The 203,055-nt window shown below is 32.0% G+C and overlaps 15 protein-coding genes, 1 long non-coding RNA gene and 2 pseudogenes across 23 annotated transcripts; 5 read left to right on the forward strand and 13 right to left on the reverse strand.

Moving 5' to 3' along the window:
* Positions 1-8,230: 8,230 nt before the first annotated feature.
* LOC25499136 (uncharacterized) lies at positions 8,231-10,800 on the forward strand. The gene is made up of 3 exons (XR_003006897.2): positions 8,231-8,385; positions 8,525-10,375; positions 10,460-10,800. It is a non-coding gene; the product is annotated as an uncharacterized lncRNA (long non-coding RNA).
* An 11,346-nt stretch (positions 10,801-22,146) lies between these two features.
* LOC25499137 (FCS-Like Zinc finger 8) lies at positions 22,147-24,587 on the reverse strand. The gene is made up of 4 exons (XM_013594302.3): positions 24,178-24,587; positions 23,355-24,088; positions 23,074-23,161; positions 22,147-22,813 (listed from the first exon to the last, which is right to left on the reverse strand). Exons 2-3 carry the CDS (start codon positions 24,086-24,088, stop codon positions 23,080-23,082), a joined length of 816 nt encoding a protein of 271 aa, XP_013449756.1. The 5' UTR covers positions 24,178-24,587; the 3' UTR covers positions 22,147-22,813; positions 23,074-23,079.
* Positions 24,588-33,565: 8,978 nt separating this feature from the next.
* LOC25499138 (tRNA (guanine-N(7)-)-methyltransferase non-catalytic subunit wdr4) lies at positions 33,566-37,445 on the reverse strand. Its single transcript, XM_013594303.3, has 9 exons — positions 37,218-37,445; positions 36,817-37,150; positions 36,678-36,734; positions 36,521-36,591; positions 34,946-35,024; positions 34,786-34,845; positions 34,527-34,630; positions 34,378-34,438; positions 33,566-34,185 (listed from the first exon to the last, which is right to left on the reverse strand). The coding sequence occupies exons 1-9, from the start codon at positions 37,349-37,351 to the stop codon at positions 33,814-33,816; spliced, it is 1,272 nt and encodes a 423-aa protein (XP_013449757.1). The 5' UTR covers positions 37,352-37,445; the 3' UTR covers positions 33,566-33,813.
* A 16,525-nt stretch (positions 37,446-53,970) lies between these two features.
* LOC25499141 (F-box/kelch-repeat protein SKIP30) lies at positions 53,971-58,656 on the reverse strand. Of its 3 annotated transcripts, XM_039827633.1 has the most exons (3): positions 58,114-58,373; positions 55,603-55,626; positions 53,971-55,483 (listed from the first exon to the last, which is right to left on the reverse strand). In XM_039827633.1, exon 3 carries the CDS (start codon positions 55,406-55,408, stop codon positions 54,371-54,373), a length of 1,038 nt encoding a protein of 345 aa, XP_039683567.1. In that variant the 5' UTR covers positions 55,409-55,483; positions 55,603-55,626; positions 58,114-58,373; the 3' UTR covers positions 53,971-54,370. The 3 variants fall into 3 exon arrangements, with proteins under 3 accessions (XP_039683567.1, XP_013449761.1, XP_024626497.1); XM_013594307.3 differs by lacking the exons at positions 55,603-55,626; positions 58,114-58,373 and adding an exon at positions 58,503-58,656; XM_024770729.2 differs by lacking the exon at positions 55,603-55,626 and having other exon boundaries at positions 58,114-58,372.
* Positions 58,657-62,374: 3,718 nt separating this feature from the next.
* Positions 62,375-63,605, reverse strand: LOC25499142 (non-specific lipid transfer protein GPI-anchored 5). Its single transcript, XM_013594308.3, has 3 exons — positions 63,179-63,605; positions 62,964-63,035; positions 62,375-62,766 (listed from the first exon to the last, which is right to left on the reverse strand). Exons 1-3 carry the CDS (start codon positions 63,510-63,512, stop codon positions 62,618-62,620), a joined length of 555 nt encoding a protein of 184 aa, XP_013449762.1. The 5' UTR covers positions 63,513-63,605; the 3' UTR covers positions 62,375-62,617.
* A 7,833-nt stretch (positions 63,606-71,438) lies between these two features.
* LOC25499143 (non-specific lipid transfer protein GPI-anchored 16) lies at positions 71,439-73,570 on the forward strand. The gene is made up of 3 exons (XM_013594309.3): positions 71,439-71,820; positions 72,305-72,373; positions 73,180-73,570. The coding sequence occupies exons 1-3, from the start codon at positions 71,478-71,480 to the stop codon at positions 73,413-73,415; spliced, it is 648 nt and encodes a 215-aa protein (XP_013449763.2). The 5' UTR covers positions 71,439-71,477; the 3' UTR covers positions 73,416-73,570.
* Positions 73,571-74,008: 438 nt separating this feature from the next.
* On the reverse strand, positions 74,009-78,586 carry LOC25499144 (type I inositol polyphosphate 5-phosphatase 4). 2 transcript variants are annotated; one of them, XM_013594310.3, is made up of 12 exons: positions 78,184-78,583; positions 78,004-78,091; positions 77,682-77,750; positions 77,131-77,218; positions 76,929-77,033; positions 76,221-76,833; positions 75,942-76,135; positions 75,612-75,720; positions 75,383-75,531; positions 74,961-75,274; positions 74,607-74,685; positions 74,009-74,509 (listed from the first exon to the last, which is right to left on the reverse strand). In XM_013594310.3, exons 1-10 carry the CDS (start codon positions 78,214-78,216, stop codon positions 75,052-75,054), a joined length of 1,671 nt encoding a protein of 556 aa, XP_013449764.1. In that variant the 5' UTR covers positions 78,217-78,583; the 3' UTR covers positions 74,009-74,509; positions 74,607-74,685; positions 74,961-75,051. The 2 variants fall into 2 exon arrangements, with proteins under 2 accessions (XP_013449764.1, XP_024627274.1); XM_024771506.2 differs by lacking the exons at positions 74,009-74,509; positions 74,607-74,685 and having other exon boundaries at positions 75,132-75,274; positions 75,608-75,720; positions 78,184-78,586.
* An 8,375-nt stretch (positions 78,587-86,961) lies between these two features.
* LOC25499146 (selenocysteine methyltransferase) lies at positions 86,962-93,088 on the reverse strand. Its single transcript, XM_013594313.3, has 7 exons — positions 92,872-93,088; positions 91,960-92,016; positions 91,280-91,509; positions 90,739-90,868; positions 90,255-90,458; positions 89,650-89,721; positions 86,962-87,570 (listed from the first exon to the last, which is right to left on the reverse strand). The coding sequence occupies exons 1-7, from the start codon at positions 93,034-93,036 to the stop codon at positions 87,406-87,408; spliced, it is 1,023 nt and encodes a 340-aa protein (XP_013449767.1). The 5' UTR covers positions 93,037-93,088; the 3' UTR covers positions 86,962-87,405.
* A 5,124-nt stretch (positions 93,089-98,212) lies between these two features.
* LOC25499147 (pentatricopeptide repeat-containing protein At1g12300, mitochondrial) lies at positions 98,213-99,106 on the reverse strand. Its single transcript, XM_013594314.1, has one exon. It carries the CDS (start codon positions 99,104-99,106, stop codon positions 98,213-98,215), a length of 894 nt encoding a protein of 297 aa, XP_013449768.1.
* Positions 99,107-100,312: 1,206 nt separating this feature from the next.
* On the reverse strand, positions 100,313-104,616 carry LOC25499148 (putative F-box/LRR-repeat protein At1g56400; annotated as a pseudogene).
* A 4,480-nt stretch (positions 104,617-109,096) lies between these two features.
* Positions 109,097-112,020, reverse strand: LOC112416447 (F-box protein At3g60790-like). The gene is made up of 3 exons (XM_024770268.1): positions 110,734-112,020; positions 109,628-109,777; positions 109,097-109,420 (listed from the first exon to the last, which is right to left on the reverse strand). The coding sequence occupies exons 1-3, from the start codon at positions 112,018-112,020 to the stop codon at positions 109,097-109,099; spliced, it is 1,761 nt and encodes a 586-aa protein (XP_024626036.1).
* An 11,416-nt stretch (positions 112,021-123,436) lies between these two features.
* LOC25499150 (F-box/FBD/LRR-repeat protein At3g51530) lies at positions 123,437-127,824 on the reverse strand. Its single transcript, XM_013594317.3, has 4 exons — positions 127,675-127,824; positions 126,224-127,506; positions 125,981-126,130; positions 123,437-123,819 (listed from the first exon to the last, which is right to left on the reverse strand). The coding sequence occupies exons 2-4, from the start codon at positions 127,499-127,501 to the stop codon at positions 123,508-123,510; spliced, it is 1,740 nt and encodes a 579-aa protein (XP_013449771.1). The 5' UTR covers positions 127,502-127,506; positions 127,675-127,824; the 3' UTR covers positions 123,437-123,507.
* Positions 127,825-134,456: 6,632 nt separating this feature from the next.
* On the forward strand, positions 134,457-135,341 carry LOC25499151 (proteoglycan 4). The gene has a single exon (XM_013594322.2). It carries the CDS (start codon positions 134,457-134,459, stop codon positions 135,339-135,341), a length of 885 nt encoding a protein of 294 aa, XP_013449776.2.
* Positions 135,342-139,617: 4,276 nt separating this feature from the next.
* Positions 139,618-142,796, reverse strand: LOC25499153 (uncharacterized; annotated as a pseudogene).
* A 14,079-nt stretch (positions 142,797-156,875) lies between these two features.
* Positions 156,876-164,501, forward strand: LOC25499154 (protein NETWORKED 1D). 4 transcript variants are annotated; one of them, XM_013594327.3, is made up of 6 exons: positions 156,876-157,129; positions 157,425-157,500; positions 157,643-157,848; positions 158,706-162,688; positions 162,842-162,895; positions 162,986-164,501. In XM_013594327.3, exons 3-6 carry the CDS (start codon positions 157,746-157,748, stop codon positions 164,168-164,170), a joined length of 5,325 nt encoding a protein of 1,774 aa, XP_013449781.1. In that variant the 5' UTR covers positions 156,876-157,129; positions 157,425-157,500; positions 157,643-157,745; the 3' UTR covers positions 164,171-164,501. The 4 variants fall into 4 exon arrangements, with proteins under 4 accessions (XP_013449781.1, XP_024625944.1, XP_024625945.1 ...); XM_024770176.2 differs by having other exon boundaries at positions 156,876-157,109; XM_024770177.2 differs by having other exon boundaries at positions 156,877-157,129; positions 162,842-162,880.
* A 215-nt stretch (positions 164,502-164,716) lies between these two features.
* Positions 164,717-166,670, reverse strand: LOC112416416 (protein ANTAGONIST OF LIKE HETEROCHROMATIN PROTEIN 1). Its single transcript, XM_024770178.2, has 2 exons — positions 166,445-166,670; positions 164,717-166,083 (listed from the first exon to the last, which is right to left on the reverse strand). The coding sequence occupies exons 1-2, from the start codon at positions 166,581-166,583 to the stop codon at positions 165,005-165,007; spliced, it is 1,218 nt and encodes a 405-aa protein (XP_024625946.1). The 5' UTR covers positions 166,584-166,670; the 3' UTR covers positions 164,717-165,004.
* Positions 166,671-168,365: 1,695 nt separating this feature from the next.
* On the reverse strand, positions 168,366-175,978 carry LOC25499155 (sulfate transporter 3.1). Its single transcript, XM_013594328.3, has 12 exons — positions 175,211-175,978; positions 174,368-174,575; positions 173,248-173,419; positions 172,510-172,575; positions 171,093-171,206; positions 170,385-170,501; positions 170,147-170,273; positions 169,744-170,030; positions 169,439-169,629; positions 169,275-169,360; positions 168,958-169,034; positions 168,366-168,837 (listed from the first exon to the last, which is right to left on the reverse strand). Exons 1-12 carry the CDS (start codon positions 175,548-175,550, stop codon positions 168,652-168,654), a joined length of 1,971 nt encoding a protein of 656 aa, XP_013449782.1. The 5' UTR covers positions 175,551-175,978; the 3' UTR covers positions 168,366-168,651.
* Positions 175,979-194,381: 18,403 nt separating this feature from the next.
* LOC25499156 (serine/threonine-protein kinase Nek4) lies at positions 194,382-200,907 on the forward strand. 2 transcript variants are annotated; one of them, XM_013594330.3, is made up of 15 exons: positions 194,382-194,535; positions 195,331-195,465; positions 195,613-195,679; positions 196,070-196,135; positions 196,441-196,487; positions 196,612-196,657; positions 196,775-196,855; positions 196,961-197,003; positions 197,106-197,155; positions 197,244-197,325; positions 197,428-197,477; positions 197,787-197,860; positions 198,257-198,308; positions 199,248-199,715; positions 200,046-200,907. In XM_013594330.3, the coding sequence occupies exons 2-15, from the start codon at positions 195,380-195,382 to the stop codon at positions 200,700-200,702; spliced, it is 1,869 nt and encodes a 622-aa protein (XP_013449784.1). In that variant the 5' UTR covers positions 194,382-194,535; positions 195,331-195,379; the 3' UTR covers positions 200,703-200,907. The 2 variants fall into 2 exon arrangements, with proteins under 2 accessions (XP_013449784.1, XP_024626273.1); XM_024770505.2 differs by lacking the exon at positions 194,382-194,535 and adding an exon at positions 194,772-194,910.
* The last annotated feature ends 2,148 nt before the right edge of the window (positions 200,908-203,055 follow it).

Below are 203,055 nucleotides of genomic sequence, written 5' to 3' on the forward strand. Positions count from 1 at the left end.
TTTCAAAAATTGTTTTGTAACTCTAGTTTGTAAGAGTTTTGTTGTTGGACAATACAAAATTCGTTGATGCTAATGATGACGTACCGCATCAATAAATTATGTTTTGTCTATATTTTTTTTTTGTAACATCAAGAATTAATTAGAAGGGTGTAACTGTCACTAGAATACAAATTCTTGGAAACATCATAACCCAGTGAAAGACACATTGCTTAATCAGATGGGAAGGAAAATGCCAAGATATAACTCTATTTTTGTTTGTTCTCCCAGAGGATATATGATTTTTGTCCTCAATTGAAATTCTAATCTTCAAAAAAGATACAATAAAGTACCGACATAATGGTTAATGCATATAATTTTTCCTTTTACTAAGAAAATCTCATTAAGAGCACATAATATTAGATATGTGTGTGTAACTGTAAGTGTGTACACAAGTTAATTATAAAAAAAAAAAATTAGTATGCAGAAAAATTGAATTGTATATTATTCTTGTATGGAGACACATTTTTTTGTTGCATGACAATTTGAAGTTTGTACCCAAATAAATTTATCTTACTCTGAGGTTTTTTGCACATGTTTATGGACTGGGGGGGGGGTCTTTTGCATTGCATAGAGTTACAAGTATGTTTATGAAAGGCATATTTTTTGCTTCGTTTTGCATCCAAAGATCTAGTAAATCATTTCATTCTGATAACTATCAATTCACATACACATATATATACACACGTAGTGAAAAACAATTTATTTTTGGGGACTAATTAAGCACAGAGGAATCTCTAATTATATAAATACAAGCTCAAAGCCATGAGTAGTTAGCATTCTTTGACTTATAATCGTGCCCAAGTCCTTATCGATAAATCATGATGCAACTGAGTTCGGAAATATCATTCAAAATTGTCAATCTCTTTTTAGGAATTATTATGAAAACTTTAAGGTAGAGTTTGTACGGAGACAAGCAAATGAGGCAGCTCACGCTTTAGCTAAGGCGGCTACATTGTCAGCTAGTTTCCAATTATTATTTGTAATACCTAATTGTATTAAACACATATTGATTAATGAAATGTTTTAAGCTTCTTCTCTTAAAAAAAAAGTCCTTTCGTGTAGACAACAAGTTCCATTTTTTTCTTCTCAAACTTATTTATATTTTGTATACAATATTTGGCTGGCTGGTGGCATACCCGTTTTCAAGAAATTAAGAGCGGAGAAAGGAGATGGTTTTTTTCAAAGAATTTGGTAGAGAATAAAAGTTAAAATTAATTTATAAATCATGTTGTTAGTGTGTGCTTTGTTTTACGGTAGGAAGAGTAAAAAGTGACTGTACACACATGAAATTTTTGTCGTGTTTGGATGATATTAAATTAAATTGATTTTGTCTATATATTTGGTTCTAATCTAAAGTTAGAATTTATAGTTTTTACACTTAATATTTTTTTGTCCAACCCACTTTATGCGATTTTTTTTCCAAAGAATGATAGGTAGGAGTCAAAGACTCAAAATAAACTAAAAATCTCTTATTTCTGCTTATTATCTAAATAGATTCGCTTATTTTTAAAATAAATGATCAAAATGTCTCTACGCATGTTAACATGCGCTAGTACAAATTATAACGTAACTTAAGATAAGTAGCGTGACTTAACATGCGCTAGTGTTATTTGTGAGTTATTTGTTGAATGTTTAGCGCAAGTTAACATGCGCTAGTGTATTGTGAAACGTGAGTTAACTCACGTTATCATTTTGCACTAGCGTGAGTTCACGTTCATAGCAGACAACAGAAACTTCAATAAATGCAGTGCAGTAACATAACTGAAACTTGAAAAGTGTAGAATGACCCGTAATCACGCCACATTCATAACTTAATCGAATTACGTCAATTTAACAAGATTATGGATAATACGACATAATCGATCCAAATTACTCAAAAACATAGTTTTTCTCACAATCACATAATCACACATAAACGGTCCAAATTTCACAAATTCCCTGATAATTACCCGTAATAATTTAAACTCACTTAATGACACGTAAACGATCCAAAATAATTCATTTCATATATTTATATAATATTAGTTACATATTGGCCATAAATATCAAAATTACACAATCGGCCACCAAAAAATATGTCGGGGTGTAATACCACCAAAAAATATGACGAACACCGACCGACCCAAAAGTGTCATAACCTATCTAACTAGACTAGTGATAGTGCATATTCTTCGTCTTCATCCATGACTTCGATCTCTGACTTTGCCTTTTCCGGAGTGTCCAAATTAATAGGATTGTGCTCATTTGTTGGTTTCTTTGGCAGTTGCAAGGAGGTTGAAAGAATTTCTTCATATACCTTAATACAAGCATGTACAGAATGAAACGTAGACCAAGGGGCATGGTTAAAAACATGTTCATTACGACATCTTTAAATACTATTAATGGCAACAACAAAGATCACAACTGAAACTCTAAGAACAGAAGGTTGACTAAGAAAGTTGAACCTCAACAATCTACAATGTCCCCTACTGGAAGAAAATTAATGGCTATCAAGGGAATGCAACTACTTTTATGTGTTTAAATATAAATTACTTTCTGATCAATTCACTTTTAACTAAAACTAATAATCCAAAATCAATGTTGTCGCCACAAAACTAAACATTCACTTCAACACATTTATTAAATGAACTCAATTTTTAACCCGAATTCAATTTATGAAAAAAGATCTATGAATTACTTAGAATTATGACTCAATTTAGTCTATTGCAATCTTTTTTGCAACTCAATTTAATCTATGACAAAAAAATAATACTCAAATTAGTCTGTCAAATTTTCATATGGGACAAATATGTTCTTTTGTTGTGTCATAAGGCAGAACTAACATAGAGATTAATTTGCCTAAATAGAAAATTATAAGAGACAAAATTAGATCTATAGTGACTAGTAAATTAGTTATTGAATAGAGTTTCAAACTACATTGGAATGCAACTATATGATTATTTTTACATTTTATTGTTTAGGGGTCAGTCTTTTTTTCGGTATAAAACCTAATTTAAAACAAAGTTAAAATAAAGCTCTTTAAGAAAGAAGTTAAAGTTGTTTGGTTTCTTTATTGTTTTTTAGTTTTAAAATTATTTTTAAATTAAAAGTTGTTTGGTAAAATATTGTACACAACTTTTAATTTTTTGTGGTGTCCGGGATTCGAACCTCAGACCTTGCATATATTTATATATTATCTTTATCAACTAAGATAAGCTCAAAACTTTGAATTTATTATGAATTAACATACTAAATAAAAAAATGTTTAAAATATTTTTTTGAAGGGAAACAATGTTTAAAATATAAAAGATATATTTTTACAAATAGTATATTTACTCAATGACATTTATTTTGTCTAACGTGAAAGAATTGTGGAGCTGAAGAATATATCTCTAATATGTATATGTGTGTGTATATAATGAGAATAGTTGATTTTTTCTTTTCCAGTTATACTCTATAACAAATTTTGTTATAAGAATATCATATTTTTAGTGTCAGCCAAAAAGATAAGAATTTATATTATATGATATTATATTTGTTACATTGCTGGTGTCGTTGAAAAAGATATGCATAGTTTGTTACAATACAAATGTGTAAAATATATATAAGTATAATTTTTTTAGGCAACTACACTTGTACTTTTAATTAAAATCAAAATTTTATAAAATTAATTATACGCATTTTTTTTTTAGAAAAAAAATAACTATACGCATTATATTAGCGTAACAAAAAAAAACAGACAGACGGACATAAAATATTACTCTCTCAACGCTAATGTGTGTGTATATATATATATATATATATATATATATATATATATATATATATATATATATATATATATCCGAGGTTGAAGAAAGAGAACAAAAATATTCGGCGTCATTCAATGACAGCGTGAATAAAAATATTTGCGAGGTTGTGATAATTAAAAGATATTGAATTCATATATAAGTGATAAAAAGATAATAAAATTCCTTCAAAAATAGATAATAAAATTAAATAGACCCTCCTTAAAAAAAGTTCAAAAAAATAAAAAAAATAAAATGGAAGAAAAAAGCATATTGAAAAAATAAAATAAAAGATTGCATTCAACAACTTTTGGTCAAAGCTCATTCCATTCAATTTTATGCATTCTAAAAAAAAATACTTTTTTTAGAAGGTACTTTATTGATATTGTATTTGGCCTATCTTTTTTTTAAAAATATAGAGAAGCTGGAAAAAAGCCGGACCAAACAGTATTAATTTGTTGTCTAGAGAAAAGGTACGCTTATTTTCATAATCTTCAATCAGGTTTTCAATTTATTTTTTTTACAAAAACAAAACAATATCTATTTATTTAAATTGATGTACACATTAGTTTCAAGCCACATATTCATTTAAATTTTATTTTGCTCTCATATAAAAATATCATTACTGTTTTAAGTTTATTTTATGCCTGAATTGTCTCATGAGAAAATTACAAGAGACCAAATTAGATCTATAGTCAATTACTCATTGAATAGAGTTTCAAACTACGTGGGAATGCAACTACATGATTTTTTTTGAAAGAATGTAATTACATGATTATTTTTACATTTTGTAATTCATTTTATTCATGGTTTCTTTCTAATTTATTGTCTAGAGAAAAAGTACACATATTTACACTAATTTTCATAATCTTTAATAAGGTTTTTCAAAAAAAAAATTAAACAAAAACAAAACGATATTCATTCATTTAAATTAATATAGTACACATCAGATACAACGACTTGTTCAACATCGCTAAAAATGTAAAGGGTGAATTTACAAATAAATTCACAACATCCAAATCAATAGAATACAACAATAAAATGTCTACATATAATATGATAAAATATAAGTAACCATAATACATATGTTTTCGGATATACAATATTGACTCCCAAATTATTGATTAGATCTGTAATTGATTAAAGTCGATTTTCAATAGGAACCAAATGACACTGTGATAAGACGAAAAATCAAGCAATGTTGCACAAGACGACGAACAACACAACATCGCATTCAAATGACGAAATCATGAAATAACACAAAAAAAAAAACTTGATATATATTGAAACCACATATTTAGATTAAAAGAAAGGGGAAAATGATGTAGATGGGTGATTCTAGGTTAAAATATGACCTAAAACCACCCCTCCTTAATGAGTGAAGAAGAAAGAGAACTTAAAGAGAAGGTGAAGTCTCTATCACCAAACAAACTGGGGCTAATTTTTTATCATAAACTTCAGGTTTTTCAAACTTAAATATCAATATTGCCTCTTAGATATGACGCAAATCAACTTTTCTAATATCAACAATAACATGAAGAAAAAGTATCCCACATCTTTAACTAGGTGAGCTACAATGCGAGAAAGGGGTACAAAACCAGGAAGAATTGGGCTTCTTGATGGTTTATGTCGTTATATTTTGATCATTTTAGTTCATAATGGGTTTGAAAAAATTGCACGAACTCAATCAACAAATCATATTCCGTACCCCTACAATTAGTACTTTACCCCCAACAAAACATAAAATATATCAATTTTACCCTTTTGGCTTCACCCCCACCAAACATTTTTGGTATATAATTTTTTTCCATAATTGAACAAATTTTCGAAAACTTCAACTAAGTTTTCCGGTAGTCAAATCATGTTTTGTTTGTGTCAATTGCTTTGTCTATGATGGACTTCTTGTCACTAAATAAACTACGTACACTTAACATTCGACCCACTATTCCATTTTTTTTTTTTTTTTTGTAGAATAGAATTATCATTGTTTATGGCTGAATTGACAAAAATTAAGAACACAATTTTTTTTCGTTATGACATGTTACAGTAATCACAATACCCGTCTTCCTAATTTGATGAAGAAATCATGTTTATTTCTGTCATATTCGTCTTTTTTCTAAGTTTATTTTTGTCATCAATTTGAAGAGAGAAACATTAGAAACCACTTCAAGTGGTTTGATGCCAAAAATGAATACCCGTGGAAATGAGTTATATTGTCTTTAACTTAAACAAATTTAAGATTTAAAGAATATGACATATTTTTCTCACAAAAACTAGGATAAACTAAAGATGAAATTTTACAGGAGTTTTACTTTATTACAATATTGTCATGAGCTTTGACAATTGTTATGTTGTTTGGTTTAACGGTAACAATTAGGGGAAATGTTGTTTGTTATGATGAAATGCCACATCTAATTCATCTTATAAACTTCAGCATTTACATACCAGTTCATAGGCGAAATTCACAAATTTACTACTACGATGAAATATTAGCCTAATTATTTGAGTCTTTAATGATTTGTACAGACCAACATCAAAATAATTGAATCAAACCCTAAAAATGCTAAAAGATATAAACAAAGTTATAATTGATTCAAACCAACCATTAAATTAATAGTAACAAAGGAACCATGGGAGACCACTACAACTATTAAAATAATTACATAAACTAACCATCATAGAACACTTAAAACTATTAAAACAACCTTACAAATGAAATTCTAATGAAGTAAACATCAATATTGAATGAAATTTCACATCGATAGTTTCGAAGATGTGCAAATACGAATAGAGAACCACGAATTAGAAAAACGAATGAGAACTGCAAACTAGGAAACCAAGGAGAATTACGAAGAGAACTGCAAACCAATTAAGATTTGCAAACTATACAACTATGTAGATGAAATGAATCGAAGACGAACTCAAACGATCGAAGACGGAGAAGGAAGGAAAAACATAACGATTAATATCTATGTCCTTTCTAAATCGGGGAAGTAACATGAATTATGGTATAGTTTATTTAATTGTTAAATACGATTTTATAAGTGTTATTTTAATAATTAAAATATTATGAAAATAACAGTCATTGACCAAATAATATGTCAAAAACAATCAATAACCAAATAAAATTACTAAAATTTTTTTGAAGAGAAAATTACTAATGACAAGAATATTCAATGTAATCATATATGGAAAATTCAAGGCTTAATTGCACTTTTGGACCCCTATCTTTCCAAAAATTTTGGTTATGGACCTCTAACTAATTTAAATACAAAACAGCCCCCTATGTTTTGATTCTTTGGCAGTTTTGGACCCCCAGTCCATTGTTGACTCGGTCAACGCTGACGTGGCACCCTAAGTGAGGTGCCACATGTCAAATAATTTTTTTTTGTTTTTGCCTTGGGGGTCCAAAACTGCCAAAGAATCAAAACATAGGGGACTCTTTTGTATTTAAATTAGTTAGGGGTCCATAACCGCAACTTTTGAAAAGATAGGAGTCCAAAAGTGCAATTAAGCCAAAATTCAATGGTGAGGTCATGATAATGTTTTTTTTTGGTGAAGTTAATACTATAACATAAAAAATGTAATGAGTAAAACCCTACTGTTTGTACAATGACATCAAAAGTTCAGTTCTCATAGTGTCATCAAATTAACAAGACTACACTTAATCTAATTTTATCATACTTTGTTATAAGTGTAACACTTAAGACTATCACATAATATCATCAACTCTATTTGGATGTTAAAGATTCCAACAATAAAATAGTACCTGTAAGTCCAAGATGTTGCAAACATTATTTGATGAATGATCCAAACTTGATATATTTTTTATTTTAGCCATGCTATTTACAGCGAATATGTGTATAGCAAAATCATCACGACATGTGTGTTTGCAAAATTGACGACGTCGTTAACATCCATAATTTGTGGAAAACAGGATGATAGTGGTTCTAGTGGTCAATCATGTTGGTTCGCAATGTATTCGTGATAACATATTTCGGTAGAAGTAGCATTATTCTTTTTATTTTAAAGAAAAGATGATCAACTTGTATTTACATCTTTACTTTCATGTTTACAAAGTTAAAATCCGGAGACCCGATAAGTAAAGACAATCATGAATAGTTGAAAGAAGGTTTATAGAATATATATTTTTTTGTATCTCTTCCATTAAAACGTTCTCAACCCATAATTTATTTATTTTCCCGTTGCAAACAATGTCAGATCTCTAGTCCAGTCAATAAAACAATAAATAAAAAACAAAGGTAGTATAAGTATTAGATATTTTACGGCTGTCATTAAGGGCAAAATGGTGATAAAGTCATGAACTCACTCACGTCACGATGCGCCCGTTACTCGGTCACGTTCGTAAATATCCTAAAAAGAAGACCTATTTTCGTAAACATTTTTACAATATATTTATTTCACTCACACACTCTTTTCTCAGATCCCTTCTTCCAACCCTCACCTTCTCCTCTTTTTCTTTTTCATTTTCATTTTCATTTTCTATAACATAGCAGTTAACACACAAACCTCAAACAATAACCACCTCACAAACGTTGTCTGTCCTCTTCACGTATCGGTAATTTTTCACTCTTTTACTTTTTCACACAAACCTACTACTTCGATTTCTTATTTTTCATTTTCAAATGTTTCATACTTTGATTATTTATTTCTTGTTCTATTTATCAATTTTCGGAGATTTTGTTTTTTTGTCGCAGGTTTCATTTTATTTCTGAGTAGATCTGGTTGATCTAATCAACCACTTTCTAGAAGCTACGTGTTAACTGTTTAATTTGGGTTAGTAACACTGTAACAACATCCTATCCTATCCTTATAAGGTTATTGTTTTGTCACTAAATTCTGATTTCTGAAACCTTAAACTTGGATCTATACTTTTGAGTTGTGTTTCTCACTTTGTTGTTATTGAAAATGGTAACACTTGTTGTGCCACAGCATAGGAACCAATCACAAGAACATGCTAGATTTGGTTCTTCACCTTCTAAACAATTTAGGGGAATCAATTGTAGAACTTTTCAAACTGGATATGGTATTTTACCAACCCCTTTCAAATCAACCACCTCACCTTCACCCGATAACAAGTCAAAAATACCGAAAACAACTCCGGTATCAAAACATGATAACAAAAGACAGACCAAAGTTGAACCAAACAGTGCCCCGGTTGCAATCAAAGACAAAGGTTGCAGAAAGGACAGAATTTTTGTTGACCCTAATGGTAGTTTTTCACTTTCTGAACTTTGGGCTGGACCAACTTATTCAAATTCACCACCGCCGAGTTCTTTGCCTATTCCAAAATTTTCTGTTAGACCTAAGAGGACTGTGTCTCTTGAGCTTCCTGTTTCTGATTTGCCTGAGATTGAAATGCGCAAAATTGCTAACTCTGCGCCTTGTTCCCCTCGTGGGGAGGATTCCCCTTTTGCTAGAGATTTCCTTGTTAAGGATGATTCTGCGACTAAGACTTTGTGTCGCATTCTCAATCTTAACTTGGATGATGAATGAATGAGGCTCGAATGAGCTAATAGTTACTGTAAATAAGTCTTTTTTTATTTAATGAAGTTGGGTTGATGTTAGTTTCGCCTGTGTATATAGAGTGGTCGAATAAAATTTATTGTATGAGTCCGGTTGGTACAGTTTGTGTAGCTTTCAGTAGTGGTGTGGTGCCCTTGGTAATGATGATTAGTGGCTGTGGTTGGTTGACATTCTCCAGATTTTGGAAATTTGATCAGGGTTGAATGTAGAAAAAGGGTAAATGGGTGTATATGTAAGGCTCTTTTGGTAGAAGGTTTTGGTTGGTGACTTAGTTGACATGGATGGAAGCTGCAGGGAACATGGTATGGAGGCAGCAGAGATGATGGTGATAGGTGGGAGTGGTTTGATGATGGAATAGACTTGGTTGACTATACTTTATTACATTTGGCTCGAAAAAAGGTTACTGGTTAATATTCAAGATGAGTCCTGAATTCATGATATACATTGTTCACAGCATCATTTCTTCACAGAATGGTTAACTTAATTTAATCTGATTAAGGATTTAGGCCTCTTGATTTAGTACATACTTTAGGTTGTATCTAATCTTGATCTTACAAATACACTTTAGAGATCAATCCTTTGGTCCTTTATCCCCCCTCAAATTTTCTTTTCTTATCATCTTCTTTTATCTTATATACTCTTCTAGTCTTCTAGATGACCACTGTTTACAAGTTAGTAGTTACTTACTACCGTTCTTTCCAGTCCTCTTTCTCTCTCCTAGCTCTCCTTTGTTTCTCCCTCTTCAGCTTTCATTTCTTAGTCGCCCTTTGTGAGGGCAAAGTCCCTTACCATCTTTTCTGTTTTTTACAAAGAAAAGATGGAAGGGTTTTGGTTCTTTAATCTTTTGTAGCTGAATGCTTTAGTTCTGTAAGTTAAATCCTTGTCACAACATATGTTACTTACTATACCCTAAATCCCGTATATTTCCCATTTCCGCCTATTGGTTAGAGCTTCTTTATGTTGTTGTCTTCACCTGACTTATCCTCCATGGAGAGTGTTGACTATTCTTCGCCTAAACAAAGGTAAGATCTTATTTTATAATAATCCTTTTGTACTACTTTCATGCATCAACTGCTGTTACTGATAACTGTTTTGCTGTGTATCAGGGAGGTGTTACTGCACTGATGCTGTCATCTTCTACATAGCTGGTTCAACTAAAAGTTTGTCTTTGTCCGTGAAGTGTCTCCTCGTATTTCGTAAACTTTGCTGTGTTTCTTTCTTTGTGCTGTCGTAACTAGTGGAACTTGCTTGATCTGCTGAGATAATAGTTTAATGACTATGATCTACTTTTTTCTCTTTTCTAATATAGGATTGCTGTGTAAGCTATGATACTATTTAATGTTTTTAATCTTATGTGAACGTATGGTTTGTTCTTGAACTGAAATCTGATTCTCTCAGTATTTCGTTGAAACTTGGTCAATGAAATGTTTTCAATAATGTTGCTCCATTTTGAAGTCTTGGGTAAGTATTGGTGTATCTTTGATAAAAGCCCAAGCAAACATGAATTCACTAATACTGTGTTCTACAGGTACACAACAGTCTTTGTGATTGTTATTTGGTTTCTCAACCTACTGAGAGAGATGATAGTGTTTTGGTCCTGGAAGAGATTTTTGCATTGTTTCAGAAAAAAAAATGTTTCTTTTTTGTTACCTCCACCTTAAAACAATTTTATAGACAAGGATATATTTGAATGCTTCCCCTATCATTTCTAGTCTTTTGATAATCGATAATTTTATTCCTTTGTGAGCTTTTTAGAGTTTTGCGGCTCATCTTTTACTTTTGTTTTTTTACTTTTATATACTTTTCATTCCCATGTGCCATCTTAAAGGTTAAAGATTGCATATTTTACTTCACGATCTTAATCATTTGTGTGCACAGTTGTATGTTACTTTTTTCAGTGTCATGATTTATCTAAGGAAGATGCACATGTACTCTTTGTTTACGGACCTTGCAATGCGCTCTTGTTGAGTTTGTTTGAACTCATAACCCAATATTTTTTTGCATAAAAAAAACATAAGAGCACAGAAAAGTGAATTGAGTTTACAGGATTGCCTTGCTATATTTCACATTTACACTATGTTATCGGTTTTGGGGGAATGAATTTTCTCGCATGTAATTTACACTACTAAAAAATCAAAAATTAATGAGGGAAATTTAGCGAGGGAAAACGTGAAATCCCTCTTTAATTCCGTCACTAAACTTTGCGACCAAGGAATTTGTGAGGAATTTTATTTTTTCCATCACTAATTTTCCTCGTTGATTTTGCTTTTTGTAGTAGTGTTACACGTTAGTAAAGTGAGATCTTTCACCATTGAAACTAATTTTCTCCACAGTCCTCGCGTGTAATTTTCTTAAAATATCCGAAATGACTTTTTGTTCGATAATATAAAATATTTGTACTATTTTAATCTATATACTTTAAACTCTTAAAAATTCAGTTAATAATTATTCAATCCTCAGTGCTGTTTTTTACGGGATTAAATTTTCAATACTGTTTAGGCAATAATAATACATCATTTGTTACCATCACTTGCCATAAAACTTCGAAGGTCTGTGCTGTATAACTGTCGTGCATATCAAATGCACCCTTAGGCTTTTTTTAAGAGTTAAGAGGGAAAGAAAATGAAAGGTTTTCGAGGGAGGAGAGGGAAATAGAAAGGAGATAAATTTGTCACCTTGATTGGAAGAGTTTTTTCAAAGGGCGATGCTATATCTCGCGAGAGGTTTTCTCACAAATTTTTACGATTGCCTTTTTCCTATATATTCAACACGCTGGATACAACACACTGCCCATGGTTATTTGGCTAACAATATGGGTAATCTCATCTCATGGGTAATCTTCAGTTGATGAATGCTTTGTAGTGAATACTTTACACACTGCCCATGGTTAATTTAACACGTTAGATAGGTGATGGATGATAAGATTACCCATATGAGAAAAAACGAGGGCTTTGTTGTGAGTTTGTAGTGAATACTTCACTTGATGAATAGTGGGAAGAAGAAGAATGGGTAAGGTTGAAGATAAATAAAAAAAAAAAAAAAAAAAGTGGTAACACAGAAGGATTTTGGAATACAGAACACTAGAACAGACATAAAAGAAAGCATTATTGTTTTCCGAACCCTCCAAAACTATGAAGGTTTTTGCCAATACATTTTTTGAATTTTTCATATAAGATGATTTTTGTTTTATAAACAAAAATTAAGACCCGCTTGCAAGATGTAGGACTATCATCCCTTCCATTTTCCTTTTGTCCAAGACCCTTCTTCCTATATTCCTTTTTAAAAAATCAGAGTGCTGTACTCAATATTGAGACATCCCACTAAATAAGTGCATTACACTCCATCCAAAGTTGAAACATCATCATCATCATCGTGCTAACTTATTGTTAAATCATAATATTCATCCTTTTAACTTTTTTTATTAGTATAAAATCATTAAATGATTTGGAAAAACTATTTGTGTTCACTCATCATATTCATAGATAACTTTGGGAATGATATTCAAATCCATTTACAGGTTGTACATTGCAAATTTGTAACAAAGAAAGACTAAAAAATTTTTCAACCAACAGAATACAAAACCACCCCAAACATGCATTCACACGGTTCACCTCACAAATCTACTTAACTCCCAGAAAATATTCACTTAGACCCTTTCTCACATTAACCTTTTCCAATCCAATGGGTTATTTTTAAAAAAAAAAATATGATAATCGAACATAATATGAAAAGTTTTGTATTATTTCCTTTTCTTGTTGTGTGTGCAACCTCACATTACACATAGAATTCCTACAATTGTAATGAGTTTCTTATTCAAGATAAGAAATCAAACAAAAAGAAAACGAGTACAAATTTGTACAGGCTTTTATTCAAGGAGATAGAGAGAACTGACAAGGTGGAATTGGAGATCAGTGAGGGTGTCCCCAAAGAAAGCATTTCATTAAAACTTTGGTCGTTGAAACTTCGTCGACGAGGTCTTAATTATAGGCATGTTTGGTTCAATGGAACAAATCGGGTGACATTAATTTTAACAAAGGGAAGGGGGGAGATGAGAGATTTTAATTACATATATATTTTATTCGAAAAAGGAGTGAATATTATAGATTTTAACTCCAATGAATTAGTGCAGTACTAAAAAGACATGTAGTTTTGAGGTTTAGAGCCCGAGCAATGCTCTTGGAAGAAGATAAATATGAATTTCTTTATCGTTATTGTTTGAGTCTCGAAGTTTTCCTTACTTTCGATTAGGATACCATCTCCTCACCTTAATTTTAATTTATTAAAAAAAGATATAAGATGTTTTAATTAGATATATGTATCTTATCTTTATTTAGATTACCAAGAATATATATATAGGGATAGGATCAAATGACACCAAGGTGTCAAATTAAATTTGACACCAAATCCTAGCCATTAATACGGTTTTAATCTAACGGCTCCCATAAACTCATTAAGTGCTCACATGCTTGATCAAGTGACCCACCTTTTATTTTTAGAAATAATTTATTCTTTCTTCTTTTGGTTAATTCCTTTCCAAAAATTCTCTGATTCTATTTTTTTTTTTTTTAAGGATTCTACATGTTTATTCTTAGGGCTCTCTTGCACATGAGTTACCCTATCTCATTACTCCAAAACCTAATTGCCGTAATTTTTTTGAGGTTGTGTTTCTCTAAATCAATCACGTATGTTGTTATGTTATGTACCTTATTTTTCTTATTATATACTAGTAATGATTCTTTTTTAATTGGTCTAAGATGACATTACCGATACATGTTGTGCTTCTCACATACCTCTTTCTCTCTTTATCGCTTGGTCTAAAATCAAACAATTGTTATCGCTTTGTGAGAAAAGCATACTTTAGTTAAATTGAATGTTGGCTATTTCTATATCACGTCGTTTTCATTGCATTATCTTTGTCTACGGTTTGTCTCGGCCAAACTTGGTTACGGTGGCCTGTAGGATTTTGTGATTTCGGTTGATACAGATGTTGTGTTACGGATTTCGATCGTCCCGGTATGAATTACTCATAACATTGCATAAAGAACTTAAATTAGAGAATTAGTCATTATTCACTTTGTTAATGTTTTTGGCATCCCTGGCCCTTCTCTGAAACAATTTTATTTAAGACTCTTCGAAAAAATAGTTAATAGAAATAAACTTAATAAAGAAATGAGGTTGTTATAGGATGAGCAAAACGACAATTAAGTTTGGGCGGCAGCCACAAAATTAAGTTTTCGACTAGTATAGGAAAAGAGAAGATGGAAGTTGTGATGTTGAATAGCTTGGGAAGTGAAGGATAAAATAGTGGTATAGCAAAAAAAAAAAAAAAAAAAAGGCAATTAGGTTTTGGAGTAATGAAATAGGGTAAATCATGTGCAAGAGAGTCCTAAGAATAAACGATGTAGAGTCCTTCACAAAATATAGAATATTAGAATTTTTGAAAAAGATTTAACCAAAAGAAGAAAGAATAAATTATTTCTAAAAATAAAAGGTGGATCACTTGATCAAGCATGTGAGCACTTAATGAGTTTACGAGAACCGTTAGATTAAAACCGTATTAATGGTTAGGATTTGGTGTCAAATTTAATTTGACACCTTGGTGTCATTTGATCATATCCCATATATATATATATATGGGATATGATCAAATGACACCATGGTGTCAAAATTAGTTTGACACCAAATCTCATCCATTCATTTCATTTAATGCAAAAGTTTAAAACTATCACCAAATTAATTAATATAAACCAAATACTGTCTATCACCTAATTAAGAAACATATCTATCATTATTAATTTATAATCAAACATTCCATTTTTATTTATTTGTTCCTCTTTTTTATTTCCCCAAATTTATAAATTTTCCCAGATTTCTATAATCATACTCAAACTTTTTTTCTAAACTTTTTTATAAAATGAATGGTTGAACTCATTAATACATCATGGTGATAGAGAGTATTTGATGTATGTTAATTAATTTGGTGATAGTTTTAAGCCTTTGGATTAAATGAAATGAATGGATGAGATTTGGTGTCAAACTAATTTTGACATCATGGTGTCATTTGATCATATCCCATTTATATATATATATATATATATATATATATATATATATATATATATATATATATATTCTTCAGGTAAGATATAAGAAATTTTAGCTAGATATATATGTTTGTTATTTATGAATAATATCTTTATTTAGCTTATCTAGCATATATAATATTTTTCCTTGATTATTTCCTCATGATTTAAAAAAAAATGAAATTGTTTATTTAGTAGTGTCGGTAAATTTTTAAAAAAAAATTATATAATTATTTAATTACTAAGTTAATTTTTGTCTATTTTGTTAATTTATAAAATTTAAAAACATTTAACTTAATTTGAAAACATGTACACACATAATTGATTTACAAGGGTATTCTTGTTATTTAAATATGATATATATTGTGGCATATTTAAAAACAAAAATGTTTTGTTTTTTTAGGAAAAAAATACTTACATATAAACTTAAAAAAAAAATAGTGAAGAGTTTTACTACCAAAAAAAAATAGTGAATATTTTTATCATATTTCTTAGGCACCAAGCACAAGTTATAATAAATGTTCATTATTCCACTATCATATCAATTCTTTATCATAAATGAAACTCTTATTTTTGTCATAATGGTCAAAAAGGAGGGTTAGTGCCGTAACTTTAGAAAAGTCACCATAATTTGATAAGAGTGCATTATTTTTTTAGTGAAAATTGAGGGTTAACCCCTCAAATAAAATAAAAGTTTGAATTCTCGAAGACAATTACATTATACCATTTTTCAAACGAACTACTCCTCTATCCCTCCAAAACAAACCAAGTCAACAAAATCAATGTAGTTGGTGCGTTGCTATGATATTTCACCTGCAATCGAACACTTTTTATGAGCCAAAAAGAATCAAGTTAAGACTATCTCTTCAACTTGCATTTGACATCAATAATATATCGTTTACCTTTGCTTTGCAGCTATATGAGTATTCGATTCCATAAACTGACATTGCTTTTCCTTTCATCAAATATGTGGCTTTACTAATCACAATTAAAACCAAACAATGAAAGTGTATATATTGTCTATATGTTGTGACTTTTGACAACCCATGAAGGCTGGGTATACCGTATACGTACCAACCAAAAAAAAAAAAAAAAAACAAAAGGCGGATGAAAGTAAGGTTTAACCATGACTATGGATCTTGCAGTTCAAATAATTTTGGGAGAGTTTATTTTTTATATATTTTTATGATGTTATAACATATCTATTAAGAAGTCGGCATCTCATAAGGGATGTTAATACAAGGTCACACGTATTTAATCACTAATGATCAAGACACAATTACAACAAAAATATTTGGACAAGTCATTGTATGCATTTTTCATTTTTTTTAATATACTTTTAGGTTAAACTCTCCCCTTTTTTTATCACATATATTTCATGGACACTCTCCCTAGTCCATATACCTTGAAAGAGAAATAAATTGAGAGATGATATGATATAAGAAGGATATATAGAGAAAATAAGGTGCTAAAAAGTGTTGGGATATTGAAGGTGTTTGAATATCATAATTACACGTATTTATGGATATAACTTATTTCAAAGTTTAATGTTTATCATGCTCTAGTTCTGATTCATATTCTGAATAAAGGGTGATGTAATTTTGTACCCCCCCCAAAAAAAAGGGTGATGTGAGTTTTGTTGCGTAGCTAGCAATGATTTATCATTCCGTTTGGGTGAGTGAAATGGGTAACATTTTGAGATTATCTTGATTAGGTTGGTTGATATATATCCATCTAAAATGAATGAATTATATGCATGTCAAACAAACAACGGTGTACAATACATTTCTTCTCATTTGTCAGTATGACAGTGAAAGATGCGAAAGTAGTCACCATCTTTTAGGTTCCTTTTGTTTGTTCCTTACTATCATTCACTCCAGCATCTTAGCTTCTTATAGCACGCGCACTTTTTCTGTTTTTTAGGGTCCCATTTGTGTTATGTTTGTGTTCTTGGTCTGCTATGGAACCCTGCATCTCTAGGTATCAAATTCTCTTCTAAACAAGAAGACAATGGGGTAGCCAATTTAACAGTATTTGTTGTTTGTTAGATTTGGTGTTGCTTTGGATAATTTCTTCAAGAAAACCATTACTTGTTGCGATCATGGGCTCATGGTTGACTTTAGGCAAAAATCCACGACAGAGTGGTTGGGACTTAGGGACTCAAGGAGTACATTTTGTCGCGAGTTAAGTGTGAGAAATTATGTCCTACATCGGTTAGAAATAGAAAAAATATTTAATACTCCCTCTGGTCCTATTTATAAGAGAATTTTGGGTCAACAAAAGTTGATGTATCTAGTTAAAAATTCAGTCCAAATACATTCACTTTTGTTGACCTAAATTTCTCTTATAAATAGGACCGGAGGTAGTATATAAGAGAGATGACCCATATATCTCATGTATTAAAGTTTTGGGTGGAGATATTAGATGTTTAACTCATTGCGGCTTCCAATTGCTAGTGTACTTTAAAACTCAAGCTCATTAAAATCCAATTAATGCTAAACTTACATAATTTTTACCCTCAAGAAGTTTTTTTCAATCTCAGCTACAAATTTCACTACTGTTTTACAGACTTAAAAGCAAACACTGAACTCTATAATGTACTGGGACAGAATCATTAAAGTAGTTAGTTGTAGCATTTGAACATTTAACTGGAACAATGTGTATATATACATAATATCATATACCTCTATCTCTTAGCTGTTTTTATTTTTTATTTTTATCTTAGACATTAAATATACGAGTTTCGAAAATACTCTATGGTATTTGATGTATTTTTCTTTCTTCTATAAATTAGAACTAGATTAATATAAATAAACGGAGACAAAAAAACGTTTCCTATGCAACAAAATAAAAAAGAAGCGAAAAAAAAAAAAAAAAGACAAAAGTTATGAAAATGTTATATGTCATCATGAGATGTGAAGCCCCGATACTTTAAAATGGATGACATAACGTATCTCATGCGTATCATGCACTGATACCTGACCGATACTTTCCGATACGTATCAGGAGAGTATCCGAAGATTAAATTATATTTTATTTTTTATAAAAATTATCTGATACTTCCGATACGTATCAAGAGAGTATCCGAAGATTAAATTTTATTTTTTAAAATAAAAATTATCAGATATTTCCCAATACGTATCTGGAGGGTATCTGATAATTATCCTGCACCAATACCTACCCCGTTATTTCCCAATTAATATTAAACTAAAATAACTTAACTTTTGAGTACTAATGTGTTTTTTTGTGTGTGGATATAGTGCTTCTTTTTTTGGATCGATATAATATAACACTAACAATGTTCCTTTTGGATATAGTATAGCACTATGGTGCTCTTTTTGGGATATATTGCGTATGTAATTGACTAATCATGACTATCTTAATCATCAATATTGTTTATATTTATGTTGATGTGCTTCGAGCCTATGACTGGTTTTTTTTAGAGATATGACTGATTTATTTTGTTTGTTAATATATTTGCATATTAAAAAAAAATTGTTAAAATTATATTGTACATTAAATTATATAATTTTTTTTATTAAACGTATCTCAGCTGTATCGTATCTTGATTTTTGAAATTTTTCCGTATCGGCATATCGGTGCAGTATCGTATCCGTATCGTACCTTGTATCCGGACTTCAAAGTGAGGAGCGCTAGCAACACTCTCTCTTCAACACTCTCTCAAATACTCACTTTCTTATTGGTTTAAATCAAGGTGGGTCTCAAATGGGTTCCACTTAAAGTGGTGGGAGATACATTAATTTCATCCAATAAAAAAGTTAGTGTTAAAGAGTATTGAAAAGAGAGTGTCCCGAACAATCCTCATGTAATCATTGTAAACTCATCTCATGTGACGGTATCCTCAACGAGATAGTGTTATTATCTGAATCAAACCTTATTTCCACCTTCCAAAAACTTGGCAAGAATTTCTATTATCATGAATAACATTGAGATTTGAATTATTGTTATCATCAACATAGCTTGAATTCACACACTTGGTTACAAAAGATACCTACATTAGACATCTCTTACCCAAACAATATGCTAATGACTATGAGGTACTACTACAGACTCCGTGGAATCGACTATGTTTTGCTTTAAAGAGGAGACATTTTTCTCAACATTATTTGCAAGAGGAGATTAGGGAACCTTATAATAATGTGATTTCGTCACGGAAATACCATCATTAATACCGAACATCTTTACTAAGATGTCTCTTTTATTTGCAAATTGGTCAAAGTTAGAATTAAAAGTACATAATTTTTGTGGTGGTGTTTCGATACAACAAATGCAAAATACCGAAAAATGTAGAAACCATGATCCCAAATCCCAAATGCTTCTAATCGAAACCCTTTTAAGAAGCAAAATGAAATTCATAAAAATCCTTAGATAATAATATCTTCTTCAAGGGCCTACTGGTTTTTAAATTTGACTAATTTATATTGAAGTTATCTCGATATTAAAATGCCAAGTAGTTTATTCTTGGCATTTTTCCAACCCTCGTTTCTACAATTCCTAATTTTTTTAACCATAGTGAATAGAGATGGTTAAATTTTGGGATGTTGGATGTGGGGTGGGGTCCTCTATTGCTTAAATTTTGAGTATTGGATGTGTAAATGTGTTTGGACATGTTCATCTTTTGAGTTAGCTTTTATCATGATATCTAAGCTTATTTAACAAGGTATTAGAGGCGGGTTAAAGATTGAAATGGGAGAATTGGACCCAAGACTCACATGAGTTGTGAGAGTGGGTATTAAAGTTGTATTGGAGTCTCAAATTGCCTAGGTTCCTCAAGTGGTGCATGTACTAAATGTGATTGAGCAACCTCATCATTTGAGCTAACTTTTGGGATGAGAGCTAAACTCATTTAAGATGATATCATAGTTGAGTTAAATATTATGTGGGAATTGGACATTGGATCCACTCTAGGCATGAATGTGGATATTGAAGTTGTATTGGAGTCTTGTATTGCTCCAATTTTGGGGCTATTGAATGTATAAATGTGCTGAGACACCTTCATCATTTGAGTTAACTTTTAGGAGGAGAGTCAATCTCATTTAACATGGTATTAGAGTTAGGTTAAGGATTGAAATGTGAGAATTTGAACCAGAAGCTACGCACGTCGTGAGGGTGGATATTGAAGTTGTATCGGGGCCATAGATTGCTCAAGTCTTCAAACTTATGCATGTATGAATGTAATTGAGTACCATCATCCTTTGAGGTGACTTTGGAGATGAGATCCACACTCATTTAACATGATATTAGAGTTGAGTCAAATATTGCAATGTGGAAATTTGACCAAGGATAAACACTAGGTGTGAGAGTGAGTATTGAAGCAGTATTGGAGTTCTATATTACTCACATTCTCAAAATATTGGATGTATACATGTGTTTGGAGGACACTTTCATCTTTTAAACTAACTTTTGAAATGAGATTGAAGCTCATTTAACAGAAAAAAGCATGCTAGCGTGGCAGCGTGCTCAAAATGGTGTTGTAGCGACTCTTGAACTAGGGTTTCGTCTTTATAAACAAACAACAACAAAATCCCTTTTTGTATTCAAAAGAATTGTAAGGATATCATATTTGATTTCTAATTTTATTGTTGAAAGAGCATTTTCCAAAAGCAAAAATCATTTCATTTTTTAAATGGTATAATTTGGGACCTCTTATCCCATCTTCCCCAAAACTATAGTTACTATAACCGTGTAAAGCTTATTGTTTGAAAAACTAATAATTGTGTAAAGCTAATCATTTAATCTTTTATCATCATAACCACTTAACAAGATGTATGCAAGTGCAAGAAAGAAAAGTAGCGCATTAAGGCATATCATAGTACATATAAATAAATAATTGTAAAATGGTTAATTAACTCCATCAAAATAAATAATTGTAAAAGAATCTAAGTTTGATTTCTCATCGTAATAATTTTTGACTAAATTTTAATTATCACTCGATCATACTTCAAAATACCGATGCTCTCCTTTCTTAAGAACAGTTAGGTTAACACACCAAAATATAGTATAGACATCTTTACCACAACAATGTTTTGGCTTTTTTCTTTTTGGTAGTTGGTACATATAAATATTTTGGCTTTTCGAGTCCATTTGCTTCTGCTTATTCCTTTAATCATGACTCCAGTTATTTTATACCTTTTTGTTGCTTGTGCTTGTGCTTGATCAGAACACGTAGTTTGTTCGTTGGCATTACAATAAGGGAATGGATGAGGACAAATGTGTCAGTCACAATGTGTTTAGGAATAATATTTTTAGTTTAAATTAATGGGAAACGTCTTTTGAAATTTAATCCAAAGTTTGAAATTTGGGTAATCTCTCTATTATTTCATGCGTATCAAAGTTTCTAACCGTAACCTAATATTCAAATAATTGGATAATGAAGTAATGGGTAAGGAAAATGACATATGACAAATGTATAATTTTCAGTCATTGTCATTTTATTTTTGTCTATTATAATGGTTTTGCTGAAATCTTTCTCAACCAATAATAGTATTAAAATGGATATGCACTAATAATATTAAAAACATTCACATTATATATAAATTAAGAGAAAATGGGACATACACATGCAGTATTACTGTAAATTAGTTTAACAGTTATATATGTGACAATAAAATAACATGAATTTTCACCATAAAATTATTTTACATTAAGCTCATTTATTAAATCTTTATCTTACCATAACATCACATTAATTTTTTTAGGCAATATCACCTAAATTTGATTGAATATATAGCTGTATTTATACATATCCATTAAAGGAATATACTAATACTTTACATGCAATGAGGGGAATCTTTGTGAGAAATAATAAACCGGTCCCCATCTATTACAATAGGCAGCACCATCATTATCATAAGTTCATGACAAAAGAATAAGAAAAAGAAAAGACACTGTTTTCAATCATACATCATCTTCTGCTTCATCCTAAAACAATGGGGGGGGGGGAACCAAAAACAACCAAATTAAGAGTCATTACTTGGAATTAACTCAATACCCTCTCTTATCTCTATATTCATCCATTGGAGAGCTCAAAGACAAAACAAAAAAACCCTTCCAAAAGGAAAAATAGAAATTAAAAAGAACTTAATTACTTATTACAATGAAATAAACTACTATTACTACTATCTAGTGCATGTTTGGATTAACGGTTGTTTTGAAATTATCACGCTCACTGAATTTTGCAAAAATATATATTATAGAGTTTCTACAAAATCACGATGCCTCTGTAACTTCGACATACATACGGTGATACCAAATATGCACTCTAGTCATGATATCATAATGAGGAATAATAGAAAACTTTGTTTTGACTTTCCTGATTTTCTTGTTAATAATCATCATCCACAAGAATAAGCATTACTCCCTCCGTTCCGCAATAAATGACCTGTTTGAAAATGTGCAATTTTGACCTAACTTACTTTGACCATATTTTTCTACTAATATACAAAGATAAATAATATCATATAAGATGTCGTTAGATTCGTCTCGATGAATATTTTTAAAATATCAAATTTTCATAATTTTTTCCAATATATTATTTAAGATATTTAAACTCAAAATTACGCATTGATATGCGTAATTGGGTCAACTGTGTCACTTATTAAGGGACTGAGGGAGTAGTACTTTCAAAATTCTTCTAAACTTTCTACACCATCTAACACCATTTCTCTGTGCCTGCATTCTCTACTGCAGAAAGCTTTGTCTCCTCTGCAAAACACAATCAAACGTTTAAATTCAACTCTATATATGACCAGCAAAAATCTAGTTATATGAAATAATTAAAATTATAACATCTTATACCATATTTAATGAGATATCATTTAAATCTAAATCTAAATGCAATATAAGAACTAATGCGAAGTGCAAAAGTAGAAAACTAGAAGAAAAAAAATATACACACCTATAAATAAATATATCTTTTGTCTGCTCAAGATGTTTCTTGCAAGTGTAGCAAACTCTAAGAAAATTTCCATAAGATGAGTTAGAATTGTTTTGTGGCAGAGAACAGTAACTCTCTTCGACGACGCAATTATCGAATATGTGAGTGGTTCTTGGATTAGGTCCATGAGAGATCACACAAGTATATTCCTCACAAAGCTCCATCTCACTCAAAGAAAGAAGTTTGGAATTTTTTGTATCTTTGGTTTTGGTTTGAGACTCAAATGGAGAATATATAGGAGATGGCAAAGTTGGTACTTTAACTCTTAATTGTGTTCCAAACAAAACATTTCCTTTGTTTTGTTCAACAGAATTATTCTCATCAATTGATTCATCATCCTTAAGGTTACCTATAAGAGCAAGACCAATGCCTTTTGATGAGAATGTTTTGTTTGGAACAGTTTGGATTTTGTTGTCATAAAAAAGTGGATAACCAAAACCATAAGGGGATAACATTCTAGTGTCAAGAATTGAAGTTGGGCTTTTCAAAGCTTCTGAGAGAATACTATTGTTATTGTTGGTGGTGAAATCTCTAATAAATTTTGGTGAACCAAATAAAGAAGGGATAGTTTTTTTAGCACAATTTTGATTATTGGAAGATTGTTGAGAACTGTGATCAGCCATTAAATTTGGCTTGGTCACTGCTCTTGATCTATTTCTTAGAAGCATAAGTACTCTCCCAAAAAGAAAAATCATCTGCACAAAACAAATAAATAATTAGTTAAAAACAAGAATAATGAAATAAAAACTATAGATTATGAATGAATGATTAATTAAATACTCACCCAAAAAGTAAAATAAAAAATGATACAAAATAAAGAGAGTGTTTCTCTTTTTGTCAATTCTCTTGATTAACAAGAAAAAGTAGTGAAAGACATGTGATTAGTAGAAGTTCTGCCATTGATCAGAAACAGATTATATAGTAAACAAATTTGATACTTCTTGCAACTTCAATCTCTTTTCAGCAATCTCTATAATTCCTAACTAGCTCTTTTTTGTTACTTTTTTTCTTTTCTTTTCTTCTTGTGATCTAATCCCTGCAAAGTTTGAAACTGTTTAAAAAGGCATTGGAGAGGGAAGCTTTGAACATAGGAGTTAGGAGAGAGAGGGAGAGAGAGACGTGTTTGGATTCATATGCCAGAAGTGTTAAATGGAAGAGAAGCAAAAGGTGTCGTGTGCATGAAAATCAAACGGTATTATTGCTTTATATTGCCACATATATAATAGAAAAAAAAATAGATATTTATCTTTAATTTGACTCTATATTAAGAACTTTAATGTGTATTATTCTTTTTACTTTATCCTATAGAATTTATTATCATATTAAATTTGTATATTTGGTTGAATTCATACTTACAAAATTGGTTTGTAAGTCTAAAATTTTATTTTTTATAGATCAAATAAGACCTTATTTTTATTCAATGTAAGACTTATGTTTTGTTTTCCCTAAACCAATGTGAGACTTGCGTTAATATGTGCAGATTTTTTTTTCATTTATCCATAATAGAATTAAGTGTAATAACCATATAAAACAATTCATATCTTTTCAAGAAAAAAATATCATGTACAAAAATTTAAAATTATTGACTATAGTTTAGCATTACATCAACAATGTCATCGTTTTTTTAGGGGAATTTTTTGTTGGTGGCAAATGGGGATCGATCCCCTCCAGAGATTTTCACCGGATTCTCTCCGGTTTTAATCCCCATCCTTAAATGCATCTTTTCCCTTTTTTTCTCTTTCTCTCTCATTGCAAATCAAGGGATGGAAATTCACTCGACTCTAATGTCACATGAGACAATCCTCTTCCGTGGCAAACTCCGAACTTTACATATATTATGTATTGTTCCTATCAAGTACCAACTTAACTAAGCTCACAATGGCTTTTTTTTGAGAGGAATGTCACAAAGTTATGAGGTTATTTTTTTTAAAAGACAAAGTCGTGTAAAAAATTTAATTTCAAAGTTTTCATTCAATAATTAAACAAAAAATCAATATCACACATTTTAATATTGCCTTGATCACATCTATTGATTATGATATTTTAAATTATTTTTTATATATCCAGTCTTTCTTTTCTATTTTATTTCATATCCATTATACAATATCTACATTCAATCTCACACTTAATTCATTAAATACTCAACTTTTACATTTATAATTAATTATATGTCTTTTTCATAAAATGTTCAAATTGTTTTAACTTTATTTTTTGATGTAAAACTGAATTTCATTAAGCAACCAAATCAACTTAACTACAACAAAAGGTGCCATTTAATTTAGGAAAGGAGAGTTCTTTCCCATCATGGGAAAGTTGATCATGTCCATTAGATTAAATGAGGAACATATTCCTATCATACTCTCTCAACCACTAGATTATTTTTTTATACTATCTTTCACACTCTCTCTTTCATGTCCCCACACACCCATACCACCACCACTAAATCACAAATTCAACAACCACTTTGACCACCACTGCACCACCACACACCACCATGGTTGCTGCCGGAAAACTTGTTAGCGTACCATTTTCAAGGATCAAACAAATTTAGTGTGAGAACATGAAAGAGAGAGGGTGGAAGATAGTGTAAAAAATAATCTAGTGGTTGAGAGAGTATGATAAGAATGTATTCATCATTTAATCTAATGGACATGATCAACTTTCCCATGGTGGAAAAGAACTCTCATTTCCCAAATTAAATGGCACCACAACAAAAATAGAATACAATGACAACATTCCTCGATCCAAACAATATGAGTAAAAGAGAGAGCAAATTTAGATAAATGATGAGTCATAATATTGGTACATGTAATTATATGACTAAACAAAAAGGAATGAATACGGAAAATATGATGCCAATAGTCACCAAGCACCTCACTTCAGTAGGTTTGATTACTTGGAAGAAAAAAAAATCATATCTAGAGAAAATTTAATCGCTAAACTTTTATCCAAAACTTCAACAGCATCAAAATCCAGAAGAGCTTCAAAGCGGCCACAATAAACCCCCTCTAAATCGCTAAGATGAATGGAAAATGACATAACAAAGGTACAACACATATGAAATAATATCTTGAGATGAGTGGAAAATAACTTGTTCTAGCTAGCCAAGGTATGAAAGGAATGGAGGACTCTTTGACCGAACACGTACCAAAGGAGAATGAAACCACATATTTTAACCCAAGAGCAATCTTTAAAGACATGATTCAAGTACTCCTTAACATTTCCACAACAGAGACAAATAGGGTCAATCGCCATTCCTTTATTAAAAACTTCTTTTTGGTAAGAAGACTAAAAAGAAAAATACTCCAAACAAGATTTACATGTGTTAAAGCTTCGACCAACACTGAGAGTTGGTATTATAAACAGAAACATGATAGGGATTGGATTCCTCTCAATACCTAATAGAATTAATGATAAGCAATCTTGATCCAAAACATACTTTTCTTATGAGGACTCCATATTAGACAATCCATTTGATGTGCGGTTAGCAATGGAAGTTGAAGGATTTGCATGACTTCAAAAATCAAGAAAGTTGTAGTTATCGGCGATGCTTGTGATGAATAAGAGAATTATATATGAACAACCATTTTTTACAACTTTTGTGACAACTTACTCTCTCATACTCACATTATCTTTTTATTCTCTCTCTCTCTCTCTCTCTCTCTCTCTCTCTCTATTGCTTTGGTTTTTGTGCCAATACCTCATTTCCTTTGTAAAATTTTGGTTGTCACATATATGGATGTTCAAATAACACAACTCCATGAATAAATTATGAAACATGCGAGAGTTTGGAATGGAGACGCTCTGGAGACCATTCCCTATAACCATTATGAAGAGGAAGCTAAGTCACTCATCATCCCAACTATTGACATAGCTCAGCTTTTGGTTTCTTGTTGTACAAGCAAACTGAAATTAGGGTTTTAATGGAGAAGGGGTCATGTTAACTTGTGCCCTTAGGGCACATGTTAAACATTAATTTCATTCCATTAATGGTAAGAATTTAATGAAATAAATTAATACTAAATATTTTGAGCAATAAATTAACACAATTTCTAATACATAATTTCTATTAGAGAAATGCTTAACATGTGCCCTAAGGGCACAAGTTAACATTTCCCTTATGGATTAAAACACACAAACTAATAGTTATCATTTGAAAAGAAAAAAAAAAGAAAAAGGACAAAAATTCTTCTTGCAATCTCGATCTTGAAGGGTGTTCCTTTCAACAACTTTAGATAACGTCTTGAAAAAACCTCAGCTCACAAAAGAAATAGAATTAAATATTTTTCTACCTTTTTTTGTCCGGCCATCTCTCCTTTAGTTAATGGAAGGAAAATGCTTTATTCCACGAAAATAATTCCACGAAACCTAAGAATCACACAGCCTACCATGATGGCCGCCAAATTCTAAATTATATTATTTTAAAAATAAAAATAAAACAATTTTTGTAACTGTTCCAAATTGCTTCATTGTGGTTTTCGTGGAAATAGCTTTCGTGGTATCTAGCAGTGCTGTTAATGGAAAATGATAACAAGTGACCTAATTTCTTCAACAAAAAAAAAGACCTAATGACAATTGATAAAAAGTTCAATGAGGAAACTTAATCTAGGAAATTGTGCATTCATTACATTGCAACTTTAAAAATTGACTTTGACTTCATTAAATTCATCAATTATTTCTATTTTTGTCATCTTAACAAGTACCCTAAACGCACTTGTTAGCATAACCTTTACTTAATTTATTGGTTGATTCATCCACAAAGGAAACAATAAAACATAAGATAAAGGAAAAAAAGTGAGATAAATGGTTGAGATTAGAGCAACACCAATAACATAAGAGAAACGATACAAGAGGATCCGAATAAAAAATACTCCCTCCGTTCCAAATTGTATGTCACTTTAGAGAAAAAAATTGTCCCAAATTGTATGTCGCTTTACAATACCAATGAAACATTAATGTTACTTTTCCTATTATATCCCTAACTATTTATTATTCTTTCTCCTTTCAATTATTTCATTTATCTTTTCCATAACATTTATTAAGGACAATTTTGTAAAACAACTCATAATATCTCTTTCCCACACAATATTAATTACATTTCTTAATATGTGTGATATGCCCAAAACGTCATACAATTTGGGACGGAGGGAGTAAAAGAGGTAAGAGGATAATGGATAACCCAATCAATCTAAAACCCATAATGTGCCATGAAATGATGGTTAGTTAATGTATTACCCAATCAATGGTTGCATACTTAACTAAAACACCGCACGCCATTCAAACTAAAACTTAGGTCAACAAACCTGGACATGAACACGTTAAGCAATGCATGGTTGATTCGTAGATGCTTGTATTAACACATAATATTAGAAAATAAATTATACAGCAATGACGCTTAAACAGTTAATTGAGTTAATCATTTGATTAAAAGTTCTAGTTTACGCTGCCTTTCAGCATGGTTTATATTTTCTTTGTTTTTCTAACTCCTTTCAAAAAGAAGGTAGTACTTTATTTTCCAAAAGAAAAGAAGTTACTATTTTAACTAAAAATTAATTTTTATAAGAGAAATTATCTTCGATTCTTCGTGTAATGCTCAGCAAATAACAAAGCTAATGCAATTTATGAATATTGCTTGTCTTCGTGGCAAAGGACCCACTAATGAGACCCACCAGTCCCACGTTACGTACTTCAATTATAACCAGGCCCATGAGTGGACCCTACCCAATGAGGGGTGTCTTTATCGTTTGCCTGATTGGGTCGTATAAGACAAAAGAATATTTTATACCATAAAATTAGGCAAAATAGCTAAAACAATTTTTTTGGTATTTTATCGTATCAGATTAGTGATTTATATATTTTTTTCCTAGTTAGCTAAATTTCAAAACATATAAGTTGATAATTTTTTTAATTGATATTTAATTCTGTTAAAAAAAACTTACAAAGTTGTTTACATGTTCACAAAATATTTAAATTTTGGGCCCCAAAAAACAAAATAAGGCACTAAAAAGAAAATTTAACAAAAATCACTCAAGCAGAAGTTGAACTCACAACGACAATCTCAACCATAAGTAGGTGCACCACTGAAGCTCCACAACTTGTTTGAAAAGAATTTCGCATTAACTCTATATAAATACTAATTAAGTGCCTTACATATAAATAAAAAATGTTTCGGGCCCCAAATAAATCGAAGCCCGGTGGCATAGCCCAGCCTCAATGGGCTATGGGCCGGCCCTGAATGTTCATAACGCAACGTGGATGTATAATGAGTAAAAAATTTAATTACTTTTTTGGTATTATTAATTATTTATTTAAAAAACTCAAATGATATGGATATCTTCTTTCCTGTAATTAAGTAAGAATGCGTTTGTTTCAAATTATTTTTAAAAATTTTTGAAAATAAAATAATAGAAATATATATTTATATGTTCTCCTAAAAAAAAAAATTATATGTTCATTACAAGTTTAGTTAATTATATTCATGGTATAAAATGTTCCTTTGTATAGAAAAATATTCTTAAAAACACGTGGAAATAAAGCTGAGTACGGTGTCAGATATGTTCATGCGTGGCTGGGAGGTAGGAGGTGATGCGTGGAGCTGGAGGAGACCGTTGTGGGTGTGGGAGGAGGAGATGTTAGGCGAGTGTTGCCTGTTACTTAATACTTTTATTATGCATACTGATGTTTCTAACAGATGGCAGTGGCTCCCGGACATTGGGGGATGCTATACCGTAAGCAATGCGTATAAGAACTTAACGTTTCAGGCTGCCCCTTTGATTACCGTGACAGATGATCTCGTTTGGCACAAGTATGTCCCTCTGAAGGTGTCCATTCTAGCTTGGCGACTTCTTCGCGATAGGCTGCCCACGAAGACCAATCTCTTGCGGCGCGGCATTGTCCACCCCGAGGCTATCAGGTGTGTCGCGGGGTGTGGCTTCGACGAAACGGCACATCATTTGTTTCTTCATTGTGATTTTTTTGGCGGCCTTTGGCAGCATATCAGGAATTGGCTTGGCTTTTCAGGTGTCGATCCGTTTACCATTCATGATCATTTTTATCAGTTTACTAACTCTATTGGTGGGTCGACGAAGCGTCGGACAATCATGCAAATGTTTTGGCTCTTGTGTGTATGGATTGTTTGGCACGAAAGAAATAATAGAATTTTCAATAATACACAACTTGCTATGATAGATCTTGTAGAAAAGGTGAAGTATAATTCATTGTGGTGGCTGAAAGCTAACAATGCCAACTTTGTTTATGGCACGAGTAGATGGTGGTCGGATCCGTTACTTTGTTTGGGTATCTACTAACTTATTTTTGTAATTATGTAGTGACTGTTTGTTCTTTGGGATGACCTCTTTAGTACATCTTGTGCTATAGAGAATTCATCGCCGTTGTTAATATATTCCATTTTTGATTCTTCAAAAAAAAACGTGGAAATAAAGTTACTACAAAAATGAAAATAAATTTATGTATAACTATTTTTTTAAGGAAGATCGGTCAATAATTGTTTATGCAAAGATACAAATTTAGTGCTTCTTTTTTATAGTTGTTAGTTATAATGTTATTTTCGGACCAGACATGATTGTATGAGCCAGTCCATTTTTTTTATAGGTTGGTAGCATTAGTAGTACACATCCTCACTCGTCAGTTGTGAATGTGAGTCGCCAGTTTTTTTTTTTTTTTTTTTCCCGTAGTAACAACTTAAATGATAAAAATCACATCACATATTAATGATTGTAAATAAGTAATTTGTCACCAATTTATTTATATTTTTGGTCAATTTTCATTCTTGCATGATCTGAGATTTATGGTATGAGTGGTATAAGTGCCTTCATGAGTGGGGATTTTTATCGGTAGTTGTCTTCTTCAAAGATGATAGTCTACATACAAACATTTTGACGGTCAAATAAGTAAGTATCATGGATGAGAGGTATCTAGGATAAAAAGTGAGCGTACATAGATGAAGGCTATGAGTTAACCTTTATAGTGAAGAATAAAGTGGGTGAGAGGTATCTAAGATAAAATGTGGTCTAGCTCGAACCAACCATTCAAGACACTTGTAAACAGATTATGACAAGTTGTGATTGGACGGAGCTTGATTAAACGGTCTGGATCTCTCTATGCAACCCTAATCTAATGTTTTTAAGGACGAGTGCATGACATGATCCATTCACACGTTAATAGAGAGGAGCTTTCCTAACCCATATCCAGTCTAGAACAAATTTAATTTTGTACTATCGTGAAAGTAATCATCTCCCAGACACAGCATAAACTGAACTACTCTGCTTGAAACAAATAATCCAACACACCTAGTGTATGTATATTTGTCGTGTTTGTGCAAATATCTTTGACGACTTTTACACAGTCATACACACATGTATATGTCCGTTTATTTATATCCTTGAATTAATGAATATAGAGTCAGAATATTACACGCAACTAATGATAATATGTCATGTCATGTCTCGTTCATGATTGTCTCGTTTGTTCTTCTCGTTCTCCATCTACCACCTACAAACCAATCATTCAATGAAGTATCAACACAACTATTATATCCACAGTTGAAAAATAACATACTGCAAACATCGTCGTTCTATATATATATATATATATATATATATATATATATCTGATTAGAATTATTTTATCCTTTTACAATCCAACAAGTGTACATGGTCTCCATACTAGAGTGTTAACGATTGAGACCAAATTAACTAATATTTAATAGATGGTCTCGTTGCTAATATTGGTATTAATTATGGTATACTAAATCATCACGAAAAATAATTATCATCATCATAATTCTACAAGTTGTGACATGTATAAACTATTCCAAATGCTTAATCTAGTGGTTAAACGACATATTTTGAATTTAAAAGTCTTTCCTAACTTAAATTGGTATACAACTATAAAACTATTACCGAGTATCAGATTTGCTATGCCAGCCGTCAACGATTCGATACAATACATGATTCATGCTCAAACAACATATCTCAATTTCAATCTTTTTATTTTCTTTTGTGCTGACATGTAGAAATATGATTGCTAGGTTGAGGATTAAGGAGGGGCCAATATCCGTCACTGATGGAGCAATTTTATCAACATATGTAATAATAGTCAAACACTAACTCATTGACCAAAATAAAAACAAGGGAAAGAATAAACAAATATACTTATGTCATTAGTTGATAAAATATAATTTATTTTATGATTTTAAACTTCTTTTTTTGACGAAAATTATGATTTTAAACTTAATCAATGGATAAAAATATAACTTTTCCCACTTTTGTTGATTGAGTACCTCTTATGCTCTGTTTAATGAATAAAATTTCTTGGTTATCAAAAAATAATTCTTCAAAGCATGGTAAGTTAATTCATTTTCGATTCGTTCCACGTGGATTTTTTTTTTTTTTAAGCATGTGTGGGTAGTTCAATTGGTAAGTTATGGGACGTTGAATGAGATTTAAGATGTCGTGGTTTGGTAATCACAAACTAACATTTCCTCATCCTCTAAGAATTTACTAACAACTAGCATTTACCAATAAAATAAATGTATTTTGCATTCACATACTCATTGTTTTAAACTTCTTTTAAAAAGAAAACCATGCTTTAGGGAATAAATTATGCCAATACACTTGCCAATCATAAATCTAAATCTAAAAACCACCAAATACTTTTCATGTTTGACTAGGTTTTATCGAGAACTATTTTTTAAATATTATTTTGCTTCCATTGTATTTCAGGAATTATTTTGATACTCAATTTTGGACGTTTCATGTTTGACTAGGTTTGATCGAGAACATTTTTTTTAATATTATAATGCTTCCATCGTATTTCTGGAATTTTTTTGACAAGAAATTTTGGATCCAGAAAGGATCCAACTTCTACATGCTTCAGAGTTATATGTACAGGCATGACCAAAAACTGAAGAGCTAGGGGAAGAAAACAAAAAGGTACTCTCTTGGATGAACTCTAGCAACATAAGCTCAAATGTTAACAAGCAATATAGCCCACGGCTACCCCTTAAAGTGCAGAAGAAAAAACATCATCTTTCGGCGATGCAATATAACCCACGGCTACCCCTTAAAGTGCACAAGAAAGAAACATCATCTTTCAGCTTAAGTTGTCAAACAAATTGGAAATAGTTAGATGTCATGGCATAGGAAATGTAGTTGTGCTGCACCATGGTCCATGAAGTCATGAGCAAATACAATAGTTACTAGATGTTTCACACAATTGAAGACTGACCACAAAATTGATGGCAATATGGTTGTTTCAACATTTTGACATATTCATCAGAAAATAAACAATAGGAAATACAAAGAATCTAGAATACATAGTAGGGTTTGAGAATTTCTAACCAAGGAAATTGAGCTAAGCTGCTAGATAAATTAATAAAACAAAATTTGATTGCATATTGTTATTCCTTGAGTTTTCTATCATTTCTAGTTTTCTTTCTATATTCTCTATTCTCGAAAGGGTATTGCTTCTTTATTAATAGGTTACACATTGCTGCTTTGACAGCTTCAGCTGCTACCAAAAAAGCATTGTCATCAAAAGATGCAGTTCCTTGTAACGTTTCTAGCAGCTTTATACCCCCGGGTATCTTATCATCTCCCAGAACAACTGGCTCTTGCTCAACATCAACACCAGAAATTACTAGGACACGAGACAAAGAGGGGTAATCATATCCAGGTAAACTAGAGACACCTGTAACCATCCACAATTCCCTTGTAGAGGGGTTGTTTGCCAGGCAGGTAGGGACAAAATTCTCTCCTGCAATGGAAACAACCTGCAGCATTGACGTTAGAATAAATTTCTGTCTTTGGATATGCAGTTGGCTATGCTTCACAATGATAATGCATAAGTAGAAATCTAACTTCAGACATGAAGTAAGATATCTAGAAATAAATGTGACTAACTAAATTGGACATAGTAATAAAAGTCAATGATCATTTCAATCATGTGTTCTCACAGACATTACCTTGGCAACAGAAAGCGTTTGTGCAGAAACGTTGCAACTCAACAATACAATTCCTTGCAAGCTACATAGATATCAAATAAACTAGTCAATAAACCATACTAAGTTCTCCTGAAGAGAAATATGACATAATACAATACCAAGAGACTTGCCTCTGAATGGCCACGGCAACAAGCAAACCATCCAAGGTAGTACATAAATCAGTAACAGCATGGTCATGCTCCTCTGCATTACCATTGGACTCTAAAAGCCCTGCCTTTAGAAACAAAAGATGAAGAACAAAAAAAGTGAACACCAAGTGTGACCTCACAAGTATTAATTAGTCTAGAAATGATTTCCAAAATAGCACTAATAATAAAGTGAAGAAAGAAGATATGCAAACTATTAGAGCCTCAAGAAATTTAAAAGTACCTTAATTGCAACTTCACAAGTATATAGGAGTGCACCCGAGGTGATATCCCACAATCGTACCTGCAGAAGGAAAAATATGTTACACTCACTTTAAAACAGAACTATACAGAAAATAAACAGGATGCCTGAGTCATCAAGAAAGGTTTAAGGAAACACTAACTGTGGAATCACCACTGCCAGATAGAAGAAGACTATGAGGGTTTTCCTGAGCTGGAACGAAAGCAAGGCAGGAAACAAACCTGCAAATAGATATATGATGCATATAAAAATCTATAAACTGGAATATCAAAAACATGTGAGGTTCCCTCATTTGTTTAGGAGAGTGAATATAGGGAAACAATCCCAATGAAAATATCTGAAATTGTAAAATTCTAAAAAGATGATCCAGAATAATCATTTGAAAAACGCAAAAATTTAATTAGAACTGACACTTCAAGTTGAATGCAAATCAGAATATATGCTATCTAACATTCATACATATCCAATACGACAGACATGGGAAACTCCACTCAGGTAGCAGAATCTAAATATTTTTTTCCTAGCTTCTACACGTTGAGAACACAGCTTGAACATGACTCTTATACATAATCAACAATTCCATTCGGCTAGACATGAAAAGAGAGTCGTGTAATACCAAGATTGTCATTATTTTAGGGTCTGTTTGCGGGTTGGTTTTTGGAGGGGAGAGCTTTGGAGGGCTATATCTATATTTTGATATATATTTGGTATTTTAAAAAGATAAAAGGAATGACATTATAATGTATGCTCAGGTATGATATTGTTCTTTTAAAAAAAATTAAATATTATATATATCAAAATATAGACACAGCCCTCCAAAGTCCTCCCCTACAAAAACCAAGTCGCAAACAGGCCCTAAGTTCAACTAGGAGATGAAAGTGAAAGACTTAGTTCAACTCTTCATCTTATTTTAGAATTTTATTGTAAAGAAACAAAATGTTCAAATCTAGTATTATGTCTCTTGTATTTTTTGTTGAGACTCATTATCACAAGGAAAATGAAATACTTAGCCTTCTTTGAGTACATGGTAAAAAAGCACGTCTGCACGAACCTACAAATAGTTACAGCGAACTCTCATTGGGACGTGACAATTACTTTCAGAACAACTATCCAAACAATGACTTAACAAATTCATTGAATATAATTAGGCATGACAACAAAACGCATACCCGTGGGTACCCGCCTGAACCCACCCGGACTGTGACTGGGTTTGGGTTTTCCCTGATTTCAAAAGATGGACAGGACGAGCAATGGGGACACAAGTATCCACCCCGAACCCGTCCTGCTTGTTACATAATTACCCGTCCCGGACCCGGTTATTTTGTGCTCATTTTTACAAACTATTCCGCCTCCATCTCTCACTTCTAGCAACGCCTCCCTCTCATTCTCTCTCACCAATCACCCGCTCTCTCTCTCACAACACCTCCACTGACTTCATCGTTGAGAGATGAGGCAGGGATACCCGGACCCTTGGGGTACGGGGGTTCAATTATTCATCTGCGTTGGATATCGGGTAGGGGAACAGGTATTTATCAGGAATTCGGTTTCAGGGACGGGGAAGGTAAAATTCGTCCTCAATTCGCTCCATAACCATACCTAAATATAACGATGAATATACAAATCTTGATTCTCAATTAAGACCTTTGATAAATGATGTACATTATTAATTGTATTTAACTAAACACACATATATAAGATTAATAAAGGCAACACTCACTCCGTATGACCAAGACAAAAACTCTGTATCTCGTGAGCTCCATTTAACGGATTCTTAGGAAAATTAGTAACCTGCGATAACATATAAACACAATTATAAACACAAACAAAATAAAATTACAAACTTCTCATTATCCCCATAGAAATCAGTAACTTACACGAATTTTAAAATCTCTATCAGCACTCAAAATATACCGATTATCCGGCGAAAATTCCTGCAAAAATTACACAATTAAAACAATAAACCACAAAATAACAAATTAAACAAAACGAAACAAAAACAACAAAGCTACTAACCAAGCTAGTGATTATACTGCAATAATGAGAAAGAAGCGGTATCGGCTTCTTATCGTGCGAATTTTTATTGAGATCCACAATCCAAACAAGTCCAAATTTATCAGCAAAACAAACATACAATCCATCATTGCTTATAGCAACAGCAGTAACTCTCTTCTCCGACAAAACCGTCGAAATACACTTCCAATTTTCCGGTGACCAGATTTTTAGGGTTTTATCATCACCAGCAGATACAAACAGTTTTCCTTTTGCACCGAATCGAATTGCTCTGATATTGTCTTTATGAAAAGGTTGGTTAACGGATTCATCGAGTAAGGAAACTGCAGAATTGGAACTGTAGGTATGGTGAGAATGGTGAATTGATTGATACAAATGAATGAAATTGGGAAAGGGAAGCTTACAGGAAGTTGAAGACGCGGAGGTCCGGTCCGACAGCGACGGCGACGTGGTGGCCGTCAGGGTGGACGGCGATGAGTGCCGGTGCTACTTCGGTGGTTTCTTTTCTGCTTTCTGATGCTGCAACTTCTTCGTCCATTGTTGCTACAGTTTGAAACTTCGTTTTAGGGTTTGCCGCTTTACTTCGATGCTCCAAATTTCTTCCAATTCTCTCGTCTCGTTTGTTAAGTGTAACCTTTGTTACCACTGTAAAAAAGTGTTACCATAGCAACAAAATGCACAGTAAATAGAGAATTGTTGTTTCCACATTTGGTTTGGCTGTGTCACACGAGTACATTACTCAAATGCCCCTCGGCAGTTAACTGCTGAAGTTTTGGAAATACCACTGAGGAAAACTTCGGCAGTAAACTACGGAAGAAAACTGAAAATTTCGGCAGTTAACTGCCGAGGAAACCTTAAACCTGTTTTTTTTTTTTTTTGACAAAATCCATAAATTGTCATTAATAACAAACCTTTTTTTTTTTGACAAAAACCATAAATTGTCTTTAATAATATTTATTGATTTTGAATGTTTCAATCATAATTTGGTACGTTTCAAACAATTGCACTATTATACTTATGTGTATATATCTTAATAAGAATAACATTTAAATCAGTGTAAAAATTAAGCATTTGAATATTATTTTGCACATTACTTAAATACAAATAATAATAAAATAATTGTGCACAACGATTTTTTTTTAAGGTATAATATGTTGTTATATTTTCTACATTAAAATAATTGTGTACAAAGTTTTTTTTTTTTTATTTAAGTAATTTGCAAAACAATATTCAAATACTTAATTTTTACACTTATTGAAATGTTTTTTGAGGACTTAAATGTTAAGCCTAAAACAAAGAAAAATGAAATAAAAGAAGAAAATTCCGTGAAAGTCCTTTGAAAATAAAATAGGCAAAAAAAGAAGAAGATCAAATGAGTAATACAATTAAAATAATTGTGAATATTTCCGTAAAAAGGAAATAAAAGAAGAAAATTCTGTGAAAGTTCTTTGGAAATAAAATATTCACTATTGTTGAAGATCAAAGCAGTTATAACAAAAAAAGAAGAAGATCAAAGGAGTAATACAATTAAAATAAATAATGAAGGCAAATCAATAAAATTAAAAACGAATTATTAAGAAAAATCAATCAAAAATGATAAAGACCGCGGAATATTCTCAAAGAATATGTATGGTTTTTGTCAAAAAAAAAAAAAAACAGATTTGAGGTTTCCTCGACAGTTAACTGCAGAAGTTTTCAGTTTTCCTCGGTAGTTTAATGCCGAAGTTTTCCTCTGCAGCCGGTTTCATAATTCGGCAGTTAACTGCCGAGGGGCATTTGGGTAAATTACTAGTGTTTTTCAGCCAATGGTAATGTGTCAACAGCAATTCTCCAATAAATATCTCTTTATAATATCCCTTCAAAAAAAAAATCTCTTTAAAATTAAATTAAAAAAAATGTTTAAATAATGTTTAAAAAAAATAGTTAAATAAGTTTTTGATTCCTATAAAAAGAATCTCAAACTTTGTTTTTAATTTCTCTACAACTTTTTAGTAAGTTTTGATTCTAAAACATTGATTTTAGAAAATTTCGGTAAGTTTTGAGGAACAAAACTTGATTTTTTTAATCATAGGACTAAAACTTGATAAAAAATTTAATGCTTAAATGTTTAATTGGTCCCTTAATTTAATTTTAAATATCAGTTTGATATCATAAGTAATAAAATGTCTGTTTAAATCTCTTAATTTTATTTTAAATATCGGCTTGGTCCTTATGTTAATTTAATGCAAAAAAAACGTTAAATTTTGGTCTTATTAATTTGGTCGCTTAGCTTATCTAACTCATTCAGGCATATTGAAACTTTAAATTTTAATCCAACCACTATCAAGCCTTTCCTCTTCAAAGTAGGATAGCATACTATAAGTTGATGACACCACAAAATTTCCTGCAATAGAACCATTGCATACTCTTTGATTCGAACACAAATACATGGAGGAGGCAAAGCATAAAATCTTTTAATCACATCGGGAGGAGCCAATTCACGAAAAATGTTCCTATTCCAATTTAGTTTGAATATGCAATCCGTCCTTGTAATTTGGATGTCTTTTGATTTTCGTCCTTGTAAAAAAAAAAATTAAAAACATCCCTGCAATTTTTTTTTTGTTTTAAAAAGGTCTCTGACCCCACTTTTTTTGCTGACATGGGATGGCTTTGACCACGTGACAGTTGCTGACTGTGCAACTTTTGCCACGTGGCAGTCCACGTCATTAAAATTTTAAATTTTAAAAAAATGTGAAAATAAATTAAAAAATTATAAAAAAATTCCAATTTTTTTTTGAAATATGAAGAAAAAAATTGGAAATTAATGTTTTTAAAATCTAGAAATAAATTTAAGAAAAATAAAATTAAAAATTATATAATCTCAAAATTTATAACTTTTGAAAATATAATTTAATTTTCAGAATTAAAATAAAATGAATTTTCGAAAATTTAATTTTCAGTTTTTTTTTATGATTTTTAAATTTATTTTCAGATTTTTTAAATTAAAAAAATGAATTTTCAGAATTTTGAAGAAAAAAAAATTAACTAAAAATCAAAAAATTTAATTTTCATTTTTTTTCGATTTTTTATGATTTTTATATTTATTTTCGGATTTTTTAATTTAAAAAATGAATTTTTAGAATTTTGAAAAAAATAAACAAAAATTATTATGTGGCACGCCACGTGGCAAAAGTTGCACAGTCAGCAACTGCCACGTGGCCAAAACCATGTCACTTCAACTGAATAGTAGGGTCAGGGACCTTGTTAAAACAAAAAAAAAATTACAGGGATGTTTTTAATTTTTTTTTTTACAAGGACGAAAATCAAAACGCGTCCAAATTATAGGGACGAATTGCATATTTAAGCCTTCTAATTTTGTCTACTATCAACTAAAATCATACAACTATCATGGAATATCATAACCAGACTCGATCGGAATTTCTCTTCCAGACTAGAATCTTACCTTGCATATTTTCATTTTTCCTAATCACCATCTAAGCTTCATAAAATATAATTTATTCATATTGCTCAACTGACAAATTCCCAAGCCTCATAAATACTTTGACGTTGTAATTATATTTCAGTTTTTTTCCCTCATTACCCCAAATTAAATCTCTTTGAATCTTTTGGATCTCTTGCAGACAACATTTAGGAATAACTGATGTCATCATCATTGGTAAATAGGTAGAGCTTGAGTAATGGCTTTGGAGAGAGTTACTCTCCCAACAAAGGATAAGTGATTAGCCATCTAGGTCTTGACTTGAGCGATGAGGTATGCATAATCTGAATGACGAGGTACACAACCTAACAAAGGAAATCCTAAATACCTTGTGAGCATTGGCACCTTTGTAAAGCCCGAGAGTTTCACTAAGGGTTGTCTCATAGGATAAGGCACATTCTTGAGAAAAGAATATATATTTTTTCATTCGAGACATGTTGACCGAAAATTTCACAAAACTGACTTTTTTTTTTTTTTTTTTTAAACTAGTGGTGCAATGCACCACCAAAATATTATAGAAAAGAAAAGGTGAAACAAAAAAGGATTGGAGGACTATACCAAAGCCAACCTATTAGAAATTGACAAACCTATAGTTAGGGAGACCTAACTTGTTTCTAATCAAAACTGACTTGAAACATGCATCAAATATCTAATTTGATTCTCTTTAGCTTGAGCAAAGAGTAAAAGATCGTTTGCAAACATAATATGAGAAATCAAGGGACCATTTCTACCTGCTCTCAATGGCTTCCAATCACCTTCCACCACACCTTGTCAAATAAGATGAGATAACTTATTTATTGATAGCTATTTCTACTTGCTCTCAAAGGCATAAGAAGGGATATCTTATTCCCTCTCCCATATTGACCCCTTATTGATTATCTCCTCTATTTTGGGTAAACGCAGCATAATCGCTCCAACATAGTCATTTTAAAACTAAATTTCTACACTATTTGTGATCATATAACAAAGGAAGGTGATGGATTAACAAACGAAGATGATAGAGGCGATTCTCCCATTAATGAATTCATATGCATTACAATGAGGGATATTTTGGTGTAGTAAAACCACCAAATTTAGTTCAAGCTGCTTTTAGAAAAGAAAAGAAAAACAATACTCGTAACGTAATATCTTATTTGGAGTCTGTTTGTTATAGTACTTTTAAGGAAAAATTCATTTTTTTTTAAATAAAATAAAATAATCACTTGTACGAGTATTGAATGTGTTTGTAGTAAAAAAATCTCTTTTATATAGTTGTATCCAAACAATTAATTTTTTTAACAGTGATTTTTATCACGATAAACAAACATAAAATAGATTCTAATTTTTATACTTCTCTAAAAAATAATCACTAAATGATTCATGTAAAAATCACTTTTATTTTAGTCCGTAAAACTTACAAGCAAGTTTTTTTTTATAACGTAATTGGGTTTTTACTTGGCTAGTAGGAAATTTACTTTTGGTACTTTTTTTTTGTGGTTGCCGAGGTTTGAACTCAGGTCCTTGCATATATTATGTTTTGTCCTTACCAACTGAGCTAAGCTCACGAGGACACTTTTTGGTATATACAATCACGAAATTTGCTAAAAATTTACAAGGTTTAATTTAATAAAAAAAAAAAAAACAAATAAAACCATGAGACATATGCTTGTGATATATTTTCCTTAAAAAAAGTTGCTTGTGATATATTTACCTAAAAATAAATAAAGATATGTTTCTTATATAAGTCAAAACTAAGCTATAAAAGAATCCTAATTCTCCATTAGGGTTTCCATCCAAGCCGTCACACTCACCAGCATCTCACATTCAGCGTCTTCTCTAGCAACCCAATTTTTCAGATGTAATTGTAAGTTGTAATTTCAATTTATTTTACCTATTTAACTTCAATTGCATGTGTTTGTGCATCTAGCATCATGATTAAATTAATAAAATAAAAAGTTTCGTTTGATCGTTAAATTAATGGAAAAGAAAAAAGTTTCGTTTGATTGTTTATGCTTTTTTTGTTTGTTCATGCTATGCAATTAATTCAGATTGATTCTGTGTTTATGTATCTGTTGTAGTTTAGCATGATGATTAAATTAATCAAATCAAATAAATGTTTGTTTTATTGTTTATGCTATTAATTCAAACTCTGGTGTGTGTTCCTTATTGCTTGCAGCAACAATGAAGAGGAGTAAAATTCTCAACATGGAGGTACCCGATTGTGTTACACCTTATATATTAAGCAAGTTAAGTTTGAAGATTTGGTGAAAAAACTAAGTTATTTTCAGAATTCTAACATGCCAATTATCAAAATTGCTAGTGTCTAAAATTAAAGACATCGTTCAACTTCTTTATTTGTTTGCAAAGTATCCAAGCTAGTGAACATAGTGATGAGAATCACCATAGGTTCATAAAGTAGTAGGGGCTAATTTGGCTTCCTAAAACTATTTTTTGTTTCTTTTCAAATATCCCTTGTTTGAGAATCCTATATGAAACAAGTGGTTGTAGTCGTAACTAACAATGCATACACATTGTGTTAAAATTGCTCTCGTAACAATCATAAGCCTAAAATTATTATCTTATTATTGGAATGACTAGGTAAGCAGACCTTTATGTTAAACTTTGAATTATACTTCAACAGATGCGCCTCTTGAAGGAAAATAAAATAAAATAATCTAATGGAATCCCGTTGATCGAATCTAATGGAATCCTTTGATCGAAGGTTGGGCAAAGACTTGAAGAAAGAGGAAGTAATGGTGATGATCAATGTGGCTCTTATATGCACCAATTTTTCTCCATCCTTCATGCCATCCATGTTGGAAGTTGAAAGCATGCTTGAAGGAAGCACAAAAGTTCAAGAAGCGGTGGCAGAATCAAATGAGGTATTGAATGATAAGAAATATAAGGTGATGCGACAATACTACAAACATATAGGAGAAAATAGCTCAAGCGAAACTCAAAGCCAAAACATTGAGCTAGTTGAATCATTGGCCTTTATATATGATATAAATTCTTCTTAATGTGTATTGAACCTGAGACCACAACTTACACTTTAATTTATTGAACTTAATGATGTCAAAGAGTTATTTTTCATATACATTGCGCTTTTTTTTATATACACGGTGCATATAAAAGAAAAATACTCCACTTCATTAAGTTTTGTAAACTATAGTTTAAATTTTGGTCATATGTTTAATACCAAGGAAGAAGAATTTGTATTATATATATAAAGGCATTATATTCATCTAAGATGTTTTAGTTTTGAGTCTTGCTTGTGCTATTTTCTCCTCCATGTTTGTAGTATTGTTGCATCCCCTTATATTTCTTATCATCTAATACCTTAGTTTATTCTGCCATCCCTTCTTGAACATTTATTTTTCCTTCAAGCATGCTTACAACTGAAGAAATGGAGGACTGAGGGATGGAGAAAAATTGGTACGTAAAAGAGCCACATTGGTTATCACCAATCCATTACTTCATATTTCTTGAAGTTCGCCCAACCTTCAATTAATGACTCCAATATTAGATTATCTTTTTCCTTCAAGAGTCGGACCAATAATGTATAATTCAAAGTTTCAAACAAATATTTGGTTACCCAGTCATTTACAATAACAAATATTAAACCTAGGCTAATGATGGTTGTTGCGAGAGCACTTTTAACAAAATGTTATTTTATATAGGATTTTCAAACACGACATTTTGAGAGAAAAAAAAATGTCGTTTTAGGATTCCAGATTTTCCTGCCGCAACAATCTTATATGAAATTCTCTTCCCTGTGTTCATGAACATGGATATTAAAGTAAGAAATTGAATGATGTCTTCAATTTGTGAGGGATTTTATTTTTTCCGTCACAAATTTCCCTCCCTAATTTTGCTATTCCTAGTAGTGGTATAGAACACAAATACACACATGTAATAAAATTATCTCTGAACATCAATTCAAAAATAATAAAAATTATCACCGAACAACTCGTAGATAAAGAATATAAAAATAATAAAAATTTAAAATCAAAGTGGGGCACTTGCCTTCTTCAGCGTATACGTAACACTCTATTTCGCTTGAGGCAACAGTACTACCGAAAAACAAGGTGTCAGTTAAGATCATAAAAAAGGGAGAAGCAGCAAAAAAAAAAAAGAGTTTTGTTCACCATCATTGAAATATTTCTCATACTCTTTCAATGAGAATGAGAGTTTCATTGAGAGAGAATAATAACTTATACTATGGTGAACGAAATTCGCCTTTTTTGTTGCATATTCCTTTTTATAATCTTAATTGGCGCACTGTTTTTCGATAGTACTATTGCCACAATTGAAATAGAGTATTATGTATACGGTGTAGAAGGCAAATGCCTCACTCTGAGTTTAAGTTTTTTATTATTTTTTATATATTATATATAATCAGGAAAAAAATAAAGAATGAAAGTGTTACTTGATTATAACATAAATGATTAAATTGGAAAAAAGGATATAGAACGTAAGAGTTATCAATAAATTAAATTAAGGGTCGAATTGTGTAAATTTACCTTTTATTTACTATATATTAGAAACTTTCTGTCAAGGTTAACAAAAGTATCATTCGTCCATGTTAACTGAGAAGTAAATAACTTGGTCTCTTGAGTCGTTGTGGAGTGTTGTGTTGATACTGCAATTTGGTTGTGCAAATTTGTGTTTTGTATTTTCTTGATTCCATGAGATAAGCTTGGTGTCTTGCAATGTGAAGTTTGTGTGCAAGGAGTTTATTAGAATTCTCCATTAGGGTTTCCATTCAAGCCGTCACACTCACTAGCATCTCACATTCAATGTCTTCACCAGCAACCCAAATTTTCAGATGTAGGTTTTACTTGTAAGTTGTAATCTCAATTTATTCTATTTTGTTTACCTATTTAACTTCAATTGCATGTGTTTGTGCGTCTAGCATCATGATTAAATTAATAAAACAAATAAAATAAAATAAAATAAAAGTTGTTTGATTGTTTAAGCTTTTTTTGTTTGTTTATGCAATTAAATCAAGCGCACCTCTTGAATGAAAAAATAAAAATAATCTAATGGAACCCTTTGAACGGAGGTGGGTGAAGACTTGAAGAAAGAGAAGTAATTGTGATGATCAATGTGGCTCTTATATATATATATGCACTAGCTTTTCTCCATCCTTCATGTCTCGTGTCTTCAGTTGTAAGAAGTGGTAGCAGAATCAACCGAGGTGTTGGATGATAAGAAATATAAGGGGATGCGACGGCACAAACGAGACTCAGCCAAAAAATCTTGTTAGATGAATCTAATGTCTTTATATTTCTTAGCAAGCATCACCTTATATTTCTTATCATGTAATACCTTAGTTAATTCTATCACAACTTCTTGAACATTTAGTCTTCATTCAAGCATGCTTACAACTAAAGACAAGGAGGGCGTGAGAGATAGAGAAAAATTGGTACGTAAAATAGCCACATTAATTATCACCATTACTTCCACTTTCTTGAAGTCTTCGCCAAACCTTCGATCAACGACTCCATTATATTATTTTGGGTTAATAGGCCGTTACTCCCCTGTAATATAGGTCACTTTCGGTTTTGCCCTTGCAAAAAAACATTTTTGGATTCGGTCCTTGTAAATTTTTTTTTGTTTTGGAAAACCCCGCTAGGTCAGTTGATTGTGCATTTTTACTGATGTGGCATTATGCATCACCTTTTTCGGATGAGGTGGCGTGCTGACTGTATAATTATTTTATTTTTATGGGATACACGTGGCATTTATGATTTTTTTTATTAAAAAATTAACGGAAAAATTAATAAAAATTAAAAAACGAAAATAATTATGGAAAAATGAAAAAATCTCGAAAATTTAATAAAAAAAATCTGGAAAATTTAAAAAAAAAAAAAGGTAAAAACTAGAAAATTTCATAAAAAAAATATGGAAAAATTAATATATATTGAAATTTTCAAAAAATTATCAAAAAAAATCTAAATTAAATTAAAATTATAAAAAAAAATCAAAAATATAAAAATATATTATTATATAATTATTTTGATTTTGAAAATTAATTTCTAAAATTCTATTTTATTCGAAAATATAATCTAGATGAATAATAGGATACAATGGATATTGATTGATACCGGTATTAGAAGTCATGTTATAATGTTGAATAACAACCCCTTAATTTTATTCATCATAAATAATCTAATGTTATGTTTTTTTTAATATGAAAATACTTTCCAATATTTTAATTTTCATTATAAAAAATAAAAAAACAAACTTTTTAATTTCATAAGAAAAATCTGAACTTTCATTTTTAATTCTATTCTTATTATATTCATAAATTTAGAAATATTTTAAGTTCATGAATTTTTCTATTTTTTATAAAATAAAACTTCATACTTTCGGAAAAAAAATATGAATTTTTTTCATTTTTCCAGAATTTTTTTCATTTTTTCGCTATTGAAAATAATATGGATATATGAATTTTTTGAAATATATTAATTTTTTCATTTTTTTAATTTTTCCAGATTTTATTTTCTAGATTTTTTTCATTTTACTAGATTTTTTTTCCATAAATTATTTTCGTTTTTTAATCATTTTTATTAATATTTTTATTTTTTCAGAATTTTTTTTTATAATATTTTTTTTTTTGTTTTTTAAAATTTTTTAACTTTTTTTGAAAAGAATAAGAAATGCCACGTGTACCGCATAAAAAATAAAAATAATTATACAGTCAGCACACCACCTCTTCCGAAAAAGGTGTGGCATCATGCCACATCAGCTGGCCTAGGTGGTTTTCCAAAACAAAAAAAAAAATTACAAGGATCGAATCCAAAAAAATAAATTTACAAGGGTCAAAATCAAAAGTTACCTATATTACAGATGAAGTAAAGACTTATTAACCCTTTTATCTTTGCCTTCAAGAAGCACACCAATAATATATAATTTCAAATAAATATAAATATTAGTTACCCCCGGTCATTAACAATAACAAATATTAAATCTTGGCTAATGATGGTTGTTGCAAGAACACTTTTAACAAAATGTTATTTTATATATAGGATTTTCAAACAGGAGACACTCTGAAAGTTCATTTTATTTTAAATGTTATAATAATTTGTTTTTTTTATATAAATAAATAGTAGTTTTCTAAATAGTTATAATGAAATTGAATCTGACTTCAACTGGAAGTCATAATCTATCAAGAAATTTACAAATGAAAACTTAAATTTTATTTAGACAAAATTTAACAATTTGTCCTTTAACTTAATTTTAGGTAACACTTTTGTCTTTATTTTTCTTGATTTAATTTTTTATGTTATAATCATGTAACATTATAGTTATCTTTTTTTTTTTCTTTCCGATTTAATCTTTTATGTTATAAAATGTCAACATTGTTATCCTTGTTTTTATCAAAACAAAATAAAAAATTCATAAAAAAAAAAAAAACTTATAAAAAATTCATCAAAGTCATAAACAAACCTAAATCTTCATCATACAAATATAGAAACCCAGATTTCTATGATAATTTTAAATTTTTATTATGAGTGTTTATGAATTTTTTGTTATTAACCCTTTGATTCTCAGAGAAAAGGGGTAATAATAAACCACAATTCGGACAAGTTTTAATTAAAGTCTGGTAAAAAAAAAATCCATTCAAAAATTGAACTATGTTTCGTCTGACCAATTACACGGTTTTACGTATAAAATTATCAATGAACATCAATTCAAAAATAATTATTACCGATCAACACGTAGATACAAAATATAAAAAATAATGAAATTTCAAAGATGGGACTTTCCTTCTTCATTGGATATCTAACACTCTATTTCGCTTGAGGCAATAGTACTATCGAAAAACATTGGGCCAATTAGGATCATGAGATGATACTAAAAATGAGAATGAGTGTTTCATTAAGAGAGAATGAGAAATACTCATATTATGGTAAACAAAATTCATCTTTTTTGTTGCATCTCTTTTTATGATCTTAATTGGCGCACTGTTTTTCGGTAGGACTATTGTCACAAACGAAATATAGTGTTACATATACAGTGAAAGAAGGCAGTGCCCTACTTTGATTTTGAATTTTTATTATCTTTATATTCTATATCTACCTGTTGCTCGGTGATAATTTTTATTATTTTTGAATTGATGTTCGGTGATAATTTTGTTACATGTGTGTATTTGTGTTCAATGGAAAATTACACTCCCTTGAGGTCTTCTTAAATAGCACTAACACCCCCTCTAGTTTTGAACAAAACATTAACCTCCCTTCTCATTTCACACTGTTTGCTTTCTATTAATCACATGATAAGAATTTTACAGATTAGCTACCATAATTTGGCTACCACTACTGGGGTGGTTAACTCGTTGCTAATTAAAACACTACAAGAATGTTAGTAAGAGATTAATAACGTTTCAAATTTCAATTGACATCAATTCACATGGATTTCACACCTACATTCAATTCACATCATCATCTTCTTCTTCTTCTAAATTAACAAATTTCTCTTATTTTACATCTTGCATCATTGGTTTCAACAATATATGTAGCTAATGGGTTCAGATTTTCAATCGATTTGTTTCTATTTCTTTGATTCCTGCATTTAATATTATTCTTCATCCTCTTGAATTTGGTTTATCCAATTTTTCAACCTAAAATTTTCAGTTTCTATCCATCCACTTCCTTCTCTAATTGTCCAAAAGCAACATTAAGCAATTCATCCAACTTTATTATGTTGATGTGAATTACAATCGCTTCCTTCATCCTAAAATTGAATATTTATCACGTTTAGGCATCAAACTTCACGCCTCAAAAGCTAAGGTTTTATTTCAGGTCTTTCCATTAATCCATTTTTCACCAGATAGAATATGTTCATTGTTATTGCTTTTACGTATTTTTTTTATTTCCTTTGATCCTTTCATTAATCCATTTAGTTTGTTAGACAAGGAAGCTTAGTTAACAGAGAACTAACGGTGTTACATGATAGGGGTGGTGTTTGTAGATATGAATAAAAATTAAGGGAGGTTTGCGTTTAGTTTAAAACTAGAGGGGGTGTTTGTATTATTTAAGAAAACCTCAAGGAATGTGAGTGTAATTTACCCTAATTTTTTTTATAAGTGATATTTTGTTATATGTGTGTATTTGTTGATGAAAAGGGTCTTATGAATTTTTCAAATTTGATATTTTATAACATAAAAGATTAAATCGAAAAAAAGAGATAAATGACGAAAATGTTACCTGATTATAAGATAAATGATTAAATTGAAGAGAGAAAAAAATGACGAAGGCCTCATCTGCAACTAAATTAAGGGACAAAATTGTATAATTTTGCTTTTCATTTAATATATGTATTAGAAACTTTCTGTCTAGGCCAACAAAAGTACCATTCGTCCATGTTAACAGAGAAGTAAATAGCTTGGTATCTTGCATTGTGCAGTAGTAGAGCTATTGGATTGAATTATTTTCTAGTATCCTTGGGGATTGTTTTTAGAGTAATTCAAGCATCTTTGAGAGGAGGGGAGTGTAATTTACTCTTGTTTTTATGGTTTGGAGTGGTGGGTTGATTATGCAGTTTGGTTGTGCAATTTACTGTCACAGTCTTAACATGAGAAGCAGGTTACAAGTCACAAGGGCGCATGTTGATGGCGTTTTCTTGATTCCTTGAGAGATAAGCTTGGTGTCTTGCAATGTGAAATTTGTGTGTAAGGAGTTTATTTGAAACTTTTGTCCCTTTTTTTTTTTTTTGTGTTCTTGTAATGTTGCTAGCCAAAGTAAGATCTTTATAGCTTTATTGTACTTTTGAGGGATGAACATATTTTGACATTTTTTTTTTTTTAGTAGTGATATTTGAACAACTATTTTTTACAATTATTATGACAACTTCTTTTTCTTCTCTTTCTATTGATTAAAAACAATTGAGAGAGAAAAAGAAGGAGAAAGAATAAAAACATAATATGAGTATGAAAGAGAGAGTTGTCAAAAAATTGTCACAAAATGGTTGTACAAATATTATTTCTCTTTTTTTTTGACAACTTGGAGAAATAAAATATGAGTGTACAAAGTTGTTGGAGGATAGAGAAAATATCATATAAAAATTAAAATTAAAACTGTATGTTTATACGTTGTTGTCAGACAACTTTCATGTTGTTGAAATATCTTTTCCGAAACGCGTATTATAAATTTATAAGTGTTTTGTGCTCAAGAAAATAACTAATTCATATTTCATTTGTTGTAAAAAAATTGAGGCAGGGATTTTTTTTATATTAATTCTAGTAACACTGACAAGTACCATGTCTTATCTTGATGAAATTATGTCTTATTTTAATTTATTTTACTTTAACTTTTATTTTATTTCGTAGGTATCATTATTTGGTTTTGGAGGTATCGTATCATTTCTACAATATTTTTATATAGACTAAATCATATGATAATTTTTTGTAGAGACTAAATCAGGGATAAGCCATATATCAAACCACATATTCATAGGCTAACCAATATCAGTTGACTAAAATTCGAACAATTTAATATCAATGTCACCAAGTTTTTTCATAAACTAGAGTCGTCAGTTTTGGCAATCACCTCACCTCAATCAGACTAGTATATTACCTTGCATATTTTCCTTTTATAATTAACTGCACTGCACGAACGTTCATTGTTCCTAATCACCGTCTAAGCTTCATAAAACACACTTTATTCATATTGGTCAACCGACGAATTCCCAAGCCTCCTAAATACCTCGGCATTGTAATTATATTTCAATTAACTACATGAAATTTGTGATTACCATCCTCATCAGTCATCACCACAGATAAAATCACTTTCAATCTTTTGGATTTCCTGCAAACAAGATTTAGGAATAATTGATGTCATCATTGGTAAATAGGCAAAGCTTCAATAATGGATTTGGAGTGAGTTATGCTCCCAGCAAACAATAAGTGTTTAGCCATCTTGCTCTTGACTTGAGTGATGAGGTATGCATAATCCGAACGACGAGGTGCATAACCTAAGAAAGGAACTTCTAAATACCTTCCAAGCATTGGTGCCTCTGTAAAGCATGAAAGTTTTACTAAGGATCGTCTCATAGTATAAAGCACATTCTTTGAGATTTTTTTTTTATTCGAGACATGTTGATAGAAAATTGCACAACATTGATTTGAAACACGCATCACATGTCTCATTTGATTCTCTTTAGCTTGATCAAAAAGTAAATGATCGTCCGCAAACATAAGATGAGAAATCACTTTCCACTACACCTTGTCAAATAAGATGAGATAACTTATTCATTGATAACCATTTCTACCTACTCTCAAAGGCATAAGAGGAGGTATGTTATTCCCTCTCCCATATTGACCCCCTATTGATTATCCTCTTTTTCGGGTAAATGCAACATAAACACTCTAACATAGCCATTTTGAAACTAAATTTCCACATTATTTGTGATTGTCATTGACAGAAGACGACGTATACAATTAACGTGCAAAGGAAGGTGATTGAGTAACGAACGAAGACGATAGAGGCGATTCTTCCACTGATGAATTCATATGCATTACAATGAGGCATATTATGTTGTAGTAAAATCATCAAATTTAGTTCAAACTGCTTTTAAAATATGATATTTATACAACTATTTTGTGACAACGGATCTTGACTATATATATATATAGAGAGAGAGAGATGAGGAGGAAGAATAAGAGCAAAATGAGAGTATGAGGGAGAACAAAAAATTCATAGGGCCGTTTTAACAAATTCATAGGCCCGGTTTTAATTTTATAAGGGATGCAAAAAAAAAAAAAAAAATTGGGCCCCAAAAATATAGATAAGTTATTTTTAAAAAAAAATATATTAGAAATCACACTTTGGTGGGTCTTGAACACATGACCTCACACTCAACAAAATGTAGGAACGCCACTGAAGCAAGATATACAAATTAAAATAATTTGCTTTTAATAGATATATAACCATTCTTTTCGTGTCTTACATAAAAAATAAAATATTTTGGGCCCCAAAAAATTGGTGGCCCGATGTCGTCTCCCAGCCTCGACGGGCTATGGGCCGGCCCTTCTTAAACCAAATATCAACCATTAGATTTAATCAATCGAATGGCTCACAACTTATTTTAAAAAACAAATCAATAACGCGACACACATGATCCTCTCTTCTTTCTCTTCTCTAATTATACCGTCAACAAAACCTAATTCCCTAAATGACAAATCAAAGCAAACATCGTTCAGCCATACCAGAGCAAACTTTCTATTTTAAAATATCTCGACAAGAATATAAGATGGCAGCAAGCTTCAATTGAAAACCACAGGTATCATGATACGACATGAAAAATTTATCCCAAATTTTGAAAGGAAACAAAAGTACTTCTTGCATTTGAAGATTATTGAAATCAAATAATTTGGATATTGGTTTATGGCCACAAATTTGAGATTTGCACTTTCATTGTCTAATTTCATCTCAATGATTGCAAGTTCCAACAAACCACGAATTACTATGAATTTACTCTTAATATATGCTTCAAAATCTAAATTACAAGTTGTGTTTATTGGAAAGTCTCAATAATTGGGAAAAAGGACATGCGAGAAGGAGTTTCAGCGATGGTCTTCTCCAAATCTGGAAAACTCAATGCAACGTTCAATGAGCCATTGCCATAAGAGAAAGAAGAGATAATCGTGTGCGCAGTTCTATTAATTTGTTTCTTAAATTAAATTGTGAACCATTAGATTAATTAGATATAATGGTTGAGATTTGGTGCAAGTCTTTTGACTTACACCTGGTATCAACGGATCATGACTCATATATATATATATATATATATATATATATATATATATATATATATATATATATATATATATATATAACTTTTGAAAAATCCTCTATGATCTCTCTCTCTCTTACATTGTTCTTACTTTAACTATTCTTTTTTCTGTCTCTTTTATTTTTGACCGCTAAGAAAGAGAAGAAAATTATTCCAAAAGTTGTTTCAAAATAGATGAATAAGATAAGGGAATTGAATAAGATGGGGTAGAATATGACCAATCTTGTGTTATATGTTCATTTGATGTCATAAGACTACAAACCCATGCAAGACCTACTTAAGCACTTCTTAAACCCATCGCCGATGTTCTTACACACAAAGATAACTAAAACACAAATGATTTTTTATTTATTTTTAAATCTAAAACAAACGGGCCTAAATTGCTAAGCATGTGTCGGTTCGAAAATGATAAGTATATTCACAAAAGGGAAATGAATTTCATCAACGATGGAATTGAGAAAGGCAATGCCATACTGCACCGGAGTTTATTTCATTGGCCACCACCACAACCTCATATCTACATCAAATGCAATGTTGATATTACTTTTTTCAACGACAAAAATCGAACAAACTTTGGAGTTTATTTGTCTTCGTCTTATTACGAAGACAAATTTCAAAGTTTGTTCAGTTTTAGTCATTGAACCTTCTTGCTGCTAAATACAAACCGCAGTTGCAAATCACTAGAAAAACCATTTTATCAACCAACCTATATGTTTTGAAATTTTTAAAAATTGTTACAAATGCATATATATTCTAGAACTTTAATTTGTTAATCTTTTCTTAGATTTTTTTTTTTTCAGTTTCTACATTTTCACATTTCACCCAAGTTACTTGTTAATAAATCATACACGTAAAATATTTTCTAGAATTTGCACCTAAAACTATTTTAAGAATGATACTTGGAGGAAGAAAGAATGAAACCCATCCCATAACTAGTTTTAATTTCCATATTAATATTAACAAAATTATGAGATTATGGAGTTTTGAAACATAATCCCTCTGAGCTACCTTCAGAAAACAGAAAAACAGTAGAAAAGAACTCAATGAAATTGTTGTTTTGTGCTACACAAGCGGTCTCCATATGATACGTAATGTAAGTGATAAACTGCAAAGTGAAGTAGCTCTGGTTTGTCAAATGCTTGCTGATAGACTATGCTGCTGCTTTGCTTCAAACAGAACAGACACAGAAAAAACTTACCTTGTAACCGCATGTTATCAACACAAATACTCTTAGTGTAGTTGAAGGGATGTGAATCCATCTGAGTACAAAGTACATGGGAGCCTAGCTAGAAAGAGGGTTTAAATTCTCATCAGTGTACAACCAACAATGGTACCACGACACCGTGTCATTGGAGCTATTTGGCGCCAAGTTGGTCTCTCACTACCAAGTCCGAGAACATCAACATCTGATAATGGCTTAATGTCCCAGTTCCATCTGTCAGGTCCAATGACGCCTCCAATCATGTATAAATCATCACCTAATCCAATCATTGCAAACCCAATTCTCTTTTTAAAATCTGTTGCTGAACTTACAATCTTTCTCCCTTCTTTGTCTTGCTTTATGATAGATCCATTGCTCATAACACAAAGTGCATCCTGAACTACTGCCATTGGACCTTGAAGCCACTCACACTCCTCAACGATCCATCTAGCCCCTGCATTGTCTAAAACTTGCACTGTTGACATATCCTTGTGCAGTACATGCATCTTTCCACCAATCACTATTCCTGAACAGGCTGAATTTTGAGTGCGATGAAGATCAGGCATTGGAGTCCATACATCCTTCTCAGGGTCGTACATTTCTGCTTGAGAGATTGTTTTTCTACAGCTAGTGAAGCCCCCGGCGACAACAATTTTCCCATTCAAAACACAGCACGCAAACATAGAACGGGGAACAAGCATTGAAGCCCGAGGGGCCCACTGCTGGATTATGGGGTCATATGACCAGACTTCATCGGTTGCAAAACATCCATCGTGATCACCGGTCGAAGGATCAACAGCATCACTTCCACCGCCGATGACAAACAACTTTCCAGCTGCGGATACAGCACCAAAGTGAGCAAGGTGCCTGATCTTTGAGGGAAGAACGGGAAGGGTAATCCAGAGATCTCTAAGAGGGTCATACAGTTGCCATACATTCTCTGGATCAAAAGCACAGACACACAGGAGATCCTCAGATGAAGCAACCTCCTGTCGAATTTTTGATAGCTCAGGGCTATGAATGGCTGCTTGCCAAGAACGAGAGACAACCTCTAGCTTTGGATGGAGGTAAAAGGGAACGCGTGCAAGGCACCTTATTGCAACAGCATCAGGGAGTCCTTCAATCAGTTCAGACATTATAAATTTATAACCAGTTTCATGTATGTCTGTTATGCCATCACAACCGACTTCCTGCTATTATCGAAGGTCCACCTGTAATCACAATATTAATCTAGTAACATATACAAATGTTGTGATACTTGAGAAATTAAAATTCAACAAGTCAGAAGCAGCAATAATTTGAAAACTATGTTCACTAGATCAGCACGTACAAAGTTTGTATTAGAATTTGTGGTCTGCAAAGCACAGTAGATTTTAATTTTAATATCAGAAATGAACTATTCAATATATTTTGCATTCATTGAATCAAACAATAGCAGGGATAACCACAAAAGCTATGAAATAGAATATAATTTATGATTAGTGAATAATATCTAATAAGCTTCACATAGGGACACATAAGACTTTGAGGATTTCAAACTAGTGGTCCATCCCTCCATCTAATGGTGGAAGCAATATTGACAATGTAGACATTACATAATAGCTTCTGTTCTACCAGTCAACCAAAGACAAACTGATAGTTTAATATAAAACCGAAAGTGCCTTGTAAAATTTCTCATACTTTCACCTACCTAGACCCAGGTCTCATGTTTTCTTACAGCCTTTATATCATTAAGTTTTCATTATAAGGTTCAAAAGCACGAAAAAATAGTTGTTATTTTGTTAATGGGGGGAATTGAACCCGTGACTTCTTTATCAATCCAACCCCACATGCCCTTTCCCCCAAGTCAACTTATCACAGTGAGTGCGTATAAATCAGAAATTCACAAAACAACTTAACCATAAATCTCACAAACCAAGAGCGAAGTTTTATGTCACCAAACAAAATGGAAGCAAAGCATAGGTATAGCCATATGAGGTGTGGGAGTAAGCAACTGCATGATTAGCTGTGTCAAACCCTTAATTCTCAAATAATGAAAAATGGCAATGAAAAAATAAACAAGGTACATTTAGCAGCACTCTTTTAGTTTCTTTTCATTTAACAATTTAAGCTTATTTGACATGTCAATTTCTTTGATGAAAAAAGGTGAAAGAAAAGTAAGAGAAAGGAAAAACAAAAAAAAAATTGAAATCATTGAATCATGCAATTCAAATAGGTGATATGAATCACACATGTATCCCACAATTTAAAAAATCATTTATAATTCATCACATGATGCAAATTATTGGAGTGCTGAATTGTACCAAACCATGTGATTCAAATCAAGAATCATGCCGTCCTAACAACTACAGAGGTACGATAGATCATATAAGGGTTATCTGCCAAGTCAGATCTAATCTCTAAATCATGCCCAGAAACAGCCTTGAACTTTTTACGCTTTTCATTTTTTTTTTTTAGTTCCCCACCTGATAACATATCAGACAACTTGGGTGGGTTATAACCACATAGCAGTTGCATTCACACGCTTGGACCTGTTATTAACAGTTGCATCAACCCATTCTAGGCTGCATTAACTTTAGCTTTACACATCTATGTTCCATGATCCCAAAATACAGAAAAGTATACTAAGGGGGTCAAGGAAGAGTTGGTTTAATATTAAACTTCCAAAGCTAATGTCCAAATCCAAATAACACAGCCTTAAAAGTATAAACTAGGAAATCAAATACCATTATACCAAAGCAAGAGAACTATTTCATTGAAATTATAAAATGATCCTATCAAACTCCTTTTGTCTTCAAACACAAAATAGAGCAACACATTCCTTTGTCATTTCAAAAATCAAGACCGACTTAAACTGAACATTAAGGTGCGTATACTCTCGACCAAAAGCAAATGTAAAAGAAAGATTGATTTCTAGAATGACAAATAAATTTCACTGACAAATGTATGCCACAACAAACATATGCAAGAAAGCTATATAAATTGTCCATTGACCATTGCAAGCGAATCCAAATCCACAAACACAAAAGAATGAGACAAAATAAAAAGGAAGTGTGATCATCATCTGAACACACAAGTTTGTAGAAAATGCAATACTTCATAAACCATATTTGGATCCAACAACAACCAAGTCTTATCCCACTAACTGGGGTCGGCTACAGGATCAAATTACACCATAATGTTTATCATAAACAATATTTGGATCCAACTCATTAATCTCTTAGTATTTCCTAATAGTCTCTCTTATAGTTTTTCTAGGCCTTCTCTCTACGTTCACAAGTTCAAAATAAACCGTACATTGATCCAAAAAGAAAATTGACGAAGAACAACTCCAATTCCCAGTTTCACTGCATTATTCAAGAACAAAACAACAGCAACAACAACCAAACCTTATCCCACTATGTGGGGTCACAAATACAAAAGAACAAAAAATTCCTAAAAAACATGTCTTTCTTACTAAGGAACAACCAAAAGACCAAATTCAGTTCTACCAAGAATAAAGCAAATAACAAGGAGTATTACAGAACAAAACAAAACAAAACAAAACAAAAAACTAACTTTTTTGGATTGATGAAAAAGCAATAACACACAAGTCTTGAAATTAAAATTGGGGTTAAAGCCCTAACATTTTTTCGCAATTAAACAAGAAAATCAAATAGAAAAGGGGTCAAGTAACAACCCAGTTGATATTAACAATAAATAAAGCAATGGGTATACGATTAAGTCCTAAAAAAATGAAAATTGAACATCAACAATGAACCCTACTCAAGATTCAAATTACACAGTTATTTCATAATAATAAATAAAAAATTAAACAAAAAAAAAACAGAAAATTGTTTACCTGATAACGAAGAAGAAAAGGAATCGGAAAGATTATTGATTGATTGAAAGATGAGAAGAAATTGGATGGGTCGATGAAACGAAGGGCGAAGAAAACGGTACGGTGAAATTAAAACACTTTATAGAGTCAATGTGATTATATGAATGTGAATGTGTAATTGTTTTTAGTGTTCCTTTTCCTTTGAGATGAGATTTTTGTTTGTAATTGTTGTCACAACCCAAGATTGTGTTTGTGTTTGTATTTGTAAGATTGTCTAAGTTTTTAGATTAGATAGATATATCACCATAAAATAATAACATATACTCAAATAAAATACATGTATAAATATATAAATAGAGAGAAAGTTAAAAAAAATAAAAAAATAAATAGATGAGATGAGATGACATTACTTTCTTTTCGTTTAATCAGATATCTTATGATCGAATCCACTGTTGAAAGTTTTGTCACTTTTATGGTTTATCTGACTCGAGAGATTAATGTTTGCAACTGCACAAAGATAAGATTAATGGAATGGAAATATGACTCTTGTTGGGTAAGGAAGTTGGGGGTTATTTTTGTTGCTATGCGTTAATTAGCTAGCTGCATAATTTCTAGTTGTCTTGCGTGTTCTCCCCGACTTACTCATTCAATGCACACAAGAATAACTTGTTGGCATATTCTTAAATTCTTTTTTTCATTTCCTCTTCCCTACACTACACCTTATGGAATCTTCTTCAATCCTTTTCTCAAACGTTTTTCTTTTGAGTATTTTTTTTTTTTTTTGTGTTCATATTCATGTAGGTAGGCATGACAATTGCGCGTGCACAAGGAAATTGACATTTGTATGATAGGTGGTGTATAATATTTGCCCATTCAATTTCAATACATAGCTGGCTATGTTAAGATGGATATTGACACTTTAATTTGTTAGGATCGGAGGGTTTAATCAATTTATTGAATATATACATGGTCTCAACTACTTAATGAGGAAAATTACGTGAATAATGTGTATATCATTTATTCATTTATTGTTTTACATATATGTAATCACTCTTAGGTTGTCAAAATTGTTATTGATACTTACTTTACAAATAATTTTTTTACTAATAGTTTAAAATAATTAGAATTATTGTAATATATAATGTATTTATTATTTATAAATAATCATTATTAATTTTTCAAAAAAATAACATTGTTAACTACTGCCAAAAATAATGATCTCAAGTAATATTGTTAATTTTTTATATAACAAATGTTCACATACATATTTTGAGGTTTTGACCAAAATACAAAGAACTTTTGATAAAAGAAAAAAGTACATAGTATGAGACTGAGTCAAATGGAAATAGGGTCGGTGTTTGATAGTCTATAAGGTCAATGGTGAGGTCTGTACCCTAACATTTTTTATTATAACATTATTTTTTTTCACATGTGTTTATTTGGGTTTTTGAATGAATGCGTTTGTACAACTTATAAAAAGAAAAAACATTTTTTGTAGTTAAAATAAAAAGTTACCTTGGCTAGCTTATGAAAAATATATGGGTTTGTGAAAATTGCAAAAGGTAATTTTTTATTTTTTTTTCATCAAACTTGTCCCTAAATTTTCTACATATGACAAGTTTTGCTTATTAGGTTTTAACCCTTTTGTCTTCTTCTCTTGAGAAGCAAAGTTGATGCTCTTTATATAGTATATTTTTTTTGGAAAACTCTACATATTTCAACAAACACATGACTAAATCATTACAACCATAATATGGCATTCTATACGTACCCTACAGTTTTGTTCATCTCATTAAAGTTTAAACATAGTTAGGCAGCGTGCCTAATAATTTGTTGAAAATAAGCGACCCTACCTAATAATGTGACTTCAGTATCACGGTATATTTCTAAAGCTGTTACATGAGCAATAACTTTGGATAAGTCATAGAACACTCACTCTGGTCACAAAATATGCGCACATCAATGCAATCAATCACACTAATCTTTCACTTAAATTCTTAAGACCTTCGTGATCCACAAGCTATGTGTTTATGCTGAAGACTCCAACCTGCTTCTTTAGACTTTTTTTTTTTTAAGTGGATACCTTCCTTTTATGATCCATTTGTTTTATTTATTTATTTTTTGACAACCTTAATTAGTACAATCTCGGGCCTTGGGGGCGTGTTTCTACTATAGTAAACCTCGTATTTTGTAAGATTTATGAGTTGTCTTGAAACTTTTCCATAATCTTTTATAATATACTTCATGCAATTCGTATCATCAATAGTGGTCATGAAGAAAAAAGAAAACAATCATCAGTGCATAAGAGGTGTGAGATGATTGGACACCTCTACATACCCTAACATTATAGACATCCCTGTAACATTTCTCTCTTAATAAGGAAAGTCATCTTCACACAAAGAATGAACAAATAGGAATGTATAAATTATACCGCGTCGCACCTATATATTTAATATTTATGTATGTGACCAATTAAAAATTATGTCCCCAATCAAGTCTATCATAGACTTTACTAATTCCTATTTTTAATACTTCTTCCCCATCTTACCCCTACTTTTTGCATTGCATGTGGTGAATGGTTTCCATATTCATATCAATGCTTATATTCTCAACAAAAGCATTCATAAGTAATTTTTTTTTTCAACAAGTCAAAATGAGATATATTAACAAAAACGTGTTCTTTCAAGTACAAGACTTACTAAAAAATAACGACCAAATTCAAACAATACAGAATATAGGTTAAGAACACACTTTTAACCTACAAAAGCAAAAAGAACCTCATAACCAATTCCTAAACAAGAAAACGGACAAAACCACCAATTATGGTAGCCAAATGTTGCCTTCAGTTACCACAAAGATAACAGCTTAATTTTGTCCAAAAACTGGTGAATACACACTTCTTGATTTCTTCGTGCGTTTGTTTGGCAGATTATACACAAAAGGTTACTAACCAAAGCAAGATTGGCGAAGTGGCAACTTGGTGATTCATATTGTGATCAATGTGGTAACTTTGAAGAGAGTATTCTACATGTGCTTAGAGATTTCCTTTTGGCGGTTAATGTTTGGAATCACTTGACAGAGGTCAAGCATATGGAAAGCTTTCTTCCTAGCTAGCTACAAAGACTGGATTTAGTTAAATTTTGGTGAGCATATTGGACATCGAAAGAGTGTCAAGTGGGACACTACGGGCGACAACTTTCTAATTGTTATGGCAGTGGAGAAATCAACGAGTTCATAATTCATAGTTGATGACATTAAACTAGGAGGTTAGGATCACACATGTGTATCGAGAAGTTAACCGGTGTGCGGATGTTCTTGCCAACACGAGTAGTGAAGGTGACATGAGAATTACTTATTTAGAACATCCCCTCCAAGGATGTCTCAAATTTTATCTGATGATTGGAGGGGTGTGTCTCTCCCCCGTTTAGTTTTAGTTTTTTCTTTTCAGGCTTAGGCCCTGTATAATACCAAAAAATAAATAAAAAATAAAATATGTGGTTCCTTTTCTTTCCAAATTACCATATGCATGAACACCAAATAATCCGCATGATAGAACAACACATCCGAATCTATCTAATAAATGACTATACTTAACAAAATGATCCAACATACTGAACAGATCCACCGAAGAAAAGCCGATCCAAACATTCATAAGCATCTATATCTATATTTTATATAAAAATATACTCAATTTTGATATGACATTTTTTCTTTCGATTTTACCACTTGTTCAATTTTATTTTACTATTTCTTATCAATCAAATCAGAATTTTATTGGTTACTACATATTTATCTTCTTCTCCTTATTTTCATCTCACAAAAACAAGAGGCTTCTGTTACATTTGTTCTCTCGGCATCTACCCTCAAAAGAATGTGTCACATTAAACATGAATAATTTTTTTCTCTTGTATCAGATAGTTAGTTATGTAAACTACTTTCTTTCTTGGGTGTATTATGTGTTGTCCAATTGTAAATTAAAGTTTCCTCTATAGTGTTAGTAGCCTTTGAAGAATTGGTAGGGTGATTGTCATTTGAAATATTCATACATGCCAACTGTTGAGTACCGCGGATTTAAAATGGTAGCACTTTTAAACATGATTAAGTTCTATGCTTATTGATTTCTTGTCTCAAATTATGTTTGTGGTCTAACATGAAATTTATGCTTTTATTGATGAGATAACACACCCGTTTGTTATAGATTAAAAGAAAATTCAACGGTTGATCTATGATTTACATATATAGGTCAACCGTTGAGTTTTAAGAAGCGGCTAAAAAAGTTACATTTTACGAACAAGTATATCTTTCACGTTATGAATCATTTTACATCTTACTGGATAACATACTATCAAATGTACTGCAATCAAACGTGTTTTGTGATTTCAATTACAAAACTCACATTGGTAATATAGTTAGTTTACTGTGACTTTTATTCCCTAACTTGGTTAAGGTGTAAGAGGGGAAAAAAGAGAGTGTGCTAAAAATCAGTAGTAGAATTTAGACAATACAAAAATATGCAGAATGTAGCCTAAGTCATGGTCATGAAAGTGAATGTCAAATTTGCAATGATAACCAGAACAAGCAAAGAACATTGTAATTTCACAGAACTTGATGTTCTATAAGATGAGGTTGAGCCACGGATACTTCCACTGCTTCCGGTTGTTGATGTAAAATACCCTATATCAAAAAGCATCAAATTTATTAATTACAGCTATTTAGCAATAAAACTTTTTGTGCAAGTTGTAACAAATTCAAAAGTATCTGCCTGCACTCTTGTACCATATATCATGATAAAATTGTTAAATGTAATAAAAATAGCTAGGGAAATTAATGTTTTACATCAAAAACATCTAAGAATTTCTTTATTTTGATACCTGAAGGAGAATTTGGAATGTTGGAAATAGAAACACCTGCCGGAGCTGGAAGAGAAGACGAAGTAGTTGAGCCTGAAATCACAACAAAAAATTAAGTTTTTTCACATCTCTCAATTACATTACATACTACAATTTTTTATTGCAAAAATTAGCTGCGGTGAAATCCGCGTGCAGAAAGACATATAGATAGACAGACAAACATATTTAACTCATACCAGGGCAGGTATTGATAGGAGGTGTTTGGATATTGCAAGCCATGGGGAGCGCCAAAGCACGAGTCTGATTGATGTTAAGACTAGCAGCAATAGATGAAGCACCGCCATCAACAACCTCACATAGACATTGTGGCTGTGACCCCACCACGGAGGCAAGTTGCGAGCAGCAACCAGAGGAAGGGGTGGAGGTCTGTCCTGTGATGTAGTCAAGGCACGGAGAAAGACTTATGAGCACATTGGCGCAATTTGAGTCGGTTTGTGCCACTGTGACACCCCTAAGAGCCACCATAACAAATAACATGCTTAGCAGCATCTCAATGCTTCTCTGTGCCATTGTTTTAAGATATTGTGATGAGTTTTGGTGATCAAATGTCAATATTTAAATGCTGAATTGGTTTGTTTCTTTGGGTGGAAAAGTCACTAGAGAATGGCTTATAGCGACAAAAAGAAAGTGTGAAATAAAGAAGGGGAACGCTTTTTTATGCTTTACATTTACATAAAGAATCTAAATGAAACTTTAGGAATTTGATTTAATAAAGTTTCCTTACGTGTTCTCTCATATGGTACTTGTGATCTTTTCTGCTTTGTTATTTTTATGTGTCCTTAACATTTGAGTAAGTAAATGATTATTGGGGGTATGGTATAAAGTAGCCGAATGACTATAAATGCATTTTCTTTTCATTATGGGATTTGAGAATGATTTGTCATCAAATTAGTGTACATAGGAAATATTTCATGTTTTTTTTTTTTTTTGTTAAGTGGCCTAGTGACTAGAGAAATTCATCTTAAAGGTGAAATAGTGGAGTGTTCGAGGTTCGAACTCCAGCCTCGCATACATATTGCATTATCCCTTACCAAATGAGCTAAGCTCACGAGACGAAATATTTCATGCTTTTAGAGCAACAATTATAGAGTAAGTTACTAAAAGGGAATTAAAATTTCAATGCATTAGAAAATTCCAAAAACAAATGCTTAATAGCGAAGGCAGGTTTTAAGTATGCCCCATCTAACATGCAATACTTTATTCGAACAACTTTTGGATTTTTACTAATTTGGACGTTTACACACAAGCCAATCCATGATTCTTTTTTTTTTTTTTTTTTTTTGGTATAAAAGAGGGCTCTCAGAGCCCAAAGGAAAGAAAACTAAGAAATTAAACGGACGTTCCTAGGCATGCAAGCCCCAGAAATATCATCAAACAAAAGACTCTGAAGCTCACTAGGAGGAGTCTCCAGAATATGAAAATCTAGAAAATCCGTCGAAATGCTGAAATTAGCAAGCCAATCTGCACTTCTGTTGCCTTCCCGCCAAGTATGGGTAATTTTGACAGTCCAACTCAAACTCAAAAGTTGTCGAATACGCCTGACCAAAGTAGGAGTTGTTCCACTAAAATTGCAATTTTCAGTAATCATGTCGACCAAAATCTTTGAGTCACTCTCCACTATAAGATGAGTGGTATTCTCCCTCCACGCCATGTCCAAACCAAGGTACATGCCCCACATTTCAGCATGAAAAGCATCACACATTCCAATCTTCTTGAAGTAGCCTTTGATCCATCTGCCATCAGAGTCTCGAAGAAGCCCTCCACACCCTACAAGAGTACCAGATCCCTTCCAAGCACCATCACAATTAAGCTTAACCCAACCAAACGGAGGTCGCATCCAACCGATGTATATAATTTCCTTTTGATGCGAACTTTTATGCACCAACTTCGTATTGTCTTCTATCTCTCTAGTAAACTTTTGAATCACCAGTGTTGGATTGCTTGGTCTTTGAAATCCTATTTCAAAAATAGATTTGTTTCGCCAATTCCATAAATACCAACATGTTGTCATGAAAGTAGTCTGCCAAGTAGCAGGATTATCTCCAATCCCTTTTTTATTAAGGTTGTTAAAAATCCACTCCCTGCAATCAAAAGAGAAGAAATTAGTTATGTAATTATGTGGGATAAGTCTGAGCCATACCTGAGTAGCGTGCACACAATCACGAAGGACATGAATGACTGTTTCATCCTCTCTCGCACAACAAGGACAAGTAGGGGAGATACCAACCCCCCACTTGCTACGACGATAATTGGTAAGGATCCTTCCATGAGCGGCCAACCAAATAAAGGTTTGGATACGATGGGGACCCTTCCAATTCCATAAGGTCTTCCAATCACCTCCTACAGCAAAGGGGGTCTCTTGCTGCAAATTGTAAGCACTTTGGACAGTAAACTTGAGAGTGTTAGTTCCTCCCCATCCTATAGTATCTGGGCCATCAAAATCAGAAGGGGTTGGGAGGGCTAAAATCTGGTTAACAATGTCCACATGCAAGTTATCCATCAAAAAATTTAGGTCCCAGACACCAGAAGTATTAATAGCATCCCTAACTGAAATAGTAGTATCCACATAAGATTGAGTAGAAGAAGAGAAGAGAGAAGTATTATTCGAGACCCACTTATCGAGCCAAAAGTTAGTACTTCTTCCATCTTCAATTTGCCAAATAACATGACGCTTAAAATCATCCCAAATTCCTACAATCGCTTTCCACAGGGGAGAGTCATAAGGTTGGGAGCTAATATTGTTATTAAGATCATTATTTCTACCGTACTTACTGTAAAGAACTCTACACCAGAGCTTATCTGGTTGCTTGATAAGATTCCATAACATCTTCATAAGGAAAGCCTCATTCATATGATGAGGCCGCTTAAAACCAAGACCACCGTTCATCTTAGGAAGACAACAAACATCCCAACTCACCAAATGAGCTTTACGCCCCTGATCTGAGTCTCCCCACACAAAACCTCTTTGAATTTTTTCAATCTCATCACATATGGTTTTTGGGATCTTAGCATACTGCATGTGATAGTAAGGAATGGAGCTGATGACAGATTTAGAAAGGGTGATTCTACCTGCTAAGCTTAAACATTGTTGCTTCCAACCACTTAACTTGTTTTGAATTTTGTTGATAATATGATTGAAATGACCTCTAGAAGTTCTACCTGGTGTTATATTCGCCCCAAGATATTTACCCAAACTGTTAACCTGATTAAACCCTGTATGTTGAATAATATCTTCCCGAAGATGGTTGTCAACATTCTTGGAAAAATACACCTGAGTTTTTTCTCTATTAATTTTTTGCCTAGAAGATTGGCAGAACATATCAAGGCAATGTAAAACACAATGAGCCTGTTCAATGGAGGCTTCTGCAAAAAGAAGAAGATCATCAGCAAAAAGTAAATGAGAAATCGGGGGACCATACCTGCCAGCACGCATAGGTTTCCAGTAATCAGCTTCCACCTGATCAGCTAGTTGGTACAAAGGAGTGGATAACAGATAGTGGATGAATTTATAGTTGATTGTAAATAAGCTAATTAATAACAGATAATTTAACCGATTGAATTAGTAGTGTTTGAAAAATAAATGGTTGAACTAACCGATAAATATAAAATGGTATAAAATAATTTTTAATTCATATTTATTTTATTGCAATAAATTACCAATAAAATTGAGGAAGAAAAACTATAAACCGTAAACTCGAACGTAACTTATAGCAGCTTATCAAAAATATGATGTAAGCTAGTAAAAAAAGCTATAAATATGTGAGGAAAATTTTTGTCATATAAACTTATCGGTTATGTGTTATAAGTTCAAAAATTTGTCTTGTCAAACAAAGCTAATAATCAATGACAATTTTTTTATGAAGGAAAATTTAGAGAGGTTGATGTCTCATTCATTCCACTACAGGAAAACTTGAGAGTTCATCAAACATGAGATTTAAATTAATTAACCTAACTCCAAGAAGACTATATATGACAAACAAAATTGTATATTGATTAATTATTTGTCATATTCAAAAATAGAAAACGATATAGAACAATATATAGTTTATCATGGATTCCTTGTTGCCCACGTTTTGTGTTATTGGCGATTTGTGTTGGGGCGAGAATAATCAAGTGATAATTTGAGGCAAACATTAATGGTACAATGAGAAAAAGACAAATACGACTTGTTGAGAGTTATAAACACCTTTATACAAATTTCATTGATTTATCCAAATTTAATATAATATAATTGATTAAACTGATTCAACTATATTGATTGAAGAACATTAATTTGTTATTTCATAAATGTTAAGACCAAATTGTCCAATTCTTGCAACTTTTTGGATAAAAAATGGTGATTCCTCTATGTGTTTTAGGTTATGTCATCTCCATGTTTCCATCTTTGAAGTGATGCATCGCTCACTTGTTAAACATCAACGTGAATGTCCATACTGCCTTTTTTGCGGCATGCTCAAGTCAATCCGTATGAATAAAATGTTTCTTTTATGTTCGAATGAATTGGCAAATAAACTACATTTATTTATAAGAGATAAGTTGACGTCTTTGTGAACTTATGCAACTACATTTACTTGTTAGGAGATGAGAATTCACCTTGTGTGTTTAATCGGATCTCTATCGAGATTAGTGATTGCTAAACAGCGATGATTAATATTATTTTGTACTCCTATAATATGACTCACATAAGAAACAAGCATATATCATATTTTCGGTCTTGATTTTTTAATCATCTTGTAATTCTTTGATTGTCACTGTTGTGAATTCTTTAGTTAGTTAGCTCTCACAACCTGTAATGATAAACTTGTTTCCATTTTGTTACTTGTTCAGTTTGGATGTTTTCCTTTTCATGTGTTCTGCAAAATGCTAAAATCATATCCTCTTGTATGCAAGCAATGATGAAAAATAAATTCGCAAATTATGTTGTCTGCTGGAAACATGTGACGACCATAATTCTTTCATTAATAAAGGTTCATTTGAATGTATTGAAAAAGTACAAGCACATCACATGTTAATAGTTTGTTAACATATCATGTAATTTGTTACAGAGAGAAGAATGGCTGCTCAGACTTCTCAACCTACTTAGGCGTGACATAGAGAAAATAATGTTTGTTTGTACAACTAGCTAGCTAACTGAGCCTAGTGCAAGCTGCTTCTTGCCTATGTTTCCGCTAATTGAAAATAAAAGTTGTTAATTATACTGTAATTAAAAATGTGTAAATGTGTAGCCTTTAAGTTTATACATAAATTTCAAGCAAGACGAGGTTCAGATGTTTCCATGTAGAGAAGATGGAAATATTATGATGTTGATGACTATACAAGCCTTTTTTCCGGTGTAAAGAGTATAAAATGACGAGGAAGTTTGCATGGTTATAAGACCTCTTGTCCTTTTAATATGTGGAGAGTTGTATCAACATGTACATGTAACATGACCTTTATTATTGTTGTTGTTGTTAGTGTTCAGACGAGTGTCCGTCCTTTTTATTTCGTTAACATGTATAAATTGTAAATTAAGGACTATATTTTCTTTTTAATAAATTAGTTAGATTTTGATTAAAGTATATGTATAAATGTTTGTGATTTCAAATTGTAACAACATCCTTATCTTTTTAAATTACACCAATAATATAACAAATACTCGTAATATATTTGGCAAAAAATATATACACATAATATAAAATTTTATATTTTTTTATGACATCAACAATGTTGAGGTTGTTCCTATTTATACATTGATATATATAATATTTTTGAGGTTGTTCCTATTTTAATGGAATATAACTATTATTTAATAATAACTTAAGTAATTTTTTAAAGTTTGTAAAAATAAAATTAATATTATAAAAAGGATAAATTAATAAATAAAATACTTTAAATGAAGTGTAAAATTAGAAAGCGAAAAAGCCAACCCAAATCATATACTTTCTTTATATATAGTATAGATTTAAACAAATTTAACCATTGTCAAATTTTATTTAAATGTAAGCATTTCTTTATGGAGTACATCTTCAAGTTTCTAATATTTATGTAGGGGATTGATCTCTCTTAACTAAAACCTTTTTTTTTTTTTTTGAGATTATTATTCAGCTACAATTTTTTATGAGATTATCTCCAAAAAAAAAATTAGTTTTTTAATAAATAATAGATACATCTTGTCATAAAAATAGATACATAATTTAAATGTTATAGATGTTAGAATTTACAACCACTATGTCTAAAATATATAATATTCATCCTCACATAAGGAACATGATAAAGTCATATTTAATACATGAAAAAATGAGAGGGAACCATGTATTTGTAGTTGGTGTAATTTTTTATGATTGATATGCATGCCTTTAAAAATCATATTTAAAACTTGAGAGTGAGAAAGAATCGATTGTGTATGTATGATTCATCTAATATTTAACACTAATTTTTTTAAAATTATAAATATATTAATTTTGTTTTTATCCTTTCTTTCACTAAAATTCATAACACTTAAATATTTATTGATCCCTGATATTTAATTTAAACTATATTTGATGTGTTTTACTTACCTATAGACTGAATTTCATATTACTTGAGTTTGTTTTCCCTAAAAATGGGAGGAATAAGACCAAACTTTTTTTTTGGTCAAGAATAAGACAAAACCTTATATATATATATATATATATATATATATATATATATATAAGATTAAATAGTTGTTTAAGAGGTGCCACCTAAGTGGTAATAACTTGATTTTATAACCTCAAGCGGAGATATGATTCAAATCCCACTTAAGACATTTTTTTTTTGAAGTGCACTTGAGACAGTTGTTAAATAGTCATTAATCCCACCGTTGAATAATGAATAATAGTCCCTCCTTCTTTGTATTTTAAAAATAATAATGACTAGTTAACGTAATAGACGAATTGAATAGTATAACACTACTATTAGATGTTTTTTAGTATTGAAAAGTTTAACCATTCTCTTATGATACCGTGAAATTATATTTCAAACATCTTGATAATGATCTATAATATGATAGCATTAGTGTTTTTCATGCTGAAAATTTGTTTGAAGAATTAAAATCATTATACATATTGTAACAGTTAAAGCAAAATCAAGCTTTATATATGATATTGAGATGTTTTAAGTTATTTAAGTAATTTTCTAATACATGCATAATTTATAAAATAATATTAACAATCCCGATTACCATCACCATCACACCTACTTGATCAAAGACATTTTCAAATCGAAATTATAAAAATTTGTTTTGCAATATACTATGTAACATTAAATATTATAGTCTTGATTTGATTTCTAGTAAAATTATTTTTTAAAGAACATTGATTATATACAGATTGTTATTAGTTTGGTAATAAAAAGTGCATGGAGTAAACAATTCTAACAATATGATTGTTAGGACATTGTTCTTTTAGTTTGTTCATAACATTAAAAGTCTCGAAGTGTTGAGGAGTTCGGGGAAGTCGGGTGTAACAACGAGTCAATGTTTCAAGACGATAAGAGAGGATGAAACCACATCTTCATCCAAAACCTTAAGACGTTATGTATACGTGTCACATATCTTATATAGCCAATATTTTACCATATTCATAGGTAATGTGAGGCTTAACACTCGCACTTGAAATCCAACAATCTCCCCCTTAAATGTTAGTTCTCACGTCCTATAACCAGATCGAACACATGATCCAGCTTCCATTCTCTCACCAAATCGATCGAAAGCTTTGATACCGCTGATTGGGGTGTGGGAAAGTCGAGAGCAACAACGGACCAATAAAAAAGAAATAAAAAAAAAAAAGTATAAAACTTACACATGAGATAAAAAAATTAAATTGTTTCCCTACTTTGCCAATGATTTCACACCGTGCACAATTAAACTTGTTAAGAGTTTGTATTTGATGAAACAAAGTCTAAAAATAAATTTACAAGTGTGAGACATGTTTACATTCATTCAATTTTTATGTTGCCAAGAAAGGCAACAACTTGAATATTTGAGGAAGCTACACTTGCTGGATGAAATAGGTCCTTATAATATAAACATCTGTATCCTCAAATTCAAATTACTTGCAAATCATTCCTCATTGTGAATTTTGAAATTTTTATGCATGATTGTATGGTAGACTACAAATGTAAAATTCTAATACTCAAATTTCTATTAAATTTAACAAATCGTCTTGCTCTATCCTCACATTTAAATTTTCCACTCATTTGGAATTTTCAATTTTCTATTAACATAATGAAACTTGGTATAAAGTACTAATTTACTTTCATAAATATGACAAGCTCCGTTCTAGCCAACCATACCAAACTGTAAAACTAACACAGAAGAAACTAACATAAGACTCTTCCACTTGAAAAATCAAGGTAGTTGAACTCCTTTATTATATATTCAAATCTACCACTTCTCTTCTCCAAAATAATATTGAACCATTGCACTATAATAATCATCCCTTACCTTAATTTAATCAAAACATAAACCTAGTACTCATGAAACCACTCAATTGTTTTCAAATGACATTAATACTAGCAGCCCTTATAATCTCCTCAATAAATTTAGTTAATGGTCAAATTACTTCATCATGCACATCCTCTATGATTAGCAGCACATTCACTCCATGTGCTAACATCATAACAGGAAGCACTAATAATGGTTTAGTACCATCAACTACTTGTTGTGATTCATTAAGGTCTTTGATGAGCACAAATATGGATTGTGCTTGCCTTATGATGTCTTCCAATGCTCAAATTTTTCAACTACCTATTAACCAAGTTCTTGCAATATCTCTTTCACAAGCATGTAATATTAATGGAGCTTCTGTTCAGTGCAAAGGTGCAAATTCTATTTATTTTACATTGCATCTAATTTTAAATACTTGTACGTTTTGACAAACTTTAATGTCCCACATTCTTTTTCTAATAAAATAGTGAATTTCTAAGTGTTTTTTTTTTTTTCCTAAGTGTTTTTTATACATATGTTAAAGATTTTCTATGTATATATTGTGTGACTTCTCATTTATCATCTCTTATTTTAGCCGCATGATGTTCTTGTTTATTTTTGTTGATCATGATAAAAATCAAGTTGTACAATTGGTTGTTGTGTTGGTCACCTTTTTATTTTTTTCGTTTTTTATTCATGACATATATATGAGAAAGAGCTCACAAATTACCAAAGGGATTGTTAGTTACCCACACACAAGATTTTTTAGCATGTTCAGTACATTTTTTATGTCTATTTTAAATTGTTTATTTATTTCTAAAAAGTAATTAATTTATGAGAAATTGTGTTGATTTGTTGAAACGGCATGTTTTGGCAGGCCCAACAGGTATTGGATCAAACAGCCCAACTCTCCCTTCAAGTGCTCCAACTCCCTTAAGTCCTCAAGGTAGTTTAAAACATTAAGATTTTCTTCTCGCACACCCTACAATATTTCAGATTTTATAATTCAAATAGTGTAAAAACACGTTAAAACATTCTACAACATTTCAGATTTCATGATCCGAAACAGGTGGAAGGGTGGGAAAAGAAACTCAAACATTTAATATTGTGCTTAGAATTTTTAAAAATATTGGGCTGAGTTTCAAGGTGCAATACAATTGGAGAAAAAGAGACAAAGCAAATGATTCTTTTCAGCTAAAAATATGAAGAAAAATATAGATGATTCATGATTGTTACCAAAAGCTGATTGATTTTTAGACTATTTTAGTTTTTATGGTATTAATTTACTCATTGACTTGTTTCTTGTTATATAAATGATGCAAGGAAATCCTTGATAAGTTTTAATGTTTTAGAGATTAATTGTGTTTGTTTTTTTACAAAAGGAGAGATTAATTGTTATTATGCACATAGTATAAAACTTTTGTATATATAAATCAAATCACAATATAATATTACTATGTTATGTTATTTTTCAAAACATCCCTATAAATATGCATAGAAAATAAATCCCAAGTTTTAAAGTATACACCATGTAATATTTTTTTGAAAGAAAAAAAAAACAGTATAACTTTTAAAAAGTTTCAAAGCTGAAATGAAATTGTTTTCTTAACTGACTACCTTTGACCTCCACTAGATATTCTCAAATCACTTTCTTATAGTATATAAAATTATAGTCTTTTTATACTAAGTCAAAAAATTTCAAATAATAAACTCTTGTAGATTAAAAGTTAATCTAACATGCCTTTGGAACAGATTCAAAAACTTTGGATGTTAATAACGCACACATATATGAGAATCTGCAATTGGCAGAGGCATTGGTACCATCATCAGCACCAATGGAAGCTGCAGAAGCACCCACTGAAGCATCAAGAATTATACCAGTTTTGACTTCTCTTCCTTCAGCGTCTCCTCCGTCTTATTATTCCTTCTCACCTTCTGCATTATTCAAAATCATAGCAATTGTAATGGTTTCTGGCATCATCCATTAAACTGTTGATGTGCATCAGCATTCATAGATGCTCATAGGAATTTATGCCTGCAACTGGTTGCTTTTTGTATTAGTTTTTGTATGCCTTCCGAGTTCTGATTATACACTCATACACTTTAATAATGGTTATATATGGACCGGTTACAGTTCAGTGAATTTTATTAATGTTTTAGCATAAGCATGATCTTGGCAGAAGATGATATAATTAACTTTACAGGCTTGGTAATTTAATAAGCTCACGTTCAAAAGATGTCAAAAACTTTGTAAAATGCTAAAAACTATGAAACATTTTTTTCGCGGGAAAGTCACCATGACTTTAGTGTATTTTATCAAAGAGAAAGGTGAAAGGGAAATGATACATAAGATAAGGAGAGTAATATAGGAGAAACTGGGATAAACGCATGGTGTCTTTTTCGCCTTAAAGATAGGCAATCTGGATCTGTAAATAGACGGCTAGGGATCCAGACCTTAAGACCGAAAAACATATCTTTACCTCCTATATTACTCTCACATTAAATACACTAAATTCATGGTGACTTTTCCACCAAAGGTAGGCGAACCATTTTCATCTATCTATTTGTCCAATGGATCGAATTCAAACAACCAAATATAAAAGCTTTTGTAACACTAAAAACTTTACATAACATTTCTTACAAACCATAATAACTGTCATAATTCGATTTTGTCCACTTTAATTTAAATTTAATTTTTGGGTTCATGTCTATAATAACCCATATTTCCTTTGATCCCAATTTCAAAAGTAAAAGAAGAAGGAAAAGAATGTCGCATAACCTTTGCACCAAATACTATAAAATGGAAGAGAACAACAAAACATAGACTGCACTCACTTACTTTACAATCTTATCATCTCAATTTTCTCTTCCCATTAGTCTTTTTTCCATTTTTGTTCCAAACATTACAGATTCATCAACCACTACTGCATATGGCAGCGGTGTATTTTTGCATGTGAGAGTGGTGGCTGTGAAACCTGTAACACCAAATCCTTAACTCTCAGCCATTATCCTACCCTCGATAAGATTGTGAGCTGCAGATATTCATACTCAACAGGCGTTAACAAATCCATAAACTCTGCAGCTGCAACATTGAAACATGGACAAGTTTTAACACACTAAGAAAGAAAAAATTATAATTACAGAGAAACTGAGAAAATGAAAGTGGACAAACCACAAACCTTCTTAGGGACTTCGAAGGTAACAGAATGTCTCGACTCGATCACCATTGCGGCTAACATCCCTCATAGCATTCCATACCTACAAGTGAAAAGGTCCCAAATCAAGGACAAGTATAAGACTTGCATGATATCTCAAATCCATTACTGTCAAGAAATTTCTGAAAAACTTATTCCATTAACTTGTGCAAGCACAATTCAAAAGTCAAGAATTTAAAAATGGATTTCATGGTCTGTAAAGTAGAGTTCGAATTACGGATAATTAATTGCAAAGTAGAATTTGAATTTTTCAGAAGCCAAACTCAAAGCAAAATACAAAATATTGATGGAATTTATGTTTTTGATGAGGTGGATTACCTTGTCTGGCACAGTTTGATGTATCAGTCGAAATTCCCTCAATTAGTCAGAGTTGATATCAGGGAAAGAAAACTACATTCACATGTAAACATCAATAGAAATGGAAGTTGTAACCGTGTGAATGTGGCAATAACTCTTCTATTTCAATCCTGGAACTGGAGCAAGTAGAACCTTTCTTTATTTGGTTACTGTTAATAGACTCAACTTCTGCCAAGAATATGCTACAAACCGGTCTATGATCAGAGAATCTTGACTCGCCGCGAACATAAGATAATTGTTGTAGGCCACTTCCATACCACAAGATACGATCACACCTTCATGAATAGAGATTTTGACTAGATTAGAACTATATAAATAACAACATTGTTTCAAAATCCTTTCAAAATAACAGCATTTGCCACTTCGCCAAGAAAGAAGAGTACCATGCTGGAGTTCTTCTCTTTTGTTTTGAGCGTCTATCATCACCTGCATAACTATCTGAATTGTTTGAATACTTATATGTAGGAGGAAAATATATTTTCCCTTCACTCCATCCGGTAAAGACACGGCCTTGCCGTTTCTCTATACACAGCTGAAAGAAAAAACTATCACATGGTCAGGTACTATATGAGAAAGAAACATCACAGTTACTTGGGGGGAAAACTAACATGCCTGGTCATTCTTTAACAAAGTCTTCCAATCATGCATTTCAACAAGAGCTTTTGCTCCACGGTAAGAAAGTGCTATCCGGTAATTTAAATCCCCCAGCCAAATTATTCGGCTACACCAAATAAACCATAAGTTTAGTTCTTGAAAATTAGGATTCAGTTGTGATATTCATTAAGATTCTCAATTTCCTAGTATCAGATATACAATACTCCCCCACTGTCTTAAATATAAGCAAAAAGGTATATGTATTTAGACTACATGCACCTACATTTTTACTTATATTTAAGACCGGAGACAACATAGATTAGGAGTAGAGATAGATCAAGGGCATACTCATGTTCCAGAATTGTCTGAGGAGAATTTGCATCGGTTGTGTCAAGGATATGAGGAAACCTTGTCTTTCTGAGAATCTCCATTACATCTGAATTTCTCCTAAGCTCGTCACCATCCCTTTGTCCGGAAGTCAAATGACTACAGACGAAGCAAAAACTCGTTTGGCGCAATGACATACTAATTGATATTGAACCCTGCAGAAATCCAAGAAAATGAGATTGTCTCTTTCAAGCCTAGTACATTATAAACTCTACTGTTAAAATAAATTAGCAAATGTACCTTGTTTCCAAGATATCCCATCAATCCTCTTCCAACACAAGACACTTTCATGTTATGAACGTCATCTCTGATATCACTTTTCACCCAAACTGTTAGAAATACCCCTACCATTTGCTTACTAGCAACCAAACAGTATCTCGAGTTTCCTCTCGGTCTGTCACTGTCGTCGGTAGGAAAACAATCACTATAAGAAATTGGCGAATAATCTGTTGGGGAGTCACCAGCTCCATTTTCATCATCCGAGGAACCCCATCGACAATTGGTGTCATAGTCACTTTTCCTGTGACCAGATATCATTCTATCACAGACACTGAGACGACGACCAAGGCCAGTTTGTGGGAGTGACATCTCATTATCCATTCTCATACTACGACTCATGGCTTGGAAGGACTTCCGATGGAAGAAAGAGGTTGCCTTCTGCCTCATTGATCCCTCGAAATCAGCATCTAACTCTACAATAGGAGCAGGGATTGGAGAAGGAGTGTTGTATCCACCACTTGTTCCCGGAAGGTTGTTCAGTGTCTTCCTTATAAGGGCTAGCCATTTTTTTGCAGGACCATTGTCTTCTGTTCCCAAAACATTAACGGCGTTGAGAGGCACAATTTCTTGAAACCTGAGTCCAAGAAAATGCAAAAATATAATGATGAATTCTAAACTTTTTTTCCTAACTAAAGAATATGATGGCACTTTATATAATCCCTAAATTACCCAAGAACATAGATATCAGCATGTGGAGAAATGTGAAGCCAATCTTCCAGACTTAAATAACTTGGAGGTGATTTCCCGGCCACGTTCCAAGTGGCAACGAATATTCTGTATTCAAAAGGAAAAATAAATAAATCAAGAGAATAAAATTCTTAAATTTCACTGCAATGGCAACAAACATGATAATTAAGTACATGAAGCATACCTATAATTACATACATCTGTAACCTGAGCTTCACCAAGGTAACTCTTACCTCTTTGCATTCTATCTATGTACGTTCTGCTTGATCTCTCTATGTATTCAGAATTAATTATTTGATATTAGTAGGAGAAGGAGACCAAACAAATAGGGAAAAATTTTAAAAAAAAAAAGCAGAATATGAAAAAACAATAGATTTCTAAAATTTCTGCAAATATGTTTGGTTCTGCGGTGAGAAATATAAATTTTGAGTAAATTGATTATGACTAAAATTGAGTTGAAGGTAAAGTAATTTGTGTTCGGACACATTCATGTAAAAGTGAGTTGACCAATAAATTTGAGTGTAAAAATCAATTCTAGAATTAGAAGCTACAATTTCTAGCTTCAAGTAGAATCAATTCTACTTTATAGGAACCAAACATGTTAAAATCAATTCTACATCTCTAGAATCAATTTTGGCTCCTCCAAAAGTGGAACCAAACAAAAATGAGGTCTAAAGTTCTTTGCCACTGTCAAGTTAGGGGTTTGGGAATGTTATAGTGTTAAGAAAATTGAACCTGTTATGCTTTTTTTGATAGAACATGCCTCCATCTTTGAGTAATTGCTCCCATACTCTTCATCAACAACTTAAAAAGGAAAAACCAAAAATTTAATCACTTTCCAAGGTTAATATACTAAATTACTATACTATTCAATCAAACACAACTACAAAATAAACAAACTTAATTTTGACACAAAAGGGTTGAAAGTTGAAACCACTGAAGCAGAAAAAAACAAAAGACAGATCCCAAAATAGAAAATAAAAATATCTTATTTTTTTGACAATATTTGAAATCCAATAACCTCAAATAACATAAAAAATGATGAGAGAAAACTGACCTTGACAAATGACATCATCTGCTTGAAAGTCTTGAGATTTGGTCTTGATATTGAACCATTTTTTGACCAATGTTTTTGGCCATGAAAGCTTCAACAAAAAACAAGACAAGCTAAGTAATTCCAATTCCATTATACAACAAAACATAAAGTGAAATAGCTAGAGTTGGCATTTGTCAAAACCTTGGTGGTTTTCTTCAAGTTTTCATCTCTCATTGTTGAGAAAACTTCATATATGAAACTATTATTACTAATATCTTAGAAGCACAACACAACAATGTTGATGACAGCCCAGTTGGTTATTGCACCTTTTCTTTCAGTTTGAAACTTTGAGGATATAGAGGGTGAAGTAATGAAGAAGAGCACGTGAGAGAGAGAGATTATTGGAAAAAAACCTCGTTGTGAGTAAAAAAAAAAGACTAAAGAGTACAGCAAGAATGCAAAGCAGCGAATTTGAAAGGGGGAATAAAGTGCAGGCAGGGAGGTGAGGTGAGGTAAGGTTCGCTCTCTATCGAGGTCGAGGCCTTTATCTGCAATTTCTAATACTTAATAATCCACCCGAGAGAGAGAGAGAGAGAGAGAGAGAGAGAGAGAGAGAGAGAGAGAGAGAGAGAGAGAGAGAGAGTACAATATACTATGAGATCGTACAATGTTTACATTGATAGTGGGAAGCCACTCATATATTCATTCATTTGCTCCTCATAGTTCGATTGGTGAGTCAAAGAACATTGAAAGAGTTTGAATGAGAAATATGAGGTTCAAGTTTGATCTTCGGAGACTAACATAAGTATTAAGATTATTAGCATTTGTGTATAAAAAATTCTATAACAATATGATGGTCTTGATTTAAGTTGAGTATATTTAGAACCTTTGAAAATTAGTAGGATGTAGTACACAAACAAAATTTAATGTGTTTGATTTGGGTAAAAAATATGTATATAATATGTTTATGAAGTACATGCATCCAATTTTCATTTGTGTTAGGAATATTCTATTTTCAAAACATTTTCTAACACGCATTCTATTATCTTATTATACAAAAATAATGTAGGTGTTACATATTTAAAATAGATCTCACATAAAATAGTATGAGTCACATTAATTTTATTGAATAAAAAAAAAGTGTTGAAAAGAGAATATGCTTAGCACTTCTCACTACCCACAATTCTTCAAAGGACAACAAAAATTACATAAAATATCTTTTACATTTTTGTCACGACATATTTGGATAACAAAATATTCCTGATTTTATGTTCTACCTTGTTGTTTTCTTATGTGTTGTGATCAAAAAAAGTTGTGAAGAGAGAAGTAGACAAGAGAGATTGTGGGAAGATGAAAAGAAGTGAAAAAATAAATTAGATTTAATATATTGTTTAGCATAAGAGAAATAAGAGAGAAGTATAAGAGAAAGATATGTTATTATTTATTTCAAAAAAATATATATATATCCTCGAGTTAAAGACAAAAATAAGCATCTCACATTTTAAAAAACCAATGACATCTTTCCTCTTTCTTCTCACTTTAGAAGAGAAAATATGAAGGTATGGCATTCATCACTTATTCTTCTTTCTTATCAATTTCTCTTTTTTAAAGGGATTTGGATATCATCATTTCTCTCCATCTCTCTTGATTTGATTTCTATTATTTTTTCCTTCATTTTAAACATCATTATCTTATGGGAAATGTTAACAAGTGCTCTGAAAGGAATTATAACTAGTGTAATATGCTTTTTGAAAGTTGAAAAAATGCTCTTTTCAATACAAATTTTGTCTTTTTTTCCTTCTACTTTTAGTTTCTTAACTAGTATTCTGGGACACTGGTTAACAAGACCCTCATTTTATTTCTTTGATGTTTGTCTAAAGTCACTATACCTTTTCCTCTAAAAAGGTAGATGATTATTATCCATCTTTTAGTTATCTTTGTTGAGAATTCATTTTCTCAAATTTATTTCGTTCATGTTCTATAATCTTAACCTTTAAATCTTCTTTCAAAACTCTATTTCCCTCCTATTGATGAAAGGTTAAGAGAAATGTTACTTGAATAAAAAAAATTGTTCAACGTTGTCTAAATGCAATTTTGTTTTCTTATTATTAACTTTCTCTTTCAATTATTATAAATTATGTATTTTTTATACCTAGTCCACTTTTAAATGTCCAAATAACATTCCTCGTTGATCAAGGGTTCATGTAGGATCCAATCTATTACGTGGTTACCCGGAAATACATTTCTTTGCTATTAAAACTACATGTAAGAGGAAAAAAAGTAGAAGGAATTAGACATGTTTCCGTTTTGTCGATAAAATAAATAAATAATATCAAGTTAGTTGAAGGTATAGCCATGCATGATTATATAATCAAGCATGAACATTTATCTAATTTATAAGATTGCTTATTTAAATGTTCGTCCGGCCTATGTTCTAATGTAAAACAAAAAACCCTAGTGTTTTCTCCTAATGCAAAGTGTCCTAGGAATCATTCGCAAGACAATTAAGTTCCAAGACCATAAAACTTTTTCATTTTGGGTTTCTTTGTAATTCTTAAGTAGTTGATAATGCACAAAGTTGGTTGAGAATCATGTGTCTAAATCTTAACAGGTGAAAGGTCACACCAATCCACATTGTCTTCCTTTTGTTTATGTTCCTCTCATAATTGTGCCAGTGATGCTTACTACAAAGGGTAGTATCAAAATTAAATATCAATGGGACCCTATTCATGCAATACATAACTAAAAGGGGTAGTAGTGTTTACCCTACAATTTGAATCTTCTAATTGCATAGTGAAAGGTGGCTTGCCCTGAAACTACATTGTCAAGAAGATTAGGATCTATTATCCACAACAGGATACCCTATAATTGGATTCAATAATGAAGCATACGGAGATCAATGATCAAGGCTTTTCCAATTAAATGATTATGGTATAGACCGTTACTAGAAAACATATTTACACATCACACAAAAATGTTTAATTGATATGATTTTTAGCTCTTTCATTTTAATAGTCTTATCCTCCTCGAAGATTTATTCTCTATAGAATAAATCTTATCTCCACAATTTTATTTCTTTATGGTTGAGGATGATAGCTTTGGTTGAGGTGTTTATATTCTATCTTTTGTTCGATGTTGGACTTTTAAACAGGCCCCCTCATGACCAACACAATTGTGTTTAGTTTGTGGACATAAATGATGGATGATTCGATAGCGAAAATATGATAGCAGATGACTCAATTGATCTTAACAGAGGATTTGATACAATCTTAAAAATCGTAGTTGGGACTGACACAACTCCATAAAACCGACTTATAAGATGATGATTGCGCTCACTTAGAAATGGTTGATAGTTATAGATCAACGAGGCAGTCAAACAATGCATCTTTAATTCTACTTTGACTAAAGTAATTTCTTCATCTCTAGGGTTGAATGTGGGTCTTTTACCATTTCTTTTGCTTTTCCAACCTTGATATTGATACATACCACAGTCCCTTTTCTCCTACACTCTTTAATAATCGTTTGATCCCAAGGTGTCAAATTGGGATTCTTCTCTCTATTTTTTCATCCCCACTCTTTTGTATTTAGAATGTCCTTTTTCTTGCCTGTCATTTTCTTAACAATCTGGCAAAAGAGAGAGATTTACTGGTCCTGTTGTACATTTGTACTTGGTAATGCAGGCTGTGAAAATGATGCAAACGTTGGCTTTTAATTTCTCAACTACATTTTCATATACAATTTATATTTCCTGATAATATTGTTGCCTCCACTCATTTTTGTTGTTGACGGATACGTTATACCTCAGCTCATTTCTTAAAATTTGTACCCTTCTTCGGACTTTATCGATTCGGAGAAAGAAAAAAAATTGTTTTCCGTCTAAGGATGTTTAGACCGGAACAGTTTTAAAAGTTATGAGACGAGAAATTCTTTAAATATATGTCTAACATAATTTCACACTTATAGTTTTTGTCAATTTTAGCTCACATTTAGACAATCTTTCACAAGATATATTTACTAGTTATTTTTTATGGATTTTTCTACAACTTTTTCTCTATCATACTCCCTCCATTTTTAAATATGGGAAAGGTTAATCGGTGCCCCCGGGACACCGGTTAAGGATAATAAAAAGGAAAATTATATGTTAATTATTGCATTGAAAATTGTTTAATTAATCTATAAATAAGTCAACAAAACTTCCTTTTATGGTAAGAATTTCCTTTTTTTGTATGCTTAACCAGTGCCCCGGAGGCACCGGTTAGCATGACCCTTTAAATATAAGCAAAAATCACTTTTTAGGTTCATTCATTTAATAATGTATGTGATTCATTCTATTTAAAAACGAATGAACCTAAAAAGTGATTTTTGCTTATATTTAAAAATGGAGGTAGTATTAATCATTCTATTTTTTTAAAATTTTTTTATAACCATGTGCTACAAAAATAATGACTACATCTTTTTTGGGTGGTGAAATAATGACTGCATTTAGTAATAAGTGCATGGAAACTTATTTTTAGGAAGAAAATTTATTTTGATATAGAAGCTAGACAAAATTTAACTCCAAAAATTTAACTCGACAATTATGAAAGCAACAAATTTAACTATATACTCCAAAAACAATGATCGAATGAAGATCCCCTATATATATCTAATATGGTGTCAATGATGGAGCCAGAAATTTTATAAAATCTAGGCAAAAATTTTATCGCAAAACGTTATTTCCTTCCTGCAGATAATTTCACATTTCCTGCACATATATCTTTCCTGCGGATCCTAAAATCCTATGATATTGCCTCACCTGGGAACCTAAATCCTTGGCAAAATATGCAGGAAATGTGTTTCCTTCAGAATTTACACAAAAATCCGCAGGTAAAACTGCAGGAAAAATTAAAGTTATCATATTGGTTGGACTTGCTATAAGAAAGTTTGAGCTGAGCCTGAGTTAGTGCCCATGCTAGCTGGGGTGGCTCCGCCCCTGCATGGTATGATGTAATTGTTGTTTCCCAATGTCTTCAATGACAAGATCAACCTAAAACATTAGATAAAAAAATTAACTTAGAATTAAATATTAGATAAAAACGTAATATATGCTTGTGTGACTCAATGAAATTCTAAGGAATTAGTGGAGAACATGTGAGAAATTACGTGTCAAAAATTGAAAGAAAGTAATTATATAGGGGACTTCTATGGTACACCCGTAAATTACGGTGTACCGGTATTCTTGCTTACAATTTTTATAAATTAACTATCATTTTTTATGAAGAAAATAAGTGTTTGTTGACATATATATTTTAGAAAACATCATTTTATATGAAAAAAACATCATTTCATTTTTTATAAAAATCATACTAATTTTTTCACATTTTATTGTAAAAAATACTCAAAATTCTCTATTATGAGTAATAAGAATTCAGAAAAATCAAATTTTATTGCGTTGATGTTTTTGGTAAATAAGATTTAGTTATTATAATTATAGGTGATAGAAAATAATTTTTTCCTACAAAAAATAACTCATTTAACTATTAATTTAAAAATTTGGTGTACCAATACACTCAAATTATTGGGTCTACCATAGAACTTGCCAATTATATACCATACTGTGGTATAGCTGCCACATGAGAACAAATGGGTGAGTTTAAAAAATTTAACGCAAAAGAAAAAAAATAAAGAGAAATGCTCAACTACACATTGAGTTTTATTTAGAAGATGATTATTTAATTTTTCATAAAATACAATAAATATAATGGTTAATAGGGGAGAGAGATGGAGGGATAATACAATTACTTATCATTTTTCAAGAAAATAATAATTAATATGATAGTCTTTGTTGAAAAAAGTGGTACATTTATTGCACCTTATCCTATGCAATATTGTATAGGTTAAAAAAAACTCATTTTTTATTTATTTTTAAATTGTGCAAGAGCATCAAGGAAGTTTATGTAGGTATCACCATAGGAAAAAGCTAAAGTGCACGACAAAAAATTCGTCACTATTGCACGAATGAGTTATATGTTGTTGTTTCAGTTCTCTTTCAATTATGATTTTAGTCCAAATGATCTGCACAGTCTAGCATATGTTTATTTATGAGAAAACACACTTTACTCCACATCACTGTAGCTTTGTAAGATATTGATCTTCATTGATTGTCAAACTGTGAAACATGTGTTGCAGCTCACAGGCATAGATATATATTACCGTTTGTCTCATTTGGATGTTTTATAATATAACTAGGATTATGTTTTATTATAAAATATTATAATGTAGCAACCATTAAAAGAGAAATCCAGTTGTAGTTGAACGTATCGTGCAAATTCGTGTGCCGAGAGCCGTCGTACCGTATAGCAAGTCTCATCACCATATTACTGCCCCCTCATAATTTCCTTTTTCTTGGTCAACAATTTGAACTTTTTTTTTTAAAATTAAAATATTGGACTTATTATTGTTCAATCATGGATGCCATTACTTTAACAACATTGAAAAGGAAAAAAAAATTATCAAGGATTCCGAATAATGCAAAGCAGGCTACATAGTATGTTCATTTACGTATGACTTGAAATATTTGATGAGCAGACCATATTATTTTTACTATTATTATACTCTCTCTTTGTTATGACTATTTTTTTTAAAGGTTAATAATGATTTACCTCCTGTAATATAGGTCATTTTCGGTTTTACCCTTGTAAATTTTTTTTTTTTTGATTTCGTCCTTGTAATTTGAAGATTTTTGGTTTTGGACCTTCATGAATGTTAATTGTACAAAATCGAAGATATGGCAGGAGGTAAACCAAAATTTGCTAAAATTAAAGGGGGAAAAACCGAAATATGCTCAAATTTCAAGGGGGTAAACCTAAATTTGCTCAAATTACAGGGAGCGAAATTGTCCATGAAAGTCCAAAACCAAAAAACCTTAAATTACAAGGATAAAATTCAAAAAAAATATTTTACATGAGTGAAAACCGGAAATAACTTAAATTACAGGGGATAAAGCACTATTAAACTTTTTTTTAATGGCCTCTAGCAATTAAATGGAAAAGCAGATCATAGCAGAGAACGAAACCAACCCCGGCAGATGGGTTAATTTTGTTTTTGGATATTGATTCCAAAGTCGTGGTTAGTGTTTGAGGAGAGAAAACATCAAACATGAATTGATGAGGCTACCTAAAGGGAAAAATGAGCATTTTAGTACTTGAAATTATAACAATCGAATAATTTAATTAGTCTCTAAATTTACGAAATAACAAAATAGTCTCTTAAATAAATGAAAAAAAAATTGTTACTCCTCAATTTAGTTCATATAAAAAAATTAGTTCATATAAAAATAAAAATTAAATTGACCTACGTTTAACTTGAAGGACTTAATACATACTATTTCATGAATTTTAAAGATTAAATTGATTGACCTGACCTGACCTTTACAATTTCAAGTACTTAAATACTGATTTACTCATGCTTGAAGCATGAACAAGATCATATGCTTTGCCAAAATCACAATAAGGACAAAAATGAAGCATTGAAACTGCTGCATTTTTAAGTTACATAAATGATTTGCAATTTGTGGAAAAACAAAATCCCAGAAGATGAGAAAAACAAAGTCAGATTGATTTACAAGGCTAGTGTTGATGTGAAGTATTTTACTATGGAGTGGAAAAATGACATGGTTTTTCACCCCAAACAACTTTTGTTACAGTTTAGTCCCTTTCCTCATTTTCATTGAACTATGCCAAAGTTAATATTTTCACTGTTTGTCATGCCTTGTCTATATCATTTTCTAAGCTTTTTTTATTTATAGTTTTATTTAATTCCATCGTTTTTCTACCTACTACTACACACCCAAACATGCAACCCATTCTTTGCATATCGGATGATCACTGCTAGTTGAAGGTACAATTAAGCAACTGTGTCTGTGTATACCACTTGATTGTTTTCTCCTATTAAAAAAATGTCACGAACTACATGCTGTAGCCTTATAGAAGTTATAATGATACATTGCAGAGGAGACACACCTAGGGAGGCTAGGAAAATGACTGGTACATGGTTAATAGTTCATAATTGGCTTGATTTGGAAATTGTTACTTGAGGTAAAAGTATTTCACCCACCAAAAGTTACTATAAAAGAGTTTTCTACTTTTCTTTTTTAGTTTTTGATTCATCCTGGCAATCAGTAGATAAAAGAATGCACATTATATTTGAATGCAAAATAATGATCTTTAGGCTATAATTTATATCCATGATGTTCTTGAGCTAGTTCATATTTCACTTGTTCAACATTGTTTAAAAAAAAAATCTTAGTAATATTAAATGTGTTTTCAACTACAATTGTTAGCACGTAACAATTTGGTTATATTTGATCCTGTCATTAATTTATACGAAGACAAGGATCGATATCAATCACAAAAATACCATGGTCCATTAGATCATATATTTTTAGCAAAGTTTCAAATTGTTGCAGTTGCAATTACATTGTAATCCTTATATTGTACAAAATTACAAACAAATGCAATTGAAACAGTTAAGATGCAACTGCAAAGACCTCTAAAACCTTCATATAACAACTACAATTATGGTGTTGCGCACAATCTAAAACTAAAGTCATTAATCTCTTCACTCCACACAGATGACAAAGGAGATTGCTCTTTAGGCCCTGCAAGTTGCTCAACCCTAAAAAAAGCCGGTTGGAAGATAGTTTCCGATAGCTTTGAGTAAACAAAAAGCCAATCAGAAGATAAGATCCGATAAGTTTGTACCATCAAAATTTATGCTCAGATAAATGAAAAGGCTTGAGCAAAAATGAGAGGCCTATAAAGCAAACTCCGATGACAAAATGTAAGCTCTAAGAGTGTACTAGTGCATGTACATGATTAAAGCTTACACACAAAAAATCCAACCACACCAGTCTGTCGTCCTTCTATTGCACCATAAGTTGTGAGAAGTCTAAAAATAAGTGTATATTTTGAAACGAAAAATTAAAATAGCAGTAGTAAGTAATTAATGGCAATTTTTTTCCAAAATTGATTCAAAATAAAATGAAAACACAAACATCTTTTCCTTCTAGTTCAATGTAATGTGCACAAACTGAGATTCTCAGGTCACTAGCTCCAAGGGTAAATGATGTTATAAGTTACAGTAACCAATCAAGCATTTGGAATATCTTACTAATTAGCCACAAAAATTTATCAACACTCATTCAGACACGCTATCACTGTGAGCTTTAAGTGAATCAAACCAAAAAAAGTATACCCGTTCTCTTTCAATATATTGATGTGCGTGATGTTGAAAAGGAAATGTTGCCACCATTTTATTAGTGCAGCTAGGCCATATTAATCTTCACATCTCAGCACAAAGTGGCAACATGGCCCGTTGCAGGCATTTTTGACATATAAATTAGACTGGTTTTACACATTTGCCTCCTTTCTGAATTCAGGGCAATCACTGTGTGGAAAGAATAGCAGATTGATTGCTGTATAGTGTGTTGTATATCCCTCTAACGGTAACAGGAGTCGTTCTACAGCATCCACCTACAAGGCAAGCCCCTAGCTCACACCATTTACTAACATATGAGACAAAATCTTTATCTGTAACACCTGTATTTTGCTGCAACGAGAACAACCTAATATCAGTATCACGTGATTCAAGAAATATTTCAAGTTATTACCGTCTTAAATGATCAAATCTCTAATAAATTATCTTCATTCGATATTCGGTCTCTCAAAGATCAGCACATGCTATATGAAGTACCTATCAACTGTAATAAAGCAAAAGGTCCATATATACTTGTAAATCACAATAAAGTAGACAAACAACTTACGGTTAGGTCACGGTCACGCACAGAGGATATAAGGAGTAAAGTGATAAAGAGGTTGAAGGTTTGATCACAAACTCCAATATAATAACAGTAACACTAACATTTGTCGTTCAAAAATAAAGAAATGTCACACACAAACTTTCACTTTGTTGCATTCATGTCCCCGTAGGTTCGATCATTGTCTCATGTTTTCAATGTTATATGCACTCCCTATCCCTAACATTGTGTTCCGGAAAATATAGAATTATGTTGGCTAAACATGATTAAGTAATAACTAATCTACTTGAATTATGAGCAAAATGGTATAAAATCACATCTCAGAAGCTATGAAGCACATACACTCCTCGGATTAGGCGTGTCCCGATGTCGAATACTTATCGAGTCCAACACCCACATGAGACCGACACATATGATTACATTGAATTATGTCATTTTCTCAAATTATTATCGGTGTCAACATGTCCATGTCCGTATCTAATCTGTGCTTCATAGCTCACAAGTATAAGAAGTATTATGAGAAAGTGGGCCCAAACAGGCAATTAACTAATCGCTTGGTCAAGCCCATTATGTGGGGAGTGATCAATACGGTTATAAGTGGTTTTGTGTGTGTTTGGGGGGGTATTTTCGATCATCTTGTTCAATCAGAAGAACCTTAGCTTAGGGTTGGACAGAGGAAGAATGATTTCTAAATATTTCTTGGGATTACAGGGGATTTTCTATAATATTTCTTGCTTTTTCCATTAATAATACAATTTCTGCATTTCATGTAGTTCTGGTTCCTAACTTAACAGATTCCAACCTGAATATTTCCAGTATGAATCCACATTCAAAGCTCTACAAAACTAGCAGCGAGCCGAATAAGGTAAAATGAGAAAACAATCAGTTTCAGCCCAAATTTTAAAAAGTATACACAAAGCAATAACAGAAAGGCAGATCCTGCTCTTGGCGTCAACTTTTTAATCTTCCTTACATGTACTTGTATATGCAATGTATATTGAAATTTGAAAGGATGTGAAATCTGTCATTCTAAATTTCTAATAACTACTGGTACTACACTACCACATCCATCTTCTAAGTACAATTCTGTTTCAACCGACAAATTACACAGAACAGTCTCTGAATCAGATTTACTATTTAAATAAAAATGAATAGAATGAATTCACTGCAAAGAAAAGGGATGAGCTAGTGGCACAACAACAACAACAATAACAACCAAGCCTTGTCCCACCAAGTGGGGTCAGCTAGATGGATCAAATTACGCCATAATATTCTATCATAACCCATATTTCGGTCCAACTCATTAATCTCTAAATCTTTTTTAATAGTTTCTCTTATACTTTTTCTAGGTCTTCATCTGCCTCTAATGATCTGACTATCCTCCATCTGATCTATCTCCTTACTACAAAATCTACTGGTCTTCTGTCTACATGTCCAAACCACCTAAGCCTATTTTCCACCATCTTTTCACTAGCGTTGCTAACCCAACTCTCGCTAATATTGTCATTTCTAATTTATAATCCTATCCCATCTAATCTTACCACACATCCAACAAAAGATCCTCATCTCCGCTACGCTTGTTTTATTCTAGTGTTGGTTCTTTACTATCCAACACTCTATTACACGGGTTAAAAAATTCCTTAAGTTTGACTCTTCTTTAATTTAACAGCATACGGTTTTCTATATTTCAGGCAGAATAACTCCCACAACCAAATTTTCCAATGCATACTGGTTCAAGTTTTATATAACTGAGATCGGACAGCTTCTATCTTCGAAAATTGATCTTTGTTCAATTTCAAAAACAAACTTGACCACCAATCATTTAAAAACAATATAAAATGCAGCAGTACAACCAGATGAAATGAACTTACCATCCACTCTTTTCGTTCACCGTCATAAGTTTCCCCGCTGTTTGGATATATAGCAATTGGTTTTGTAGTCACCTGAACAAATTATATGTGAATCAGGGATGTTTGTTCCACACAGATAAAATGCCTATAGTAATTTATCAACACTGACATATTTTCTTAAATGAAAATAATGAAAATAGCAAATAAAACAAGTAAAAAATCCTTGTCAATATTTTAAAAGGCATGGTTTCATAGAACATGAAGGCCGAATGAGTGTATATCTTAAGTACTATAGTCAAAGAACCCTATGTTTACATAAGCCATCTTAATTAACAAAAAATATTAGACTCCTAAAAATATTAATATATTATTCAATGAACCTATAGCTCTATATGCAGATTAAAATCCATAATTTTTTTATCCATTCAAATAATATATGATTTTCCAAGAGGATGCAGCTTGGCAAAACAGACAACGACCTCAGGTAGAAGTGAAAGTGCATTAATTAATAAAATTCGAAAAGAGTAAGAGGTTGTTTGAAACAAAATATTTTGATACATGAAGAAAAAAGAAAATCAACAATCAACCCGCACATTCAGTCAGAAAAGAGAAACCTAAGGTTCTACCTTCTTAAGCAAAAGTATAAGACCATGTATAAATCTAGGTGGGGTACAGTTGATTCCGACAGCAATGACTTTGTTACATGATTCAGCAATGGAGCCACATTCCACTATAGAATCACCACTAACAACATTAATTCCATCCTTAGAGTTAAAACAAAACCATGCTGGAACCTTTATGTTCTCTTCTTCCAGAAGTTCTGCAAAAGCCTGTTTAGTCAAGACCAGAATGAAATTGTAAGTGGAGACTTCAATTTTTTGAATGTACGGATAGATTAAGCAAAAACTTTATTAAGAGATACACAAATTGTGGGTAGATTTAGCAAAAACATTCGTAAGAGATAGACAAATTGAGGGTAGATTTAGCAAAAAGATTCTTAAAAGATAGACAAAATGTGGGTAAATATTCAAAAACATTCTTCTGAAAGAACAAATAAAAATATGATAGAGGGTAGATTTAGCATTTGACTGTACAAAGCTTCTAGAATACCTGAGCTTCAATCTTATTTGGAATTGTTTCAAATGCAAGCAGGTCGGCACTTGCATCTGCCAAAACTTGAACTCTTCTCCGATGAAAATCTTTGAGAGTTTTCAACGTGATAGCATCACCATAATTCCCACTGCCAGGAACATGTCAAGAAGCATAGCAATCGTGAAAAATGTGATTTTTATAAGTTCTAACAATAGCAGCAACAGTTGATCAAACCTCAAGCTTTCTAAAACATTAATGATTCTATTTTATGAAGAAATAGTTCCAAAACATACACACAATCACATGCAAGATGAACACATTATTTCAGACAACCTTATGATAGTGCTTCTTTTACAAATGAACAAAATTTGTTCCAGAATAACTGATAGCCTAGAGGCTAAACACAGCCTTGGAAAAGAAACATATTATAATATCATTTTGATTGTTAATCAATAAATGGACTACATAATAGATAAGATAACAAATAAAACCAATCGCACAAACTAAAAGAAAAAACAAACAGATTCGGCTAAATACCAGAGATCTTAGAAAATTTCACCTGTACTCTGATCCATCAGCCAAATAAGCTCCATAACTCCCAACTGACGCTGCAATCAAGATAGGACGTTGCTTGAGGATTCTATCATCAGCATTCTTACCCGAAGAACACGCAGCACATCGTTCATAATACAAATCGCGAGCCTCGCAAGCAATTTCAACACTTCTTCTGAGCATGTTTTCACTTTCTTCATTAGAAAATCCTTTTTCCTTAAAACCTTGAATGGTGGCCTATGCACATCACAGAACACTACCTCAGCCTCGGCTTTTATTAGTAACACAAAAAACACAGAACTAAAGACACAACACACTCTAGGCTTTGTTTGCGAGTTTGGAGGGGAAGGCTTTGGAAAAAAAGGAAGGAGCACGTGGAAGAAATGGAGGACATTGGGAGGGGAGGACTTTAGGAGGTTCATTTTTCTTCATAATACAAAATCCTCCTCATTTGGGGGAGCTCAAAATTTGTATTGGAGGAGGGTATTGGAAGGTCTATATGAATTCTTCAAATTTAATCTATGTTGTTATAATATTTTTGAAATTAAAAATGTATTAATCATAAGCATTAATTTATCATTCTCTAAAAAAATACTCTATCAAAAAATGTGAAAGATTACTCTCTTTTCCCCTATATTTGCCACCCCCTCCAAACTCCCAAACAAAGCCTAAATAAACAGAACTCACTTGATAAGAAGCTGTGGTTATAATGTCTGCACCATTTTCCAAGTAATCAAGGTGCACCTGCGCAACAGAAAGCATGATCAGTGATAATTTTGATTAGTAACAGAGTATCGTTCAATCAAGTCCAAACAAGGTTTAAATATATGTTTTTTGGATTTAGACTCAGTACGTTTTTCTGTTTAAATTCAGTCCCTGCAAATTCAAAAAACGGTTGCTTTTAGGGCCTGTTTGGAATGACTTATTTGAGCTTATCTATTGGAATAAATTCTGTGAGACTGAGTGAGAGAATTTATGACAATTTTCATAAGCTTTTTTCAACTTATTTTCATAAGTTCGTCAATATAGCTAATAAAAACAACTTATAGCATATACAAAATCAATGTAACGTTACTTTATCTTATACTATAAAAATAGCTTATCCAACCTTATACATAAACTCTTATCATGACAAGTGATTGTGCTATAAGACGCAAATAAGCTGTTTATCCAAACAGAGTCCCTGACACGTCAGCTTATGTGGCATAAGTTTATTGGGTCACGAATGACATATGGACTAAAAGCAATTGAATTTGTAAGGACCGAATCTAAACAAAAAAACAAAAAAGAAAACTCAATGGACTAAATCCAAAAAAAAAAAAAACGTTATAATTACATGGACTAAAATCATATTTAAACATTTAAGCAATTAACAATTTCCATAACAGTTCATAAATAAATGATACATATAAAAAAGGAATAAAATTAGGTTAATTAAAACCCTAAGATCACTATTTGTATACAACTACAGGGGAAAACGAAAATGAATTTACAGCATCGTAATGAGATGACATGGTTGTATACATGTACAATGGAACTTATATGAATCAACCTACTTAAGAGTTGAAATGGTGAGTGCGAAGGAGGAAGAGTGAGTACCTGACGAATGAGGTGAGACTGAGGGATCGAAATGAGGCATTTGGCGCTCCAAAGGGGATCATTGAGGTCGGCGCCATGGCGTTCAAGCTCAGTCGCTAAACCACCGTCGATGATGGCGGTTCCGCCGGCTCGATGGAGGAAATCCGATATCAGTGACGACGACATTTTCACGCCGACAAAGGAGGGGAGAGGAAGACAAAGGAAAAAAGTGGGTTTATAATATATGATGAATAAATAAATTAATTTAATTGGCTGTTACTATTGTAAGCAAAAATCACATATTTTAGATTCATTCTTAATGATTTTTTTTTAAAAAAAAATTCATGTAAGTGGTCTATAATAAAGATAGTATATATATGTTGTTACATTAATTAAATGAATCAAAACCGTATGCATCATTATAATAGTGATCGGAGGATATATGTTGTTACATTAATTAATTAACAAGACAGTGATCGTGAGCTTAGTTCAGTTAGTATGAACAATGCATGAGATATGTAAGGTTCGGGGTTCGAACTCCAGCCACCACACAAAAAAAATTAATTAACGAGACAATTATGTGTTTTAATATGAATGAACATATCACATGACATGATATTTTTAGGCATGGCAAGAAAACCCATATCCGCGGTTACCCGCCCGAACCAAACCCAATTTGATGGATTTTCCCCGTTTTGACTGGGTTTGGATATGGGTATGGGTTTTCCCCAATTTCAAAACACGAGTATGGGACGGGTAATGAGTATATAAGTACCCACCCCGAACCCATAACCAAACCCGTCTCAAATGTAAAAAAATTATTTTATATTGATATGTCATGTTATTTTGTTTGATAATTGTCATGTTAATAAAAACTATCATTGATATTTAAAGGATCAACTAAATCATTCCGTCTAACAAATGTTAAAGTGAGCGTATTGTTGGATAATGTATTACAACGTTACTCTTGGGGATGCAAAAACTTCTATTTTTTATTAAAAAAAATATTAATACATGGAAGGGGAATGGGTGGGGATACCCGAACCCGTCGGGGACGGGGATGAGATTCAATTTCTCATCCCCGTTGGTTATGGGTAGGGTAACGGGTAAGTATATGAGAACCGGATATGGGTACGAGGAAGGTAAAACTCGTCCCCACCCCGCCCCATTGCCATGCCTAGGTATTTTATTTCTATCCATTAATTTGTTTAAAGAGTAAATGTTATGCTAACAAATGTCTTTAGGGCACTAGTTAAAGATTCAAAGAAGGAAACAATTGTTAAATTTTATGTAGAAAATGTTACTTTTTGATATTTCAATAAGTCAAATACACAATTTTTAATATAAATTTTTGACTTTTAGTTTGTAAACAAATGCTCCAAATACTCTTCTTAGCATTTGTCAAAGATTAATTACTTTCAAAGGACAATGAAAATCTACCTAAACATAATAACCAAAAAGTTAGAAATCGCCTCATAACAAAGCAGAATATAGAATTAATTTTTTTATTTTATATTTGAAATAATTAAGAGAATAAAAGGTAAATTTAATCCCAAAAAAAGTAAAATTAATGTTTTGTGTGTGCGTTTAAGGAATTTATATTTGATTATGTGACTATGCAAAAATAATCTTGTTGGATTAACAACAACCTTATGTTTTTTTTTTTTTTTTTTTTTTTTTTTTTATAAAAAAAATCTTGTTATTTTTATTACTAGTTTGAGTTAAGGGATAAGAAGATAAAAAGTTGGAGGTTATGAATTCTGATTCGAACAAATGAATAAAATATTTATCTAACAACTAGCATTAAGGTTCAATCAATCAATTGATAAGAGATCTTGTCCTCTCTTCCGGTCTACTTTCTTTCCTTCTTCAAAGCTCCCGCAGGTATCATTTCCTCTATTGAATCTATTTTTAATTGTTTTTTCTGGGGGGGATGTGAGGAGGTTAGGAAAATTTCTTGGATTAACTGGGACACTATTTGTTCCAAAAAGGAGAACAGAGGTTTGGGGGTGCGGAGGATAAGGGAGTTTAATTTGGCGTTACTTGTTAAATGGTGTTGGAGGATTAGGGTTGAAAATAGGAGTTTGTGGTATAGAGTTTTAGCATCACGATACGGGGAGGTAGGAGGAATAATCGATGAGGAGGGGCGATTTAACTCTGTTTGGTGGAATAATTTGATTAATATTAAAAATGGGGCTGGTGTGGGAATTGGTCGGTGGTTTGATGCTAATGTTGGGCGAGAGGTAGGAGATGGTACACAAACTTTATTTTGGTGGGATCCTTGGATTGATGGCATGGTTTTGAAAAATAGCTTTAGTCGCCCTTTTGATCTTGCTACTAATAAAATGGCAACGGTGGCTGAAATGTATTCACTTGGGTGGGGGGAGGAGGGTGAAGCTTGGAAGTGGCGGCGTCGGTTGTTAGCTTGGGAGGAGGGGAAGGTGCAGGAGTGTTGTGATATTTTAACTAATATTGTTTTGCAGTCTAATCATTTTGACAAGTGGATTTGGCATTTACATTCATCCAACAAATATAACGTCGCAAGTGCTTATAATTACTTGTTGTCTTCAACAAATAACAACTTTGCAGCTGATCACATAACTGAAATTTGGAATAAGGAAGTGCCTTTAAAAGTCAGTCTCCTTGCTTGGCGTCTGCTTCTTAATAGATTACCAACAACAGACAATTTAGTTAAAAGACAAATTATACAACCAAATGCTCAAGTTTGTGTGGGCGGATGTGGCATGTTAGAAGACGCAGAGCACTTATTCTTCTCTTGTGATTTTTTTGGTAAACTGTGGTATGGTATTTCTCACTGGCTTAGGTTCCATATAGTGTTTCCTGAACATGTGTCAGATCATTTGTATCAATTTGGCACCTTAGGCGGGTTTTCCAAAAGCAACCGCTCAGCTTTTAATCTCATATGGCTTTCTTGTGTGTGGGTGATTTGGATAGAAAGAAACACTCGGGTCTTTCATCAAAAAGAGGCCTCGTTCATTCAATTATTAGATAAAATTAAACTTCAATCATACTGGTGGCTGAAAGCGAACCGTCCTACCTTTGCTTTTTCCTACCATTTGTGGTGGTTGAACCCTTTACCTTGTCTGGGTATTTATCTGTAATGGGGTGATTTTGTCATTTGATCTTTTATTTTTATTTTTTGTTACCCTTTGTTCTGTGGTTGTAATTTGATACTCTTTCAGCTGGGGTTTTTGCACTTCTTGTGCTAAAATTTTCAGGCTTCAGTATTATATTTCATTTTAGCTTCTTCAAAAAAAATCAATTGATAAGAGAATCAACCCATTTGTCAATTAGTTTAATTGCAATTTGTTGATAGTTTTTTAAAATTATACTATTATGGTTCAATTAGTTACCTTTCTTTTTTTTTTTTTTTTTTTTATTTTTTTTTTATCAAAACAAGCTCTGTTAGAATGTTTTATGATAAATAAGTTTTGTGAATTTCTTTTAAAATTGAACTGAATTCGAACATAACTCAAAATCTCAACAATTCGATCTCTATTCCCGTTCCTTCAACATTACTTAATACATTATAGAGGAGTCAAATTTATATGCTTGTATTTAAATAACTTTTGATCTTATCCACATTTTATTTATTTTTTAAAAAGTTAATGATGTTCGTAAAAAATGTTGATGAATGTTGATTCAATTGATAATGATTTACGCTAAAGCAAACACTTGTACATAAACAAGGGTTTTGAAATTTTGACGTCTAAAGTGGCAATTTTCAAGTCTTGACAACAAGATCGACTTAGACCACCTATATTGATTGTATTGCTCTTTGACCTTTTGAACATGTTTATTATTATCGTGAGTAGCTAAACTCATTGGATTATACTTGAAGGATGAATGTCTATAGTATTGTTTGAGCCATGTAATCTATGAGTTCTCTATCAATACATTTGAACATATGTTTATTCATTACATCTTGTGTTTAATTCTATTTATTGTCTGATCAACATCGAATTGATTTTATGTTATAATTCACTATCAACAATAGGTTATGTAACAAGGGGTAGGTAAAGTGTTCTCCAAAAAACTAAGTAGTTGAATGGGCAATTAATCTTTGGATAAATTGAGTGTCACAAAAAACATTAGGGTATTATTTTAGATAAACGAAATCATGAGCCAATTTAATAATTTGAAAAAATCACATAATTTAATGTAATTATATGTGTTGGTGTCAGACACACCTAATCCGAGGAGTGTTCGTGTTTCATAGTAAATTACTATGTATCTATTATGTTTTTTCCCCATAATTTGTCAATCATTAGCATAAAAGTAACACCTGCTCTGTTTCTTTTAGAAACCATCATCAGAGATAAAGTTGCAAACTTACTATGGTGTTGACAAGGAAACTTTCTACCAGGTGGTAAAATAGAGAATGAAGTGAGATTTAACTGTTCAATTTTACTACATGGTTTGCTCAAAGAGGTTCACATTATAACTACCATATAATTTTTTATTTGGGGGAGGTTGTTAGGTTAAAAAGAATACGATATAAAGAGGAAATGTCATCCCACACCAACCAACCTAATTCGTCATAAAGAGGCTTATTCTCATAAACATACAAATTCAACAGCAACAAACATGAAATTTCATTTTGAACTCAAATGTTTCATCCTTTCGATAAGCAAAAGAAATAAATTGATGTAGAATTTCCCATCCTTTACCTAATTCGTCATTTTCAAAAGACCACAAATATTTAAAAAGTACCGTTTACATCATCAGAATTAAATTATCATAATTCACAATTAAACAAAAAAAGTGAAATCTAAACCATCTAAATAATTATAATTCCTTACATTTTCTTTGTTCTTTCTTTTATGAAGTTAAGTTTAGATGATCACTAAGATACAGATTCTTGAAAATTAATCATGCAGCTTCAGCAGGGTTTGTAATTTTAAACAGGGACAATAATCATTGCCTAATAAAGTCATTTAAAGTAAATGAAGCAGATCAATAGTGCATTGGGATGAAAATGGATAGTAATTTCAAGAATTCAAAAGTCTACCATTTCGGAAAAAATAAATGACTTTGATCACATTTAAACTAATAGTGAGCCCAGAGCATGATACATCTATTCTTATGAGTAACTATCAAAGGAAAAAAAGACTTGATGGTTGTGATTAAAATTCAAAATAATAAATTGTAACATTGTACCTAGTTTTATGCTTATAGTAGGCCTCTAGCAATCATTTCACGAAGAATTTTATCTGCTTTATCATTCTCCCTGCTTTCAAAGAGTGCACAAATGAACATCTCAACAGTTTATAGCATTTGGAAAGCAACCCTTAGCTTTAATTTTTTATAGCAAAGCAGATGCTTTTACAACCAAACCTTCTTAACAAAGACCACTGATCATATATTTATAAGTAACAACATCTACATTGTATCCTTTAATCAAAAGATCCTTAAAAATTTGTTGTGCATCCTTAAGTCTTCCCCCTTTAGACAAACCATCAATAAGCATACTACATGTGTACAAATCCACCTGAATGCCTTGGTTATGAATTTCCTTGACTAATGCAATTGCCTTATCAAGTTGATGATTTTTGCAAAAAGTGTGCAAGAAGGAATTGTAAGTGATTTCATCGGCTGGTTGACCCATATCACGCATCTCACGAACAAGCTTCCATGCATAAGAAATTCTTCCTGACTTGCACAAACCATCAATAACAGTGTTGTAAGTTACTATGGTAGGGATGATATTTTTGGAATACATTTCTTCAAAAAGATCCAATGCCTCATCCATCATTTTACTCTTACAAAACCCATTAATCACGATATTGTAATTGTGAACATCTTTAGCCACTCCCACTGCAACCATAGTGTTAAATGTATGTTTGGCCTTGTTCACTCCATTTAATAGGCAGTACCCATCCATTAAAGCACTATATGTAACAACATTAGGTTTCATACCTTGTATCATCATCACACCTAATATGTTTTTAGCTTCTTTCATATTTCCTTGCAAACAAAACTCATCGATAAATATATTAAAGGTACAAACATCTGGGTTGACGATGTTTTCATGAAAGTGCAATGCCTTTTGGACGTCACCATTAAGACATAATGCTTTCAAAAGTGTAGTCAAGGTTATGATATTTGGATGATAACCCATCTTAAGAATCTTGCCGAATAGGGAAAAGGCGAAAGTCATTTGACTTAAGTGGCAGTAACGGTTGATCAAGATGTTGATAGTAACAATGTCAGGCCTGATTCCTTGGAATTCCATTTGTTGAGAAATGGAAATAGGTTTTAAATAGTTCTTCTTGGTCTTAACAAGGGAGCTTAAAATTTTGTTAAATTCTATGATGGAAGGGATATTACGCATTTGAGAGTGGGAGAATAACCTTGAGGTTAAGAAGGGAAATGAAATAGGAAGATAGGGTTTTGAAAGAAACCTTGTTAATCTAACCGAATTTTTGCATATAAAAGAAAAAACTATTTGATAGAAACATTATGTTAATATCAACTATAAGCAAATAAAGTGTAACCAAAAAAACTATAAGCAAATAAAGTTCATTTGACTGAATTGCCCTTCATTGAAATAATCAAATCAAAATATTCCAACATTCTATTGATTTCCTCTCACTTATTATGAACGAGGGTAAAGTTGAAGGAACACAAAAATAGTGTTCCATTAAAATTTTTAAGAGATAGAGGAAAAAAAAAATGTCTCGAAAAAACATATTAAAAAATCTGATTGTCCAAAGCTTCTGGGATACCCAGGCTTCAAGCTTATATAGAGTTCCTATGAAAATATAGATATGTTCACCAAGGCCCCAATGGATGAGCCTCTATCAGACCAAGCTTGACCCCTACAATCAAACCCTACGACGAGACTTTAAAGTCGATTGCACACCTAAAACATTAGGTCTTGCCATAACAACCATTGCATTTATTGGTTTTGATAATTTGACTTCCTTGCTTGATTGGTGACGGCCAAGGCACACCATTAGCAAGGAAAGCTTTGAGGGCTGAGTATTACTGGCCCACAATGTATCTAGACGCCAAGGAACACGTGAAAACGTGTGAATATGTTTGAAACCCAAATTTCATGAAAAACTCAAACAAACATACTTTAGATGAATACCTACCTTCCACATGTTACTACTCCCAAACTCGACCTTTCAACCCCACAGTAGTTCCACGACCAATTTTGTTGGTGAACAATACTTTGAACAAGACTCTTCATCAAAGGCTACAACGGCGATGCTTGTAACTTTAAAGAATGTCTTAATTTTTATTGAAGGTTATGTGTGTGTACACACACTAAAGGCTTATTTAGCTATAAAACTTATCAAGTGCTTATAAGATAAGAGTTGTCATACGATAAAGACACATAAAAGATATTAAATTATACCGATGTCATGTTACACTATTTAATATCATTTTATTCGATACATATTTTTTTAAATTTGACCGTTGAATTGTAAGTTTATATCATATAGATTATCTGTATAAAAATATACACAAATCTAAAATCATTTGATATGTTATTAAGACTTCTCAAGAAAATTAGAAGTTGGCGTTGGTCATGTACTTCATTTTAAGCTTCTTGTGAATAAGTTTCCGTTCAAACCAACAACTATCATAGTCATTAGTCGACGATCTCTACCAAAATCTTCATAGAATTTTTCACGAGAACTAAAAGTAATTTGTTTAAGTAAATTTGCGTTTCTTAATAGATTGCTAGCTAACTCAATTACATTTATGGAACAAATACAACCACATAACTCTACATATTTCAAGTCATTATGAAAAAAATCCGGTATATTCTCTTCTTTGCCTCTTAAATCCACCCCCAGTAGGCATATACAACAAATGGATGACTTATTCATCATTTTAAACGAAATAAGAGGTTGCTTGTCATGATTAAGTTATAATAGATAACTTATAACGTATAAACACAAAATAGAGTTGCTTGATAGCGGTTATTTTCTCATGAGATTGTAGTATTTTTCATATGGTAATTCAACTCAATGTATAATTTATTAATTTTTCTCATTTTTATCCTCATTAATATTATTGAAAAATTTACATATAAATTTAAAAATATATTTTTACGTCATTTTATATATATAATTTTTTTTAAAGAGATTAAATTAGTCCACTTAAATTAGCACCAGGGAAAACCGAATATGAGACATTGAGGAAGAACACGCGAATAAACAGGAAAGTGAAATTCTTTTTAATGAACAACAAAAAAATATAAAGAGTTGAATACTCAATCATAAGAGAGTTTTTGAAGATGTTGTGAAGCCATTGCAATATCTAAAATTCAAAAGTAATCCATATTAGAATCTTATGCTCCCTCAATAAGTAACTTTGTCTAAGATTTTGAAATTGAACCAAAACCGTCATTAATTTTGCTACCTGTTTGCACCATTGAGATTTGAAATGGGTTAAAAGAAGCAACTTAGTGCCACAAAAAATTAAAAGAAACCTAGACTGTCAATAGCAGCAAATAGCGCTGCTATCTTGGTGGAACATTGTGGAGCAGCAGTTTGCAACCACAACAATTCACAATCATCACATATTAAATTTAAGGTTGAATTAAGACTACATGGCTGTAACAATGCATTAAAAAAATAAATAGAAAAAAGCTTTGGGTCAAGAGAAACAACTTGAATTCTGAGTAATTGGGATACACTGCAAAATTAAGACTAAACTAATTTAGAAATAAAAAGAAGGAATGGATTTAAATAGAAAGAAAAGAGAAATGAGCCTCGATTATAAGGAGGAATACCATGTGTGAATTTTCCAAATGAGGGTTTCTAATCTGAAAATTGAAAAATAAGAATCATAATAGTACATATTGCAAATATTAAATAAGGAAAATAAAACTTCTAGTTCAAGTCAAGTTTAATTTCATAAGATTGACTTACATTTAACTGTTTAGAAAACTATTATTCATAAAAAAAAGTTGAATTACAACAATTTAATTAAAAAGTGAGCAACCAAAGAACAAAGAGTTGAAATACTAACCGTAAGGGAAAGTTTTTGGAGATGTAGAGAAGACATTGCAATATCTAAAATCCAAAAGTAGTCTTTATTAGGATCATATGCTCCCTCGATAAATAACTCCAATTGTCTAAGATTTTGAAATTTAACCAAGATCTTCTTTAATTCCCCTACCTGTTTGCAACAGTAATATTTAAAGTGGATTAAAAGCAACTAGTGCCTCAAATAATTAAAAGAAACCTAGGCAGCCAATAGCAAGAAATATCCTGGTGGAACACTGGAGCATAAATTTGCAATCATCACATATTAAGATTAAGGTTGTGGCCGGAGCAGTAGAGAATGTGTCCTATTTTTGCAACACAGAACGCGTCTGACATGACACTACATGGTTGTAACAATGCTTTAAAAAAACCAAAACAAAAATTGGAAAAAACTTGTGTTGAGAGAAAGAACTTAACTTCTGAGTGACTGAGTGAAAAATCAAGACTAAACTAAGAATGTAAAAGAAAAAGGTAAAACGTTAGTAGCAAATGTGTTACTTTTGTTGCTGGTGTTTAGGATATAAAGTTGAGCCAGCGCAAACCATTATTAATGGGTCAAGTGTATTGAATCTTTATTTTTGAAGTTTAAACTAATCATAAGATGTGTTGTTTGAATTGGATGCAAAACTGGAAGTTGATTGGTTTAATAGAAAAACTTCCTTAACTCTATTGATCATTTTATTCTTGATTGTAAGTTTCTTTTATCTCAAGTAGGAAATATCTCAGCTCATTTTGGTATAAAAAACATTAAGACATATACTATATGTATATATCTTATTGATTATATAATATATACATAAATATTTGAATAGCCACAATACCCGCATTACACCACACAGCTATCTGAATAATGTTGGCAAATAATTCTTGGATGTACACAAAGATTTGGTTGATCACACACACAAAAAAATACAAAACTCATAAGATTATTTTAAAAATTATTATTTAATTATTCCATTTTTTTGTGGCCAAACACAAAAGAATTGCTCAATGTTGGGGCCAATGGGTATATGTAAAGCGAGATTGACAACCTAAATAGAAACAATAAACATCAACCAGAAAACGTGGTTTTTGAGCGACTCACCTGTGAAGTGCTTATGATCATAGATAAATTCTGGATATGTTGTAATCTGGCAATTGGACCAAAAGGATGTGGATTTTTCTCTCTTTTAGCCGCGTTCCAGAAAACCTTTAATAATATTGGAGCATTAACATCAAATTCCGTCAGGGTGTGACCACTATATTCAAAGGATGTGAGATTCAATGCATTGATATCTATGCGTCGAGGTAAATGTCTATAGCCACAATCAATTAATTTCAAATGACGCAACTTTGGACTGGTAATATTCAAATCACGTACCATCCTGCAATTCTTAAAGGTGAGGTTCGAGTTGGAGACATTCAGAAAACAAAAGAGGTATGACATCATCTTGGAGACATCTTTGGATTCCATCAAACACAATGGTTGTCACATTTTTCAGTCCAGAAAACTCAAAAGCATTGGTGAATTGACCACCTCTGTAGGTAGAAATTTGACTACTTCTGTAGCTAAACTTGGATAGGATTTGAGCCTGAATGTTCATCATGTGTATGTGTAGTGGATAACTAGAATTGAAAGAATATTCGATGGATGAGAGATTTGATGCAATGATATCTATATTCCTCACCCTCCCAAGTTGATCTCCACAGTTAACAATGTTCAAATGAAACAATGTTGGACTGGTGATTTTTAAGTCAGAGTTCAAATCACACTGATCAAGGGTGAAGTTTACAAGATGAATGCAATTTGAAAACAAACCCTGAAGTAGATTTTGATTCACATTAAGTAGTTGCAACACAAGAAGAGTTCTCAAATTCTTGAATCCTGAGAAATCAAAAGGTGCTAGTAGGTAGCAACTTTGTAGGTGAAGATAAGTGAGAGAATCAGTGTCCGATAAGAGAGTAAAGGAAAATTTGTATAGCAAACTATATGGATACAAAAAATTAATTGGATCATTAGTTTCAGATGAGAAGAGCAATTCAATACGTTTGGCACCCTTAGTAATTCCTTTGGAAATCATTCTGTCAATTGCATCTTGTGTTTAGAACCTAATGGAAAATTTACTCGGATTGAACTAATCATATCATCTTGATAATGCAGCATGAATTGATCCAATCTTTTGGCAAATTCAGATTGAAACCCTTGAAGGAGTGGAAGGCTTTTCGGTAACTCTTGAACTGTATTAGAGTCAAACATGTTATGGAGATCAAAATTGAGGTCCATTCTTAATGACCATTCATCAGGGCCGGCCCATAGCCCGTCGAGGCTGGGCGACGACACCGGGCCTCCAATTTTTTGGGGCCCAAAATATTTTTTTTTAATATGTAAGACACGAAAATAATGATTATATATCTATTAAAAGCGAATTAATTTAATTTGTCAGCTTGCTTTAGTGGCGTGGCCACTTTTTGTTGAGTGTGAGGTCATGTGTTCAAGACCCACCAAAGTGTGATTTTTAATATATTTTTTTTAAATAACTTATTTATTTTTTTGGGGCCCAGATTTTTTTTTTTTTTACATCCCTTATAAAATTAAAACCGGGCCTATGAATTTGTTAAGACGGCCCTGCCATTCATGACGCCAATGTTTTGACAGTGTGCTTGTTTTCACCAAATCCTTCAAACCTAACCTTGAAAAGATATTCGATAAAATGCAATCAGGCAACTCAATCTTGGGCTTTTTAGACCTCCTCTTCATTGCTACTGCAATTAATAACGAGTAAACACCAGAATTTAAATTAAAACTAAAACATAAACAATCAAACAAAACTATAATAGATTTTATTTTTAGTTACATGATGGTACTACAGAATATACACACAGGCGATTGTAGATAAATAGGTAAAGAACTAATTAGAACCTGCAGAAGAAAATTCGGCTGTTGTAGAAGACGATGCTTGTGTTGAAGAAGATTAATGGGGACGGCTCAGATGGAAAACCTAAAGAATTAGGATTTGTTTTTCTAGATTATTATTTATAGAGTCGTAAGAACAAACGAGATTAAAAAAATTAAAAATACTAAAAACTATTTACATAAAAAAATTAAAATAGTTATAACTAAATATAGGATTTTTTATCTATACTATACTATACCACTACCATAAAAAAAAACTATATAGTAAGAGAATGGGGATTTTATGATACTTTGGGTTGACTTATTTGTTATTTCTATTATACCCTTAAATAATTTGCTTGTCCATGTGAGCTTAGCTCAGTTGGTAGGGATATTGCATTATTTATGCAGGGGTCGGGGTTCGAACCATGAACACCCCACTTCTCCACATTTAATTGTGTGAGCTCTAGCCACTAGACTAAAAAAAAAATATATTTGTATATAATAATGTTATATTGTTGGTGTTATAAAAAATAAGAATGTTTGTTATATCTCTTATATTATTGTTGTTATTGAAAAATATAAATATAGTTTGTTGAGTTTGTTACATTTGAAAGTCACAAATATCTATATTTATATTTTTAAACTATATAAAAAATTATATAAAATATCGTTTATAATTTACATGCATTTTTTTATTTTATTTTATAAAATATGATTATTAATCTACACAAGTTAGCGCAACAAAAAGAGCAAAAAAAAAAACGAACACACGAGTGTCCATCTTTTCGCTAGTGTATATAATAGCGTTCAGCTCGTCGGAGTCCCTTCGTATGTCCTCTCTTCTTATTGTGATAATACATATAAATTACGAACAATAATTGTTATACATGTATTTTAATTTTAGTGGGTTTTAAGCAATCTTAATCAGTTGTACTAATCTCCAACAATAGATGGGGACTGTCCTAGTTCATAGTCATTTTGATTATATTGGTGCTATATATTTTAGCATTTGAATAAATGAAGTTTATTTATTGTAAAAAAAGAAGTGATAATGCACAAAAGTAACATAATATTTATTAAGGAGTGTTTTGGTAGTCCCCAACGACTAAATGATTTTAGACCAATTTCATTGGTGGATAGCATGTATAAAATTTTGGCGAAGGTGCTTGCTAACAGACTTCGCTCTATGATTGACTATGTTGTTTCGGACACCCAGTCGGCTTTCATAAAATGCCGTCTGATTTTGGATGGCATTTTTGTTGCAAATGAAATAGTTGATGAAGCTCATAGATGTAAAAAAGAATTGATTCTGTTCAAGGTGGATTTTGAGAAAGCATTTCATTCAATAGACTGGGGTATTTAGATGAGGTTATGGGGAAAATGAGCTTTCTGACTCTTTGGAGAAAATGGATAACAGAGTGCATTGAAACATCTACTGCTTCGGTCTTGGTAAACAGGTCTCCAACTGATGAGTTTTCTTTGGGGAGGGGGTTGAGACAGGGTGACCCTCTCTCCCCATTTTCGTTCATGTTAGCTGCAGATAGGCATGACAATGGGGCGGGGTGGGGACGGGTTTTACCTTCCCCGTTCCCATACTCGATTCTCATATACTTACCCGTTACCCTACCCATACTCAACGGGGATGAGAAATTGAATCCCATCCCCGTCCCCGATGGGTTTGGGTATCCCCGCCCCATCCCCGTCCCGGCATTGAATATATTTTTTTTAATAAAAAATAGAAGTTATTTTGCATCCCCAAGAGCAACGTTGTAATACATCATCCAACAATACGCTCACTTTAACATTTGTTAGACGGAATGATTTAGTTGATCCTTTAGATATCAATGGTAGTAATTATCAAACAAAATAACATGACATATCAACATAAAATAATTTTTTACATTTGGGACGGGTTTAGGTATGGGTTCGGGGTGGGTACCTATATAGCCGTTATCCGTTCCATACCCATGTTTTGAAATCGGGGAAAACCCATACCCATACCCAAACCCAGTCAAAACGGGAAAATCCGTCAAATTGAGTTTGGTTCGGGCGGGTAACCGTGGGTATAGTTTTTGTTGCCATGCCTAGCTGCAGAAGGTTCTAATGTGTTGATGGAGTCGTTATTGGCTAATAATCTCTTTTTCGGCTATAAGGTGTGTGACAATAATACGACAGTTGTGTCTCATCTTCAGTTCGCAAATGACACCTTGATTTTGGGAGATAAATCGTGTGCTAATATTAGGTCCATGCATACTATTCTTATTTTTTTTGAAACTTTGTTGGGTTTAAAGGTGAATTTTTCGAAAAGTCATTTAGTAGGTGTGAATGTTGCAATGTCTTGGTTGTCAAAAGCGGCTATGGTGCTGAATTGTAAGGTGGGTTCCATTCCCTTTGTGTATATGGGCGTGCCTATTGTTGGTAACGCTCGACGCTTGTCCTTTTGGGATCCTTTTATTAATCGTATTAAGACTAGACTGTCAGGTTGAAAATCGAAGCTTCTGTCTCTGGGTGGTCGTTTGGTTTTGCTGAAGTCTGTCTTGTCGTCGCTGCCTGTTTATGCTCTTTCTTTTGTCAAGGCTCCGTCAGGTATCGTCTCCTCTATCGAATCTATTTTTTTTTGGGGTGGGGCGGGGGGGAGTGATGACCACAGGAAAATAGCTTGGGTGGATTGGAACACTGTTTGTAGGAGTAAGGAGGTTGGTGGTTTGGGGGTAAGGAGAATTAGTGAGTTTAATATTGCATTGTTAGGGAAGTAGTGTTGGAGGTTGATGACAGATACTAGTAGTTTGTGGTTTAGGGTGTTGTCAGCGCGGTATGGCTTGGAGGGTAGGCGGTTGAAGGGGGGAGGCCGTGAGGCCTAGTCTCTAGGATTAAGTCAGGTGGTAGGTTTAAAGGTTAACGACAAAATATGCTTAATAAGTCAGGTGGTCGATAGGATTAAGTCTCTCGCTTTTAGGTGGTTGAAGGTGAAATTTCCTACTCTTCCCTTTAACTACCATAGATGGTGGCTTAGTCTGTTCACCTTGTTAGGCATAGGTTGATAGTTATTTCTTTTTTGTTTGTTTTTGTACAGTTTCCTCTTGTAAATATTGTTTCGACGTTGTTTGTCCTTCCTATGTACACCTTGTGCTAGGAAAGACTTTTTGAGTTGGTAATATATTCCATTTTAGCCTCTTCAAAAAAAAAAAAAAGGAGTGTTTTAAACACTTTATTAAGAAATCATAAGATATATTCAAAGTTCCTTAAAAAAAAAAGATATATTTTCTTTTTAGGAAAAAAAAAAAGGATATATTCAAAGTTAAAATATATCCACAATTATAAAAAAATAAAAATAATCAAGCATATAAAAAAGAGCCGTATCTTGTGGTTTGCTACTTAATAACTAGACTAAAACGATGTTTGAAATGAAACAAAGCCAATGCAAATATATGAATTTACGATGAAATTACGAGCATTGAATCATTGAGGGTGCCAAGAAAGCGCAAAGATAATCAAAGACAAAATAGCATACATATCATGTGACATCTGCTAAGTCTTTAAGGTGCAATTCAAAACTATTACATATTTGGGCAACAGTGCCATGCACAGAAACAAATAGATTCATAATAGAATATAATGCTCTCAGATTCTTTTGGTTAAGATACTGTTTTAGAAACAGAAAGAAGGAATGGATTTAAATAGATTGAAAAGAAAAGAGAAATGAGCCTTCATAATATAATAGAATATATTAGAGAAGGTAACCGTTCGATCTAAAAATGGTTGAGCCTCTATCAGACCAAGCTTGATCGCCTACAATCAAATACAACATTCAGCTCGATTGCACACCTAAAGCATTAAGCCTTATGCTCTTGAAACCCAAGTTTCAAATTTTGTACTAGAATTGTGCAACTAGTGTAAATTGACCAGGAAAAACACAACAAACATTCTTTACGCAAACACCTTCCACCAGTTAAAACTCCCCAACTCAATCCATCTATCCCACAATAGTTCCCTGACGAATTTTGTTGAACAAATCTCTTCATCAAAGGCTACAACAACGACACTAATGACTTTAAAGAATATCTTAATTCTAATTGAAAGGTTAAACATGTGAGGCCGCGCACTATAAACTTATCAAGCGTTCATAATAGGATAAGAGTTTGTTATATGAAAACCACTTATTTATAAGATCTTTTAACAAGACCAGCATCTCTAACACTACAATGATTCCTTCAAATATAAATAAAAAACACCTAAGAGGATAATTATTATTGAAATTCATATCAATGTAACTTAGACAATGTTTGTGGGAATGAATTAACTAATGTCACTACAAACTTCATTATAAATAAATAAAATAAATTTAGAAAATTATAAGTTGACATTGTTCATGTACTTCATCTTTAAGCATCTTATGAATTAGATTCCGTTCAAACCGACAACAACCATTAGAGTCATTAGTCCATCCACCAGCTCCTGTATAGAATTTGTCACTAGAACCAAAAGTAATTTGCTTAAGAGAATTTGCTTTCCTCAATAGCTGACTAGCTAACTCAATTATATTTATGGAGCAAACACAACCACGAAAGTCTACATATTTCAACTCATTATGACAAAATTTTGCATGATTTCTTCTTTGCCTCTTAAATCCACCCATGTGTGAATTTTCCAAATGTAGATTTCTAATCTGAAAATAGAAAAATAATGACCATAATAGTACACATTCAAAATATAAAATAAGAAAAATAAAAACATTCAGTTCAAGTCAAGTTTAATTTCATAAGATCGACTTACATTTAATTGTTTAGAAAACTATTATTCATAAAAAAAGTTAATTTATAACACTTCGAATAAAAAGTGGACAACTAAAGAAATAAAGAGTTGAATTACTCACTGTAAGAGAAAGTTTTTGGAGATGCTTAGAAGCCATTGCAATATCTAAAATCCAAAAGTAATCCATATTAGGATCATATGCTCCCTCGATAAATAACTCCAGTCGTCTAAGATTTTGAAATTGAACCAAGACTTGTTTTAATTTCACCACCTGTTTGCACCAATAATATTTAAAGTCAATTAAAAGCAACTGGTGACTCAAATAATTAACAAAAACCTAGGCAGTCTATAGCAGGAAATATCCGAGTGGAACACTGGATCAGCAATTTGAAGCCACAATAATTCCCAATCGCTGAATATTGAGTTAAGGTTGCGGCCGGAGAGGTAGAGATTGTGTCCTATTTTTGCAACGCATAATGTGTCTCACACGACACTACATAGCTGTAACAACGCATTAAAAAAAAAAAACGAAAAATCTTGTGTCAAGAGCAACAACTTGACTTCTGAGTGATTGAAATACTGTGAAATATCAAAACTAAACTAAGAATGTAGAAGAGAAAAAGTGCAAACAGGTCGTAGAAAATGTGTTACTTTTGTTGGTGGTATTTAGGATATAACGTTGAGCAGCAAACAATTATAATGAGTCGTTCAATCTTTCTTTTTTGTGTTTACACTAACAATGAGGTGTTGTAATTGGATGCAAAACTGATAGTTGACTGGTTTAATCGATAAACTCCCTTAGCTCCTATTGATGATTTTATTCCTTGATTTTAAGTTTCTTTGTCTCAAGTAGAGCAGCTCATTTTGGTATAAAAAATTAAGATATATACATTATAAATCTTTTTTATTTGACCAAATACATATACATCTTATTCGTATATAACCGGATTCGTTATAGTCCCTCCTGTGATATTCCAACCACCCCACGAATTGGTTATTTCTAAACGAGTCATAAAGGGTATAACGAACATACCCTGTCTCCACATTGGGTCAAGAACAGGGTCAGAGGGATTTATAAATACATATTTGAATAGCAGCAATGCCGCGGAATCCACCAAACCTCTATTTAATTCCATGACCAACAGCTACGCACCGCTATGCAAGATTAACGAACTATGTAGAAACAATAAAACATCAACAAGCAAACTTGGTTTTTGAGTGACTCACCTGTGAAGTGCTCATAATCATAGATAAATTCTCAATATGTAGTAATCTTGCAATTGGACCAAAGGGATGCTGATTTTTTTCTCTTTTAGCTGCATTCCAAAAAAGCTTCAATAACATTGGAGCCTTAACATTAAACCCAACCGTCGTATGACCACTGTATTCAAATGATGAGAGATTCAATGCATCGACATCTGTGTGGTTAGGGTTTGGATATTGATAGTCACAATCAATTATTTTCAAATGGTGCAACTTTGTACTAGTAATATTCAAATTATATATGATCCAACAGTTCTTAAAGGTGACATCCTCGAGTTGGAGACATTCAGAAAACAAAAGACGAATGACATCTTGTTGGAGATTTTGATGGATTCCATCAAATACAATCGTTGTCACATTTTTTAGTCCAGAAAACCCAAAAGCATAAATTTGATTACCTCTATATCTAAACTTGGATAACATTTGAGCCTGAATGTTCATTTTGTGTATTGGATAACTAGAATTGAAAGAATATTCAATGGATGAGAGATTTGATGCAATGATATCTATACTCCTCACTCTCCCAATTTGAATCCCACAATTAACAATGTTCAAATGAAACAATGTTGAACTGACTATTTTTAAGTCAGACTTGAAATCACAATGATCAAGGGTGAAGTCTACAAGATGGTTGCAATTTGAAAACAAACCCTGAAGCAGATTTTGATGCACATGAACTAGTTGCAACACAAGAGTTCTCAAATTCTTCAATCCAGAGAAGTCAAGAGGTGCTACTAGGAGGCAATTTTGTAGGTGAAGATAAGTGAGAGAGTTAGTGTCCAATAAGAGAGTAAAGGAAAACTTGTATAGCTCTATTCGACGCAAAAAATGACTTGGATCATTAGTTTCAGATGAGAAGAGCAATTCAATACGTTTGGCACCCTTAGCAATTCCTTTGGTAATCATTCTGTCAATGGAATCATTGTATTTAGGACCTAATGGAAAACTTAGTCGGATTGAACTAATCATGTCGCCTTGAAAATGCAGCATGAATTGATCCAATCTTTTGGCAAATTCAGATTGAAACCCTTGAAGGAGCGGAAGACTTTGTGGTAACTCTTGAACTGTATTAGAGTCAAACATGTTATGGAGATCAAAGTTAAGGTCCATTCTTAATGCCCATTCATGACACCAATGTTTTGAAAGTGTGCTTGTTTTTACCAAATCCTTCAAACCTAACTTTGAAAATATATTTGATAAAATACAATCAGGCAATGCAATCTTGGGCTTTTTAGACCTCTTCCTCTTCATTGCTACTGCAATTAATAACGAGCAAACAGCAGAATTTAAATTAAATAAAACTAAAATCATAAACAATCAAACAAAACTATAATATATATATATATATATATATATATAGCATCACCATGTAGATAAACAGGTAAGGAAAATTGAATATATTCAAATTGTAAGTAGAACCTTAAAAAAAAAAAAAATCGGCTGATGTAAAAGACGATGCTTGTGTTGAAGAAGATTAATGGGGACAGGGAAAACCTAAAGAATTAGGGTTTGCGTTTTCATGATTATTATTTATAGAGTCGTAAGAACTTAGATATTTTTTTAACAAACGAGATTAAAATAAAATAAAAAATATAAACTATTTAGATAAAAAAAAAATTAAAAATGTGAATTATATATATATATATATATATATATATATATATATATATATATATATATATATATATAGATTCATATATGGAAGATTTTAGTTTTTTTTTTTGGTTACATGAGAAAATGGAAGGAAAAAAAACGAAAATAAACCCAAAGGACATACCTAGGGTATCGCCTAGTAACGTTGATGCTAAACAATGAAGAGGTTCATTGAAAATAGGGTTAAATATGTTTTTGGTCCCTATAAAATAGGGGCCTTTCAAGTTTAGTCCTTACTTAATTTTAATGATTCTTTTAGTCCCTAAAAAAAAAACTGCACTCAATATTAGTCCCTCCTCAATTCAAATTTGTTTAATTTATGTTTAAATTAACTCTTGAGTTTTTGAACAATTTTTTTACAGACGTGTTAAGAACATTACTAAAAGTTCCTATGCAAAAAATTGTCGCAAAATTTGATTTCTACCTCCAGATTTTGTTAATTTATCTTTAACTTTTGTCGTTTTAAAAAATTCATATTTAATTCGTTTCATGTTAAAAAATTCTAAATTTTAGTAAATGAACCTTTCATAGTGTTCTAAACTTGTCTCAAAAAAATCGTTCAAAAATTTAAGAGTGTAAGGATAATTAAACAAACTTTGTTGTAATAGGGACTAAAATTAGAAGTAATTCTTTTTTGTAAGGACTAAATATTTTATTAAAATTAAGTAAGGATTAAACTTGAAAAATCCCTATTTTATAGGGACCAAAAACATATTTAACCTGAAAATAATAAGATGATTTGAACGGTTAGCTCTCATCTTAGCAAGAATAACAACACAAGAATTCCCCTCCTTAAGGATATGATAAATTGAAATAGACCAATCCTTAGCAAGATGCACCCGAATGAGTTCTAAGAGATTTGCATAATGGTGGAACCTTGTAGTCTCCTTCATTATCAACTGCATTACGTGAAGAGAGTCGAAGTAGCATATGAGCTTTTTATATCCTGCATCCCAACACAATTTTATACCAGTCAATAGAGCTTGAATTTCAGCATGTATGATATTTGAGATCCCTGCACTACCAAATAAATCAACTTGAAAACTTCCATCGTGCTTACGAATTAGACCACCATAACCTGCCTTTCTATTGTATTTGTCAACGCGCTTCCATCAACATTGAGAATCATGGTGTCCTCATCTCCATGTTGCCAACTCACCATCCTTGGTATGAGTACGAGTATCCAAGGAGTTAGTACCAAAAGCCTGGTGAGCAAGATGATGCTGAGAAAAAAATAGTTACAACGGTTGAATGCATGTTTGGTTGGATATTATCAAAAACTAACTTGTTTCTTGTACACCAAATATTCCACATAATCAAAGGTGCAAGAATTCCGACATCACTTACTATTTTGTGGATGATCTTAGCTATATTATTCATGTCTATCACCGAGCACAAAGAAAGAGGGTTTGGGAAACCACATCAGTGCCAAACTACTGCAAATCATGAGTAAGAAAGGAGACAATGCAGAATAATCTCATCTTCATTTTGGCAGAATGGGCAGGTGGGAGAGACATTGATACCTCTGTGTGCCAAAAGTGATTTGGTTGGAATAGAACAGTGGGAAGCTTACCAAATAAGGATTTGTATGCTAACAACCATAGGTAATTTCCAAGTTTCTTGAGAGGATTCCATTTCACGTTGAGAGATAAGCCAATGATGATAACCACTACGCGTTGAATACTCTCCATTCAAACTAGCATTCGAGATCCAGGTGTCCTCGATCGACGGTATAATGCAAGGGTTTAAACTTTTGATGGCTTGAGAAATTGTAAGGGGTAAAGTTGTATGCAAGTCATCTACAATGCATATATTATTAGAGTGATGATACATGTACCATCTCATGTGGCAATACACCCCATGTGGCAATACACCCCTTACACCCACACAAAATTCTGACACGTGGCAACTTGGACCCCACATAAATAGAAGATAAAGTGTAGTTGTGAGATGAAGTTACTAAAATATCCCTAATACATGGGGTGTACAATGGAGTGTAAGAATAAGGGATGTAGGAATAAAGGGTGTTCATGTAACATTTTCCTATTATTATTCCACAAAGTGGTTGCTTACGGACCCAAGGTGGAATATTTTAGTTTGGTTGTCGGAATTGTCATTTGGTTTTATTAATGTCTTAATGTCTTATGAAAGTTATATATGTATTTTTAGCGGGTTTTCTGCTTTCAAAATCACTTACTCGTGGTCATTTTGATTGTATTGTTGCTATTTTAACATTTGAATGAATTAAGTTTATTTATTGTAAAAAAAAGTGATAATGCACAAAAGTAACATAATATTTAGGCTTAATTACACTTTTGGTCCTCGGGTTTTGGCCTACTCACGAAAATAATCCTGCCCTTTTAAAACAGAACAAAATTGTCCTTCAATTATTATTTTTGTTGCATTTTTCGTCCTACTCCCCATTTTATCCTCCAAAAACGCACATGTGTCAGATTTTTAACTGATGTGGCAAAAAAACACCTATGTGGCAATTCCCACTTGGAAACTGTCATTTAAATCAATTAAGTAATAAATTTAGAAAACAATTAAAAAATATAAAATGCTTAAAATAAAATAAAAAACCTATGTTGTAAATCAAAATCCAAGCATAAGAACCCTAATTCTAATTCCATAAGAACCCTAATTCCCAAATCATTTCCATCTTCGATCCCTTCCATCTAGTTCTTATTTTGTTGTTGTCTTCTTCCCCATCTTCATTTTCGTCCAATTCCTTCATTTTCATTTTCGTTTTCTTCTTCTTTTTCTATTTTCTTCAAACAAGGCTGGTGTTAATGCCAAATAGAGATTAAGTTGTGAAGTTTGGAATTAAGAGTGATATCATTCTTGAATCTCCAGTAAAGAGCAGGACCACACACCATTAAAGCTGATATCATTGCAAACAAAACCAAACACCATCTTAACCATGATGATGATGAATCAGATCTCCCTCTTGACATTCTTTCTTTATCAGATCTAATTCTTCTTCTATTTTCTCAATTCAGAAACAAACAAACAAACAAAGAGTGCTGGTTATATGTTGTTTGCCGATTTGATTTGAACAAGTCGTAGTAACAGTGTTGTACTTGTTGTGTTGTGTTCCCACTTCCTTCTCGTTTCCATGTCATGTCCCTCACAACCCTTTTCCTTTTATTTTATTTTTCTTTTTTCGTTCATTCATAGTATAATATGTAAATAGAGAAAGAAGAATCTTCAACTACGATGAAGATGTTCTTTTCCGGCGAGATCTAGATTTGGTTGGTTATTGGGTTTGCTCTGCGTTTTCAGATCCCTTATGGTTTGAAACAACTTAATTTTGTTCCAATCAATGATGTATGGATTTGTGTTTTCCCAACTCTGCTACTGTTAGGAGCTGTTGTGTGTTGTTGTTTTCCCCCTTCTGCGCTCCTTGAGTGGCTTGTCCATAAACAAAGCCTGAAAAATACAACACCACACAGGGAATAGAAATGCCAAAATAGTGGTATCATCATAACACTTTAAATAAAAAGTGAACAACAAAAGAAATAAAGAGTTGAATTACTCACGGTAAGAGAAAGTTTTTGAAGATGTTGAGAAGAGATAGCAATATCTAAAATCCAAAAGTAGTCTTTATTAAGATCATATGCTCCCTCGATAAATAACTCGAGATTTTGAAATTTAAGCAAGATCTTCTTTAATTCCGCTACCTGTTTGCAATAGTAATATTTAGAGTGGATTAAAAGCAACTAGTGAATCAAAAGAAACCTAGGCAATCAATAGCAGCAAACAGCGCTGGTGTCTTGGTAGAACCCTATGGAGCAGCAATTTGCAACCACAACAACTCTCAATCGTCGCATATTAAGATTGTCTCCTTGCAACGCAAAACGAGTCTGACACGACATAGCATGACTGTAACAATGCATTTAAAAGCGAACAATAGGAAAAAGCTTTTGTCGAGAGAAACAACTCAACTTCTTGAGTGACTGGAATACAGTGAATAATCAAACTAAACTATGAATGTAGAAGAAAAAGTGCAAAAGTTTAGTAGCAAATGTGTTATCTTTGATGTTGGTATTAGGATATAATGCTGAACCAGCAAACCATAATAAAGTATTGTCTGAATTTGATGCAAAATTGGGAGTTGATTGGTTTAATGGAAAAACTTCCTTGGATCACATTGATCATTTTGTTCTTGATTGTAAGTTTCTTTATCTCAAGTAGGGGACAACTCTGCTCATTTTGGTATAACATAAATTTATTGGTTGTGTGTAATCCAAACTATAGGCTGTTAGTTACTTGTGTTAAACTATGCACCCGAGGATGTACTCTATAGGATCACTCTAGAGGATCATCGAGAGGATATTGCCCAGAGGAACCACAGAAGATGCATAGGTTCACTAGTCTAGTTTATAGTTGTGTCAGCATTGTACACACTTTATATTAGTACAACTTTTTAGATAAAAGTTAGTTGGATAAGATTGAGTTAGTTAGTTAATTAGAAATTAACTTGATCATAGGGTTTACTTGGTAGTCAAGTAACCATAGTTAGTTAGCATAACCCACTCTATATAAAAGGGTTATTGCACTATGTATTTCATCATAAGTTTTCACAACTTCTCCATTCAATAAAGTTTTATATAGTTATTCATTCACATTCTCTCATTCTTCTTCTAAATTTCTATTCATCTCACATTTAATTAATTATATAATGTACTAGACTTTCCACCCGTGCTGCCGCACGGGTCATATACATTGTAGATATAGTAGACAAAAACAAATCTCAATGCATATCAAAGAGAATGAAATATGTGGTCCCAAATATATGCAGATGTTGGAATTCGAACCTCAGACACCACGCTTATTCACCAAAAAAATATTAATTTTTATCAATCGTGTGTTACTTCATTCTTTTGTTAAAATTATATGTCAATATTATATTATTGGTATGTTACTTCATATTTTTCTTTTTTTTTTTGAAAAAATGTTACTTCATTCTTTTGTAAAAATTATATGTTAATGTTATATTATGTACCTAAAAATAGTTCATTCTTAACCTGAACATGTAAAATGTTTTATTTAAATAATTTTCCTTTTATCGAATATTTGGCCTTTACCGTAAATGATACCCTTTAACTGTTTGTTGAAATGTTTCTTCCACCTGTTTATATAGATTGCAAAATTCAGGTGCATTTTGTGGTAAATATTTAACAAAGAGAGTTCAGTTCTAATTTGGATGAAAAGTGTAATATTAACAAAAAAAAATGTTGCTATAATCTTTCAAAACCCTTTTATTCCAATAGGGCGATTTGTTTTGTTGAAGAAATAGGGCGATTTGTTTTGAAGAAATAGGGGAAATAAAGCGATGCCGATTTGCTTTGTTCATGAAAATAGGAGATTAGGTGTGAGCATTAGCGTTGTTCATGAAAATAGAAGATTAGGTGTGAGCATTAGGGTTAAAATGGTAAAATTATGCAACAGGGTTTAGGTTAAAATTAGGGCTCATGAAAATATGAGATTAGGTGTGAGCATTAGGGTTGTTCATGAAAATATAAGATTAGGTGTGAGCATTAGGGTTAAAACGGTAAAATTATGCAACAGGGTTTAGGTTAAAATTAGGGCTCATGAAAATATGAGATTAGGTGTGAGCATTAGGGTTGTTCATGAAAATATAAGATTAGGTGTGAGCATTAGGGTTAAAACGGTAAAATTATGCAATAGGATTTAGGTTAAAATTAGGGCTTACGGGTTACCTTTAATATATAAGAAGATTAGGTGAGAGCAATAGGATTGTTCATGAAAATAGGAGATTAGGTGTGAACATTAGGGTTAAAACAGTAAAATTATGCAATAGGGTTTAGGTTAAAATTAGGGCTTACTTGTTAACTTTAATATATAAGAAGATTAGGAGAGAGCATTAGGATTGTTCATGAAAATAGGAGATTAGGTGTGAACATTAGGGTTAAAATAGTAAAATTATGCAATAGGGTTTAGGTTAAAATTAGGGCTTACATGTTAACTTTAATATATAAGAAGATTGTTCATGAAAATAGGAGATTAGGTGTGAACATTAGGGTTAAAACAGTAAAATTATGCAATAGGGTTTAGGTTAAAATTAGGGCTTACTTGTTAACTTTAATATATAAGAAGATTAGGAGAGAGCATTCGGATTGTTCATGAAAATAGGAGATTAGGTGTGAACATTAGGGTTAAAACAGTAAAATTATGCAATAGGGTTTAGGTTAAAATTAGAGCTTACTTGTTAACTTTAATATATAAGAAGATTAGGAGAGAGCATTAGGATTGTTCATGAAAATATAAGATTAGGTGTGAGCATTAGGGTTAAAACGGTAAAATTATGCAATAGGATTTAGGTTAAAATTAGGGCTTACGGGTTACCTTTAATATATAAGAAGATTAGGTGAGAGCAATAGGATTGTTCTTGAAAATAGGAGATTAGGTGTGAACATTAGGGTTAAAACAGTAAAATTATGCAACAGGGTTTAGGTTAAAATTAGGGCTCATGAAAATATGAGATTAGGTGTGAGCATTAGGGTTGTTCATGAAAATATAAGATTAGGTGTGAGCATTAGGGTTAAAACGGTAAAATTATGCAATAGGATTTAGGTTAAAATTAGGGCTTACGGGTTACCTTTAATATATAAGAAGATTAGGTGAGAGCAATAGGATTGTTCATGAAAATAGGAGATTAGGTGTGAACATTAGGGTTAAAACAGTAAAATTATGCAATAGGGTTTAGGTTAAAATTAGGGCTTACTTGTTAACTTTAATATATAAGAAGATAAATAAATATTTGAATAGAAGCAAAGCCGCACCACCATTTCAATTTTGGGATCAACCACTACGCGTTGACAACCTACATATAAACAATAAATATTAACAAGTAAACATGGTTTTTGGTTAACTCACTTGTGAAGTACTCAAGATCATAACTAAATTCTCAATATGTTGTAATCTTGCAATTGGACCAAAGGGAAATGTATTTTTCTCTCTTTTAGCTGCATTCAACCTTCAATAAACTTGGAGCCGTAACAAAGATACATCTTGTCGTCCGACCACTATATTCAAGGAGAAGGCGTCTGACGCCGGAGTAAACAACAACCCAACCAAAAAGCTACAAAAACCAACCAGCACGACCCAAAAAGGATCCACAAAGATCTAAAAGTACATGAATGACTACTGCTGCCAACACGGAGCGTCTATGCACCAAACCCTTTCGAGCAACGTCCAGACTCTAACCCAAACAAAACAAAAACCTACACAACCAAAAAACAAACTGAACCAGCCACAAAACATGCCAGCAGCAACAACCCGCAGCAAAAACACCACCGTGGACCTCACCAAAACCAAACAAAAAGCACTAAAAACCACCCACCGTCGGATAAACAAAAACAAGACAGCCCGACGGCGAAAACGTAGCGACACACACAAAGACGACCAAGAAAACCACCAAGAAGCAAAACAAAAGATAGATCCGAAAGTAACGAACTCACCACAAAGAGAACCCAAATCGACGGCGGCGTAGGGGCCACCGGATCAGAGAACACGGTGAGTTCAGCAGCTCGGGCGAAGAAGAGACAACGACCCACAGAACAGAGAACACACAAGGGTTGAAACAGGTGGTGGCGAGTGCACAAACGGTAGCCCAACGGAAACTCCACAGCCCCAAAACAAACACTGATCTGTGAAGTACCAACCCTCACAAATAAACCGAACAACAGAAAACTGGTAAAACAGAACCACCGCGGCGGACAACCAACGCCGACGGCCAATAGGTGGTGACGCCGTGAAAACAGCCATGCGCACCACTGCTGACGAACAGCTACATCTTGAAGGAGGGGATTGGATTGAGAGGGAGGAACTCTAGCAGTTGGAAGAGATACGGCTGTTTAAGACGAGGTCAGAAAAAGAGAAGAGAGAATCTCTCTATGGAATATTTTAGTCTAGCTTCAACACAAGTGTTCTTAAATTCTTCAAACCAGAGAAGTCCATAGGTGCTACTAGGCAGCACTTCTGTAAATGCAAATTCGTCAGAGAATCAGTGTGAGATAAGAGAGTCATGGAAAATTTGTATGGCTCTATTTCCACAACAAAATCCCTATCGTTTGTTTCATATGACAATAGAAGTTCAATACTTTTGGCTCCCTTAGCGATTCCTTGGGAAATCAATCTACCAATGACCGATCTATATTCATCACCTAATGGAAAATTTACTCGGATTGAACTAATCATATCATCTTGATAATGCAGCATGAATTGATCCAATCTTTTGGCAAATTCAGATTGAAACCCTTGAAGGAGTGGAAGGCTTTTCGGTAACTCTTGAACTGTATTATAGCGAAGTTCAAACATGTTTTGGAGATCAAAGTTTAGGTCCATCCTTAATCTCCATTCCTGAAGCCACCGCTTGGACAATGCACTGGTTTTCACCAAATCCTTCAAACCTAACTTTGAAAATATAATCGATAAAATACAATCAGGCAACTCAATCTTGGGCTTTTTAGACCTCCTCTTCATTGCTACTGCAATTAGTAATGAACACACACCAGAATTATAATTAAATTAAAAGCATAATCAATCAAAAAACTATAATTGATTAATTGTATTAATTTCATGATGGTAAGATACACCACAGGAAGCAATTATAGTTAAAAGGGTAAACAAAATTGAATAAATTAAAATTCCAAGTAGAACCTGCAAAAGAAAATTACTTGTTGTTGTAGAAGACGCTTAATGTCAGAACCTTCGTTCCTATAGTTTGTATTGAGATGCTTGTTGTGTTATGGGGACGACTTGGATGGAAAACCTAAGAAATTAGGATTTTAGTAAGCATATCTCGTTAGTATTTTTTTTTTTTTTTTTTTTACAAATACTACTCACAACTCAAAAATCCAAGTTAAACCCCAGAATGACCAATATATGCTTTAACTGAAATAAAAATTTCAAATTAATCCAAAACTCTTTCATCGCATCGCTTAATCACTCAAACCCTGGAAACTTAATTCACGTATTCATCGTTCAAACCTCAAAAACTTAGTTCATGTATTCATCATCTCAAACACTCACACCATCGTTTTTTAAAGCCATCATTGTTTTCACATGTTCATCTCTCAAACTAGCGTACGCCATGAGTTGATCGAAACTATGTAAAATCTGGATAGAAATATATGAAATAGATAATAGTTTTTTAAACTATGTAAATTCAGTTTACGTAGTCAATGTAAACTGCGGTTACATAAGCTAAGTAAACTAAGTTTATGTGTGTGTTTGAATATACCACACACTTGCACTCTATATAAGTTGTACTTCCGTGAACTCATATACATACATAACCTGAATTTACACTAACCTCTCACTAACATTTATGAATAGAGCACAGATCAATGAAAATGATGTTGATTCAATCTTTGATCTTGGTTGCACACCTATGGTGATTTGCGGATGAAAGAGGTGAGGGTTCAAAATGATCACAAAAAAGGGGTTTTTAGAAATTAGGACAATTTTGGTATTTTTGTAAAATTTTAAGTAATTTTGGATGTAACTAGAATTATACGGGGTGAGACTAGAAAGAGTTTTTTTTTTTTTTTTTGACGTATAAGAGAATCTACGGGAGAATACATTGATTTTTTTGCTTATTTTTTCATTTCCAATCATACCTTTAACGAAATTTGTTTGCAAGAATGTTATATTGTTTGTGTCATTTAATAAGATAAGAGTTTGTATTATATTTGCTATATTGCTGATGTGATTGAAAAATATAAGTATAGTTTGTTACATTATGAAAGTGCAAAATATTTATACATATAATTTGAATTAAAATCAAATTTTTATAAAAATATTATTCATAATTTATATGCATTAACACAATAAAAAGAGTGAAAAAACAAATATAAAGAGTCCATCTGAACGTTAATATAAATAACGAGACACCTGAACGTTAATATAAATAACGAGAGACGAAGTGCCTATCTAACTGTTAGTATAAATAATGTTGGGAGAAGTATATCTATGCTTTTATAAGGGTATTCATTGTATTTATAAGGGAGGCCAAAACTTGAGGATGCTTTTGTATAGTGCTTGTAGTGTATTCATAGAAAGAGGATGGTGATGGAGAGAAGATAGAGGATAAGAAAAGTGATACTACCTCCGTTTCTTTTTAATTGTCACTTTTTAATATTTTACACAAACCAAGACAATCATTAATTTGTTACTATTTTTGATGCAATAAGTTATACTTTTATTATAATGACCTTATTCATTTAACATCTCATTTCATATATTTCTCTCTCCGTAATAAATAACTAAGGATAATATTGGTAAAACAACACTTAATATTGGTAAAACAAAAAATTTCTCTTTGCTTCATCAATTTTAATTTTTTTCTTACCTATACTCTTCACTACAAAAAAGGTGTCTCCCCTCTGCAATAACAAAAATATATCTAATCAAAAGCAAATCAAAGAATTTTTCTTATCAAGTCTACTACTTAAGGGAATAATAAGATGGATTAAGGAAATTGATCATTGACTTTGTACATGAAGATGTCTATTTGGTTTCCCAAATCCTTTTTGCAAAGAAAACAAGATTCAAGAAAGTGAGGTTGATGATCTTCAAATCTAGTATCGTAAAATCTTCCTAATATAGGCGAATAGAGATTTATGTTGTAAAGAGTAGGGTGTAACCTACAGTTCTGGAAACAAAACCGTTTCAGACTAGGTGATGAAACGATGGAAGAGAATTTACGACAAAGAATGCAGATTTTGGGTTGACTCCGAAGTGGTGATGGTGAATAGAGATTTTGGGTTGACTCCGAAGTGGCGAATAGAGATTTTCAGTTATCTTTGAAGCTACAATTTCTAACTTTTGAGGTTAGATAGAATCAATTCTACATTAAATAGTATTTTGATTGATAACAACCACTTACGCATCACAGTATCTAAACATAAACCGATTCGGTCAAAAATCAATTTTGTCCATCACAAAACAAATCAAACACTTTGTTTACCACTACAATGATTCCTTCCTAACCAAAGTAAATTATACAATGTTATTAATTAATAATAATGCAAAAATCATTATAAATAAATTAACCTACACAATTGTTAGCTGACAATGTTCATTTACATCGTCTTTAAGCATCTCATGAATGAAATTACGTTTAAACCCCCAACAACAAACATTGGACCCCTTAGTCCATCTTCCAGCACCCATATAAAATTTGTCAAGAGAACTAAAAGTAATTTTCTTAAGCGAATATGCGTTCCTCAACAAGTGACTAGCCAACTCGATTACGTTTATTGTGCACACACAGCCATGCAATTCTACGTATTTCAAATCATTATGAAAAAATCCTGCATATTCTCTTCTTTTCCTCTGAAGTCCAATCATATGTGAATTTTCAATCTGAAAAAGTGAAAAATAACTATCATAATGATAATACACACATGAAAATCTTAAAATTATATCATTCATATAACACTAATGCAAGACTTAAATCATTATTTTAGTTAAAATAAGAACTAGTTTATTATATTACGGTTATGTTTGTCTAGGATAAAGTCAGCTTACCGTGTATAATGCTTACATAAATAACTGAAAGAAAGAAAAAAAAAGTTATCTGATAACAATTCTTTTCTCACGAGGTTATGTCATAGTTTAAGAAGTATTTTAGATTATCACATAAAATTTCACTCATTTTTTAAATTGACGAAATTCTAAATAATTTAAAATTATACATTTTTTTATTTTATATTTATTGGTTAATTCAACCACTAATTTTATCAAGCGTTTTAAACTTAATTAACCCACCAGCTTAACTTTTTTTTTTTTTTTAAAAGAAAGAAGCTTAACTTGTATAAGCTATAAAGTAACTAATTCGTTATGAGGCGTGTGTGTGCAAAAAAAATTAAAAAAATACACGCCATTTTTTATTTTAAAAATCATATATATTGTTCAATTCTTTCTTCTTCTACTTTTTTTTTGTTTATCTTATAAATAGAGCGTAAGTCTTCTGACCACACAAGACTTGGGTTGTAATATCATTGCTCATGAATTACATGATTCAAGGACTTTGACCAGTTACAACCTTGAATTGTAATTTAATTAACTATAACTCACCAATTGAGTTAAATTAGGTTCCAATTTTCTTTTGACAAGTAGTGCACTAGCCAGAAATTCACACAGAATAAGTGAGGAATCTGGGGTTCGAACTCTGACCTCTGTGAGCCGTTTACAAGACAAATTATAGGTTCACTAGTTTTATAATGAGTAAATAGTCAATTTCCCCCCTGAAATTGTAAGTTTCATCAATTACCTCCCTGAAATTAACAAAACTTCAATTACCCCCCGAAATTTCACAACGTCAGTCAATTTACCCCCTCCGTCAAATTTTTCTGTTAGTGAAGATGACGTTTTGCAAATACCCCCCCTGAAGTTTTGCACTTATGTGCAAAATGCCCCCCAAACTTAAAAATTTATATTATTTTTTTCTTAAAAACAAACAGTTAAATATTAAAGCTAACTATTAATTTTGGAGTTTGGAAAAACTACATACATATATACATCAAAATAGGGAAAAATGTGTATTTTTAAAGTGACAATAATGGTTATTTCTAATAGACAAATTATTATTTTTAGAGGTTTATAAACAAATTAATAATCATATTTAAATTTATATTTTCTCCTTCACCATCTTAGTCTTTTAACTCCTCCAACTCCTTCAACAATTTGCTCAAACCATTTAAACTACTCAACCCCCAATATTAATCCACAAATCATCCCATTATTGTCACTTTAAAAAATATATATTTTTCCCCATTTTGGAGCCTATTTTGATGTATATATGCATGTAGTTTTACCATATTCCAAAATTAATAGTTAGTTTTGATATTTAACTATTAATTGTTTGTTTTTAAGAAAAAAATAATATAAATTTTTATGTTTGGGGGGCATTTTGCACATAAGTGCAAAACTTCAGGGGGGTATTTGCAAAACGTCATGTTCACTAACAGAAAAATTAGACGGAGGGGGTAAATTGACTAACGTTGTGAAATTTCAGAGGGGTAATTGAGGTTTTGTTAATTTCAGGGGGGTAATTGATGAAACTTACAATTTCAGGGGGGAAATTGACTATTTACTCGTTTTATAATACACATAAATTTAACATTTAGTTCTGAAAATTGATTTAAGAAATTAAATTAAACTTACAATAATCATATATTAAGCGTATTGAAAAATGAATGAAGATGATTATAAATTATCATTTTGTTTGCTACTATAAATTATATAAATGCTATATGGAATTTTACCTATTTATTTCTAAAAGTAAATAAAAAATGTTTTAATTTGAAAATTTCTTGATAGATTAAGACTTTCAGTTAAATTATATTAAGGAAAATAAAGTTTCTAGTTGAAATCAGAATTAATTTCATCAAATTGATTTATATATAAACCATCTACAAAACTATAATTCATTAAAAAGACAAAATATAACATTGAAAATAAAGTGAACAATTTGCCAAAAAAAAAATGAAGAACCTAAAACAAATGGAGTTAAATGACTCACCGTCACAGAAAGTTTTTCGAGATGATGAGAAGCCATTGCAATATCTAAAATCCAAAAGTAATCGAGATTATGATCATATGCTCCCTCAATAAATAACTCTAAATTTTTAAGATTTTGAAATTCGACCAATACCTCCGTTAATTTCTCTACCTGTTTACACCATTAACAATAAAGGTAATTGTTATTTGTGGGTTTTTTCAACAATAAACATCAAGCAACAAACATGAGTTTTAACTTACTCACCTGTGAAGTGCTCATGATCATAGTTAAGTTCTCAATATAAAGCAAGCTTTCATATGGATGAATGGCAAATGGAGTTTCTTCTCTGGTAGTTGCATTCCAAAAAACCTTTGATAACCTTGGAGCATTAACAGAGAATACCCTAGTGTAACCACTATATTCAAAGGATGAGAGATTTAATGCATCAATAGACATCCTATAAGGAGACATGCCATCATAGCAACAATCAATTATGCTCAAACGACGCAGCTTCGGACTGATAATTTTCATTCGACATATCATCCAACAATTCTTAAAGGTGACGTCCTCAAGTTGGAGACATTCAGAAAACAAATGAGGCACGATGTCGTCCGATATACATTCATGAAGTCCATCGAACACAATTGTTGTCACATTTTTTAATCCAGAAAACCCAATATGTTGAGAAATTTCTCTACCTCTGTAGCTAAACTTGGATAACATATCAGCCTTAATGTTCATTGAGTGTACTTCACGACCATTACAAGAATATTCAATTGATGACAGATTTGATGCAAAGATATCGATATTCTTCTCCCTCCCAATTTCAACCCCGCAGTTAACGATGTTTAAATTAAACAACTTCGGACTAATTATTTTCAAGTCAGAATTGAACTCACAATCATTAAGGGTGAAGTCTACAAGATGAATGCAGCTGGACAACATACCCTGAAGCAAATCCTGCTTTACAACAACAAGATGCAACACAAGAGTTCTCAAATTATTGAAACCAGATAAATTTATAGGTGCTACCAAGTGGCATTTCTGTAGATGCAGATACGTCAAAGAATCATCGAGAGATAGGAGTTCAAAGACAAATTTGTATGGCTCTATTTCAAAATCAGAATTATTTTGATATGAGAAGAGCAGTTCAATACGTTCCACACCCTTAGCAATTCCTTTGAAAATCATTTTGTCAATGACATCACTATGTTGATTACCTAATGGAAAATCCACTCGAAGTGAACGGATCATGTCACCTCGATGTTTCAGCATGAATCGATCCATTCTTGTGGCGAATTCCGATTGAAACGTTTTTAAAAGTGGAACTGGCAGGTTTTGTGGTAATTCTTGAAGTGTATTATAGTCAAACATGTTATGGAGATCAAAATTGAGGTCAATTCTTGATCTCCATTCATGAAGCCATCGTTTGGACAATACACTTGTTTTCACCAAATCCTTCAAACATAACTTTGAAAAGATATATGATATAACACAATCAGGCAACTCCTCTTCACTCTTGAATTTTTTACTCATCTTCATTGTTACTGCAACCAATAACAACATACACCATAGTTTGAATTTGAATTAACAACGTACACCAGAATTCGAATTAACAACATAATCATTCAAAGGAAACATGTTATTTGATTAAATTAAATTGGAAGTAAAACAGAGAAACAGAATTGAATAAATTGAGAGTAAGTAAAACTTACATCTGAAAAATTGGATTGGCGGAGAATACGCTGAAATTGAGAAGCTTCGGTTTGAGTTTGTGTCGGCTGAGATTGAGAATTGAGATCTATGTATAACAGTAGTTTACTTGTAGTCAGATAAGAAGCGTATCTTTATTATTATTTTAGGTAAATATAGTCAGACGGGGGGGGGGGGGGGGGGGGGTATCGTGGTTTTTTTTTTTTTTTTTTTTTTGAGTAAATCTCGTGATTCTACTATATATACCAAAAAGGAAACAAAAAAAAAAACACAAATCTTGTCATGTCTTTTTTGTCATGTGGTCACATCTCAATCACTCATTTTGTACTAACTATCATATGCGGTCAAAAGTGTTTGAATGATCGATCAAGATCTGCATCATAGCATCTTAAATCAATTAGTAGCAAAATTAATGAGTAAATTTTATATATTATCCAACATTTCATAATGTGTGACTTAAAAGTTAAAACAACTAATATTAATAAATTTATATTATTAATTATTAAATTAAAATAATAAATTTGAAGCCTAAAATAATGTGAGGTCCAAGATAGACACCTCAAAGCTTTGATGGAGGAACCACACAAATAAGTTAGGTTGGTTGATCAGTGATCTCTTATTTTTTGTTTTATTATGTATTTTACGTTGCTGAATTAAGTTGTTTGATGTATTTGAGATTGTTATGTTTATTGTATGTCGTTGAAATTAAATTACCTTAAAACTTAGAGGAATGATACGTGAACAACCAAATTGTACAACCAATAACTTACTTGATATTTTTAATAATATTTTGCTTGATTTCGATTTCTGTGCTCCTCACAAAGTTAAAGGTTGTTGCATTGGTTGTCCAATTTTAGATGTACAAATAACATAGCTCTAAAACTTATAAGGTGAAAACTCAATTCAGATTATATAATATGAACCTATCAAGTATAGAATTTTCCTATGGTGCACATTGCACGGACAGTTTATGTGGTCCATGTCTCACAAAACTTATATAAACTAGCGAAAAGACGGGCACACACGTGTCCGTCTTTCTACTCTTTTTATTGCAGTAACGTTTAAAATTTATGAATGATGTTTTTTTTATGAAATTTTAATTTTGATTAAAATTAAAAATATAAATGTTTTTTGCTTTCAAATTATAACAAATCAAACTAATCATGATTATCTATTTCAATGAAACCGACAATATAACAAAAATTATAATCTAAATTCTTATTTTTTTGAATGACACCAAGAACAATCATTGTTATAGAAAAAGTTGTTGTTTAAGGGTATAATTAGGATAGTGAAAAAGTAAGTATACACTCATCTAATTTGTTACACTTTTTAAATGATAAAGGAGAAAACTGGACATTTGTGTTTGTTTTTTATTTCAATATTTAAATTTATTCTTATCTATTGTTACATGAGTTATTTGTATTAAAAATTGAGGACATTTTTTGAAGGAAAAAGTCAGCCCAAAAAAGATGAAAGAGGTTGTTTTTTTTGTATATAGTATAGATATTCGTGTTTAGTTCATTTCGATTAAAGCAAAACAAAGAAATATGAACACCTTGCATGATGTTGTTTTGAGCATGCTAGTTACAAGATGAGTGATGGTAGAGAAAAGGTGCTCCAACATCGTTGTGATCAACAACTTCCCTTTTATCATCACTCATATTAAAAACTCAACAAAGAACTGTGAAAAATTATGTGACAGAACCAAATACCAAGAGGTTGTTATGAGTTAGATGTTGTCTTGCCATTAGAAATATGTCAGTTGGAAAGACAACAAGATCTAGCTCAAAAACAACCTCTTGGAACACCTTCCCTTTCATCCTCACTTCTTTTATTATGTTGTTTTATATCAATTAGATTAAACTATCTTTTGATAATCAACATGAGCTTTTAGAGAATTTGACTACATATTGTATCATATTTCAATTCTACTTTATGATAATACATTTATATATGTGAAATATTAATGTATACTAATAAGTTTAAATTAATAAAAAAGTTAACAAATTTATATTTTAATTCAAAGGGCAAAATATAATATAATAATATATAATATTATTCATATTTACTTAAATAGATCTGCATACCTATTTGAGGTTTTTATGTTTAAAACTTAAGACTTAAAGGATTTATCTGGTATTTTTGGCACACTTATAGGACAAAAAAGATATTTTACCTAGTTTTTAATAAATTTTATATAGAACACAAACAATAATTTTTTTTTGGTTCAAACAATAATCTTATATATGTCTAACAAGTGATGCATGTGTTCTAGAGTTAAATATGTTTTTTTTTTTTTTGACCAACAAAAACTCATATCATTTCATTCATCACACAATTTGGAATACAAGATGGAATCAAATCAAAGACTTGGTGACGAGCTTGAAATATTGACACCCTAGCGAAACTATGAGCGACAACATTCGCTTGTCTCCTAACAAAACTTATCTTAAAGTTTGTAAATTGTTGTAATAGTGACCTGCAGTCATCAATGATACTACCAAATTCTGCCTGGTTGTTATTCTTATCATATATGCTATCCACCACTAGTTTACAATCTAGTTCTAATTGCACATTTGATAATTCTAACTGTCCAAGCCACAAAATGGCATCGCGTAATCCAACTGCTTCCGCTTCTTGAGGAGGAGGACAACCTTCATACCAATTTGTAGCAGCTTTTATGAACCTGCCTCGCTGATCTCGAACACACATACCTGTCCCAAACCGGTTCTGTTCACTGAAAATGGCTGCATCTACGTTACATTTCAGAAATCCCGCGGCTGGTGGCTGCCACGCAATTGTATCTTGCGGTGATTGCTGAACTTGTGTAGTAGCAGAATTTCTAGCAGCTTGCCATTGAAATAACAACTCGCGCGCTAGCTGGACTGCTATGTTACTCGGCTGCAGCTGACCATCCCATACCTTGTCATTACGACGTCTCCAAATACACCATAACATCATCGCCAAGTCCTTGCATTCTTCAACTATCAGCCTGCACAGTAAAGAGAAAATACAAGCTGCAAAGCTCTCGGCAACAGCAACAGTTGCAGAAATGACGTCCCATAAGCCAGCTGTTCGCCAAACTGTCTTCGCCTCATCGCATCCAAGAAAAACATGCCAGTCATTCTCATAATTTGTTTCACAAAAAGGACAACAATCTGTACATGGCACACCTTTGTCTTGCAGTCGCATACGCGTAGGAAGAACACCTCTCAACGCTCTCCAGAGAAAGACTTTTACTCTTTGTGGTATCTTCAAACTCCACATTCGAGTCCATTCTCCCGGTACTCGATATTCTTCACTATCAACAAGTGTTTCCATGGCATATCTATATGCGGACTTTACCGTATAAACTCCCTGACTATTAAATTTCCATATGCGCTTGTCCTCTCTATCTCGATGCAACAGCACCAGTTTGGATATAGCCTTCCTATCTTGTTCATTAAAAATGGCTGCAATCAAATCCCAATTCCAATTTAGTCCCTACAAAATCATACATTTTCAAGTTTAATTTAGTCCCTGAAAAAATTTTGTTCAATTTTAGTCCTTATAAAGTTTTGAGGACTAAAAATAATTTGTTTAAGAAAAAGTTTTCAAAAATAAAGTGCAATATTATGGAAGATTAAACTTACACTTAAATTTAAAAATGACTAGACTTAAAAGCTCATAATTTTATAAAAACTAAAAACATATTTAACCATATATTTAGTGTGTAACTTTGAGATCTATTTCAAAAAGAGAATTTGAAAATGAAAAGTATATTTCTATGGACACACAAGAACGACAATCAACTAACCAAATAAATGAGCTCAAGTGGTTAAAGAGTTTCAACAAAGGATAAATTGTTCGAGTTGAGATTCTCTCCATTTATTAAAATAAATAGAGATTACCATTGTGGTTAATTTTATTTAAAATGTATCGTAGAAATGATCATATTGATATATTTTACGAAATAAGAGACAATTTAAAATAATATAAAGTATAAAATTAATGATATTTATTGACAATAAATCTAGTAACATGGTATACAATTATACAATTTTTTGACAGAAAAAAAATAAACATTTTAATTAAATTATTTGGGGGGACCATGACCTAATAAGTAATAATACTTGATAAAACATTTTAATATACTTTAGTTGTAGTATAGTTTATAATTTTTTTATTAGAAAATTACACTAACCTCCCCTCAGGTTTTCTTAAACAACACATAAACCCCCTCTATTTTAATAAAAACAATCACCTCCCCTCTATTAACACCGTTTAACATCAATTTGTATATACAATTCTAATCCCCTTACACCATGACAAAACAACTCTGCTTCACTGTGCTTTAATATTCACTTTAACATTCCCTGTAATATACTTCATGGCCAATGTATCTTGATATGGTGTGAAGCGATGTTGCTGAAATTATAGTATCATGGATTCTTTTTCAGATATCAGATTGCTTTTGATTTGCGCCTATGAAAAAATTTGTGTGCATCTTGTACCAGTTGATCAAATAATGATTTTTTCTTTTCTTTTTAAAGAATAAAGCAGTGTCAATTCCCTCATCCCTAATAATTAGAATATATACGTTATCCATTCATATTGACTTAAAAAGATAAATAATCTTCAAACACATGTAGCCTCTCCAAACATCAAAACCAACCAGACTAATTTTATGGAGGAAACATCGCTACTGTCAATTGCAGTCTTGAATCCCAAGGGAGTCATGTATGCTTATTGTAGAAGGAACGCTTTGACTTGCTGAAACTTCCGTTAATAGAAGATTAACAGTGTTAACTTATAAGGGAGGTGTGTGTCAATTATATAAATAAATAAGGGAGGTTAGTGTTCATTTTTAAACTAGAGGGGTCCATGTGTTGTTTAAGAAAACCTTAGGGGAGGTGAGGGACCATTGCCTCTAAAGGTCTGAAAAATTATTATGTAACAATTGATCTGAAAAATTATCATGTAAGTTTAATCAATTTTGAAATCGTTTTATTTTAACAATAGAATCGCTTTACCTTTGTACCAAAAAAAAAAGAAAAAGAAATCGCTTTACCTAAGTGCTTCAACTATCGAGAATTTTATTTTTTGTTGTTTAAGTAGGTTCAATGCGGACTTAGTTCCTCTAACTCAACACCTCATACAAACTTCTTTTTTTTTTTTTTTTTTTAGAAAATCTCATACAAACTTCTTAAATGTCATACACTAACAACTTTATAATTTTTATTGATAATTTTATATCGTTATATTGTTAATTTTTTTTTTTAATTTCAAAACATGAGGGATCCGCATAGAGAGAATGCTTATGTGAGCCACTTCTAAATAGGTACAATTTGTGCTTTTGCCATAATAGGGATACATGGAGGTAAGTCAAGTCCAATTCTTTTACACACTTCACAACATTTAAAAACTTTAGTAATAGAAATAATGAATGGAGAGATCTTAACTTCCATTGTGAATATCTCGGTATCTATTCAATATTGCAAAGCCACTTTTGTTCATTTTATTTTTGGGTTAATCCTCTGACCTCCGGTTTCTAGGAGAAGAAGACCCTATTAATTCACAGTTCGGCCATGGGATAAGTCAAGTCAAATCAAAAATATCTTCATAAAAAAATCGAATTCAGATTCTCCCGTTGATTCGTCTTTTATTGAAGTTTATTAGCCACTTATTCACTTTTCTTCACTTTGATCAAACATTTATTTGAGTTGGCCAATTTCAATTGCATTTAATGTTAAATTTTTCATTTTGATATCATTAGACTATGGTTTTTTTTAGATTACCCTCTCTTATTTAGAGGGTATTTTACCCTCTCATGATATCAACCAATCAAAACGTAATATACATTGACAACATTAAATGTCATAAATGAGTCAATTTTTTTTTCTAAAAAAAGAATCAATTATAATCATAAGGTAACTTTTAATACTTTTAATTTTTATTTAATTATAGACATGATTACATTAGAGATCTTTTATCTTATTTATTTGTTACACTTGGGTCCTTTATCTTTATTTTTTTTCGCTTAGGTCTTTTATCTCTTATAAAAGCACATATACATCCTTTTTCTCTTTTTTTTTTTTATTAAAAAATACATAATTTTATTTTTTAAAATATCTTTTTATTAAAAATGAAACAAATCCAGAAATATGATGAAGATGTTCATCATCTTCCTTTGAATCTTCATCATATTATCAAAAAAAATTCTACACAAATATATCTCCAAATATCATGAATTAATGTTATATTCACCTCAAATCTTATTTTAAACACAAAAATCAAACCCCTATAGAGAAAGAGATTTAGTTTCATCACAAAAAAAATTAGTTATATAAATTGTCACGCTGTATATTATTATTATTATTATTTTCTAACTCAATATTCAAGTCCGACATAAAAATAACCCCAAAATTGATAGCAGCTTTGCACATCAATTTTGTTGTTTCCAGAACAATCTTAACTTTTATAAAGCCTAAGTTCAATTTCTTACTTCTTATACTACTATTTCAAGCTAAACGTACATTCTTTTAAGATTAACCACTGCAATAAAAGTGCTATAATTTTAGTATTTAGAAGATAAATGCACATGTAAAATTAATGACAGGAAACGTATACTAATAACATTCTTAAGCTTAATAGACTTGTGATCATGAATTAAGCTAAAGTACTCTCCTATAAATACTAGTGTAGAGAACACTATCTTACAACCACTACTAGCTAGCAAGCACAATTTCACATTGCATTCCTTGCTTCTGATATATCCTAATCCTAAATATTCTACAACCAAATGGCTTCAGTTTTCCTTTCATCTATAGTCATCTTTCTGAGTGCTGTTTCAGCCATAGAATCAGCAGCTGCTGCGGATGTTTTTCCAACCGGTGAACCAGTTCCGGTTCATTTTTACCCCCTAAGTGTGCCACTTCCACCAAAACTAGGCCATGTTCTGCCCACTGGTGAACCAGTTCCAGTTCATTTTTACCCCTTAAGTGTGCCACTTGCACCAAAAAGCCATGTTCCTACCAGTGTGCCACATCCACCGACACAAGAACATGTTATACTCACTGGTGAAAACGGTCCAGTAGTTCCGGTTAATCCATTTCCTGCCAATGAGCCACTTCCACCAACTCCAGAACATGTTATGCCAGAAAGTACTGTGCCACCTTCTACTCGTCAAGCTCTTCCAACAACAAACCATGTTATGCCTACTGGTGAACCAGTTCCAGTTCATGCTATTCCAGAAAGAACTGCGCCACCTTCTACAACACAAGCTTTTCCAACAACAAACCATGTTATGCTTACTGGTGAACCAGTTCCAGTTCATGCTATTCCAGAAAGAACTGCGCCACCTTCTACAAAACAAGCTTTTCCAACAACAAACCATGTTATACCTACTGGTGAATCAGTTCCAGTTCATGCTATTCCAGAAAGAACTGCGCCACCTTCTACAAAACAAGCTTTTCCAACAACAAACCATGTTATACCTACTGGTGAACCAGTTCCAGTTCATGCTATTCCAGAAAGAACTGCGCCACCTTCTACAAAACAAGCTTTTCCAACAACAAACCATGTTATACCTACTGGTGAACCAGTTCCAGTTCATGCTGGTCCAGAAAGTACTGTGCCACCTTCTACAGGTCAAGCTTTTCCAAGTTCTAGGAAGATCAAGTATTGAGTTTAACATGATGAAAGACACTATCTAGACTATAATGTGGTGACCCTGTTTGTCTAAACAGATGTCTAAAATAATGTAACTGGAATCCTACATTCTAATAAAACAGCTATATTAATTAGCATTTTAATTATATTCTATCTATATTTGTAGAACTTTTATCTTTATCAACATATATATCTCTTTATCTGTTCATGTATGTCCTAATTGCTTTCTCCCATGAAGTTTGCAACCCAATTACATGTTAGATAACACTGTATTTTCATATAAAACAATAACAGCTCATAACTTCTCAAGTCAAACAACATTTGTAATTATATTTTTGATGGATTCATGTCATATATATTTATTAATCTACCAAAAAGAAATTAAAGTGACAAACATTTTAGATTGTACATCATGAAGGTTGAATTATCTTTTGCTTTGCTTTGTGTGATCATCTATCTTACGTAGTCGCATGCCAACAGATATCTTGTCAAAATCCTTGAAATTAAAATTCAATTAGATATACTCCCTCAGTCCCGAGTTAGCTGAGCCATTTTTTCTTTTCACACATGTTAAGACTAATATATAAATGAAAGAGAGAGAAAAATGGTTTTAAGTGTTCTTGGTAAGTATTGGTGCATTTTCCACTATCATAAATGCAAAATAGAATATATTGAATTGGAAGTTGTGAAAGTAGTATTAATTAGAGTTATAAAGAGAAAGAAATAATTAATATTTTATTGAAAAGTAAAATGACTCAGTTATTTTGGGAAACTTTTTTTTTTTTTTTGCAAATGGCTTAGTTATTGTGGGACGGAGGGATTACAAGCATCCAAATAGTAAACAAAAAATAATGAATAAATTATAGGGCAACAATGTGGTGGTTTGAGTTGGTATTGGACACAAGAAGATTGTGTTGTAAGAGTTAAAGGGTGCAGTTTTGTCAATTGTATATTGCAGAAAATAGTGGGTTGCTTAAATTTCACTATGCTACAATGTTATAGTGCCTCTATCTGATAACACTTCGTACTAAATGGTAGAACAATACCGACTTGTTCCAATTCCACTACACCGTAGTGTTATAGCGTTAGTATAGCCGCTATTTGACACTGCAAATGATTTGTGTTTTCTTGGTTTGAAAGAAGATGATAGTGAAACCATAATTTTAATTTTATTTTTTAAAAATAATAAATGATAATCCATCTCAGCAGTTCAATGTATTTGTATTAATTTGAGTAGCAGTATTTTTTTGTCAAAATGGCTATACCTGCATATATGCAGCAGAAACACAAAATGATATGAGAAAAAGCTTTTAAGAACTCTCCTTTTGGTACATGAATTGCAGTCAAAATTGAGCATTGATTAGCACTGGCAACCTCAAGTTTCTCAACTGACAGACAAAAGGGGCTTCAACATACTTATATGCTTGCAACAATGAAGCAAAAACCGGTCACTCCTTGAAGTGTTAAGAGTGTGAAACTTCATGATAAAGCAGCACAGCCACAGTGGAACCATTTTGTCGATAAGCCAGTGGAACTATTTTGGGAACAGCAGGAGCGGTTGAAACAATGACTTACTTCCTCACCTTTTGCTAACAATGAAATAATCAACTCTTTTCCAAAAATGCCAAGTATGTGTCATATGCAAGCCATGTTAGAAACTCAATTAAGTGGCAACAAGGTTCCATCCTGGAGCTTTCTTGAGTTTCTCTTCTTTCATCATCTTTCTCAGTCTCAAAACTTTGGGCCATTGTCTAGCCTATGCGTACATATTTGACAAAGCAACATGAGCTCCATGATTATGTGGTTCCAGAGCAAGAATTTCTTTCGCTACTCTTTCAGCCAACTCAGTGTTGCCATTATTCTTGCTAGATGCCAGCAAAGATCCCAAAATAACAACCACGCCTGGTTTCCATGGCATCCCTTTTATAAGTTCCTCTGCCTCTCCCAAGATGGTCGACCATGCAGCCATAATGCTCAATCTTCGGTTCGATACCATACACAACCTTCATCGAACAAAAAACCTCGCGACCGACATCAATCAAATCTGCATGACAACTAGCAGATAGAATCCCAACGAATGTGACACCATTAGGAACAACAATCCCCTCCTTCTTCATACTCTCAAATAAATTAAGAGCATCTTCAACATGTCCATGATGAGAAGCCAAACCAAATATCATAGCATTCCAAGTAGCAACATTCCTCTAAGCCAACTTCCTCACCATCAAAATTGACCCATTCTTTGCGTACATATAAACCAATGGCGTCACAAGAACCACACCCACTTCAACCTCTTTCACTCATAAACTCATGAACCATTTCCCCAAGCTCAAGACAACCCGACCGGGCACAAGCCGACAACACCGAAACCAAGGTAGCACCAGTAGGCTTAAACCCTACAACAACCATATCCCCTTAAAAAGTTATGAGCATATACCTACAAATCTTGTAGTTCAAAGACTCAAACTTTTCAGCAGAATTTCATCAAACATGTAACGGGCATCAACCAAATCACCAGAAATAGAATAGCCACATGACAATCTAAGTCCAGCCTGAATTTAAGCACGTGTGTTTGGACCTGTTTAGAAGGTACCAATATCAATACAATAAAGGATATTTTAATTAATTCTTCTTTAATGCTCATATTTTTAACTTTAACTTTCCGTTAAAAAAACTTCAATTTTAAAATGACATACAAGAAATCTATGAAACCCCGATATATAAAAAATGATGAAATATTGTGTCCGATACCGATATTCGCCCAATACGTTTTGGTGCGTATGGAGAAAAAATTGATATAATATAAACGAGTAAATATAAACTTCAATTTTTATTTTTTTTGGAAAAAAAATTGTCTGATAAATTTGCGATAAGGTTGGTTTGTACTTGATATAATATAAACGAGTAAATAGTCAATTTTCCCCTTGAAATTGTAGGTTTCGTCAATTACCACATTGAAATTAACAAAACTTCAATTACCCCCTGAAATTGCATAACTTTAATCAATTTACCCCCTCCGTCAAATTTTTTTCTTAATTGTTTACGGTTATGATCAAATACTCCCCTGAAATTTTGCACTTATGTGCAAAATGCCCCCTAAACTTGAAAATTTATATTTTTTTTTATCCTTGACTCAAAAGATATTAAAGGCAAACAAATTAACAATTATTGATCATATAAATATGTATGTAATGTATGTTTATGCAGCTATTGGTCATATAAATCTTTATGGAAGGTATGTTACTCTCATGTGTTTTAAATATATACATATATAGAAGACTTTTCTTTACACAAGTTGGTAATTATGTTACAGTATGCAGTCATAAAGTACACAAGTCTTTGATAATTGTGTGTTCATATGTTAATATCTACGGAAGGAAGAAGAAACAAAGCTTGTTGATAAATATGAAATATGAATGAAAATGTTGCACATGACAAAACCATTATTTCTTTGGCATATATTCATTCATTTTCTTGTGAATAGAATTTTTATGACAATAGGTATAATATACTACTTGAAGAACTAAATATATGATTTTTGGTAAGAAAAAAATCTAAATTTTTAAGTTTACGGGACATTTTGCGCATAAGTGCAAAATTTCAGGGGGGTATTTGATCATAACCGTAAACAGTTAACAGAAAAATTTGATGGAGGGGTAAATTGATTAACGTTATGCAATTTCAAGGGGATAATTGAAGTTTTGTTAATTTCGAGAGGTAATTGACGAAACTTACAATTTCAAAGGGGAAATTGACTATTTACTCTAATATAAACATTTATACTAGTAAAAAAATTGAAACTTAAAACAAGGATTTTGTTGGTTAGGTCGAAACGACCTTGACCCTACAACGAGACCTTCAACTCAATTGCACACCTAAAGCAGTAAGTCGTCGTAGGCTTGAAACTCAAGTTTCCGATATTGCACTTGCATTGTGCAACTAATATAAATCAACCAGGAAAACTCAACATACATTCTTTGCACAAACACCACCTTCCATCAGTTACAACTCCAACTCGATCCATCAACCCCTCAGTAGTTTAAAGGATAAGAGGTTGTCATATGATAAACACTTGATTATAAAATCTCTCAACAATGAAAAAGAAAGTTTAACCTAACAAGACTTTGTCCATGTCTAACACTACAACGATTCCTTCATATTAGAAAATTAAATAAAAAACACCTAAAAGGATAATGGATATTGAAATTCATATCAACATAAATTATACGATGTTTGTAAGAATGAATTCCCTAAGATCACTACTAAATTCATTATAAATAAATAAAATAACCCTAGAAAATTATAAGTTGACATTGGTGAAGTACTTCATCTTTAAGCATCTTATGAATATCATTCCATTCAAACCAACAACAATCATCTGAGTCATTAGTCCATCTATCAGCACCTGTATAGAATTTGGTATGAGAAGTGAATGTAATTTTCTTAAGTGAATTTCCTTGCCTTAACATGTGACTAGCTAACTCAATTACATTTTTGGAGCAAACACACCCATGTAACTCTACAAATTTTAAATCATTATGAAAAAACTTTGCATAATTTCTTCTTCGCCTTTGAAATCTACCCATGTGCGACTTTTCTAATTGTAGATTTTTAATCTGAAAATTGAAAAATAAAAATCATATGAATTTTTTAAAATATACATTATGCATATAAAACAAATGGATGACTTATTTCTTATTTAAAACAAAAAAAAAAATCTATTTTCTATTTGTTTTCTAATATTTGTACATTTATCAAGCACATTGCAAATCTTAAATATGGAAACTAAAAATTCTAATTCAAACCAAGTTTTATTTTATAAGATTATTTACATATAACATTTTTTTTAGAAAAGTGAACAAAAAGAAGTTGAATAAATCACCGTAAGAGATAGTTTTTGGAGATGCTTAGAAGCCATTGCAATATCTAAAATCCAAAAGTAGTTCAAATTAGGATCATATGCTCCCTCGATAAATAACTCCAATTGTCTTAGATTTTCAAATTGAACCAGAACCTTCATCAATTCAGCTACCTATTTACACCAGTAATATTTAAAGTGGATTAAAATCAACCAGTGTCACACATAATTAAAAGAAGGTTAAAATATGGTTTTGGTCCCTGCAAATATGCCTCGTTTTGATTTTAGGCCCTGTAAATTATTTTTTTTTGTTTTCGATCCCTGCAAAATTTTGTTTTTGAAAATAATCCCTCCGGGGACTATTTTCAAAAACAAAATATTTTGCAGGGACCTATTTTCAAAAACAAAATATTTTGCAGGGGCCTTTTTAAAAATCAAAATATTTTGCATGGACTATTTATCTACAAAATGGGTTCAGTCATCATGTGTCACGTGTGCAAATCATCACAAAAGTGAGGCTAGGGACCAAAATCAAAATTAAGCATATTTGCAGGACCAAAAACAACAAAAAAAATTATAGAGACTAAAACCAAAACGAGACATATTTGCAGGGACCAAAAATCATATTTTAGCCTTAAAAGAAACCTAGGCAGTTAATAAGGTAAACAACTTGACTGTAACAATGCGTTTAAGAAAACCAAAAAATAGGAAAATGCTTTTGTCGAGACAAACAACTTGACTTCTGAGTTATTGAGATACAGTGAAAAATCAAGATTGAACTAAGAATGTAGAAGAAAAAATGCGAAAGGTTAGTAGCAAATATGAAAAAGATTATATAGAAACAGTTTTGGGTTGGGACCAACTGCTACGCACCACTATACGAGATTGACAACCTTTATAGAAACAATAAACATTAAAGAGAAAATATGGTTTGAGTTACTCACCTGTGAAGTGGTTATGATCATAGATAAATTCTCAATATGTCAGTAAACTTGCAATTGAACCAAAGGGACATGGATTTTTCTCTCTATTAGCTGCATTCCAAAAAACCTTCAATAAACTTGGAGCTTTAAGGGAGATAACTTTCGTCATTTGACCACTATATTCAAAGGATTTAAGATTCAATGCATCGATATCTATGCGGTGCGGGGCATAAAGATGGTTATACTCACAATCTATTATTTTGAAATGATGCAACTTTGGACTGAATATTCATATTATCCATTTGCTTGCAGTTTTGAAAGGTGACGTCCTCGAGTTGGAGACATTCAGAAAACAAAAGGGGCATGGAAAAACGTTGGAGACAATCACGGATTCCATCAAACACAATCGTTGTCAAATTTTTCAGTCCAGAAAACTCAAAAACATTAATATACTGACCACCACCTATGTAGCTAGAAATTTTACCACCTCTGTAGCTAAACTTAGATAACATATGAGCCTCAATCTTCATTATATGTATTGGATAAGTACAATTGAAAGAATATTCCATGGATTGAGAGATTTGATGCAATGACATCTATAATCCTCTCCCATCCAACTTGATCCCCACAATTAACAATGTTCAGATGAAACAATGTTGGACTGATTATTTTTAAGTCAGATTTGAAATCACACTCATCAAGGGTGAAGTCTACAAGATGAATGCAATTTGAAAATAGACCATGAAGCAAATTTTGATGCACATCAACTAGTTGCAACACAAGAGTTCTCAAATTCTTGAATCCAGACAAGTCCTTAGATGCTACAAGGTGGCAGGTGCAGATACGTCAGAGAATCAGTCTTAGATAATAGAGTAGATGAAAATCTGTATGACTCTTTTCGTTCCAAATATCGAATAGGATCAATAGTTTCATTTGAGAAGAGCAATTCAATACGTTCGGAACCCTTAGCAATTCCTTTGGAAATCACTCTGTCAATGACAACACTGTGTTTAGTATCTAATGGAAAATTTACTCGAACTGAACGGATGATAGCACCTTGATAATGTAGCATGAATTGATCCAATCTTGTGACAAATTCAGATTGAAACCCTTTAAATAGTGGAAGGCTTTTGTGTGACTCTTGAATTGTATTATATTCAAGATTAAACATGTTATGGAGATCAAAATTGAGATCAATTCTTAATCCTAATTCATGACGCCATTGTTTGGACAGTGTGCTTGTTTTCACCAAATCCTTCAAACCTAACTTCGAGAATATAATAGATAAAATAGAATCTGGCAACTCAATCTTGGACTTTTTAGACCTCCTCTTCATTGTTACTGCGATTAATAACGAACACACACCAGAATTTGAATTATATTAAAACCATAACTAAAATCAATTAGAAAATATATACTAGTTTTTATTAATTTCATCAAGATGAGAATAAATATATGTACACCACACGGAAGAAATTATAGTTCAACAGGTAATTAAGATTGAATAAATTCAAATTCCAAGTAGAACCTGATCAATATGAGAAGCTCGTTTCAAGTTCGATGCTCGATGCTTGATGTGCTCGTTTCAGGTAAATGGCTTGGATGAAAAACCTAAAGATTTAGGGTTTGTGTGTGTTTCAGGTAAATAGAAGATCGATGCTTAGGATTTGTTTGGTTCCAGAGTTTTAGAAGGGAGGGGAGAGAATATTTTTAATTTGACGTGTTGTTCAATTTTTAGAATGGGAGGGGAGGGGAGCAAAATTACTTCAATACCCACTTTTTTCTTCCTCTAAATTGGAGTTTTTCGGAGGGGAAGGGAGATGATTTCATTAAAATTTTATTGCATTGCAAAAATTATCCTTAGGTTAATTTAAAATCTCAATATTATCCTTGTAACAACTTTTATTATTATTAGGTTATATTATCATTGTAACAACTTCTATTATTATTACTTGTCAAAAAAAAAACTTTTATTATTATTAGATTATATTATCTTGTAACAAGTTTTATATTATTAGGTTATATTATTCTTGTAACAACTTTTACTATCAGATGTACTCTTGTCTTTCGTTGGCCTATGAAATAGTTTGTTTTTTATTTTTTATTTTTTTACAGAAGGTTTATGAAATTGTAAAAACAAACATTTTCGTATATTTAATTAGATCTAGGGGTAAAATATCAAATTAATTTTAAAATCTCTCACTTCCTCTTGTGAATCAACAAAGTTTTAATTAAAATCGCTCTCCTCTCCTCCCCTTCGTTGAACCAAACGGGCCTTTAAGCAAGTACGAATGGGTAGAAGAAAAATATGGATGTGTGAACTTGACTGGGGGAGTAGGGGTTGGACTTTTATGAAAGGACACATAACTCTAACCACATATCATAACATTCCTCTCAGCAATTTCATCAAATAACTTCTTCGACAACAAAACGGCTCCATTCTTCACGTACATATAAGCCAATGCCGTCGCAAGACTCACTCCCACTTCAACCCCTTTCGCTCTTATAAACTCATGAATCATTTCCCCAAGCTTCAGACAATCTGACTGGGCACAAGCCAACAACACCAAAACCAAGATAGCACCCTTAGGCTTTGTTTGCGTGTTGGATTTTGGAGGGGAGGGGAGGATAAGGAAATGCTTATGGAGAGGTAAACCCTTGTTTGCAAGTTTTAAACAAACAAAGGAAAGGTTTTGGGGGGTTTGAAGGGCTTCATTTGTCCAATTTTAAAGTTCCCCAAATTGGGGGATTTTGGGAGGTTAAACATACAAATTGATAATTTTGTCCTCATACTAATTCAAAATTCCAATTATAATTTACAAGATAAATTACAAAGTATAACATAAGGTATTGATTTTAAGAGAAAAATGGTAAAATAGTAAAATTATCACATAAGTCCTTCATCTCCTTTCCTTATTGGTTTCCTTCCCATCCCCTCAAAACTCGCAAACAAAGCCAAACCCTACGTCAACCATATCCCCTCAAAAAGATCCAAAGCCAAGGTATAACATAAGCCTAAAAAAGTCATGAGCATACACCCACAAATCATTGTAGTCCGAAGACTCAAACTTTTCAGCAAAATTTCATCAAACATGTTACGACCATTAAGCAAATCACCTGAAAAAATAACCATGTGACAAGTAGGGCCGTCTCTATGAAATTGGAGGCTTGACTCTCAGAGTAAAAATAGGCCTCTAATAAAAAAACACACAATTTTTTTAAAAGATTAATATTCTATTTAAATTGAAAATAACACTCGTATAATGATTATTAGCCACCAAAATCAAAATTAGAAATTATTTTTACTAAAGACGTGTTTTTTAACTTAGAAATAAAAACATGAAACATGATTTTTTACTTAGAAATTGAAACATGAAACATGTTTTTTTTTTTTTTTTGAGTGGGGGTGGGGATATTGAGCATTAATTTTTTTTCTTTAGATCCATCACTTTGGGAGGCCCAGCTCGGTTGAGCTCTTTGCACTCCCCAAAGAACGGCACTGGTGACGACCTAAGTCGAGCTCGAATTTAAGCACATGTATTTGGACCTATTTAAATTATTATTCTACATTGATGCTCATATTTTTAACTTTAATTTTTCGTTAAAAAAAACTTTAATTTTAAAATGACATAAAAGAAATCTATGAATCTCCGATACTTAAAAAATGATGAAGTATTGTGTCCAATGCATATCCGATACCGATACACGTTATATATCAAGGACGTATGGGGGAATTAATTTTTAGTTTTTTGAAAGAAAAAAAAAACATTCAACTCGATTGAAACTTAAAGCAAGGACTTTGTTGGTATAATGGTCGAGATGGCCTTAACCCTACAACGAGACCTTCAACTCGATTGCACACCTAAGGTAATAAGTCTTATGCTTGAAACACAAGTTTCCTACATTGCACTCTCATTGTGCAACTAATATAAATCAACCAGGAAAAACTCAACAAACATTCTTTACACAAAACACCTTCCACTAGTTAAAACACCCCAACTCGATCCGTCAACTCTACAGTAGTTCTCTAGCAAGTTTTATTAGTGAACATGTCTCTTCGACGTGCGCTAATCACTTTAAAGAATGTCTATATATAAACACATTCATACTAGAGGCTTAATTAACCAAAAAGATAATGAAGTGTTTAAAGGATAAAAGGTTGTCATATGATAAACACTTAATTATAAAATCTTCCAACAATAAAAAAGAAAGGTTTAATTGCACTTTTCCTCTTTATCTTTTGCTAATTATGCGATTTTGCATCCTCTTTTTTTTTTTTAGCGCTTTTGCATCCCATCTTTTTCCCCCTTTCGGGTTAGATGGACCTTCTTGTGTGTAATTGCACTTTTTCCCCTATCTTTTTGCCAATTGTGCGATTTTGCACCTCCTCTTCTGTTTTTTTGAGCAATTTTGACCCCATCTTTTGCCCCTTACCCCCTCTTTTAATGATGATTTTGAACAAAACACAATTGACAAAAAATAGGATGCAAAATCGCTCAAAAAAAAGAGGAGGGTGGGTGCAAAATCGCATAATTAACAAAAGATAGGGGTAAAAAATGCAATTAAGCCAAGAAAGTATAGCCTAACAAGACTTAGCCCATGTCTACACTACAACGATTCCTTCCTACTAAAAAATAAAAACCACCTAAAAGGATAATGGATATGGAAATTCATATCAACATAAATTATACAATGTTTGTAAGAATGAATTCACTAAGATCACCACAAAATTCATTATAAATAAATAGAATAACCCTAGAAAATTATAAGTTGACATTGGCCAGGTACTTCATCTTTAAGCATCTTAAGAATAAGATTTCGTTCAAACTAACAACAGCCATCTGAGCCATTAGTCCATCTACAAGCTCCTGTATAGAATTTGTAACGAGAACTGAATGTAATTTTCTTAAGTGAATTTGCTTTCCTTAACATGTGACTAGTTAACTCAATTACATTTTTGGAGCAAGTGCAACCACGTAACTCAACATATTTCAAATCATTATGAAAAAACTTTGCATAGTTTCTTCTTCGCCTTTGAAATCCATGTGCGACTTCTCCAAATGTAGATTTTTAATCTAAAAATTGGAAAATAACGATCATATGAAATTTTTTAAAGATAAATTAGGCATATAAAACAAATGGATGACTTATTCCTTATTTTAAACGAAAATAGAGTTGCTTGATAATGGTTCTTCTCTCATGAGACAATAGTGTTTTTTTTCAGACGCTACTTCAGCTACTATTGAGCTTATTATTTAAGCCCGTTTGATATTACAGTAACAATATAACAAAAAATATCATATAAATTATTATCTTTTTAACGACATCAACAACAATCGTTATCAAATAAAAGTTGTTTAAGAGTGTAATTGAGATAATGAAAGGTCAACCTAAAATCTCATATTTTCTGTATATATAGTGTAGATTAAGTTCTTATAAAAATCAATTTTAAAAAAAATATAGAGAAAAATTCACCTTTTTTTTGGGTACAAATTGACCTTTTTTTTAATTTATAACAAACAAGCCATATATATCATTTTATTTAGGGTTAATAGTACTTTACACCCTGTAATATATGTCATTTTCGGTTTTCCCCCTGTAAAATATATTTTTTGGATTTCGTCCTTGTAATTTGAAGATTTTTTTGTTTTAGACCTTTATGAAAAATTTTGCCCCTTATAATTCAAGGAAATTTCGGTTTACCCCCTATTAGTATGTGAAAATTTCGGTTTACCTCCCTACCATATCATTGATTTTGTACTGTCAAAATTCATGAAGGTCCAAAACCAAAAAACTTCAAATTACAAGGACGGAATCCAAAATATTTTACAGGGGAAAAACCGGAAATGACATATATTACAGGGGGTAATGCACTATTAACCCTTTTATTTAAAAAAAAAAAAAAAAAAAAGGGTTAATAGGTCTTTACCCCCCTGTAATATAGGTCATTTCCGATTTTCTCCCTGTAAAATTTTATTTTGATTTACCCCCTGTAAAATATTTTTGTTTTGATTTACCCCTCTAATAGGCCAAAGAAAAACGAAAAATTTCTTGAAAAAAAAATAAAATTGGTTTTTGTTTGGCCTATTAGGGGGTAAATCAAAACAAAAATATTTTACAGGGGTTGAATCAAAATAAAAATTTTACAGGGGAGAAAACCAGAAATGACCTATATTACAGGGGGTAAAGACCTATTAACCCAAAAAAAATAAGTATATAACATTTCATCACACAAAATGTGTTCAATATAATTGGGTCGTCTTGGCTAGATGATGAACAACCTCATTTGTTTATCTCAATCCAAACTCTGCACTAAAGTTTACATAATAATAGGGGAAAAAGAACAGATTTACAATCAACAATAATGTCACCAAACTCATGAACATCACTTCTTAACGAGATAAATCAATCATTCCCATATTTATCTTGTGAACCCAATTAGCCCCAAATTTATCTCAAAAGAAGTCCAGCTCAAAATGAATCAACTCCAAATATATCTTGTGAATTCAAAAAAGTGTCGAACGTAGACCAAATGCTTCACCAACATGCACTTCACACTTAAGCGGAAACCATTATGTCTTAGATAACATAAAGCACCAATCTCATTGGTAATACATATGCATTTATATACCCTATTATCGAGAGAAGAAAAAGAAACATCAATATTACATTTTACGCGATCTACCATTGGTATCTTCCAACTGATAATATCTATTTTGGGGCTTAATCAAGTTTGGACTATCTACAACCTAATGATGAACTGATTTCAAATCTTGTAGCTTTGTTTGCGCACAACTAAAGATCAAACATTGAGCATCAATTACATTATTCCAGATTATAATATTACATTGCTTTCAAATACTCCATAAGACACAAGCAAATAAATTCGAATCTTCAATTGTTAATTGCTGCGGAATTTGGAAAACAATACCTGAAATGGCTTGCTCTCCGTTCATAACATCCCTCACACCATGAGAAAAAGTACACATCCTCCAAATATTACAACAACTTCTACGATACTTGAAAAATACATGTAAACTATTCTCAACATTATTGTTACATAACACAAAATTGGAGGGATAACGACTCACATCTTTATTGTGAAGTCTCATTCAAGTTGGAAAACACCACATACATATTTGCTACATAAAGTTCTCACGTTTCGGAGACACTTTAAAGCTTCCACTTTGAGTTTCATTAGGACTAACTTTGAAAAACAAGAAATAATCATCTGCAAAGAGAAGATGAGAAATAATAGGTTCATTCCTACTTATCTTCACACCGTGAATTACACCCTCAGCTTTTGCTCTTATTGTAAATGAGAATGTGGCATTCAAAGTAAAAAGAAAGGGGGTCTCTTTGCTCTTATTGTAAATGAGAATGTGGCATTGACAATAACAAAATAATTAATTGTTTCAAAACAGAGCATAACGTAGTTAACCAAAGGTGGAGAAAAACTCATCTTATCATAATGCTAAAAAGATAACTCCAATCAATTTTATTATATGCTTTACTAATATGAAGCTTTAGAGAGCCACATCTCCCACTTTACTTCTAACTTTGAACTTCGCTCGATGCACAATTTCGATAGCCACCCTTACATTATCTATGATAGATCAACTTGGCACAAACGATATCGGGTTGTCTAAGATGCATCTATAAAAATTTACTTTCCCAAAATCGTGTAAACCACATTACCAAGAGATATATGTTGTCAATCATTCATCGTAACTTGAGTATCTCTTTTGGAATAAGAGCAGTATTGGTCATATTCAAATTAAAAAGGTAACATACCCGTCGAGAGCCACATACAACACTGATGGAAAATCTCATTACCACATATCAGGCCAAACGTGTTGAAAGAACACCGAATTAAAACCATCATGACCCGGACATCTATCTAGTTTCATAAAAAAAACATAGCCTCTCTAAATTCATCCAAAGTGAAAGGCGTTGGGAGAATATCATCATCCTCTATAGTTATGGACGGTTCAATGATGTTGAAGATTGGCTCAGTAATGCTATTCTTTTTCTAAAACAGCTCAACACAGAATAATTACGAGCTAGCTTTCTCAAATCAGCACTAGTGGTCATGAGATTATTTGAAGAGTCCACTTGTTGAAGCACATTTATTCAAGTCAAGCATTTACAATGGTTCATATTCCAAACAAAGAGATTTGAAGCACATTTATTCAATTTATTCACAATTTGTTGATCCCCATAGTGTAACCATTTTACGTGACCAAAATCAGAATCAACAAGTCAAGCATTTCCAAATTTAAACCGATGATGAGCTCTTCTATATCACAATTCGGCCATTCATATTCTTTGTTGCATTCCTACTAGCTCTAACCATATCTAGGTAAATGTATGGTACTTTGTTCCATTATTCCCTCCTGTACACCAGTTAAATAATGTTTTCACTAGTAAATTAGTAGTTGATTTTCTTATCCTGTCACACTAGTTTCTTTTTTTTTCGAAGCTTATATTATTTCATTTCTTCTTAAAATAGTATCAATACAAGATGGAATCAAATTGAACACTTGGTGACTAGCATGCAACTTTGTCGCCCGAGCTAAACTATGAGCGACATAATTTGCTTGTCTCCAGATGAAACTTATCTTAAAGTTTGGAAAGTGTTGTAACAAATCTCTACAAGTAGCTAATATGTTTCCAAATTCAGATTGGTTATTAGTTATGTCACCAATGCTTTCTACCACTAGCTTGCAATCTAGCTCAGTATGCACTTTTGACATACCCAAATGACCAAGCCAAATAATAGCATCTCTTAGTCCCAACGCTTCAGCTTCTTGCGGAGGAGGAGTACCTTCATACCATTTAGTTAATGCTTTAATAAAATGGCCTTGATGATTCCTGAGACACATACCAATTCCAAAGCACCTTTGTTCACCAAATAGCGCCGCATCAACGTTACACTTGACATAATCTTCGTTCGGTGACTGCCAGACCTGTACCATCTGCTGCTGTGAATGCTGGTGTTGCAGGTTGGACTGCTGAACCTGTGATTGCAGGCTGCCATTTATGCGTGCTGCCTGCCACTGCAAAAGAACCTCGCGTGCTAGCTGAACAGAAAACCGAACTTCCTTCATATCTCCTTCCCACACCTTATCATTCCTCCGACGCCATAAACACCACAACATCATGGCGATATCAGTACATAGTTGTGTTGGTAATCTGCATAATAAACTAAAAAAACATTAAGCAAAATTCGAAACTGTAGCAGCAGCTTCAGAAATAGTTTCCCATAACCCAGCAACTTGCCAAACTTGCTTTGCCGCTTCACAACCAATAAAGACGTGCCTATCATTCTCGTAATTGTTCTCACAATGTGGACAGCAATCTGTGCACTCCAAAGAAACACTTTTACCCGCTGCGGAAATCTAAGCTTCCACATTTTCTCCCACTCCCCTGGTACTCGGTACTCTTCATTATCAATTAGAGTCTCCATAGCATATCGATATGCTGATTTCACAGTATAATTACCTCTATTATTAAATTTCCAAATAAGCTTGTCTTCCTCTGTAGCCATTGTGATTGTGAGCTTGCAAATCTCCCCTTTGTCTCTTTCATTGAACATACCATCTATCAATCCCCAATTCCATCCTTGCCTGTTCTGTTCCATCAAATCAGCCACTCTAAAGTGTTCTGTTCCAGCTACACGACTGCTAGAGATGAATGAATTATCTTTTGCCCGCAACCAAGGATCATCCCAAATCGCAATACTGTTTCCATTTCCAATCCGCCACCGTTGACCACCTCCAACTAATACCTGTGAAGCAAAGATACTACGCCATATGAAACTTGGGTTATGGCCTAGACGAGCCCCCAAAAAGTTAGTCCTTGGAAAATATTTAGCTTTGTAAACGCATGTAACAATAGTATCTGGGTTAGTTAACAATTTTCACCCTTGCTTCCCTAGCATAGCCAGATTAAAGCCAAACATATGTCTGAATCCCATACCTCCGTACTCCTTTCTCATAGTCAATTTGTCCCAATTAATCCAGTTTATACCTTTACCTTGACTTCTAGTCGACCCCCACCAAAATGAATTAATCATTCTCTGAATTTCCTCCCCCAAAGTAGTTGGTAACAGAAAAGTGCTCATACAATATGTAGGAATGGACTGTGCAACTGATTTAATTAACACTTCTCTTCCTGCTTTGGATAAATGCTTACCCGACCATTGTTGTATTTTCCTCCAAACTATGTCTCTCAGATATCCAAAAATTGATTTCTTGTTACGCGCCCCACCATGGATGGCATGCCCAAATACTTCCTGTTTCCCATACCTTCCGACACTTGAAGGATATTCTTCACATCTATTCTGTCCGCCTCAGGTGTATTTTTGCTGAATTTTTTTTTCTGATTTTTGATAGTTGATGGCTTGTCCGGATGCATGCTCATAAGCTTGTAAGATTTCCTTTAGTGTGTGCTTTCCCTTATGTTTGTCCTGCAAAATAAGAAACAATCATCAGCAAATAATAGGTATGTGAGGAGTGGAGCTCCCCGACACACCTTCCCTCCATGAATGTCCACTCTCGCTTCCGATTTTTTCAAAAGCGCTGATCGTCCATCCGCACATATGATAAATAATTAGAAAAATGATATTTGTACAACGTACAATTTTTGTACAACTTTCTCTTTCATACTCACATTATCTTTTCATTCTCTCTCTTCCTTTTTCTCTCTCCATTGTTTTTGACCAATGAAAAGATAGCACAACAAGATTGTCCCAAAAGTTGTAGCAAAAAAGTTGTTCAAATATCATTACACAAATAAATAAGGCAACAGTGCATCACCCTGCCTAAGTTCTCTTTTTGGTAAATGCTAACATATGTCCTAAGGGTACATGTTAAGGAATTTAAAATAAAAATAAATGTCTTAAAAGTTGTACATTCAAATCTATTCAACTTTTTAAAAACAAAATTTTATTCTTGTCTACGAAGAATCTCTAATTTTGAATTCCTTAACTTGTACCTAAAGGCACGAGATAACAAGACCCTTTCTTATTTAACATATTAATTATAAATAAAAATGCATGACATAATAAGTTTTAGGAATAACTTATTTTATCATGTTGTATAAATAAAAATGCATGACATAATAAGTTTTATGAATAATTTATTGGATCTTGTTAACTAGTGCCCCGGGACACAAACCCTAAACCCTAAACAAAAAAGAAAATATTTACACTGAAAACATTATTCTTTACACTTTTTAAATTTTAAGTGCACAGATTCCAAAGTACTTATACTATATTTGATTTCCTTAACCAGTGCCCGGCCGGGCACTAGTTAACATTTTCCTAACTTATTTTATCATGTTGTCTCATCAAAAAGTAGAATGATAATCTTGACCACCAAACATGTCATAAGTGTTTGTGTTTTGCTATGTGGAGTACTTACTAATACTTTCTTACATCATATATTAGATGACCTAGTTGACTCTGATACACATATCAATGCATATTTTTTATCTTTAATATATTTAATTATGTATTTGAAAAAATTATGAAAATTTAATATTTGAAAAATATTAATCGAGACGAATCCAACAACATCTTATATGATATTATTTATCTTTGTATATTAGTAGAAAAATATGGAACGGAGGGAGTAATTTTTTAAATCAATCAAACTCCAATGATTTCCAATAAGGGTGTATGTTAAGTTTTTTCCATATTATTTATGGGTTAATTATGTTTTAGGTCCCTATAAATAGGCGTGTTTCCAACATTAGTCCCTATTTAAATTTTATTAAATTTTTGGTCCCCGATGTTTTTTTCCGTTAGCAAAGTAGGTCCTCGCTGTTAATTGTTGTTGATTGAGCAAACGAAAGCGCACGTGGATGTCACATCTGACTTTTTTTTGTTGGGTTAAATATGTTTTTAGTCCCTATAAAATTGAGGCATTTTAAGTTTAGTTCTTACTTAATTTTAATAGTTGTTTTAGTCCTTACAAAAATACTATGCATTCAATATTAGTCTCTGCTCAATTCAAATTTGTTTAATTTATTCTTAAACTCTTAAGTTTTTTAACAATTTTTTGTAGACGTGTTAAGAACATTCCTAAAAGTTCCGCCGCAAAATTTGATTTATATGTCCATATTTTATTACTTTTATCTTTAATTTTTTTTGTTTTCAAAAATTCATATTTAATTCGTTTCATGTTAAAAAATTCTAAATTTTATTGATTGAACCTTTCATAGTATTCTAAACTTGTCTCAAAAAATTCGTTCAAAAATTTAAGAGTTTAAGGATAATTAAACAACTTTGTTTTAGTAGGGACTAAAATTAGAAGTAATTTTTTTTTAGGGACTAAAAAAACCTACTAAAACTAGTTATGATAGTATTTTCATCATGAAAAGATATTTTTGACTAGTAATTATTCCAAAAAAAACTATTAATTCGTCAACAAAACCACTCATGCCTGACAATGCAAAAGAAGTCATCGATAAGATAGTGAAAATCGTGAATATTTTTGGCATTGGGATAGTCATTCCGTTCATTTCGTCAAGATAAAGAAGACGTAGTCTATCATAACAAAATATGTTGAAGCAGCATAGATTATTTGAGTAGAACCTAATATCATTAACCAAGAGCAAAATATTGAATGAGCGTGAGAAAATAATTCCATATTAATTCAAATCAACTCATATGCTCCCATTTCATGCAAAACTAGTGGCAGTATACAAGATGCCTACAGATCAACCAAAGAGTAATGCTTACCACATCTACAAAAAATTGTTAAAAAACTTAAGAGTTTAAGCATAAATTAAACAAATTTGAATTGATCAAGGACTAATACTAAGTGTATAGTATTTTTGTAAGGACTAAAACAACTATTAAAATTAAGTAAGGACTAAACTTAAAATGCCTCAATTTTATAGGGACTAAAAATATATTTAACCCAACAAAAAAAGTCAGATGTGACATCCACGTGTGCTTCACCGTTTGCTCAATCAGCAACAATTAACAAGGAGGACCTATTTCGATGACGGAAAAGAACGTTTGGGACCAAAAATTTAATAAAATTTAAGTAATGACTAATGTTGAAAATGAGCCCATTTATAAGGACTTAAAACATAATTAACCCTTTATTTATTTTTAGCAATAAAAACACGTGTGATTCTCATAGAAGGAGAGGAGCAAAGGATTTTGTTTGGGCTGGCGTGTTTGTGAGGACGCGTGATGAAATGAAATGACTTATGCAATGCATCATTCAAGATTACCGTCCTTTTCGTCCCCACCACTTAACACGGACGCTTTCTCAAGTCTCTTAAATCTTTTTTTTTTGTCAAGATCCAACTAGATCCAATTAATGCATTTCTAAAACACTTTTTTTTTTGTCAAGATCTAATTAATGCATTTCTAAAACACACTTAAAATTTAAGATCCTCTCCATTTATTTAAAATAAATAGATAATGTCATTTGGTTAAAAATAAATACAAAAAATTATATAGTGAATCTTACCACTAAATAGGTCCTATTACTATTAATTATTTAAAAAAAAAAGATTGTGTGTTCATCTCTTCAAATGGAAGAAATGAAGAAACTAATAAATGAAGAGGATCTTGACTCGAGTAGAAGACATCTAAATATACCCAAAAAAAAATACAACGTAATAAATCAAATCAAATAGGTAATCCCTAATCAACTCTAACAAATAAGCACTAGTGAAAATAGCAATATTTTTTTACACATAATAACCTATTAAAATATAGCACGTAACCATACATCGTATTTCACCAACGGTGTATATATACATCCGGAAGATACATTGTTTTTGTTTTGATTTTGAAGAAGAGAAAGGGATGGTACATTGTTAACTTTTAACACTATCTCATTTTTTAGGAAATTAACAATATTTCATTTTGGTAAAACTCATTATGGAATATTTTTTAATATTACAATACATTATGTATCGAATTTAGTTAATATACCTTGTCATTGTAATTATTTTATTTTACACATATATAATGATGTGTTGTTATAATATGATCAATTATTAAATATAAAAATCAATACCGCCACTTTGTTTGGTGGCAATGAACAAAAAAAAATTGTTAAATCATTGCAGAAAATAGCGGTTGACCGTGGTTTGCAGTGTTACATATCAATTTCTGGCGTTACAGACATTTGAAATGGCAGTAATGAACCACTACATGATAAAAAAAATAATATTGAAAGTGGATCTTTGTGTATGTAAATGTGAAGGGTTCAGAAATGGAATTTTTTATATTAAGATCAGAAAAAAAAAATTCATAAAAAAATATGTGTAAAATAATTGACTGTATTAATTAAACTTAGGTTATGCTGATTGTTACCCTAATCAGTGCCCTTAGGGCAGTGGTTAAAGAAACAAAAAAAAATTTGAAAATATCACATTTTAAACTTTGGAGGAGTTGAATGTATAAATTCTAATGCGAGATTAATGGTTATGTATTTGCTTGCTTAATGGTTATGTATTTACAATTAGCTTAACGTGGGAGCGTTGGGATTGGGATTTTCTTTTCTTCTGGGGTACACATTACAACCGTTACTTTGGCACACAAAATAGTAGTGTTGCTTTTCACTTTTCAGTGTTGATGAAAAAAGCACTGCACAAACACCATTATTCAGCAACAAGGGTTATCATTACATGGAATGGAACAATCAACCCGAAAATCACGACATATCTTTTATTTTTTATGCAAAATCACAACGTATCAATAATTTTATTTTGTTGATAAGTAATGTATTCTATCCAGATCACATTTTAAGGTATATATTATTTTCAAAATTCATTTGAATAATTAATATATCCAAATTATATTATAGTTCTTCAAATACATAAGTTATTTAATTTAAAAAAAAATTTGTTTATAAATACGACTGTATATGATAATTATTGTAACTTTTCTTGTCCTCGTATGAGACACGTAACTATTAGATCACAACTTTTTACGAACAATTTTTTAATCAATTTACTCTGTTTGTAAGAGATAGTTCAATCGATAACTTTGTTGGGTTAAAATTTTCAACTGGTGTTTATCACTTTTTCTAATCATCAAAGTTTATTATTATTTTCAACTACCAAATATGCAGTTAATATTGACTACACTCATCAAATATTTTAACTTTTTTTTTCATACAAACGATATTTTAACTATTTTCAAAAGTAGATACTATGAATGCTCTCAAAAAAAAAAAAGTAGGTACTATGAATAATATGCATTTCTAATATATTAATTTATTTTTACTGAATATATTAAAATGTTATTTTATATTATTTTAATTAATATATTAGAACACTTGCTAAGTCTTATCTTTTTCTGTCATAATTATTTATTATTATTTTCTTTGACATAATATTAATTTATTTTGACTATATATTAAAATGTTATTTTATATTATTTTAATTAATATATTAGAACACTTGTTAAGTCTTATCTTTTTCTCCTAAAAAAAAGTCTTATCTTTTTCTATCATAATTATTTATTGTTATTATTTTCTTTGACATAAAGTGTAAGAAACCCAAAAATAAATACAATAAATTGAGAATCCAAACGCTATCCTAATTTGATATTTATTTCCGTAACAGTTACATACTATCATCCACGTTCAAATCATGGCAAAGAATGTGAGTATCTTAGTCTAAATCATTTACTAATAAAATAATATAATATTTTATTTTACTTTCCTTTTTTCTTCCATCATTCCTTTTTGGTCGGTTTTGTTTCCTTTTACACTCGCCAACTTTGTTTTTGTATATGTTTTTGTTTTGTTTTTTCACTTTACTAAGTTCTGAGATGCCTAGGGACAGTACCACCAACCTATAGTGCCTAAAAAGCAAAGCATCACAAAAGTGAGAGAAAGGAGGAAAGTGAGAAACACACAAATAAACAACATTGTTCACATTACATAGAAGAGATCTAAAACACAACATGGGGTGAACTTGTTTATGGATGATGATGTCATTTGGAATAGAATGACTTGATCAGGTTTTTGTTTTTATTTTTCTGTAAGTAATTTTTACCTGAATTATGTGTTTTTTTTTTTTGTTTTAGTTGTTATATATATATATATATATATATATATATATATATATATATATATATGATCTCAATTATCAAAAAATTTAAACTGAAAATATTTTATGGTTTGAATTATATGTTTCTCCATCTTCATAAAAAAAACGACAGCAGTTTTTTTATTATTTTATTTTAATTTTGCCTTTCTTCTGACAAATGAAAATTTATGTTCTTGTTTATTGGGAAAATTCTGATAACTTTGTTTGGAATTTTGTGTTTGAGCAGTACCGATCCCAGTGTGTCAGATATTTGTTCCTTGATTCTTGGAATTTGAGACTTGACTGAGAGTGTAACTGATCAGGTATTTTTATTTTTATTTTGTTGTTTGTGTCATTTAATTTTGACTTGATGAGGGAAAAAAGGACATGGTTGTGATTTAACTGAAACTAAACTATTTGCATTCCATTTGTTTTTGTTTATTTCAAATGACTTTATGCAAGCAGCAAGGGAAATTGATTGTGTGATTGTATAAAGTGGTTCTGGTTTTACTTCATTGAATTAACATCAGAAGAGACAGTGTTTGTGTTCTAGCCTGATCTGGTGGTGATGGCAGCTCTGTCCCATAGTGAATCTAACAAAAAGTATTCATGGTGGTGGGACAGTCACATAAGCCCCAAGAACTCAAAATGGCTCCAAGAAAATCTCACAGGTAATGCTTACTATGCTAACTTGGTTATTATTCATTGCCTTCTGACACATTAACGGTTTAAGTGGTGAAAGAGGTTCTGTTAAACCTGAAACAAAACCTAATTGATCGATTTCTTCTATTTTTTCAGAAAAAATAGTTTTCTATTCCTTTGCTATCTTAGATTCATACATAATTATTGACATTGGATCGATGGCTTACAAAAGAATCTATACATATTTCAGTTTCACCCTTTGAAAATGTTTTGGAAAATGATACATCCAGGTATATGTGCATGTTTAGTATCACATTGGATTTGCCAAAATCACGATGAGCCACCTTGATTTTAACAAGCTAGATTCACTGAAATCACGGTGAGCCGCCATGATTTTGCTAGAGCTGCACTATGTAGCTTTTCAAAATCAGGGAGGCTCACCGTAATTTCAGTAAATTTACTGTGATACCAAACATTGAATAAATCAGTTTCCAGTTTAACTTCCAAATTTACTTACAATTCATGATGCACTCGATTTGGTACCTTATCAAGGGATATAAGGAAGTATTCCACAAAATTATTTTTATACACCTTTCTGAATCTTTGCTGCTGAATGTTTTCTCATTGAAATTATTTTCTTTTTCTACAAGTATTGTAAACTATCAGTTTTGCCCTGTATGTATGTAGTCTACAAATGATAATAAAGCATATCTACTATCTGTTTTACTTCTTTCCTTTCACTTGTAGCATCTATTTCCATAATCACTTAGATCAGAAGAGATGTGGCAATCATCATTCTATTGTAAACTGGAAATTGTATGTTTACATCCATTTGCTGCCCTTGAACACATTAATTTATATCATAATGATGTCTGGTCATGAACAGATATGGATGTCAAGGTGAAGCAAATGATCAAGCTTATCGAATTAGACGCAGATTCCTTTGCCAGAAGGGCAGAAATGTATTACAAGAAGCGTCCAGAGCTTATGAAATTGGTTGAAGAGTTTTACCGGGCATACCGAGCATTGGCTGAGAGATATGATCATGCAACTGGAGTGATTCGCCAGGCCCATCGTACCATGGCTGAAGCATTTCCTAATCAAGTCCCACCAGTACCAACTGATGATTTACATGCCAACAATCCTTCCATGGAGAATGAGCCACATACGCCAGATGCTACCCGCCATTCACATGCATTTTCTGACTCGGATGAATTGCAAAAGGATCCTTCTACTCATGAAACAGATACTGCAATAAGCAGAAAGGGTTTGAAACAGCTCAATGATCTTTTCATGACAGGAGAATCAATAAGTCATGTAAAGTTTGCAGAAGGGCGTGCTAGAAGGGGGCTCAATTTTTTTGACCCAGAGGAAACTAATGGACTAAACAATGGAAGCCATGATACTGAGAATCATGTCTTATCTGATTCCGAGCGGATGACCAAAACCGAGACAGAAATTTTGGAGTTAAAGATGGCCCTTGCTAAATTGGAAAGTGAAAAGGAAGATGACTTGATTCAGTATCAGAAGAGTCTGGAAAGATTATCTAATCTGGAATCAGAAATGTCTCGTGCAAGAGAGAATTCTCAAGGACTTGATGACCGAGCCAGCAAAGCTGAAGCTGAAGTTCAAACCTTGAAGGAATCCCTTGCTGAATTGCAAGCTGAAAGAGAAAGTAATCTTCTTCAGTACCAGCAGTGCTTAGAGAAAATATGTAATCTTGAGAAAAATATTTCTTCTGCTCAAAAGGATTTAGGAGAACTTAATGAACGCGCTACCATAGCTGAAACTGAAGCTGAATCCTTAAAGACAGACCTTGAAAGATTAGATGGTCAAAAGGAAGCTGCCCTTTTTCAGTATAGCCAGTCATTGGAGACATTGTCAAAACTGGAGATGAAATTAGTACAAGCCGAGGAGAACGCGAGGAGAACTAATGAGCAAGCTAGAATAGCTAAAAATGAAATTGATGACATGAAGTTAGAAATTGGTAAACTTACCAAAGAGAAGGAAGATGCAGCTCTTCGTTATCAGCAATGCTTGGAGATAATTTCTAGTTTGGAGCATAAACTCTCTTGTGCCCAAGAGGAGGTGCGTGAGCTAAATTGCAAGTTAAACGACGGTGCTGAAAAAATACATATTTCTGAAGAAAAGTGTCTTCTCTTGGAAACATTAAATCAGACTCTACAATCTGAACTGCAGTCTTTGGCACAGAAGATAGGGTCTCAAAGTGAAGAACTTTGTGAGAAGCAGAAGGAATTGGGTAGACTTTGGACTTCCATACAAGAGGAGAGGTTGCGGTTCATTGAGGCTGAAACTGCTTTCCAAACTCTTCAGAATGTGCATTCTCAGTCTCAAGATGAACTTAGATCTCTTGCTGCTGAGCTTCATAATAAAGCTGAAATTCTGGAGACAATGGAATCACATAAGCAGTCTTTAGAGGATGAGGTTCACAAGGCTAAGGAGGAAAACAAGATTCTGAATGATATCAAACTATCTTCATCTTTGTCTATGAATAATTTGCAGGATGAGATATTAAGCCTGAGGGAGACAATAAAGTTACTTGAAATGGAAGTTGGACTGCGAATTGATGAAAGAAATGCTCTTCAGCAGGAAATTTACTGTCTGAAAAAAGAGCTTAATGATGTCAACAAACGACACGTATCCACGGTGGAGGAGATCAGATCAACTGGCTTAGACCTACAATGCTTTTCCTTATCTGTGAAGACATTGCAAGATGAAAACTCAAAGCTGAAGGAAACATGTGAGGCTGGCAAAAGAGAGAACGCAGCTCTCAACAAAAAACTGGAGATCATGGAGAACCTTCTGGAGAAAAATGCGAATTTGGAGAGTTCTCTTTCAGTTTTGAATACTGAGCTGGAGAGTGTCAGAGGAAGAGTAAAGGTATTGGAAGAAACTTGTGAATCCTTGCTTGAGGAGAAATCCACTCTTGCTGCTGAGAAGGCAACCTTGTTTTTTCAGTTGCAAACCACATCCGAAAAGCTGGAGAAGCTCTCGGAAAAAAACCACCTTTTAGAAAATTCACTATTTGATGTGAATGCTGAGCTTGAAGGATTACGGATAAAGTCAAAGATTTTAGAAGAGACTTGCTTGTCGCTTGACCATGAGAAGTCTAGTCTCGCGTCTGAGAAAGAAACCTTAGATTTGCAATTGAACATGACTCGTCTAACACTGAAAAATCTTGAGAAACAACATAGTGAATTGGAACTGCAACATTTGGAACTAAAAGCAGACAGGGAGTCAGCACTTCAAAAAGTGGAAGATCTACTGGTTTCATTATATGCTGAGAGGGAAGAGCGTTCTAGAACTGTGCAATTGAATGAAGGTCACTTGGTTGAGAAGGAGTTTCAAATTCAAATTCTACAAGAAGATGCAAATTACCAGAAAAAGGAATATGAAGAGGAACTGGACAGAGCTGTACATGCTCAAATGGAAACTTTCATCTTCCAGAAATGTATTCGGGATTTGGAGCAAAGAAACTTTTCCCTTTTAGTTGAGAGTCAGAGACTCTTGGAGGCGTCCAAAATGTCTGACAGATTGATATCTAAATTGGAGAATGACAATGTTCAAAAGCAAGTTGATACAAATTTGTTGTCTGAGAAAATTAACGTACTAAGGATTGGGCTGCTTCAGGTGTTAAAATCACTTGACACTAACAGAAAGAATTTGTCTGAAGATAACGTTGAAGAAGACCAGGAACTTCTGAACCATGTACATGACAAACTTCAAGAGACACAGAATTCTTTTGTCACGGTTTTTCATGAAAACCAGCTAGCAGCCATTGAGAATTCAGTTCTTGTTTCATTCCTTGTCCAGTTGAAATTAAAGGCTGAAAATCTCGTCACAGAAAGAGAGGCTCTTGATGGGGCATTGAGGACCAAGTCTAAGCAATACTTAGCACTGCAAGAAGAGGTCCGTATGATGGTAGAGAAGAATCAAGAATTGAAGTTGACAATAAGCAAGGTTGAAGAGAAAATGGAAGTAATGGCAACTGAAAAATTGACGGCACTCAAAGAGCTAAGCAAAGAACTGGATAAACTTGTTTCAGTAAATACCGACCTTGAGGAGAGATTGAAAATAGTGATGGGAAAATTAGAAGATGTGCAAAGGGAAAATTCATATCTTAAGGAGTCATTTGTGGTGTCTAACACTGAACTAAAATTAGTTGAATCTGTCAATGATAAGTTAAATTGTCAGATTAGGAATGGAAAGGAGTTGTTGTCTCAAAAGGAAAATGAGATTTTGGGAGCAGCAGAGATGTATAGTGCTTTACAGGATGAGAAAAAAGCTTTGCAAACATCGGTGGAAGATCTGAAGAGTAAGTATGATGATGCGAAGGTGATACTTGAAGACCAAGATAGTCAAATTTTAAAATTGTCCGCGGACAAGGATTGTCAAAACGACGAACTTGGATTTCTTTGTGAAGTGAATAAGAAGTTGGAAGCAGAAATGAGGCACCTGCATCAAGAACTTGGAGAAACTAAACTGAGAGAAAAAAATATAAGTTATGCATTACTCAAGGGAGTAGATGAGATTGAACAATGGGAATCTCAGGCTGCCACACTCTATACCAGAATGCTGATTTCTAATGTCAATGAGACATTCTTTGAAGGGAAGGTCCGTGAGCTAGCTGATGCATGTGAGAATCTTGAATACAGAAGCAGCTCCGAAGTTATGGAAAGTGGAAAGCTGAAAGAACGAGTTAACAAGTTGGAGGGTGAAAACAGGAGATTACAGGGTCAGTTGGCTGCTTATGTCCCAGCTGTCGGTGGTTTGAATGATTGTATAACATCCTTGGAGATGCAGACCCTTGTACATGCAAAGCCTCATCATGACTACAAAGAAACAAAGGTACTATTAACATATTATCTCTGGAGTGTTTTCTTAGTGTTTTTTGGATCAAATAAACTAATTGTGTTTTTTTTTTGGGAACCATCTTTGAGTATGAAAACTCATCTAATGATATCATACAAGAAATTAACTTTCAATGCTTGAACTTTGTAGAAATTAAGATCACTGGATACTCGTGTGCTAACGGAGCAGGTCATTTGTGATAAAGTGAAATTTGATTCCGTCTTCTTTAATTGGGATCCAGCTTCATTTTCTATATAAATATATAACATAGTCTGTGTCAATCTTTGTTTCCAGATTAAAGAGTTGGCAAATATCAAATACGCTGAAGGTGATCCACATTCAAGTAAAGATCAAAATGCTACAGAAACAGATGCACTGCCAGACTTCCAGGACATGCAGAAGAGGGTTAATGCAATTGAAATGGCTGTTAAACAGATGAATGAAAGTTTCAAGCCTAAGGATGAAATGAGAGAGATTCAAGTATTAAAATCTGGAATCGGATGGTGCCAAGGAAATATTCCAGCAAGCAAGCATTCTACTCAAATGGATGAAGCAAAGGAGCATCAATTCGGAGCTGTTTATGGACATAAGACAGGAAAATCATTGCAAGATATTCCTGTAGCAGAAATTGAAGTTCTGCAAAAAGACATCATGCTTGATCATACACATGGGAAAAGTAGGAGAGGAGCTCGTGAGTCGGATGATCAGATGCTCGAATTGTGGGAAACTGCTGATAAGGATGGCACTATTGGCGTGACAGTTGGCAAGGGACAGAAGGACACTGCACCAACTGAATACTACCAAAGGAGACCAAGCAAGGAATCCAAAAATAGATATTCTTCGGTAGAGTCCTTGATCGAAAAGGAATTGAGTGTAGACAAATTAGAGATCTCAAGACTACAGGAGCAACCACTGCTTCTTGAAGGCAATAATAAGAGGAAGGTTTTAGAAAGGCTTGATTCAGATGCTCAAAAGTTGATGAACCTCGAAATCACCGTACAAGATTTGATAAACAAGATGGAAATTATTGAGAAGAGCACAATGGGAAAAGGTATTGAGTATGAAGCTGCAAAAGGGCAGCTTGAATCTGCTCAGGAGGCCATCACAAAGTTGTTTGATGCCAACCGCAAGTTGATGAAGAACGTAGAAGAGGGTACGTCCTCTTTTGCTGGGAAGTCTACAACAGTGTCGGATGAGAGTGGAAGTGTTAGCAGAAGGAGAGTTTCCGAACAGGCTCGGAGAGGATCTGAAAAAATAGGACGGCTGCAATTGGAGGTGCAAAGGCTGCAATTTTTACTTCTAAAATTGAATGATGACAAAGAAAGCAAAGGAAAAGGAAAAGCAATGATTGATGACCAAAATCCAAGAGTCCTTTTGCGAGATTATCTCTATGGTGGGACAAGGAAAAGCTACCACAAGTTGAAGAAGAAGAAAGCATCCTTCTGTGCATGCGTGCAGCCACCCACTAAGGGAGATTGATTGAGTCAGCAAGAACTTTAGCATAAATTAAAATACATGAGACAAATGATACATTAGCTTTCTTTTTTGTAAATTTTCCTTCATAGTCTAGACATGTTTCAAAACCTTGCATTTTCTTACTATGGAGAGGATCTGGGGTTAATTTAACAGTTAGATCCCGTTGTACATGTAGCGTACCGTTCACTCACTAGAAGAGGCTAGGATGGAATTTTCGCCGTTTCATTTTCTGAAAATCCCCTCTATCTTATTTCCTTCTTGGTTAGATGTGCAGTTATTGCTTGGCTAGTACAATATTCACCATCATGGTGCCATGCAACTATCTTCATTTTTATTTGTTTTGCTCGTCTCTTAGAAGTCATTTGTTCAGCAAAATAAATGCAATAAAACTGAAGATATTAGGATTTATTTTGCTAGAATGTTATTGCTCGCTGAGATCTATATACACAGCAACATTTCTTCCACTAATAATTAACCTTCAAAAACAATGGGATAAGAGAAGCTTTACTGAATCACAGCTTTCAACCAAAAATAGAAACTCTGCCCAAGTTAAACAACAGAATACCGAGGCCAAAAGTCGAATTCTATTTGTTTAACTCGTCTCATAAAAGTCATTTGTGCAACAAAAGTACAATAATAACGAAGACATTAGGATTCATTATGCCGGTGTGTTATTGCTCACTGAGAACTATATGCATAACAACATTTCTTTCAATAATACTGATAATTAACATTCACGAAAGACAATGGGATAAGAGAAGCTTTACTTAATCACAGCTCTCAATAAGCAAATAAAACTAAGTTGAACAACAAAATCCCAAGGCCAAAAGTCAAATTCTAAATAAGATGGACAGAGGTAGCAGAAGTACCATGAGCATCTAATTGCATTCCATGTCGTAAATGCTTGGCCAAATTTTCTCGCACGGTTCTTCCTGAAGGATCAACTTGCTTGCAATACTGTTCTCGGTATCCAGAATCATGATGGTCAGACAATGCAACCTCTGGATCTAAGGTGTCTCCACAGTCAATAATGATATTATGAAGCAAACAACATGTCAAGATAATGCTTGGCAGTTTCTTTTTATCAGGTCTCCACATAACCTTACTAAGGATTTTCCAACTCCCCTTCAACAGTGAAAGTGCCCTCACCGCAAGTAGTCTTGCAGCTTCGTGTTTGTGATTAAAAGTGGACATTGAATCTGATCCACCGCTAGTTTCATAACGCGTCATAAGCCATGGAAGAAGAGGATAACTGTACCCACCAACTACATATTCTCTTATCATATCTCCACCTAAATTTCTAACATTTCCATTCAAACGCTCCCCGTTTTGTGAGAGCTTGAAAAATGTTGAACACTTCAATAATCGTGAAAATGTCATTCCCCCAGGCAAACCTGTCACAATGTCAATGAACCTCATTTCATGATCAACAATTCCTTGTAACAACATGCTGTAATTCTTCTCTTGATCACACCAATCATCCGAGGTTTGAACAGCCGGAAGTGTCATCACGACGTGTGTTGCACCAATAGCTCCACAACAATTAGGCAAACCATACAACGCTTCAAAACCAGACTTAATTTCCTGCATTCTATCGGAATCAGGCCAATTCAGATGACGTTTAGCACGTTCCTCAAGCGCCTCAACAAATCTCCAAGTAACCTGTGAAACCGTCGACTGGCCAACTCCAAAAGAAGCTCCAACCGAGACTTGAGATTCGCCGGATGCCAACCTTCTAAGAGCAATAGCAACCTGTTTCTCAACACTAAGCAGCCTTCCTTCTATGTTGATAAGCCCTGATGGAGGCCTTGATATAAGATCCTCTCTCACAAGAGAACATATGTATTCAAATGTAGTCTCTGACACCCTGAAGAAATACTTAAACCCTTGTGACTCATCATTAGGTACCGAGTATCCTGTGTACATTTTTGCAACAATCATATCCATATCAATAACATTAATTAACGAGTAAAGACTCAATTCGGTCCCTCATAATTTTCTCGTCGTCCAATTTAATCTCTGGCATTTATATAAGAATGCCAAATTAGTCTCTAACTCATTATGAAAATGTCAGAAACTAGTTTGAGTATTATTTTTGTCGGAGAATAACGATAATATCAATGCCCTTTAAAAATGGGGTGTGGTAAGAAAATCCCTATATTGAATTGAATGACATGATAAAGTGAGATAATAATACAAAGGGTTTCATTCTGGTTGAAAACAAAGATTGAAAATTTGAAGGGAAATGGAATGAAGAGAAAAGAGAAGAAACCAAACCTGGGGCAGTAGAATTTTTGTGCCAGAAAGATTCCCACCAATCAACTTCATTGGTTTTGGGTTCAACAGGAACAACCAAGCTCACTTGTTTGTGTTTGTATTTTGTCTTCTTCTTTGGTTTCTTCTGGATGGGTGCCATTGATTGATTCAGCGTTTCTTCCCAGATATGGGTTAAGCTTCAGCTGAGACAAGTGAACAGTGAAGTCAAGCTGAATTGAAATGTTTTTACTCTATCTTTTGTCTTTGGTCGTTTTTGTTGTCCTTTTTTAGGATTTATTTATTTATTAAAATGTCCTACATGAGGTATTATTATTAGTCCAATAATTAAAATGTCCCACATGAAGGAAGTATTATTATTAGTCCAATAATTAAAATAAATAATTTGTATTTGTTGGAAATTTTTAACTTAACTATCCTACTTTTTCAATACTAGGAGGTTCAAATGGAGTGAATCAATAAACATATTTTTGCTCTACTTTTTCAATAAGTTGTATCTCTTTGATCAAAGAAAATTTTACCTTGAGTGATAAAAGTGGTTTGTTAGTATGAGAGAAAGAATATTGTTATGTTACACCTCTAGCATGCTACAATGCGTTTTGAGGTATCGTCTATTTTGGATATAAGTTTTTCATAATTTTCTCTTTTATAAAAGGTGTCTCGTTAAATTGAGGAGTGTGAATGTTGTATATAAACTATTATTTGCTTCGATTTTCAAGCAATGTGGGATTTTAAGGTGTACCTGAACAATTGCCCCCTAAAGGGTAAGGGAGAGTCTGCATGTCTGCTCCTTAGCGAAGTTGTCAATGTTTCATTCCACTCTCAGGCATGTCACACCGTGTTCCAAGGTATTGTCTGTTTTGGGTGCAAGTCCTTTTACGGTTTTGTTCTTTATAAAATGTATCTTGTTGGATTGAGGAGTCTCACATTGCTTGGAAATCAAGACAAAAGTAGTTTATATACAACACTCACACACTTCAAATCGATCAACGAGACATCTTTTATAAATAACAAAATTATGAATAAGTTACACCATAAACAAATATTGAGGATGCTTGGAATGCGGTGTGGCATGCATCCCTGAGAAAATATAGAGTTGTACAAATAAGATGATAAGAGTTTAAATTTTTCTATGGAAATTATTGACAACTAATTACCGACTCTTTTTCGTAAAGGAGTATTTTCTATGCTAACTTGTTTAAATCAAAATTTGTAAAGGAGTATTATCTACTCTGAATATATTTTGTTTGAAGAGAAAAAATGAAAAACTGCAACAAATGAACTTTTTTTTCTTTAATAATTTGATTACAGTAGAGATATATGGTGAACTTTTTTAGAGGATCACCTTCATAAAAGGAACCATGAGGTGATTAGATTGGTTTCATTGTACTCTTTGTTGGATAGAAATATAGTCTATAATATTTAAGGATGGTTGCCTTTCATGCTAGAATGTTAATCGGAAAGTTAATAATTTAGATTTAGTGATTGAATTAATAACTTTTATAACATATATGATGATTCTTAAAAATTTGCCATCAAGGATCAATACTCAATACAATCTTTTTAAAAAAATCAATTGAATCATTTATACACACCCAACCTTTTTACTTAATAGTCGACCAACTATCCACATCCAGTGTTTTACGAGAGTATACTACTGTCGAAATGAATTGTGGTACATAATGAACCAATTCTTTTTTTGCAGGCATGAACTTTTTTTTAGAGGAGGGATGAACCAACTTTTTTTTTAGGAAAGGGATGAACGAGCTTAATGACCACTAATATTTTTTTAGAGGACTAATGTAAAATAGAAGTTTATTTTACAAGTCACCTATTTCGGGATCTAATCTATAAGTTTTGAAAGACACTATAATTTCAAATGTATGGAGTAACAAAACAATTATCTCTACTTTATAGATTTGAGTTAAAAAAACACACTTCAATTTCATAACAACTACTATTTTCTATTTGAAAATAGATAATCAATTAGATACATAAATATTCAATAACCTATGTTGGAAACATTCTTCCAAGTTCCAACTTAAGCTGCAAATTAGAGAAATTTATTAATTAATAAAAATAGCCCTGCACAAATTTGTGCCTCTCTATCTTATGTAGCATGATTCAGAAACTATCATGCCACAAACTATAGTGGTAGCAATTAGTAGCTAAGATGAACACTTGGTAATGAACAATGCTGCTGTTTCTTCTTACACACTGTTCAAACCTTCTGATTCATCTTTCATGTGGTTAGCCTTGTGTGTACCAAGCATGAAGCTGCATACTCCAACAGCTTCTTCAACTGTCACATAAACCCATTTATGTCCTATTTCATCAAGGAACTTTGATTTGTTCAACTTCTTCGTCACTTCGCTTCCAGGGTTGACCATAACGAGCTAAACACAGGGAAAAAAAAGTGAACAAAATATCAATTAATACTCTTCTGATATTCTAAAGTGACAAATAATTTGATATTTAAATTTGTTGTGTAAAGATGAGATGCGGTGAATAATTACTTGTAGCCCTTTTCTGTCGACCGTCTTCTTGAACTCTTCAAGCATGCTTATTCCACTTGTATCAATGTTTGCTACAGCTGTAATAAAATTAACTTTCATGTTGGACCGAAAATCTTTGAATTTGGATCCCAAAATGTAACGCATTTGAGATATTGGTGATTATTCGATCAAAATATCAAACTTCAATGTGAGTTGTTCAATCTTGACCAAATGACCACCGATATTTTGACTGCGTGAATGCTGAAAATATCTGTTGCAGGGAATTCGAATCTTTGGAACCTGATTGTTAATTAATTACATCTTAATCAAGAACTTACCAGTCATATCCATTATAACATACTGCAAGCTTGTCTTCCCTGCACCTTCAATTCTCTCTTCCTCTTCATTAATCCACCTTGTGATCCTATGAACAAAATTTTCTATTAAGTTTCCAATTTTATTGAAGGGAAGTATATATTTTGCATACAACCAAGTAACTTACCTCTCTCTTAAATAGCTTGCATTAGCAAAAAATATTGGTGCATCAATTTCAAGAATTAGTATTCCAGGAACATGATGTGCATTTTGATAATGTTCTACATTTCTGTAAGCACCAGAATTTGGAATGTTCCCTAAAACAAATGTTCTAGGCCTTGCAACAAATAAAAGTACTCTAAGTACAGATATTGCAACCTGCATATTCACAAAAACAATATATTAATTATATGAATGAATAAATAACATTTATATCAAAATACAAAATGGCTTAGAATAAAAATTTGAGCATAGTGAGTCAGTGATACATACTGCTATTATTAAGCCAATTTCAACACTGCCAAAAACAACTCCAAAATATGCACTGAAGCATACTAAAAAATCAAATTTGTCAATTTTCCACAAATGGATTGCTGCTTCATAATCAATGAGTCCAAGCATTGCAGATACAATTATGGCTGCTAGTACCACTAGAGGAGTGTAATGAAACAAAGGTGTTAGGAATAATAATGTCAACATCACTGCTATTGCCATTACAATGTTTGATGCTGCAGTCTTGCACCCAGCATTATAGTTCACAGCCGAACGCGAAAACGGTCCTGAAACAACATTCAACTTCTATGTCACATTTTTTAGCAATTGATGCAGAAATTTGGTTACTGTATTTATATATTTGAATATTTTATACTAATTGATATTAATGAATTTTTTATACCTGTTGTGAGGTAGCAAGAGGTTAATGAACCAAAAATATTCATGGTACCAATAGCTATCATTTCTTTATTGCCATCAATATGGTAATTTTTGAACATTGCAAAGCTTCTTCCCACTGCTATTCCTTCCTATATAATCATCAATTCAGTTTTCAATACCTTGTTGGCATAATTAATTGAGAGCAAAAAAAATATATATATAAATGCACACAAAGGAAATGAAATTTGAGTTGTACTCACCGCAAGAGCTATTATACCAGTAATGAGTCCAGTTTTGATGGCCGTGCCTATATAAGGTGACACAAACACCAAATCTGTTGCTGAAGGTGGATTTAGTCCCTTCTTCAATTCCCCTATCTGAAACAACAAGATTTCAAAATATAATATTAGTATCACTTAACATATAAAAACAAAAAAAAAAGTTATTGAAACATTAATCTATTTATTCAATTTTGGTCTGTAATAATAAAATCAGTTGAAATTATTTTTTGAGGGAAAAATGAAACTAATTGTTATACATGTAGAAATCTTATATACGTGCATTCAATCACTTTTTTTATTGGAAAAAAAATCTCACCAATAAGTGAATGCTATCAAATGCATGTGCAACAAAAATTATATTGATTGTGGTGTATAGAAATGGAATTAGAAGTCTTTATTATTTGATATAACAATACACAATCAAACGACAATAACAAAACACTATCCACAATAACTGTACTAATGGGTTCACGGTAGGGCATGATTTTGAGTATGTCCTATTCATAACACTAGTGTCGTCTTTTTTGTGAACCGAATAACCTCGCACAACACAGCTGCAAAGACTAATATCTAAAACTGAATAAAGACTGTGATGGGTGACAAAACTTTCATGTTTGACTGTGCGTTAGAGTCACAAGTGTGTTACCATTTGTGAAAGAAAATAATTATGAAAATGGTAAAACTCACCACTTGAACGCCATGTTTCTCAGCGTGAGTAAGATAAACCAATATACTTCCCAATATAACTGAAGTCAGAGGCGCCATTGCTGACACCCAAAAGAACCTTGGTTGTCGTTTGCTCTGTCATCACAATCACAAATAATCACTTAATTATTAATTTTGATTGTAATCATAAAAAATATTATTCTGCCCAACAAAACAAATTGAGATAAGAATCATCTTTTAGTTCTTAAATTGTCTATCAATCGAAGTTTAAAATTGAAAACAATATAGCTACTCTAAACCAACTTGGGTCGAAGTTGTGGTGTTAATTTAGATTATTGAAGTGTGCTCCTTTTAAGATTTTAGATTTAATATCTCTGATGTCAATTTCGATGGATTAGTTTGTATTTTACTTTAAAATAGACCCCGCAAGTAGATGGTAGAATCGAAAATTTATCCTTGAAAAAAAAATATAGCTACTCTAGTCTAACAGCATCTTCCAAATTCCAAGCATATAATGTTAAGTACTTACACTATGAGGGCTCCACAATGTTAAGTACTTACTCTAGTTGCTAATTTTAGTATAGGTCCACAATTGCCACATAGAGTTTAAGAATATCAACACAATGTTAAGTACTTACACTATGAAGGCCCCACAAATGTGTTAAGAAGTGTCTCACTTTGAAAATTGTCCTTAATTACATGTGAATGTCAACTCATTCATCTCCAATTTTGTGAATACTTAAGGATTATTTATTTGAGATATTCCGATTAATATAAGGTAAAAATAACATTATATGATAAGAGCGTCCTTAAAGAAGTTATGTCCAATTTCCATCAGATTCATGGAATACTTGTTCTAAAGTGGGAATCGAATTAATGTCCACGAGTTTAGCTAATTTAGCTAAAAGATACATATGATATAAAAATACTATTTTCTCTACTATATGTGGTGTGGTAATATTGTATACTACCAGGATCTAATGTCAATTACCTTGAAAATTCGCTAATTTTATAAAGAAAGTAAAGTTATGTTAATTAGGATTGACAATATAGTTAATCAAAAGAATAAGTTAATTAGTTTTAAATTCCATTATACCCCAAGAAACACGGGTGTTAATTAATTAGGCAAAGAAAAGGAATAACAAGGTTATAGGATCATCCTTCAAAAAAAGGTTATAGGATCATATCTCCTCACTTATGTCATTGATCTTGTTTGAATACAACTTTAGGGACAGTTATAAATTTACAAAGTAAGTATTGACGTGGAAATCAAAACAATATAGAGAGAAAATAAAAATATAATATAAATATAAGAGATAAAATTGTCACAAAATGATTGTACAAATATCATTTCTATTTTTATATGGAATGTGGAATAAGCCATATGTGTGTGTGAGAGAGTAGAATAATTAATTAAGATGGTTAGGTAAGTACTTACGAAGTATCTTGTGACGAGGAGGAAGAATATAAAGCAACATCCCAACACTGCACTTTCCCACCTCCACTGCACAAGTGAGTTGAATTAGGTAAGAAAACAAAATTATGCTTACATTCAACCAACCAAATGCTTCACGAGAGGTAAAAGGAGATTTTTTTTATTTTTTTTTATTAGTGGTAGGAGTATTTGTTTTCAGAATATCATTTATAAAGCATGCAATGTTTCTATATTAACTCGTAATTTAATTAATGATTATTAAAGTAACTAAATCAAAAAATTCTTTTCAACTTGCACTTTATATATATCATAAAAAATAAATCATGGTTGCACTTTAAAAACACATTGATACATATAATTATATAATTAGATGTATGTTTGAACTGTATTAAACTCTATATATTTGTACCCAAAAAAATTAAACTCTTTATATTAATTTAATGAAGTCCATAAAAACTAATAATGTTACTATTACAAAAAAAAAAATTATAATTTATTTATAAGAATAAATTGAATAATTTTAGAGCTGTACTGTACATATGTTGGTGATGCATGATGGTGTGTGACATGTCAGGTGGACAATAATGTTATGTATTGTTGTATTGTAGTAGATGAAAAATGCACACTAGAGTGTCACGGAGTAATAAATAATAAGACAATTAGTTATCTAGCTGTATTGTATTGTAGTGGATGAAAAATGCAGACTATATAGTTTGAGACCATAGTTTGAACAAGTTGTACCTCACGAGTTTGAGTGAAAACAGAACGCATAACTGACACAAGATCAGCTTGATGTGTGAAATGTTCAAGTCCTAGAATCGATTTTAATTGTTGAAGACAAACTACTGTGGCTGCTCCACCCATGAACCCTACAATGGCTGCATGTGACAGAAAATCCACAATAAACCCTAACCTGCACGAGTCAGGTGTTGTGTTATGTTCCACAGGGTTAATTAATCATTCAAAATATTAACATTGATTTTGAAGATTAATAATGTTATGTGAAGGAATAATTGTATGCTCCTACACATGCTATGAAGGTCAATTATTCACACTCACACCATTTTTTATTTTTTTTTTGTTTAGTCACACTCACACAATTTAAAACAAAATAGGCTAATCGCACTTAACAAGTTTGTTTATTCCAGAATTTAATTAATTATATAATAATATAGCATATGCATTAAGAAGGTGGAGGATGAATCTCATAATTGCAAAATACAAAATGGTTTTGACAATACCAATTATTAATAAATTGAAAAAGACAAAAAACTCCAGCACAGCCAACTGCTGAAAACATCATTCGTTTATTGTATATTAATATAATATATTTAAAATATGTTTATTAATTAGCTCATAAACTATTATGCTTGCAATTCTTCTTTCTGTTTGATGATAAAATTTTAGCAATAATATGAATGAAGTATTTTTTTTAAAGAATGATGAAGTATTATAAAGATTTTTTTTATATTAAAATAAATATATCCTTTTTTTATTATTTATATTAATTATTATTTTAATATCTAATTAATTATTGATATTTAAATTTTAAATAATTTAATAGAAACTTTGAATATTATGGGAATAAAGGTTAGAATTATATACCATATGTGTTGGCAAGTATGGCAATGGATTAGCAATAATTAAATAAAATGATAAGAATATAATAATATAAAGATGTTTTAATATAAAAAAAAAAATACATTAAAATTCATTGTATATATTATTCTTTTTGTAATTTTCAAAGAAAAAAGATACCACTAGAAATATAGGATTCATAAGTTTCTCATATGCAAATTGAAACAATTCATATTTTATAATAGGGGTATTATTTAGAGCTTGAAACATAATGAAGTAGTACCTAAAGAGGCCAAGTGATAACTGTAGAGCTCCAGCAAAGAATGTAGCTGTGAAAGCAAGATGTAGAAAAAGCTTTGGGTTCTCAATTGGATTAACTTCACGACCCAACATAGATGCCATCAGAAGTGATCCAACCGCCACAGTTCCCACCGCCAAATCTCTTGAGCTACCCATCATTGCATACACCAACGGTGGTATAAAGCTTGAATCTGCCCATTAAATCAATCAAATAAAAGAGAAGAAATCATAACTATGTCACATTTTATTATATACGGTCCCTCAGAAAACACACACCTATATACACGGGCCTAATAATTTAATGTAGCCATTTATGTATTTGTTAAGTTTTTTTTTTTTTTTTTATCTTTTGAATTCTAACTATGAAATTTGCACACACACTGAGTCTTAATCATATGAGCGATTGTGAGTTTAAACCCGCGTCCCGACATATCATATGTACTTTCAACCTTTTACCATTACTTAGAGCACAAGATACTTTTAGAATAACATGAATCTGATTAATAAAACAATTTTTGTTAGGCTATACTTACTTAACTTTCGACCGAATTCTATATTATTACAGTCATTTTTGTAAATTGAAGTGTTAACACAATAAAAGAATGATATTTTCTCTTTTCGAGAAAGATATATTACATCTTATGAAAGAATTTTTTGTATTCAAATAAGAGAGACGACTAAGATCCTTTGCAAAATAGTGTTCAACACATTCTCAACTTTTAACCATTGAGAGATGTTGGACCAAGCTATAAGTGGCAAAGAATCCAAATTCTTACATAGCAATTACTAGCTAGTTGATGAAGTATTAGAGTTAAATTATACTTACAAAGTCCAAGAATTGGAGGAAGGTTAGCAAGCTTTGCATAACTAATGCCTTGAGGAATAGCCAAACTAGCAATGGTGATCCCAGCAATAAGGTCTGATTTCAAGAACTGAAGGGTGTATTGTGGGGCCCACTCCAAGATGGGCAAGAAATGTTGAAGAGCAAGCACAAACCTCCTTGAAGCTGGTTGGTTCTTGAACTTTCTCAATGGGTCATCTGGGAATAAAGTCTCTTTCACAGAATACTTTAGAGACTCAAAAAATGGTTGATGTGGTGGTATAGCCACACGGTGCACACTCTCAACGTTCATGCTTGAAGGGTAAGCATAATCACCATTACCCATCTCTTAATACAACAATATATATATATATATATATATGATTGTGTTTAATTAGGCAGGGTACTATATATTGTACTATAAATATATAAAGTTAGATGGTTGAGTAAAAAAATATATATAACTTCAATGGAAAAGCTTTAATTGAGTCAAAAAAATGGAAAGGCTTAGTTTTTTTTTTTTTTTTGTGAACTAGGCTTTATAGTTGGTTATAGGTAGCTGTTGCTAAGACTATATATATATATTAATCATGTTACCAAAATAATGGCGGTTGTATAAAATGTTTGATTTGCTTAACTAGAAAGGGTGAGTGATATATTGGTTAATTGAGAAGAATTGGGAAGTGAGAAGAGATTAGGATAAGGATGAAGGAAGAGGAGGCAAGTTAAATTGATGAGTGAGAGAGTTTTTTTTTTTTTGAAAGATGATGAGTGAGAGAGTTGTGAATTATGGCATGCTTTATATAGGAAATTTTGGCTTTGTCATGTGTATGGTCGGTGAATTGGGATTTTGTGTTATGGAATAGTTAATTAATTTCATTATTGTTTCATAAGAATATTAAACTAACTTTTTCTTTCATAAAAAGAACATGATATCCATGAAGAAAAATGTAAAATTTTAAGTGCAAATGAGATATTTTCTTTTTTTAATTGTTTTTATTTCTTCTGATTTTTGAGTGGGCTAGGTGTGGGACCCAATAGAAGACCATAATAATGTGTGCAATATTAGTGGGAGAAGAGAGGGAAGGTATGTGTGACATCTCTTTCTTCATAGCTGGGGAAGGTGACATGCTAACGAGCATGTCATCAACTTCAATGAATGGTTGAATAGTAGAACTAATAATAAACACCAATAGTATTGTATGTCGCGAACAGAACGAGTGAACGGTATAAGAAAATCGTAAATAAATTTCGTTAACGAGTGTCTCGAGTATACATTAAGGATTACAAAAAAAAATTATTTTATATAAAAATTAAATATTTCGATTTTTAATACATTGATTATACATATTTTCTTAAAAAATCATCATTTAAGAGTGTTTTAGAACACTCGATAACATTTCTTCAATTAAGTATAAAAACATAAATTAGAAAGAAAATGTTAGATGTAACACATAATTTGACCAACAAGAAGTTCTTCTTTCAGATAAGTAAGATAATATAAAAGTAAAAAGTATGAGTGGTACTCTAACCCATATAAAAAACAAGTTTAGACACTAATTTGAAACGAATTAGTGACACAAAAGATATTAGAGAAACAATCAGAAAATATATACACCTTGTTCCTACTCTCCTTCAGAACAAAACATTCGTAGGAGCTTAATTTTATGGATTCTACCATCTCCATGCACTCCTTTCAATAATATATATATATATATATATATATATATATATATATATATATATATATATATATTTCGGTGAAGCAAAATTGACCAAACTGAAGCAAATCAAATATTGAGTTCGAAAGAAAGAGATGATGTAACCAAACTGAACGAAATGGTTAACGCCTATGTGACGATGTACCCATTCAAATTCCAACCACTTAAGAATGAGGGGGGACCAAACAAAATACGAAAAAGGTCATTTGGCACCTTTAGATTACAATTAGATTGAATATCTCTTTTAGTCCTTTAAGATTAACAAAAATATCAGGTTGGTTTTTTAAGTTTTAATAAGGATTGAAACTTAAAAACTTAACAAAAAAAACTTCGAATAAGTGCATTAAACTAACAACTTAAAAGATCTATTTGAAACTTAAAAAAACTTAAAGACGTATTGAAAGCTTAAAAACACTTAAAGAACTTATTTGAAACTTAACAAGCTTAAAGAACTACCTTGGTATTTTTGTCAAACTTAAAGGATCAAAAAAGAGGTATTTTGCCTTACAATTATTAGATATTGATAGAAGGATCAAAATACCTAATATATGTAATTTAAAAGAGTTATATATCTTAATTTTGTAACTTAAGGGACCAAAGTAGCTAATGTTTGTAACTTAAGGGACAAAAAATATTTATAAATTAAAATGTCTAACATTTATATTTAGTATTCTCTTCGTCTTAAATCATAAGTCGTTTTAACTGTTTTACACAAATTAAAAAATGTAATTAATTTTGTATATAGAAAATAAATTATAAATTATTTTACAAAATTATCCTTCATTAATGATATGAGAAAAATAAATTAAAAAATTTAAAAAATAATAATAAATAGTTAAAGGTAAAATAGAAAAATAACATTAATTCTTAGTTTATATCCTCAGGGGCTCAGGGTCAACCCAAATATAAGGTCCCTAAGACGATCCACAATGGTGGGGTCTTAACTATTTAAGATCTGGTACCTAATTGGTACTTTCATTGTGGACAAAATTTTTGGGGGTCTTATAAGACCCAGAGTCTCACTTAAGACTCTCAATCTTAAGTGGGACCCACACCTTTTTAATATTAAAAAATTTATATGTAATGATATAATGTTATTGATAGTTGATTTTTGAGTCTCATTTTTAAGAACTTTGTTTGAGATACTGGGTTGAAGGGATTGAGTACTTATTAGGTACTACCATCAAAAAATTCTAAATAAATCATGTGTACATATGAGACTCATTTAAGTATCCAAAAATGGAGGTCTCCATTTTAGATACTCTAAGGTTCACTTTAGGCCTACCAAGAAAATATTTTTTCTCATAAAATTTTTAACAAAAAGTCTTCATATATATATATACAAAAAGGCTCCATGCATCAAAACTTATTTAAATCTCGTTAATTTTTGAAGATTATTATGCTGACCCTATATATATATATATGGTTTTTCTACATTACTCTATCTTGTTTAGAGGATATTTATCCCTTCAAGATATCAACCAATCAAAATGTGATATACAAATGTAACATTAAATGTCAAATAAATGAGTCAATTTTTCTATAAAAAAAATCATATTTAATAAGGTAACTTTTAATTTTTATTTTATTATATTTAGGTCTACAATCTTAATTAATTTAGACTATAGGACTTGTAACAATTAAAATTTCACATCAAATTCAACCCATCATGGCTGTGTTTGGTAACACAAATAAGCTAGCTTATAGCTAAATTCAACTCATCATGGTTGTGTTTGGTAACACAAATAAGCTAGCTTGTAGCTAAGCTTGTTTTGTTATAATAAGATGTGTTTGGTAAAAACTCTTTTCACTAGCTTATAGCATTTTTTGAGAAGCTATTTCAAGTAGCTTTTTGAGCTTATAACTGATAGTTTTTTTTTATATTTTCTTCCAATTTAACCCTATTAATTTAATTTAATTATTTTTTAATAAAACAACATGTTCATGGCATAAAAAATAACGGTCAAGTTCATAGTTTATATTTTAATAAAAAAATTGCCATGTTTTCTCCTTTGAAAAAAAATTGTCATGCTTTATTTTATTTTTTAATGAATGCTTTATATATATTTTTTAAAAGAAATACTTTATATTTAACTATAATTAACTAGCCTACGGTAATGTAAAATTTTATGTATTCTTGCTTACATTTTTTTCCACCTTCCTCTTATTTTTTGGATTCATAAGAGTGGAGATCAATGAGCTTTTGCCCTCTTTTGTACAAAAAATAAAGCAGAGATCAAAATTGTCTGTGAAATTTTATTAGAAACTAAAACCAAAAGTTTGAATATTTATAGGGATCCAAAACATAGTTAATCATAAATTAAAATATTAAAAAATAAATATGTTAGAAAAAATGTCTCTCACTATATATATATATATATATGAGTCATGATCCGTTGACACCAGGTGTCAACGAATCCGTTAACACCAAATCATAGCCATTTATTATGTTTAATCCAAGGGTTCTAATTACTGTGAAATTAAACTCACGTGAACCGTTCTCCACTTGATCCCCCCTAATCTGCACTCTCACACCTTCTCCTTTGCGCTAACCACCAAAGCTTGAAAGAACAACAATGAAAGCTTCTTTTTCTTATCAATTATCACAAATCAACGCCAATTAATTTCTATGCACATCGATAATTGGCTACCACACAGTTTAATTCAAAGGGTTTTCTAATTTACTATAATCATAAAAATTGATTTTGTATATTGATATAGCATGAATCCAAATATGTATTTGCTTTAACGATTCACAAGCCGATCAATTGATTTATGAACCCAATTCCTAGACTTATAATCCTATCTCAATTTGCTTACGATTTCATGAGTTCTACATAAAAAATTGTCATTAATTTGCGATTAATATATGGAATTAACGAAAGGGAAATGAAGATTGCAGATGATGAATGAATTCTAACAATTGGATGTTTGGATCTAGTGGAGAAAAACAATTTGTTAGCTTTCAGGTAGAATTTAAATCTAGTGTGTCTTGTTAAATAGACACATACGTGAGTTAATTTTACAATAATCGGGACCCTTGGATTAAATGTATTAAATGGTTAAGATTTGGTGTCAACGAATTCGTTGACACCTGGTGTCAACGGATCCTATCTCTCTCTCTCTCTATATATATATATATATATATATATATATATATATATATATATATATATATATATATATCCTTTTATGTCATTTTATACTTATCAGCCATTTCAACAACTAATTTTACCAAACAATTCAATTTTAATAAACCATCTTTTTGGCTATAAGCTATTAGTTATAAGTCATCAACTATAAGTTAGTTTTTCAGCTTTCAGCTAGCTTATAGCTTATTTTACCAAACACACCCCACATACGTTCATAAATTTTGTTCCATTCCAAAACCTAGAACACGCATAACGTGCAATTTCTTCTTCATTCTTCTTTCCATCTTGATTGTTGAATTCTCTTGTTCCAGAATTGCCGTCGTTTTCAATTATCATGAGAATCATTGTCGTCCTTTTGATTTCAAACATTGTGACGGTGTTGTTTCCATAATCACATCAGGTATCGTGACTTGATTGCAACTGTTTTACATTGATTAAGATAAATGAATCTTCAATACTTTGATTATTAATTTTATTTTTGGTACAATATTGATTATTAAATTTACTTTTGGAATTTGTTTTATTCAAATCATTATATGGTGTTGTTATGTTGTTTATGTAACACCCCATTTTCCCAACTTAAAAATTTCATAAACATTTATCAGAGTAAACAACATATAACGGGATATTACACTTCTTAAAAATCATAAATGAGATAATTAACTAATTATCTTTCCAAAAATCATCAACATATTAATTCAAACTTTGCAGCGGATTAAATCAATTAACATAGATAAGTCTTGGCACGCAGGCCTCATTAAAACATCTCTTAAAATATCCAAATTAAATCATAGTCATGTAAAAACATAAGCAATACGTAAAGGAATAGAAAATAGCCATAAAAGATTCTATCCCGTTACGTATCAGAGCATCCTAAGACTCGGTGAGGAATAAGTCACTCACGACAACAACACCAGCAACCTACTCTCGATCACCTGCAAGTTACTCATACAATGAGCAACATTTCCAAGCAGAAGGGGTAAGATTTCACAAAACAATAATATTAAGCATATAATTCAACAATTATATTTAACAACCTAAAATCTTCATAATGTTCATCATAGACAGTGATATATCATATATCACATCTTTAATAGTTCATATAAAGAATCACAAATTCAACAACTTGGCAACTTAAACATCTTTGACTCGACAAATGCGACTCCAACTTGACTATGCAACTTAGACCTCTTATATGCATTTTTTACCAATCCAGGGCATCAAGCCCCCAACGTATTGAGCGTAAATAGGCTCCCAGGGCATCAAGCCCTCAACTTATTTGAGCTATAGCTCCATCGTGTTGAGTACAAAGCTCCAGGGCATCAAGCCCCCAACAATGAAATTCTAATGCATGGACTCGACCTCTTAAACATCTTAATTTGACAACCTCTTATATAATCCAATAATTTGGAAACATCATCATCTTCATCGACTTAGACCGACTCATGCAGCTTAGTTAAATAACAATAGCAACATAGGCAGTATACAAAACAGCATGACATAATAATATCAAATGCAAGTCAACAACATCTTAAATATTCAATTATACTTCAAGTAATGCACATATCATTATATCACATCATAATCAACATCAACACATCTTAAATAGCTTCACAGATTATAATTAACATCATCATTAAGTCTTAATACTACCCCAAGGTTCAACTCTTAACAACTCGTGCAACAAAGGTCGCAAAAACCTAACAAGGCACTCTGTTTATGGGTCACTCGCGAGGCGAGAGCCTCTGCTCGCCGTGGCGAGTTCAGGTCAGAATCCAAAAAGTTTCATTCTAAATCTTTCCAGGTTCAATCTCATTCTACATTCTTTCCTAATCATTATTAGACATGTTCAGGCACTCAAAAGCATCTAAGGATCAACTCAAAAGTCAAAATCACGAAATCTTGCATGCTCTCTAGTCAAGCTCGCTAGGCGAGTTCAGCTGCTCGCTATGGCGAGCTGCGACGTGCAACTCGCGAGGCGGGTAAGTTTTGCTCGCGAAGCGAGCGATGAAGTTCATCACTCGCCGTGGCGAGGATCATAGCTCGGGAGGCGAGCAATGAATGTCGCTACGGGCAGAAGTGCAGTTTTTCACAAAAATCACTAATTCTCATGGTTTTAAGCCTAACCTTGATTTTCAGAATTCATCGTAATCATTATCTAAGGTCTAGGAATAATTTCTACATCAATCTAACAAGCTTCCACCGTTTAATCATTAGTTCTTCAATTTTAACCTACTTTTCGATTTCTCTAAAACTCATTCTACTTCATGTTAAACCTAACCATTGATTCACATACTTAATAGAATTGCAAAGTTAGTCTCACCCTTACCTTAACAATGAAAATCGAGGCTCTCTAGGTGCTTCTCCCTTCTCTTGGCTTTTTCTCCATTTTCTTCAAAATTGATCGTGCGTTCTGTTTTTCTAAACTAGGTCTTTCCTACTTATATCTCCACCATCTATCTTATCTTATTTCTCTTTCTCCCTCCAAACTCTCTAAAATCTCATAACAACCTCTAAACTCAATATTATTTTATTTTCAAATCTCATTCTATTAAGGGTTAAATATGTTTTTGGTCCCTATAAATATGTCAACTTTTCATTTTAGTCCCTCTAAAATTTTCCTTTAACTTTTAGTCCCTATAAAATTTTCAATCTTCATTTTTGGTCCTTCTTTTAAAGTAAACTCATATGTAGAATTAATATTTTTTAATAAAATTTTACAGATAAATTCAAAATATTATAAGAATCACTCCAAAAAAAAATTAGAATTTTTTAACAAACCATGAATTTAATATGAATTTTTATATTTTTTACGGTAAAAAATTCATATTTAATTTGTGTTTTGTTAAAAAAATTCTAATTTTTTAAAGGAAGTTTTTTTAGAATATTTTACACATTTCTGCACAATTTCATTAAAAAATACAAAAATTAAATTAAAAATAAGGACCAAAAGTAGTGATTGAAAATTTTATAGGGACTAAAAGTTGAAGGAAAATTTTAGAGGGACTAAAATGAAAATTTGACATATTTATAGGGACCAAAAACATATTTAACCCTTCTATTAAATAATATAATAAGCCACTTAATAAATAACATAATCATATAAATATATTCTAAACTCTTCTTAATAAATTCTAGACTCAATTAAATAATTAAATAAATCAAAACAGGCGTTATAGTTTATGTTCCTGATGAATTTTGTGTTGCCGAAATGAACAATTATTGAGATTGTGAACACGGTGTGAGGTCAGTTAAAACTATGGAAGAGAAGACAAAGTGAAATAAATAAATAATAAATAATACTAATACAAACATGAATTTCATAAGGTGAGCGTTAATTCGTGGATATAGCTTTTGGAAACAATGGCGATCTCACAATGTCTGAAATAAAACGGACGACAACGATTCTCACGATAATTGGAAACGGCAACAATTCTGGAACGAGAGAATTGAACAATCAAGATGGGAAGAAGAATGAAGAAGAAATTGCACGTTATGTATGTTCTAGGTTTTGCAATGGAACAAAATTTATGAACATATATGATGGGTTGAATTTGATGTGAAATTTTAATTGTTACAAGCCCTATAGTGTAAATTAATTAAGATTGTATACCTAAATAAAAATTAAAAGTTACCTTATTAAAATTGATTTTTTTTATAGAAAAATTGACTCATTTATTTGACATTTAATGTTACATTTGTATATTACATTTTGATTGGTTGATATCTTGAAAGGGTAAATACCCTCTAAACAAGAGATGGTAATAGGCCTCACCTATATATATATATATATATATATATATATATATATATATATATATATATATATATATACTAAAACTATTTACATATAATTTATGATAAAAATAAATAAATAAATAAAAACTTTTCAATAAAATTCATATATGATAAGTTGAAGTAATTTTTTAATGAGAATGAGTTTTAAATACAATTAAATGGATAGTTTAGTCATTACACATTTAAAATCAATTTTGATTCAAACTATCCAAACAACATCAACCCACATGAATCACTTTTAATAAAATGTATCCAAACATAAATCAATTCACATTCAACTCACTTTTAACCAAAATCAATTCTCTTAAATTCAATTCTATCAAAATCAATTCTCTCGGCCGCCATACCAAACACACAGTTAGACACACACTTAGTCTATTATTTGGACTTGCTAACCTCATGATTTGTGCTTGCATTATTTGTGCCCGACACACGGAGGAAGTAAAATCCAGGAAGCACACGCATCTTCTTAAGGAGAGTACGATCCAATATCTAAATCTAATCATTTACCCTTTTGTGTGCCACGTATGTCTTGTTATTATTACAAAATTAAAAGTGTTTTCCATGGTAGGTTTCATGTTGGGTAGGTTTTTTTGGTTTTTGCTAACAAAGACAGAAAAATGTCCATAAAACCGAACGTATGTGTTGACCAAAATAAATTCGAAAGTATGCATTTGCGAGATAAAAAAAATCTCTAATTATAATTTGTACGTAAAAAATATCTCAATTGATAATATATTGTTAGATATAACACTTTCACTTTTATTCGAATTCGAATTTAAGATTTCACAATTGTATGTGTGATTTTTTTTTTATTTCTTCGTTGATGTGTTGCTTGGCATGGATTAGATTGAAACCTATTAATATAGCTATTAATCACATCTGTATTCCATGATTCTTTTACGGTCTCCTTAGATGTTTCACATTTGTAATTGATATACTCATGAAGAGGACGTCCATTCTTCAATAGAGGATGATTGATTCTAAGCCATATGTTAGGTTGGATTTTGTTCTTAACGTATCTTATGATAAATCTACTCACACAAAGCTACTAATTTGATCAAAATCTAATTATACCAACAATGAGTTTGTTATCTTTAAAATATCAAATTAGATATTTTAATTTGTCTCAACAATAACCGTCGAGTAAAATAGTCATGCACCTCTGTATAAAATGAACTCATCAAGATATTTGTCAATGATGGATCGGTCTTTTCAATGCTTAGATCATATCAACCCACTAAATCTTATCATGGTCCATACACACCAAATCAAACTCATCAACTCTATCACTCCCATTTACACACACTCTCTCTCCCTTTTTCTTTCATACAGATGCCTTCATTAATTTTTTACGTCTTCCATTATCAAAGTATAAACTAGATTAGATAAAATTATATTAAAAATAACAAACTCATATACCAACAAAATCAAATAATAGCAAACTCTTATACTTAGCTTGCTTGGTAGTGGTTTTTGGGTTTTGAATTTTTTATGTAAAAGAAAAAAGATCAAACTTGCTTCAGCCTTGCAAGTGGTATTTCTACACATGAAGAAACAATGGAAACATTTGGGAGCTTTGATTTGAAGCCGAGCCAATTACAACAGAAAATTAGAATTATGTTATGAATTTGGTTTTGGTTTCTTTGGATTTGTTTGTGAGTTGAGGATCTTTATGGTTCATAATAATTTCAAGACTAGTCTAATTTCAATCTATTTGATTATTAGTATTAAGTTTTTAGACTTTGTAATGAGCTCAACTACTTTGAGAGAGAGAGCTTGCAATGAGACTGAAAGAGAGAAATTGCTATGAGAGATGAAGTTGATGAGTTAGATTTGGTGTGGCTGGATTATGATAAGAGTTACTAGGATGATCTAATCTAAAGTTGAAAAAAATTGGTCCATCATGGACCAATACTTCAATGGTTCCAAGCTAAATGACACGTTAGAAGTTATATTGTCTATTTAAACGAGTTTGTAGTTAGACATTCTCTCTTTTCTTTGTTCAATCTTGTTAAAAGACTGTGTTAAGTGTGTATAAATTAGGAAACTACTTATGGTCTCTTTTGTTTGTTGCAAATATACTTAAATACTAGGTATATGACCCGTGTGTTGCACGGGTCTGATTAAAATCTTTTAGATAGTTTTTATTTATTGAAAATAACAGTTTTGTTACCATGTTGAATTATTTTCTGATTTTGAAAAATGATTTTGAATTATTTTAATTTCTTTGCTCGTTGAGTGAATAAATACTATGTATAAAGTGTTAGATAAAAAAATGTTGTTGGCATAGATAATGTGTCACTCACATGTACATAGAAATTAGAAATCAATAGAAGTGCAATTTAACATTCTTGTCTTATTGGCGTCTTAGTATATTTGTCAATATATGTTTTTATTCAAAATAAAAAATATTGGATCACTTGTTTTCTTCTATTTTGGAAATTGAGAAGAGTGTGACATTGATCTTTCTTAGAAAGAACTTGAGTCTCGTTATAATAATTTTTGTCCCATACATGAACTTAGTTTCAATGAGCACCTTTTTGAGATATGATATTTGATATAATCTTTATGATGAGTTTTGAAATGTTCTTCATATTGGATTCTTCAATGGTTACTTTTATGTTAGTTCTTGAACACCCTTTGATGTATATTATATTGTATGTGATATAATCTTCATCTAAGAAGAGAGAAATGATAAAGTAATTCTTTTTAAAAATAATAAAAAGTATGCTATAGAAAATAACAAAGAGGGGCTTAAAAGAGATATTATATATCATAGTCTTCCAATGGAGGAATGTTATTTCAATAAAAGAATGCAGATAAACACCATATTAAATTTAAGATAGAATGTATTACACACATTTTCTAAATCTAAGGTGAAGTCATCTAGCTTTAGCTGTGCCAATTGTTCATCAACTTTGTCCAGCAATACAAATATTGTTGAGTCCGTAGAGTCGTTGACTTGAAGCTTCAAACAGTACCTATAGAGACTTATTGTAACTACTTCAAGCAACATGTATTGAAACATGTATCGGAACTGGGGGAAAATAATTAGTCCAAATAACCTCATCTAATCTTCGGATAGTCGACTTTTTTTAGTAAAATGCCCACAATTGAAGTTTGTCTCAGTGGCACTTGCAATTTTTCTACAATGAGGGCAAGAAACATAATACAATCAAAAAAATTGAAAGCATGACACAAACTATGATAAAACAAAAAATTAGGTTTAGAGAATATTTAACCAAGTGTTGACCTAACTAACTCCTGAAACTTCCATGAATAAAAGCTCAGTTATAGTCATCACATCAACAATAGTAAAAGACAAATCTTCAGTTGTTTTCACAACACTGGTTTTTCCCCTACAACGATGCAACAACATCACATAATTAGAAAATAGGCAACATAATATTAACCTAAGTATTTAAACATTAGAAAAAACCTGAATTTTTTTAAAAATAAAATTTATAGTTGTACAAATTAGCTAAAATATAAGATGAGGATGAAAAAAATAACATGACCGACTCTTTTACATTAGTGCTTGCTTGTATTTGAGATTGATGAATAAAGTTGCTAATTTTGTTTTGACAGGGAATACGAAATTCCACCTTTTTCTCTTCTGATTCCGGTTGAAATCTTTAAGAAGGAAAATCAATTGATCTTCATATCGTCAACAAAATATAGAAGACTCAAATAAAAAATTCCAAAATTACAATACCTTTTATATAAAAGCCATGATTTGAATGAGGAAATGCAAATTTCACATCTTGAAAAAATATGTTTTTTAGAGAATGATAAACTAATGTTTATGATTCATATATTTTTAATATTAAAAATATTATAATAACATGGAATAAAATTGAAGAATTCATATAAATCCTCGAAAACCTCTCAAAAGCTTCCTTCAATACAACTTTTTAGTTCCTCAAATGAGAAGGGTTTTGTAATATCAAGAAAAATTAACCTTCCAAAGCCCTCTCATTCCAATGTACTCTATTTTTTCTACTTGCTCTTTCCTTTTTCCAAAACCTTCTTCTCCCTTCTCCTTCAAAATCGCAAACAAAGCTTAACAATCAAAATGTTAAGTAAATTTAGAGAAAGTTATATGATATATGAGGCGTGCTGCAAAAATGTCACGGGAATGTTCCTCTTTTCCCACAAAACAAAAGAGGAACACGTAGTTAATTTCTTACGATCTCCCCTTGTCTGTGGTAACATGCATGCATTGGAGTTTTTTAATTTAAAAGATTGGATTGGATACAGTATATATATAGTCAATACCTAACTCTTAATTTGATATACGATTTGTAAAGTTATTCACAGAAAAAAAAAAAAAAGAGTTACGCAAATGAAACAAAATGTATAATACCTCTTATGACCTTTTTTAATTTAATGCTAATAGTTTAACTTTAAATTTAATTACTTCTTAAAACATTTTCTTGAACAAATTTACTTAATTTTAGGTCAAGTGTGTTAACTAAGTAACTTTTTTTCTTCAAAAAAGGCACAGTTTTAAAATTTGAAAATCAAATAGTGATGGTCATTGTAATATACCTTATTACATTTTTAACTTGATTATGTTTAACTTATATAATGGAAGATATTTGTTTTCATTTATTAAACTCATTTATTTCTTGAGGGACATCTTCAAGGATACAAATCAAGATGCAACTTTTAATAATTCTTTGTTCAAAAAAAAAAACTTTTAATAATTCTATTAACCCATTATTGAAAACAACAAAAAAAGCTCAATAAATAGTAGCCTTGCTACGTAGTATAAATATTAAATAAATATTATAAGGTATAAATGTTACTCATTATATGGGTTGTTTAATTAAAATGGATAAGGCAAGCTGCTAAGATTGAGAGAATCTATTAGTTGGATGGAATCAATGTCCTTTGGGGGGTTGGGGGGGATGTCAAATAAAATATGATAGTTTATTAGAAAATAATGAAACATATAGAACTAATTTAAGTAGTATTTTAAGAGAGTAATATGATGGAAGTCTCTTGAGTCAAGGCAAGGATATGATAGATCTGTTGCTAATTGCGTTGGATTAATTTTGTGGGTCTAGTTATCTTGAAAACCATTGTCGACGTACCAACTAGTGTAGCTTTTTTTCACTTCTCTTCCAACTATAGTGTCGACATATTGTGAAGCCACAACAACTCTAAATTATTTGGACAAAATGACCACTTACTTACATCTAATGAACAGAAAAAAAAATGTGTTTAAAAAAGGTAGTATGTATATGGTAAAAAGAATTACTTGCGATTACGAATTACGGCTCAGTCGACACAATTTACTTATAATTAGTAAATTTGATTGGAAGCAACTTTCTTGACCCACAAGTCTAAAAAGTACACATATCTTTATAATTTGTTAGAAGTGTACTTCAAGCACATACTTAATATTATTTCGGATGTTTACATTAGAATATATGTGCACAAAATCTGACCTTGTTTTGCGATATATCCTGAAATAATTTTTGGATGGACACAAGTATTGATCACACACACAAAAATTTACATACTATGATCATTTGAAAATTAATTATTATTTAATTATTATTTTTCGTGTCCACCCAAAAATTGTTCTAACATCCTGACCCAGATGTAATAGGTCACGACTGACATCGTCAAATAAAAAACAAAGACGAAAATACGAAACAAAATAAGGATACAATTAATCGGATTCAGGTCACCTTTGGAGTTATCCGTTATGTCCCAATTTAATTTAAAGAGAAAGGTGATTTTTAACTATCATTTTATGAAAAATATTAACAAGTGTTATTAAAAAGTCCAAAAAAATCAACTTTATCTTACATTATAAGGGCAACATTGCACATAAATGACTAATATTAAAGAAAATTAATGTAAAATACCAAACTCAAAAGTATATTAATCATATATTTCCCTGCTTTTAAGAATATTATGACTAATATTAAAGAACATTGTGGGAGGGTTTTGGGATTATGGAGGGTTTATATGAATTTTTCAAATTCAATCTATATTGTTATAATATTTTTAAAATTAAAAGTATATTAATCATAAGTATTAGTTTATCATTCTCTAAAAAGCTGTTCTTTCAAAAAATGTGAATTTTTTGTCCATTTTTCTATATATTTCCAGCCCCAAAACTCTCCCCTCCCTTCCCCTCCAAACTCCCAAACAAAGCCTTAAGCAACACAGGTAAATATACATCTTTTATTTATAATTTATCTGCTTTTCTTATAATTCAAAATATCAAACTAGAAAAAGAAAAGTGCATAACACGTGTGGTTGTTATGAGATTTTTTTTTATTAAATTTGAGACGTATGTGTGAGATTGTTATGCAAGTCAACCTTATATAGTGTTGGTGGCCGTGATTGAATCCTAGGTCATTATGCACTTCTGTTGTTTTCTTATGCAATTTGCTAAAACTTAATAATTTGATAATATTTTTTTCTTATGCAATTTGCTAATACTTCTAAGCAACAATATAATCATTCAAATTTTCGTTTTCTTGATGAATTATTTGTTAGCAAACTAATCAAGGACAGCAGATATAATGTTGGATGTTTAGAAAAAGGTGTAAATAAAGTTGGACGAATTGTTGACTTAATCATGATCGATTTGATACTTTATCTGAATTATTGATTGACTTTTTAAGGTACATCATATCCATAGAATCGGAATAACTAAATAAATCAGAGTCAAACATTGCACAAGAACATAAATTTAGGAGCTACTGGATCAGACATGGATAATTGACTAGCAATCAGCATGATGCCACAAATATTTTCTTGGTGAATATGGCTCTCTCATGTCTACTGCAGTATGTATGGGGGACACCTACATTATGGATGAAATCCATTTTAAGGAAAATAATTGAATTATGGTATGATGAGTTGAAGCACTAACTCCTCCCCACTAGAATAATTCTTACATGGAGAAACTATGCTCTCCATCACCAATAGTAACACAGGCACCCATAACTATTGCATAATTAATAAAGAAGGTTAATGAGTGCTCTTATGATACTCTTTTAAGAGTTTAAAGTTGTAAGATTTTATGAAAATATGTGCATTCATGAAAATATGTGCATTCAGTGCATTAAAAATTAAGATGTTTAACTTTTTAAATATATGAAATGGAATAACTTCTTTATTTAGTATATCCTTAAAGAGTACATTAAGAAAGGATACTCGTTAGCATTTTCTTTAATAAATTTGAATATAATTTGATTTTTTTTTCCTATTCATCATTGAATATATAGTTTTCCTATTCCATCATTTATGTTAAATTTCATACGATTTAAACAACAATTTATCCAAAAGAAAACAACAATATTTTTGCAGGGGAACAACAATAATTTTTATTTCCCCTAAAAAAACAATTCTTATTATTATGTACCAGCGTTCATACGTCTATTGTGTCCGTCTATATGTTCTTTCTATTTTCTCTAATGCGTATAAATTACAACAATAATTTTATTTTATAAACTTTTGATTTTGATTAAAATTATAGCTAGAGATAATATTTTACACTTTCATAGTGTAACAAATTATATATTTTTTTAAGGATGTAACAAATTATACTTATTTTTTTCAATGACACAAACAATATAACAAATATAATATAAATTCTTATCTTTTTCAATGACACCAACAGTATAACATTTTTATATAGCAAGTTTGCTTAAGGGTATAGGCGAGAGTGAAAATCCACTTCTAAACCAAAATCATGTATTCTCTTTAATTATATATAGTGTATATTCCCAAAAGTGTGTCAATGTCGATGAATTTCCTTCATTTATTAAATGAGTTTATATTGACAAAATACCATTTTTTTTACGAGGCATATATATCAGTGTTAAGGAAACACATTGGCGAACACACAAGATGTCATGTCGTCAAAAGTAATTTGGTTTAAATTGGTTAAAATGTATATGTGGGATTATTACATGCAAAAGATGTAAATTTTAGGGGTCAAAATTATTCATTTTAAATTGAGGGGCTAAAATCACACGATCCAAAAGTACAATTAAATAATATATTTTAAAATAATTAAATGATGTATAATTTTATATATGTGCACTCAAATATATTTTTTTCTTGGATTTGTGACCATCAAAGTTGTTCCAAACACCCTGATAAGACTTTCTTATCCTATCCTTCCCTGTCTTAATTTCGTTTTCCAAAAGAGATGTTTTTATAGGGAAACAATTGTAGCATGTATAGGGGGGTTCATATAAAATAACATTTATGTTCAGCCTTTATTCATTAGCAAGCCCATATATGCACCCCTCCATTCTTTATTGTAGTAAGCCCGTTTAAGGTTAGCAAGCCTTTGCTTATAAAAAATAAAATTTAAGATTTTCTTTTCTCACCCTCCTAATATTTCACCCGCCCTGTAATTTTCATAATATGGAATCCAAACGGTGTAAAAATAAGTTAAAAATATCCTTTTAACACTCTACAATATTTCAAATTTTATAATCTGAATCAGGTGAGAAGGGTGCGAAAAGAAACTCTCAAAGAAGGTTAACAAGTCTTCGTTTTATTATGAATGGACATGAGCAACCGCTAATCTCCACAGAGCCCATAACAATTAAAAAGTAAGGAAAAATTTACCTTATATACGTAAATCTATACCTTCACCCCCAACAAACTATTAAAAATATCAATTTTATCTTTTTTGTCATTTAACTAATTTACATTTTTATTTTTCACTCTCACTTTCACCCCACATGATTTTACTGATACGTAAAAGTTTTTAGTCCAAAAAACTTCATTTCAATCTTTACGGTTTGAAAAAAGTAACTTAAAAAATAAAATAAAAAACAAATAAAAAATAAGTTCTAGAAATACTTTACAAATAAAAAAACTTTAGGAAAGTTATGCAAACCCGAAAGCTTTATACACCCTCCGGTCACTAATATAAGCAAAAATTTCACTTTTTAGATACATTCAATTAATGATGTATGTGGTCTTTATTATATGTCACATACATCATTAATTGAATGTATCTAAAAAGTAGATTTTTGCTTATATTAGTGACCGGAGGGTGTATATGTTTTCTAGAAAAATGGGGCATATTGAAAAAAAGAAGTTAAAACAAGTTTTCCGAAAACAATTGTGTATCATAAAATTTTGAATAAACAATAATACAAGTCACCCATTTGGTTTTTTATCGCACAAGTAAGGAGTTAGGTGGTTTGGGGTGCGGTGGTTGAAGGAATTTAATATTGCACTTTTAGGAAAATGGTGTTGGAGGTGTCTGATGGATAGGGATGTTTTGTGATTTAAGGCGTTGTCCTCTCGTTATGGTGAGGAGAGGGGGCGCATCAAAGAATGGGGAAGGAATGGGTCTGCTTGGTGGAGGGAGATTGTGAAAATCCGTGAGGGGATTGGTGGTGAGGGAGGGAGTTGGTTTGAGGAGAGTATTTAAAGAAAGGTTGATAATGGTTTTACTACTTATTTTTGTACTGATTGCTGGGTGGGGGCGGTTCCCTTCCGAGAGAGGTTTGAGCGTCTTTTTGATTTATTTGCACACCTTATGCTAGGGAGTAAACTTTATTCCCTTATAGTAATATAATTCATTTTACCTTGTTCAACAAAACAAGTTCAGAGTTGGCCTATAACCTATCACAATAACATTCATCGATCAATGGAGCACAGCTTGAAAGGAAGTACTGCTGTGTAGATTGATCGCAAAGCTACCTAAATAATTTGCTTTCTTATCCATGAAGTTGCAGGGTCGAGATAACTCTTAGTAGAATCATCAATATTACTACACTTGACCAAGTTAAGAATTGGGTGAAGGGGCTGCCATGGCACCTCCTTGATAGAAGGAACATCAGGCACATGAGCCTGGACAAATAAAACTCTTAAAATCCCAATTTTTTGCTTCTTAGAAGAATAAGAATGCACTTTGGTATGATTCCAAATCAAAGAAGTGTAAGAGCACACCAAGTTAGCATTAATCGTCTCAAATTTTTGTATGTTTCCACAAAATCAATTAATAATATTGATAATAATGACTACACTAATCACTACTTTCACATTGTGGGTACCACACACAAAATCTAAATTAAATGTTCAAATAACACAGCTTTGTTGTTACGCCCTGCTTATTATAACCGTAAAATTGGAAACTTGTCTACCTAAACTTGTGGATACATGATTGATCACTCTTTAACTGAGAATCAATCAGACAACAATGTGTAGTAGTATGCATGAATTTTAAGCTAAAAGAATATTTTTTAAATTAATATAGAATATGGAAAAGATACAATATCACGCATATGATGTGGTGGGAGCACCTTATATTATTTTTGTCTTAAACAAGTTTCATTGCTATCTATTTATTTATCATTGTCACACGCTTTAGCTCTTTCGATTTGGACCCACCCCACCCTCTCTCATCATTTTTGAATTCACACGTCCCTTTTACGTCTACTCTAATTCTTGGCGCTCTCTCTTTTTCTAATATACTATTCATTCATTCATTCATCCTTTTTAAATTCTAATGTGACAAATATTATATCATACACATGTCATTTCATATAGTATATATTAATATTATATCATACACTATAGATTATTTCATTATTCTTATAACCTTTACTAGTGCAGAACACTTTTTCAAATTTCTCAGCCACTTTGCCTAATTCAGGTTCTTTTCCTCTAAACATGCATGATCTTGTTCTTTTCTCTTTCTAATTTTTACTTTGTGTTTTTTTCCTTATGGTAATTAATTTCATTTTCATTTAAATTTTAAATTTTATTTTATTTTTCATTTATTATTGATAATAAAATAAATTTCTATTTTTAGGGTTGCATGTTAGTTGTTGAACAATTTTGTTGCTATTTATTACAAATTTACATCTATTATATGGTTGGTGTTATTTATGCTTCTTATACAACTACTTGTATGGTTTTGATAATTTTAGAAACTTTGTGTTAGTTTGAAATTTATGAGTCTGTACATGTTTGTCAGAGAGTGTTAATTGCTTACCTGATAACAATCTTGCTCTATTGCTATGTTTAGGTATTGTTTTTTCTGGAATTAGGTTGAGATTTTAATTATCAGTTACCATCTAAGGATTGAATTGAATTCTCAATTCATAAACCTGTGTTCAGTGTCCTGTGACTTTTGGAACTGAATTGTAGTTTGGAGCTGAATCTGATTTTTCAATTCTCCGCGGTATTCATTTTTAGTATTAATGAATTATGTTATTTTTTGGTATTAACCTTCTCGGTCTCAGGGAAAGGGGCCCTGAGGTAAGTAAAGTCTGGCAAAGATTGTTTCAGCCAGGACTTGAATTCGGGGTCTCCTGAACGATTTGTCCTTAACTGAAGCTCATTAGTCACTTCACTTGGTTAATGAATTGTGTTATTTTGTGTGTGTGTGTGTGTGTTTGTTGATATTACTTTGTGATGATGAACTAAAGTTTGCTATGATTTCCAGGAATGTCACTTTGTGGAGGACAGTAAGTGGTGAAGTAGTTTAAGTTCAAATGGAGCAGTATGAAGTTCTAGAACAGATTGGTAAAGGTGCATTTGGTTGTGCTTTACTTGTGAGGCACAAGCATGAAAAGAAAAAGTGAGTGTAAATATGATTTATGATACGATATTGTATATCCTTTTCAGGTTTATTTTTAAGTATTTAAATGTGACTTACGCATTTCATTATATTGATAAGTTGTTATATCATATAATTTTTTTTTTGGTTTATGTCGTTACATCTTAGGTATGTCCTCAAGAAGATCCGTCTTGCTCGCCAAACTGACAGAACCCGTAGGTCGGCCCATCAGGAGGTAATCCACTCCTTTTTACTTCTGTTTTTGCAGTTATTTGAGGAAAATGGAATCAAGTTATTGAGTGCCTTCCATCTTTCTTTGGGGTTTGATGCATAATTATCCTTTTTCCTTAAAGGAGAGTGTGGAAGACAATATGTTTGATGTTGAACATGGCGCATTCATTCTTGTATATAGTCACGTCTTGATATTCTGCACATGAAATTTTAAGTTGATCTTCAAGCCTACCTTTGTTCATTTTAATCAATTTTAGATTTGAATTTGTTATTTATAGTGAATTAATTTCTACTTGTTGTTTTATATTTTTAAATGTGAAAATGATATTTATGTTGTCTTTCTTTTCTTATATATTAGATTGTAAGATTCCATGCTTGTTCCTTGTTTTTGCAGATGGAGCTTATATCTAAAGTTCGCAATCCCTTTATTGTGGAGTATAAAGATTCTTGGGTAGAAAAGGTCAGCCTTGTTTTCAATCAGAACCTTCTGATTATGTTGCTCTTCATACTTTGGATGCGTGTGTGTGTGTGTGTGGCACATGTGTGTTTTGCTTAACTTACTAAAAATGATGCGAGCACGAGGTTTAAACTTTGTTTTCTGTTTTTGACTAATGTGATAAATTCTAAACTAAGGAATGCTTATTGTTTTAGTTTACCAACGGAGATCTTAAGTTTTAACTCGAGAACCTCTTTTGTAACCCGTCATTTGGATTTATAATCTTGATTGATTTATGATACTTAGCAAGCTGGTATCTTTATTTCCAGGGTTGTTTTGTATGTATTATCATCGGCTATTGCGAAGGAGGGGATATGTAAGTCATGTTTCAAACTGAATTCAAGTATTTGATGGAGTTAGAGCATTTATGAAGACATTTTTATCTTTTCAATTGTCAAATGTGTAGTCTTGTAACTTTTCATAATTTGTCTGATTGCCAGGGCCGAAACTGTAAAAAAGGCCAATGGTGTTAACTTTCCTGAAGAGGTTGGTCATTCTCGCAGCAACTCCCTTCACTTTTGAGCTCTGATGGATAATTTTCATTCCTATTTCAATGCTCTTTGGAACTATATGACATAATTGATATCTGTCATCTTTTGGCAGAAACTCTGCAAGTGGCTTGTCCAGTTACTGATGGCTCTTGATTACTTACATGTAAATCATATTCTTCATCGTGATGTCAAGGTAAAAGACTTCTTTAAGTTCAATAACAGAAGATGTTATAAAGCTGATATCCTAGAGAACTTTCAAAACCAGCTGTTTATGATGTTATTTCCTCGTCTATTTCAGTGTTCAAATATATTCTTGACAAAGAATCAAGATATACGTCTAGGTAAATGGCATTGCCCATCTGATTCTCACACTTCTCTTTCGATGTCTCTATTGCGTTTTGATTTTTAGTATGTTATCCTAATGTAGTGTATGTTTGATGCAGGAGACTTTGGTCTTGCTAAACTGTTGACATCTGATGATCTTGCTTCCTCAGTGAGTGATAGTGTGGAAATACAGTTCTGTTTACTGTTTTAGCTATTTTGTTTGGAGTAGTAACTTTTTGTTCTTGCTTTAAACTCAGATTGTTGGGACTCCAAGTTATATGTGCCCAGAGCTTCTAGCGGATATACCCTATGGCTCTAAGTCAGATATCTGGTCTTTGGGTAAAATAGATTTATTTTGCACTACGTTCAATCCCTCTTTCTTTTGCTCGTCTTACTTTAGTTGCATATGTAATTTGTTATATGACTTGTAATATTTGCCAGGATGCTGTGTTTACGAAATGGCTGCTCACAGGCCAGCTTTTAAAGCTTTTGTAAGTCAATATTTTAAGCTTTTTTATTCACAGTTCTTAAACAACTGAAATGTTAACAGCAAAAAATTAAAATTTCATGTAGTAGATTTACTGGTTTTGTAGTAGTTCATTTGTAACCAGTAACTTTTAACTTTTGGATCATAAACATTCATAATGGTGCCTGAGACTTTGAATTGTATTATTTTGGAAATTCTCATTCTTTTATGATGGATTATCGACTTTCAGTACTTCACATTTCTAAAGCTTGGAGCACAACATTAATCATTTTATTTATTTATATCTTCGTGTGTGTTTTCTTTATCTGGACAGGACATACAAGCTTTGATTCACAAAATAAACAAGTCTATTGTATCTCCACTGCCAACTATGTACTCTAGTGCTTTGTGAGTCCTTTGTTCCATAAAAATATTACGTTATTATCGAATAATATTTTTTCCCTGCTTTATTCAACTGATATTGTAGTGCCCATATGACCATTCATACTAAATTTGATAAGGGTCAATGGTTGGCTTATGCGAGTATGCATACATGCAGATATTGAACAGAATTTATAATGACCATCATATCCATACATTCATTCATTGTTTATCAAACCTACATCAGATTTTATGTCCACCCTGATGTGCTTCTAAATTTTATTGTGGCGTCTGCATATCTTGTCAATTCTCTTTCTTGGTCATTTAATCTTTTATATCATAATTTTTTTACACTGAAGTTATGTATCTCGGTGAATGACATAGTTGTGTAGCTTATTGTGATATATTTCTTCTTTCTTTCAGCCGAGGGCTTGTCAAAAGTATGCTGCGGAAAAATCCAGAGCTAAGGCCAACTGTGAGTTTTATCTTTGTGTATTCTTTGCATTTATCAAGACATGATCAATAGATATCAACTAGTCATGGTAGTTTCTGATTGTCAGTGATGGTTATGGGTCAGATGTCATAGTTTGATTAGATGCAGATTTCAATTTTCTGCTCTCATGTTTTCACTTCCATTTTTAAAAATTATTTTACCTTTTAGTTTTCCTCATTATGTGTTGTAAGACAGAAATTCTACTTGATATGGTCTCAAACTTCATATACTCTGATACGAAGACATGTATTTTTTTCTGTTTACAATCACACTCCTTAATGCAATTCATATACTCTGATATGGTCTCAAACTAAAACGACATTCTTTTCCTAAAAAATGTGAAAATATAAATTGTAAGGTTGCCACTTTCCACAGTATTTAAGGGGAAGAGCATGCAATTAGAAAGAGGGGGGAATTTTCTGACCATGCATGAGTAAACAAAAGTGAAATAAATTTTGTTGATAAATTAAAGCCTCTGGCATGTGTGCCAGTGCTAGAGTGCATGTCAAAAGCCAAGACCCTATTTATTAGGACTATTTGTTTAGATCTATAAGTCATTAATGCCAATGTTCATTATTCTCTTTTTGTGCTGATTAAATATAATAGAGTTTTAATTTGTTGCTGTTGTCTTCGAAGTTGTCACTGTTTTAAGTTTGGCTCTTCATTTTCTTGAGGCGAACATTTTAAAAGTCGAAACACATGTGAAGGTTTTCTTAAGTCAAGCAAATGTCTATATATTATATATATATTTATGTGAAACATTGCTATATTTGCAAATTAAAGTGTTTGCTGAAGTTTTCTTTGTTCTTTTAGTAACCCTCACATGACTAGTAGTATATGCAAAATTTGCATAAAGTAAACTTGCTAACTTTATTTTTGTGTATATATTCGAAACAACTTAAGCTAAGTGTGTTTTAACAGGCTGGAGAGTTACTAAATCATCCACATCTGCAGCCTTACATTCTTAAAATTCACCAAAAATTAAATAGCCCCAGAAGAAGTGCTTTTCCGCTCCAATGGCCCGATTCAAACTATGGTAGGAGAACTCGATTTATGGAGCCGGAATCTGTTTCTACTCTTTCTGACCAAGACAGATACCTGTCACTAAACAATCACAGGGCCTTGAATCCTAGTATTTCTGGAACTGAACAAAGTTCTCAATATTCTATGCAAAGAGGTCAAGGATTATCCACTTGTTCAGAAGAGAAGCTCTACAACTTATCTGCTGGTGGTGTCCGTGATTACTGCAATACTAACAAATCAAAAGCCATAAAGTCCTCAACTGGTGAGAGAACACCAAGACTTAGAATAGCTAAGGATTCTTCCGCTGCCAGAAGGCAGACACCGCCACCACCAAAGATCCATGTTACTGGTCCAAAGCGTGAATCGGTAAGTTTATCCTCTCTATGGCTCAATATTATCAATTCTCTTTATACCTTTGACATTTGAATTTATATTTATATCATGATACATTTAGGCAGGGTGAGTGCTGCATGTAGGTTCGAATATAGAAACTGCTTAAAACTTATGTTAGCCAAGATTATGCTGATGAGATTGGATCAAATGTCAAACTTCATTCGATAATAACCTTCTATTGACTTCTATTAGAGCATAATTGGTGGTGATATTTACAATGTATTACTTCATGAAGAGAGTTTCACATGTTACAAGATAATCGATGGCTGTTTTATTGATTTTAGTGTCTGTTAATCGTTTCAGCTTCCGGTACCTCGAGCACCATCGGGTAAGTCTGCCATGCCAACTCGGAGAGCATCCCTTCCGCTTCACACAAGAGGAAGGAACACAACAAGCTTCTACACCAATGTTGATTACGCAGACTCTCCAAATGTTTCTGTTGATGCACCTCAGATTGACAAGATGGCAGAATTCTCAACAGCCTCTTATGAGGATCCATTCTTCCATGTCATTCGAAGATCATCAACAGCATCAGCCAAACACTCTTCTACCTCAACAGGGAGTGCTGATTGCACAATCACAAAGGACAAGTGTACAATCCTGGTGGACAAAAAAGTTACTGTCCCCACCAGCATCACTGATGCTGGCACTGATGTTCGATTTCCAAAGGGCAGTGCCAGTGAATGCTCTAACTATGTTACAACCGGTGTTTCAAGCCGTTCCTCATCCGAGTCACGTCAGCATCGGTTTGACACATCATCGTACCAGCAACGTGCTGAGGCATTGGAGGGGCTGCTAGAGTTCAGTTCTAGACTGCTACAACAACATAGGTTTGACGAGCTTGGTGTATTGCTGAAGCCATTTGGGCCTGAGAAGGTTTCTCCAAGGGAAACAGCTATTTGGTTGGCCAAGAGCTTTAAACAAAACAGTGATCTAAGGTTTCCTCATACACTTGCATGACCAATTCCATTGGATAATGTACATTAATGTTGTGCTATATTGGATTGGTTTTGATTATTTGCGTTGGCATTTTCCATAAGATGTACATTATTCTGGTAACGAGTATGCTTTATATGGAATAATACTGCACATCAATTGTAAGATTGATTCACACACTGACGGTTCCTACAAAAAATACAACCGGTTCATCTTGTTTTTTTACATATTTATGTTTTGTTCCTGTCCGTAGACCGAGTGATCACCACATTGAGCTAAATACACCCCCATCCCCCGTCCACACACACCCCACTGTTTTTTAGAAACTGTTGGGGATCATCACATATAGGCTAAGAGTAACAACATATCAATATTTTAATACATCCATGACTAGTTATGTATGTGTATGTAATACTAACCATTTTTTTTTTTAATTAGAAGTTAACCATTGAAGGGTTAATTTATAGACTATTACTTTTCCCACCCTATGTCTTTCCTCGCGCGCCCTATTTTTTTTTCAATTTTACCCTTGGTCCGGATTTCGTTTTCCGGATGGTATTGTTAGAATTTTGCAGATGTTTCCGGATTTGAAAATCTGGAATAATATTTTACCAGAAGTTTTGCAATTTTAATCTTCAAAATTCGTAAAATAAAATGCAAATAAAATAAAAAACAGAAATAAAAAGACACAAACATAAAAATAACTGATTTTATTAATATATGAACAATACATTACAATAATTTTCAAGCTTTTTAAGCTTATTACATAATATCATAAATCTATTTCTACTCTTAACTTATTACATAAGCAATACCGGTGGCTCCAGCCACCGGTGGAGAGGAAAGAGGGGGGAGGAAAGAAGATGGTGGGGAAGAAGAAATCAATGCTGCCTAATAGGACATACCAGCTGCTTTGGTGTTGGTGGGGAGACAGAGGGGGCACATGGGCCTTTAGGGAACAAGAGACCATGATGGTCAACATGACACCCAGGCAAACCAACCTCACACCCAGACTGACCCCTTCCCTATTGACCGATCATATGACCCTTGATGGATTTCCAAATAGGCCTCTTTGTATGAAAGGCTGTCATACCCCAAATTTGGACCATTTAAAATCTTTTTTGTCCATATTTTGAAATAGTCCACATTCTCTTCTATTCGTTTTTTTTACCATTTAAAACTCGCGTTTTTCTTCTTTAATCATTTAAAAACTTTTATCTGCATTTTTATAACTTTTTGAGCGCATTTTATAGTCTTGTTAGTCATAATAATCAAGTCATTTTAAAAGGTTTAATCATATTTTAAAAATCACGTCCTTTTAATCATTTCAGACAAAATTTCGGCAGGGAGGATACTTTGAAGTACCTCATGTCAGATTTCGAAAGGATTTTTTTTTATTATTATTAATTAATATTTTATTTTTATTTTATTTGTCATTTTTTATTTTTCTGTTTTTTGTTTCTTATTATTTTTATTTGTTAAGTCTTTATCCCCAAGTCTCCAACAGGGGTATTTTGGTCTTTGATGTGTACCAGAGCCAACCCTATTTTGTCACTATAAGTACACTGTCCAATCATTGGAGAGAGGAGGCTGCACTGTTCACACACTGACACACCAATCATCCGCACAGTCAAAGTCACAAACCCTAACTTCTTTATCTTTCATGATATTCCAGATCTAAACCCCAATTTCTCATGAACAACACAAGAACATCATAGCAATTTTACCATAAAATTCCAGAATCTTTCAAAACCAAATCACTAACCAAACACAAATTCATAATCACAAAAAATGATTTCGTTTTCAAAGCAACAAATTCTCAACAGTAGAATTCGAATCTTCCGTATACTATAACAAACTCAACATTACAAATCCATTGCTACTATTCATAACACCGTAAACCGAATCGAAACCGACGAAAAGGAGAAGCGAATCGGAGCCGGTTTCGAACCTTCAAGGACGAACTGGAGAGGAATCCGAAACGATCTAAAAGGAGAAGGTTCAACAAAGCCGAGACACAAAGGAGCAGATCGGAGTTCAAGTAAGCGAATCGGAGAAGAGGACGAGAAATCCAAAACGGATCAGAACCGCACAGAGGAGGTAAGAAGGTAATTTTCTTTTACTTTTAGGTCTAGATCTAGGCCGACTGGTGTTCTATTTTAAAATTCTAAGTTCGGATTCGGACTCTATACAAAAAAGGATTTCTAGAGGTATATTTTGTTTTGAAAAAAAAGGAGTTTAAAACTCCGGCGCGGTGGTGCCACCACCGGCCACCGCGCCGGAAAATTTATCTCGCCGGAGAAGAAGAAGTAGGGGGCGCTGTCATTTTAGTGTGAGAGGGAGAACTCAAATTTTTTTTTTAGAGAGATGTTTTATG

The sequence above is a fragment of the Medicago truncatula genome, chromosome 7 (genome assembly GCF_003473485.1).
Source record: "Medicago truncatula cultivar Jemalong A17 chromosome 7, MtrunA17r5.0-ANR, whole genome shotgun sequence".
In the NCBI taxonomy this organism is placed as follows: domain Eukaryota; kingdom Viridiplantae; phylum Streptophyta; class Magnoliopsida; order Fabales; family Fabaceae; genus Medicago; species Medicago truncatula.

What these genes read in the sequence shown, in the direction of transcription:
- LOC112416416 (XM_024770178.2), bottom strand. Translation starts at nt 166,583, where the DNA reads ATGGCACCCATCCAGAAGAAACCAAAGAAGAAGACAAAATACAAACAC. An exon ending in CAAAAATTCTACTGCCCCAG is followed by an intron (nt 166,084 to 166,444) that starts GTTTGGTTTCTT and finishes AAATGTACACAG; the next exon opens with GATACTCGGTACCTAATGAT.
- LOC25499138 (XM_013594303.3), bottom strand. Translation starts at nt 37,351, where the DNA reads ATGGACGAAGAAGTTGCAGCATCAGAAAGCAGAAAAGAAACCACCGAA. An exon ending in CTCCGCGTCTTCAACTTCCT is followed by an intron (nt 37,151 to 37,217) that starts GTAAGCTTCCCT and finishes CCATACCTACAG; the next exon opens with TTCCAATTCTGCAGTTTCCT. An exon ending in GCAGTATAATCACTAGCTTG is followed by an intron (nt 36,735 to 36,816) that starts GTTAGTAGCTTT and finishes TAATTTTTGCAG; the next exon opens with GAATTTTCGCCGGATAATCG.
- LOC25499143 (XM_013594309.3), top strand. Translation starts at nt 71,478, where the DNA reads ATGAAACCACTCAATTGTTTTCAAATGACATTAATACTAGCAGCCCTT. An exon ending in AGCTTCTGTTCAGTGCAAAG is followed by an intron (nt 71,821 to 72,304) that starts GTGCAAATTCTA and finishes ATGTTTTGGCAG; the next exon opens with GCCCAACAGGTATTGGATCA. An exon ending in AACTCCCTTAAGTCCTCAAG is followed by an intron (nt 72,374 to 73,179) that starts GTAGTTTAAAAC and finishes CCTTTGGAACAG; the next exon opens with ATTCAAAAACTTTGGATGTT.
- LOC25499154 (XM_013594327.3), top strand. Translation starts at nt 157,746, where the DNA reads ATGGCAGCTCTGTCCCATAGTGAATCTAACAAAAAGTATTCATGGTGG. An exon ending in ATGACTACAAAGAAACAAAG is followed by an intron (nt 162,689 to 162,841) that starts GTACTATTAACA and finishes TGAACTTTGTAG; the next exon opens with AAATTAAGATCACTGGATAC. An exon ending in AGCAGGTCATTTGTGATAAA is followed by an intron (nt 162,896 to 162,985) that starts GTGAAATTTGAT and finishes CTTTGTTTCCAG; the next exon opens with ATTAAAGAGTTGGCAAATAT.
- LOC25499147 (XM_013594314.1), bottom strand. Translation starts at nt 99,106, where the DNA reads ATGGAATTCCAAGGAATCAGGCCTGACATTGTTACTATCAACATCTTG.
- LOC25499151 (XM_013594322.2), top strand. Translation starts at nt 134,457, where the DNA reads ATGGCTTCAGTTTTCCTTTCATCTATAGTCATCTTTCTGAGTGCTGTT.
- LOC25499144 (XM_013594310.3), bottom strand. Translation starts at nt 78,216, where the DNA reads ATGAGAGATGAAAACTTGAAGAAAACCACCAAG. An exon ending in AGATGATGTCATTTGTCAAG is followed by an intron (nt 77,751 to 78,003) that starts GTCAGTTTTCTC and finishes TTCCTTTTTAAG; the next exon opens with TTGTTGATGAAGAGTATGGG. An exon ending in TATCAAAAAAAGCATAACAG is followed by an intron (nt 77,219 to 77,681) that starts GTTCAATTTTCT and finishes CTGAATACATAG; the next exon opens with AGAGATCAAGCAGAACGTAC.
- LOC25499142 (XM_013594308.3), bottom strand. Translation starts at nt 63,512, where the DNA reads ATGGCACAGAGAAGCATTGAGATGCTGCTAAGCATGTTATTTGTTATG. An exon ending in TCCTATCAATACCTGCCCTG is followed by an intron (nt 63,036 to 63,178) that starts GTATGAGTTAAA and finishes TTGTGATTTCAG; the next exon opens with GCTCAACTACTTCGTCTTCT. An exon ending in CATTCCAAATTCTCCTTCAG is followed by an intron (nt 62,767 to 62,963) that starts GTATCAAAATAA and finishes TTTTTGATATAG; the next exon opens with GGTATTTTACATCAACAACC.
- LOC25499137 (XM_013594302.3), bottom strand. Translation starts at nt 24,088, where the DNA reads ATGATTTTTCTTTTTGGGAGAGTACTTATGCTTCTAAGAAATAGATCA. An exon ending in AAAGATATATTTATTTATAG is followed by an intron (nt 23,162 to 23,354) that starts GTGTGTATATTT and finishes TGTGTTTTGCAG; the next exon opens with AGGAGACAAAGCTTTCTGCA.
- LOC25499155 (XM_013594328.3), bottom strand. Translation starts at nt 175,550, where the DNA reads ATGGGTAATGGTGATTATGCTTACCCTTCAAGCATGAACGTTGAGAGT. An exon ending in AGAAACATGGCGTTCAAGTG is followed by an intron (nt 170,502 to 171,092) that starts GTGAGTTTTACC and finishes TTGTTGTTTCAG; the next exon opens with ATAGGGGAATTGAAGAAGGG. An exon ending in TGTTATAATGGATATGACTG is followed by an intron (nt 169,035 to 169,274) that starts GTAAGTTCTTGA and finishes ATTTTATTACAG; the next exon opens with CTGTAGCAAACATTGATACA.
- LOC25499146 (XM_013594313.3), bottom strand. Translation starts at nt 93,036, where the DNA reads ATGTCGTCGTCACTGATATCGGATTTCCTCCATCGAGCCGGCGGAACC. An exon ending in AGTCTCACCTCATTCGTCAG is followed by an intron (nt 92,017 to 92,871) that starts GTACTCACTCTT and finishes TCTGTTGCGCAG; the next exon opens with GTGCACCTTGATTACTTGGA. An exon ending in TTATACTTTTGCTTAAGAAG is followed by an intron (nt 89,722 to 90,254) that starts GTAGAACCTTAG and finishes TAATTTGTTCAG; the next exon opens with GTGACTACAAAACCAATTGC.
- LOC25499150 (XM_013594317.3), bottom strand. Translation starts at nt 127,501, where the DNA reads ATGAAGATGAGTAAAAAATTCAAGAGTGAAGAGGAGTTGCCTGATTGT. An exon ending in TGATCATGAGCACTTCACAG is followed by an intron (nt 126,131 to 126,223) that starts GTGAGTAAGTTA and finishes TGGTGTAAACAG; the next exon opens with GTAGAGAAATTAACGGAGGT. An exon ending in TCGAAAAACTTTCTGTGACG is followed by an intron (nt 123,820 to 125,980) that starts GTGAGTCATTTA and finishes TCACTTTTTCAG; the next exon opens with ATTGAAAATTCACATATGAT.
- LOC25499156 (XM_013594330.3), top strand. Translation starts at nt 195,380, where the DNA reads ATGGAGCAGTATGAAGTTCTAGAACAGATTGGTAAAGGTGCATTTGGT. An exon ending in GGCCAGCTTTTAAAGCTTTT is followed by an intron (nt 197,478 to 197,786) that starts GTAAGTCAATAT and finishes TTATCTGGACAG; the next exon opens with GACATACAAGCTTTGATTCA. An exon ending in ACTATGTACTCTAGTGCTTT is followed by an intron (nt 197,861 to 198,256) that starts GTGAGTCCTTTG and finishes TCTTTCTTTCAG; the next exon opens with CCGAGGGCTTGTCAAAAGTA.
- LOC25499141 (XM_013594307.3), bottom strand. Translation starts at nt 55,408, where the DNA reads ATGTCTGAACTGATTGAAGGACTCCCTGATGCTGTTGCAATAAGGTGC.
- LOC112416447 (XM_024770268.1), bottom strand. Translation starts at nt 112,020, where the DNA reads ATGAAGAGGAAGAGGTCTAAAAAGCCCAAGATTGCATTGCCTGATTGT. An exon ending in TGATTATGAGCACTTCACAG is followed by an intron (nt 109,778 to 110,733) that starts GTGAGTCACTCA and finishes TGGTGCAAACAG; the next exon opens with GTGGTGAAATTAAAACAAGT. An exon ending in TCCAAAAACTTTCTCTTACA is followed by an intron (nt 109,421 to 109,627) that starts GTGAGTAATTCA and finishes TTCTATTTTCAG; the next exon opens with ATTAGAAATCTACATTTGGA.